General features: G+C 42.2%; 3 protein-coding genes across 8 annotated transcripts in view; all 3 read right to left on the bottom strand.

Moving 5' to 3' along the window:
* Positions 1-7055: 7055 nt before the first annotated feature.
* carmil2 (capping protein regulator and myosin 1 linker 2) lies at positions 7056-158129 on the bottom strand. The gene is made up of 40 exons (XM_078210947.1): positions 158059-158129; positions 150198-150289; positions 139336-139386; positions 122153-122212; positions 112450-112571; positions 108554-108651; positions 107368-107438; positions 101014-101087; positions 98143-98218; positions 93787-93875; positions 92615-92709; positions 90651-90737; positions 83364-83473; positions 79429-79506; positions 77358-77434; positions 75193-75297; positions 72690-72759; positions 69358-69439; positions 69181-69277; positions 63433-63487; positions 61739-61911; positions 59210-59278; positions 58065-58158; positions 57825-57923; positions 56776-56904; positions 52772-52885; positions 49237-49412; positions 47392-47479; positions 43652-43789; positions 42344-42410; positions 39587-39852; positions 37508-37647; positions 34054-34420; positions 32289-32405; positions 28137-28173; positions 17382-17480; positions 15687-16022; positions 14831-14926; positions 13363-13458; positions 7056-8878 (listed from the first exon to the last, which is right to left on the bottom strand). Exons 1-40 carry the CDS (start codon positions 158096-158098, stop codon positions 8802-8804), a joined length of 4407 nt encoding a protein of 1468 aa, XP_078067073.1. The 5' UTR covers positions 158099-158129; the 3' UTR covers positions 7056-8801.
* A 12621-nt stretch (positions 158130-170750) lies between these two features.
* Positions 170751-216848, bottom strand: ctcf (CCCTC-binding factor (zinc finger protein)). Of its 2 annotated transcripts, none has more exons than XM_078210945.1 (11): positions 216677-216848; positions 210197-210961; positions 207100-207270; positions 197882-198015; positions 191496-191616; positions 188290-188439; positions 186640-186800; positions 180510-180692; positions 179025-179160; positions 173818-173991; positions 170751-172498 (listed from the first exon to the last, which is right to left on the bottom strand). In XM_078210945.1, the coding sequence occupies exons 2-11, from the start codon at positions 210954-210956 to the stop codon at positions 172332-172334; spliced, it is 2157 nt and encodes a 718-aa protein (XP_078067071.1). In that variant the 5' UTR covers positions 210957-210961; positions 216677-216848; the 3' UTR covers positions 170751-172331. The 2 variants fall into 2 exon arrangements, with proteins under 2 accessions (XP_078067071.1, XP_078067072.1); XM_078210946.1 differs by having other exon boundaries at positions 170751-172495.
* A 29920-nt stretch (positions 216849-246768) lies between these two features.
* The window catches only part of ripor1 (RHO family interacting cell polarization regulator 1), a 320548-nt gene continuing 316726 nt past the window's right edge, over positions 246769-250590 (bottom strand). For 4 of the 5 annotated variants that reach the window (XM_078210944.1, XM_078210942.1, XM_078210943.1 and 1 more), the window contains exon 22: positions 246769-248184. In XM_078210944.1, coding sequence (XP_078067070.1) covers positions 248087-248184 — 98 coding nt within the window. In that variant the 3' untranslated portion in view covers positions 246769-248086. The remainder of the gene's footprint in view (positions 248185-250590) is intronic. The other variant, XM_078210941.1, reaches the window with a different exon arrangement.

Raw genomic sequence — 250590 nt, 5'->3', positions numbered from 1 at the left:
TATCAAAAAGTCAAGCATTGTAAATATGGACACATAACTAGTTAGGTTATTAACTATGAGAATATTTTTCATTGTAATCTAACCTGTAAGAAGATTTAAAAATGTGTTTTAAAAAAAAAAGTGTACTTTAAAATGCCTGAGTGCTGTACATTTTAACAGATGGTTGGCCAATCCATTAATACTGGATTAACCCACTAAAAATACTCATCTCAGTTTATAATCGTACTGCATTCTTGGTTGTTAAGGGAGAGATAATGGAGTGAAGTGGGTGAGTTGGTTTTGTTGCAATCTGTTCCCAATTCTTCCAGCTCTGTCTCTTGTGGGGAGACTGTTGTACCATCCAGAACATCCCATTAAAATGTATTTTCTACAGCCTGATCACTTTGATTTATAAAATCTTGTTATTTTGTTTTGCTGACTGGTTAAAAGAAGCAAGTTCATTTTCAGTGATCTGTTGGTCACATGTTTTGAAAGACCAGTTGCTATCTTGTTACAAATACAACTATTCTCCAGAAGAAAGCCAATTATTGATATATTACAGCATTATATACTCCACTTTCCAACTCTGGCTAAAATTGGGGAATTGTTTTTTGGAACACAGGCTAGAACAATGCTGTAGATCAAATGTATTTTTAAAATCTTAAGATTCAAGTTGTCCTGTCTCCTCTCTTCTCAACAAAAATCAGCTTGGCTCTATTATGGTAATGCAATTCTTGCCAGCTCTCCTTGTTGCATTCCAGGCAGACAATGCTTTACAACCAGGCAATTAAAACAAGAGTCTACTCCATGACATTCACTACGCTGCATCATTTCAGCAAGGCGTATATATTGAAAATGCATCTTTCCCATAGCAAAGTCAGTGAAACACTGTAAATACGGGTTAGGAGCAGGAGTAGGCCACTTGGCCCCTCGAGTCTGCTTTGTCATTCAATAAGGGAATGATTGGGCGGCACGGTAGCACAGTGGTTAGCACTGCTGCTTCACAGCTCCAGGGACCTGGGTTCCATTCCCAGCTTGGGTCACTGTCTGTGTGGAGTCTGCACATTCTCCTCGTGTCTGCGTGGGTTTCCTTTGGGTGCTCCGGTTTCCTCCCACAGTCCAAAGATCATAGAAATCATAGAATCCCTACAGTGCAGAAGGAGGCCATTCGGCCCATCGAGTCTGCACCGACCACAATCCCACCCAGGCCCTACCCCCACATATTTACCCGCTAATCCCTCTAACCTACGCATCCCAGGACTCGAAGGGGCAATTTTTAACCTGGCCAATCAACCTAACCCGCACATTTTTGGACTGTGGGAGGAAACCGGAGCACCCGGAGGAAACCCACGCAGACACGAGGAGAATGTGCAAACTCCACACAGACAGTGACCCGAGCCGGGAATCGAACCCGGGACCCTGGAGCTGTGAAGCAGCAGTGCTAACCACTGCGCCACCGTGCCGCCCAAGATGTGTGGGTTAGGTTGATTGGCCATGCTAAAATTGCCCCTTAGTGTCCTGAGATGCGTAGGTTAGAAGGATTAGTGGGTAAATGTGTAGGGATATGGGGGTAGGGCCTGGGTGGGATTGTGGTCGGTGCAGACTCGATGGGCCAGATGGCCTCTTTCTGCACTGTAGGGTTTCTATGATTTCTAAGATCATGGCTGATCTGACTCTAACCTCAACTTCACATTCCCAACTACCTCCGATAACCTTTCACCCCTTTGCTTTTCAAGAATCTACCTTGCTTTGCCTAAAATTATGCCTTTTGAGGAACAGAGTTCCAAAGACTCATGATCATCAGAGAAAGAAATTCCCCTTATCTCTATCTTAAATGAGCCATCCGTTATTTTTAAACAGTGACCCCCTCATTATAAATTCTCTCACAAAAGGAAACATCCTTTCCACATCCACTCTGTCAAGACCTCTCATGTTTTTAAAGATTTCAATCAAGTCACCTCTTACTCTTCTAAACTCAAGTGGATATAAGACTACCCTGTCCAACCTTTCCTGCCATGACAATAGAGTAATTATTTTGAGGGATAACAACATTCACCGCTTCAGAAAAATATTTGGTTTGGATGCATTTTGTTATTACTTGATTACAGAAATAGCATGAATTATTGTCACTATCCTCCACATCCAAGATATAAATGTTAACTCAGTACAGCCGACTGTATTGTTAATTTTTGAATTAGTTGTGTGAATAGTTTTCACATGGCAATTGTTCATGTTGAGAACACAAGTGTTGTCTATGCAATGATGGCACCAATCCCACATGCTAAAAAAATTGGAAAATTACATCCCTCAGCATTCCTAGAATGCATCAAACTGGGCCAGGTGTTGGTTCTACTTCGAGCATAGCCAAACCTTTAAGCACAGCCTTTATATTTACTTTTCTCCTATCCATTTTCTCTAGTATCTCTCCCTTTACTGTGACATTGCCAACATTCTCTTCTTTAGTTAAGGAAGATGCAAATTACTCTTTTGGTATCTCAGCCATGCTCTCTAACTCTATAGAATCTCATTTATGGTCCCTTATTGTCCCTGTTCTTTGATTGCCCTTTCAAGGTCAATCTGCAACTTGCGATAAGTTCATTGATCATAATGAGGGAGTGATTAGTGTTCCAACAATTTACCTCAGTATTCCTGGGGTAAAGAGGTGAATGACTTAGTCAGACTGTATTCCATCTCATGAATGTTGGGCGAGGACAAAAATGGACATGCACGCGATTTCCACTTGGCCTCTGGGATCAAATAGTCTACTGACAAGTACCAGGAATTGGGAACTCTTCTCCCAGGCGGCTAGGGATACTGGGACAATTGGAACATTCGAGACCGAGATTGATAGATTTTTGTGAGGTAATTGTGTCAGAGGATATGGGAGTTAAGGAAAGTAAGTGGAGTGAAGGTACAGATCAGCTATGTTCTAATTAACTGGTGGAGCAGGATGTAGGGGCTGAAAATCCTACTCCAGTTCCTATAGCAGAGGCCAGGCTCACAAATGTAGAACAGTTTCTTGGGTAACTCACTAATGTGTGAGCCAGTGTCTTTGGAAAGATGGTAGGAATCTGGGGAACATTGGCACACTGTAAATAATAGCAGCATTGTGAATTCTGATGTGTTGCGATGAGCAATCATTGTGTTGCACTGTCAAGGCAATGACCTGTAACATGCAATTTTCAGCGTGGTTGGTTTGGGGACAACATTTGTGTCCGTGTGCTCTCAAGTAACCATGCAGTAAATGTTCTCTGTAGTTTCTGGAAAGTTGATGTTTTGGATCATAAATCTCAAACTGTCCTGAGCCTTGCCAAGTTGCTATTAATATGAGAATTGCTCTGGAAAAGCACATTGACAAAATGTAAACATTTTGTTAGATTTGCAAGGGAAGAGAGTTTCAGTTCTGTACTGAAATGCATGGTTCTGCCCTTGGGGTTTGATGCGCGATTAAATCACTCGGGAGGCCGAATCGTACCCGGGAAATAAAGGCTTTTATTAGTAACAAGAATGGAGCATACTGCATAATAATACAATCCCAGACTAAAGGGTCACCAGGCAGTGCAGTGACCTTTATACTCCTACAGGTAGGCGGAGCCAACCGGAGTGTACCACAGAACAATACCAACAGGTAGAACACCCAACAGTGACAACAGTAACATATGTACAAGTACCCATAGTGATAACCATCTATGGTTCAGTACCCATAGTGGTAACCATCTATGGTTCACCACATTCACCCCTCCTTTAAAACAAAGGCCGGTGGGGCAAAGAAAACAGTACGAACTGTCCATATATTCACAAGTTCAGTCGTATCGGAGGGCCGCACCGTCTCTGCGACCTCCTCAACACTGGCGGTAGCGCCGGTTCTGGTGACCGTGATGACCCTTTCTCCAAAGCGGTGTCCAGTGACTCCTCCAGTTCCTCACGGACGGGTGGACCACGAGGTGGCAACAATCTCCTGGACTCAGGAACGCCCCGAGGTGGCGACAATCTCCTGGACTCAGGCAAGCTGTACATGGGAGTAAGAGGATTAAGTGGTGGTCCCAATACTGCCCGCGCCGTGTCAGGAGGGGAGATAAAGGGCAAGGGGTCCCTAACCAGGGGTGCGGGAGCGACAGGGGTTTCCAGGTCCCCTGCAGGCGCCAGATCTCGAATAGAGACCATGTCCTCTCGCCCGTCAGGATATGCTACATAGGCATATTGAGGGTTGGCGTGGAGGAGATGGACCTGTTCAACCAAATGGTCGGACTTGCGGGTCCTAACATGCCGCCGCAGGAGGACAGGTCCTCAGTACATCAACCAAGACGGCAGTGAGGTCCCAGAGGAAGACTTCCTAGGGAAGGTAAACATCCGCTCATGTGGGGTAGCGTTGGTTGCCGTACACAGGAGGGACCAGATTGAATGGAGCGCATCAGAAAGTACCTCTTGCCAACGGGAGACTGAAAGATCCTTAGACCTCAACGCCAGTAAGACAGCCTTCCAGACTGTAGCATTTTCTCTTTCGACCTGCCCGTTACCCCTGGGGTTGTAACTCGTAGTTCTACTTGAGGCAATCCCTTTTGAGAGCAGGTATTGCCTCAAGTCGTCACTCATAAACGACGAACCCCTATCACTGTGGATATAACTGGGGTAACCAAACAGGGTGAAAAGATCCCGCAATGCTTTGATAACCGTGGCAGCGGTCATGTCTGAACAGGGAATGGCAAAAGTGAATCGGGAGTACTCGTCAATCACGTTGAGGAAGTACACATTCCGATCTGTCGAAGGAAGGGGGCCCTTGAAATCAACACTCAGTCTTTCAAAAGGGCGAGTGGCTTTAATGAGGTGTGCCCTGTCAGGTCGGTAGAAGTGCGGCTTGCATTCAGCACATACCTGGCAGCTTCGAGTTATCGACCTGACATCCTTTACTGAGTAGGGTAGATTCCGGGCCTTTACAAAATGGAAGAGCCGGGTGATCCCCGGATGACAGAGATCATTGTGGAGGGCCTGTAGCCGGTCCTCCTGCACACTGGCACATGTTCCACGCGACAGGGCATCTGAGGGCTCATTGAGCTTCCCCGGACGGTACATGATATCATAGTTGTAGGTGGAGAGTTCGATTCTCCACCTCAAGATTTTATCATTTTTGATCTTACCCCTGCTGGTCGTCTGCGGTCGGTGCTGACCAAAATGGCTGCGCCCATGGATCGCACGTGGTCGATGGCGTTGAAAGTGGCGGCACTCGCAGGTCGCACGTGTCTTGCGTTGTCGTCCTCAGGAATGGCGGCGCTCGTGAATTGCACGTGGTGGAAGACCTCGATGAAGCCGGAGACAAGGAGACAGATTCTGGAGAATCACACGCCGCACTGCTTGGCTTCGAGGGTGGTTTAACTCTGCACACTTTAGCATAGTGCCCTTACTTGCCACACGCGGAGCAAAATACCGTTCTGGCCGGACATCGCTGGCGAGGGTGTTTTGCCAATCTACAGAAATAGCACCGTGGGCCTCCCGGAGCCGCCGCCACCGCCGTCAGGTCCGAGGTTGAAAGCACGATCACGTGGTTCCTCGGAGCCGCTGAGTAGAGTTGAGTCGATGGCTGTACTTGCCATGATGTTCCCACGTGGTCAGTGGGGTAAGTTTCTAGACTTCTGGAGGCCGTTTCCATCGCATCAGCCAATTCCACCGTCTTAGCTAGGTCTAAGTTACCTTGTTCTAGCAGCTGCAGGCGAATATAGGATGAGCCGATTCCCGCCACGAACGCATCTCGGATCAAATCGTTAGTATACTGGGTCACTGACACTGGCTTGCAATTGCAGGCTCTGGCTAGCTGCTGAAGTTCGCGCAGGTACTGTCCCGTCGTTTCGCCGGGCTGCCGCCGTCGAGTGGTTAGTAGGTGTCGAGCATGAATCTCGTTTGGCGGTTTGTTGTACAGTTTCTTAAGTAGTTCGATGGCCCCTTTGTAGTCTTGGGCATCGCGGATTGTTGAATATACAGTGTCGCTTACCCTTGCGTGGAGGACCCGCAATCTATCGGCGTCATTTTGAATGGCTGTTGAGGCGTCGATATAGTCTTGGAAACACTTCAACCAATGGTCGAAAGTGTTGGACGCTCCAGCTGCACGCGGATCTAAGGTAAGCCGATCGGGTTTTAACATTTGCTCCATGATTTTTTTTCAACCAAAAATTGTTACTAATAAAATTGATGCGCAATTAAATCACTCGGGAGGCCGAATCGTACCCGGGAAATAAAGGCTTTTATTAGTAACAAGAATGGAGCATACTGCATAATAATACAATCCCAGACTAAAGGGTCACCAGGCAGTGCAGTGACCTTTATACTCCTACAGGTAGGCGGAGCCAACCGGAGTGTACCACAGAACAATACCAACAGGTAGAACACCCCAACCCTAACCCCAACAGTGACAACAGTAACATATGTACAAGTACCCATAGTGCTAACCATCTATGGTTCAGTACCCATAGTGCTAACCACCTATGGTTCACCACAAGGTTAAGACTCATTATATTTTGTCACAGATTAATTTCAGGACAATCATTTCCTTACATTCCTTACTCTTTTGACTGTCAGTACACTAGGTTCAGCTCTTAGGGAGCTGGGCTTAAACGTCCCCCAGCAGTGCAATGACAATTCCTTCTTCAGGAAACTCCCTATCTTTTTAGTGTAAGTTTTATATTTTGTGGCATCTAAACCTGATCTGTGGTCCCCTGCTGCCAAAGGTTTCTATTAGTCGGTCACCAGGACATTTGGCAGACTGCCCGGGTCCAACAGTCCTTCCTTCCAATCACAAGACGCAATATTCTCTGCTTCATGTTGGTGGGAGCTGAACTGCCATTTGTCCTCCACTCCACATTAACCACCCTGGATTGTTCATTTTAAGTAAGAAAGATGGTTCATTTAAAATATGCTTTTAATCTCATCTGACCCCGTTTCCCTCTGAAGCCAATGAAGTGGAATATTGACTGTACCTTGTCAGACACCATCAGTAAGGTATATCAGCCTTTAAAAAATGGTAAGGGTGTTTGCTCAGTGCATCGTGGCATGAAGTTGGCTTTGGATCAGACACTGCAGCACGTTTTCCAGATTTTCATTTGCTTTTATTCAATATTAAAAAATTATACCATCTGACAGCAAATCCATGTTGGGTCTCTGCCATTATCAATGGTATCATTCCATTAGTCCTACAAAACAGTGTGAAATATTTCTCAGGCAGTTTTAACTTGGCAGCAAACACTTAAAACTAGAAAAGGCAAACTATTTTGTAACAAATGAGTATTCATGATTTCGATTTCAATTTAACAAGCATTTCAAACAATATCATTTACCTTTCAAAGTATCAGAAAATAGAATATGGAAACAAGGCAGAATTTAACTCTGTCTCTTTGGATATTTTTAAAAATTGGACTTTAACCTATCCAAACTAAGTTGTAGCCACCCTCCATCAGCCAAAGGAGTGGTGCAGATTATGAAAGATGTGGATATTTTCTTGCTACACTTGCTGACAATGCATGGGACAGGATTAATATCAATAATGATTAAATTCCTTTGCTCTATCTTTCTCTCCTCTCACCTTATCCCCCTCAAAAATGCTGCACTCTATTACCCTGATATATTACATTCAGCATTCTATGATGAAAACTAGTGAAATGTGCCGATTTTGGACTAGGAGCTGTGGATGGTGGAGTGGGGGAGGAGGGTAAGCCAAGTTTGAACGATCAAAGCTGATCTCCCCATCCTTTGCTCCATATTGACTTGGAGCACCCCTCAAGTGCAGTTAGTCACCCAAAATAATTTGTCATGGAATCCTACAGTGCAGAAGGAGGCCATTCGGCCCACTGAGTCTGCACCAACCACAATCCCACCCAGGCTCTATCCCCATAACCCCATGCATTTACCCTAGCTAATCCCCCTGACACCAAGGGGCAATTTAGCATGGCCAATCCACCTAACCCATATCACATGTGGGAGGAAATCGGAGAACCTGGAGGAAACCCATGCAGACACGGAGAGAACGTGTAAACTCCACGCAGAGAGTACCTGAGGCGGGAATCGAACCCAGGTCCCTGGCACTGTGAGGCAGTAGGAATTTTGTTGACACAGGAGGATCCAAATCATTAAAAAACCTGTTAGTTTGATCCTTGTTTTTGGCTATAAACATCACCAATTTGTCCCTGGATTTTGTTCTTTCCAAATTGAGGAGTTTGTGCACTTATTTTCTGACAGCGAAGAACGGTGTCTACAGCCTTTGTAGCATCCCTCAGTGCACTTGGCCTTTCATTGATCAAGTCAAACTTATTACCAACATATTGAGACAGGTGCATAACGGTATGTTTTACTGTTCCCTTCAAGGACATATTATGGCACGTACAATGAGGCACTGCTATATCTGCTCAGAGATGGGGGAGCTGTGAGCGTGAGGCCAGTGTTTCCTCCAACAGAACCTACTTTAATCTCTCCAGTCTGCAAAATAACCCTGAAGGATAAACTGGACAGTTTCACAAAAGAGGTAGTACATCAAGTTGCTTGTTCCTGGATTCCTGCTCCAGGTCCCAACATGCAGCGAATAGAGTATTGAGAAAAGTGATCATTAGATAGCCAAATCTATGTATATGTATATTTTAAATCCTTCCATCCTGTGATACAATTTCTATGAAAATGTATCAAAAATATGATTGTTAAATGGAAATCATTTCCTGTTTCTGTGGCTTTTTACAGAGATATTCCAAGCAGGTGTACAGGACAGACTTCTCCACAATCTAGTCCACAAACAAGTGAAAGTCTCTTGGGCAGTCTGTCCCTCAGCGCTGATCAGAACGATTTTCTTTTCAAATTATAGTTGTTTCATCTGTGTCTTCGGAGGTCGCTGGAGATAACAGTTCTGCTGTGTGGGTTTCACATTCGTCTGGAAGATTAATGGTCAGATATGAATACAACACCAGATTGCAGCAGACATTTCTATCTTGAATATCTCATCTTACTTTATTCAGTGGATGTGGGTGTCGCTGGCTGGGTCAGCACCTATTGCTCATCCTTAATGGCCCTTGAACTTCCCAGGACATTTAAGAATCAGCCACATTGCTGTGGGTCTGCAGTCACATGTCAGTTTTCCTTCCCTAAGGGAAGGGTTTTACAACTATTGGCAATGGCTTCATGGTCATCATTAGACTTTTAATTCCACATTGCTACTGGATTCAAATTTCACCATCTGCTGTGGTGGGATTCGAACCTGGGTCCCCAGAAGGTCTCTGGGTTACTAGTCCAGTAACAATACCACTGCGTTGTTAATCATCTGTTTGGAAAAACACACAATGGAGAATTGATGGAGATGGCAAGAACCAGTTCTGCTAAATTTCTGCCCCATTTAACTTCCAACCTAAATTAATGGGGAGGAGGGGGGAGGGAGAGGGTCCAATGGTGGAGTAGGAAAGTGTCATGGGGAATTTATTTGTGATGTGATTGCTCATTTTGATAATACTCCACAAAATGTCAGGGTCGCTGTTTTTAAACATAAGGCAGTGAGGCAGCACAAAATAGAGATTTTCATGGTTGATTCACAACTATTTTGGATGACTCGGAAATATGTTACTGTACTGTGCAGCAATTAAAGGTTTATTTTGTTAGAATTTGGAATTTCTACCTGGCATCCAATTCCAGCATTATGCTAACAGATCAGAAAAGTTAAAAGTTTTATTTGTTCTGCTGCGTGTTGTCGGAAAAGGGGCTTCACTGAAGCAATATGGATGTCAGGACTAAAGCCCCCACTGAGCTCTGAATAAGAGAGACTACAGCCTCAGCAGAGCTCAGGTTACAGGATTGTCTTATTTCAGTTAGAAGTTTAACAACACCAGGTTAAAGCCAACAGGTTTATTTGGTAGCAAAAGCCACACAAGCTTTCGGAGCTGCAAGCCCCTTCTTCAGGTGAGTGGGAATTCTGTTCACAAACAGAGCATATAAAGACACAAACTCAATTTACATGAATAATGGTTGGGATGCGAATACTTACAACTAATCAAGTCTTTAAGAAACAAAACAGCATGAGTGGAGAGAGCATCAAGACAGGCTAAAAAGATGTGTATTGTCTCCAGACAAGACAGCCAGTGAAACTCTGTGGGGGTTACAAATAGTGGGACATGAACTACGGCATCTCCTCCGGAGCCTTCAACATGTCATTGATGAAGACGAACATCTCGCCAAGGCCATCCCCACACCCCCACTTCTTGCCTTCAAACAACCGCACAACCTCAAACAGACCATTGTCCGCAGCAAACTACCCAGCCTTCAGGAGAACAGTGACCATGACACCACACAACCCTGCCACAGCAACCTCTGCAAGACGTGCCGGATCATCGACACAGATGCCATCATCTCACGTGAGAACACCATCTACCAGGTACACGGTACCTACTCTTGCAACTCGGCCAACGTTGTCTACCTGATACGCTGCAAAAAAGGATGTCCCGAGGCATGGTACATTGGGGAAACTATGCAGACGCTGCGACAACGCTTGAATGAACACCGCTCGACAATCACCAGGCAAGACTGTTCTCTTCCTGTTGGGGAGCACTTCAGCGGTCACGGGCATTCGGCCTCTGATATTCGGGTAAGCGTTCTCCAAGGCGGCCTTCACGACACACGACGGCGCAGAGTCGCTGAGCAGAAACTGATAGCCAAGTTCCGCACACACGAGGACGGCCTCAACCGGGATATTGGGTTCATGGCACACTATTTGTAACCCCCACAGAGTTTCACTGGCTGTCTTGTCTGGAGACAATACACATCTTTTTAGCCTGTCTTGATGCTCTCTCCACTCATGCTGTTTTGTTTCTTAAAGACTTGATTAGTTGTAAGTATTCGCATCTCAACCATTATTCATGTAAATTGAGTCTGTGTCTTTATATGCTCTGTTTGTGAACAGAATTCCCACTCACCTGAAGAAGGGGCTTGCAGCTCCGAAAGCTTGTGTGGCTTTTGCTACCAAATAAACCAGTTGGACTTTAACCTGGTGTTGTTAAACTTCTTACTGTGTTTACCCCAGTCCAACGCCGGCATCTCCACATCATTATTTCAGTTAACCATGGAGTGTATCCACTCAGACAGATTGGCTCCATGTCTGTCACCTTTGAAGAGAATAATCAGAAATACTTTGCAGTTAAGATACACCAGCGATTTTCTTTACAGTACCATATAGGTATGAGCACGCTGAGTTGTAGGGGTCGGTTATCTCAGTTGGTGAGACGGCTAGAGTGCGGTGCAAAATAATGCCAGTGGTGGAGGTACAATCCCCGGAACGGCTGTGTTAGTTCATGAAGGTCGGTCTCCCCATCTTTCCCCATGCCTAATGTGGAGAGCTGCCCTCTCGAGCTGTATTACAAGTTGTCTCTCTCTCTAATGGAGAGAGATGCCAATAGTCCTTCGAGGCTAATTACCTTTTTCTGTCACTCTGGATTTTTCGTACACCCTCTCAATCAGTGATGATGTCAGCTTCCACGTGTATAACACCCATATCTGCTGACTAGTCCATTGTTTCTGATTGTCACACTGCATGTTCAACATCCAGCCCGGGATGAGCAGAAATTTCCCCCAGTTAAATGTAGTGAAGACCAAACCCATTGTGTTGATTTGAGCTTCCAATCACATAACCATTCCATCACTACCATCACCTACTTTCACCTCTAGAACATTGCACCTCTCTGCAGCCCTCATCCATGCCTTCATGTAGATTTGGACTATTCCAATGATTTCCTGACCAACCTCCCAGTTTTCACACTGAATAAACTTGAACTTATCCAAACTTCTGCTCTCATATCTGAACCCGCACCTAATTCTCTGTTCATTTATCACTCTGTACTTGCTGACCTATATTAGCTCTTAGTCCAGCAATGCGCAATTTCAATGCAGCCCTCATCCTTGCTCTAGGATTCCACTGTGATTTGCTCCCTAGCTCTATAACATTTTCCAACCCTGCAACCCAGCTCCTCCAATTCTAGCCTCTTGTCTACCCTGATTTTAATTGCTGCACCATTGCTGGCTGTGCCTCCAGGGACCCAAGCCCAAAGCTCTGGAATACCCTTAGCTAACTCTCCCTGCCTCTCAATCTTTCCTTAAGATTCCCCTTAAAACCTCCTTGAGGTGAGATGAGAGTAACTGCCCTTGACAGCATTTGACCGAGTAAGAAGCCCTAGTAAAATTGGAACCAATGGGAATTGGGGGAAAAACTCCCCACTAGTTGGATTCATACCGGGCACAAAGGAAGATGGTTATGGCTGTTGGAGGTCAATAATCCCAGGACATCGCTGCTGGAGTTCCTTAGGGTAATGTCCACCTTTAGCTGCTTCATCAACGTAAACTGAGAAGTGGGCATGTTCGCTGATGAATGCACACAACGTTCAGTACCATTCATGACTCCTCAGACACTGAAGCAGTCTTTGTCCATATGCAGCAAGTCCTGGACAACCTTCAGACTTGGGCTGATAAGTGGCAAATAACATTTGTGCCACTCAGATACCAGGCAATGACCAGCAGTCTCCCCTTAACATGCAGGGCATTACTATTGTAGGGTTATCATCGTTGTGCCAGAAGAGGGTGATACACAAGGTGCCCAGGCTCAACGTGCAGCTTTTGCCTTTGTCTTTACGGGCAGCACTAGCTGTGCTCACTTACAAGCACACAGTGGGTCCACTGCTCCGGAACAAAGTTCCAGTGTTCAAGATCTGATTATCCTGGATCAAGAGTCCAAACCTATGTGACCATTTGTTTAGACAGCCAAAGTGCATTCTGGGTGATGTAGTCCACCCTTGGCTGCACTCTTGCCCTCCCACACAGGCACCAAGTGACTAAACAACTAGAGGAGTCACCCTCACTGAAGATGGTGGAGTGGGCCAGAGATTCCAGGAGGAGCAGCTCTTGCAGCAACAGAGAGGCCCAGGATAGCTGGAGTGTTAGACAGGGTGGAGAGGAAGCACCTATTGCTACCTTCGTAACAGGATCAAACTCCCACTGCTAATGTCCTTCATATTCACAAATGTAAGGTCATAGAATCCCTACAGTATAGAAGAGACCATTTGGCCCATCAAGTCTGCTGTGCCGCCAGCATTCATTTTTAAACAAGTATCCAAAAGCTTCGATGAAGTAAATTGGTCTAAAATGTATGAATGTCCTCTCTATAGGAACAGCCTTACCCAGGCTGTTATTTCCAATGTATTTGCTATTCAACATTCCAAGCTACAGAGCCTATTCTGATGGAGAAAAAAAGCTCCAGCATTGTCAATATTTCTCTCTGTGGCCTTTGTCCATAGCCTCAGCATGAACCAGTATCCCAAATCTATGGGCAGTTAATGAGAAATGTGCACACCACCAAACTTATACCCTATTGAGCAAAGAACTTACCCTGTGATCTGGGACATTCTTTTTTCCTACTTGCTCCCATTTGTACTCTTGCTCTGACAAGGTTTCTTGCTTTTCTTGGCAAAGGAGTCTTTAAATCTGTTATTGATAAAGAGTTTTAGGACAATAATATAGCATACACTCGATTTAAAACAACATGGCATAAAATGGAGGAATTATTGGCTTCCAACATGTACAGCAAGTAGAAGCCATGAAGCACAACTCTACAAATTGTGCACAATTTACAGCCAACCCGAGTCAACTCCATCAGGTTAGTCTGCCCGGGGAAAGTTTGACATAAATACACTGTGATTTTGAAAAGTTATGAAGTGAAACTCCAGCTTCTCTCATGGTCTGGGCCAAGCCCGTAAATGGACAGATATTGTGATGCATTTCTCAGTCTGTATCTTGATAGCTAATCCCAGCCAGTGTGGCTGTCGGATGCTGCAATTGCATTAGGGAGGGGGATATCAGTGATGGTTTCCATGGGAAGAATGGCCACATCAGCTCGACAGCAGAACGCTAACAGCTGCCATATCTGACCACCTTGGGAAACTGGGACAGTCCCTCCAGGAGATTCATTTGTCTACACTACTGCCGTTTTTCACAGACATTCACAGACAACATTCATTTACTTATCTTATTTGCACTTACGTTCTCCCTCTTAATTCCTCATGTGGTTTCCCTGAGCCACAGAGGCTGGCTGGAGAAGGATCTAACTGCTACTCTATGGCTGGCTATGCAGGAACAGCATGGGGCTCATTTGAGGTGAATTACTTCAGATTTTCCTTTTGCTGCTTCAGGTCAAGTGTTCAAATTTTCCTTAAAAGATGAAAATCATTTCCGCCTCGGACAAGAATTCCATGCTCCAACAAATTTAAAGAAATTTCTCCCAGCTTCTCTCTGAGGTACGATTTTAAATTGATAACTGCTTATCACTGATTCCTCAACTATAGAGGAAACAATCTTTCCCTATTCACTCTCCCAAATGCTTCATAATTTGATTGCCTGATGATTGCCGGTGTGTGGAAATAGAGGGATAGAGGCTACGGGGAGAGAGCAGGCTAATGCTCCAGCAATGAGCAGACACACACACTGAGCTGGATGATATCATTCTGAAAATTGAATCATCAATGGGTACTTAATATGGAGGCTTGTGCTGCAAATCCACATTCACGGTTCATTAGCCCCTGTGTGCTGCCAGTTTCAAATCACGATATATTGTTCAAATGCAATGAGCTCATGGCCCCAGTGAGCAGGAAACCTGCCTGTTCCACAGGAAGGGGGAGAGGAATTAGAGGAACACCACCACCCGGCTCAGTGACTGGTTTCAGATTGGCAGCGGCAGGTTGCTTGCCTGGGGAGGGTGCCAGGGTGGGGAAAAAAAACCAAACTGTTGGATGTAAATTATCTTGAAAATAAATGGAATTTAGTGTTAATTGTCCACACAAAAGAGCCGCCAATTTCCTACCTTCTGGCTCTCCTGGGCTGCTGAGCTGATCCAATTGTTCGTCAGAGACAGACAGAACTCTCATTTGGGGAAAGGGCTCCTCCTGGTGCTTTATATCTAGAAATAGAGAAAAACACATTGATTAACAAAATGCTGATTTCCATTCACACCCTTGTTGCAAATCCAATGCTGCGTTCCATCCAGGTCAGAGAATAAAGTGGCCAGTACCACTGATGTCTCCATAGAGGATTCAATGTATCTCTGTGACACTCAGGAGCGGAAAACACTTTGGGGAGATTTTAATCTTGGCTATGGGGGGTGGTTCTTGCTTGCTTGCCGGAGAAATGGGGGACGGGCGGGGGAGGAGGTCCCATATTGCCTCCATTGCAGAAAGCCTGATGGAATTAAGTGTCCGTTAGTAAGATGGTGGAAATAGGTTTTCTCTGACTATATTCCGCAGGCAGGCAACTGGTGAATTCATGCTAACAATCTGCAATTTGATTACCTTTTAAACCTAAGTTTGACACCAGAATTTCTTAGTTTAGTTAGTATCTCCTTACTCTGATTTGTGCCATGAACAGTGCAAGTGACTTGGTATGGTATGGCATATTGCAACAAATGCCTTGGATTTCTACACTTGCCATGTATGGAATAAGTTGTGTGTATGATTTGCTTTGTATAGTATGTGTTGTGTATATGATTTGCTGTATGTGCTATGAATTATGATTTGCTCTGTGTAATAGGTGCTGCCTGTATTTGAAATTCCATGTAAAATGGCTCAGGCCATGGAAACGGAGTGATAACTAATCACTTCCCTAACTACGCGTCTTTAACCCTTCACTCACATTTCTGAATTTTAGAACGAATGAAGCAGTACCTTCAGAAAGTGGACATCCTTCATTCTCCTCCTTATCCTCCCCCTCATTGTCCAGTTTCATCATTGATGTTGAATTTGGTGATGTATGCTCCTCAGTGCTGGCAGCTTCATCCTGAATTACGCTTCTTTGCAATGCTATAAGTTTTCGTGGAACGGGTACAGGATTTGAACTTTGCTCTTTGCTCCCTTGTTGCAGAATTTTCCTGCGAGGAGGGGGAAGCAGGATTCTCTGGATCCCTCCTGTTGGAAGTTCTTGTCTTTTTGTTTCTTCTTCACTGTCAGATTCTGCATTCTTGACTCCTGTGGATAACGGTCCTTCAGAATTTTCCTCTTTATCTGAATAAATAAATGAAGGCACTTTCTTAAATATTATTCAAAATCTGGACCCTGGGTTCCAAAATCTTTCTCTTCTTTCCTCAGTTCTTCTACAAAAATGGCATTTGTATCTGGGATAATTACTTATAGTTTCAATGTGTGCCCAGAATAGGAGAGCAAAGCAATGTCATTGCATTCAATCTGAACATTCCCTAAACCTTTGTCATCCAGTTGAGATTGACTATAAGAAATGGCATTTGCCGCAAAACCTTCCTTTCAGCATGACAGTTTCCTCATACCATATCATGCCATTATTCATTTGTCTTGGTTCCATTTCACAGATCCAGTCGCAGAATGTGAATCTAACCTTCCAAATCCATGACTACTACCATCTTTAAGGACAAGGGCAGCGGATACATGGGAACGCCACCAACTGCAAACTCCCCTCCAAGCCACTCACCATCCTGACTCTGAAATACATCACTGTTCTTTCACTATCGCCAGGTCAAAATCCTGGAGCTCCCTTCCTAACGGGACTATGGGTGTGCTTACACCTCATGGTCTACAGCAGTTCAAGGCAGCAGCTCACCACCACCTTCTCAGGGGCAATTAGGGATGGACAACAAATAGCCAGCAGCGCCCATGTCCTGTTAAAGAATTTAAAAATGGTCAGGCAGATTACTGGGCAGATTTACTGCTAGTGTTATTATTGATGACAGGGGAAGTTGGTGTGCCTTCTGTTTCAATACAGCAAATTGGATGCAAGCTAAGCAATGTTACTGTACATAACTTCTGTACCTGCAATACTTTGCCTATGTTTGTTAGTACAAGGTGCAGTTACCTGTAACAGTTACTGCCCAATGTGGAACTACACTATACAGATTCCGTAGGGAATTAATTCATTTCACACGAGAGAACGGGGACCACGACATGCATCTCAGTGCCTCTGTTTAAAGGAAAAGTCAGCCATGATTTTTATACCTAATTACAATCCAGGGACCACTACTAAAAATGCATAGGTGTCATTGTCAGGTGACATTGATTAGCCCCTTTTCATATCCTACAAATATCCCAAACGTTCCACAAGGGATGGAATTGAAGGAGTCACTGTTGTCATGGAGTTAAGGTCAGGATTGCATCTTGTTGCAATTGGCCCACTGTCAAGTAGGGTACTGAGAGTCAGTGAAAGGTTTCATACGTGAAGACGGTTGTCTCTTGTGTGAGATAGAAAATGGTTCCCATGGAACCCTAAGCCCACGAAAAGCCAATATCCTCAGGGAAAGGTGAGTAAGTTACATGCTTGCATAACTGCAAAAAATTCAACAACTGCCACCTTCCACAGTAGATATGTTTTAAAACTGGAGGAATATCTCATTTTACCTGCACTACTGTCTGCACAGGATTTAGCCATGTTGGCTAGTGCAGTAAGCTTCAGAGACTGAGACGGAGGCTGTGGTTTGTTCCCTCCAGAGATTCCTACTAAAATAAACACACACAACTGCATGTAAAACATCCATTTTCTTATCTCATACACAGTACATATATCTAGATACATAATACCTTTACAAGGAACAGCTAATCACAAGATAAATACAGATGAACCATCTTACCTTGTTCCCCTGGAAGAATCCCACGGTCACTCATCAACATGTCCAGTGTCCCCATCGCTGCATCCAGCTTTTCCCAACATTAACTTTGACTATTCTCCCACCACCTCAACTCCTCTCACTGACCACCCCCCTTACTGGCTCCCTCACTCATCGAGTTTCCTTCCCCCATCACTGACTACCCAGGCCCAATTATGTATACAGATCTGTAAATAAAGAGGAATGGTTCTTACAAATAATGGCCAATGGCAGCATTCTTAGGTTAACAGACAAACCCCATCTAGACCCTGGACCCATGACGAAACATGTTCTGTTACAGTTGATTTTTTGAATTCATTTGTAGGGCATGGACATCATTGACTGGCCAGCATTTATTGCCCATCCCTAGTTGCCTGAGGGAAGTTGAGAGTCAACCATGTTGCTGTGGCTCTGGAGTCACATGTAGGCAAGACCAGGTAAGGACAGCAGATTTCCTTCCCTAAAGGACATTAATGAGCCAGATGGGTTTTTCCAACAATCAACAATAGTTTCATGGTCAGCAGTAGATCCTTAATTCCAAATTTTTTTTATTGAATTCAAATTCCACCATTTGCCATGGCAGGATTCAAACCCGGGTCCCCAGAGCATTAGCTGAGTTTCTGGGTTAATAGTCGCGCGATAATACCACTCGGCCATCGCCTCTCCTGATATCATCCTCATTCTTTGCCACATCTCCAAGTTCATTATTATCGGTGTATTTTGAAATTCTACTCTATCTTCTAACATACAAGTAATTTATCTGCATATAAAAAATGATTCAAGCACTGACTCCTTGGGGAATGCCACTGTCTACCATCCTCCAATCTGAAAAATAACCTTTTACCATGATTCACTATCTTTTGTCCTCAAGTTTTATTCAAGCTGACACTGACCCTTCTGTTCCATGAGCCCCAATTTTATTAACCAGCCTTCTATGAAGTGCATTGTTATAAAATCCATATAGAGAACATCAACTGCATTGCCTTCATCAACTTTCTCTGTTACTTCATCACAAGTTCAATCAGGTTAGTCAAACACAAGCTGCCTTTTACAAATCCAATCTGGCTATACCCTTAATTAACTCAAACCTCTCCAAGTGCCTGTTACTATTTTCCCTGATAGCTATTTCTAAATGATGTTAAACTCACCGGCCTGCAGTTACTAAAAATGTCCTTAAAGTTTATTTATTAGTCACAAGTAGGCTTACATCAACACTGCAATGAAGTTACTGTGAAAATCCCCCAGTCACCACACTCCGGCGCCTGTTCGGATATCCTGAGGGAGAACTTAGCATGGCCAATGCACCTAACCAGCATGTCTTTCGGATTGTGGGAGCAAACCGGAGCACCCGGAGGAAACACACATAGACACTGGGAGAATGTGCAAACTCCACACAGAGTCACCCGAGCGGCACGGTAGCACAGTGGTTAGCACTGCTACTTCATAGCACCAGAGACCCGGGTTTGATTCCTGGCTTGGGTGGAGTTTGCACATTCTCCCCGTGTCTGCATGGGTTTCCTCCGAGTGCTCCAGTTTTCTCCCACATTCTGAAAGACGTGCTGGTTAGGTGCATTTACCTGAACAGAAACGCTGGAATGTGGCGACTAGGGGAATTTCACAGTAACTTCATTGCAATGTTAATGTAAGCCTTACATAGAAACATAGAAAAACTACAGCACAAACAGGCCCTTCGGCCCACAAGTTGTGCCGAACACATCCCTACCTTCTAGACCTACCTATAACCCTCCATCCTATTAAGCTCCATGTACTCATCCAGGAGTCTCTTAAAAGACCCTATTGAGTTTGCCTCCACCACCACTGACTTGTGACTAATAAAGAAACTTTAACTTTTAAACCTGAGGTTGGAATCGAACCTGGGTCCCTGGCGCTGTGAGGCAGCAGTGCTAACCACTGTGCCACCATGTGACCCATATTACACTCTTTTCCACAAATATGTCACGTTTGCCAATTTCCAATCCAGTACTTAGGGAAGATTTGAAGATTAGGACAATTTAAGCTCTTTAGCTATTTCCAACCTCACTTTCCTTTAACAAGCTGGGATGTGAACTGTCCAGACTGGGTGGCTTATCCACTCTAAGCATAGCCAGCAAAAGCATCCTGCCTATCAATTTTCACCCCATCCTGTCTCTCTAACATTTCTGCTTCTGCTGATATTTTGTCAGCATCCTCCCCCTTATAGACCCTGATACAACGTACTTATTAAGCATTCTAACCTTGCCCTGCATCTCTAAGCATTTAACACCCCCTTTGCCATAATAGTACTCACCTAGCCTCTTATTACCTGCTTACTATTTATCTGCTGGTGGAAGATTTTAGGTTCGCTTTTAGGTTAACTGCCATTCATTCATATTCTCTCTCTGCCAGTCTTATTTCACTTTCCCTCTCAACTTACATTTGAGCTAATTCTCACTTGAAGAATTCACCTCACATTTTGTTTTGTTTCATCATACTCTCTATCTCTCTCATCATTCAAGGATCCCTGGTTTTGGTTCTGTCATCCTTCCCCCTTGTTGGAATATACCCGAAACATTTCCCATTGTTCTGTTGCAGTTCTTTCTGTCGGTCTTTCATTCCATTTTACTTTGCAGATTCCCTCTCATTCCATTGAAGTGAGCCTGCTTTCAATTCTAAGATTCTACTTTTGATTGTTCCTTGCTTTTCTCCATTGCTAATCACTCGAATTTAGGTGTCTCCCCACAGACACTTTGTCCACTTGACTCACTTCATTCCCCACTACCAGATACAACAGTTCCTCCTTCCTTGTTGGACCAAGAATATACTGGTCAAGGAAGTTCTCCTGAACACATTTTAGAAATTCCTCCCCTCCGTACCATTTACTCTAACGTCACTCCAGTTGGGGTAACTAAAGTCCCCCAATGTGACCATTTGCACATTTCTGTGATTTCCCTGAAGATTTGCTCCTCTATCTCTCTCACTAATTGGAGGCTATTAGGAAATCCCCAGTAATGTGATCATATCCTCCTTGTTTTGCAGCTCTAATTAAATGCTTCCTTGCCCCCGCAAACACATCCCTCTTTCCAACATTACAGTGTCTTATTAAGAGAGTTAGTGAAGCATCACATCTGTTTTATTTTGTGAATAAGGAGATGCAAGTTAACTTTTGTACACATACATCTGTTGAATTGATCTTTTTGCTGCTATTTAAACATTTCTTTAAACAAACCAAATTTTTAGTTATGGTTTAAATCAAAGTCTGACAGAATGGTTATTCTTTTTTGCTCTGAAGTCCAGGAGGGCTGATGTAATCTCCAGTGTAGTGGGAGTGCTATCTGACCAGATATTTCACAAAAGAATCTAATTTCGTTCACAGGAAGGGCTTGTGAGAAGGATTCTTGTTACTTCTTAAAAGGTTTTTATTACCTTTTATTGCATTACATCCTCAGGAATTGCTAAGATTAGTGACATTATTTTGCACCTAAGTTAATAGAAAGTAAGGACTATAAGTGGTCGAGTTTTTTTCTGGCAGATTATCACATTGTGAAAATAGCCTCCATATCAAATATTCTAACCTTCTATTCTTCAACTCCAGATTTAGGACAGACTTTTTGATTACTTCCAAATCCATTACTCGAGACCCTCTAACCCCTCTACAGCTTTGTGTTTAAGCTAGTCCCTTCAAAAAGCACGTGCACATCATTCAACCCGGAGTGCCAAATTGCTAATGCAACATAATCAGATTCTGTGGGCTCTGTTCTTTTCATGGAGGTTAGATCAAAGCTTGTAGAATCTGATTATATTTCAGCAAAGTCTTTGACAAGGCCCCATGTGGGAGATTGATGAAGAAGCTAAAAGCACATGGGATCCAGGGTAATTTGACAAGTTGGGTCCAAAACTGGTTTAGTGGAAGGGGGCTGAGGGTGGTGGTAGAAGGCTGTGTGACTGGAGGCTGGTGTCCAGTGGCATACCATCGGGATCAGTGCTAGATCCCTTTGTGGTATATTTAAACAATAGGATGAGAATGAGATCGGGGGGCGAGGGGGGGGGGGGATAAGTAAGTTTGAGGACGGCATGAAGATTGGTAGGGTGGTTAACAGTGAAGGAGGCGGCCTTAGGTTGCAGGAAGATGGGCTGGTCAGCGGTATTAATCGGGGACTCGATGGTGAAGGGGACAGACAGGCGTTTCTGCGGAGGTAGGCGGGATTCTCGCATGGTGGTCTGCCTCCCTGGGGCCGGGATCCAGGATGTCGCTAGTCGCGTCCCGGAAATCCTGAGGTGGGAGGGAGAGGAGCCTGAGGTAGCGGTACATATTGGTACCGCTGATGTGGGTAGGAAGGGAGAAGGGGTCATGAAAAGGGAGTACAGGGAATTAGGGAGACAGCTGAGAAAGAGGAAAGCAAAGGTAGTAATCTCAGGATTACTACCTGTGCCACGGGAAGGTGAGGGCAGGAATGGAGTGAGGTGGAAGATGAATGTGTGGCTGAGGGACTGGTGCAGGGGGCAGGGATTCAGGTTCCTGGACCATTGGGACCTCTTTAGGGGCAGGGGTGATCTGTATACAAAAAACGGGTGGAACTTGAATCACACGGGGACCAATATCCTGGCCGGTAGGTTGGCTAAGGTTACTGGGGAGAATTTAAACTAGATAGGTTGGGGGGAGGGGAGCTAGAAGAGTTGACTAGGATCAAGGAACTAATTGATGGGGTGGAGGATGCAGGGGTAAGGGGAATTACAAAATTAATGGTAGAGGAGAGAGTGCAAGTGAATGAAGGCGGTAATTTAGATAAGGGAGTAGAGGGAGAGGGTGTTCGCGACTCATCAAAGCGGGTCCAGATAAAAGCTGGAATAAGGACACTTTGCCTGAATGCACGAAGCATTCGGAACAAGGTAAATGAGTTGATGGTGCAAATCAGCACGAGTGGGTACGATCTAGTGGCCATTACAGAAACGTGGCTGAAAGGTGACCAGGACTGGGAGATGAATATCCAGGGGTATCAGGCGTTTAGGAAGAATAGACAGGAAGGAAAAGGTGGTGGGGTCGCGCTATTAATAAGAGATAATATCAGGGTAGTACTGAGGGATGACATAGGCTCTGAGGAACAAAACGTGGAATCATTATGGGTAGAGATGAGGAATAGTAGAGGGAGAAAGACACTAGTAGGTGTGGTATATAGGCCCCCAAATAATAATGTTGAGGTAGGGAGGGCTATAAACAAGCAGATAAGGGATGCGTGTAAAAACGGAACGGCAATAATCATGGGGGACTTCAACATGCACATTGACTGGCAGACTCAAGTCGGTAAGGGTGGAATGGAGGAAGAGTTCTTAGAATGCTGTCGGGATAGTTTCCTTGAACAGCATGTTACGGAACCGACGAGGGAACGAGCTATTTTGGATCTGGTATTGTGTAACGAGGTAGGTAGAATTAAGGATCTTATTGTGAAGGACCCTCTTGGGTCTAGTGACCACAATATGGTCGAATTTCTGATTCAGATGGAAGAGGAGAAAGTTTGGTCCCAAACCAGTGTCCTCTGTTTGAACAGAGGGAAATATGATAGGATGAGGGATGAATTGGCTAAGGTAGACTGGGAGAGCAGGCTGGCAGGTAGGATAGCTGAGGAACAGTGGAGGATTTTTAAGGAGATCCTTTTCAGTTCTCAGCAAAAATATATTCCAGCAAAAAACAAGGATTGTAAGAAAAGGGAGAACCAGCCGTGGATAACGAAGGAAATAAAGGAGAGTATTAAAATAAAAACAGCTGCGTACAGAGTGGCCAAAAATAGTGGAGAAACAAGTGATTGGGAAAAATTTAAGAAACAACAAAGAGAGACTAAGAAAGCGATAAAGAAAGGAAGGATAGACTATGAAGCTAGGCTAGCAATTAATATAAAAAATGATAGTAAAAGTTTTTATAAATATATAAAAAGGAATAGAGTGGCTAGAGTGAATGTTGGACCCTTGGAGGACGAGAGGGGGGAGTTAATAGTGGGAAATGAGGATATGGCTGAGTTTTTAAATAAGTTTTTTGTGTCGGTCTTCACGGTGGAGGACACAAATAGTTTGCCAAATATTAACGATAGAGGGTTGGCAGCAGGAGAAATACTTAATACAATTAATGTTACCAGAGAGGCAGTGCTGGGTAGACTAATGGGACTGAAGGTGGATAAGTCCCCGGGTCCGGATGGAATGCATCCCAGGGTATTGAAAGAAATGTCAGAGGTAATAGTGGATGCGTTAGTGATTATTTATCAAAACTCGTTGCATTCTGGGGTAGTGCCGGTTGATTGGAAAACGGCTAATGTTACGCCGTTGTTTAAAAAAGGAAGGAGACAAAAGGCGGGTAACTATAGGCCGGTCAGCTTAACGTCTGTAGTAGGGAAAATGCTGGAATCCATTATTAAAGAGGAGATAGCAGGGCATCTGGATAGAAATGGTTCGATCAATCAGACGCAGCATGGATTCATGAGGGGAAAGTCGTGCTTGACGAACATGTTGGATTTTTATGAAGATGTGACTAGGGCGGTTGATGGAGGAGAACCGGTGGATGCGGTGTTTTTGGATTTCCAAAAGGCGTTTGATAAGGTGCCCCATAAAAGGCTACTGAAGAAGATTAGGGCACACGGAGTTGGGGGTAGTGTGTTAAAGTGGATTGGGGACTGGCTATCCGACAGGAAGCAAAGAGTTGGAATAAATGGGTGTTTTTCCGGTTGGAGGAAGGTAACTAGTGGCGTGCCGCAGGGATCGGTACTCGGGCCGCAACTATTTACCATTTATATAGATGATCTGGAGGAGGGGACGGAGTGTAGGGTAACGAAGTTTGCAGACGACACAAAGATAAGTGGAAAAGTGAATCGTGTGGAGGACGGAGAAGATCTGCAGAGAGATTTGAACAGGCTGAGTGAGTGGGCGAGGATATGGCAAATGGAGTATAACGTTGAGAAATGCGAGGTTATACACTTTGGAGGAAATAATAACAAATGGGATTACTATCTCAATGGAAACAAATTAAAACATGCTACCGTGCAAAGGGACCTGGGGGTCCTTGTGCATGAGACGCAAAAGCCCAGTCTGCAGGTACAACAGGTGATCAAGAAGGCAAATGGGATGTTGGCCTATATTGCGAAGGGGATAGAATATAAAAGCAGGGATGTCTTGATGCACCTGTACAGGGCATTGGTGAGGCCGCAGCTGGAATACTGTGTGCAGTATTGGTCCCCTTATATGAGGAAGGATATATTGGCATTGGAGGGAGTGCAGAGAAGGTTCACCAGGTTGATACCTGAGATGAGGGGTTTGGATTATGAGGAGAGGCTGAGGAGATTGGGTTTGTACTCGTTGGAGTTTAGAAGGATGAGGGGGGATCTTATGGAGACTTATAAGATAATGCGGGGGCTGGATAGGGTGGAGGCGGAGAGATTCTTTCCACTTAGTAAGGAAGTTAAAACTAGAGGACACAGCCTCAAAATAAAGGGGGGTCGGTTTAAGACAGAGTTGAGGAGGAACTTCTTCTCCCAGAGGGTGGTGAATCTCTGGAATTCTCTGCCCACTGAGGTGGTGGAGGCTACCTCGCTGAATATGTTTAAAGCGCGGATGGATGGATTCCTGATCGGTAAGGGAATTAAGGGTTATGGGGATCAGGCGGGTAAGTGGTACTGATCCACGTCAGATCAGCCATGATCTTATTGAATGGCGGGGCAGGCTCGAGGGGCTAGATGGCCTACTCCTGCTCCTATTTCTTATGTTCTTATGTTCTTATGTCAGTTGGGCAAATCAGTGACACACAAAATTTAACCCTGAAAAGTGCAAGGTGATACACTTTGGAAGGAGTAACAAGACAGGGATGTACTCAATGAATGGCAGGACAGTAGGAAGCTCAGAGGAATGGAAAGGTGTTTGTCCACAGATCCCTGAAGGCAGCAGGACAGGTTAATAGGGTAGTTAAGAAGGCATACGGAACGCTTGTCTTTTATCAGTCATAGCATAGATTATAAAAGCGGGTGGTTATGTTGGAGCATGATCAAAACTTTGGTTAGGCCACACCTGGAGTACTGTGTGCAGTTTTGGTTGCCTCACTATAGGAAGGATGTGATTGCACTGGAGAGGGTGCAGAGAAGATTCACCAGGAGGTGGCCTGGGACGGAGCATTTGAGCTATGAAGATGGACTGGACAGGCTCATGTTGTTTTCTTTAGAGCAGAGAAGGCTGAGGGAGGACCTGATTGAGGTGTATTAGATTATGAGGGGTATGGACGGGGTGAATAGGAAGTAGCTGTTCCCCTTGGTTTAAAGGTCAATAACGAAGGGGCATAATTTTAAGGTGAGGGGCAGGAGAATTAGAGGGCATCTGAGGAAAGATCTTTTCACCCAGAGGGTGGTGGGAGTCTGGAATGCATTGCCTGGGAGGGTAATAGAGGCAGGGAAACTCACAACCTTTAAAAGGTACGTGGATGAGCACTTGAAATGTCATAGCATTGAAAACTATGGGCCAAGTGCTGGAAAGTGGGATTAGTGTAGACTTAATGTAGTTTTGTTGGTGCAGATTTGAGGGGCCGAAGGGCCTATTCTGTACTGTTTGACTCTGTGACTCTACCACTGTTCGTTGGGGGTGCAATAAAACATGAGAAAGTTGATACTTCAGTGTATGCTGATTCCAAACAAAATTATCTGTTTTTAAACACCTGTTAAAGGAATATAATGTGATGAATTGCATCATTATTCTTTGCGTTCAACAGTACCAAACACACCAATGGATCCCTTGAGCTAACTTGTACTTTATGTTGCATTTATTCGATAATAAGCCATTTGATGCAAGGAGTTTCTACTTTGCATTTTGTTCAAATTGTTTAAGTTAACCATGATTAATGTATACATAGCTCAGACTCTCATATGACAAATGGGTAAAGCACCAGAAGGCTGCTTACGTCAATAGTGACATACCCCACTTAAAAACTGGGCTGCAGTTTCACATCACAAATCAAAAATGTTAATTCTGCAGTGGGGCAGTCAGTTCAAAACAATTTAACTTTGTTAGTCATTGTATGGTTGGAATGCTGCTAATCCCATCCTTGGTTTCAGGCACGTTCCACTTAAATTCCTCAGCTGTCTGCCAGAAATTGCATGGGTTAACTTGTTTCACCTGAGTTTTTCTTTTCCTGTCTGGATAAATGCCTCCTGTCCACTCGATGCTTTCCTCCAAAGACCCAGCTGAGATTGGGGACTTGCAAGGCAGCAAAGGCAGGGAAGGTTCAAACATGACATTAAAGTGTGGCACTTAACTGCCCTCTCAACCTTTCTTAACACTACCAGAAAAATAGCCATCAGATTACTAAAAACTTAATATACAGAAACAAACAAAAAAATAGTTATCTGTACAAGAGTTGAAAGGCTAGGGAAAGGCAGAGAACTACATCAACAACACATTCAACAATGTCAACAAAATGAAGGAGATTGTCATCGACTTCAGGAAGTGTAAAGGAGAACATGCCCCTGTCTACATCAATGGGGACGAAGTAGAAAGGGTCGAGAGCTTCAAGTTTTTAGGTGTCCAGATCACCAACAACCTGTCCTGGTGCCCCCATGCCGACACTATAGTTAAGAAAGCCCACCAACGCCTCTACTTTCTCCGAAGACTAAGAAAATTTGACATGTCAGCTATGACTCTCACCATCTTTTACAGATGCACCATAGAAAGCATTCTTTCTAGTTGTATCACAGCTTGGTATGGCTCAAGACCGCAAGTGTAGCCCAATCCGTCACGCAAACCAGTCTCCCATCCATTGATTCTGTCTACACTTCCTGCTGCCTCAGCAAAGCAGCCAGCATAATTAAGGACCCCATGCACCCTGGACATTCTCTCTTCAACCTTCTTCCTTTGGGAAAAAGATACAAAAGTCTGAGGTCACGTACCAACCGACTCAAGAACAGCTTCTTCCCTGCTGCTGTCAGACTTTTGAATGGACATACCTTGCATTTGAATGGACCTACCTCACATTACCTTGCAATTGATCTTTCTCTACACCCTAGCTATGACTGTAATACTACATTCTGTACTCTCTCGTTTCCTTCTCTATGAACGGTATGCTTTGTCTGTATAGCGCGCAAGAAACAATACTTTTCACTGTATGTTAATACATGTGACAATAATAAATCAAATCACTCAATGCAGGACCCAGAGACAAGATCTTCATCACTGATAATTGGAATTGTCCAAACTAGGATGCTTGCTGTATTTAATATACGTTTTTGAAATAGAAATAGTAGGAACTGGACTCCAAGTCGACATTTACAGCCAAGACAGCCAGCAAAGGGCACCTACATCTCATTGACACCGAGTTAGATTCGATCCCTGGCTTTGATCTCAATGATGAAACATTGTGTGACATTTCACTACCAGCAGCACTTGTGTTTTCATTTTGAATGCAGAAACTGCATGTGGCAAATTTTGGTTCCATTTGTGGTGGAGCTGCTGAATTTTATTAAGAACAAGAGACGTTTTTAAAGTAATGCCAATATTTAAATTTCCTGTGTCTTACCATTAGAATTTGTTCCATCCAGTTCTGATTCTACACCCTAGAGGTACAAAAAGGAAAGAATAAGTTACCACAGAGTATACATTGTGTCTGGTACTTGGCTGAGTTAATTCCATTGACTCAAAGCCAATAAAACAGCCATTAAATAAACTCTCTGAAAACTAACAATAAATGTGCAATGAATGTTAATCCCTTTTTCAAATCAGAAGTTGATCATTTTCTTTTTTGGGTCACTCCCCCAGGAACCTTTCTGCTTAGGGGACTCTGAAACTGATAATGTTACACCCATCGTGGATCACTTGCACACCCCACGATCTCTAAATGTTTTTGTGCAATTCACATGAGGAATTTAAACATAGCTTCTGACATTTTTCAATTTCTCACTTGCATCGTTAGCCATTAAAAATGTCTATAAGTGGTGCGACGTTCAAATGAGTCTTCAGTACTGACAAGGCAACCATAGAGATTCCCTACAGTACAGGAGGCCATTCGGCCCATAGAGGCTGCACTGACAACAATCCCACCCAGGCCCTATCCCTGTAACCCCATACATTTATTCTGCTAATCCCCCTGACATTAATGGACAATTTAGCATGGCCAATCCACCTAACTCGCACATCTTTGGACTGTGGGAGGAGACCGGAGCATCCGGAGAAAACCCACGCGGACACGGGGGAGAATGTGCAAACTCCACACAGACAGCGACCCAAGCCGGGAATCGAACCCAGGTCCCTGACACTGTGAGGCAGCAGTACTAACCAGCATGCCACCATGCTGCCCACAATCAAATCACCCCAACAACCATCCATAAGGGAGTACTTGACGGCAATTCAGGAAATGGCTCTCCAGCCAATTGCCCTTCCCTCCTTGTGAACCTGTAGTATGTACACGGACAGCCCATCTCCCCTGGTGACATGCTCATGAACTGCATTGTTCCTCCATTCTATCCAAGCATGGGGCTTTGAAACTTCCTGCAATAAGAATTGTTCCTTCATGTGCTCATTTTACAATGGGTACAAAAAGGACCAATTTCACTGCATTATCACGTGCTTCAAGGATGCATAAAGTCATAGTACAGTGCAGAAAAGGCTCTCCGGCCTATCACGCCTGCACCGACAATAACTGCCACTAAAGTTGCACTAATCCCATTTTCATGATAAACGTTTGACCGAAGATCAATGTGGTCCATTTTTCAGGTACCTGAAACAGTCACCTAAAACAGGTATTAGGTCCCCTGCATATGCTAACGAGAGGGCTGATTACCCACTTCGGACCCTTACAAGAGATTAGGTTGGTCTGAACAGAGAAGGCCATGGACTATAACTGCACTTCAAAAATAATTCACCAGCTATGGTGGGATTTGGGATTTTGGGGGGACAAGAAGGGCTTTATAAATGCTGGGTGAGGTGTGGGAGGAGCAGAAGAACAGGAGAAGGCCATTTCGCCCATAGGTCTGTTCTACCATTCACTGGTATCATGGCTGATCTGTGACCCAAATCTACATAAGGTGGTTAGGTGCATTATCCATGATAAATTCTCCCCCAGTGTAACCAAACAGGCACAGGAGTGTGACAACTAGGGGATTTTCACAGTAACTTCATTGCAGAGTTAATGTAACCCTACTTGTGACACTAATAAATAAACTTTAACTTTAATAACCACCATTGTCCTTATCCCTTTGGATAACAAAAATCTTTCCCTCTCAGTTTTGAAATTAACAATTGATCTGGCATCAACTGCTGTAGAAAAGAGTTGTAAACTTCTTCTACCACACACTGTGTGAAAAAGTGTTTCTTAACTCCTGTTCTGAAGGAGCAGGTTCTAATTTTTTGCCTGTGCTGTGTAGGCCTACATTCACTGATAGAGGAAATAATTTCTCTCCCAATCTACCCGATTTGTTCCCCTTAGTATCCTGAAACTTTGATCAAATCACCCCATAACCTTCCAAATTCCCTGGAATACAATCCTAGTTTGTGCAATCTCTCTTGCAATTTAACCCTTGTAATTCTACACTGCACTCTAAGGTCATCAGCCTCCCCCTCCAATCTTTCCTAAGGTGGGGGGCCCCAGAACTGCTCGCAATATTCCAGCTGTGGTTTCATCTGGGTTCTGTAGAGCTGATGCATGACTTCTACCCCATTGTATTCTGTTCCTTAAGATATAAAGGCCAGCATTCTATTAACCTTTTTGATTATCTGTACCTGTTCACAACATGCTAATAACCTTTGACCCTGGATCCCAAGTCTCTTTGGACCTCCAATGTTTTTGGCTTATCCCCATTTTGAAAGTCCCTTGTTCCATCCATTTTAGGTTCAAAACGGAAGACCTCATTTTGTTTACATTGAAATCCATTTGTCCATTCACTTAATCTGTCAATTGTGACTGTGATTTTATGCTTACACTTACCTGCTTACAATGCACTGTTGGGATTCTATGGTTATATTTTTGTGTTGTGAGCTGATTTGGATATGTCGCCATCCTATGTGCTAAATCATAAATAAATAAAGTGGATTATGAAGGACCCAACACAGGTCCTTGCGGGATATCATTAATCTGATCCGGCCAATGACAACATCTACCCATTATCCCTATTCTCAGCCAACATCCTCACCAGGTCAACAACTTGCCTTCAGTTCCAAGATCTTCAACTTTACCTAACAGTCTCTTATGAGGGACTTCATCAAATGCCTTCTGCAAGTCATAGACTCATAGAATCCCTACAGTGCAGAAGGAGGCTATGTGATCCATTGGGTCTGCACCAACTCTCTGAGAGAGTATCTTAGCCAAGTCCTCTCCCCCGCCCCATCTCCATAACCCCACACATTCACCAGGGCCAATCCATCTAGCCTACACATCATTGGACTGTGGGAGGAAACTGGAGCACCTGGAGGAAACCCACACATACATGGGGAGAATGTGCAAACTCCATACAGTCACCCAAAGCTGAAATCAAATCCGTGTCCCTGGCACTGTGAGGCAGCAGTGCTAACCACTGTGTCACTCATATGTCCATATGAATAACATCTATAGACATCTCCCTGCCTAATACTTAATTTATTCTTCAAAATCATGTAATTAGGTTCACTAGGCATGACCTCCACTTTAGAAATCCAGGCTGGCACTGTTTGATCAACTGAAAATATCAAGGTCCTAGTCACCCTATCCTTAATTATAGACTCCAACAACTTTAGACAAACTGGTCTATAATTCCCTCTTTTTCTCTTTCACCTTTTCGAAACAGTAGATTGATATGGAACTTTTCAATATCACAGAATGGTTCCCGAATCGAGAAAACTTTGGAAGATTGTAGCTGGACCATCTGCAATGTCTCACCTACTTCCTTTGATACTCTTGAAGGGAAACCAGCTGGTCCTGGGGATTTGTCATTCTTTAAACTATTAATTTCTCCATTACTGTTGTCTTGTTGACATTAATTTTGTTGTGTCCCTGATTCAATAATAGTTTTCCAGGGACATCTGGCAGGTTGTATCTCTGTACCTGTTTCTCCATTGTAAATAGTGAAATTAAGTAATTATTTAGCCTGTGAAGAGCAGAAGGACCTGGGGTTATATGCATTGCAGGTGGCAAGGCAGGTTGAGAGGGTGGTTAAAAATGCATATGGGACCCTGGGCTTTATAAATAAGGGCACAGAGTACAAAAGCAAAGAAATTATGATAAATGTGTATAAAACACAGGTCCAGCCTCAACTGGAGAACTCTGTCTAGTTCAAGGCATCACACTTTAAGGAGGATATGAAGGCATTGGAGAGGCTCAGAAGAGATTCATGAAGGGAATCCAGGGATGAGGAACTTCATTGGGGAGGTAGATTGGAGAAGATGTGACTGATCTTGAAGATGAGAAAGTTGAGAAGAGATTTGACAGAAGTGTTCAAAATCATAACGGAGTCTGGACAGGGAGAAACTGTTCCTATCGGTGGAAGGATTGAGAACCAGGGGAAGTTGCCTTCCCACATCCCCAAGACATCTCAAAGTCCTTCACAGCCAGTGTGTTATGTTTTAAGTGCCATCACAGTTTTTACACAGGTCGATGTGCTGATAGACGTTTCCTCGCAGTATCGTTAGGGTGGCTGCAGACTCTGAAAAGCAGAAACTTCAAATAATCTCACTCTCTTTTCAAAATGAACTTATCTCTTACCAGTTTCATCTTCGGTTCAGAGTGCATCACCTTCAGACCTGCTCTACCTAGAGCTCGGTGTGTGTGCAGCTCTGATCTACGCAACTGACCTCCTTCACACAGCTCGGACTGAGGTTCCTGTGAGTGGACAGAATGATAGAGCTCTAATATCAATTCACCAAACCATAGGTTTCAAACGACAATGGATTATTCAATTTAGACAAACTTCAAGCATTACCGTACCACTAGCAGTTAAGGCATTAAAAAAAATGCAATTTTCTTTCACTGTTAATATTTGGATCTTCTTTCCTTTGTGTCTTCTCCTGATATTGTTAACTCAAACTGATTACTGCTCCATAGGTACTGGCACCCATGCTGACCATATAGGGCATCACACCCACGTTTGATCCTGTCCTAACACAACACATCTATGTGTCACTTCACAGCATGAGTCCATGGTAATCCTCTTCTCTTCTGGTCAAGATCCAGGGTGCTGAGGCCAAGGGTAGAGCCTGACTTTCGCTCTACCTGTGATCAGCTAACCGAGCTCTTCACCTCAACTTCAGACACCACAGCATTATCTGGCTGTACGGATCTGGAGGTTAACTCGTCCCCAAACTCTCATGACTGCTCTGAAATTCAGGACAGGTCTCCAATTCTGCTGCCAAGTTCATCCTGGTCAAGGACCAACTGAGGGATGAAAAGCTTGAGCCTTCTGGTTTGTAGGAGTCAGTTATTCTATGCAATTACCAATCCAACCAAAGGCGCGATTAGGTCTTAATTTCTCTCTTTCTCTCCAGCCATAAATTCTCTCCTTTCCAACTATTCAAACTCACAACCTTGCAATTTCATTCAGCCAGACTGGTCCTCCCCTTGGTTCTGCTAAAATTCTGTTGGGTTGTGCAGAATCCACATCTGGAGAGATGCTGGACCTTTATTTTAATTCTTTCACAGGATGTGGACATCACCCTTCCTAATTACATTTATCAAAGAGGAGGTGTGCCGCCTTCTTGGATCACTGCAATCTACGTGGTGTAGTTACACCCACAGTGCTGTTACGTAGGGAGTTCCCAGGATTTTGCCCCAGTGACAGTTGGGGTGCGGCTTGGAGGGGAACTTGCAGGTGGTGGTATTTCCACGCTTCTGCTGCCCTTGTCCAAATAGGTGGTATAGATGTTGCAGGTTTGGAAGATGTTGTCACTGCTGTGTTGCTGCAGTGCATCCTATAGTTGATACACACTGCTACCACTGTGCATTGGTGAGTCTTACTTGTCTGGTCTCTCATAGAAATATTGAAGTCAAATATAGTGCCAGCAACTTCCTCAGTTGGTCCTTGACCAGGATGAACTTGGCAGCAGAATTAGAGACCTGTCCTGAATTTCAGAGCAGTCATGAGAGTTTGGGGACGAGTTAACCTCCAGACCCATACAGCCAGGTAATGCTGTAGTGTCTGAAGTTGGGGTGAAGGGAAACTATCAGGTGACTTGACTTTCAGAATAATGACAATGTTATTATATACAAAAGGTGCAACGGTTAAACAGTGTTGTTATCCATTAAAAAACCCCAGAAAATGCTGGAAATAAACCACAGTTTCACCAGGATCTGAAAAGAGGAAAATGAATTAATGTTTCAGCTGTAGCCCTTCACCAGATCTGGACAATGCACAAAGATTCATTTTATTTCAGATTTCCAGCATTGGCACTTGTTTTTATTCTGTTAGCCCATAGTACATGCCCATTTCAATTTGCTGCAAGCTTTTAAAGTATGCCCATTGTTTTTGACACACCTTGCCATGTACTGTCAGCTGCATTGACAATTCCTCAACATCCTTACTTCCTGGGAGTAGAATTAATGAGCGAGCTTTGACATTTCTTAACGATGGCTTGTGCCTGGGCATATGTTCTTGCTTGGCATGTTCAGCACTGCCCTCTTGTGGTTTAGCCTGGCCATGCGACTCCTCAGGTCTATTCACAGATAAACTTTTCTTTCCTTTCTGTTGGTTTCCCTCAGAATCTTTCTCTGCCTTTTGCAATTTATTGAACCTGGTTTTCTTGAAGATAAACAAGTCACTGAGTTTGGGATATCTCTTCTTTGCCTTTGCAAGAGCCGATGATGAAGTGTTCACATCTTCTTGCTTCAGAGGTTGGCCTTTTCTGCAAGAAACAAAGAAACAAGTTAAAAACTAATCAGATATCAGAGATACAGCTCCTTGGGGAACAAACACCTTCTCTGGTTTGGATCCCTCAGTCAATAGGGTTCTTAAATCAAGGTATTATTTCAGATTGTTCTAACCAACAAAAATGGAGGTGATGTATTGTTTGCAATTATAGTTATAAGTGAGAGGGGGAGGTGAGTGTGTGTGAGAGAGGGGGAGGTGAGTGTGTGTGTGAGGGGGGGGGGGGGGTGAGTGTGTGTGAGGGGGGAGGTGAGTGTGTGTGTGAGGGGGAGGTGAGTGTGTGTGAGAGGGGGAGGTGAGTGTGTGTGTGAGGGGGAGGTGAGTGTGTGTGAGAGAGGGGGGTGTGAGTGTGTGAGAGAGAGGTGAGTGTGTGTGTGTGAGAGAGGGGGAGGTGAGTGTATGTGTGAGAGAGAGGGAGGTCAGTATGTGTGAGAGAGGGGGGTGAGTGTGTGTGAGAGAGGGGTTGGGTGTGTGTGTGAGAGGGGGAGGTGTGAGTGTGTGTGTGAGAGGGGGGGGTGAGTGTGTGTGTGAGAGAGGGGGTGGGTGTGTGTGTGAGAGAGAGGTAGGTGAGTGTGTGTGAGAGGGGGGGGGGTGAGTGTGTGTGTGAGAGAGGGGGTGGGTGTGTGTGTGAGAGAGAGGTAGGTGAGTGTGTGTGAGAGGGGGGTGAGTGTGTGTGAGAGAGAGGTAGGTGAGTGTGTGTGAGAGGGGGGTGAGTGTGTGTGAGAGAGGGGGGTGAGTGTGTGTGTGAGAGAGAGGGAGGTGTCCCTTCACACATGTTGGCACTGCCAGGTTAGCATGATACCAATCTGTGCTAGGGCAGTGCCAGAGGTATTGCTAGAGCACTGGCTGGCCATATGCCACTCCCCTGGGGGCTATACTTACCTTTACACTTGCGGGGGAATCCCCACGACAGATTCACGACGAGGTGAACCTGTTGTAAATCGGACCTTGCGGCGTCAATGCACGGGGGGTGGGGGCGGAGGTTGTTAATATTTAAATCCATTGAAATGTATTTATATCATGTTCACATCCATTGTGGGCATGAACCTGGTTACATTTACCAGTGAGATTCGCAACTTCTGGCTTTGAGTCCCCCCAGCACCAATGTGGTCAATGTGGACTCAACCACCCCCCTCCCCCCCCGCAAAACCCCTCTGCATATTCTCGTTGTTAATATAGAAACTAGGTGCAGGTGTAGACCATTCGGCCCTTTATGCCAGCGTCACTATCCAATATGATCATGGTTGATCATACGGAGTGTTTTATACTCATGCAGCCCTGAAGAAACTTGTAACTTATTGTAGTGTTCATTACCAGGAAGCAGAAACACAATTGATCCTTCTGTACCCGCAATAATGAACTACAGACAACCATGAATCCTATTTATAGCAGGGTGTCTACTGTAACTAATCCAGTTTTGACTGGTTGTGCTAATTGTTCATCTTTATTGCTGTGATAACACAAACGACCAAAATTGACAACCAAGATTGACGCTGACAACATCATACCCACAATCGCTTGATGTTACACATTAGATTTTAGCAAGTACTCATCAAAATGACATGTTGTTATTTGGAGCTGCAGAGGATGATAACCTTGCATTCAACCTGCTTTCTATGACTACCAGCCAATGCCATCTGTGCAATTGATGCTGTCAAATTGCAGGTGGAAACCTCAGGTTGAGTCAACATTCATAGAATCATAGAAACCCTACAGTGCAGAAAGAGGCCATCTGGCCCATCGAGTCCGCACCGACCACAATCCCACCCAGGCCCTACCCCCATATCCCTATATATTTACCCACTAATCCCTCTAACCTACGCATCTCAGGACACTAAGGGGCAATTTTAGCATGGCCAATCAACCTAACCCGAACATCTGTGGATTGTGGGAGGAAACCGGAGCACCCGGAGGAAACCCACGCAGACACGAGGAGAATGTGCAAACTCCACACAGACAGTGACCCAAGCCGGGAATCGAACCCAGGTCCTTGGAGCTGTGAAGCAGCAGTGCTAACCACTGTGCTACCGTGCCGCCCACTGTTCAGTAATCTTTTATAATCTTTGATTGAGTTATAAGAAGAGACTGGATAGACTGGGACATTTTCCCTGGAACATAGGAGGCTTAGGGGTATCTATCGAGGTCTATATAATAATGAGGGGCATAGATCAGCTAGATAGTCAACATCTTTTTCCAAAGGTAGGGGAGTCTAAAACTAGAGGGCATAGGTTGAAGGTGAGAGGGGAGAGATACAAGAGGGTCCAGAGGGACAATTTTTTCACACAGAGGGTGATGAGTATCTGGAACAAGCTGCCAGAGGTAGTAGTGGAGGCGGGTACAATTTTGTCTCTTATAAAGCATTTAGACAGTTACATGGGTAAGGTGGGTATAGAGGGATATGGGCCAAACGCGGGCAATTTGGACTAGCTTGGTGGTAAAAACTGGGGGGCATGGACAAGTTGGGCTGAAGGGCCCAACTTTGCTGTCCTTCTCTTTCACCTGTGTCTGAGACTTTCACTACTGACTTTGCTGCTATTTCCATCTGGTCCAAGAGGAGGCCGGTCCTCAGTTCATTAGAGTCATAGAGTTTTACAGCAGAGAAGAGGCCCTTCAGCCCATCGAGTCTCACCCCCTCACTATAACCTTCAGTTGCAGCACCATCACTGAGTTCCTCATCATCAACAACCTGGGCATGACCATTGACCAAGGATTGAACTGGACCAGCTGTAAAAGCACTGGACAGGATTTTCCTCCCTCTCTGCGGTGTGTTTTGTGGCGGCAGGAGGCAGTGCGCTGCTCGCTGGAGACAGGATGTTATGTCCTGCCGTTGTCAATGGGGTTTTCCATTGAATGCATCTCTCACCACTGGGAAAGCCGCTGCAGGGGTGTGCCGTCAGCGGGACCATAAAATCCCACCGCGTAAATGTAAGCAAGATTTTGGTGACTGTGGTTACTAGAGTAAGTCACTGGCTGGATACTCTGCAGTGAGTGCCTCAGCTTCTGATATCTCAATTCTTTTACTCAAAGTTCAAGTCCGAAATATGATAGGACATTTGTCACTCACCTGGGTAGTGAATCGTCCAGAGCAGCAGACACATAACCCGTTTCTTCCTCAATGAGCTTCTTGGTGAAGAATTCTTCTAGTCCTAGATCTAGTTTGCTCTCAGTTGCACTCTCTCCCTTCTCCTGCTCCATAGGCTGTACCTGTACCAGGCACAAACAGAACACAATCAACAGCCCAGTCTGACAGTACCCAAACATCAGAAAACACAAATGTTTTTAAAGCATTTCCTCGCAGAATGAGCTACTTTCAATTTCATGTTAATCATAATTGGCAATCATTTGTATTCTGGTAAGAACCCCACAAACAGTAAAATCACCCTTCACTCGAGTTAGTGTCGTGTTTGGAGGCACACTTAGCACTGGGTTTTTTGATGCATTCAGACTCGAGGTCTAAACCCTCCTGACCAGGCCATAACCCCATGTATTTATCCTGCTAATCCCTATTCACTTAAGCATTACAGTCAAAGGAGAGTAGGCATTAGCAGCACAGTACAAACCCATTAGACTGTAATGGAAGATGATGCAACAATACAAACAAAACAATGACTGCTCGAACTTACTCAGCTGATAGTGACTCCTTTCCAAACAGTGACTCCAGAATCTGGGATCAGGGAGGCACAGAGCTAATAATATGCAGTGCGGGTCTGATCTTCCCATTCCTAGTAAGGCTTGGGTTGCTGAGGCTGAGTGCATGAGAGGCTTGCAGCAGCAGGAATGGCCAATTTCTCAATCTTCGAGTAGAAAACTGATTTTGGGCAGAGGATCTTGATGATGCAGAGGTGAAAAATGTCTTTACATTTTTAGGCCTCCCCACCTTTGCTGCCTCACCCTCAGGCTGTCTAATCTGAAAGAGACCCCGAGAAAGACCTCCTCCAATTTTTGGCACATTGGCAGCTTTTACATCATCCTCACCCGGGTTTCCTCCGGGTGCTCCAGTTTCCTCCCACAATTCAAAGATGCGCAGGTTAGGTTGATTGGCCATGCTAAATTGACTCTTAGTGTCAGGGAGATTGACAGGGTAAATATGAGGGGTTATGGGGATAGGGCCTGGGTGGATTGTTGTCGATACAGAGTCGATGGGCTGAATGGCCTCTTTCTGCACTGTAGAGTTTCTATGAGATGGACAGAGCGGTTGCTGTTTGTTATCACAGTTTTTCTTTAATTGTTGCCTATTGCAAATTGAATAACTAAGTTCCCACCCTCAGAGGAAATACCAGCACTGCTGGGAGAACATCACAGGAGCAGAAATCCAGTGTTTTCCCTTTACTCCTTCTTTGTGTCTCCAGGCATATTAAAAAGGAGAATTAGCTGCCAAATTTGCAACAACTTGCCCCACCCCCATATTGTTAAAATGTGGATATTATTGCAGAATTCCCTTTCAGCCTAACTCCGATCCCCAATCTTATTCAAAACTCTCTTCTACAATGTTATTTCCCTGAATGCCTGCTGGAACTATTTAAATGTGATTGACTGATACGCCAGTGGAGGGCGCTAAGTGGCCAATGTCTGACCTCTGTCACTGTTACATTAATTTTGCACTATTATTTAATCCTGCAATTTACCTGGACAAGGGAGAGACAGAGAGAGAGCTACACACACACACCCAGACAGACAGGTACACAGATGTTTCCTTTCACACTCCCCTTTGATCTCAGCTAACAACACACGTTTAAAATTAGTCCAAAATTAATAGAAAGTTTAACAAAGTCTCGAGTATTGGCAACTCTAAATCTGGTTTAGTACGAATAAAAACTCTGCAGGAGGCCAGATACTAACAAACTTTATCCGAAAACTGGAAAACAGCATGGGATCTAGACCCTCAGCTTTAGTCTACACTGGTCTTAATGAGGCCTGGATCATTCAATTCTTTGACACTAGAACAAGTGGACTGACAAGAAGAACAGGAAGAAATGAATTATTTTCATGGTCGTTATTTAGTTTTACTTCTCCCTGATCACTTTTGCTGATAAAGTAAATTATTAACAAGTAAACCAGTGGATTGTGCAAAGTAAGTGACTGGCCAAATATTCTTTGGTCCCTATGCTAGCTTGTCTCTATAAACAACGCTTCAGAAACTTACACTGGGCCTGGAAGGTGGGTGTTTCCTGGTTCTATTTGGTCTTGGCCTGTTCTTGGTGCAATGCCTCAGTTTTAGACCATCAGTTGGTAAGTCTGTAACAGTGTCTGCAAAAGTTGTCTCCACATTTGTAGGTACGTCATTTACAGCAGTCATATCAGCAGAGGCCGGGCGAGATTCCAGAGAATGACTGCCGATTGTCAACAGTTGTTCTATTGCTGCAGAATCTGTTTCGTCGGGTTGTCTTTCTATCTCTATGTCTGAGACTCCTAAGGGAAAGCAGATGACAAGATTTGGGTTTTTTCCACAATTGTTCATTTCAGCAAGAGGCGAATTTGTTGCTCATTCTCTTTATTCTGTTTCACATCACACCCCCACCACCACCTCCCCCCCACCCCCACCGCCCCTCCTCTATCAAAGCCGCTGACTTGGGCTGGGCTACACTGGTGTCATCCAAACGACCATTCTTTATCTGGATATCAATAGACATTTCAATTCTTGGAGTATCACACTCAGTCCTGTGTTAACTCCATTTGGATGATGTTGCTGCTTTCTAATCCCCAGGTGATGTCACCAATTCTAACGGCCATTCTGTCACCTGAGCTGAGTAAAGACGGAGCTGAATTTGGGACTTTCCTGCTCTGTGTGGCTCTAGTGGACAGTGCATTTACATTTTGGAAGAAAATGCATTTCATAGACTCATAGAACCCCTACAGTGTAGATGGAGGCCATTCAACCCATCGAGCCTGCACCAACAACAATCCCACCCAGACCCTATCCCCACACATTTATCCTGCTAGTCCCCCTGACACTAAGGGGCAATTTTCCATGGCCAATCCACCTACCCCGCACGTCTTTGGAGTGTGGGAGGAAACCAGAGCACCCTGAGGAAACCCACGTAGACATGGGGAGATTGTGCAAACTCCACACAGACAGTGACCCGAGGCCGGAATCGAACCCGGGTCCCTGGTGCTGTGAGGCAGCAGTGCTAACCACTGTGCCGCCATAAAAGTCAATCACATTGCTGTGGGTCTGTAGTCACATGTAGGCCAGATCAGGTAAGGACGGCAGATTTCCTTCCTAAAAGGAATTGCTGAGTGAGTTTTTTTTCATTAAACAACGATCGGTGACAGCTTCATGGTCTCCATTACTGAAACTAGCTTTCAACTCCAATTTGAATTTAAATTCCACCAGCTGCCATGGTGGGATTTGAATCTATGTTCCCAGAGAACTTGTATGGGCCTCTGGATTATAAGCCCAGTGACATTACTACTACGCCATCAGCTCCAATTATGCTAATGGAAAGCTGAACCATATTCCCAGAAATCTAGGGGATCTTTTCCCTCTCCTATGTTGTCACAATACAAATCAGATGATGTGAAACTCATTCGACCTGAACACAGCTGAACCCTGTTCAACGTTTTTATTCTGAAGGCGGCTCATATTGGACTCGAAATTTTAATCCTTGTTTCTCTCTCCACATAGGCTGAGTTTTTTTAGCATTTGCTCTTTTTATTTTAACATTTTTGTTCCCAGTTATTTACTTGGGGTGGGTTTCACACTGGGTGGTGACCCCCACCCATCTGACTTGGGGATGGGGGGGGGGGGTGGGGAGGAGCTGCACCAACACAAGCTCCTATCCCAGAAGGAAGAAAACAGTAAAAAGGGGGAAATAAGATTGATATGAGCTGATTTTTCCTATTGTCTGCATTCTAAACCTCTGGCTAATGTCACATACAGATATAGGTGACTTCCCATGCATTTCCCATGCAATATCCCATGCATTTCTGTCTCAATGCAAATGCACTCCTTCCCCCTCATCCTCCCTGACCCCCTCTACCTGGTTATCTATTTCTTGTTCTTAAGCTTGCTACACATTTGTTGCATTTTCTTCCAGCTACAGTACAGTATCGAATAGATTTTCCCTCTCTCTCAAGCTGACTTGAAACATTAACACTGTTCTCTCTCCCTATTGATGCTGCCTGACCTGCTAAGTATTTCCAACATATTCTTTATTTGTTTCAGATTCCAGGATCTGCACTATTTTCTTATTTTATGTAACTACTCCTGCCTGTTTTAGGCAGTTTTCTGACAACAAACTATAAAAAGAAACATTTAACAATATTGACATGTTGTAGTACCCAGCCCAGCATCAGTGCATGGTAACAATATTATAAAACTATTAGTTTAATTATACATCGGCATCGTTCTCCCTACTCCAAATAACTCACTGAACGATTGACTTTTTAAAAAAAATTCACTTTCTCTCTTCTGTTTCCGTTAAGGTGTCGTGAATTAGCTTTTTTTTTTAATTAGAAAAGCTCATATCAGCACTTCAAGCTAAGGGGATACATTGTTGAAGCACAAGTTGATGGCAGCAATCTCGCCCACCTCACAGACGATGGAAAATGTGGGGCAAATATGGGCAAAACAAGTTGCAATGGGACTCAGTGGAAAGGTAGCACCCCTTAAGCTAGGAAACTTTATCTAAAAATTACTTGCCCAAGGAGCCTTGACTTGTTTGGAGTTACTAGTCGTCTAGAGATAATGGGAAGGCTACCATGGTTCCTATTGTCAAACACATTGTAAGATTATACGCTCACTACATATGGGCAGTTATTACAATCGTACACAGTAAGATGAATGCCTCCTTTCCTTTGAATGTGATGCCCTTGTAGCTAATATTGGCTTTAATTGTTTTCCTAGGTCAGAAATCAACAGCAAATCAATTCAAATAAATATATTAACATCACCACTTACGGTTCATGGCTGTGGTTGGTCTGATTCTCCTGGAATGAACGGTCTTCCTGCGAAGCAGAGTCACACTCTATAGAAGATGCATGACAGAATCACAGAAATGTTATGGCACAGAAAAAAGCCATTCCACCCCATATTACATCTGTAAATATCACTGATATTCATAACTGAAAGAATTATACCATTATTCTGACATTTTTCATACTCTGCATTGGAATGTGCAGTCAGGTATCCATTACTGATTCAAAACTGCCACAAATACATCCAATTGTGCATCAACGTTAGCTGCTGATTGAAAGATATTTACCTCTAAACATGAACGCCCTCAACAATAATTTGCATTAGTGTAGTACCTTTAACATAGCAAGATGCCCCAAGACACTTCACAGGAGCATTATCAAACAAATTCTGAGCCATAAGAGGAGATATTGGGGCAGATGACCAAAACCCTGGAGCATCTTGAAAGATGGGAGGGAGGGAGGAATTTAGGGAGGGAATTCCAGGGCTTAGGACCTGGTGGAACAATTAAAATTTGGGATATCCAGAAATGGTGGAGTGCATATATCTCAGAGGGTTGTAGGGCTGGAGGACACCAGAGAGATAGGGAGGGGCAAGGGGATGGAAGGATTTGAAAGCAATGATGAGAATTTTAAATTCAAGGTACTACTTAATTAGGGGCCAATGTAGGCAAAGTCTTGCTCAACTTTGACATGGTAATGACTTAATTTGTAAACACAATGGCAGGAATTTTACTGGCATGCCTGCTCGTAAGATCACGCCCAAGGCCAATGGGGAATGCCGTTCTGCGAGCCTTGCCCACCCCAATTTCAGAGCGGACGTGCCAGTAAAATCAGGGCCAATATTTGACATCGAATCTGGGAGGCGCTTTTGAACAGGTTCCTTATTTTTACAATTCATCTTTCAAACAGATGCACTCCAGCCCCCAATGTGACTATTCATCCGGGAAATTAGATTGAACCTAAAGGACAAACTGAATTGATGACCGAGTATTGGTCTGAAACCTGGTTTGAATTATTATGTACCAAACTCTTCTTGTGTTCCCTGGAACCGAAATCTTTCTTCATTTACACTGTAAAGAATACTTAACTAAAGAAAACAATCTAATTGACAATCCTTCAAGTCTTTGGTGAGCCGTGAAAAGAAACAATACATTAAATTGTTGTAGAAATCATGACATAGACAAGAATTTGTTACTGTGTCAGCTTAAAAGCACATATGAGGGTCACAAGGACAAAAAGGCATCAGAGAAAAAAGTCAATTCCCAATCTGAACAGCTGCTATGAACAATACCTCCATTGGTGCCAAGACATTATCGGGAAAATTCACTGAATCCTTGGTCTCGTTGGTGGTGGCTTCATCTTTCGAGCTTTCTGCGTTTGCTTTGTCTGAGGATGATGTTCCATTTGGTGGTTTTGATGCATAAGAGGCCTAAATGGAGAAAGACTTAGTTCGTTGTGTGTAATTGAATAGCAGAAACAAATACGATTGTGAATCAGGATTTAAAGAACAAAAGCTCATCATTAAATAACAGAGAGGATGATTTACTAATGAGCACAGAATCGCTCCTGAATGTATTATAGTTCTTGTGACTAGACAATGATTCCTGCTACTTGTTGAATTCCACCGTTAAGAGCTATATCTCATATCCTGGTGGAAATGTTTATTGTCTTCCTCCTTGAACACTGTATCAAACATTTTGGCCAAGAATTTTCTTGAAGCTGTTTCCACTCCATCACTATGCCTACACCATAGATCAGCTGTCTATCTTACACTTTGCCCTGATTGATCACACAGTCATAGAAATCATAGAAACCCTACAGTGCAGAAGGAGGCCATTCGGCCCATCGAGTCTGCACCGACCACAATCCCACCCAGGCCCTACCCCCACATATTTTACCCGCTAATCCCTCTAACCAGGACTCTAAGGGGCAATTTTTTTTAACCTGGCCAATCAACCTAACCCGCACATCTTTGGACTGTGGGAGGAAACCGGAGCACCCGGAGGAAACCCACGCAGACACGAGGAGAATGTGCAAACTCCACACAGACAGTGACCCGAGCTGGGAATCGAACCCGGGACCCTGGAGCTGTGAAGCAGCAGTGCTAACCACTGTGCTACCGTGCCGTGGAATGGGAAATCATGTGGGGTGTAAAACAGTCGGCTGATACGATCTTGTTAGTTTTCTCCCAGGTGGGTGAGGTTAACCTGAATCCCTTAGATTTATAACTGCACTCTTGTCCATGTATACATAACTGAAAGTCTAGTAATAAAATGTGTCTTTTTTTCTTATTTTCTCCTCTCCCATTCTGTAGCTGGCTGATAGTTGTTGGCTGTCTTCAAGGATTAGCCAGTGGCCATTCTTCACATAGGGGCCATCATGCTATTTGGACACAGATGCCGGTATTTTACCGCCTCGCCCACCTGAGGCTCGTAAGATCCCACCCAAGGCCAATGAAGAATGCTGTTTTGCGAGCCTCGCCTACCCCGATTCTGGGATGGGCAAGGCGATAAAGTTCCAGTCCCAGAATCACAGTTAAGAATGATTCTGTCTTCAACTGATGCTCATAGACACTTGCTAGCAGGAATGTTGTTAGGAAAGGAAATTTAGGAATAATTATCTAGAGTACTGAGGTAGACATTAACTTCCACAGCCAAGGCCTGGCATCAGATTCAAGGAAGAAACTTTCAAAATTAATGTTACCACATTGTTAATCTTTTAGAACTGTCCAATAGGCCTTAGCTAAACAACTACAGAGCAATGCTAATTAGGTTATCAGTCTTAAGTGTGTAGAGAAGCCATACACCTTTATTTGGTAATATGAGAACATTGAATAGTTATGATTAGAAACTCAGAAACCTAGATTAATGATCCAGAGAAATGAGTTCAAATCTCACCACAGTAGCTGAGAAATTTAAATTCAGTTAATTAAGTAAATCTGAAATTGAAAACTTAATTTTCATAAAAATCCATCTGGTTCACTAATGTCCTTCAGGGAAGGAAATCGGCCTCCTTTCCTGGCGTGGCCGACATTTGACCCCAGACTCATTGCAATGTGGTTGACTCTTAAATGCCCTCTGAGAGGGCCTTGCAAGTCAGTTATCAACAAGAGAGCTCACCACTACCTTCTCAAAGGCAATTAGGGATGGACAATTAGGGATGGAGCGATGTCCACATCCCGTGAATGAATGAAAAAAATATTCTGTACATTTTGCTTTCACTTTTTGAGAGACCTACTTTTAAAAATTCATTTGTGAGACATGTGTGTCGCTGGCTGGCCAGCATTTATTGCCCATCCCCAGCTGCCCTTGAGAAGGTGGCGGTGAGCTGCCTTCTTGAATCGCTGCAGTCCATGTGCAGTGAGTTGACCCACAATGTTGTTAGGGAGGGAGTTCCAGGATTTTGACCCAGCAACTGCGAAGGAACGGTGATAAATTTCCAAGTCAGAATGGTCAGTGGCTTGGAGGGGAACTTGCAGATGTTGTTGTTCCCATGTATCTGCTGCCCTTGTCCTTCTAGATGGAAGTGGTCGTGGATTTGGAAGGTGTGGCTAAGGATCTTTGGTGATCCTTAGCCAGCACCAAAGGATAGTGCTTAGCCAGCACTAAGATAGTGCACACTGCTGCTACTGAGCGTCGGTGGTGGAGGGTTTGAATGTAGATGTGGTGTTAATCAAGCGGGCTGCTTTGTCCTGGATGGTGTCAAGCTCCTTGAGTGTTGTTGGTGCCATCCAGGCAATGGGGAGTATTCCATCACACTCCTGACTGGTGCCTTGTAGATGGTGGATAGGCTTTGGGGAATCAGGTGGTGAGTTAATCGCCGTAGTATTCCTAGCCTCGGACCTGCTCTTGTAGCCACTGTGTTTATGTGGTGAGTCCAGTTGAGTTTCTGGTCAATGGTAACCCCAAAGATATTAACAGTGGGGGATTCGGTGATGGTAACACCACTGAATGTCAAGGGGTGGTGGTTAGAGTGTCTCTTATTGTGGTGGTCATTGCCTGGCATTTGTGTGGCGTGAATGTTATTTGCCACTTGTCAGCCCAAGCCTGGAAATTGTCCAGATCTACTTGAAAACACAGGGGTGAAAACCAGGTTGGGCACTTAGGGCAACTGATTGGATGGAAGACTAACATTGATTGGGCCAATTGGCTTGTTTTGGTGTTTCAATTTCCCTGTTATTCTCAATTAAATCTTGTATGTAACCATTGCATCAGGATTTCATTTCCTCAGTATTATTGTGTATGTTGGAAATCGGATTGATCTTCCTACAATGACGATTAGTTTGGGAAAGTTCTCTGGTAAAATAGGTTATAATGCACAGAATATTACATGGCAACATGAGGAGTGGGGGAGCGTCTCCATGGTAACTAGGGGAAGGGAAGGTAGAGAATGGTTCTATGAGAGGCTGGGTAAAGGTGAAGTTAGAACCCGTATATGCTTGGAAAAAGAGCAAAGTAGCTGCACAGCAGAGTAAGGGATTCCTTCAGCAGACTAGCAAATGGGGAGGATGGTCCTTGTGAGGTGTTGAGGAATGGGAGGGTGCCCCTGTGGGGTGATGGGGAACAAGGGGAAGCTCACAAATGGGAGGGTTGCCCAATGAGGGATGGGAAAGGGGTGGGTGTGGTGACCCCTGTGGGTGGGGGGGTGGGAAGAGGGGAACAGAAAACTGGTTATAGTTATAGCGATGGAGTGGAAACAGCTTCAAGAAAATTCTTGGCCAAAATGTTTGATACAGTGTTCAAGGAGGAAGACAATAAACATTTCCACCAGGAAATGAGATATAGCTCAGAGATCGGAGAGTGACTGGTGTGGGGGAGGTGGGAAAGATCTAAATGATTCCAGTGCAGGCTAAGGAAAGGATGAAAGTGACCGGGTGTTAGGCTGAGAGCAAAGAAGAGTGTAGCCCCTGGACAGGCAGATTGCACAGAGTTTGTACCTTTACATAAAATGTACTATTAGTTTCCTATGAGATTTGACTCTATTATTGTAAATAAAAAATTAGAACACAACGGAGCACAAAGCAACACTCACAAGCTTCTGCTGAGCAATGGTCAGGTCCTTCAGAATGTGGTCCACAAAGTGGTCAATTAGAGCAGCAGTGACATGAAGCTTCACTTCACTGTGTCAACACAAAACAAACACTCTTTGTTATTTATTGGAGCTAATCAAGAATCTTCCCTGCCAGTGAAATCATCTTAGTAACAATGCTACAAGTGAACACAAATTCCATGGTACAATTTTACTTTACATCGTAAGCTAGTTAGTCATGACACTAATGTAACTGCAGCTCAATTGGACAGGAATAGGTCTACAGAGCAATGATATCAAAGGGTCATTACTACCTTGCTTCCCCTGGGGAGGTGGTGGTGTAGTGGTATTGTCACTGGACTAGTAATCTAGGGACCCACGGTAATGCTCTGGAGACGTGGATTCAAATCCCACCATAGCAGATAGTGAAATTTAAATTCAATTAAAAAAATCTGGAATTAAAAGTCAATGATGACTATCTGTTTCACTCCTGTCCTTTAGGGAAGGAAATCTGCCATCCTTACCTGGTTTGACCTACATGTCACTCCACATCCACAGTATTGTGGTTGATTCTTAAATGCCCCCTGAAATGGCCCCGTTCAAGAGCAATTGGGGATGTGAAATAAATGCTAGTCCAAAGAATAAAAATGAACTTCTGTAAATTTAGAAAACACATTTTAAAAAGTGCCAGGAAACAGCTACAAGATCTCCAGCAGAAATCGTCTATTTCCAAAACGAGAAGCAGAGTGCAGAGGCACCAGCTCTGAGCTATGCTGTAAATGATTTAACATTGCCCTACTGCTGCGGGTGCACAAACCCATGCCCTCCTCACCTATACCAGGGTATTGGCATGGTTACAATTCACAAGCAGGACGGCTTACAAGTGACATTTGCTTTGGCTGGACATTCCCTCCCTACTATGTTTATGAAGAAGCCATTAGTTTAGTACTTGATAAAAATGTTACTTTTTGATGTAATTTGATGCTTTCTGTGCTGTTTGAAAAGTTGAGAAGAAAAGACGTCATTGGTTTAAACTAGCGATAGATTCCACAATGACTGTCTGAGGTCAGTATTTCTCATGTTACCCCTAACAACGTATTTCAAACCCCAGCTTGTGGGGTTTCTGTCACCCACACAGGGTTTGACATTTCCAGCCCAAATTCTCTTTCTTTCTCTTTTTTTTAAAGTCAATTGCCATCGAATAGGCAGCTTGATGTTATTAATATCTATTGTACATGGGATGGAGACTTTCACAGCTCATTTCACTTTTGATCCAAAGCCAAGAGAGACGAAGGTTATTCGTTAACAAGTTAAAGGTTGTTATTTTAATTGATAATTCCCATGTTACAATGACCAGGCATTGAGAAGGTAAAATCCATCAAATATCTTAGCCCTTGTTTCTAAAGTTAATAATGCTAAAACATTTAAAAATTATTTGCCTTTCGAAATGAGATTTTTATTATTGTCTGCTAATTATTAAACAGAGACAAAAACATTCTGGCAGAGGAGACTCGGGGAAATTTGCATTAGGGTTAGAGTTCATTAAAAGGTAATTCGAGGGGACCATTTTTCACAACAAGCTAAAAATTGCCCCATTCTAGACTTTGTGCTCTCCATAGTTCTCATTGTCCATTCAGATATGATGCATTGATAAAAAGATGATGAGCTTTTGATGAGATTAAAACAAATTACTTTGAAGAAAAATATTAAGTTGTATCTCATTGAATACACGTGTTTTCCGAATAGTCATGGGGCCAAAGACACTTTGAACAAAAATCTCCTCTGTTTCCCCATTAAAGGTAGTTAATGAAAAGCCAGAGTAACTGTGAGGTGGAGGACTGTCCTGACCTGAGTTTGTTCACAATCTCCAATCCAGCCTGTTCAATAATCACGCTCCTTGTAAAGTCCTTGGGAACGATGATTTTGCCAAACACTTTGTTAACAATCTGTTCCTCTATGTTGACTTTCTGCAGCACATTAGGACAGAGAATGCTGGTGGATTTCATGAGAGATTGAATAAGTGTCTAAGAACAGAATCAAAAAGAGATAATTCATTTTATAAAATGCTTGTGAGAACTTGCAAGTAATTTAAAGGATGACTGAACTCTTCTTAGAATGTATTTGTGCTGTGACACCCTTATGGTGATATTAAGACCACAAGACTATAAGATATAGGAGCAGAATTGGGCCAATTAGGCCCATTGAGTGTGCTCCACCATTCAATCATGGCTGATATGATTCTCATCCCCATTCTCCTGCCTTCGCCTTATATCCCTTGATCCCCTTATTGATCAAGAACCTATCTATCTCTGTCTTAAAGGCACTCAATGATCTGGTCTCCACAGCCCTTTGTGGCAATGAGATTAACAGATTCACCACTCTGGCTGAAGAAATTGCTCCTTATCTCAGTTTTAAAGGAGCATCCCTTCACTCTGAGGTTGTGCCCTCGGGTTCCAGTCTCTCCCACTAGTGGAATCATCCTCTCCACGTCCACTCTATCTAGGCCTCTCAGTATTCTCTAATTTTCAACTAGACCCTCCCCCCTCATCCTTCTAATCTCCATCATGTATAGACCCAGACTCCTCAACTGCTCCTTATATGACAAACCCTTCATTCCTGGGAACATTTTTGTGAGCCTCCTCTGAACCCTCTCCAAGGCCAGCACCTCCTTCCTTAGGTATGAGGCCAAAACTGCTCACAATATTCCAAAAGGGGTCTGACCGGAGCCTTATACAGCCTCAGCAGTACATCCCTTCTATTGTGTTCTTGCCCTCTAGAAACGATTTGCTAATGTTGAATTTGCCTTCCTAACTGCCAACTGAATCTGCCTGTTAACCTTAAGAGAGTCCTGAACCAGGACTCCCAAGTCCCTTTGTGCTTCAGATTTCCGAAGCCTTTCCCCAGTTAGAAAATAGTCTATGCTCTATTCTTCCTACCAAAGTGCATAACTTCACACTTTCCCACATTGTATTCCATCTGCCACTTCTTTGCCCACTCTCCTAGCCTGTCCAAGTCATTCTGCAGCCTCCCCACTTCCTCAACACTCCCTGTCCCTCTACATATCTTTGTATAATCTGCAAATTTAGCAACCATGCCCTCAGCTCCATCTTCCATCTGCCAGATGTTGTCTCCTGAATGGCATACAGCTTTTATTTACATTACCAGAAAAGGTAACCCATGCTCCAGGTAACCCTGGGAAAACCTGAGCAGTAGAGGCACAATGCTTTGGGTCAAAGTTAATCTCAGCTGAAAAAGGGAAAGTCAGAAGGACCACATATATAATTTCCCACAACACCGCAATCAGTTTTTGCCTCTATAAATGAACATTCACAGCCTACATCGGACTACAGCCTTTTAATCATAAAATACCCTCATAATCACAAAGCTACACTTGTTCACCATCTATTCACATGTCTAAAACCCAGAAGAGAAGCAATCAAAGGATATTACACTCAATATATTACAACTAAAAGACAACAGTTGTCCCACAATCATAGAAAATAGAAGCAGGGGTGAGCCATTCAGCCCGAGCCTGCTCCGCCATTCATTTTAATCATGGCTGATCATCAAATCCAATATGCTGATCCCCCCCCCCCCCCAAATCCCTTGACTTATCAGTGATGTCCTTCCCAGCCCTATTCAGGTCCTTGCAACCCCTGTTCAAAGCATTTGAGTCTCTGAGACTGTCAGTCATTAAGGGCTCACTGATCAACAAAGTGAACCAATTTTCTTCTGCCTTCACCTTTCAATGGCTTAGACAGAGTCTGCTGTTCTGACAGAAATCTCTTTCTGGAGCTGCTTCATGCAAGGAGAGGGAACTAAGGTTTGGTTTAGCCACATGCCTTCCTGCAGTCAGGTAGCCTAGAATTGACATGCCAGGAGCATCCCTCCCATTCTCCCACATTCTTCCCTATAACTGGGCCTTGGAATTTGTGGGGGCAGATCTTAGTTACTCTGCAATTGATGTTTTGTGCTCACAGAATACCAGCCAACCACACACGGCATTTGACCCGTAGGATTCTGGGTCAGCAGCCAAGCCTCAGGTGGACACCGACTCTGCTTGGTTAAGAGACCTCATGGCAGCAAGTCTTGAGGGTGGCAATCCTGAGGACAGTGTCCAGCTATCAGTGAGTTTTGACTTACCTCAGGAGCAGCCAGCTGAATGAGTCATGACTCAGAACCTTATACCATTCCCTTTCAACACCATTGCTCAAATTAAGCCTCATTTAGCGCTGGATTCAGCTTAAAACTTAATATATATTTGACTTTGAATGTGATTTGGGATACCGATTGCATTGAAGATATGTTTATTCAGCATCTATTCACATGTCAAAAACCCAAAAGTGAAGAGTTAGAAGAATAGCATACCCAGTACAAATGAATTAAAACACAGCAGTCCTGCCACAACCCTTCTCCAAAGGACTGCGAGAGTGTCTCTTCTGCTATGAGCAATATCCTTTTGACTCCTGTGCAGCCCCTCACCAACACCCAGTTTCAGGAGCGACTGACTGAACTTTCAGAACTGAAGAACAATTTCACATAACTGAAAGTGCCTGGTGCAAACAGAGGCAGATCGACAGGGGCAGCACAGTGGTACAGTGGTTAGCACTGCTGCCTCACAGCACCAGGGACCCAGGTTCGATTTCCGGCTTGGGTCACTGTCTGTGTGAAGTTTGCATGTTCTCCCCATGACTGCGTGGGTTTCCTCCGGGTGCTCCGGTTTCCTCCCATAATCCAAAGATGTGCGGGTTAGGTTGTTTGGATTGGCCATGGTAAATTGCCCCTTGATGTCAGGGGGAACTAGCAGGGTAAATACATAGGGCTACGGGGATAGGGCTTGGGTGGAATTGTGGTCGGTGCAGACCTGATGGGCCAAATGGCCTCCTTCTACACTGTAGGGACTCTATGATTCTAGATTTGTGGTCCTGTGCACAGGCTAGTTGGAGGTTCCATGCATGTGTGGACAGGCCAATCACGTTTAAGCTTCACTCTCTGTCCAAATTCCCCGTCTGGCTATGGACTAGGCAATTGTTTGGAGCCATATTAACATATCAGCCTGAATATCCTGAAGAGAAGATTCACAGGAAACCTGCCACTGCCACACAAATGTCCCACCGGATCATAACAACTAGTAAATGAGAGGTGAGACATTTCAGAGGCGAGAACTCAAATGATGTCAACTCATTGCCATATTTTTGAGCTTCTTGGGATCAGTTGAATAAGTGGGCATCGTGATTTCCCAGATAAAGGCATATTATAAACACTGGATAAACATAACAGGGTCCTAGTCTTCCCGGAGAAAAATGTCAGCACAAAGTCTGTGAGGGGAAAATGGTGACCGGAGCTTTTAAAGACATAGATTAGCTGAACAGCTGCTTCCTACCTGGATTTCCTCATTCACAGCCTGGGAGACCTCGTCAGCAGCTGACTCCAGCTTGTGCTGCACCGTTCTTAGTAAAGGTGGAGTGTTACCCACTTGATACAGGGTCGGTAACACCTGTAAAACAAGAAGAGTTGCAGTTGGAAAGAGGGAAACTTCTGGTGGTCTTGGCCGAACTGTATCGGGACGTGTGAGGAAATTGAAATTTGTTCCAAGATCTAGTGAGAGGAATACACGTCTGGTGTAATGAGGCCAACATGGCCAGATTTTCTTTGGTGTTGTTGGTGTTGTTAACTAATTAGAACATGAGAAAAGATGAAGATCAAGAAAGATCATTCAGCCCAGCAAAATATTCCTATTTTAAATGCCGAGAAGGCCGTTTCATTACAACCCTACCTGCTGGTTAACAGGAGTTGGAAAAACTTGTCACTGAGATCATAGAATTTTACAAAATGAAACTGACCATTCGGCCCCTCAAGACTCTGCATGAGGGTTCGGAGAGGGGCAATTGAGAGGGTGGGAGCCTCTTATGTGGGGATAGTTGGGGCAGCTCTGTGGGGGAGTGTGTATGTGTGAGCAGCCTCTAGGAGTTCGGCGGTATGGAGGGAGTCCTGTGAGGGTGGTGCTCAGAAACTTGAAGTGGTTTTAATTCTTTTAACTTTTTCTGAGTAACTATTGATGGAACATGATTGGAACTATCTGAAGTTTACAATTTAACTCGCGTGTTTGGATGGTTCCCAGTGCAGGGCAATTGCCCAATCGGGAGTCTGCACTTCCCAGGCAATTGCTGTGAAAACCTTACCTGGGAACATCTGGAGGGGGTGGGGATGGGGGAGTGTAACTTGCAGGGGGTTCACCGTGAGGGAGCCCCCGCAAGTAACACTGCCTTGGAGCTCGAACGTTACAATCCATCCTGTCTAATCACACTCTCACTCACTTGCACGTCCCAGACCTCACTTCATCAAGAGTCTCAAAAGCAGTACTTTCCTGTAAAACTAATGTCTGTTTCCTTTCACAGAAAAATGTCTGATGCTTTTTTCAAAGTCTTTTATCACGTGAACGTTTAACTTTTAAAATCAGATGGCAGGAAGCAGATGAGTAGTTTCTGCAAATATCTATTTGTACAAGAGCTGAGAACATGTGAAGCTGTAAATCCATTCAGGGATAACATGGCTACATTATATACTTGTCAATTCTGTGAACATGGGCAATTTCACAACCAAAACACTGACTATTTAGAGCTAGTGCTAATGGATTCATTATACTTCCTGTTCTCCTAAGAATAACTTCTTGAAAACTGTTACGATGTGGCAGATGTTAGTTGCCATGCAAACCAAATCCCAAAGGGAAACTTATGTATCACAACTCTTTTCTTTATGTATTTCAAGAAGCCACAAATTCCAGTAACATTTTTGGGACTTTAAACATTAAACTAAAATTTATTAACCAGGGAAAGAAAATTTAAACACACGTTACATTTACACAGTTAAAATTAGTCTTACAGAACAGTCCCCCAAAAAAGACTTCCTACCTAGTTAGACTCACAAACAAACATCACTCTAGGCAACAATCCCTTGTAAAACTGGTTTTACTGTAAAAATTCCAGTAATATTAATACAAGGCAAATCCACTGTTACTGCAGGGAAAGTATGTCACAGGACTTTTCACTCTCACTCTGCTGTGGAAAGACAAGAAATTTCAAAACAGAACCCTGTTTTCTGAAAAACACTTTTCCGGGTTAGTTATAAACCCGTCTCATTTTGCCTCTTCACAGTTCTTTTCCAGCACAGAACAGCATCCCAGGAGGTCTCACATGGCCACTCCCTAAGCACTCAATCTCTCCTTAAGTAGTCTCTGTGCTCTTTCATCTTGATTCCATTGTCTTTATCGCTTCTTTGAAACTTAACTTTCTCAGAATATAAAATCTTTCATGTTCTCCCTATTACCTCCAGTTTAGGTCAAATAAAATGGAATGACCTCGCCTTATTGATGACATGTTCAAAGTTGTAAATTCTTTTAAAATCCCGTTGAAATTTAACGGCTAAAAATCCAGACCTTCACGTATCTCCAAATGCATGGTTTATTTAGCTGCAGAAAATTCAACTTGACCATATTTACTTCAAGTGCATATCTTTCTCACCTAGACTTATTTGATGTCCTGAACTTTGTAGACACTCAGTCACAAGCTTAATTAAATTATGTTCACATACAGATATGTACACAGCCACAAGCCTGCTTTACATAGTTACACAATAAACACCCAAAATATTAAAAATAATAACATATGCGGTCACATAACATTGAAACTTTAACTGCACAATTGGTTTGAATTCATTTGAGCTGTACAGTCAAAAAAGTGGCCAAATGTGGACAAATTCAGAGTTATGCTGCGGGTTTGTTCATATTAATAATGTACTTATAAAAGTCCAAGGTAAAATTCACCTTACAATGCCAAAATGTCTGTCAAACATTAGCTGTAATATATATTCTTAATAAACATATTATGCTCTTGATAGCTAAGTCAATTGAAACAATGCGATAACACATACTTTGCAATGGTTGTTATCTAAATCATACTTCTCAATGCATCTCCACCTTGTCATAGTGGAGAGGCTTGTGCGCTCTGATTATCTCTTGAGTGATGCCACCAGGAGCTCCTTGCTCCTTGTAGGACCCATCCATGGTGGCATGGTCAGGGGGCGGTGCCAGACAAAATGCAGTCCAAAAGTCCTCGGCAGCAGAAGAGGTGAAGGACGATTGTGCATCTCACTGTCTGTGAAAGTAGAAGATGGCTGCAGTGGCAAGGTGGTCCCAGTCATTGTGGCTTGGCACATCACCAGAATCTGATTAGTAATCTGTCAAAGTCTTATGGACAACGACGACATCCTAAGATCCCCACATTAAACAAAGTCATGCATAGGTTCCTACTAGTGTCCATTTGTCAAGTCCTATGGCGATGCAGAATTGGAGACAGGGACAGGGCTTTGGGGGATCTCACTGGGGGAGCCCTAGTCCCTCAGTGAGACCTGTTTTCCTGAGGAGGAGCAGCTGAAGGAATAAGCAACTTCCACTAGAAAAGTAAAGGCCGACAGTGACCCTTTTGTTCACAGAGTTGATTTTGTCATCAAAAGTAAGATATTGGATGCATTGCCAGAGTTCGGCAAGTGTATAAATGAAAGATTCTTCACACTTCCCTGATTGCTCAGACATAACCAATATGCCACCGTCATCAGTGCTTATGCCCCAATCCCTAACACCAATGAAAATGTCAAGAAAACATTCTATTCTGACCTTGCTTCTCTGTCATCTCCAAAGAAAAGATCATCCTTCAGATGGAACATTAATTCCAAGGTCGGCAGTGACTCCAGTGTCTGGAGCAGAGCCATTGGGAAAAACATTGTGGGGAAAGCCACTGCAAATGGCATCCTCCTACCGACAAAACGTGCTTAGTATGGTCTCAATATAACAAATGCCGCCTTCCACCAAAAGGACAAATACTAAACCACTTGGAGTTATACTAGATCAAAGCATTAGCACTTCCTGGATTATCTCATTATTAAGGTCAAAGATCAAAGTGATGCCTGTTTCACTCAATCCATGCAGGGGGCTGGGGACTGACTGGGATGAGCTCGCTATTAATCATATAAAATGGTGACAACTTGTCCATCAAACTGCATCACTCTTTGATTCCCAATGTCTTAATGATGAGGCAAAGAGGCGGCAGTGAAGGACACAAAAGGAAGCAAATCCTGCACTCTGGATCCCACTACCTCATGGGACGTCCTGCACCATCCTGCAAGGTAAGACTTGCAATTGAGGACTGGCCTGTTCAGTCACATGAAGACCCATGGCAGAAATCTGTGACCCTGAGTAGACGTCATCCTCGAATCTAGGAACAGGTAATGTATTTAAATGATTATCTCAACTAACACTCCAGAATAGAGATATGCCATTCCAGCAGGACACGGAAGAAAGAGGATAGACTTTTAGATATTTCAGGTACTCACAGTGGTTAATGTCTTAGCATCCTTTATGATTTCTTCAGCAAATGCTACATCTTCTTGTCTTTCTTTCATGGACTCATTGTTAATGATGTTCAAGTTTTCTTGTACCCTTTCACACATACTGTCCACCATCTGTCCAAAAAGACAACAAGTTACTGTGGATTTGGTCAATTGCTTGACACTATACCTTATTCCATGTCCCAAATAGGATGTGAACTTCCTGTTCACAAACTCTGCTTCCTGTTGTCACAATTTTTGGCCACGTTTTTCTATCAACATTTACCATTGTAAATTTCTACGTCAAAAATTTTCATTCAACTTTGCGACATCAACCGTCACAAATCAGTTGTGGATTCTGGCCAATGGGTACCTCTGAAGAGTAGGCTTCCAAAATCTCTTTTCCAACTCCAGCACAATCCCTATACAAAAGTTGTGTAGAGTTTGTATGTTCTCCCCGTGTTGGCATGGGTTTCCTCTGAGAGCTCCGGAGTCCTCTCACAGTCCAAAGATATTCAGGTTAGATGCATTGGCTATGCTAAATTGCCCCTTAGTGTCCAAGATTAGGCTATATAGACTAGTCCTGGTAAATCTGTGGGGTTACAGGAATAGGGCAGGGGAGAGGGCCTGGATAAGATGCAGGTTCGATGGGCCGAATGGCCTCGTCTGCACTGAAGGGATTCTCTGATTCTATAAGAGAGCAGGAAGATAATGGGCTCATCGGATAGTGCAGAATTCGAGATGAATGTTGTCACCATACATGTGGAAGGTGACCTCATGTTTATAGACAATGTCACTAAGGGGCAGCATGTAGATGAAGAGGAACATAGAGTCGAGGACAGATCCTTGAAAGCCTTCTGAGATCACAGTCTGGGGACAAGGAAAAAAGCCAATTTATCTATTGACAGCTAAAGATAGCAATCAGCACGGCTTGGTTATATATTTCTGTGTCATACATGCAGGGGTAGTAAACAGGTTATTGACATGAGGAATATGTTAGGTGAGAATTAACAATAAATTGTGATTGTCTTGTCAACAATGAAACATCTTCTTACCTGCTGTGTGGAGCTAGTTACAATTCTCTCTTGCAGTCGAAAGGCCTGTTCTGGAGAAAATTTCTTCATTTGATTGTTCCGGAGGAGACATGACTGTATCTAGAAATCAGAAATGGACCATTTAAATTTTATATTTCCTGTTATACGTTTCCAAACCAGTGTTATACTATATGCAGATTCAAAATCACAACACAGTCTGTGGTAAGGTGCTGTCACAAGTCGGAATGTGGCCATTGTTACCTTCTGCAGGGCTTCCTCTGTTTTCTCTGGATTGCTGCGATAAGCCTGGGACACATCACTCATTGGTAAAGGCATTGACCTTAGCGTATAATTTCTGAGGAAAACAATTAAAGCGATGACAGATCTCCTTTCATTCATGTCACAAAATAATAGCAAAAGGAACTTGGGGGAGACTAATGCTGAACAAATCAAAACCTTTCAATCACCAGTACAATTATTTTTACTTCACCTCATTCCGATGGACCTGACCCATTTTGGGTGACCAAATGTCAGGTTTCAAAGTTACTCAGTTTTGTTTATAGTTTTGAATTTGAAATGTTTAAATATTTGTTTGATACAATATGTAACCCTAATTCAAGATAAGCTGTTGAGTGTTTAATATATTCATGCCTGTTCCATCTACTGCTTATTTCAAAACCTTTATCATAAACATTAGCAATGACGACAGAACATTAGATCTTAGACTAAACTGCATGACAATGATCCTCCAGTCTTTTATGTTTTGAGTTGTTTGGATGTTGATATTTAAGGATTTTCCTATTTTTTTCATTTGCCCTTATAGATGGTAGCAGTTGTGGATTTGGAAGGTATTACCTAAGGAACCTTGGTGAGTTCCCGCAGTGCATCTTTGGGGAGTCAGGAGGTGAGTTACTCACTGCAGGATTCCTAGACTCTGAACTGTTCTTGTAGCCACAGTATTTATATGGCTAGTCCAGTTCAGTTTCTGGTCAATGGTAATCCCCATGATGTTGACAGCGGAGGATTCAGTGATGGTAATGCCATTGAATGTCAAGGGGTAAGGGATAGATTCCCTCTTGTTGGAGATGGTCATTGCCTGGTACTTGTATGGCGCGAATGTTACTTGCCACTTGTCCAGACCTTGTTGCATTTGGACATGCACTGGATATTGTCCAGACCTTGTTGCATTTGGACATGCACTGCTTCAGTATCTGGGGAGTCATGAATGGTGCTGAACACTGTGCAGTCATCAGCGACTATCCTACCTCTGACCTTATGATCTTTGATTTGTTTTAATCTGGTCAACATAGATAACAAAAGCCACATTTTCCTGTCTTCTGATATTTTATTACAGAATGAAATAGGTACACAAGAAAAATATTAACACCATATTTTTTCCCAATTACCTTTCCAGAGCATTTGCAACATCCAGGAATCCCACAGCTGTAGTGTTGTTTCTGTCCCAAATCACGGTTCTGCCATTGAGAAAGTCAGAACTGTCATTAGCTGCTTTACACCTGCTCACTACTTCCATCATTTCAGCTCTGAGTGGAAGTGGTCACAGATGAAGCAAGTGTTACGCAGGTAAAAATATCATTTACACTGTACCCCAAATACAGTCATTGATAATTGTGATCAGCTTATATAAATGTAATATTGTTCAAACAATACCATCTTTTGTTTAGTCTTTAAGGCAATGACCATTATCGCACCAGAATTATAAGCCCACAGAAAAACTAAGGCATAATTTTCAGATTTTTACGCGCCCCTAGTCTGTGACCATAATTTGTGACCATTGAGTGAGATCATCCCATGTGTCTTATTTTTAAATAACATAGACATTATGAAAGTTAGGGGGTGATTTCATATTGAATACAGACAGCCAAGCATTGGATATCACAGATGTTGACTTCCACATCAAAGTACTAATGATTATGATGATAATCACAGTTTGTTTGTTGAGTATGAATCATCACCATTTAATGACTGAAAAACAATGAGGTCACAATTGTGTATCTATTTTTTTTACACAGAGAGTAGTGGGTGCCTGGAACTCGTTGCCAGGGGAGGTAGTGGAAGCGGATATGGTAGTGACTTTTAAGGGGTACCTTGACAAATACATGAATAGGATGGGAATAGAGGGATATGGTCCCCGGAAAGGTAGGGGGTTTTAGTTAAGTCGGGCAGCATGGTCGGTGCAGGCTTGGAGGGCCGAAGGGCGTGTTCCTGTGCTCTAATTTTCTTTGTTCTTTGTTCAACGTATGTTAGATACTGGGATCATATCTGCCCTGACTATATTGTGAAATTTCCGCCCAACGATGCCTGTAGTAACCAGTATGTATAGAGTGAGCATTGTTAACTATGCTACGAATGTCTGTGTCTATGGTTAGATTTCCTGCCTGCAAATGAAACAAAAGATTCTAATTACAGTCCCTGAGAGAAAGGCAACACTATATTCGATGTTCACTTTCAGTGTATTCCACCCTGAATATCACAAAGCACAAATTTAGGGTATTGTACTCTAAATGTCACTGGGTCTGTGGAGAAAAAGTGTGGTATGGCCTGACTCCCAGCTATTTTGACCACTCTCCAAATTGCTATCATCACCTTTGAAAGACTGCCAAAAAGACCAAATCACAAGTGAATATCATCCGCAAGCCTGCTGGTACTGGGGTGCAAAAACCACCATGCTTCATACTTGTGCCATAGCTCTGGTCTTCTCTACAGCTGAGTACTGTGCACCTGTATGGATCCCAAGACATCACACCAAACTCAATGACACACAACCCATTATTGAGGATAATCTTTGGAACTCTGAAAGCAACTCCAGTTCAGGGGTTCTCAGTCAACTCAAATATCGCCCCTCCCTCCATTCGACAGGACTCAGCATCGTGCAGAGAAATAACTCAAATCAGCAGCAATGTGAATCTTCCCATCCACAAAGAGCTTCAATATCCCACCCACCTCACCATGTGGCTCAACAAAACCCAATCTGGACTCAAATTGAACATTTCCAACTCCATTACATTGATGGAACTGGAGGGAAGCTTACACAGAAAATGCCCAAACACCCAAATAAGCACATTGGCCGGAACCCTCTGGCTGTTCTTGCCAGTGGGATCTTCCGGTCTTGCCGATGCCGAACCCCTGCCGTGAGTTTCCTGGGGGGGTCGGGGGAGGCGTGAAATAGAATGGAAAACCCTGTGGACGTTCTGATCCCACCGCTGGTCAATGGCAAGCTGCCTCCGCCACTGTGAAACACGCTGCGGTATGCTTGGAAAATCCCACCCACTATCTCCAACTGAACATCTCAACAACTAGGCCTCAATCTACCCCAGACCATGTGGACGACCACCAGTAGAATATGGACTGGACGTGGCTGACGTGGCCACCTGGTGTACAAGTGGCATTCAAAACCTCTCTTGGCTGCAATTGCAGAAACCCTGGCCAAACCATGGAGACGCAATAACACCTTTCCCTGACTCACGTTCGAGGGCAACATTCTGGAGGTATACTTGCTCTCCAGCAGGACATCGAACTGGTTAGGGAAATTGACATTAAAGCTGTGTGCTCCTGATGCTATATGAAGGAAGATTATGGAATGTGGCAGTTTTATTCACTTTACGTTCTCAGCTTGAAATTAAGAAGCTATGTATGCTCAGCTTAGCTTGTGTTATGCTCATGGTGCAGTTTTGCCTTTTTGAGCAGCTTTGCATCCCTGTTGTGGGGAACCATTGGCTGCAGACCACTGCTGCTGATTCGAGTTATTTCTCTGCACAATGCTGAGATCTGTCGAATGGAGGGAGGGGCGATATTTAGAGGACTGAGAATTACTAAACTGGAGTTGCTTTCGGAGTTCCAGAGATTATCCTCCTTTCTGAGTGAAGTTGTATATCACTGCGACGTGACTCATATTAAACACACACCACACGTACCCAAGGCTTGTGTTAATCTGTAAAGCTTTGGCCAGCATCTTTGCTCCCGTGTCTCCCATAGCGTTGCCACTGATATCAATATTCTTCAAGCAGGTGTTGCTGCCCAGAGCGTTAATAAGAACGTTGGTTCCAGATTTTAATCTTGAATCAGCTACTGACAATGACCGCAGGGGCTGAAAGAGAAAGCAGGAAAGACTTGTTTCAAAAATTACATTAAGATGCACTTAACACATTTTGTCCCCTTGCCTTTTCTTTGCCACCCTACATGATCCAAATCAGCGGAAAGTGACAGCAGCTGGGGTTGTTGTGAGCTTCAGTTAGTGGGTCTGTGAACAACTACAAAGAGAAGACATCTATCTCAAGGAGGACCTGCCCTCCACTTTCAACTCCCTCTAGCAGGAGTGTGAAGAAGAGGCACTCACTCTGTGAGGAACCTGGGCTACAAGCTCTGTCAACACTCCAATGGAGTAGCTAACTAGAATATTGACTGTTCCACGCCACTGCACCAACCAAAGTCACACCATTATCTCAAATAACAATCACATCTAAAATCTGTCCTTAAATTGACTATTTCCAAGCTCTCTGAATCTGTGTGACATTTAGCCAACAATTTCCAATCTGTCCTGTGAATCTAGGTACCTGGCAGCTGAGCCTGTTGAACTGCTCAAATCAAAGCTTCGATTGGCATCTTCCAAAGGCAAGATTTTTAATATAAGCTGTTGTAATATCTTTGCTGGAAGATATTATCAAACTGCAACTGCAGCTTTCACCAAAGATCCTGAAAATAGTTCTCTTCAAACTGAAATTCTATCAGGTTCCAAACTGACATTAGTAGCTTCAACACACATCACCGTATCAGATTAACACAAGCTGAAGAAACAGCAACAAAAACAAAAGATGCTGCAAACGCGCCGGTGTTCTGGCAGCATCTGTGGAGAGAGAAACAGTTAACGTTTCAGATCCGTGAGTATTCATCAGTTCTGTACCATTAAACCTTGTGTTGTTTAATCTCTCCCTGTCTTGTACCCTGTCACAGAGCTTTCCTTTTGTTCTTTTCACTTGCTTGAAACATAAATTCATAACTTCCACCAGTTCAGATGAACATCACTGATCTAAAATATTAATGTGAACTGTTTCTCTCTCCACGGCCCCTTCCTGACCTGCTGTGTGTTTCCAGCATTTTCCATTTCTGTGTTGGTTCTCCAGCAGTGGCAGCATTTTGCTTCTGAAAATGTTGCTTCTGCTGATGAGGCACTTTACAATCCCCCAGCCTCAACATTGAGTAAAACAATTTCAGGTCGTAACCACTGCTCCCATTTCCTCAGAGGGAAGGTGCTACTAATGGTTTCACTCTAACCGCTTGCACCTTCTGTAGACCCAAAATCTGTGTCTATATTGTCCCATCACCACTCTCTTTTTCTTTGCACCATCATTTATTTTGTCATTTAATTGTGCCTGCCCTCTACTCCATCACGGACCATCCATTTTGTTCTTCATCTCTCTCCAACATCCCCCCGCCCCCTTCTCTGCATTCGCTTATAAACCGTTAAATATCTAACATCTAGTTCTGTCAAAAGGTTATCAACTTGAAATGCTAACACTATTTCTCTCTCCACAGATACTGCCTGACTTGTTAAGTATCCACCATTTTCTGTTTTAGTTACAGTTATTTTACTTCTTGATAATAAACTTACACACTCTTCGTCCTGGATGAGTTGAACAATCCTGTGGAGAACATCAGCCAAGGCTCTGAAAATATTAACACAGGTGTAAGACAACTGATTTAAGTTGGTCACGATGTGGGCATAAATGCTTTTTTCCCCCCAAAGACGACAAACATGTTTTAACCTGTTCTTGCATCACTGAACTGATTTCTCCACATCTTGGTTCCATTTTTCTCTCAATTGTCCAGTCTCTTCTCACCTATCTTCATGACTCTTGTGCTGCCTACATCATTTGAGTTTCCAAACCACCTCCCTTACATGACAGATGATCAATCTCTCTACACCTCTATACTCTACAAGGGTGATCTAAAAGCCTTCAACTTCTTCCTGGAATGGAGACCCAACCAGTCCCCATCCATTACCACCCTCTTCTGCCTGGCTGTAATCGTTCTCCTATTCATCAGCTTCTTCTGTAACTCCACTCACTTTCTCTCAAATAAAAAGTGTTGCTCGGATATCCACACAGGTCCTAGCTATACCTAACCTTTTAATGGAGTACTCATTGTCCCAGTCCTGCTGAAGTCCCTTCCTTATCTCTTTTTCCAATACATTGATAACTCCAACACTGCTGTTCCTGGCTGTCGTCCCAAACTGGAAAATTCTATAGAATCTTCTTCCAAACTCCATCCTTTTCTCACTTGCCCATGAACAACCTAAAATGCGCCCTTCCCTTCCTTAACTGCTCTGTCTCAGTTTCTGGGGCTAGGCAATGTTCACAATAAGCTCACTGGCTCCCACAGCTAGCTTCACTATGTTTCCTTGGAACTCACTTCCTGTAAGGATTCTATTCCATTCCCTAGGTTTGCCATCTCCGTTGCATCGTTTGGATGATGCAACCTTCCATATTGACACTTCCGATAGATTTTCCTTATTTCTCAGCCAAGGATTCCACCCACTGTGGTTGACAATGCCTCATCCATGTCCAACACATTTCATGCACTTTGACTCTCACCTCTTCTCCGCCCCCGCAAAACCGCGATAGTGTTCCCCTTGTCCTCACCTTCCACACCACCAGATCATCCTTTGTCATTTCTGCCATTTCCAGTGGGATGCCACCATCAAAAACATCTTCCCCTCCTCTGCCCCTTTCAGCATTCTGAAGGGAGCATTCCCTCATGACACTCTGGTACACTCCTCAGTCACCCAACAACCCCCTCCATTCCCACAGCACCTTTCTATGCAAGTACAGGCAAAGTGCTACTTGCCTTACATTTTTACCTACTCCCTTCTCACATCCAAGGCCCCAAATATTCCTTCCTAGTGTTTCTTTCTATTTAGTTTACTGTATTCACTCCTTACAATGTGGTCTCCTCTACAGTGGGGAGACCAAGTGTAGACTTGCGGCTCTGCAGAAATTTGTTTATTTCGCAACCATGATCCTGAACTTCCAGTCAATTGTCATTTTAATTCCCCATCTTGCCCTCGTGCTGACCTCTCTGTCCTTAATCCTGTGCGTTTCAATGAAGCTCAATGTAAATTCAAAGAACATTATCTCATCTTAGAAACTTTAAAGCCTTCCAGATTTAACACTATGTTTAACCAATTAGCCTCCATTTTGTTTTATTTTTCACTAAATAATCATAGAATGGCATAAGCACAGAAGGAGGCCATTTGACCCATCATGTCGGTGCTGGCTCTCTGTAAGAGCAACCTAGCTAGTTCCATACTCCTGTCCTAATCCTGTAGCCTCTGCAAATTTTCGCTCTTCAGGTGCTTATCCAATTATCCTTTAAAAACCATAATTGAAGCTGCCTCCCTTGGAGTCTCTCAGGCAGTGCATTCCTGATCCTAACCACTTACTGCATAAAGACACTTTTCCTTATGACACCATTGGTTTTTCTGCTATTCACTTTCTATTGGATTCCCTCTGGATTCTGATTAGTTTCTCTCTATCTACTCTGCTTAGACCCCTCATGATTTTCAGTACCCTATCAAATCTCTTCGCAACCTTCTCTTCCCTAATAAGGATAGTTCCAGCTTATCCAATCTACCCACACAACTGATGTCCCTCACCCCGGAACCATGCTTGTAAATCCTTTCTGCACCTTCTCTAAAATGTTCACATCCTTCCTGAAGTGTGATGCCCATGAAACTCCAGTTGAGACTGAGGGCCCGATTTTACCATTTTGATTCTAAGTGCTAAATCTGGACTTGGAAAACTGCTCTCAGGAAAAGTGCCCCCCATACGCACTCAGCCTGAAAAAAAAATGCGAGTCTGAATCGCGCTGTGGGCGGGGCTTATCGCACCTGAAACGCTGCAGCTCCGATCGGGGCCTTCAACTGCGCATGCGCAGTGAGAAAAAAATTTGAAAAAACACGCCCCTGTCACATCGCTCGCGGGCCCGCAAAAGCGGATAAAGCGGCCAGGGAGCGAAAAGCGGGAGCAATTGTCCCCACAGATATCGCCCCACCCCCACAACATAACTGTCCCCCTTATCCACCCACCCTCCCGCTACCCAGACCGATTGTGACCCCCTGCTCCCCTTTCCCCCCACTGTTCGCTGCAGAGTGGCAGCGGTCCCCTCCTGCCCCACCACCAGAGATCCATCTGGCCATCCGCCCCCCCCACCAGAGAGCAATCGGGCCTCCCCCCCCACCAGAGATACATCTGATGCCCCCCCCTCCCCCCCCACCAACCAGAGAATGATCGGGCCGCCCTCCTCCTCACCAGAGAATGATCTGATCCACCTCCCTTGCCCTCCTCCCCACCACCGGTCTGAGTTAGAGAGTCGTTGGAAGCCCTGAACTTATCTCTTCAGAAGCTGCAGCGCCCAAAACAGACCTTTGCCGAGCTTGTCTGTTTCATGCCGAATCTGGACAGGCGAACGCGATGGTAAAGGGGGAAATGCAGGTAAAGTTGGGTGGGCAGCCCATTAATTCAATTTAAGTGCATTTAAATCGCCATTGCGTCTGTTTCAGGCGGTGTTCAGATTGCGGTCATTTTCAGGCCTTGGTAAAATAGGCATCTGCGCAGACGCAGGAGCAAATCACGCTAATTGCCTCATGCCTGACTTTACCAAATTTTTGCACCTGAAAACAGGCGTAACGCAAATCGGATCCTGAACCAATGCTTTACAAAGGCTCATCATAACTTGCTTACTTTTTACTTTATGCCTCTGTTTATAAAGCCCAGGATCCCACATACCTAATTAACCACTTTCTCAATCTACCCTGTCACCTCCAGTGATTTGTGCACATATATCACCAGGTCCCTCTGCTCCTGCACCTTCTTTACAATTGCACCCATTATTTTATACTGACTTGCCTTGTTCTTCCTACCCAGAAGTTTCACTTCTGCCTTCTCTGCGTTAAATTCCATCCGTCATGTGTCCACCCATTCCACCTCTTCAGAACTATCTCCATCCTCCTCACTGTTCACAATACTGACCAAGTTTCATGTTATCCGCCAATTTTTGAAATTATGCCTTGCCTACTCAAGTCTAGATCGTTAATATGGATCAAAGAAAGCAGTGGCCCACTACTTACAGAATCCCTACAGTGCAAAAGGAAGCCATTAGGTTCATCGAGCCTGCACTGATCACAATCCCACAAAGGCACTATCCCTGTAACCCCACATATTTACCCTGCTAATCCCCTGACACTAAGAGCCAATTCAGCATGGCCAATCAACCTAACCTGCACATCTTTGGACTGTGGGAGGAAACCGGAGCACCCGGAAGTTTGGGTGGCATGGTGATTAGCACTGCTGCTTTACAGCGCCAGGGACCCAGGTTCAATTCCAGCCTCAGGTCACTGTCTGTGCGGAGTTTGCACACTCTCCCCGTGTCTGCATGCGTTTCCTCCAGGTACTAGGGAACTAGCAGGGTAAATAAGTGGAGTTACAGGGATAGGGTCTGGGTAGGATTATGGTTGGTCCAGACTCCATGGGCCAACTGGCCTACTTCTACATTGTTGGGATTCTATTCTATGATTCTATGAAACCTACGCAGACATGGGGAGAACATACAAATTCCTCACAATCACCCGAGTCCAGAAACGAACCTGGGTCCCTGGCACTGCGAGGCAGCAGTGCTAACCACTGTGCCACCATGCCGCCACTGATTCCTGAGGAACCCTAGTACACAGCTTTCTCCAAGCTGAAATACAGCCACTCACCACAACTCTGTTTTCTGTCACACAGCTAACTTCGTATCCATGCTGATTTTTGCTGCGACCTTTCTCTCTGGTTTTCCCTTTTTCTTTGTTTATATATGTCGGCTATACATGATCCCTCCAGGCACATCTTTTGTTTCTTTTTTCACTTTTCCTGTTACCTCCCCCTTTATTCTTGCACCATTTTGCCACATAATCTCACCCGCCTTCTACCCCATCACAGACCTTCCCTTTTGTTCTTTATCCAACACTCTATCCTTTCACTTGCTTAAATCCTATCACACCTCTGACTTTTCCCAGTTCTGATGCAAGGTCACCAATCTGAAATGTTACATGGGATTTTCTCGGAATGGGGTAAATCCCGATGCTGGGGCTACTTGCTGGTGTCAGGCTCCAGCGGGTGGGCAGCAGGACTTCAGCAATCTTCTCAGATGCAGCCTCTTAATTGGTGCCGCAGGACTCTCTGTCGATTCGAGGATGACAGATGGGCACTGCAGGTAGTCAGTCCAATTAGATGATCACTGAGAGAGGTGATTGCTCAGGCAGCAACAGTAAGTAAAGGGTGCCTCGGCCTTGAGGTACACTTGCAAAGGAGTAAGTCATTTTCTGCTGTGGTCAAGCAGGCAGACCCCAACATTGGAGGTGGGTTCTGTCCAACACCAGCATTGGAACCTTTGGGATAGCCACTGCCGCAGGAAGTCATCTCCTTGGATCTTGGAGCCTCTGGCTCGGATAGCCCCTATCTTTCCAGGAGACCACTTCCATGTAGCTGGTCACCTCCCAAGCTGACAGCGCAATTGCTCCTTTGTTGCCAAAATGGCAATTGCCTGGGAAGATGGCCCTCACTTTGGCTTGTCACACATCACCCCCCCACCCCCGCACCCAAAAGCAGGCACTGAACTGCTGCCACTGGTATGGAGGGTCTTAGCTATGAGGAGAGATTGGGTAGACTGGGGTTGTTCTCCTTGGAAAGACGGAGAATGAGGGGAGATCTAATAGAGGTGTACAAGATTATGAAGGGTATAGATAGGGTGAACGGTGGGAAGCTTTTTCCCAGGTCGGAGGTGACGTTCACGAGGGGTCACGGGCTCAAGGTGAGAGGGGCGAAGTATAACTCAGATATCAGAGGGACGTTTTTTACACAGAGGGTGGTGGGGGCCTGGAATGCGCTGCCAAGTAGGGTGGTGGAGGCAGGCACGCTGACATCGTTTAAGACTTACCTGGATAGTCACATGAGCAGCCTGGGAATGGAGGGATACAAACGATTGGTCTAGTTGGACCAAGGAGCGGCACAGGCTTGGAGGGCCGAAGGGCCTGTTTCCTGTGCTGTACTGTTCTTTGTTCTTTGTTCTTTTGTTCACTGGGAAACTTCCTTGGTGGTAAGACTATATCTGGGCGCCATCCCGAAGTGGCGCCTGGCATTACCAGCCACCAACCTCCAAGCTTATCAACTGGGGAGCAGTAAAATCTTGTCTGGCAACACTTTCTCTCTCCACAGATTCTGCCAGACCTGCTGAGCATTTCCAGTGTTTTCTGCCTTTATTTCATATTTGCAGCATCTGCTGTATTTTACTCATATAAACTTGTCGGCGTCCCTGAACTTACTTTGACTTTATATTGAAATTCTTGCCAAGTGCTACATGTCGAATGGACTTGCTTCTTCCGATAGACAAGACCAGCGTCACCATGTCCGAGTCAAATCCTGCCAAAGATGAAAAGGATAAATTAAACACTCTTCTCTCCTTGTCGCCAGTCAAAGTGCCTCTGTGGAGTGTTACCTACCGTTGTCTGATAAGTCCAGGCTGCTGATAGCATTGGCATCGATGATATGATCCTGAATCACCTGGGCACCTGCTGATCTCAACTACAAGAGAAACAAAGTGAACATATCGTTCTAAAATGCTGCAACTATTTCATTCTGTCAACGAGGATCCAATACTGAACATGCCCAACCACCCAGCAGGGATGGCAGCTGATGACCCACCCGACAAAGGCAATAGCTGGAAACCATTTCATCCCACAGGGAGGGAATGAACCCTGAAGGTGGTTCCCTTTCCCTCTGGGACACACAGACAAATCTCCGCAATGGTGTTGCTCAAGGGCCGTGCGTGAAGAGGTCTGACTTGTCAACCTGCTGCAAATGCATCCTTTTGTTTTATTTTTAAAATTTATTCCAAAATGAGTTAAGGATCTGCATCCCCATAACAGACGAACCTCCTAGTTAGGCACATGGGCTGCTTAGGTGTTGGATCAATGTCAACAGGAAGTAGCAACATAAATAGATGTTCAATGAGATCATGACTGAGCTGTGATCCAGCTCCATTTACCCTCCTTTGTCCCATATCTCTTAACACTTTTTGATAACAAAAATTTATCCATCTCCGTTTCAGAATTAATATTTGACTAGCTAGCGTCAATTGCTATTTGTGGAAGAGCTCCAAACTTTTACAACCCATCATGTGTGGAATTGTTGCCCAATTTCCAAAAGGTCTGGCTGTAATTTGTAAACTGAATCCTAGACTCCCCAAACAGCACAATTAGTTTCTCTCTATCTGTTCACTCTCTGCTTCTCAAGATCTTGAAAACTTAAACCAAATCACCTCCTTAATCTTCTAAATTGCTGGGAATAAACACTAGTTTATGCAAATTCTCCTCGTAACTTTGGAATCCAGGTGTGACTCTGATAAATTTACACTGCATTCCCTCCAAGGCCAATATCTCCGTCCTGAGGTGTGATGCCCTGAGCTGCTCACAGTAATTCCAGGTGTGGTTGAAACCAGGGTTCTGTATATCCTTGCATGTCACCCAATGCCTTAGAGTAGAACATAATTCCACTTCCCTGCCTGTCACCCATAACCCTCGATTCCCTTGTAGATCAAGGAACTTTCTAACTCAGCCTGGAATATATTCAATGACCTGACCTCCTGTGCTTTCTAAGACAGGAAATTCCAAAGATTAGCAACCCTCAGAGAGGAAATTCCTCCTCATTTCCATCTTAAATCGGCGACCCCTTATTTTTAAACTAGAAACATAGAAACATAACTGTTCCCTAGTTCCAGATCCTCCCACGAGGGGAACATCCTCTCAGAATCTATCCTGTCAAACCCTTTCCAAATTTCACTTGTTTCCAGATGACTTCCCATTCTTCTAAACACCATTGAACATAGGCCAACCCTGCTCAACCTTTCCTCATAAGACAAAGCCTTCATCCCAGGAATCAGCCTAGTGAACCTTCTCCGAAATGCATTCAATGCAAGTATATTCTACCTTAAGTAAGGAGAGCAAAAGTCAGTACTCTAGGTGAGGCCTCACTAGTGCCCTCTACAGTTGTAGCAAAACGTCTCTACTTTTGTACTTTATCCCTCTTGTAATAAAGGCCAATGTTCCATCTGACTTTCTAATTACATGTTGTACATGAATGCTAACTTTTTGTGATTCATGTTTGAGGACACCCAGATACTTCTGTGCTGCAGCATTCTGCAATCTATCTGCATTTAAATAATATTCTGCTTTTCGATTCTTCCCACCAAATTGAGCAATCTCAGTTTTCTTGGTATTTTACTCAATCTGCCAATTTTCTGTTGACTCACTTAACCTATTTATATCCTTATGAAGACACTTTGTGCCCTCCTCACAACTTACTTTCCTACTATTACTGACAAGAAATTTGGTGACAATACACTTGGTCCCTTCATCCAAGTTATTAATATAGATTGTAAATAGTTGAGGCTCCAATATTAATCCCTTTAGCACCTCACTATTTAGTTTGCCAACCTGAAAATGACCCATATATCCTGACTCTCTCCTATTAGTTATTCTATTCTCTATCCATGCTAATATATCACCCCAACACCACACATTCTTATCTTGTGAGAAAACTTCTTTGCATGTTATCGAATATGTTTTGAAATCCAAATACATTATGTCTACCGTTTCCCCTTTATCCACCTTACTCATCACATTCTCAAAGAAGTCTAATAAATTTGTCAGAGGATGGCACAGTGGTTAGCACTGCTGCCTCACAGCACCAGGGACCTGTGTTCAATTCTGGCCTTGGGTGACTGTGTGGAGTTTGCACGTTCTCCCCATGTCTGCGTGGGTTTTCTCCTGCGCTCACGGTTTCCTTCCACAGTCCAAAGATGTGCAGGTTAGATGGATTGGCCAGACTAAATTGCCCATTAGTGTCCCAAGATGTGTAGATTAGGGGGATTAGTGGGTTAAATACATGGGGTTACAGGGATAGGACCTGGGTGGGATGTTCTGTCAGAGAGTTGGTGCCGACTTGATGGGCCAAATGGCCTCATTCTGCTCGAAAGGAATTCTATGATTTCCCTTTCAAAAACCCATGCTGCCTCTGCTGATTGCAGTATGATTTTCTAAATGTCTTGCTATTGCCTCCTTAATAACGGATTCCACATTTTCCCAGTGACAGATGTTAGGATAACTGGCCTTTCATTTCCTGCTTTGTCTCCCTCCCTCCTTCAATAAGAAGCGTTACATTTGTGGCTTTCCAAACGTTAGGATCTTTCCAGAAACTAGGGAATTTTGGATGATGACAACATCCACTATCGCTGCAGCCACTTCTTTTATGACCTTAGGATACAGGCCAGGAGACTAGTCAGCCATCAGTCTCATGAGTTTTCCTAGGATTGTCCTGGTATGAAGGCCAACATTCTATTTGCCTCTTTGATTTTTTTCTGGACAATCTAATGCTCCGAGCACAAAATCTCAGAATCAGGGGCAACTCTGAAGTATTTTTGCTGACTTTGCTAAGATGTGTTTCACTGGATTTCCTGGGAGCAGGTTGTACGGCACTCTCAACCATAGCTGTATTATAAAGCAGCAACTTAGGAAATGTGAAAAGGGATTTAGGGTGACATTCCCCAGTCTTCACTTGTGAGGCACAATGTAACCGTTGCTCAACAATTGCCCACAGGAGCATCATGGGGGTCAAGGGCACACCATAGGAGAGATTGGACAGAATTATACCACTTATACCCTTGTGGAGCAAGATGCAAAAAAAATTTTGTTTTTGTGAAAAGGAAAATGGTCGGATGAAATCTCTACAGGAAATACTGAGTTCTGGTCTGATGGTGCTGCTTTTTGTTCATTACCTCACAGTTACTAAGGTCCAGATGTACGTCACTGATGTGAGTGTTACAAGCTAGGCTCTGAAGAATGGCTCTGTAGAGTGAAAAAGAAAGACTATTAACAAAACAACTTACCATTAAATACCACACAGACTCAATCAAAGCACTGTCTGAGGAAACAGCAGGGGTGCTACTATAAATGTTTCCTGGGGTGAATTTTACGGGGGGGGCGGGGGGGACAACTTGTAAAATAAACTAGGTGGCCAGACCACTAACCACCTCACACTGTTTCCCCCCCACCCCCACCCCCCGACCTGTCCCCCATATTAAGGGAGGGTGGGTAAGGATCAGGCAGCCCATCCGGCTTATTTTGGCTCTCACATGGCTGACTAACTACCAGTTAAGGGCCTCATTCCTCCTCTGCCACAATTCTGTGACGTTCAGCAGAAGGCATCCAGCCGGGAAGCTTTGATAATGTGAGTTGTGGGGAATGTAGCCTCTGAAGCATGATCCCCCTCCCCCCGCCATTGGGGTCACCAATCTCTGCCTGCCCAAAATGTCCACACTTTTTTACCTTTGAGGCATCTTCTTGCTTCCCTGGGGACAGCTTGTAGTCCCAGTACTGGCCACTACTCTCTTCTGGCACTGCTGGGACTACAGAGCTGTCAATCAGATTGCTTGGCAGGCCTGGTGGGCTGGACTTTTCCCCTGATGGGGGCAGGAGTCCCACTCTCAAGTAATTAAGGCTGTCCCAGTGTCTTATCACCGTAAAGCAGCAAGGTTTCAGTCAGTGCAGTGTTGACTGACTTTTAGTGGGTGGTGGGTCATCCATTGCCTTGTTGAATACATCTCTTGGAATTTGTTTGTTTGCCTTTGGCAGCCATATTGCAATTTTACAGTTTGTTCCTAAATTTGGCTTCATACTTTCTTCTCTTTTTTTGGTTTTCTCAAGGTGACGGCTGAATTTGAATGTGTAGGATGATGATGGTGTTCAGGAATCATTCCAAGGCAGGATGAGATGGGCTTCGATGGATTACTTCATCTATATCTGGTCAGCTTTTCATCAGGTGTTCATGTTACTCAAATGCCAGTAGAATGAGAGCCAGATTTTGTAATATCTATTGAGGCAGATTCCTCAATTGATTTGAGTTTGGCCTGATCAAGGTGTACACAGGCGGCACAGTGGTTAGCACTGCTGCCTCACAGCGCCAGGGACCCAGGTCCAATTCCTGGTTTGGGTGACTGTCTGTGTGGAGATTGTACATTCTCCTCATGTCTGCATGGGTTTCCTCCAGGTGCTCTGGCTTCCTTCCACAGTCCAAAGATGTGCGGGTTAGGTTGATTGGCCATGCTAAATTGCCCCTTAGTATCAGGTAGACTAGCAGGGTAAATATGTAGCTTTATGGGGATAGGGCCTGGGTGGGATTGTTGTTGGTGCAGGCTCGGTGGGCCAAATGGCCCCCTTCTGCACTGTAGGGATTCTAACTATTTCCACAGGATTCTTACTACAAGATCATGAGGGCCATGTACAGAGTGGATAAGGAACAGCTGTTCCCCTTCGTTGAAGGGTCAGTCACAAGAGGACATAGGTTCAAGGTGAGGGGCAGGAGGTTTAGGGGGGATGTGAGGAAAAACCTTTTACCCAGAGGGTGGTGACAGTCTGGAATGGCTGCATGGGAGAGTGGTAGAGGCAGGTTGCCTCACACCCTTTAAAAAGTACCTGGATGAGCATGGCACAGTAAGAAGTCTCACAACACCAGGTTAAAGTCCAACAGGTTTATTTGGCAGCACAAGCTTTCGGAGTCTCAGGCTCCTTCGTCAGGTGAGTCCAACCCCAGCATCTCCACATCAGAGCATGGCATGTCATAACATTCAAGGCTATGGGCCATTTGCTGGTAAATGGGATTAGGTGGGTGGTCAGGTGTTTTTCGCGTTTTGGTGTGGACTCGATGGGCCGCAGGGCGTCTTCTGCACCGTACGATTTCACGATTGCATGATTCTACTGTAATAATCTAATTGAGGCGTCAAAAATAATAAAGGGGATCATATACAGAGAGCCTAGTCCTCTGGTGGAAGAATCCAGAATTAGATGGCATCATCTTAGAATAGGCCAGGGTGAATATTGGGCAGGTGAATGTCTGGACAGGGATGGAGGATCACAGGGCAGGGGGAGTTGCTGGGCAGGATTGGGGAGTGAGGAGATGTCCTGGCGTGGGAGTGCGAGGGCACTGAGTAGAAGGAAGTAACTCTTGGCAAGGGAGGAGAATTGCTGGATGGGAGGCTGTTCTGAACCTGGTTGTACTCCTTCCAACCTTGTTGCTGCCTCTCTTTAATTAAGCTTATAAAGAAAACGAGTGCAGGTCCAGCTCTCAGAATCCTGCCCAGTCGGCCGTCTGTCGCACTCAGGAACACTGATTACCATCGAATAGAGGTATTTATAACGGAAATTCAATTGCTGCTTTCAGAATGATATGGACATTTATTACAGTTTCACACTTCAGAAGCTTTACTGATCACTGAAACATACCTCACACCCTCCAGTGGCAGCTTGATACCGGACAGCGTGATGCACTTTAATGACAAACAATTGCTGAAGAACTGCTTCAGTGAAAGAGGCACTTCCCTGATTTTCCTATAAGAAAAGACATTGCACTGACTGTTACCTGTACTGATCCACAGAGACTGGGGTAAATGCACCAACATAGAAGCCAGGTCGTAAAACTGGCATTCACCATTAAACACCCACTAGAGAAGTCAATGCAAATGAAAATTGGGCAGTTATTATAATTGGCAACAATGGTCTAATAGCAGGACAGCAGGTGGAACTCAACCCCAACACAGATAAGATCCGAAAATCAGGCAGAGTTCAGTGGAAGCTTCACAAAGAAACCACACAGGTCTGTCCATAGGAGGTAGGAGGGGGGGGGGGGGGGGGGGGGTGGGGTGGGGGGGGGGGTGACGAGAGTCAGTGTGAAGCTGTGAAGAATGTTGGAGTGAGAATGTGAAAGTGTTGGCATGAGGGTGAGGGAGTGAGGAGTGTCAGACTGGGACTGAGGATATGAAGAGCTTTGAGAGTGAGGGAGAGAAGAATATCGGAGTGCGGGGTTGAAAAGTCAGAGTGAGGGAGTTAAGAGTGTCGGAATGAAGGGGTGGAGTGTCAGAGTGAAGGTGAGAGAGTGAAGACTGTCGGAGTGAGGGGGGCTGTCCTGGTTGAAACTGGAAGGGAAATAAATACATAATCGATGTCAACCGGAATACTCTAACAATTATCATTTTTTTACTTTTAAAAGTGGACAAGGTTTACCCTGACTAGCTCGGAGTGAAGGGGGGATGAGGGGGGCACTCGAGGGGGGGGGGGGGGGGGCGCGAAGGGGAGGCACGAAGGGTGAACGGGGTCCTGGGGCGAGGGGGGCACGAAGGGAGAGGGGGGCCCGGGGCGAGGGGGGCACGAAGGGAGAGGGGGGCCTGGGGCGAGCACGAAGGGTGATGGGGCCCCGGGGTGACAGGGTCGAGGGGGGCACGAAGGGAGAGGGGGGCCCGGGGCGAGCACGAAGGGTGATGGGGGCCCGGGGGGACAGGGTCGAGGGGGGCACGAAGGGAGAGGGGTGCCCGGGGCGAGGGGGGGGGGCCGGGGCGAGGGAGTGAAGAATGTTGGAGTGAGGAAGTGAAGGGGTGACGAATGTGTTTGTGTCACTACACCAAGATTTGAACAATTTAACAATCAGTTTGAACCACAGAGAATGAATACACAGCATCTCTGTAAAGTCTCTGTATGGAATGAAATAAAATCCCTCACAATGTGCCACAGGCTCCCCCGGTTGGTGAAATGGTCAGTGTGTTAATACTTAACACAAGTCTACGCTCTTCTGCTATTTTGAGTTCAGGGTTTTTACAAATGTATCAACTTCTGCTGGGTTTCTGGCTTGATGTTTATGTTTCTCTTCCGTGGAATCCTGGCTCTATGACCCATCCCAGAGTCAACAAGCAACAGACATAAGTCCACAAAGAGATGGAACAGCAAGTCTGTTAAGATGCACAGCTAACTGAGAGGTGGACCCTCTGCTATAGGCAAAAGGGTCACTTTAAAATCCATGACCACGACTCCACTTGTGATGTGCTCCTGATCTCAAGGTCAGGGGGTGATGAATAGTTTAAGGAGTGACTTTGAGAAAGTCACTTCTGTTACTTGTTTATTCAAGCTGGGGTTTGATAGGAGTTACAGTCTAAACAACACTGGGCCTGGTGTGAGAAACAAGTTCAGAGTAAAGAGAGGACAAGACCCACTCTGATTATATACATATAGGTTACAACAGCACACTTGGGTCTGATAATCAGGATGCTTTCATTTGCTGAAGCATTTTGGGAATTAAAAGTGAGTTTTCTTCACTTTCATAACTTGATTTCACAGATTTTTAATTAAAGTTTAATTGGCAGTCACCATGTGATTTGGTTTTAGCATTACTCTGAATCCTGTGAGGATATCTGAGTCTCCTGGGGTCATGTGAAATCGAATGACTTGGGATCAGTATTTCTGCCAATTATTCAGTCCTGTTTCCCACTGCATCAACGTTTTGAGAAATAAGCTAAAGAACTAAAAAAAACAGAAAATGCTGGAAAATCTCAGCAGGTCTGACAGCATCGGTGGAGACAGAATAATTTAAACTTGTTTCACTTCAATAGATTTGCACTTACTTGTGTGAAAATACATTTCGGCTGAGGATTAGAGAGGTCAGATGTGTACAGCAGCCACGATTCAATGCTCCAAAAAGCTGAGAGAGGACAAAGGGAAAATCAGCCATGGAAAACCAGAATAAAAGTTGTGACGATCATTAATTTATCACTACATAAAACCCCTTCACAGAATTTTTTGACATTTCTCAACTTCTGATATAATAATGACTGTCATGGTTCTTCACTAATTGAGAATACATAATTGTTTCTCCCCTCAGAAGGTCTTTAGAGGACATACCTACACTGCAACACACATCAACCCTTCCAAAGGCAGTCTCTTCACTGGGGAATAGGAAGCAGAGAAAAGTGCCACTGTGGAGGTATCACAGTTTTAACGAATTCTGACAAATACATAAATTGTTTTCATGAATTCAACTTTCTAAATACTGCTAAAAGTCTGAAATATAATATCTGACGATCCAGCTATTTCGAAGGGTAGTTAGCTCATAGAGATCTTATGGTGATGCACTGGTGCCATCATATTCTCGGTGGGGGGGGTGGATGGGGAAGACAGAATTTGCATCGTTCATTACCTCAAGATGTCCCACAGGCTTCACAGCCATTGAAGCATTTGAAGTCTAGTCTCAGTTTCATTGTAGGAAAATGCAGCCTATTAACTTGCACGCAGCAAGATCCCATAAATAGCAACGAGATGAATGGCCAGATGGGCAGCATGGTGGCACAGTGGTTAGTACTGCTGCCTCACAGTGTCAGGGAGCTGGGTTTGATTCCGGCCTTGGGTGACTGTCTGAGTGGAGCTTGCTTGTTCTCCCTGTGTCTGTATGGGATTCTTCCAGGTGTTCCGGTTTCCTCCCACAGTCCAAAGGTGTGCAGGTTAGGTGGATTAGCCATGGTAAATGCGGAGGTTTACAGGGATAGGACAGGAGTGGACCTGGGTAAGATGCTCTTTTGGAGAGTTGGTGTAGGCTCGATGCGCCAAATGGCCTCTTTCTGCACTGTAGGGATTCTATGAATAAACAGTTTTTAATGATATTGTATGTGGGGAGGGGGCAGGCGAGTAGAGATTACATGTCTCAAATGCAAAGTTGTAAATCTGAGTTTTGCTCTTGTGGGGACATAAGGGGCAGGGACAATAGAACAAGGTGACAGGGGATTGCAGCTGCAGGCCGGCTGGCAACGTAAATGCAACAACAATTGGTGGTGTAAGGGAGCAAGTTAGCCCTTCAATTCTTTAGGCGCACAAAGAAAAACTTAACTTGTATTTATATAGTGCTTTTCCATGACCACCGGATGGATCTTTCTCTACACCCTAGATATGACTGTAACACTACATTCTGCACTCTCTCCTTTCCTTCTCTATGTACGGTATGTTTTGTCTGTTTTGCGCGCAAGAAACAATACTTTTCACTGAATGTTAATACATGTGATAATAAATCAAATCAAAGTCTCAAAATGCTTTACAGCCAATGAAGAATCTTGGAAGCATTGTGGTAAAGAGGAAACGCAGTGGCTAAATTGTGCTCGGTGAACTCCTGTAAACAACAATGTGATAATAGCCAGATAATCTGTTTTTCATGATATTGATTGAGGGCCAGGACATCAGGATTCATTCCTCTACCCTTCTTCAAAATAGTGCCCTGGGATCTTTCATATCACCTGAGAGGGCGGGCGGATGGGGCCAGGGTTTAAATTCTCACCTGAAAGATGGGGGAGAAGGTGGATGTGGGATTGCGCGGTGGGGGGCGGTGGGGCGGGGGGGGGTGCTGGAAAGACACAGGGGAATGGAAAATGTTGTAATTAAACTCTGTGAAGGAATGTCTCTTTTTCTGGTTTTGTACATTAACACAGCTAATAGCATCTTCATTTATTCCCCTCTCTTCATTTCAATGAAGGAAAAATAATCTTTTGGAAAAGCAGTCTGATATGACTTGCATCAGAGAAAATGTATTATGTTGTGCAGCTCCTGAAACAAGACTGGAACTACTACAGGGGATAAGATGACAGCCATTACCTAGTTCTGGGAAGGTAGGAATAATGTTAGAGAACTTAATCTAAAGAATGCAATACTTACAGAATCCAGGGCACAGTCTGTACCAGCCAGATCAAGGTGAACCAGGGCATTCGGTTGGGAAATGAAATTATAAAAATTCTGACACAAAAAGAAAGCAGAAGCCACATTTATAAACATTTTGTCTGAAATGTTGAGACATGTTTAAGTGACAAATATTAATCATAAGGCTGAATCTTTGAGCGTAAAACAACACCATATTCCTTCCTTTATTTGCCTTTTGCCTAACTAGAGATTGGATTAATGCCTGTGAAATCTGACCTCCTCATCCTAGCTGCGGTTTGAAAGCTGGGTGCAGTGACGTAGTGTTTCAGTGTCAAATGTCAAACACAACTCTGTTCAGAGTTGTACCTGAGTCATTGAGAGAGCTGGCACTGAGTGTTTTCCAATGCAGCTGTTAAAGTGGAATTGCTAAGTGAAGAGGTTGACAGTGATGTGAAATGACAGCACGCAATTATATGGCTGGCTCCCCTATAGTTCTCAGGGATAAAAGGGAAGCATTTCTCCCAGCGGATTTCTTTCCTTTTACAGTCACAACGGGAAGTTGCTAATCCTTCAATAATAATGTCTGCAGGACTCAGGTCTGAAAGGTTATTCAATAACAAGATTTCATAAATATTGACTCACTGCAGTATTATAATACAACTGTTTTTGGACCACGTTAAATGACAAGTAATACAACCTGGTTCCTAAGCTCAAGGTGATCAGTCTTGACTTCTGCAAACTGCCTGCTTGGCTTTGAATTCCAACCCTCTCGAGAATGTTAAAAATCACTGACTACCAACACTATAGTTACACTCAGTAAACCAAGGTTTTATTATGTATATTCTGGCCTTGTCCCTGATCTTGCTCTGTTCTTTGCAAGTGTTTGGTTCTTTTGTCTACAAGTTCAGCCAGTGTATCAAGAACCAACACATTGTAAGGATTTTAATTTGCCATCTGATAGACATTAGTTATGGTTAGATTTCTTGCAGGTCTCAACTTTCCGAACTCAAGGGGCTACAAACCAGATTCATGCAACTTGCTCTCATCATATCATCCGTAAGTCTTGGCATTGTTGATGAATCAGTGCTATCTCTGCTTACAAGTTGTCTTTGCTCATACAGAGAAACAACATTTATCCCTCACTGACATCCCACCCTCTTGTTAAAATGTCTGGCTTTAAGCAAGCTGGGAGACTTGACTATTGGGTTTACATCAAATCATTAATGTTTACCAACTAAGTGTGAGTAATACAAACACAGAGTTCCGTTAACCAATGGTATAAAGGTTAGTAAGACTTCTAATGTTAATAGAAAGCTGACCATCTGGGACTTACTTAATGATAATTAGAGGCAATGGAACAGACCTCTTTGTTAAAGTCGGACAAATGTGAGGTAATGCATTTTGGAAGGTCTAATACAGATAGGAAATATACAATAAATGGCAGAACCCTTAGGAGTATTGCTAGGTAAAGGGACCTGGGTGTACAGGTACACAGGTCACTGAAAGTGGCAATGCAGGTGGAGAAGGTAGTCAAGAAAGCATACGGCATGCTTGCCTTCATCAGCCGGGGTATTGAGTTTAAAAATTGGCAAGTCATGTTGATGCTTTATAGAACCTTAGTTCTATAGCACTTGGAAGATAGTGTTCAATTTTGGTCGCCACACTACCAGAAGGATGTGGAGGCTTTGGAGAGGGTACAGAAAAGATTTACCAGGATGTTGCCTGGTATGGAGGGCATTAGCTATGAGGAGAGGTTGGAGAAACTTGGTTTGTTCTCACTGGAGCGACGGAGGTTGAGGGGAGACCTGATAGAAGTCGACAAGATTATGAGAGGCATGGACAGAGTGGATAGTCAGAAGCTTTTTCTCAGGGTGGAAGAGTCAATTATTAGGGGGCATAGGTTTAAGGTGCGAGAGGCAAGTTTTAAAAGAGATGTACGGGGCAGATTTTTTACAGTGGATGCGGTAGTGACTTTTAAGGGGCATCTTGACAAGGACATGAATGAGATGGGAATAGAGGGATACGGTCCCCGGAAGCGTAGGGAGTTTTAGTTAAGTCGGGCAGCATGGTCGGTGCAGGCTTGGAGGACCGAAGGGCCTGTTCCTGTGCTGTAATTTTCTTTGTACTTTGTTATATCAAGCATTGCGGCCTGTCTCAACCCCAAAACTGAAACCTGGCTCAGATACAGTTATCCTGTACACTTTATAATTACTATGAAAGCAAATCTACTCCACAACAACACAAAATGTGCAATATAATGCTATTGTTAACTTGTTTTACTGACTTAAAAACAATCTCCATTTGCTGTTCAAGGTGAGGATTATCACTGCAATTATCACTCAGGTTTCAAAATGCCTTCCACTGCTCAGCAATTGAAAATAATAAACCGTGGATTTAGTCTGATCCTGATGGTGGGAATTGGGTTTCTATTTTTCAAATTAGCATACAAATTCAACTGTGGGAATCATCTCCAAAATCTAGTAAAACGCACAAAAGAGAAAGTTCGAGTCAGAAAGGCTGCGAAACAAACTTGGAGATGACGCTTTGATCTATTTTCCCATCAGTGGTCAATTGAGGCTAATTCTTCCTGGAAAATATCAGAAAGTCTACAGATAAGGAAGTGTTGAAATATTCAGTGTGGCTTTGTGCAGCATGTTATTAGTCATTCGGGGTGAAAATAGAGATCCTAAAAGATGTAACGCGGCCAATTTGCTGTCATCCATTTTACACTATCATGCAGAGTCAACATTACTCCCATTCACTTTCAAACAGATCGGCTTAAATCAATGTGGAAAGTTGGACGCCAGTATGCAAATAAGTTCAGCAAATTTTGCTGATGAGATTCCCAATAATTAACTATCATTTGTAAACTGGAACTGAGAGTGGGAATGTCTTTTGAGAAGGAAGTTGTTTGGGCCTCAGTAAAAAGCATTGTATAAACAGGAACCTGAAAGTTTTTCAGCTTCAAGTTTAATCGTAAAGATTGCTAATTCGCAACTTTTGAAACCAAGTACCATACTAATAGTGTGCTGAGTTGCCATTCTCAGAATAAGAGGCAAGCCATTTAAAACTGAGATGAGGAGGAATTTCTTCACTCAGATGCTAGTGAATCATTGGAATTCTCTGCCCAGAGGGTTGAGAAAGCTCAATCGTTGAGTATGTTCAAGACAGAAATTGATAAATGTTTGGATATAGCAATTGAAAATAATAAACCGTGGATTTAGTCTGACCCTGATGATGGGAATTGGGTTTCTATTTTTCAAATTAGCATACAAATTCAACTGTGGAAATTATCTCCAATATCTAGTAAAACGCACAAAAGAGAAAGTTCGAGTCAGAAAGGCTGCGAAACAAACTTGGAGATGGCGCTTTGATCTATTTTCCCATCAGTGGTTAATTGAGGCTAATTCTTCCTGGAAAATATCAGAAAGTCTACAGATAAGGAAGTGTTGAAATATTCAGTGTGGTTTTGTGCAGCATGTTATTAGTCATTAGGGGTGAAAATAGAGATCCTAAGCGATATAGCGATAGTGGGGAAAATGGCATAAGAGGTGGATGATCAGTTTTGATCCATTAGAATGGTGGAGCAGGCTCAATGGGCTGAATGGCATACCCCCTGTTCCAATGTTCCTATATATGATCTTAGAGCCAATACTATATAGACCTGTTTGAAAAGGCAAGGCAGCTGGTGAAATTTAAATTGAATTAAAAAATCTGGAATATAAAGCCAGTCTCAGTAATGGCAGCCACAAAACTATCATCGGTAGTTGAAATAACCCACCTGATTCACTGTAGGGTCTTTATCTGGTCTGGCCAACATGTGATTCCAGACACACAGCAATGTGGCTGACTCTTAACTCTAACAGTTCAAAGAAATTAGGGCTGGGAAGAAAATGTTGACTTTGCCAGCGATGACCACATCCCATGAAAAACTATTTTATACCATCACTTACACAGGTATCTTCAGCAGCTAAAATCCCAGGGTTTCCAGAGAGGTCCAGGTGAACAAGAGAGGATGTGAAAGTTTCATTAGCAATAAATGATTGAGCCAAAGAGTTAAGACCTGAAAAGTCGAAGGGAAAAGGTGAAAAGATAATGTAGACAATGGGATTGACAACAAGAGATTTAATATATTTACTGAACATAGAATTTTATAATAAACAGACAAGCAACACTCTATGCCAGGAATATTCGAGGCTGTAATTTGCTCCTACAGTATTGGCATTGGGACAGTAATCTATAACTGAGATAATTCCATTGAGACAGTAATCTATAACTGAGCGATTCCCATTGAGACAGTAATCGATAACTGAGTGATTCACAATGAGACAGTAATCTATAACTGAGTGATCCCCATTGAGACAGTAATCTATAACTGAGTGATTCACAATGAGACAGTAATCTATAACTGAGTGATCCTCATTGGGACAGTAATCTATAACTGAGTTATTCCCATTGAGACAGTAATCTATAACTGAGTGAATCACAATGAGACAGTAATCTATAACTGAGCTATTCCCATTGAGACAGTAATCTATAACTGAGTGATTCCCATTGAGACAGTAATCAATAACTGAGCTATTCCCATTGCGACAGTAATCTATAACTGAGCTATTCCCATTGAGACAGTAATCTATAACTGAGTGATCCCCATTGGGACAGTAATCTATAACTGAGTTATTCCCATTGGGACAGTAATCTATAACTGAGTTGTTCCCATTGAGACAGTAATCTATAACTGAGAGATTCACAATGAGACAGTAATCTATAACTGAGCTAATTCCACTGAGACAGTAATCTATAACTGAGTGATTCCCATTGAGACAGTAATCTATAACTGAGTGATTCCCATTGAGACAGTAATCTATAACTGAGTTATTCCCACTGAGACAGTAATCTATAACTGAGCAAATTCCATTGAGACAGTAATCTATAACTGAGTGATTCCCAATGAGACAGTAAACTATAACTGAGTGATTCCCAATGGGACAGTAATCTATAACAGAGCTAATACCATTGAGACAGTAATCTATAACTGAGTGATTCCCATTGAGACAGTAATCTATAACTGAGCTAATTCCATTGAGACAGTAATCTATAACTGAGCTAATTCCACTGAGACAGTAATCTATAACTGAGTGATCCCCATCGAGATAGTAATCTATAACTGAGTGATTCCCAATGAGACAGTAATCTATAACTGAGTGATCCCCATTGGGACAGTAATCTATAACTGAGTTATTCCCATTGAGACAGTAATCTATAACTGAGTGATTCACAATGAGACAGTAATCTATAACTGAGCTATTCCCATTGAGACAGTAATCTATAACTGAGTGATTCCCATTGAGACAGTAATCAATAACTGAGCTATTCCCATTGCGACAGTAATCTATAACTGAGCTATTCCCATTGAGACAGTAATCTATAACTGAGTGATCCCCATTGGGACAGTAATCTATAACTGAGTTATTCCCATTGGGACAGTAATCTATAACTGAGTTGTTCCCATTGAGACAGTAATCTATAACTGAGAGATTCACAATGAGACAGTAATCTATAACTGAGCTAATTCCACTGAGACAGTAATCTATAACTGAGTGATTCCCATTGAGACAGTAATCTATAACTGAGTGATTCCCATTGAGACAGTAATCTATAACTGAGTTATTCCCACTGAGACAGTAATCTATAACTGAGCAAATTCCATTGAGACAGTAATCTATAACTGAGTGATTCCCAATGAGACAGTAACCTATAACTGAGTGATTCCCAATGGGACAGTAATCTATAACAGAGCTAATACCATTGAGACAGTAATCTATAACTGAGTGATTCCCATTGAGACAGTAATCTATAACTGAGCTAATTCCACTGAGACAGTAATCTATAACTGAGTGATCCCCATCGAGATAGTAATCTATAACTGAGTGATTCCCAATGAGACAGTAATCTATAACTGAGTGATTCCCAATGAGACAGGAATCTATAACTGAGTGATCCCCATCGAGATAGTAATCTATAACTGAGTGATTCCCAATGAGACAGTAATCTATAACTGAGTGATTCCCAATGAGACAGGAATCTATAACTGAGTGATCCCCATCGAGATAGTAATCTATAACTAAGTGATTCCCAATGAGACAGTAATCTATAACTGAGCTATTCCCACTGAGACAGTAATCTATAACTGAGTGATTCCCAATGAGACAGTAATCTATAACTGAGTGATTCCCATTGAGACAGTAATCTATAACTGAGTGATTCCCAATGAGACAGGAATCTATAACTGAGTGATTCCCAATGAGACAGGAATCTATAACTGAGTGATCCCCATCGAGATAGTAATCTATAACTGAGTGATTCCCAATGAGACAGTAATCTATAACTGAGCTAATTCCATTGAGACAGGAATCTATAACTGAGTTATTCCCACTGAGACAGTAATCTATAACTGAGCTAATTCCACTGAGACAGGAATCTATAACTGAGCTAATTCCACTGAGACAGTAATCTATAACTGAGCTATTCCCACTGAGACAGGAATCTATAACTGAGCTAACTCCACTGAGACAGGAACCGAGATCTGAGTGATTCCCATTGAGACAGAAATCTACAACTGAGCTAATTGCATTGAGACGGTAATCTATAACTGAGCGATTCCCATTGAGACAGTAATCTATAACTGAGTGATTCCCAATGAGACAGTAATTCATAACTCAGTGATTCCCAATGAGACAGTGATCTATAACTGAGTGATTCCCATTGAGACAGTAATCTATAACTGAGTGATTCCCATTGGGACAGTAATCTATAACTGAGTTATTCCCATTGGGACAGTAATCTATAACTGAGTTGTTCCCATTGAGACAGTAATCTATAACTGAGAGATTCACAATGAGACAGTAATCTATAACTGAGCTAATTCCACTGAGACAGTAATCTATAACTGAGTGATTCCCATTGAGACAGTAATCTATAACTGAGTGATTCCCATTGAGACAGTAATCTATAACTGAGTTATTCCCACTGAGACAGTAATCTATAACTGAGCAAATTCCATTGAGACAGTAATCTATAACTGAGTGATTCCCAATGAGACAGTAACCTATAACTGAGTGATTCCCAATGGGACAGTAATCTATAACAGAGCTAATACCATTGAGACAGTAATCTATAACTGAGTGATTCCCATTGAGACAGTAATCTATAACTGAGCTAATTCCATTGAGACAGTAATCTATAACTGAGCTAATTCCACTGAGACAGTAATCTATAACTGAGTGATCCCCATCGAGATAGTAATCTATAACTGAGTGATTCCCAATGAGACAGTAATCTATAACTGAGCTATTCCCACTGAGACAGTAATCTATAACTGAGTGATTCCCATTGAGACAGTAATCTATAACTGAGTGATTCCCAATGAGACAGGAATCTATAACTGAGTGATTCCCAATGAGACAGGAATCTATAACTGAGTGATCCCCATCGAGATAGTAATCTATAACTGAGTGATTCCCAATGAGACAGTAATCTATAACTGAGTGACCCCATCGAGATAGTAATCTATAACTGAGTGATTCCCAATGAGACAGTAATCTATAACTGAGCTAATTCCATTGAGACAGGAATCTATAACTGAGTTATTCCCACTGAGACAGTAATCTATAACTGAGCTAATTCCACTGAGACAGGAATCTATAACTGAGCTAATTCCACTGAGACAGTAATCTATAACTGAGCTATTCCCACTGAGACAGGAATCTATAACTGAGCTAACTCCACTGAGACAGGAACCGAGATCTGAGTGATTCCCATTGAGACAGAAATCTACAACTGAGCTAATTGCATTGAGACGGTAATCTATAACTGAGCGATTCCCATTGAGACAGTAATCTATAACTGAGTGATTCCCAATGAGACAGTAATTCATAACTCAGTGATTCCCAATGAGACAGTGATCTATAACTGAGTGATTCCCATTGAGACAGTAATCTATAACTGAGTGATTCCCATTGAGACAGTAATCTATAACTGAGTGATTCCCATTGATACAGTAATCTATAACTGAGTGATTCCCAATGAGACAGTAATCTATAACTGAGTGATTCCCAATGAGACAGTAATTCATAACTCAGTGATTCCCAATGAGACAGTGATCTATAACTGAGTGATTCCCATTGAGACAGTAATCTATAACTGAGTGATTCCCATTGAGACAGTAATCTATAACTGAGTGATTCCCATTGAGACAGTAATCTATAACTGAGTGATTCCCAATGAGACAGTAATCTATAACTGAGTGATTCCCAATGAGACAGTGATCTATAACTGAGTGATTCCCATTGAGACAGTAATCTATAACTGAGTGATTCCCATTGTGACAGTAATCTATAACTGAGCTAATTCCACTGAGACAGTAATCTATAACTGAGTGATTCCCAATGAGACAGTAATTCATAACTCAGTGATTCCCAATGAGACAGTGATCTATAACTGAGTGATTCCCATTGAGACAGTAATCTATAACTCAGTGATTCCCAATGAGACAGTGATCTATAACTGAGTGATTCCCATTGAGACAGTAATCTATAACTGAGTGATTCCCATTGAGACAGTAATCTATCACTGAGCTAATTCCACTGAGACAGTAATCTATAACTGAGCTAATTCCATTGAGACTGTAATCTATAACTGAGCTATTCCCACTGAGACAGTAATCTATAACTGAGTGATTCCCATTGAGTCAGTAATCGATAATTGAACTAATTGCATTGAGACTGTAATCTATAACTGAGCTATTCCCATTGAGACAGTAATCTATAACTGAGCTAACTCCACTGAGACGGTAATCTATAACTGAGTGATTCCCCTTGAGACAGTAATCTATAACTGAGATAATTCCATTGAGACAGTAATCTATAACTGAGCTATTCCCACTGAGACAGTAATCTATAAATGAGTGATTCCCATTGAGACAGTAATCTATAACTGAGTGATTCCCATTGAGACAGTAATCTATAACTGAGCTAACTCCACTGAGACAGTAATCTATAACTGAGTGATTCCCATTGAGACAGTAATCTATAACTGAGTTATTCCCATTGAGACAGTAATCTATAAATGAGTGAATCCCATTGAGACACTAATCTATAACTGAGCTAATTCCATTCAGGCAGTAATCTATAACTGAGTGATTCCCATTGAGACAGTAATCTATAACTGAGCTATTCCCACTGAGACAGTAATCTATAAATAAGTGAATCCCATTGAGACAGTAATCTATAACTGAGCTAATTCCATTCAGGCAGTAATCTATAACTGAGCTAATTCCATTGAGACAGTAATCTATAACTGAGTGATTCCCACTGAGGCAGTAATCTATAACTGAGCTAATTCCATTCAGGCAGTAATCTATAACTGAGATATTCCCATGAGACAGTAATCTATAACTGAGATATTCCCATTGAGACAGTAATCTATAACTGAGATATTCCCATTGAGACAGTAATCTATAACTGAGCTAATTCCACTGAGTAAGAGTTTTAACAACACCAGGGTAAAGTCCAACAGGTTTATTTGGTAGCAAATGCCATTAGCTTTCGGAGTGCTGCTCCTTCGTCCATCTGACGAAGGAGCAGCACTCCGAAAGCTAATGGCATTTGCTACCAAGTAAACCTGTTGGACTTTAACCTGGTGTTGTTAAAACTCTTACTGTGTTTACCCCAGTCGAACGCCGGCATCTCCACATCATTATTCCCATTGAGACAGTAATCTATAACTGAGTGATTTCCAATGAGACAGTAATCTATAACTGAGTGATTTCCAATGAGACAGTAATCTATGACTGAGCGAGTTCCATTGAGACAGGTAAAAATGGAACTCTTTGCTAAACTTCACAGATAGCTAAAAATAGCCATTTGTTCTATTTCTCTGGGAATGTTGCCAATCTTCTACCTGGAGACTGAAAATTCTGTGAGAATTTGGTGCTGGTGTCTATAAATTGGAGAACATGACTTTTTTCAAATCACTAGCCAGTGAGCCTCGTTGAGAGAATGTGTGCCTGCGTGTTAATGACAGGTGAGGATTGACCAGGCTCAGGTGTATGGTTGAAGAACCTTTTGTCACTCACATACAAGCCGCTGAACAAGCTACTTGACTGTTCCCATCTCCACTCACCTGTGCCCATCCCCCACTGCCCAACGTTCACTTCTGAAGAGGACAGAAGACAGAGAAATGCAAGTAGTATTACTGGAACATTTTAGCTGCCAAGTTTAGATTTGCAGGTTGGGCTAAGAAATCAATTTCTTTTCCTAAATATTTCCATATTAGTGAGTACTCCATTTATGTAAATAGCCTAAGTGACAGGTTTTGTTTATTAATATTCACATCCAACATACGTGTGCTTTGTCATAGTGATTCTCTTCCTACACTTATGTATCCTGTCAATCTATCATTGAAACAGTGTTGTTATATCGATCCAACATACAGATGCTCTGCCCATTACACCATGATGTATCACATAAAGCAGCACCAAATCTTGTGAAGAAAATAATGAGTTTGTTCTTATGCAGTATAGAAATTATCTGCTTATGTTAAATTTAAAGCTAAGTTCCTGAGGGGACTCCAGGTACCATGAAGGGAAAAATACAGCTATTAATACGCAAGAATTAAATCATTGGTGGGTCTTAAGAGTTATGTAAAAAATACTTCATGTTTAAGAATGGTTTTATTGCTTTCTCCGTGACACTTTAATGGTTATAACAAATTATACAGTTCTAAATCTAACATTAGCCACCCTTGGTAGCTCTGATCAGCAATGGAATGTCTCTTTAACTCTGAAGGAAGTTCATGATTGTTGCTCCCTTTAACTCACCTAGCAGCCAAAAAAATATTTTGTGAATCATTCCAAGAACACAATGCAGGGATCTCGTATTCCATTGACACATCGTAAAGCATGCAAATCTAAGCAAATGAAATGCGTCACCTATCATGCTTGTTTTCTAAAGAGTTGTTTTCAAGGTTGCAAACTGAGCCCAAACATAGTTCGGAATGAGGCCTTTTTGCAAGTTATTCCTATGTGCCAAATACTGTTATTTTCCTCCATCATTTTGTACAGCAGAGGTGTATACTGCCACAGTTGCAATTTATTTTTCAAGAGCTTATGAGGTCCACATACAAGTAACTGCAATTAAACTTGTAGCTGACTGAAACTTGGTGGCTGGGTGAAGACTTACCTTTTGTAGTCAGTGATGTTCTGGAGAGGTTGAGGTGCTTCAGTCCTTTGGACAGCTTTTCAAACTGCTGACTGAGTGCTGACACCCCTATTGAAGGCAGGAAGGACTGATATTACAATATATTATTGATCAGTTTATCTTTATTAACTTTTTATGTTCCCTCCCCGTTCCATGGACCTTCTCTGTGCCGGAGAGATCAGGGGAGCCACCTGCTTGCAGGTCCTTTCTCCATTTTGTTCATACGCTAATTATAAACAAGTCCATAGGATGACTTCTCCATTGTTTTCTTCGTCCTTCCTTTTGTGTTTGGAAATATTCAGCCTCTTGCTTGCTACAATCCATTGCTCTAGTTCAGAACTCAGAGGATCATGTACTTTATATCACCAGTTGATGGCATAGTACTTGCTTCATCAAACTGTTATACTACCAAATCACATTTTAATTATCCAATAAATGGTGTAGTCAATGAGTTAAGTGAATGCCCATTTACCTTGCTGGGTTTGTTTTAGTTCTTACTCTTTTTGTCACCAGCTGTGTCTGACACATGCAGAGTCAAGACAATAGGGGCACCCAGGTTTCTATAGAAATGCTGCTGGGGTTTAACCATCTGAACCTAAAATATTGCATTCAGGGCAGCAACATCCTATTCCATTGGTTAGCCTATTGTTCAAATCAGTAAGTCACATATATTACAGACATAGGAAAATCCATTGTCCTCACAACCTCATTCTTGAAAGGAAGCATTGTAACTCTTTCAAAAGTGTCTAGAAAGAGACACTCGGAGGGACTTTACAGCTTCGCTCATCCTGAAACCATAAAATCTCACCCAAGGTCAACGGACTTTTCCATTGTCCGCCCCTTGCCCGTTCTGATTCCTGTGGCAGGCAGGACGATAAAATTCTGGCCTCATTGTCATCCCTTATAATGCCATTTGATAAATCATTGATGAGGATATTGAATAGGGTAAGTGACAATGGACAATTTCACTCTTTCTCCATGAGGGATAGGCCAAGTGAGGAGCTCATCTACCCTTATGTCGCTCTTGACATGAGATTGCCCATGTACCATCATAGTGCCAGCTTTCTTGTGAAATACAATGAAAGTCATAACTGAAATCAGTTAAAACAACAAGTAAGGTTTCCCTGAAGTGTTATGGGACTCTGTGAACTCGTATGAAGCCACAGTCTACTGCTTACATTTTTTGTAAGACTAATATCCGGCCTCTTCCTTGTTGATAATGCTGCAGGCCTCCATCACATCCACAATGACTCAAAAAAAAAATCTAAGAACCACTAATGAGCAAGATCTCTCATTAGTTTTTGCTCTCATTAGAAGTTCCCTTATTGCAACTAGACTGTGCTCTGAAACGGTGCATGTATCCATGTCTCAAACAGAACCCTTTTTCTACTGTTGTATATGCCACCAGAAAACTGTGAGAAGCACTGAAGGTGAACATAAGGTAAATGAGAAAAAACAGAAATCCCATCAGAGAGAAGAACTTTTTCAGGGTGGGGATGTGTGGTAGTTAATTAAACACTAACGCAAAAATAATACACCACGGACAGTGGAAATCTGAAATAAAAACAGAAATGATTTGCATTTAATCAAGTGGAGACGACTGATTGACAGAGGACAACACTGGGACTGATATTGTCCAGTTTGAGCTGAATAGCATATGGTTGCTATTGGCAGCTCCTATGGTATTTTTAGTGGTGTGTCTGAATAAGGATTCATGCCGATCAGTTTGTTCTTGCATTGGACTAAAACTGGAAAAAAACTATGGAATTTTACTCCTCCCGAAACCGTAAAATCCTGCCCGAGGCCAACGGACCTTCCCATTGTCCGTCCCTCGCCCACTCCGGTTTCCTTGGTGGGCGGGGTGGTAGAATTCCAGCGTCTGTCTCAAAATAGCTGTTTAACAATTTTACCAGTAAGAAATAAATCAATGAAGTGAAGATCTTTACCTCTGTCCTCCAGCTGGTTGTTTGACAGGTTTATCGTGTGAAGCACAGGGTGGAAATTCTCTTCTAGAGCCAGTGCTATTTTCTGCCCAGCGTCACTGAAACAGTAAGACACGATGTAATGTATACATTGATTGATCGAAACTCAACATAATAGGATTGGCATAAAAATTGGGGGCCTGTAGCCTTGGACCACTCTTCTTCCCTTATTTAGGATAGAATGATGACAGGGCACAGTCAAAAATGAAAGAAAAGGACTCACCTACAGCTACTGCTAGATCACAAGACTAAACATTCTGTGGAATAAACTCAAGGAGTTACCCAGGGAGAATCAGTTTATCCCTTGCACTGAGATGTGAAGATCTTTCTGACAAGTCCAATCACGGAAGGTATTTTGGGCTGAAAATTGGATACGGCTCATTTGCCACTACGAGTATCACCCTGTGACTGATTTGAGGTGATGGAGGCAGCACACAAATTCAAGGCCTGGCATTTCAATATTTGAAAGAATTTTTCCCAGTATTTTAACAGCATTACCCATTTAAGGCACACTTTGAATTACAGCGATGTAAAGAAGTTTATTTGTATAAAGGAACAATTAATGTTTTCAACAAATTAACTAAGTTAAATGTAATTTTACTTCAAGCTAAAATCAAAAAGCGAGTAAATAGAGTAAATAGATTGCTCCAGAAATACTTGGATCAGGCACTCCAATGTAATTCCTTATAATGCCATTTGATACATTATTGATGAGAATATTGAATAGGGTGAGTGACAGCTGACCATTTCACTCTTCTTTATAGACGGATAGGCCAAATAAGTATTTCATCTGCTCTTTTATCACCTCACCTCATGAATTAGATGTCCATTATTTCTAACATTTAAAGGACTTTACCTTTTAGGGTTGAGGGTTACAACCAGCTGGTTAAGAGGGTGAATAGCTGAACCATTAAAATCAGAATAGTCTACAGATTCAATCCTTTCAAGCATATCAGCCAATCATCATCATCCACAACCTCTGCCAGAGTGGACATGTATGAATGTTACATGAGGAACCACCACCCATGGAACTGTATCACAAGAGGAAGAAATTTACTAGATAAAAGTAGGAAGAAAAAATGCATGAATAACTGTTAACATGATGGAAATATCACCAAAATCGACATTCTACTTACAACTTCATTCCGGCATTTTCCAAAACCAACTCTTCCAGTTTGCTGGATAAACTGATCACATAGAGGACCTGCTCTATCACATCGGGGCTCTGAAGATGACAGAGAATATGAAAAAGACTACATCATTCACAATGCCATCAGGTAGCTCCTTACTGAAGACTCCCTTTCATTGCTCTCTTTTGTGTCATCCGTATTCAGGTTAGTCAATTGCCAATTTTCCCGATGGATTGACACAGTTACAGGTTGTCCAAAGTATTGACAAGGGCTGGAACTATATTTCCCATAAAGTGGTAAATCTCTCTCTTCCTCAAGAAATGAGAAAAAAACAATTTAGAGCAACAAAAATGGCTGCATTAAGACTTGGAGATCTGAATTACACTGGGAAGAAGACCAGCAAATATTTCCATGTGTGGACTGTATAATCAAACATCTTAAATTGCACATCTACACGGCACGATATTGTGGTTGTATAAGATTTACTGATAATGGTAAAAGCACAAGAAATGATACTCTGAGCAATGCTGAACATATTGTAACTATAGGTTTGGCTCAGAAGGTTTTCAAAAGCAAAGGTCTGACAATGCGGTTTGTTGAGGATGACTATAGGAACATAGGAATTGCTAGAGGGGAAATAAAAACAAGGTTCACCTAGATTACCATCTACCATGCTAATAGTCATCTGATATGATGATAATGGAGTTGTTGACTAACCATAACAATCAATCTTAATTTACAACAGACTCAGACATGAGATGAGGAAAACCCCATTGGTGGAGGATTTTAGAAACCATGGACTGGAATTAGTGCACCATAGTTTTTGAACATGGTGTCATGCTTCACAACCTGCCCATTTCCGTTTTGATCGAGATGGGCAACACATATCCTGATGTACCAACCTGATCTGAATGGTTGCTGCATTGGCCTGAACAGCTCCACCACTCTTGTTTCTGCACTCCATTCTGCCTGCAGCCTCTGTGAAGAGGACCCCAGCAGAATTGCTTGCAGACCAAGTGGTTCCACCAGCCTGCTCTTCTTAAATTCAGGCTGTACATTAAAAGGAGCACATTATTGCTGCAATGTAAATTACTGCAAAGTGAACACCAAGGCAGATACAGCAACACTATGGGCTGCATTTAATGCAGAGGCAGTGGCCCCAACCCTCCCCATTTAAAAGTTGGGGGCGAGTTGCCTCTGGGTTGCCCCATGCTGATTTTACAGCCATTGGAGCATTCATTGGCTTGGGGTGGGACTTTCACCCTTGCCTCCTCGAGCTGCTGACCAATCAGATGGCCGGCAGCTCTTTAGTCCCAGAGATCCACCTGGAACGATGAACAACCTCTGCTATGATGACAGTTCCCAATGTTAAGAAGCCAAGAAGGCCAGAGTCAGAGGTGAGTGGGGGGATTTTGCTAGAACCAGTCTGGCAGGTCCTGGTTGTCAGAGTGCGGAGGACCGGGTTTAGGAGGTGGGGAGTACCATGGTGAGGGGCCTCTGGTGCACAAATAAGAGGGACCCGCCCCACCCCGCAAAAAAACCCATCCGATTCCCCCACGTACAAATGCACTTCCTGCCACTGGCAAAATACTTCTGGCAGTGGGAGGAGGCCCTTAACTGGAATGTAGGATTGTGACATCAGGATAGCGTCCACTGAATGGGGTAGGTTTGCCAGTGCCATTCTATTGCGGCAATGGTACTTCAGCAATGCAGGAAGTGGCCAGTGGCGCACTGCATCCCCAGGAAGCAGAGGTAGGCCTTGAACACTGCTGGGCAACACATTTCTAGCCCTGTAAGTCCAGTCACCTATTCTTCCTAAGCCTGCTACACCCACCATATGCCATGCCTCATAATATTCATCTTATCCCAAATTAAACTATCTTATTTGGATTTGAATGAATCAATACTGTTTCCATTGTCTCCCTCACTCACATTGTCAGCATACTGCACTGAACAATCTTCCCCCTGTTCAATACCTTTCACACACAGCCATGATGGCTGGTCAGTGATACACAAGCCCTGGCCAGTGGTTTACTGACAGCTGACTGGAAACTGACTTGCAGTTTTTAAACTATAAAAAGGTTACATTTTAGTTTGATGAAAACACAATTAATATACTACTGAGTTCCCACTCTCACCAAATCCCTGTTTTAAAGTCCTCATTCACTCCGTTATGCTTTGTGCTTGAACTCTCTTCACAACAGAACTACCTGATCAGATTTTCAGCAAGTTTCAGTATTAGTCTGACTGCAATAGGCATAAAACAGACGGTGTCTGGACTCCCAGGTATTTAGTCTCATGTGTGGAAACTCGACGATTATGTAAACTTGAGTATTGCTGACAAAACAACATTTTATCATGTAAACATTAGACTGACATTGATAAGCTGTCATAGGAATCAATCATAATCACATTGACTAATCAATTACCACATGTCAATTGGTAGGATCGGGATTACATCTTCATTCAAATTCAAATACACTCAGGAAGCACTTGACTATTTCCCTGCTAGCGAGGATCTGGTGGCCCGACCCTGCTGGAGTGAAAGGGGGCCATGGAGGCCCCGCAGGAAGTCAGGGATAAGGGGGGGGGGGGGGTGCCCCCTGGGCCTTGCCAGACGAGCAGTGCCAGCCTGGCCCCCTGGCACTGCCCAAGGGGCAAACAGGCAATGTCCACCAGGCATCGGGCAGCCGGTGGGGAGGGGTGGGGGGGAGGGGCTGGCCCAGACATGTCCGGGAGAACAATGATCGGGGGGGCGGGGGAATGATCGGGGGGGGGGGGGGGGGGGGGAGAACAATGATCGGGGGGGGGGGGAGAACAATGATCGGGGGAGAGGGGGGGGAGGGGGGAAATCAGAGGGGCAGGGTTGCAGGGTCCGGGGCTGGCCAGCAATCAAGAGGCCGGCAATGTAGTGCTACAGCGCATGCAGTGATATCGGCTCTGACAGATCGGCGCATGCGCAATGACCCGCTCAGCGCTATGCTGCCGGCCTCTCCAGCGAAATAGGCCCGACCCACAGATTTTCAGCATGATGCACATTGGGGTTCTCTGTGATGCAGGGAAATGTAAGCCTTTTTTTTAGTTTAAAAACTGCTAGTCAGCTGTCAGTAAACCAACATCAGGTTAAAGTCCAACAGGTTTATTTGGTAGCCAAAGCCACTAGCTTTCGGAGCGCTGCCCCTTAGTCAGGTGAGTGGGAGTTCTGTTCACAAACAGGGCATATAAAGACACAAACTCAATTTACAAAATAATGATTGGAATGCGAGTCTTTACAGCTAATCAAGTCTTAAAGGTACAGACAATGTGAGTGGAGAGAGTGTTAAGCACAGGTTAAAGAGATGCGTATTGTCTCCAGACAGGACAGTTTGTGAGATTTTGTCCAACAGGTTTATTTGGTAGCAAAAGCCACTAGCTTTCGGAGCGAGGCAACACTCCGAAAGCTAGTGGCTTTTGCTACCAAATAAACCTGTTGGACTTTAACCTGGTGTTGTGAGACTTCTTACTGTGTTTACCCCAGTCCAACGCCGGCATCTCCACATCAAGTAAACCACAGGCCAGGGGTTGCGTATCTGCTTACTCACTGACCAGCCATCATGGCTGTGTGTGAAAGGTATTTAACAGAGGGAAGATTGTTCAGTGCAGTATGCTGACAATGTGAGTGAGGGAGACAATGGAGACAATGTGGGACATTCATTTTGAAAATCCCGCTGAAAAAAGCAGCGGGATTTACTCCAGTTTTTTTGCGAATTTCTTTGGGTGAATCCCACCCCTCTTTAAAAATCTCACTCCCCAACTCCCTCCAACACAATGCTTATGTTGATACAAGAGGAAATGTTTTTGTAGGATCTCTTTCACCTCGGCAGCAGTTAGAAATGTTAATTTGTGTGGAATAATGCACGCTGGACATTTGGATTTAGAAGAAGCACAAAGTTTTGGGAACGTCACTGAGTAACTCCGTCTTTGGTCGGAGTTCTTCTGTTGCTGGCACACAGCATTGAAATACTCGCACTCTGTTTCTTTGAGTTAGGGACAAATCTAACTTCTCAGATTACCCTGGGCATTGGATAAACAGAACACAATAGAACCACATGGATCAGTCTCCTACAAGGGGCTGGCTCACCATTATTAACATGCTGAGTTTTGTAGTGTGAATATGTAGCATTGACATCAACCAAATATCAGTTATTTCCTTCACTATAATGGATCACACACAGGAAATAATTTGGACTACAATACTCACTGTATTTAATTGCAGTTAAGTCAGATTTAAAGCCACTAATAATCAGGCTGTAAACGAGACTTGACAGTAATGCCACTTGATTCTTGGTGTAAAACATCCTATTTGTTCCAATAGGGACTCACCAGGCGTAAATCCTTGGAGAACAGCTTTGTAAACCACTGGTTAAATGCCAAGGCCGCCACACTCAATGCCACATCTCTGTCAGACAGAAAAGTTAGTCGTGTTTATTCAAGACAATAAACATCATTAAGTTCAGAAAAGTCAAATGGATTCAATCATTTCAGAGGATTGCAATTAAATTTCCAACCTACTTAAATGTAATTTCACCAGAAATCACTTTCCCCCTCCCAGAGAGTGAAGATATGATAATGGTTAAATGTAAAAACGTGGAGCAGCTTGGTGGAGTTTTGTTAAGGTTTTCTTTCTGTTTGGTGTTTCTGGTCTTTCTACTCCTACTGCTGGTACTCAAGAGAATGGCTTACTAGTGCGCTTCTTCTGGTTTTTCTCCCTCCCTCAAGAGAGTGATCTGTGATCTCCTTAAAGTCTTCTCCATCCTAATGGCAGGAGTGGGTCATTCAACTCCATTCATAACTCACCCAATGATGAAACTACCCAGATCAGCCTATAGAAGGACCTGGATAACATATCATCTTAGACTGACAAGTGGTAGATAACACTCTACATGCGAGGTGATACATTTTGGTAAATCGAACCAGGGCAGGACCTACTCAGTTAATGGTCGGGCGATGGGGAGAGTTATAGAACAAAGAGATCTAGGGGTACAGGTTCACAGCTCCTTGAAAGTGGAGTCATAGGTGGACAGGGTGGTGAAGAAAGCATTTGGCATGCTTGATTTCATTGGCCAGAATATTGAGTGCAGGAGTTGGGACGTCTTGTTGAAGTTGTACAAGGCAACACTTGTACTATTGTGTACAGTTCTGGTCACCCTATTATAGAAAGAGTGCAGAAAAGATTTACTAGGATGCTACTGGGACTTGATGGTTTGAGTTATAAGGAGAGGCTGGATAAACTGGGACATTTTTCCCTTGGAGCATAGGAGGCTTAGGGGTGATCTTACAGAGGTCTATAAAATAATGAGGGGCATAGATAGGGTAGATAGTCAACATCATTTCTCAAAGGTAGGGGAGTCTAAAACTAGAGGGCATAGGTTTAAGATGAGAGGGGAGAGATACAAAAAGGTCTAGAGGGGCAATTTTTTCACACAGAGGACGGTGAGTGTCTGGAACAAGCTGCCAGAGGTAGTAGGAGAGGTGGGTACAATTTTGTCTTTTAAAAAGCATTTAGACAGTTACATGGGTAAGATTGGTATAGAGGGATATGGGCCAAACACAAGCAATTGGGACTAGCTTAGTGGTTAATAAAAAAAGGTGACATGGACAAGTTGGGCCGAAGGGCCTGTTTCCATGCTGTAAACTTCTATGACTCTATGAATATAATAAAGGCAAACTATTCCTGCTTGTTTTTTAACCCACCTGCAGCCTTCGACATGGTTAACTACACTATTTTCCTCCCAAGCTTCTCCACTGTCATCTAGCTGGGCTGCATTTTTATCTATTTCGTTGAACCTAGACTATCGCTTACAGTGATTTATTTTCCTGCTTCCACCTGGTTACCTCTGGTGCCCCCCAAGGATTTATCATAGAATCCCTACAGTGCAGAAGGAGGCCATTAGGCCCATCGAGCCTGCACCAACCACAATCCCACCCAGCTCCTATTCCCGTAACCCCACATATTTACCCTGCTAATCCCCCTGACAATAGAGTCAATTCAGCATGGCCAATCAACCTAATCCGCACATCTTTGGACTGTAGGAGGAAACCGGAGCACCCAGAGTAAACCCATGCAGACACTGGGAGAATGTACAAAGTCCATACAGACAGTGACCCTGAGGCCTGAATTGAACCCGGGTCCCTGGCACTGTGAGACAGCAGTGCTAGCCACTGTGCCACCCTCCTATTATATTGACATTGATCCTTGGCCCTCTCTTACTTCTCATCTACATGCTGCCCCTCAACATCAGCTGAAGTCAGTGTTAGTTTTCCTGAATGCTGATAACACTCAGCTCTGGCTCACCACCATCTCTCTCGACTCTTCCACTGTTACTAAACTATCAAACTGCTTATCTGACATCCAATACTGGATGAGCAGAAATTTCCTCCTATGAAATACTGTGAAGACTGAAGCCATTGTTTTCAGCTCCAAACTCCATTCCCTAGCTATCGACTCCAACCCTTTCCCTGGCAGCAGTCTGAGATTAAGCCAATTTATTCACAACTTTGAGTCACATTTGATCCCGAGATGAGCTTCTGATTGCATTTTCCCACCATCACTAAGACCCCCTTTCCACTTCCATATCATCGCTCAACTCCAGCCCATGTCTCTGCTCATCTACTCCTGATACCCTCATTCATGCCTTATTTACTTTAGACTCAACTATATGACTTTGTGTAATACTTTGTTTTATAATGCTTCTGTGAACGCCTTGGGACATTTCAACAGATTCAAGCTATATAAATATGTTGTTGCTCACATAACATTAGTGCCAGTGAATTGCCGTCACAAACAAGAGTAAGTCCAACCATGATAGCACTCAGATAGAATGGACATTGAGGATAGCCAGCATCAATGGAACTGCATCCACAACAAGAGTACCTTTCGGGGAAAGATGGTGGTAGAGTGAAAACTATTCTCATAACGATTGGGTGTTGGAAATACATTCGCGCACCTTTAATTTTTGCTAATATTCTCCTCGATTTTAATTATTTTCCATTCCAATGTTGACCACCCCACGATTATGTGATGCCCAGTACCCATCTGAAGTGAATGGAACTCAATATGGGGTGAGGCCATTTTGAGCTACGAACAAAGACAAATTTCTGCTCCTATTTCTGAGTTGAGTCCATTGATAGGAGTTTTACTTTTAACTTTAGTTCACCTAAGTGATCTGAAAGGGAGAAGTGGCCTTAACTCACCTAGTGTCCAAGTGGCTGAAATCTAGCAGATTAAACTCCTTGGTGTTCTGGCTGTGGTAGATGGTGTCTACATCCTCAAGAGAGAGAGAAAAAGAGAGAAACCAGTTGATTGATCACATTTGAACTGTGTCACTAAAAGCCACAGTGCTGAAGACAGGCTAATTCTACACATCGGCTTCAAGAGAATTTACTTTCTAGAGGTCATGTTGAAAACAACTGAGCTGGAGAGAGAAACTAGGAAGTTACAGATGCATTAGTCTAATGTCAGTAATGGGGAAGTTACTAGAATCAGTCATTATGGACAGTCACTGGGCATTGGGACAAATATAAGTTGATCTCAGATTAGTAAAGGGTAAACCACATCTAATAAGCAGAATTTTGAGAGGCAGTAAATAATATGGTGGATAAGGGATTGTGTTTTGATGTTATTTATATGAGCTTCCAGAAGGTATTCAACCAGGTTCCTAACAAAATTGGAATTAGAGACCACCTATTGAGTTGGATAAGAAAGCAGACAGTAGGGATAATATTTGATTTGATTTATTATTGTCACATATATTAGCATACCAGTGAAAAGTATTGTTTCTTGCGCGTTATACAGACAAAGCATACCGTTCATAGAGAAGGAAACGAGAGAGTGCAGAATGTAGTGTTATAGTCATAGCTAGGATGTTGAGAAAGATTAACTTAATGCAAGGTAGGTCCATTCAAAAGTCTAATGGCAGCAGGGAAGAAGCTGTTCTCGAGTTGGTTGGTATGTGATCTCAGACTTTTGTATCGTTTTCCCTTCGGAAGAAGGTGGAAAAGAGAATGTCCGGGATGCGTGGGGTCCTTAATTATGCTGGCTGCTTTGCCGAGGCAGCGGGAAGTGTAGACAGAGTCAATGGTTGGGAGGCTGGTTTGTGTGATGGATTGGGCTACATCCATGATTTTTTGTAGTTTCTTGCGGTCCTGGGCAGAGCAGGAGCCATACCAAGCTGTAATGCAACCAGAAATAATGCTTTCTATAATGCATCTGTAAACGTTGGAGAGGGTCGTAGCAGACATGTCAAATTTCCTTAGTCTTTGAGAAAGTAGAGGTGTTGGTGGGCTTCCTTAACTATAATGTTGGAATGAGGGGACCAGGACAAGTTGGTGGTGATCTGGACACCTAAAACCTTGAAGCTTTCGACCCTTTCTACTTCGTCCCCGTTGATGTAGACAGGGGCATGTTCTCCTCTACGCTTCCTGAAGTCAATGGCAATCTCTTTCATTTTATTGACATTGAGGGAGAGATTATTGTCGCCATACCAGTTCACCAGTTCTCTATCTCATTCCTGTACTCTGCCTCGTCATTGTTTGAGATCTGACCCATGATAGTGGTGTCGTTGGCAAACTTGAAAATCGAGATGGAGGAAAATTTGGCCACACAGTCATAGGCGTATAAGGAGTATAGTAGGGGGCTAAGAACATGAATTGAAATTGGCAGGATATGTATGACCACTGGTTTCCTGCAGGGATCTGTACTGGGGCCTCAGCACAATGTTGTGCTTTACAGATCACGAGAACTTCAAGAAATGACAATTGGGGAACCATGTCAGTCTAATAAAGGCAGAATAGAAGAAATAGATCAATAAGACTGCAGGAGAGCTTACTTAGCTGAAGAGATGGAGGTGTGATGTCTGCAAGGCTCATTAGAAGTACTGTCCAAAGAGATGTTTTTTAATTTGGGACTGAGAGCTAATTTAGTTTAAAAACATTCTGTAACCCGAAAAAGTTGAAAAACCCATTTATTTCATCAGATCAAAGAAGAAATTATAAATGAAGGATAATCTATCTAAAAATTGGTTTAAGTTCATCCCAGAGCAGTGTACATCTCTATGGAGATGGGTGGAATTTAGGAGGCTTTTCTGTTTTCAATTTATCTGGGTATTTGCTGGAAAGGTTAGTTGCAGTTTAGACCTCAGGTGGTTTGCAGCTCACTAAGAGAAGATAGCCAAAGTAAATGACAACTAGATAGACATGCAATGTAATCAGAGTAAAAACATAACTTCATCATTCACAGGGTAGAATCTTATTGAAGCATTGGTGTCTCTTTTGGTGGCTGGAGAGTCAGTAGGAGACCCGGTCTGCCTCTTTTCAGGAAGATGCACCAAATCACATGCCAATCAGATAGTGGTGGGGCCAGTGACAGGCCTTCTCCTGGAAACAAAATCCTGGGGGGGGGGCGCGTGCGGAAATCTTGTCTACCTAGAACTGCCAGCCAGTCAGAGACCAAAACCGCTTATGCTAAACAGTGCCATTTGGGAGGCCATGTCTGCTGCGGCAAGGACAGGCAAACAGGTGCTTGAGTCCCAGGATCATAGAATGACCCAGGTCACAAGTAAGTAATATTGGGGGGGTGGGGGGTACTTTTGCAATATGGGGTTCATGGGGAGAGTGGTGCATGGAGGTTTGGCCAGCAAGAGAAGGGGTGGGTTGCCTCTCAGTGAGTTCTCCACTTCTCGATGCCCAGGTGCTGAGTTCCTTTGATCGTGACACCACCACTTCGGAGATGATAAGTTTGCCACATGAGTGCATTCACAGTTATAAGCCATATTAAGTTAATAGTGTTTTTTTAAAGTCTTTTATTGCTGATGCAAAACTGATGCATTCTCCATGGCAATGCCTCTACCAATCAGAGTTTACTTGCCACTCTCTTTTTATGAAGTATCAATTGTTGTTCCCTACATTTGGTATTCTTGTGAATTGTCCTGATGAGTGCAAGATGAAAAGTTTCAACAACATGTATCCTTTTTCAACAATATTGATGTTCTGTATTATCAAACAACTATTAGTACTTCTCTTATATGCGAAAAGGTTTGTGTTTTGTAAAAAAAAAGATTGGTTAAAATGAGCTGCTTAGGTTTCATTTTGATTGTTAATGCTCTGTAACAGAATTGTAACAAGTGCTTTGAGGTGCCTACTGTAGGTAGTTCAAGCATATATGAGCACAGGGATCATGTTACCCAGACCATGACCTTAGTTTCGGGTTTGAGATCTTGGTCCTCAAATACTCTTTTCCTCAGTGACCAAAAGCTGAGCTGGCACATTGGAGATGGAAGATGGAACAGAATTGATGGAAGCTGAGTGAGTAAAACTGTAGCCAATGGAGCTCAGTGTGTGGTAAGTGTGAGATTATTCACTGTTGACCTAAGAAATATAGGTCAGAATATCTTCAAAATGATGACAAGCCCTCTGGCAACCAGAGGGGCTTTGGTGGCTTAGATACAAAAATCGTTAAATGTTAGTGGACAAGTTCAAAAAAGAATTCTCAAAAGCTAATGGAATGCTGGCCTTTATTTCAAGATTAATGGAAAGCAAAGGGTGACAGTTGTGGGCAGGATTTGTCTTTTGGGTCAGGCCCCTAACATCAGGGTGTTTGGGGGTCACAACACTGCACTGAGTGGGAGAATAGTCAGTGGTAATGAGTTCCTGCAACTTGATTAGTTAGCAGCCAGAGGGCAGGCTCACTATCTAAATAAAGATGGCTAGTGGGCTTGTGTGGTTGGAGGGGCAATAAGAGGCCCTGCAGCCTGCATTCAGGTAGGAAAGTGAGGGGGCCACCAGCTTGAGGCATCCTCTCTGCAACTTTCAGAAAATGTTATCTTAAAAAAATGTCATCAGCAGCCAGGTTTGTACCAAGATAAAGTCTCTCCGCTGGGTGGTCTGTGGCCATGGTAGGTGGAGAGGACCTCAAATACTGCCCAGAGCACTGATTTATCTGGTCTGTCATTGGAGGGCCACTTTCCTAGTCCCTGAAACTTTGGGAGCCCATCGGCTGATATTAGGCCTTAATAGGCTGTTAACTTATATAGTTGCCTACCTGCCACTTGTGGGTCAGTAATCTTTCCATTGCTGATGCCAGAAAATGGCGCGCTGGATGGCAACATTCAAGGATATGGGACAAGTGCAGGAAAGAAGGGCCTTTTCTGCACTGCATGACTCTATGACCCTATGACATTAATTTTCATGGCCTCCTGTTTCTGTACTTACCAATAGCTGTACAGCGATCTAGTTAGCCCCCATCTGTACTATTGCATTCAATTCTGGGCATCTCAGGAAGGATATATTGGATGTGAGTGAATGCATTGCAGACAGAATGATACTGGGACTAAAATATTAAATGATGAGGACAGTTTAGAAAGACTAGGCTTGCCTTAGCTTGAATATAAGTGATGAAAAGCAGATCTAATTGAAGTGTTTAAGATGATCAAAGGGATTGATAAGGCAGATAGAGTAGACCATTCAATTCCTCAAGCCAGTTCTGTGATTCAGATCGATCATGGTTGATCTGTATCTCAACTCCATCTACCATCTTAGTTCCATAGCCTTTATTACTCTTTCCAATAAATGTCTATCAATCTCAGTTTTGAAATTTCCAATTCCTCTGCTTTGAAAGTTCAGGGCAAGGGGCCATAACCATTGAATTAGTGCTAGGGTATAAAAGCAGAAAATAATTTTTCACACAAAGGGTGGTGGAAATCGGGAATTTTTTTCCCCCCAAAATGTTAATACGGCTGGGAGTCAATTAAACATTTCAAAATTGGCACGGATAGATTTTTGTTGGCAAGAGCAATCAGAATTATGGAAGTAAGGCAGATAAATGGAGCTGGAAACAGATTAGCCATGATGACCTAAGCAAAATACTGTGGATGCTGGAATCTGAAACAAAAACAGAAAATGCTTGAAAATCTCAACAAGCCTGTGGGGAGAGAATAGAGACAATGTTTCGAGTTTGGATAACTCTTCCTCAGAGCCTCACTAGCCATGATCTAAAGGAATAGCAGGACTGGTTGAAGGAATTCAATGGTCTACTCTTGTTCCCAAGTTCCTCCCAAAGCTGTCAAACTCTCAATTCATTCTCAATTAATTTCTGAACTGGACTTGGTGCAATAGAGAGTGAAGAAAAGTGTTGAAGGAGAAGTACGTGTGTACATATTTGTAGCTGTAGTAGGACTTTTTGTGAAGTAACTAACCTTGGATAAAATCACCAACCAGTGTTCAGTCAGCTGATTTCAGTTAAAATACTATAATTGACATCATACACTTTGCCTTTGGAAAGGAAAAAAAAATCTAAGCCAGAGTTCCCGCTCACCATCGTTATCAGGTGAACCCTAAAGCAAAGTGGGAACATTGTGTGATATTACTTTTGGGCCGATCTGTTGTAGCCCTATGATCAAATAGTCAGAAAATTCTCACTGGCACACGCAGAATAAGTCACTGGAGAGTAGCTAGCATCTGTGGAACTGTAATCTCAGCAAGAGCTCCTTCAGGAGAAAATGGTGAGAATTAATAATTTTCAGGTAATTCTTAGTTACAGGAAATAAATAGACCTGAATTTTCCAGCTGTTCATACTGGCGGGATCTTCCAGTCCTGCTGACAGTGCACTCCCTGCTGCGGGTTTCCCGGTGGCATAGGGTGCATTCAATGGGAAAATGATGGCGGGCTGCCTCCACCGCTGCAAAACCCACAAAGGGTTGCACAGAAAATCCCACCAGTAATTTCCACACCACAGTGGCCAATATTACTACTTTGATCGCTTTTCCCTCCAACTTGTAACCTCCCTTCTGATTATGGAATATGCGTCACTCTAGACGGGCTCAGTCTGTGACCCTCTCATCTCTGAGTTAGAAGCTATGAGTACAAGTCTCATCCTAGAAACTGAGCACAAAAAGCAAGGTCGGCACTCTAGTGCAATACTGAGAGAGTGCTGCATTGTTGGAGGTGCTGTCTTTCAGACGGGACATCAGTCCAAGATCCCATCTGCCCTCTTTGTTGGAGATAAAAGATCCCATGGCATTACTTTGAAGATAAACAGGGAAGTTATCCTCAGTGTTTGGGCCAGTATTTATCCCTTAATGAACAGCATAAAAACAGATATTTTGGTCATTATCACAAGGCTATTTGTGGGAGCTTGCTATGCACAAATTGGCTGCCGTGTTTCCCATATTACGAGAGTGACCTTACTTCAAAAAAGCATTTTGGGCTGTTATGTGGTCCTGAAGGATACTATACAAATACAAATCATGCCTTTTATATGGCCTTGCCCCATGTCCATCTGTAACAGGAGTAATATAAAAGGATAGTTTAATCTTTCATTCTCCAAGCTTCCTGGCTTTCTTTTACTGCAACAAATTCCCCTTTGGTCCAGTGGTACAGAAGATTGTAGTGGTAATTGCATGCTGTACCATGCAGTGTTTCCATATGTGCCATTCCAGCATTTACATCATCCTCATTCTCCTCACTTCCTTCACAACATGATCGTTGTACAATTGCATTCATTCATGCGACTGGTGGTTAGTTAGAAATGCTTGTGTTTAATGTCAGCTTACCCACTGGATCTCTTCCTTGAAAGGAAGCCCATTGTAATCACACAACGCAGCGTAGGTCTCTGAATAGCCACCTGCAATTCAAATTGAACTGTGAAACTAGCTGGACAGTTAATGGTACAGCACATCAAAGCTCTGTGCTGAATGGACACAAATTAATATCCTTGTTCCTCCAAACTTGGTCATTGCAGCAGACATTGGGGAAAAGTTACTGAGCTGACTGGAGACAGGAATTCCACCAGGTGAAAGTTGGGAAATGCAAAGGGAGCAGTTAGGAGCTGAATGGAAGCAAGTAGAATGGCCATTCTCCATCCCCCCCTTTCACACCTTTCCATGCCACATGCTGATCTCAGCTGTATTGGCAGGAGCAACAGCCAGTACAGGCAAGGTACTGAGCTGAATATAGGCTGGGGAAAATTCCTCTTACACCCAGTAGTGATGCAACAGATCAGCATTTATTGGGGAAAGTTAACAGGTTAAAGGAGAAAAAATTGGAAGGGTGTGGACTACTCTTCACCATGACAGTAACTTCCAACATCCTCAAAATGGAGGTGGTATCAGGGAACACATTAGTCTTGACCGTCCAATTTGGCACAGGGAAGCAGATCTGTTATCAGATCTCTTCTCAGCTGTTTAATAAACTTATTACTTAGTTCCATTCTGAAAATGTATACTTTTGAAATGGAGATTGAGGCCAAGAACACAGTCACATATTCATGTTGCTGGCCTCTTTGCATCTCAGTTTTTCCAGTTACGGAGTCATGATCAAGGTGGAACACAAATTGTGCACTCTTATCCCCCTCGCTATTCTGAAGACATTTTTAACAAATTGCACGAGCAAGATTTTCTTTTGAATACATGTGCGCTTTCAAGCCTATCAGTAAAACATAATGATAATATGTTGCAACTTTAAACAATTACTGATTTAGGGATTGTCTTTGTCCAAAGCTTCTCAAAATACAAATACAAAATAAGGTGAGGATGCCTCTTGCTTTGCAATTCAGAAGACAAATTTGGCTTTAATGAGACACCTTCCTTTCTCAGGAAACTTTCAAGCACTGCTCTATCAGTGCTAGTCGATCTAGAAGATTCTTTCCTTTAAATTCTTAGAATTTAATTGGACATATATAGTTTGTTGGGCCTTCAATTTAGAACTGTTAGCTTTGCAGAGGATGAGCTCATTACATACCACATGGCCCCTGATTAGCGTCAGTCTGTTCATCCAGCGCTAATGTGATTTTTTTGATTCTCTCTTGTAGTTCAGGGGAATTCTTCTTGAGTAACTTTCTAAAAAAATGGATTTTAAAAAGAAGGGATTCATCATCACAGTTCATGGCACATTTAATCTGGCCCTTGGTTGCCTTAAAGTAGCCAAGTGTTCTTTGAATTTATCAGAAATTTACATTAATCATTACATGTAAAATAAGAGGATTAGAATGCGATAATTTAATCAAAGATCAAGCAGTTTGCAAAAGTCATTTGAAACTTTAGATTACTGCTTTTTTATCAATTCGTGTTCCACTTTCCATAAGGTGCTGACACCTCACTTAAGGGGCATTATCAAATTCAGGAGTTCTACAACCTTTTTTGAACTGTCATGATCTATTGTTTGACCCTAGTCTTCGGCTCAGAAATAGGAAGGACAAAGGGGCCTGGTGCCCTTTGCAAAATTCAATTTACACCAATTTTGCCCCAGGAAAAAAGTAGAAAGTAAAAAGTGAAATACACCATCTAAAGGATAGTATTTGTCTAAAATATTTTGAGCTGGAGTCAAGTGAAATACCACAGAAGTAAAGACCATGGCACACCACATATAGAACACCGCAAACAATTATCTCCCTGTACCAATTTAGCATAATTATAACTATCAGCCAGGCTCCTACACCCACTTATTTTTCCTCTGAAACCCATGATGGTACCAATAACAACATGCGTAGAAAACATTGACTAAAAGAAATTAAGCATTAGACTAATTCATACCAGTACTGGGTAAACTATGATTTCTGTAGCTAAACAATTAAATCAAGTTATCTTCAAGCCCATGGGGGAATGGGAAGGGGTCACTCTGCCTGCTTCTCTTCTGCATTCTTGTCCAAGCCTGCATGGTCCTGGGGAGGTAGCCTGTACTTTAAAAAAAAATTATTCATGTGATGTGGGCTTCCACGTCTATACCAGTATTTATTGCCCATCCCTAATTGTCCTCGAGAAGATGATGGTGAGCTGTTTTCTTGAACCGCCAGAGTCCATGTGGTGTAGGTACATTCGCAGTGCTGTTGGGAAGGAGATCCAGGATTTTGATCCAGTAACGAAGGGAATGGCAATATATTTCTGAGTCAGGATGGTGTGTGACTTGGAGGGAAATACTCAGGAAATATTCTGTAAGACTAATTTTAACTTTGTGTCTGCGTGGGTTTCCTCCTACAGTTCAAAGATGTGCGGGTTAGGTTGGTCGGTTATGGTAAATTGCTCTATAGTGTCAGGGGAAATAGCAGAATAAATACATGGGGTTAGGAGAATAAGACCTGGGTGGGATTGTGGTCAGTGCATACTTGATGGTCCGAATGGCCTCTTTCTGCACTGTAGGGATTCTATAACTGTGTAAATGTAATCTTGTGTTTTCTTTTGTTAATAAATGTTTTAACTTGATAATGCTGTTGGTGGGTACCTGCAGTGCATTTTATTGATGGTACACACTGCTGCCACTGTGCATCAGTGGTGGAGAGAGTGAATGTTTGTGGATGAGGTTGTTGGAACAACACTCATCTCGGCAAGTGGAGAGTTTTCCATCACACTCTTGACTTGTGCCTTGTAGATTTTGGTCAGGCTTTGGGAGTCAGGTGGTGAGTTACTTGCCACAGAATTCCATGCCTTTGATTTGCTCTTCTAGCCACAATATTTATAAAGCTAATCCAGTTCAGTTTCTGATCAATGGTAACCTCCAAGATGTTGATAGTGAGAGATTCATGATTCTAATGTCATTGAATGTCAAGGAGTGATGGTTAGATTCTCTCTTGTTGGAGGTGGTCATTGTCTAGTACTTGTGCGGCATAAAATGTCACTTGCCAGCCCAAGCCTGGAAATTATTCAGATCTTGCTCCATTTGTACATGCACTGCCACAGTATCTGAGGTGTCGCGAATGGTGCTGAATTTTGTGAAATCATCAGTGAACTTCCCCACTTTTGACCTTCTAATGGAAGGACAGTCATTAATGAAGCAGCTGAGGATGGTTGGGCCTAGGACACTACCCTAAGGAACTCTAGCATTGATGTCCCAGAACTGGATATGGTCCAAGTGCAGGTCAGTGGGACTAGGCAAAAACTGGTTCGGCACAGACAAGAAGGGCCAAAAGGCTTGTTTCTGAGCTGTAATTTTCTATGGTTCTATGGTTCTAACTGAGATGATCCTGGCAGAATACAAACTGAGCATCAGTGAGCAGGTTATTGCTAAGTAAGCACCACCTGATTGCATTATTAATGACCCCTTCCATCACTTTACTGATGATTGAGAATAGACTGATGGGGTTGTAATTGGCCAGGCTGGATACTTCCTGCTTTTTGTGTACAGGAAATGCCTGGTCATTTTTCCACAATGCCAGGTAGATGCGAGTGTTGTAGCTGTACAGGAATAGCTTGCATAGGGTGCAACAAGTTCTGGAGCACAAGTCTTCAGTGCTATTGCCAGAATATTGACAATTCAATAGCCTTTGCAATATCTAATGCCTTCAACCATTTCCTGATATCACATGGAGTGATTTAGAGCTGAAATGACCAGCGGGCATGGTAGGAAGTATCTAAAATAGGCACACGCAATAACAGTATGATATAGTTTTACAAATTTCCTTTTGATTCTATTGAAATTGGACTTTATGCTTTTTTAAAAATTCAGTACAAAAGAGGCATGTGCAAATTTGTTTCTCTGATGACACTGGGGCAAAATCCAATGTCATCATTATGGATCAAACTTAAAGAAGCAACTGAAGCTCAACTTACTCTTCCAAATTCTTATTTAAATAACAAAGTCAATGACATCGTCAGACAAGGTTACACACAAGTGAACAATCAACTAAGCAATTCTCATGAGCTGCCCAAAGTAATCAGAAGCTACTGAGGAGGCAGAGAGTAATTGTTGCTGAGATCTTTGGGGAAGAGATAGCAAGAAAAACAAATCAATCACAGTATACAACACTGACAATGCAACTTACTGGTACTCGGTACTTTATAGAATTGTAGAATCCCTACAGTGCAGAAAGAGGCCATTTGGCCCATTGGGTCTCCGATAGAGCATTCCACCCAGGCTCTAACCCTGTAACTCCAGGTATTTGCCCCACAAATCCCTCTACCCTTGTATAGGGAATGACTGATTAATTTGAATCTGAGATGCACTTGGTGGTTTGATAAAGAATTATCCATGGGGTTTTTGAGATAGGTTTGGAAGCACCATCTCATCAAACACAAATCTTCAATATCAGTTGCCTGCCAGGAAAGCACTTAACGAAAAGAGGTTTTCCTCACAGTAACTGAGGGAGTTCAACATATGATCAGTTGCATCCATCTGCAAATCCCTTATTATTGCTTTGAGTTTCCATAAGGAAGTGGTGCCAAGCAAGGCAGGGAGGAAGTGGCAGGGGGAAGTTGAAAATATTCATGCCTTCTCGCATGGATCCTCCTGCTGCTGCAGGGTACAATCAACAGCACCAGGAGTTACACAAAATCAGTTGCACATGAATTATCATATCAACAGCCTCTCAGAAACAAATTAACCATTCACCCGTTTCATAGCCAGAACATGTGGGGACGGGCTGAGGGGGTGGCAGCTGTCTGACGTGTGTGACTGCATTGCTTCCAGAGCAGCCGTTGCCCGCAGCCTCTTGATGTGGCTTTTTGCTTCTCCTGCAACAGCAGCACTGCCTTCATTTACATTACAGCCCTGCAGCCGACATCAGGGGGCTCCAGCAACACCGTCACTCTGTGTATCGTAAATAGGTTTATAGACCGCAGTGTTTGTTCCAACATAACGCTGCCGTGAAACACAAAACAGTGTAGGAAAGACACAAAAACAAAGCAAACATTTGGGGGCTGACTTACCCTGGTGATGAATCTGGAAATATTTTTTTGAGTGATGTAGTGACATGACTAACCACCTGCTCCAGATCTTCAAGGGACATGAGTTTCAAATGGTGCGAAATTTTCTCAGTTTCTATAACAACCTGTGGTGAGAGGACAGTTCGCTCAATTTCTGTTTAATTGTTAATCAATTTATCAGTTCCCTTAAAAAACTTCATTCTGGGATTTTGGAACAAAACATTCCATGGGCGCAATTAACAAAGGGTAAACCTGTAACTGACAGAGTTGCATGGATTAGATTTGTGCAGAGATTAGCCATGTACCATGTCCTTGAGTTCAGTTCAGATGATGAATCCTCAATGACAGAAATGCAAAATGTCATCAGCCTATATGCTATCACCTGAATAATATAAGGTCCTGAATTTCTTTCACTGATTATTTTCCATTTTTTTCCCCTCTTCTGAAGCCACTGGCTCCTTGCTGTTTCTTGGATCAACAGTCATTGGGTGTCTTGTTGAAGTAACCATCATTCCTGAGTGATCCTTGGGAATCATCAACTGATGGTGCATTTGACTGTGAAGGCCCATTACAGACAAACCCACCCCTTGCTCCCCCAACATCAATGGGTCCTTCTGGATGGTTGGCTGGGGAGCAATCAGGAATGGTGCATGGGTTAATTTTCCTCTCTCAACACAGGTAAATTATAACACCCCTACTGCTGCCCTGGCTAATGACAGTTAACTCAGTATCAGTGAGGAATGACTAAAATCATCCTCACATAAATTGCTCAGTTATGCAATGAGTAAACTCACAGGGCTACCAAGGGAGCAACATTCCTTGATCAGTGGCATCCGAGCACAATAATACATTGACTATACATCTGTAATTTTAGACATGGTGGAAAAATTGCCAGATGTATTTTTTTAAGAATTGAAACAAACAAGTCCATGGAATATTTAACACTCTGAAACTGTGGGCTAAAGATACTTTTCATCCTGTTTTGAGAAGATATTGCCATTAATCAATTTATGTTCCTTGCCTATGCTTAATCTAAAACATTAGCTGATGTGAGACCTTACATGGCAGCTAGGTAACTGAACAATATAGGACAGGAAGGTCTGGGTGCAGTTGTTAGGCTATGTTGAGATAGCTTATTGCATCTATATGAAAATAAGTATGGTGCTACACTGTCCTTGAGCTGAAAAATAATAAAAGGTCAAGATTTCCCAAACTTAAATGATATCCTGTTATTCCTGCTGGAAGGTTCGTATGTCTGGATATCAAGGGACAATAGGATTGGACCTGGCTGCAGTACCACCATAGGTTAAATACCATTGAACATTCACTGTCTGAACTCACAGAAGTGTGGCCACTTGGGCAAGCTACTGGACTGTGGATGGGCCCAATGGACCAAACACGAGCAAGGAGTCAACAACCTCAAGGGATAAGAGTTAAATGGGGAAAGAGGAATTTTTAAAAAATACTCCAACATCTTAAAATTGCCTGGTGAAAGTAGAATACAAAATGCTCTCAAGCGAGCGGGAATCAATAGTAAACATCACTTGTTTAATGCTGAGTCATCCATCTCCAAAAGAGACTGATTTTACACACACGATCAAAGCAACTTACTGCGGATGCTGGAATCTGAAACAAAAACAGAAAATGCTGGAAAATCTCAGCAGGTCTGACAGCATCTGTGGAGAGAGAACGGAGCTAACGTTTTGAGTCTGGATGACCTTTTGTCAGAGCTGAAGAAAACCGGAAACAGGGTGAGATTTATACTGCTGTGAGGTTTTGGGCGGGGGGGTGGGGCAGGTTGGTGGTGGTATGGAGCAGTAGGGACTGACTATAGGGGCAGCCATAGGTGGAGTCCAGGGAAAGACTGACAAAGATGTCATGGACAAAGAGACAACGGGAATGTATGTGTTAATGGCAGAACAAAGGTAAGCACTGTGTCAAAGATCAACCTGAAAGAGGTAACAGGCCCTCGTGGGGTGAGGTGGGGTGATGAGGAGGGGGACAGTGGGAAGGAAAAAAAACAATGGAAAGTGGGATTTTATAAAAAGGGATGGAAAATGAATCAATGGAAGAAATAAAAATAAATTGCTAGAAATAAAAAATGGGATGAAGGTGGAGGAAAGAGTTCACAGTCTGAAGTTGTTGAACTCAATGTCAAGTCTGGAAGGCTGTAAAGTGCCTAATTGGAAGATCAGGTGCTGTTCCTCCAGTTTGCGTTGGGTTTCACTGGAACATTGCAACAGGCCAAAGATGGACATGTGGACATGAGAGCAGGATGGTGTTGATATGGCAAGCAACAGGAAGGTCTGGGTCCTGCTTGCGGATGGACCAAAGGTGTTCTGCAAAGCAATCATCCAGTCTGCATTTAGTCTCTCCAATGTAAATTAGACCACACTGGGATTTTATTCGTGTTTGTGTGTGCCGGAAGATAATGAGCTGCATACAACATGCACTCCAGCAAGCAAAGGAAGTGCAACTTGATAAAACAGCCCAACATTGTACTCACCTCATCGTAAATGAATTGTCACATTTGTAAACCCAGAGAACTTTATTTTAAAGAAGAAATTAATTTGGGTGTAAATTATTACAGAATCAACAGCCTGTACTACATATTCAAGGACACATCATCCAAAGATCAAGGGAAGGTGAATTTTTAAGTAAAATTAGTGGTTATGCAAAACAGGGTGACGCATGTCTGCCCAAGAGATCACAAGTCTGTTTTCCACTGACCCGAGCTCAGTGCTTCCTGCTGCGTTTTAGATTGAGACCTACAGGCCTGTGTTGCCATTTTAGTGGTTTTACTGCAACATAAATGTCATTCTGATCAATGGACATCATCTTGAACTTTGTTTCACAACTTACTAGCCCATCCCAATTTGAAACCACAAAACTTGAATGTTGCAGCACTTTGACAGGATTACATGTCACTTGAAAGAGCCCATCAGTTTAAAAAAAAAATAATCTGCAAATTTTCTACCCTTCCTTCGGGGTATTGACTCCTTGGCTGGGTATGCTTTCGTGTGGACCAGGCATCCTGTGGCCCATCGATGTGGACCTGGTACATCACCTGAATGGCTATTAATTATGTGAGAGATTTTTGAGTGCAGGCTGTTCCATTGCGAGGTGGATGGGAGATCACAGTCAAGCGAAACCAAAATGAATACATCTACAGCTGCCTACGGAGGGCTGGCCGATAACAATCAGAATTTATTAAAGCATAGGTACTGAGGCCAATTAGGGCTAACTCAGCAGAGACCAGGTTTGAACTTGGTATTTTCCTAATCTGTACGACACAGCTGCTCCCTTTGGGCTGATGGGGTAAACTGTAATATCCTCAGCATCACCCCAACTAAAATCTATTAACTCTGCACGTGCTGGGGTCCGAACCTGGGACTAGAATTCCATTTTCTTTTTAAATCGCAAAGAAAAATTATATATTATTTACAATTTTCATATGTTTGTATTAGGTAACCAAAATGATACAGTACTCCAAATGAGGACAGACCATTATCTTACAATGCAACAAGATAAATATTGTACAGGTCATTTCATTTTTACTGAACTAAACATTTTCACCAGAGTTTCTTAAATTTATCCATTATGACCCTTTTTCTAGTCAACATACACCTTCACTTAACACAAATTGTCTTGTCTGGTTTCATAATTATTATTTTCTGCTTATGTTGAACAGTATCTTGTTACCTTTAAGATCTAAATCCTTCTTAATGTATACAGGTAGATGAATAGGTTACCAAGGACAACCAGTGCAGGTCATGATTGACAAATTTAAGAGGCGTTTAAGAAGTTCCAAATTCCTTAGATAAAGGGACTGCAGTCAATATAATGTTTGTGGATTTTCAGGAGGCAGCTACAGTAAGGTGTGCTGGAGGATGTTACAAACACCTACAGCTGCGATACGAGAGGAAACGTAGGATCATCAATAGAAAGTTGGTTGATGGACAGGAAACACAAAGTTAGAGGTATATACAGAGAGAACAGGGCAAAGGGATTATTTTTGGATTGTTTTAGCAAACAGCCAGCCACCACAGACACATTGGGGAACAACCTCTTTTTGCATATTAAAAAATCGATAGTTCCTTAAATTCTGGTTGGTTGAGTCCTCATTGTCGACCCCTCGCCTGCTCATTTTATATCAGCTACAAATTGAAGATTTTGCTTACTGTGCCCTTCTCTAAGACGTCAATGTATTCAGCCTACAAGTTTGCAATCTATTGATTGCAGAATTTAGACTAAATCAGGATTGTGACTCACCATTGACCTCCATTGAATTACGCAGGAAGGTCCCATGATTCAGAGGCTATTAGTGATTGCCCGCAATTGCCCGCACCACTAAGGGTGCATCCAAGACATCTACTTTGAAATTTGCTGCAAACCGTGATGTAGGCCAAGACCTGGAATATCAGGGTTCCAATCTGTTATCAAATCCTTCCAGCACCCTTTTATCAGAATTACAGATACTTGACCCCACTAAGAATGGTAAGGGTCACGAGACAAATTGCTGGGATATGCAATCTCCTTCCAGCCTCAAATGTTTACACTTATTGGTATTCTATGGTTACTAGCTTTGGAAAAATGATCCCGTGCTCTACGTTAACCTCCTCCTGTTCATTCCTTATCTCAGGTATTGATAAGCAAGTTCTGAAATTGCTATATCTAGATGATGCATTATAAAGAGCTGGAGTGGGGAAGGATTTACAGCCTATATATGGGCTGAGCTGATAGAATTGGTGAGTAGTTTAGTGTGGACAAGAGTATTTACACACTCTCCGCAGAACTAGTAAAAGAAAATCTAAGTCTAATAGCTAGAATGTGATAGATCACCATGGAACATGAAATCATATTGAACAAAGACTCTTCAGTGTTCAGCATAGTGTAAATACATGCCCAGCTCAGTGGGCCTCTGACTGATAAATGAGTGCATTGGATGCTACTCTTGTCTTGGCACATTGTTGACATTTGACTGCACTGAGTCTGTAACTATGTCATTCATTAATCAGCTTTATAGTTGGCTATGAAAAATGAATGTTGGAAACTGTTTAATGCCTGGCATTTTAAAATATAAACAAAAGTAGAAATAAATAAATTAGATAGCAAAATGTAAAAATGCGATTAAAATAAAAATAGCAGCATGACAAACAAGGCACAAAGTAAATCATTTAAATTTATTGTTCATTAAGTATCTTTATATCAAAATGTTGCATACTTTGTAACAACCAGGAAAGTTCCAAGTTCTATCCCTTTTCGTTTGCTGATCTCAGCCGAGGGAACCCTTGGACTATTTTAATTGGTCCCAATACCTTTGGATACCAGCGCAGCATGGTGGCACATTGGTTAGCACTGCTGCCTCACAGTGCTAGGGACTCAGGTTCAATTCCAGCCTTGGGTTACTGTCTGTGTGGAGTTTACACATTCTTCCACTGTCTGCATGGGTTTCCTCCAGGTGCTCCGGTTTCCTCACAAAGTCCAAAGATATGCAGGTTAGGTGGATTGGCCATGCTAAATTGCTCCTTTGTGTCCCAAGATGTCTAGGTTAGATGGATTAGCCATGGTAAATGTGTGGGGTTACAGGGATAGGGTGGGACAGGGGTCCTGGATAAGATTCTCTGTTGAAGAGTCAGTGCAGACTTGATTGGCCGAATGGCCTCTTCTGCACTGTAGTAATTCTATGACAGAAGAAGCTAGCCAGGGCTATTGTTGTCCAACAATCCCTCATGGAACTCCACGGGTGTAGATGCCATGCGAGAACAGGATCAGGCTCAGCTGTGATGGCACCTGCAGTTGGATAGCTGAGTGACACTGCTAAGAATCGCACACAAACCATGACCAGGTAAAAAAGATACCGGATGGTCAAAAGCATTCCTCGAACTGTACCTTAACAGTTTCAAGGGAAAACTGGAAGGGACAACATCAGCAAGACAGAGAAAAGATGCAAATGATTTTTCTTAATTTGAAACTTATTTTCTGTTAGATGTGTGATTAACATGACAGGCTGGTTTCTAATTCTCAATTGGAGAAATGTACATTTTTGGTGTGCATTTTAAAAAGGACACTTTCCATTGGAGCAAATACTTTCTAACTACTAAATAATTGGTCTTGGTGATTGCCATTAATTTTTGAAAGCTTCTAGAACAGCACTTTAACAAAGATACTAGAAGCATCCAGCCAGATGGACCAAGATATCTGGTTCAGTTCCTCCTCTGTTAACTTCTGAATTAACTAATCTCAGTTGGGATGGCACTTTTAAATGTTGACATTTCAATAACGTTTGTGCTCTAACATTAGTGTTTGTTTTCATATAATATCGAATTGGAAATTTAGGATCCGACTAGCCAAGAATTTTGGCACTTCTTTGGATCTGCCAGCAGTCTAATGGTAAAATTACTAAACACCAGCTCCATCCAGGCCATTCTTATAGTTTCTGATATTTTATGACTTCACTATGCTCCACGATACCTACATCAGCTCCAGAGAAGATTCACTAGATTGATTCCAATGATGAAGTACTTGCATTATGAAGAGAGATTGATCTATACTCACTGGAGTGGAATGAGAGGTGATCAAGTTGAGGTATATAAGATGCTAAAGGGGATTGACAGTGTAGTAGCATTGCCTTTTAAGGGGGGGGGGGGGGGGGGAGGAGGTTCCCAAGGGCCACGTGAATGGTGAGGCCCCCATGGATTGTCCCAGCAGGAGGCTGAGCTAATTGGCAGGTCGGTACGTACCATAGGTTGAGGAGGGACTCATAGTTGGAGCCAGGGAGTCGAGTAGAGCTGCCGTGTTGTAATTTAGTTTGACCTTATTATATATATATTATTTTTTATTTGGCAATAAAGCCTTTTGTTGATTCAAGCGACTTCGAGTCACCCTTGATCTACTGTAGACAGGGTAGATGTCGGGAGGATGTTTCCCCTTCCTGGGCATTCTAAAATGAGAGGCCATTGATTTAGACTAAAGCTGGCAGATTTAAAAGGAAATGAGGAAGAATTACTTCACTCAAAGGGTTGTGAACCTGTGGAATTCTCTACTAAGAGTGCAGTGGATGCCGAAACACTGAACAAATTTACGGAGGAGATAGAATTTTAATTAGTAGTGGGACGAAGGGTTATGGAGTTGAGGCCGAGGTGAGATCAGCCATGATCATATTGAATGGCACAGTAGATTCGAGGGGCTGAATTGCATGCTCCTAGTTCTTATGCAAGTCTGTTCTGATTTATAATTCTACATTGTTTAATATATCTGGAATAAATGAGTTCTATTTGCATCCCAAGAAAGAACAAAATAAAATAGAATATTGAACATAATTGATATTAAATGATATCTTGTGCATATTTGTCCAGGTCCATCTTTTGGATGAATACATACGTAACAGTTCTTCAATGCATATCCTTATCTATTTCCTAGTGTCCATTCTGAGTCAATATCATATGTTTAATTATTCCCCAAACATTATTGGAATTTTAACATTTGCTTCATGGCAATGAAAGTAAAACTATATTAAATCTACTAAACCCCTAATTCTTATATAATTCTACCTTATGATCACAGGACAATTATTCCATCAGTACGTTGACACAGTGGTTAGCACTGCTGACTCACAGCGCCAGGGTCCCAGGTTCGAATCGTGGCTTGGGTGACTGTCTGTGCGGAGTTTGCAGATTCTCCCCGTGTCTGCGTGGGTTTCCTCTGGGTGCTCAGGTTTCCTCCCACAGTCCAAAGATGTGCAGGTTAGGTGGATAGGCCATACTAAATTGCCCCTTAGCGTCAGGGGGGGCTAGCTGGGGTAAATGCATGGGGCTATGGGGATGGAGCCTTTGTGGGATTGTGGTCAGTGCAGACTTGATGGGTCGAATGGCACTGTAGGATTCTATGATCCTCGTGTGTATCAGTTCCTTCACTGTTCATGAGTCAAAAACCCAGAATTCCTTCCCTACCAGCACTGTGGGTGTACCTACATCATATGGACTACAGCAGCACAAGAAGGTGGCTCACTACCACTTTCTCAAGGCAATTAGGGATGGGCAGTAAATATTAGCCTTGCCAGCAATGTTCACATCCCATGAAAGAATATTTTTTTTAAAGAAGTTGACATAAAAATTACAGAAACTTCCAGAAGTCCATGATCCTTCAACTGTTACTTTTTTCACTGAAAAAGTCACATGTATTAGATAAAATATGATTAAAAATGGAATGTAATTTAAGATTAAAATTCTTGTGGCATCCATAATGTGCAAAGTTTACTCCTGTGGGTAACAATGTCATTTGCGTTCTTGGAACAAGAATCAACCTTCATCATCAGTATTTCAAATAAAGGTTGGTGGTCTTGTGTCTGGTGTTGGGAAGACGTGCTGCAGGAAGGGGATACACTTCCCCACATGGTGGAAAAACAAGTCAACAAACACTCTGCTGGGTCTCTTAATTCAGAATCAATTTACCTTCCTGAACTAGCTTTGTTGTTGCTTTGCACAAACTCTAAATTGGTTCAATCAGGTTTATCAGAATATTTCTCATAGCAATTATACCAAGCTTTGTTGAGGCACGATTGCACATACCACTGTGCACTGCAGGATCTATACAGGAGACACAATCTCTTTATAGTCTTGCCTTCAGAAACTTCAAGAAAGCGAAAATTATTACAACAGCTGGACAACCTTTTGGATGGCTTCTCATCTAATAAACACAATTGCAGTTTTCTCCTGGCTTGGGCCTCTTGTCATCTTTTACCTTCCATTCAGGTTTATCCCATGATACAGTAGCATTAAACATGCAATATATTTATGAAGTAGGGAAGTAAACAAGGCAGTAGACAGTTTACAAGGCTACCTGTAAATTGCAACAGTGGTTGTCATGGTTGTAGTCCACATAGAGATCTATATAATTTATCTGTCCTAATAATATTTTACATCAACATTTAAAGATAAACGTGAATTCCCTTACCTTGTAACAGTGTCTAGACTATTGCAACCCTTCTCTTGTATTCTCGAAGTACTTTACACATTCTACAAATTAAGTCATCTACATCTTCATGCTTAATTTATTTAGATGAATCGGAAACTGCAATATTTCTAACAGAAACATGCAAATTCTCTTCCTTTATTAACAACACTCAAAAATCCACCACCTCAGACTGCAAGAAGTTGGCCAGTGATGCAAAAAGCATGTGAGGTTAGTGCATTGGTTGATTGAGGAAATGCAGCAAGTAGGAAAAACAGCAATATCTTGCAGCTCAGAACATCACTTTACTGTAAAACATTCTAATCCCAGCAGATTATTGTATCCATCCTACAATCATATTACCATGTCATATTTAATTTTAACAAGGAGTTACCCTTGATAGTTTTAAGTATGAGCAACAAAATATATTTTCTACCTTCAATAATGTGGAGAAAAACGTGCAAGCAAAATTAGCCAAAACTTTCGGTAAACATCTTTTGAGAATGTTTCACAACTTTCATGGTTAAGACTAAAAATGTGACAACTAGTGTATTATACAGGACGTATTTGCAAACTCTTACATAAAATGCATTGCACATTTTGAGGACTGACAAAAAACCTGAAGTGTTATCTTCGCACCTTTCTGTTTTTTTGTCACGTGCTTTACAGGGTTTGATTATTGATACAGAACCCGTTCAGTGTTTATAGTGAGGGGTAACTTAGCAACATTCTACATTATGATTAATGTGTTTACCTGAGTGTAATCGATGGCATTGATTGCGTTGATCTCCAAGTAATTGAAAGAACTTTCCACCTAGAACCAGAGGCGAATGCATAAATTGTTAGCACCGAGGGCAGGATACATCAGAAAGAATCGCCGAAATGTTGATCATTTCCACTAAAACCACAAACAACAGTTCATCGTGAGGGAGCACAGGTTCTAATGGATCGTTCGACACGCTAACCATCTCATACTAAATGCTACCAGCTCAAACCAAAAACTGATCGCGGTCGGTATTTACTTTGTATGTAGATAATTAAACAAATTAAGAATGAGATCATTTGCTTATAAAAATAGCATTGCCCTATAACAACCTACTTATATTTAACAGGTAGACAAACAACGTAGGGGAAAATTTGGGAAACAAAAAGGGTTACCTGATTTCCTTCAGGTTGAAACTATAGGTTTCTACTTCATAATTTAAGATACATTGTGAAGGAAATAGAGGGTCCAGTTTTACCAAGGGATGTTTTGGGTGGGCAGTAGGCAGGTCAAAGGGGCCACCTGTCCAATGTCATCATTCTGAGAGCTGTACCATTTTAATGTTGAGGTTTAATAGTCAAATTTCCCAGGAAAACCGAAGTGCGAAGATGCATCTGTGTAAACAAGACACAAAAGTCTGTGCTGATCTTGCTGCTTGCTTGCCCAGAAGGTTACTTAAAATACAATCAATTGAAAATTCTCAAATCTGGAGCGTGAATAAGCTAAATTTTGCCATGGGCTTCGGGACTTTGATTACGGTCTGAAAAATGGGTCTCAAACCCAAATTAAAGTTCAGGATGGTCCAGGGCGAAGGCCACATCAATCACTGCCTTTCCTGCCCCTGGGCTCTGTATTGGGCATGGAGCCTCAGGCTCCTATGCTGTCCCCAAATTGCTGCAGGGAGCCACCTCCAAGAAGCTGGCAACCTTCCCATGTGACAAAGGGCCGCAAGTGTCAAAAGCTTCGTAAAACGACCCTTAATAGGGCTTTTAATTATCCAAATTGGCTGCCCACCTGCTTGGAATGGGTGGCCAACTTGCCTGGCTGCTCGCTGCCAGCACAATTCTCTCCAACATTTCAAGTCTATGAACTTTGATCAGAACTGGGAAAAGCTAGAAATGCAATAGATTTTGAGCAAGTGAAAGGGGAGAGGGTGGAAATAAAGGAACACAAGGAGAAGTTCTGTGACAGGGGGAGAGCAGGAAAAATTAGGAAAAAAGAGTTCATAATGCAAGGTCAAAGGGAATGGTAATGGTAATGGGACAAGCAAAGCAACAGAAGATGTGCCCAGGGAAGGAGTGAATAGCAGGATGTTAACAGCTGCCATCTGTAAGCAGAGGAAAGGAAAAAGGAGAGAAAGAAGTGAGAAAATATGAAGCAAAAGAAGAGAATGAAATGGGAACAGAGGTTGCAATCTAAAATTGTTGAAGTGAATGAGGCTTAAAATTGAAAGATGAGGTACAGTTCCTTGGGCTTACATTGAACTTAACTGGGACATTGCTGGAGGCAGAAGATAGAAAGGTCAGAATGGGAACAAGGTGGAGAATTAAAATGACAGGCAACCAAAAATTCAGAGTTATCTATGCAGGCTGAATGAAGGATTATGCGTTTGGTCTTCGCGAACGCAGAGGAGGTTACATAGGGTGTGGTGAATACATTTTAAAGTTTTTGAAGTTTATTTATTAGTGTCATAAGTAGGCTTACATTAACACTGCAATGAAGTTACTGTGAAAATCCCGTCAGGAAATTGCTGCTTCACCTGGAAGGAATGTTTTGGGTGAGAAGGGAAGAGGTATAAGGTCAGGTGTTTCGTCTCCTGCACTTGCATGGAAAGGTGCCATGGGACGGGAGGAGGTGTTAATGAGAATGTGTATAAGGTAGATTGAGAAGAGGAAAGGGTTAAAATTGGGATGCGTAACTAGGAATCAGTTGAGGGATAAACTGGTTATGGAAAGGGCCTGAGGCGAGGGCGACAAGGCCCAGCGAAACTAATGATCACGTTAAAGAAACTGCTAATAGGTAATTGTGGTTCTGGCTTCAGAGGGCAGGGCCTTATCGATTGGCCTTTTGTTCTTGAAAGTAATCTAATCAGAAGCTTTAATAGCCATGTCCTTACGTGGCTATCGCCTTTTGTTCTTGAAAGTAATCTAATCAAAATGTAACAATACAGCTATGCCCTTATTGGTTAACAGAAGTATGTGGATGTATCTCCGTCGTGTATAACTGAAACTGTTTTGTGAGCCAGACAGAGACTCCCGAACCCATGCTTGATGCGCATGGTCTAGCGATCTCTCCTCCGATGCAATAAAGAAGGTTTGCGGAGAAACCTGTGTCTCATCAGTTTTTGATCCAACTTCCGAAAGCAAATTCCACAATTGGCGAGCCAACCAGGAGCCCAAACGTATAGTACTGGTCGACCGGCGTCAGCGATTGAGACGGGGCGAGGAAGGACAGAGACGGACGGCGCCACAAGGTAAGATTAACCTTGGTCCCTCTCTACCATCCTGTGCTTCTATCTCAATCCCTTCGGCGAACTAGTAACGATCCTACGGGCTCCCCGAATCTGGACATAAGACAGTCGGAGAGACACAGGTAACAAGAAAGTGGAGGGTTCGAGTCCCCCACATGTGCCTGGAGGTTAGAGTCCGCAGGTTTATTCAGTACAATTGGCGAGCCAATCTCACTCGCCTGGATGACCACGGCCGAAGACTGGTGAACTGCTCTAACCTAGTAGATGTCTATCTGGGTACTGAGAGTACTTACTATAAGGTCAAAACTAAGGGGAGTGAACGCTTCGAGACTATGTACACAGACCATGGATATTTCTTTTTCTATAATGGAACGGTTACTAATTACCTAACATACCCTTACCCTGACTGTAGCTATAGGTACTCTATACCCAACAGCTGTACCCTGCCCTGGACAATGGAGATCTGGGGGTCAATATTATACACTCCTGGCACGGATTCACAAACGAGAAGTATCCGAAGAGTTCTGTGCAGACTATAAAGAGTTGACAGCTCTTTCACCAGGACAAGTTCATGGTTATGGCGCCGCTGGTTTCTTCTCCCTGGGAGCCGTCTCTGGACGGATGGCTGCTGACAACCGGAACTATCTTGCTTGTGGCCTCACCACTCTGGGCAACTCAACCCGGGGAGCCCTTAAGGTGATTACTCAGAGCCTGGAAAACCTCAGACTGTTCTCACTGCAAAACCGATATGCCCTGGACTGTCTACTAGCACGCCAAGGTGGGGTATGCTCCATAGTTGAGGGAAAGTGTATTTTGGGTTTGGATGATGCCACAGCTAACATCACCCGTTTTGTGAACCAGATTGACCAACAGTTAGGGGTTATAAAGGAAGGAAAAGGATGGGGCAGCTGGGGAAACTGGGGATACGTTGGATGGGGTGATTGGTTAATTAATGCTGCAATCTATGTGGGAATGGTGGTCATGGGAATATTCATGGGGATTGCTGTCCTTAAGTGCATTCTACAACGTATGATGTCTTCTATGCAGGATCTGTTACCTGGAAAACGGGCCTTGTTCGTTAACATAACCGAATGTGATCCCCTAACCCCTGCCTTTGACCCATTCATGGACACTGAGGATTGTCATGAAATGACAAGAGGGAATGAGAATGTGTATAAGGTAGATTGAGAAGAGGAAAGGGTTAAAATTGGGATGCGTAACTAGGAATCAGTTGAGGGATAAACTGGTTATGGAAAGGGCCTGAGGCGAGGGCGACAAGGCCCAGCAAAACTAATGATCACATTAAAGAAACTGCTGATAGGTCATTGTGGTTCTGGCTTCGGAGGGCAGGGCCTTATCGATTGGCCTTTTGTTCTTGAAAATAATCTAATCAGAAACTTTAATAGCCATGTCCTTACGTGGCTATCGCCTTTTGTTCTTGGAAGTAATCTAATCAAAATGTAACAATACAGCTATGCCCTTATTGGCTAACAGAAGTATGTGGATGTATCTCCGTCGTGTATAACTGAAACTGTTTTGTAAGCCAGACAGAGACTCACGAACCCATGCTTGATGCGCATGGTCTAGCGATCTCTCCTTCGATGCAATAAAGAAGGTTTGCGGAGAAACCTGTGTCTCATCAGTTTTTGATCCGACTTCTGAAAGTGAATTCCACAATAGGGGTGATTGAGGAGTGGACCATGGAGTCGTGGAGGAAACAGACCCTTCAGACTGCTGGAAGTGGAATGGAAATTGTCTTTGTAAATGGCATCATGCTTAAGTTGGCAGAAATGGCCCCGGATCATCCGCTGAATATTGAAGCTGGCAGGGGGAAGGCTTGGATAACAGGAATCTATTGTGGTTCTAAGAGGGAAGGGAAGGGTAAGAGTAAAAGTGTGTGAAAGGAAATGGACATGGTTTTGGACCCTGTCAACAAAGACAGGGGGAATACTTGGTTGAAGGAAAAGGAAGACATATTGGAAGTGTTAGTCTCAAAGGTTGTAACATCAGAACAGATGTAATGAAAACATAAAAATTGGGATAATGGAATAGAGACCTTCCAGAAAGTAAGCTATGTGATAGTGAAAGGCTTTTGTTTGAATATTGGTTGATAGCCTATCTGCAGAAATAGCGGCAGAGAAGGGAAGGATAGAGTCTGAGGCAGACCATGTGAAGGTGAGAAAAGAGTGAAAATTGGAAGCAAAATTGATTAAATGTTCCAGTTGAAGGTGAAAGCAGGAAACATCACTGATCACAGGTGAAGATGCTTTTTCAGAGAGTCAGTGCAGACTTGATCGGCTGAATGGCCACCTTCTGCATTGTCAGGATTCTATGGAAGAGTAGGTAGGAAGAGTATTTAAAGCGAAAAGGAAGAACTTGCATTTATATAGCATCTTAGGATGTGTTATGGCTACATAAGGAGGGGTAATATTGACTCTCTTATCTTGAGTTAAAAACCTACCCAGGAAAAAATAGCAAAATATTTTTAAAAGATAAACATGCCCATCTTGAACTTTTGTGACCCACACTCACATTCACACATGCACAGGCAAAATTTACAAGTTAGATTGTAGATCATTATATTCTTGGCCAAATTAAAGTTCAATGCTTAAAGATAAAAACTCGAGAGTTCACTGTTTTATGAGTTCTTGGCCAGTTACTGTGGCTGCAGCAGAAAACTTTCCAATTCCTTTATATTCCAGGAGTTGAATCGAAGACCATGTAACTACAATTGCCAGAAACAATTTTTCCTAATCCATATTTGGTCTCTTCCAGAATTTTGCACCTGAGGTTCCGGTTGATGGAAAATTCACCATCTCTATGCTGGAGTTTGAAACTGTAAGAGATAGGTGCCAGAATTTTACCAGCACGCCCGCCCGAGGCTTGTAAGATCACACCTGAGGCCAATGGAGAATGCCATTCTGCGAGCTGTGCTGGTAAAATCAGGGCCAGGGTCTTAACTTGGGAGAGAAGAGAAGGGAGTGCTTTAATGCTTCATTGCTAGCTTTTCCAGAATTCTCACTCCTTTACCTTTAGCAGCTTGTGTTAAAGAGATTTTAAGCTGGTTACTTCAATCACATGATCTTTCAGAAGGGTTTGTTTATCTAATGTCTAAACCAGTAGTTATTTTTGTTTCTTGGCCATCTCGGCCTCCTCCAGTGGTCCTCAGCATCTCAGATGCCAGTCTCCAGCCAATTCGATTCACTCCACGTGATATCAAGAAACGGTTGGAGGCACTGGATACTGCAAAGGCAATAGTACCGAAGACTTGTGCTCCAGAACTTGCCGCTCCCCTAGCTAAGCTCTTCCAGTATAGTTACAACACTGGTATCTACCCAACAATGTGGAAAATTGCCCAGGTATGTCCTGTACACAAAAAAGAGGACAAATCCAACCCGGCCAATTACCGCCTATTGATCATCAGTAAAGTGATGAAGGGGTCATCAACAGTGCTATCAAGCAGCACCTGCTCAGCGATGCCCAGTTTGGGTTTCGCCAGGGTCATTCAGCTCCTGACCTCATTACAACCTTGGTTCAAACATGGACAAAAGAGCTGAATTCCAGAGGTGAGGTGAGAGTGACAGCCCTTGACATCAAGGCCACATTCGACCGAGTGTGGCATCAAGGAGCCCTAGTGAAACTGGAATCAATGGGTATCAGGGGGCAAACTCTCCGCTGGTTGGAGTCATACCCGGTACATAGGAAGATGGTTGTGGTTGTGGAGGGTCAGTCATCTCAGCTTCACGACATTTCTGCAGGAGTCCCTCAGGGTAGTGTCCTAGACCCAACAATCTTCAGCTGCTTCATCAATAACCTTCCCTCCATCATAAGGTCAGAAGTTCACTGATGATTGCACAATGTTCAGCACCATTCACAATTCCTCAGATACTGAAGCAGTCCATGTTCAAATGCAACAAGATCTGGACAATATCCAGGCTTGGGCTGACAAGTGGCAAATAACATTCGCGCCACACAAATGCCAGGCAATGACCATCACCAATAAGAGACACTCTAACCATCGCCCCTTGACATTCAATGGTGTAACCATCACTGAATCCTCCATTGTCAACATCCTTGGGGGTTACCATTGACCAGAAACTCAACTGGACTCACCACATAAACATAGTGGCGACAAGAGCAGGTCAGAGGCTAGGAATACTGTGGTGAGTAACTCACCTTCTGACTCCCCAGAGTCTATCCACCATCTACAAGGCACAAGTCAGAAGTGTGATGGAATCCTCCCCACTTACCTGGATGGGTGCAGCTCCAACAACACTCAAGAAGCTTGACACCATCCAGGACAAAGCAGCCCACTTGATTGGCATCACGTCTACATCAATCCCTCCACCACCGGTGCTCAGTAGCAGCAGTGTGTGCTATCTACAAGATGCACTGCAGCAATTCACCAAAGATCCTTAGACAGCACCTTCCCATGACCACTTCCATCTAGAAGGAAAAGGGCAGCCGATAAATGGGAACACCACCACCTGCAAGTTCCCCTCCAAGCCACTCACCATCCTGACTTGGAAATATATCATCGTTCCTTCGCAGTCGCTGGGTCAAAATCCTGGAATTCCCTCCCTAACAGCCTTGTGGGTCAACGCACAGAACAAGGACTGCAGCGATTCAAGAAGTGATGTGGAGATGCCGGCGTTGGACTGGGGTGAACACAGTAAGAGTTTTAATAAACCTGTTGGACTTTAACCTGGTGTTGTTAAAACTCTTACCGCGATTCAAGAAGTCAGCTCACCGCCACTTTCTCAAGGGCAACTAGGGATGGGCAATAAATGCTGTCCAGCCAGCTACACCCATGTCCCACGAATGAATAACAAAAAAAGGTAGATTCTATAATTTCCCGACCATTAATCCCCTGAATGAGAGTCATTATCCTTCCTGATTAAATAGGCAGACCATATTTCCATATAACCACTGTCCTTGCCGACTTTCTGTGACCGCTGGAGAGGTAGCCTTTATAGAAATGCAAATGCTATGTCCAATATATTTCAATAAATCCTCTTGAAGTGGTTCTTCACATCCTTAGCTGTGTAATTCCAGTGAAGGATGTTTTTGGATGTCTGAACTGAAATTCACAGTGGAATTTTCCGAAGGTGGTCAACTTGCCATACCAGATGTCAGGTGATTTGTGGTGGCCGTCTTTAGTCAGTGTGTTGTTTTGTCTTAAAGTCCTCTTTTGAACAGTTCAGTATATGTTGGGTCAGTTGGTAAACTTTCAGATTACTATCACTCACGCAAGTCACCATCAGCTTGACAGATGCCACAAAATGCTTTACAGCCAAATACGTATTTTTAAAGTGTTCTTGCTGTTGTAAACAAAGCAGATTCGCTAATGATGATGACAATGACTTTGGGATTGGAGTGGGAAGGGAGCACTAAGAACAGTATCTCAATTTTTTGCCACTTCCATCCCATTCACGTCAGATGGAGAAAGTTAGAATTGCTCCTTATGGTTTGAAATGCGCTATGCATATCTAAAGTTCTGTGCAAATGGCGATCTACTATGAAATGAAGGTAGCTGTTTTACAGCTACACTGTGGAAGATTGGATATTTGCTTATAAAGTTGTGACTGACATAATTGACAATGGGGCCTTATTCCCTATAATCCATCTTTCAGATTCCAAAGGTTCATTCACTGCAGGAGACTAAAGTTCATTCTGGTCTTGCAGCATATCCGCATGAAAACAAGCAACTAAAGACACTGACTAGACATATGCAGGTTTGCAGCAATGAACCAATCCATCAGTCTGTTTTGAGCATTTTGCACTCGGCTTTGGGATGTTTATTCTTTATTGTGTTTTCTGCACTGCCAATAAGTCTCTTGCACCTCATTACATTTGCTACTGCCAACATTATATTTTACTTAGAATTGTGTTTGGTAGCTAACTTTGATCTAGATCACTTTGTTTGCTAGCATTCATATAAATAGAACTGTGGTCTGTATAAAGCATACCCACCTGTCTACGTTGTACTGTGGTTAATCAGAGGCTGCTCACTTTTTGCAGCAATTGGGCATTTGCAATTTAGCATTATATTTGTCAATGTTCGTAGAAAAGTAAAGGGAGTGAAGGATCTTTGATCAACCATTGCCATTTGAATATTTAAAGATCAAAATGGTTTACTTCTGCATTTTCTAATTTGTAGATATAATGGTGGGAATTTTATCAGCTGTTTGGAGATCATAGAATCCCTACAGTGCAGAAGAGGCCATTCAGCCCATTGAGATAGGTCAGGAGGCAGGAAGGATGCTGAAATGGCAGTAAATGGCATCAGGAGGGAAGTTCAAAATGTTTCTGCCACCAGGGTATATTCCTCACGACAGTAAGGAATTTCTAAGTAAGGTGTTCATTTCAGCCTAGGATGAGGGGTGACCTTATTGAGGTTCATAAAATTATGAGGGCCATGGATAAGGTGAATACCCAAGGTCTTTTTCCCAGGGTATGGGTGTCCAAAAATAGAGGGCATAGGTTTAAGGTGAGAGGGGAAAGATTTAAAAGGGACCTGAGAGGCAAAAGACATTTGGACAGGTACATGGATAGGGAAGGTTTAGACGGATATGGGCCATACACAAGCAAATGGGATTGGTTCAGTTTAGGAAACCTGGTCGGCATGGATGACTTAGGCCAAAGGGCCTGTTTCTGTGCTATATATCTCTATGACTCTAACAGCAACAGTTCTGGTGTCCACCAACTGGAGGCCGACGACCAATTCATTAACCCAAAGATGGTCATTAAACTGGGCATAAGGGATTTAAACTGGGCGGCACGGTAGCACAGTGGTTAGCACTGCTGCTTCACAGCTCCAGGGTCCCGGGTTCGATTCCCGGCTCGGGTCACTGTCTGTGTGGAGTTTGCACATTCTCCTCGTGTCTGCATGGGTTTCCTCCGGGTGCTCCGGTTTCCTCCCACAGTCCAAAGATGTGCGGGTTAGGTTGATTGGCCAGGTTAAAATTTGCCCCTTAGAGTCCTGGGATGTGTAGGTTAGAGGGATTAGCGGGTAAATATGTGGGGGTAGGGCCTGGGTGGGATTGTGGTCGGTGCAGACTCGATGGGCCGAATGGCCTCCTTCTGCACTGTAGGGTTTCTATGATTTCTTTCTATGATTTCTATGATTTGACTGGCAGAACCCCCTTCTTGCCACATGGTGAGTACACCAACTGCATCAATGACTTAGATGAGGGGAGCGAAGGCATGGTAGATACATCTGCAGATGATACAAAGATAGAAAAGCACATTGTGAAGAAGACATAAGGAATTGGCAGATGGATAGATAGGTTGAGTGAGTGCCACAAATCTGCCAAATGGTGTGTAATATGGGAAAATGTGAAGTTGTTCACTTTGGCAGGATGAATAAAAAAAGCAGAGTATTACTTAAATCGAGAAAAATTGCAGAATTCCGAGATGCAGAGGGATCTAGATGTTCTCGTGCATGAGTCACAAAAAGTTGGTATGCAGGTACAGTATGTAATCACAAAGGCTAATGGAATGTTATCCTTTATTATGAGAGGAATTGAATACAGCATAAATGATGTTCAGGTTAGTTGGATTGGCTATGCTAAATTGTCCCTTAGTGTCCCACGATGTGTAGGTTAGGGGGATTAGTGGGGTAAATATGTGGGGTTATGGGGCTAGGGTGGCGTGGTCGGCCTGGGTAAGCTGCTCTGTCAGAGAGTCAGTGCAGAATCAATGGGCCGAATGGCCTCCTTCTGCATTGTATAAATTCTATGATTCTATGTTATGTTTCAGTTATAGAGGGTATTGGTGAGGCCACATCCCAAATACTGTGCAGCTTTGGTCTCCTTATTTAAGGATGTAAACGAGTTCCAGGAGGTTCAGAGCAAGCTTACTAAATTGATACCCAGAATGTGCAGGTTGTCTTTTAAGGATAGGTTGGACAGGCTGGGCTTATTTCCATTGGAGTTGAGAAGAGCGAAAGGTGACTTGATTGAAGTGTACAAGATCTTGAATGGTTTTGACATTGTAGCTGTGGAAAGGATGTTCCCTCCTGTGGAGGAGTCCAGAACTAGGGGGCACGATCATGGTCTTATTGAATGGCAGAGCAGGTTTGAGGGACCAAATGGCCCACTTCTGCTTCTATTTTGTATGTTTGTACATTGAGTCTACCTCCCAAAAGCTTCCTGGGGAAGGAACTTTCATTTCCAGAAGCCCCATGATGAGGGGGTGTCCTTAGCCGCAAGCGCCATTCCCATGGTTCTGACAACACTGCTGGAGGATTCACCCCTCTGATTGTCGGGGCCTGTTTTCCTGGTAACTTTCGTACCAGACCATCAGGAGCACCTCTCCATCACCTTTACCCTCATCAGCAGCTATTTTGATTGTGCAGCTGATTAGGCTGTCATCACGGTCCTGCTGTCTACAGGAATCACATTTGGTCCCAATATCAGGGCCACGGCAAGCCGGTAAAATCCTTGTTGATGAGTCATCTCCATTACAATATTTCAGTCAGACAGATGAAAAGCAGTTATTTATTCTTGAGAGATAACCATCTCCTGTTAGCTAGAGGAGCTGACACTCTAGAATTCATTTGTAGATCCACTGAAGATTCTACAAGAGGTGGAAGACCATCTGTGTGTCTCACCAACCAAAGACCATCTTAGTTAATTCAGCTCTCATGAGTTACACCCCATGGAAAAGCTTTATTTATCATTGCGATGGACACAGAACTCCATCACTCCTCCTCAACTAATAAACTTCATTAAGTTGCCATTTTTGATATTCCTCTAACTAGCCAGGATAAAGTGAATTTCAGTTTGCATCTTTCACCTTGGTGCCAAGGAAGGGAAACAAAGCAACTTCTGCTTCGAGATAAACAAATTACTATGGAGGCTTAAGGGTATGGCAGATGCTGAAAGTGGGAATCTAGAACAAGGAATTCCCACCCTAACTCATTGTGGGTGTACCTACACCTTAAAGACTGCGGCAATTCAAAAAGGCAGCTCACCACCATCATCATCATCATGGCAACTTCAGTTGGGCAATAAATAGGCAATAAATGCTGGCCTAACCACATACTCATAAATGATTTTTCTTTCAAATCACATGATCTAACCTGAATACAGAAAAAAAGGGGGAAATTTTAAATCACCTTTCCAAGCAATCACAGGAGTGATTGCATAGTTCAAATCACTTCTGGCAACTTACCACATTTTCACTCCATGCCGCTACCTTAACTGGTCCTTTCTGAGGTGGTCTAGGTGCCTGTCTGATGCAGGCTCAGTGATATTTGCAAATGGGAGTCCAAATATTTGTAGCTGTTTTCATAATAAAATTGGAAGATTTAAGTGGGGCCACGAGGAACGAGACTGCTTTCCCAGACTCCACATGCAAAGCTGGTCCTCTGCTACCCTGGCCTATCTCACCCACCAGACCCTATTGTAACCCTATCTCTCCCCAACTTCACTCAGTGCCAGCCAACCAGCGTTTGATGTTGCCTTGAATGCCGCCCTAGTTAAAATCTCCATGAGTTGATGTTCCAGCTCTCGGTGTGGTGGGAAACATAGCCGATGTTCGCAGCTGGCCAGCATTTCGTGCCTCTCCTGTTGCGGCTGATTAAATGCAGGTGAGGGAGAGAGGAGCAGCTTCGAGTTTAAGGTGCCCTTTCAAACAAAAATGTCCACAGCTGCCAGACAGACATTGCGGAGAGGACCAGAGAGAAAAAAAAGACTTTTTGTGGGGATTTTCCCACCCTTCGCGGCGGTGGGACAGGCGAGCCAAGCAAGAAGCCGCAGACTTCGGCGGGACTGGAAGCTCACCAGCGGCCAATGGCGAGCCACCTCCGCCACAGGAAAACACGCCGCTGGGGAGGAGCTGGAAGGTGCATTCATAACGCGGCTATTTCTTATTTTCTGCTGAAGCTCCCATCATATTAATTCAACAGTCTGGAGTCAGGTAAATAACCAGACTTTTATAAATATATACAGTAGCATATAGCAACCGTGACCCAAATAACACCACGACACTTACTAATTTTACCAGATTAATCATCTAAAACAGAAGTAAGCATTTTAAAGTATTGAAATCACTGAAGTCGCCTTTCCAAACTTGTCAGGAGCCCAGGGCCCGTCCAGGGTGCCCTTGGACAGAACCTCAGTTGATGGCTATGGCCAAAGCCCCTGGTTTAAGTATTTTTGGAGGCAAACCACTTTAAAGACAGAACCAGATTTAAAATCCACCTAGACATATAAAGTTATCTTTATTACTGAGTGTCACCTGATCCCATAGGCTGGCTATGGAAATTGAATCAGAGAGTAAATTTGACTCACAATGTCAAGATTCCAGCCACAGCTTATTGATTGTAAAAATTATATAAAACTCTTTTTCAACAAATTCACTGAGGGTGAGATTTTATGGCCCTTCCCACCGGTGAGATCTCCTGGTCAGGCTGAAAGTGACTCCTGTGTCGGGGTAGATGAACCATGCAAAAAGCTGTAGACTTCGGCAGGACCAGAAGACCCCACTGGTACATATATAAAGAGCAAGAGGGTAGCCAGGGAGAGGGTTGGGCCACTCAAGGACAAGGGAAGGAATCTATGCGTGGAACCAGAGGAAATGGGCGAGGTATTAAATGAGTACTTTGCATCAGTATTCACCAAACAGAAGGACTTGGTGGATGATGAGTCTGGGAAAGGATGTGTGGATAGTTTGAGTCATGTTGAGATCATAAAGGAGGAGGTATTGGGGTTCTTGAGAAACATAAAGGTTGACAAGTCCCCAGGGCCTGATGGGATATACCCCAGAATACTGAGAGAGGCAAGGGAGGAAATTGCTGGGGCCTTGAGAGAAATCTTTGTATCCTCACTGGCTACAGGGGAGGTCCCAGAGGATTGGAGAATAGCCAATGTTGTTCCTTTGTTTAAGAAGGGTGGCAAGAATAATCCAGGTAATTACAGGCCAGTGAGCCTTATATCAGTGGTAGGGAAATTATTGGAGAGGATTCTTCGAGACAGGATTTATTCTGACTTAGAAATAAGTGGACGTATTAGTGAGAGGAGGTCATGTCTCACGAACTTGATCGAGTTTTTCGAGGAAGTGACGAAGATGATTGATGAGCGTAGGGCAGTAGATGTTATCTACATGGACTTCAGTAAGGCCTTTGGCAAGGCCCCTCATGGCAGACTGGTGCAGAAGGTGAAGTCACATGGGATCAGAGGTGAGCTGGCAAGATGGATACAAAACTGGCTCGGTCAAAGAACGTAGTAAGAGTTTTAACAACACCAGGTTAAAGTCCAACAGGTTTATTTGGTAGCAAATGCCATTAGCAAATGCCATTAGCGCTGCTCCTTCGTCAGATGGAGTGGATATCTGCTCTCAAACGGGGCATACAGAGACACAAAATCAAGTTACAGAATACTGATTAGAATGCGAATCGGTCAAAGAAGACAGGGGGTAGCTGTGGAAGGGTGCATTTCTGAATGGAGGGCTGTGACAAGTGGTGTTCCTCAGGGATCAGTGCTGGGACCTTTGCTGTTTGTAATATATATATAAATGATTTGGAGGAAAATGTAACAGGATTGATTAGTAAGTTTGCGGACGACACAAAGGTTTGTGGATTTGCGGATAGCGATGAGGACCATCAGAGGATACAGATCAGTTGGAGACTTGGCCGGAGAGATGGCAGATGGAGTTTAATCCGGACAAATGTGAGGTAATGCATTTTGGAAGGTCTAATACAGATGGGAAATATACAGTAAATGGCAGAACCCTTAAGAGCAGATAGGCAAAGGGATCTGGGTGTACAGGTACACAGGTCACTGAAAGTGGCAATGCAGGCGGAGAAGGTAGTCAAGAAGGCATACGGCACGCTTGCCTTCATCGGCTGGGGTATTGAGTTTAAAAATTGGCAAGTCATGTTGCAGCTTTATAGAACCTTAGTTAGGCCGCACTTGGAATATAGTGTTCAATTCTGCTCGCTACACTACCAGAAGGATTTGGAGGCTTTGGAGAGGGTACAGAAAAAATTTACCAGGATGTTGCCTGGTATGGAGGGCATTAGCTATGAGGAGAGGTTGGAGAAACTTGGTTTGTTCTCACTGGAGCGACGGAGGTTAAGGGGAGGCCTGATAGGAGTCTATAAGATTATGAGAGGCATGGACAGAGTGGATAGTCAGAAGCTTTTTCCCAGGGTGGAAGAGTCAATTACTAGGGGCATAGGTTTAAGGTGCGAGGAGCAAGGTTTAAAGGAGATGTACGAGGCAGATTTTTTACACAGAGAGTAATGGGTGCCTGGAACTCGTTGCCGGAGGAGGTAGTGGAAGCGGATGCGGTAGTGAGTTTTAAGGGGCATCTTGACAAGTACATGAATAGGATGGGAATAGAGCGATATGGTCCCCGGAAGGGTAGGGGGCTTTAGTTAAGTCGGGCAGCATGGTCGGTGCAGGCTCGGAGGGCCGAAGGGCTTGTTCCTGTGCTGTAATTTTCTTTATTCTTTGGTGACCAATGCTGCACTGCCTCCGCCTGCTGAAGGGCAGGGCTGGAAAATTCCAGTCTGCGTGATTTAATCTGAATAGATCAGAGCTTTGCACATTAATTAAACTCCAGACAAGTACCCTCCTTGCACTTGTCCAAGCCCATTATGACAAAGGATCATATCCAAGCTGTTAACCCATCTTTACCTTTTAGATTCAAATTAAATTAATTGCTTTCCTGATGCTGATCAGAAAATGAAGGTGGGGGAGGGGAGACGACAAGTTTAAATTTCTCAGTTGGTTCCTGCCACCGCCATTTTGACTGACACAAAATGTGGCCAGTTGCAACATGACATGCATTCAAAGGCCTTCTGAATACTGGCCTCAAATTTGAATTTCCCTAAATTTGAGATCTTCAACAGGGTCAGTAGGTTTCTGAAGCCAGTGTGAAATATTTCAGATCAGTCTGTTCAAGTTGACAATCATTTGACCTGTTGTTAAAAAGTGATTGATCACAGAGCTCTTGCCTTAACAAATAGGCGACCATTAAATTGGGTAGCATTGTGTAAGTGTTCAGATAGATTAGAGTACTTCCTGCAGTGGACAAAGGGCTCTTATGCATTCAACTGTATTGAGAATCAGATATTGTCATCTAGATCCCATGCTTTGATTTTTGTGCTGATTTGAAGCCTAGAAAACAGTTTAGCTTTTGAAAAGAAACTGACCAGATGGCTAGCCATTTTTTCAGACAACTTTAAAGGCTCAATTTTATTCAACTCCACAGGGATTGTTTATACATTGTGCAGTGGAATCTCTCTACGATTGATTCGCTGAGTTAGAATACCCACTAATGGATTAGACAGTAGATAAAGCTGTCTAACCATCCCTGTCTAGGGATGGTTAGACAGCTATCAAAGGAGCTGTGAGCTTTCTGACAGTTTTATGACCATTTACTAGGATTATATTTCTTCGTAGTTGGTTGTTTTATTTTGACAGATTTATGAGAAGGGGAATAATTGTTTTCAAGTGGAGTTTGAATGGTTATGTGTTTGATTGACAGTTCATGAGCTTCAAAGTGGAACAATTGTTTTGATTGAATGATTATTTATTTTGCTGGTTTCATGAGCATTTTAATGGACTTCCCAATGTTATTTTAGAGTTCTATTGTTGACTATATTTACAGTTAAAAGAGACAGTTTTTGGTCTTTCAGGGAATCAAGAGATTTGGGGAATGGGGATAAGTGGAGTTGAAGCCCAAGGTCAGCCATGGTTGCATTGATTGGAGAAGCAGGTTCGACGGGCTATATCTCTACTTGTGCTCCTGTCTTGTGTCCTATGAGTTCTGTCCATTGTGGATACTGGATGAGTGGGTATAGAGGGAGCATGAGGTTATGGATAGGATGTGGGGCATGGAGGATGCGTGGATGGTATGTAGGGGATATGGTGGGTAGTGGTGGATGAGAGGCATTAATTAGAGGAGTCAACAGTCATGAATAGAACTGGGCTGAAGCCCCATTTAACGGAAGCAGACCGTCTAACCTGCCAGTCTTGGCACCTGCCTGCCTCTGTTCCCACCTTAAGCCTGCCACAGGAGGCAGCAGCCCCCCTCCCCCCCCGCCTGATCCCAACCTCAAACCTCCCCCCCCCCCCGCCTGATCCCAACCTCAAACCCCCCCCCCCCGCCCCGCCTGATCCCAATTCTGAATGGGTGGGGGAAAAATCACGTGTGCACGGATTTATACAGGAAGTGGGAATGGAACATCAGAAAATGGCTTGACTTGTAATTCCCGAATCTAACAGAAAAAGGGCCCTATGCTTCCAGCTTTAACATGTTGGTTTTGTCAAACAAAGGCTGCTTGTGAATTTTAATAACCTTCACATTCATCTGGCTGGATATTTCTTGACATAGGGAGGTTAACCAAACGCGGCTGGCCCCTCTGTCAATTGCAGTTGATTAAGATGACACACCAGTATGTGATGCAGGTCACCTTACAACATTGTATTGGTTCATGAGGCACCCTGGAAGTTCTTCCATGTGTACTTAAGTGAGACTGAGATGGATTTCCAATCTGGCAATTCAAGGAGAATCCATATGATGTCAGTTACTATCACACCAGGACAATGACATATTTAAAATAAAGAAATCTTTGGCCTGTTGATCATCAGTGGCTTAAAGGTTTAGACAATGGTTTCCAAATGTGAAGATGATTGAAAACATTGAGTGTTGTAGAGAGGACAATGATTGAGAAGTCTCCAGGTCTTACCTTGGCAGGGAGTCGAACAGGCAGCAGAAATGCTCTCCACAATGTCAAGGCCTGAAACATAAAGAATACTAAATAATATACCAGTCACCTATGATTAGGAAATGGCTTGCGCTTAGTTGAAAACAGCTTTTTGACGTGCAAAATATATCACATGTACAAAAAATGAGGGACAGGAATAAGACCATACAGACCCCATTCAGCCTGTTCCACACAGTTGTACCGTCTTATGAGTCATAATACATACACTCTACACTCATTGATCTGGGAAATGTTAATATCAGATCAAAACCTAGGTTCCTCTCCAACTCTTTCATACATTTATTCCAATTCTCTTCTCACACCCAGTGGTACACTAAAGGCAGACGTTTGTCTGTTTCCGTAGCAATAATTCCCAGAACAGGTTGCTAGTCTGTCGCCAGAGGCTTATAAGTTGAGGGGCACCACTTCACATCAAGCATAGCTGACCAGGCGCCTCTCTCATTCTTAGTGCCAGCCATTGAAGTAATGGAAGGATTTGCAAGTTGACACACTGAACATGCTTGGCCATGTTATGAATGAACCTTCCTTGGCCATCAAGTCCTGAGGCTTTTGGATCAGAGGCAGGGATGCTACCCACTGTGCCACAAGATCTTCTTTTATGTTGAATATAAAACTACAGTATTTTAGTCACTTTTTTAAAAAAACATTGTTAAAAAGAAAAACCTTAAGGCTTTGTGCCTTAACGCGTGGAGCACTCACAATAAAGTGGATGAATTAATTGTGCAAATTGATGTAAGCGGGTATGATATAGTCAGGATTATGGCGACATGGCTGCAAGGTGACCATGGATGAGAATTGAACATCAAGGGGTATTCAGTATTTAGGAAGGACAGACAAAAAGGAGAAGGTGGTGGAGCTGCTTTGCTGGTTAAAGAGGAAATCAATGCAATAGTGAGGAAAGATATCAGCTCTGATGATGTAGAATCTGTATAGGTAGTGCTGAGAAACACCAAAGAGCAAAAAACATTAGTGAGCGTTGTATAATGACCCCCAAACTTAATCTGCATATAGATGGGGCAAATCAAATTAGTTGGAAAACCATAGAGGACCAATATGTTGAATCAGTTAGAGAACAGGCCATCCTAGACTGGATATTGTCTAATGAGAAAGGAATAATTGGCAATCTAGTTGTGCGAGACCCCTTAAAGATGAGCAATCATGATATGAGAAAATTTTTCATTAAGGTGGAAAGTGATATAGTTGATTCTGAGATGAGGATCTTGAATCTTAAAGGAGACTGCGATGGTATGAGATGTGAGTTGGCTATGATGGATTGGGAAACGTTACTTACAGGGATGTCAGTGGATAGGCAATAGCAAATATTCAAAGAGTGTATGGATGAACTGGTCTCAGCAATACTATGGCAAAGCAATTCTCTCAGAAAAATCATTTGTTTTAATGAGGTTTGACAGGACATACCTGTAAATCAATTCGGCACCTGGACCAATGAACCCATATTTCCAGATGCTACATGCTGTCTTACCTCAAATAAAAGCAGACATCTAAAACCATTCTCACCTAGATTCTATACATAGCTTATATATAATTTCTAAGTACTACCCACTTTGTAATCCTCTTTATTAGTTTTAAGGTTATTGAAATAACTCTTATTAGGTCCGTGTCTCTTCACCAAATTTAGATTTATTTACATAGTAAACAACACTTAAACAGGTACTTCCTCGTACCTCCACATTGTGTACATATGCATTGTGTACATATGCAGGGCTCCCTGATTAGACAAACCATTACTGCCTTAATCTGTGATCTTATATTCTTAGACGTCCACATCATGGGCCTCATTAAAGTCATTCCAGTTATAAACAACTTTACCACTCTATCCATTGTTTTGAAGCTAATTCACAACCCAGCAAAATGGCCTCTAGAAGCAATCACTGATAGGGGTCTGATTTAATACCAATTAAACAAAGGCTGAGACAATCAGCTCAAGTTATCAATCATGGGGGCATGATAGCATATTTCCTTCACTCTGAACAAATGGGCAAGGAAAATATCATGAAACATTATTTTACCTTCGCAAGAAGTAACAGAAACAAACTTTAATGAGAGGGATGGTCCCATACATAATTTGCACCTTAGAGGACTATCAGGGACAACGGTAAACAAAATCAATAGATGACCATGGCACTTGGGAAACCAATTGGAAATTTATCACACCCTCCTTCAGCCAATTGGGGAATTAGCCTTGCCTCATTTAGGCCAATCAGAATGCAATAACAACATTGACCATGCTGTGCGTTGTGGTTTGGAAAGGGTTAATAAGCAGCAGCTTTCACTGAGTAAATCATGCAGCAAGTTTGAAACTGAAGAACCTACTGTCCACAGGGAAGCAGAAGTTACGGGGAGAGACAGAGACCGAGTGTCAACCTATGCCCAAGGCTGAACCAGAAAACAAGAGCTGTAGTCAATCCTGCCCACGTTTGAGAAGTATTAATATATAATTTTTTTTAAATTTCCTGAATTACTTTGCCAAACTGTCTCCTGTTGCCTGTATGGTTAAAGTCTCAAATGAACACAATTGGACTTTAAGTTTAAATAGTACCTAGCACTTACAAATACGTTTGGCAGTAAATACAGCCTTAACAGCTTCATGCACATCCTACAAACAAATAATAAAAGAAAGGTAATGTTTGAAGTGAAAATAACCCTGTAGTATCAGAAAATGACAGTGGCAGGGTATAGATTTACTTTGTATTTTAATGGGTTATATGAATAACAACTAATCCACCTGACCTTGACATCTTTGGGCTGTGGGAGGAAACCGGAGCACCCAGAGGAAACCCATGTAGACAAAGGGAGAACGTGCAAACTCCACACAGGCAGTCACTCAAGGTCAGAGTTGAACCCAGACGCTGTGAGGCAGAAGTGCTAACCACTGTATCACCATGCTACCCAGTGCAAGACAGCTTTGCTTATAAGCAATGTGGTCACTATCAGTGTCTGTGCCATAGTTATTCTAAATCTAGAATCCAGGTTCTGCCTAAAATGCATGGAGATTATAGTAGTCAATATGTGACTTTGTCACTAGAGATACTAGGACTTGCAAAGGAAGCTGAATTGCTCTTGGCTTTGTAAAAAAACTGTGTTGCAACTGCAAGAAACCCAGAGATGGCCTACTTTCAAGGACATGCTTTATGACCTAGATATTAATGTGGTGGAAATACATTTTTGATTGTGCACACTTCCAGCAAATAAATCCTTCAAGTAACAATACTTTGTTGTAATGCCCACATTAAGAAGCAAAATTGAATTTGTTATCACAAGCATGAATACTGCACACTTAGGGTTATGGATATGCTGTTAACTCAACCAATCTTTACTATATAAGGGAACATCTGAGAAGGAAGTGAGATCATAGGTTGGAGCTGAACTTGTACCACCTACTTTTATCATCACACCATCACTTCCTGACCCTTATGAAATGATGTGGAGATGCCGGCGTTGGACTGGGGTAAACACAGTAAGAAGTTTAACAACACCAGGTTAAAGTCCAACAGGTTTATTTGGTAGCAAAAGCTTTTGCTACCAAATAAACCTGTTGGACTTTAACCTGGTGTTGTTAAACTTCTTACCTTGTGAAATGACGCAGTTCAGGAAACAGATCCATTTCTCTGCTGTTTGCAGGACAGTGCACAGTGCTCTTGTTACCGAGGGTATATGTATTCCACCTTCGTGACAATACAGGGGTTTTTCAATATTAAAAAAACATTAAAGTTTCATAATTGAGTAGTAAACACCAGTTTCAAGAAACTGCCATCTCTGAATGGGATAATTACAAGACTTTAAAAAATCTACACTTTACTGGCATGGATCTATGGTACATTTCGTACCATCAATTAATATTGAAGTGCTAAATTCTGGATACATGCACGAACTTTGTGTTTGGGGGGGAATGGTGGAGGAGGGAAACCATTGTCTTTAATCCTGCGTTATTCTTAATTGGGTAGAATAATCCATTTAAATTGTTTAGAAATTGTCGACACCAGGACCTAACTACTCTTTGAAGGAGTTTCTCCTGAATTCCTTATGGGATTTTTGAATGGTCTACAAGTGAATACATCAGTGGTTTATCCTATTGGACTCCTTGATTGTTTAAAGATCTCAGCTAGGTCACCTCTGAGCCTTCTTTTTTTCTAGAGGCAAGAGTTTGAGTCTGAATAGTCTTTCCTGATAACATAACCTATTGGTCTGAAGACTGTCCTTGTGAATAATTTATGCTCCTTATCCAATGGGTGTAAATTTCCCACCCACCACGGGAATTGTGAACCATTGAAAGGTCCATTGACTCGGGCGGCATTGTCTGGTCTTGGAACAAGCGCAGCCAGAAAAGCCCTTTATGGCCTGAAATTCCCGCCTGAGGTCAATGGAGATTTCCATTGTTGGATCCTTGCCCACTCCAATTCCATGGCAATTGAGGTGGCTGAGTTCCAGCCAATGTCTGTGCATTATTTTTATAAGACGGGGACCAGAACTGTGCACATGTGGACTAATCAAGGTTTCATCCCGACTTTTCAATTCTATACCTCTAGAAACGAACCAAAATAATTGGTTCGATATTTTGTGGACCTTGTTAACCCGCATCGCTATTTTTAGTGATTTCTGTATCAGTATTCGAGAAGCATTTCCATTTAGACTTTCATTGTCTAAGCAATATGTGATTTTGTTCTTCCATCCTAAATACACCACTCCACCCCGAATCCATATTGAAATTCATTTGCCAATTAAATATCCTCTCTGTGTCTTTCAGTATTTTGTCACAATTTTACTTTGTCTTAACTACACCCCTTGTTTTTGTAGTTGCAAAATTTTAGCTACTGCACTTCCCAATCCCAAGTCCAAATTGTAAATGTAAATTGCGAAACAATAATTCCAGCAACAACCTCTACAATACACCACTTCCCGTCTTTGGGGCAGTCTGGGTTGCTGCCTTTAACTGTTTTCTGTTTTGCTATTCACTCTGTTACTTGTCTCTTGATTTCATTTCTTGGCTGTCACGAATGTACCTGCAGGTACCTTACTGAATTCTGAATACTGAAATAGGATCTTTTGCATTCACCTGAGATTCCAGAAAGGACCTGAACAATTCTGATGAAAGATCACATTCCTCAAATGTTATAGGCAGGATTTTCCCAACCCCTGGAGTGGTAGGCTGGTGGACAGAGGTCTGGAAAAATAGCGGGGAGCCACATTGCGAAGGCTCCCCAATTCCAGGGAAGTTTCCTGGGAGTGGGGCAGCATGACAACTGGCTGTCCACTCAACAGAGGCAGACAACCAATTCAAGTAATAATTAGATGTGACTTTTTACATACGTCTGCATTTTGCTGGTGGCAGAGCGACCAATCACACGTGGAGGTTGCCAGCAGCAGTCCAGGGACAATTAGATCCAGAGGCCACTAGCCCCAAGGAATGGGTAGGGAAGGCTGCTCCCACAGCCCCATTGGGCTATCAGAAGGGTTTTCCCCCCAGGTTGAGGGCTCAGCCCGCTTGGATCCTCTGTACATTTAATTTAACTTGCTTCTCCAGGGTCACCTCAATGTTGAGGAGCCCTCCTGATCATCACATTGCCTCAGAAAGCACTCACATCTCAGCCGGTTGAGGTTTCAGAGATACCAATTCTCTGGCTAGGTAGCTTCAGGGCCTATCCACTCTCCTCAATTGGATTGATCAGAAATGGCCAGTAAGAGGCTGTCTGCAGAAAAATAACTCTTCCTGTTTGGCTCCAAGTAAGAGTGAACTCGGGATCCTCATTTGGTCCTGATATTGGGTTCATGGAACCTATGGTAAAAGTCAGTCTGCCAACTTTGTTTCTTTCTCCACAGATTTTGCTAGACCGGCTGAGTATTTCTAGCATTTTCTGTTTTTCTTTCAGAATTCCAGCATCTGCAATATTTTGCTTTGGCATGAATTTAATGTCTTCATTTGTAAACAACACCTCTGATGGTGTAGCGATCCCCCATTACCGCAGTGAAGTGTCAGCCCAGATTGGTTGTTCAAGTCTCTGGTCAGGCTTTGTAACCACAAAGGTACTCAGAAACAAGGGTGCTACCACTGAGACTGACACTGTGACCAGTAACTCCCAGGCCGGTCCATTCCAGAATCAAAGTAGATGTATGTTTTCAGTGATTTGCCACTGAGCATTGACGTTCAGAATGCAATACTAATCTGATCTTTTACCATCCTGGATGACCCACTTACCTTGCCAAAACATTGACTGTCTGAGATCCATTGATCCAATGCCTGTCAATGAACTATGAATGGTATAAAATTGTTTCAGATTTCAAACATGCTTTTGAACTCAATATTTAAAAATGCTTTTAAATATTAATTACATTGCCTAAAATGTCTCTTACAACTATTTACGTTCCTCAGACTCACTGCCATGTGGTAATGTTTCAAAGGCAGCCCACTCCACACCCCTGATCTTTCCGGCTATTGACCTGGGTACAGTTGTCCAATAGAAATGGGAAGATACATGATGGGAGCAATCAATTAAATGACTGCAAAAATAATTTGGACTTGGGAATCAGGAGATTCTGAAATATTGGTCAGGTCATTGGCTACCAGGGTATTGGCATTGTAACAGCTGACTTGTCACATAACAAAAGAATATGAATTTGCAAGCATTGCATATATCTGCGTCCACTGGGGTCACAGATAAAGATCTCCAGATTCAATGTTGCAGACATTCAGATTTCAGTCAGTACTAATTTGCACTGGGGGTTGAGGATTGTATTCTTAGAGAAGACCAAACCATATTAAACAGGAAGGGAGTTGGCAGACCCACCCTTTAACGCTACTAGAATGCCTCCATTCCAACATGGCAAATCAGAAATTAATAACACTCAAAATAAGAGCACAAATTTTAATTACAAGAGGTTTCCTTTAGGCTACTTGATGACACTGACAAGTTTGAACCACTCGCAAACAGAAGTTGTCAAATATTAGTAAAGGTTCAAGAGAGGAAGGAAAGGATGCAATAAGTATTATAAATTGAAAGAACTTGAAAATATTTTCTTTAAAAAAGAACTTCCCTCTTCTACTATTCCCTAATCTAAGGGGCAAATAGGGAGACACAATTTTAGGCTTCTGGCAATTAAAGCCACCTCTCTAAAGAAGTGGTGGGAGAGCAAATACTGGTGATTCAATTGTTTTTCTGTTTAAGAACATCATCCGTACTTGTTCCAAGTCTTCCATTTGCCAGCTTCCACCAACTGAGAACTTTATTATGTTGCATACACAACGATGTTCTCTCATCTGCTGCTGAAATGCCTTTTTATTTTTGCTGTAACTCTGGACAACTAAGTGCACATTATCTGTCACGTTGCCTCAACCATGTTCAGAGCGGCCTTCGACACACAACAACACAGAGTCGCTGAGCAGAGACTAATAGCCAAGTTCCGCACACGAGGACGGCCTCAACCGGGATCTTGGGTTCATGTCACACTATCTGTAACTCCCACGACTTGCCTGGGCTTGCAAAATCTCACTAACTGTCTTGGCTGGAGACAATTCACACCTCTTCAATCTGTGCTTAACCCTCTCTCCACTTACATGTCTGTACCTGTAAAGACTTGATTATCTGTAAAGACTTGCATTCCAACAATTATCTTGTAAATTTAGTCTGTGTCTATGTACGTCCTGTTTGTGAACACAACTCTTCACTCACCTGAAGGAGCGACACTCCAAAAGCGTGTGCTACCAAATAAACTTGTTGGACTTCTTAGAGTGGTTAAAACCAAAGCTTTACAAGCAAAGATTATAGGTATCCACCATCATGAAACAGTCAAACCTCAGTAAACATATTATTTGCAGCATCAAACCTCTTAGCTCTTGCACACAAATTCAGATCACAAATGTCAGCACACTGTTATGATCCCAGCTGGTTTTAATTCTGGACAAAACAGATCCCAGAGTGAAACCTGGCATGATAGATCATGACTTTTATTATTTTTAAACTGTGGAGGGTAGTTACTGCACAGATTCACATGAGTTTGCTGATGAACTTTCCATAAAATAATAAAACATTTATTAAATGAGAATTGAACTATATAACACTAGATGAAAAGGTTGGAAAGATTTCAATCCAGATAGCAGAAAATTATTCAGATTCACACTTAAACACAACCCCCCAGTGAAGGTTTACCACTGGCACAATGCCAAGTTTTCTTGCTTAGGTTAACTCTTCTTCTGGCAGGCTTCTGTGTATTATCTAGATATTTCCTTCAGTTGGGATCTCTCCCTGCAACACCAAAAATTGAAATCTAAGCTCACTACTGCTTTAATTTCAGAGCAGATACATGGCCTTCTTAGTTTCTCAACAAGCTTTTGTCAGGTTTTCTTATTGGAGGGATTCAGAGCTTCTGCCCCGCTTTCTGGTCTGAACACACTAGTGGTTCCCAGGATTTTTTTCTAACCCAACCTTTTTACAAAATACATTACATGACCCCCAAACAGTTCTTGAGCCTCATCCTGAATCCCAGTTGAACAGCCAGCCTGTAGCACACTTGCCCCTTGGAAGCTTTTCTCTGACTCCTTTCTTTTTTCTTAACCTAACTGGGACATGTTTCTGTCCACTGTCTTTGTCCCTTATCTGGGATGTCCTTTTGAGACCTTTTTCTGTCCCACCCCCATCTCTCTCTCTCTGGGACACATATTAATTTTGTGTCCTATGTAAGTTCACCATCTACAGACATCGTGACATTTTCAGATGCAGCATGTTCCAATGCTTGTACTGAAGTTTTTGCCAGTGACAAGGATGGGACTTGCTGTGTGTTGATAGGCTCCCCAGATCAGTGCCAGGATTAGCACTGAGCAGTTTAGGAGTGAGTCAGCCTTCATCTAAAGAGAATTGTCCAGAAGGGGATGAGGGAAGTGGACAGGCAGAAGTCTGAAGAAGCACCTCAAGAAATCTTGCAAAAAAACTTGATGAGGAACTGAATTTAAGGAAGTTAAAGTGATTATGAGTTTAGATTTCAGTATTGGATATCCCAGAGAAAGATCTTAACTGAAGGAAGCGTCCATTGAATGCTCAAAAATCTGTCATAAGAAAACAGTTTGAAACAAAGTTAGCCCAAGCAAGAAAGCTTGGTGTTTCGACAGTGGTAAATCTTCACTGGGGTTGTGTGTCTGTAAGGGTTGCTGACATAAAAGGAATAGTGTGAGTTTGAATAATTTTTTGCTATCTGTATTGAAATCTTTCCAACTTTTTAATCTAATGTAATATAGCTAATTTTTCTTGTTAAATAGATGTTTTATTCTTTTGTGAAAAGTTTATCAGCAAATCCCTATGCAGCATCTGCCCTTCACAGTTTAAAAATAAAGTTATGATCTCTCAAGCTAGGCTCCACTTTGGGTTCTGACTTGTCCAGTATTACCATTAGCTGGGATTATAACAAATTGGGTACAGCTCATTTAGGAAGACAATGTGAGTTTATAGTCCTTAATCTTACATCAATTGCATATAGCTGTTTTTTAGAAGGAAAAATGAAGAACAATATAACACACATTAATTTCCCCTTATAATGTATTTCCTCCTCAATATCAGAAGATATTGGAAAATACTTGTTTGTATCCAATTCTTGAACACCAGCCAATTTCCAGTCACTTGACCATATGTAAATAGTCATGCGTGAGATTTGATAATGAATATTGTCAGACTATCACCAAAGCACAGTTCAGTCTTGTTCACCAATGCAAGCTTCCAGCAAAACAGTTTTCATCAGTGATCAGGTGTATCCCCAACCCTCCCGAGCCTAGGGTATTGATGTGCATGGTAATATCCCTATTGTAGTCCTGTAATGAACTCGGTACAGACTGGAGATGAGTCTGTGACCTCCTTGGTCTTTATGGTTCAGTTACTTAATGGTGAAACAATCAGCAGAGACTGCATCTGCTTTTTGAAGGAAGTTTCATACAAATTCTAAAATAGTAAATACAATTAAATACTTGTGGGTATTCTTGGAAGGCTTAAAAAAACATGAAGCCATTGAAATATCTTAGGAGCCTTTAGTGAACAAATTTGCAAATAAAATATCTTTAGGCTCCATAGAGATTACTATTGAAGTTCCATTGCATTATATTACATTAAAAACACAATCTTTAGATGATATTTTCCTCTGAATAGTTGTCTTTAGCCCTTTGCATTCTACAAATGGTAGCAATCCAACAAAGAACATCAAAATTCACTCCAAGGCGAAGTTCCTCTGTTCTACTGGCAAGAATTCTCACCACATCTTGGCATTGTGGACAACAATCAATTGGGTAGAATGAGCATCAAAGAGAAGTTCAATTGTGTATTGGTGTCAGTGCTGGGTTCATCAGTCCCAGGTGCATTGCATTAACCGGGGATATTGTATTATAACTAAATAACGTTCAGAATAAATGTCTAATCCCTGCTATGTGAGCAGAAATCTCTCTCCCTCAATTTTCGTTAATCATTCACTAAGGGAATGATTGTACACTAATGAACAGCCCACCAAAATTGTCACCCTCACGATTGAAGCTAGACAGTAGCAAGTTACTCAACTTTGAAGAGCATTGAAGCGGAACCATATCTTTATTTTTCCCCTCCATGTACCCACGTGACAAAGAGGCCACCTCTAGCACTGCAAACCCCCCCATTGTTATTCTGGGGTTTAGTGAACTGAACACAAGACAAAATTCAAACTTGGGACAGTTCTATCAATGTTGTGGAGTTACACGTTTCCTAATGTTACTAGTAAGGTAAAAGATAGTTTTAAATGTAATTTGCACCCCCCTCCCCCCGCCGCCGCCCCACCCCACCCCATAAGTGATTTGCACATACCAATATTTTCTCTTCGGATTTACACTTCGTTGTTAATCTCACTTTCTTCATAAACTCTATTTTCTTTGGTTGCAGAATTCTAGTTACATGTTCTGTAAACAAACAAAACTCTTTGAAGTGTTGATGTTTAAATTAGATGTCTCAATACTATGAGCAGATTAATGAACCTGGTCAGAGAAAAAAGACAATGTCGAATATTGTTTTTTTATACACCTAATTTTGTGACAAGATATAACAATATAAGATAGAATGGAATGAGAAGTGATCATTCAGCCATCAGACATCCTCTTTTCGCAGACCACATAATGATTTGCTCTAACACTTGTGGAACATAGACACAGGCCTGGACCAGTTCACTTATTTCTGTGCTGTACATTCTGTGTAATTCAGCCTAAAGCTTGTCTGATTCACAGCCATAAATGATTTTCCACTATGATTAAAAATAATGTTGGTGGAATTGAGACTTACCAAGCCATTTAATCTTTGAAAGAGGCTACTAACTGTAAGTTAAACCTTAAAGATAATAGGTCCGTGAAATTTCCTTTCAACATCCGGAAATATAAGGCTATTAACCCAAATAGGTTTCTTTCAGATCTGCAGTTTAGCCAATCACTAGTCTGGGAGTTGTGCATGAGTTTTTTCTATTCTTCCTGTACAGCAGGAGCAGACTCATTGTGATGGCTCAATTAAGATCAGAGGAGCTCCAAACAGGAAATCAAATGCACAATATGCGGGTGGCTGGGTACTCTGTACAATCTGCTAATTGTGAGTTGCTGGGGCGGACAATTCCAGGTTAACTTCCAAAGTTGTGGACTCCAATATAATGAATGGAGCTGCCTCAGGTCAAGGTCTCCATCAATGCCAGGGAAGGAGGCCTGAAATTCTAATTTGTTATTGAACAGTAATGTTGGATTTTTACACTCGTAATACATAAGCATCGTCTCAGCAGGATCAGGTAGTGAGTCGTTGAGCCTTACAATGGAGTGAGTCCCAGGTCTGGTCTCTGTGATTGCCAGACCTTAACCAGGCTGGTGGGTTGGATGCCCTCATTTAGCTTCAAAGCTCATGGTTATAGTGATTAAAAAATGTTATTTAGGCTTTCATTCTCATCCAGTGTTCAGTTAGTATAAAATATATTGCGAGTTGACTGCACTAACTTGGGGCTTTTCCTCTTTTTATTTTAAAGTAACAACACACTATAAAATCAAATTACTGCGGATGCTGGAAATCTGAAATGAAAACAGAAAATGCTGGAAAAACTCAACAGATCTGGCAGCATCTGTGGAAAGAGAAATAGAATAAATGCTACGATTCCTTATGACTCTTCTTCAGCTTTCATTATAAGTGACGTACTGTGCTGTCTTCTATAGGAAATCTGCTAAATGCAGAGTAACATAACTGGGTTGTTAAATGTGGCATATGCATTGCTATAAACCTTCCTGCTGCCATAATTACAAATTTGGTTTAATGTACTAGTTTGACACAAAGTATTGAAGAGTACATACAGTAACTTTTGTACTTGTGTACTGTACATGTAAACGTCATTCAGCTGAAAGGTTTGATAATTATTTGGTCTATGGAGTGTTCTTTGATTCCACACATTCCTCAGATATTTTAGTAATTTCATCCTCAAAGACTTATATTTTCTTTCTAGGACTATTTTAATATTGATTGTCCATCTGTTACGGGCAGCAGTGGGTCTCATTAAAATGCAGTAGTCACACTCCCAATGTCTTGTGTTGCAAAGGGTAGCCTCCTTACTTCTGAGCCAGAAGCTCTGGGTTCAAGTCCCACCCTGGACTTGATGGCCAAGGAAGGTGCATTCATAACGGGGCCAACAGGTTGAGTATCAACCTGCAAAATCCTTCCAACGCCACTAATGGAAGGCGCTAAGAGTGGGTGAGATCCCTTGGCATGGAGTGGTGCCCCTGAGGCTATAAGCCTCTGGCGACAGACTAGCGACCTGTTCCAGGTAAAACTTGCGATGGAATCCAATGAAAGTCTGCCTTCATAGAATTATAGAATCCCTACAGTGCAGAAAGAGGCCATTCAGCCCATCAAGTTTGCTCCAACTGTCTGAAAGAGTATCTTACCCAGGCCCTGTCTGCCACCCTATCCCCAGAACCCCACACATTTACCATGGCTAATCCATCTTGGGACATTAAGGGGCCATTTAGCATGGCCAATCCATCTAACCCGCACATCTTTGAACTGTGGGAGGAAACCGGAGCACCTGGAGGAAACCCACGCAGACACAGAGAATGTGCAAACTCCACACAGTCACCCAACGCTGGAATTGAACCTTGGGCCCTGGCACTGTAAGGCAGCAGTGCTAACCACTGTGCCACCATGCTGCCCTTGTGCATGGTGCAGGAAGAGAAACAACAAATAACAACACTCCAATGACATCATCCTGAATCAGACAACAATTTAACTCAAAATACTGGAAGCCCCACCTGGTCCCAGATCCCCCAGTAAAACATAGTGGGATTGATTCATGAGAGCTGGATAATAAGAGGCTTTCAGCTGCTGAGGGAAGGAAGGGTGGAAATTGCAAAGATCCTAGCCATAATCTCCCAATTCTCCTTAGATACAAGGATGTTGTGAGAGGACTGAAGAATTGGAAGGATAAGGAAAAAGACCGGGGATTGGAACCACCTGTGTTGCATATGCAGAGAGCTGACAATGACATGATGGGCCTATGCTGTAATCATTGTGATTCTAACACCACCTTTCGATGAAAATCTATTCCACATTTCCGTCGTGATTTTTTAAAAACTTCTAGTCTGCATGAAGCTGGTAATTTTATTTACATTTTGTGCTCTAATGAGACAAAATAAGCATTGAAGGTTATTAATCATGAATGAATTTTTCTATCAACTTTTAGGGAGTTTCTTTCACCATCCCAAGCCCGTGCATCCCATGTTACACGCCCCTGCCTAGTCTCTTTGAACTGTCTGCCAGGAGATGTACCTCACCAGGATTCTGCACTGATCCTCAAATTGTAAATCTATTCACCTAGAATCCCTACATTGCAGAAGGAGGCCATTAGGCCCATCAAGTCTGTACTGACTCTCTGACAAAGCATCTGACCCAGGCTGTCTCCCTCTACCCCTATCTCTGTAACCCCACACATTTACCATGGCTAATCCATCTAACCTACGCATCTTGGAACACTAAAGGACAATTTAGCATGGCCAATCCACCTAACCTGCACATCTTTGGACTGTGGGAGGAAACCAGAGCACCCAGAGGAAACCCACGCAGACACTGGGAGAATGTGCAAATTCCACAGTCATCGAAGGCTGGAATTGAACCTTGGGCCCTGGCGCTGTGAGGCAGCAGTGCTAACCACTATGCCACCATGACACTATGCTCCATCACTCCCTGCCATCATGCAATCCACATCAATGTCATATTTTGTCAAGTTGTATTTCTCATTAAAAATAAGATAGCCAACTGGATGGTACAATGGAAGTCACAAGTCTTCACACTTACGTTGAGTTCTACAAGGTAATCCTGATTTATGTTGACTGCTGCCAATGCAAATTTTTTTTTAACAATTATTGTTACATCTGGGCCTGTTGCATCAAAATATGAATAAAGGAAATTATGTCTGTCCTGCATGGTGAAATGGATGTAGATTATTTCATAGGATAACATAGGACATACGACACAGAAAGAGGCCATTCGGCCCCATCAGTCCATGCAGTGTTTGCGCTCCACTTGATCCTCCTCCTACCTTTCCTCATCTAAATCTTCCATTGTACACCTCCCTCTATTTCTTTCTCCTTCATATGCATGTCTAGCTATAGTAGTCACTTCAACCACTCCCTGTAGTCGGGAGTTCCACATTCTTACCACTCTTTGGGGTGGCACAGTGGCTAGCACTGCTGCCTCACAGCGCCAGGGACCCGGGTTTGATTCCCGGCTTGGATCACTGTCTGCGTGTAGTTTGCACATTCTCCCGGTGTCTCTGTGGGTTTCCTCTGGGTGCTCCAATTTCCTCCCACCGTCCAAAGATGTGCTGGTTAGGTGAATTGGCCATGCTAAATTCTCCCTCAGTGAAACCCCAACAGGCGCCGGAGTGTGGCGACTAGAGGATTTTCACAGTACCTTCATTGCAGTGTGAATGTAAGTCTACTTGTGACTAATAAATAAGCTTTAAACTTTGAAGAAGTTTCTTCTGAATTCCCTATTTGGATTTCTCAGTATCTTATATTGATGACCTCAAGTTATGCTCTTCCCCATAAGAGGAAACATTCTCTCTGTATCCACTCTATCAGAACCTTTCATAATTTTAAAGACTTCCAAACTTTTCAATTCAATAAGCTTAGAGTTTAATTTGCTTTTTTTAACCTGCGGCACAACTTTTAATGGTTGACTTCTCACCTTGGGAAAGCAATAGTCATCTCCATGGAGCTCAATGTGATAAAAAGGGAATTTTAAGCTATTGTAATTAGTGGAAGGAGATTTGCTCTCTGCTCACATCAGCAACATTTATATTAATCACAGACTCACTGCACCCCAGGGGTTCCTATTACTGCAAAACATTTAATCACACCTTATTCTCACCATATGCACACATTCATAACGGTTACAAACCTCCCTCACCCAGAACTCATATCTTATGCATAGACTTTCAGCTATTACTATGTGACAGGTACATTCTGAGGATGCTTCACAAGGCTTTCATTAACACACACCCTTCTTTATTGCAGGAGAGCTCCACCCAGCAGACTGAAACCAGAGGAGTAAAAGGCTGCCTGCATTACCCTCTTCCCCTTCAAATGAAGCTTGCTTGTCATCATGGGGAGAGGTAGAATCGAGGTAGTGACAACTGGCAATGCTGGAGGAAACGTTGCATTGTGTTTCTTGTCCCATCTGGTTTCTATCACACTTCACATGACAAGCTGCAGACACTTGCATCACCCACCTCTCTCTCTCTCCCTGCTCTCCTTTGTTACCCTAGCTAACCCCAATCCCTCTTTCTTTTCAGGTGCTGAAAATGTGGAAAGTCCAGTTGCCAGTGGAAGTGAACCTTCAGCAAGATGCATTAATCATTTGATCTGAATCCCACAAGCATTGGCATTGTGTGAATTTTGGAGATTAGGTGAGAGGAGGTGCCTATATGTGGTGACCCAGCATGCAGAACATTACAGGAACTAGAGGAGGGGGTAGAGTGCCATGGGGTAGAATGCTCTTTTATTAGTTCTGCTGCAGAGGACTCAGATGCTTTTTTTAAATTATTCCTTTCTTCAAGTTACAAAGTCAATGCATAGAGTGGACAGGGCAGGCCCAAATCCGTCTCCTTGCTTGCTCCAAAAAGCAATTCAGATTCAAATTGAACCCAATTCATGGTTTCCACAAGAGAGGCATACTAGATCCAAGTTGACAAGAAAAGGCATTGCACCTGATCTTGGGCTTGATCTGACACGTGGATCTTAGCCAAAGGGCCGAGGAGCGAGTCAGATGTTTATTTAAAAGGGTCTAGTACAAAAAACAATAGCTGGGATCTGCCAGGTAATGCTAGGCGCACTGGGCAACCTATCGGTGAACTTGCACATGATAGCATGGAGGAGTCCAGGTCTAACTTGTCTCAAGACTTTTTGTTTAGCACAGAGATTTACTCATGGGAACATGGACCAAGTGATCAGCTCGATTAACATAGTGACACCCACCATTAAGTGGCCTTCTGCTGGGCTCTGACAGATTCCAAAGGACAAATCATTGCCATGGAAACTCAAATAGCAGCAATGTCAGCTTTCACAGCTGCCATACAATGAGATAGTTTCCATCTTGGGTCCGATGGACAACATTGACAGGGGCCTTTGAAGTGCCCCAGCAGCCTGCACTTAGTTGTCAGACAGAGCCACAGGAGTGCTCAGGCACTGTTCCAGATGACAGTTTGACTGCTGGGGAACGGCATAGTCTCGGGAGGACAGCCTGCCCTGCCAGACCACTCCCCCGAGTCCAAGCTGTTAGTGCCACACGATCAGCAGTGCCAGGCTGCTCTGGCCCACGTTGAGGTGCTGAAATCTGCAACCATGCCCAATAGACCCAGAGCTGCTCAATGTTTTCCTTCATGCCCATCCTGGGCCCTTATTGGAAGCTCAGCAGCCTTCCATCTCTCAAGCCCAGCCACTGAGGAATCATCTTGTAGAAGCTTGAGGATATGGAAAGACAGGCATTACAGGCTGATACAAAGATGATTTTTGATTATTTCTAACAGAATTGATTGATCAACTTGGTTTTGTTCTGGATTTGCTGCTTATCTTTATAATGAGGTGAGGGCAAGATCCATAAATCTGAATGAAAGGAAAGCAATCAGCTTGTAAAGACCAAGATGAGGATTTATTGAACTGTTTGGTGTACTGGGGGTTCTCTGATTCAGGTGCAGTTCTGAATTCCTCAATGAATTCAGACAAGCAGGGACAGGCACAGCATTTCCTCCTCCTTCACTTATTGCTGCCCAGTGGGTAATGGCTCAACCCTCATGATGCTGACATTGTGGATCATGGAAGAGACAACCACAAATCTCAGTACCCACTCAGGAGTGTACACCAAAGCTTCCCCAGGACTGTCCAGGCAACGGAAGCATTGCTTGAGCACAGCAAATGTTTGCATGATTGATAGTTCCTGTTGCAGCATGATTCTCATTGTAGGCCTGTTCCTGAAATAAGCCATGTCTAGAGTAGTCGTCGTTGTTGTCGAATAGCTAGGCTGGAACCTGGCAGCCTGGTTGGAATAAAAACAATGTAAAGGGCTGGCACAGGATATAGAGTCACGAGTGGTGCAGGATAGTGGACACTTCCCATTGGAAAAGATCATGCACTTTCAACCCACTGAAATGAGAACTTTAGTACCCAAAAGACAGCTGCTACACAGGCAGTGGTTAGCACTGCTGCCTCACAGCACCAGGGACCCGGGTTCAATTCCCGGCTTGGGTCACAGTATGTGACCCGTGTCTGCATCGGTTTGTTCTGGCTGCTCCGATTTCATCCCACAGTCTGAAAGACGTGCTGGTTAGGTGCAGTGGCCGGAATGCGGCGATTACGGGAATTTCACAGTAACTTCATTGCAGTGTTAATGCAAGTATTACTTGTGACTAATAAATAAACTTTACTCAGATTTCTAGGTCAACAGATTAAAACGTGGTTGCATAGCTATTGCTATTTTAAAAAATAAATTGAGTGTAATTAGGAACATTAAATATAATTCACGATTTAAGAATTATACTCCAGTCTTCCCAAAAAATGGTAATGACTCAAATTAAACAAAGCTTAAGTTATAGCCATTTTCCTTTAAATTTCTTTTGTGATATGATGATCAGGGCCCATAGTACAGATACAACTTGACAGGTATTATCCGTACAGCAACAGGGGCAAACAATCCCACGTTCTGGATAAAGTGACTATTAGAGTTAATTAAACAATGTAATCTTCAAACTAATCGTGTCTTCAAAATGCTGACAAAAACTTCATGTCAATATCTCTGCCTCACCAAGTGAACTTTCCATTGAAGCATATTTGCTAAGCTTTCGACAGTATTCTCATATTTTTACTACAGAACAGTATACATGGATACACCCCAGCTGAAACAAAACTGAATAAGAGGTTAGTTTTGTCACACTGCATGCCACTTAGGTCTTTAGCCAGATCTGCATGGTCCAACGACGTTACAGGTGTTACTTGTGCACGATACAGACAAAATCTTAAGCCACATGCTCAGTCTTGGTTAGCTTTGTGTTTTCAAGTGACATTCTGCGCCAATAAAACTGAAATGTAGCACTGCATAGGAATCTACAGAGGGCACAAGCAAAAATGTAGTTTTACTCTTAACAAGAATCAAAAACCATTACCTTGCAGCTCTTCTGGAATATCTTGACTAGAAGTAGCCATTTCTGCAGTGACAGCCTTTAGTGATTATGCAGGTACTGAGAATGAGAGAAATATCAATTTGAAGCAGTTACACATCCTGCTGCAGTAACCACACTACACTAAGAGGAAGCAGCTCTCTGGAAATACAATAAAAAATCCAACCAGAAAGCCACCAAGTATCATTTGTGTGTTTTAATAACATGTAACCATTATTATTTATTCAAATTAATATATTTACTGCCATCATTGTTTGTCTTTAACGAATTGATTGTTTTAACCTGCAAGTATTTAATACTAATGCAAAACAGAAACAGAGCCACAGCACCCCAATAGTGAAACAAAATTAAGTTGTGTTGTAACAGTTAGTGACATCTGTCCAAACTAGTAATAATATATTACGTTGTTCCTACAAATTACAGATTCATTTTTGATTTTTTTTCAGTTGGATTGCAGGAAATGTTCTCCACTGAAACGCCTTGCAAAGTATGAGACATAGCTGATGTGGGCATAAACTGCAAACAAATAAGGAGCAATCATCTAAACAATAAAATCACATGGTGAATGGATAGGGTTAGAAGTGAAATGTGTGCAGTATAATACCTTGTACAGTATAATGGGTACTTTGAGTTATATTGTACAGCAATAAGCTAATTATTCATGACAAACATGATTCAAGGTATGTTTTGGAGGGTGTGAGTTAATTCCTTGGTGCTGACGAGAGAGTAGAATGTCCAGGTTATCATTGAGTTTCGCAGCCTTGACATGTTCATAACAACTACGTTTTGCCAATTCATTACTTGGACATTCTAGATCCATGTTATACTATAACTATAGTCCTTTACAATATTCACATGACATAATGATGAGATTTTGAATGATTGTTAACCTTTTCCCTGTTGGCCTACCTAGTAAGTCAGTGGTTCACAAACCTTTTTGTTTTCAGAGTCTCTTTTTGAATGTATTGTGGGGATCAGTTAGCAGGATGTGGTGCAGAAGGAGACAAAGCTGTGGGTGCAATTCCTGTGCCGGCTGTGGTAGTTCATGGAGAGCTGACTTCTTGCCTTGCCCTATGCTTGGTGTGGAGTGTCGCCGCTCAAGCTATATAATCATTTAGTTTCTTATGGGGACATGGTGGTGTAGTGATAATGTCACTATAATGTCAATAATCCAGAGGCACAGGCTAATGCCCAGGAGGATGGGTTAAAATCCCAGCAAGGCACCTTGTAGAATTTCAATTCAATTAATAAAATCTTGAATTCAAAGTCTCAGTTGTGGTGACCATGAAATCATCATCAATGTTGAATTGGTTTATAAAACCAATTCTGGTTCACTAGGAAATCTGCCATCCTTCCCTGGCCTGGCCTACATGTGACTCCAGATTCACAGCAGTGTGGATCTTAACTGCTCTCTGAAATGGTCTAGCAGTTGGACATGAGAGATGGGCAACAAATGCTGGCGTTACCAGTGACGCCCACATCCCATGAAAGAATAAAGAGAAAAAGGCAGAGTGTGATATCTATGGTTCATTGTGGAGCTTTCAAATAGGTTAGTAATCACGGTTTAGATTTCACGCTCCCTTGCCAGTGACTTTGAAGGTAGGGAGCCTAGCACCTGAAATTACTGCACTATTTATACATAAATAACAATGAGCACATTAGTCTCCCCACTATTTTGACAGGAGATCTGGGCCTACACATTAGAATTAGTAATTGTGTGGTGCTTTATGTCTGCCATGTAACTCTGCACTATAGCACCATCCAGTGGCAAAGTGTTTTCGCAGCATAAGAACAACAAACAAGTTGGAAATCCACTTATGAATTTGTTCCAATGAAAATGGAAGTGCATTCAAATCATCAAAATGGACTTCAATTTGGTGTTGTCACTGAGCATGAAAATATAGTAAAATATGCATCTTAGTACATTCTGTATAAAACTGCCTCAAGAATGTGTAAACTACCCGAGTAAAATTATGCACTTATTTAAAAGAGCAAATCTGCTTTGTAATGAAAAATGTGTTTTAATATTATTAAACTGATGCACTTTCTCCCAAGTTGAAGTCCAATCAACATGTCCAAACAAACCTCACTCTCCCCAAAGGGTGCAAAAGGATTAGCAAGTTTGCGGATGATACTAAGATTGCTGGAGTTGTGGATGGTGATGAAGACAAAGGAGCAGCAAGTGCTCCGAAAGCTAGTGGCTTTTGCTATCAAATAAACCTGTTCGACTTTAACCTGGTGTTGTGAGACTTCTTACTGTGTTAACCCCAGTCCAACACCGGCATCTCCACATTGTGATGAAGATTGTCAGAGAAGACAGCGTGATATAGTCAGGCTGGAAAATTGGGTGGAGAAATGGCAGATGGAATTTAATCCTGACAAATGTGAGGTGATGCATTTTGGTAGATCCAATTCAGGTGGGAGCTATAAAATAAATGGCAGAACTATCAGGCATTGACACACACAGATCTGGGCGTGCAGGTCTACAGATCCTTAAAAGTGGCAGCACAGGTGGAAAAGGTGAAGAAAGCATATGGTATGCTTGCCTTCATCGGACGGGGCATCGAGTATAAAAGTTGGCAAATTATACTACAGTTATATAAAATGTTGGTTAGGCCACATTTGGAATACTGGGTCCAATTCTGGTCACCACATTACCAGAAGGGTGTGGAAGCTTTGGAGAGAATACAGAAAAGGTTTACCAGGGTGTTGCCAGGTATGGAGGGTGTTAGCTATGAAGAGAGATTGAATAAACTGGGATTGTTCTCCCTGGAAAGATGGAGGCTGAGGGCGACCTGATAGAAGTTTATAAAATTGAGGGGCATTGATAGGGTGAACAGTTGGAAGCTTTTTCCCAGGGCAGAAATAACAATTACAAGGGGACACAATTCAAGGTAAGGGGGGAAAGGTTCAGTAGAGATGTGCAGGGCAAGTTTTTTTTAAAAAACTGACAGGGGCCTGGAATGCACTGCCAAGTGAGGTGGTTGAGGCAGACACATTAGCAACATTTAAGACTTCTCTGGATAGACACATGAACAGATGGGGAATAAAGGGATACAGGCGGTTTGGATAGGACAACATGATTGGTGCAGGCTTGGAGGACCGAAGGGACTGTTCCTGTGCTGTATTGTTCTTTGTTCAAAGAAATGCCACTGACACAATGAAATAGGCAAGCTATCAAAACAAAACTAAATATTGTAAAATTTAAACAACTGACAGATTGGAATTATCTAGATCTATACCTTCTCTCAAACCTAACTGCATCTCAGAATCAGAATCCACCGGTTGCGTCAATTCAATGAATTTGAATGCACTGTGCATGAGAAAGAAATCACATTCAGGAATTGTGATAGTCCAACTTAAATTCTAAAGTTAGACCCAACAGAAGGACCAAGTTTTTTTTCTGTAGTGGGATCATAATGAAGTGACATCAGAATGAAGACAAATGTAATTTGCAGAGTTCTAAAGCATTGATCATTATATAGACATTTGCTTCTTGATGGGTAAAGTTCACTGCACTTAGAGTTAACAATAAAAAAAGACAACAAAATAGCTGATCTAGATATGTTCATGTGCCCTCTCATTCTGGATACTTTTATGAGAAGTAAGTTTCTCCCTATCTGTCCAGCCCCCTGATGATTTTGGAACATTTCTATAAAATCTCCTCTTAGCCTTCTTCTGTCCAAGGACAAGTCCCGACCTTGCCAATCTATCCTCATAACTGAAGTTTATCATTTCGTGGAACCATTCTTGTAAACTTCCTCTGCACTTTCTCCAATACGTTCACATTCTTCCTATAATGTGGTGTCTAGAACTGTACACAATATTCCAGTTGAGGTCTAACTCATATCTTGTATAAATTCAGCATAACCCCCTTGCTCTTGTCCCTATTAATAAAAGCCCAAATACTATATGCTTTAATGTCAAAAATGGAGGGTCATAGGCTGGGGAGTTGGGATTTGAAAGTGCAGTTGCAAGTGAATTGGGAGCTATTTTTCTTCCGAGCTGGATATAAATGGTGGTATGATAGATACATGGAAAAGAGATATTGGTGGAGGAGTGATACAAGGAAGCAATCAGAGGTGGCCTTATCTGTGAGTGCAAAAATGGGAGTAATGAGACCACATGATGTGGCAAGGTCATACAGGTGGCCGTGAATATAAGTCTGGCCATTTACATGAAGAAGTTTAACAACACCAGGTTAAAGTCCAACAGGTTTATTTGGTAGCAAAAGCCACACAAGCTTTCGGAGCTGCAAGCCCCTTCTTCAGGTGAGTGGGAATTCTGTTCACAAACAGAGCATATAAAGACACAAACTCAATTTACATGAATAATGGTTGGAATGCGAATACTTACAACTAATCAAGTCTTTAAGAAACAAAACAATGTGAGTCTGCAAGACGTGCCGGATCATCGACACAGATGCCATCATCTCACGTGAGAACACCATCCACCAGGTACACGGTACATACTCTTGCAACTCGGCCAACGTTGTCTACCTGATACGCTGCAAGAAAGGATGTCCCGAGGCATGGTACATTGGGGAAACTATGCCGACGCTGCGACAACGGATGAATGAACACCGCTCGACAATCACCAGGCAAGACTGTTCTCTTCCTGTTGGGGAGCACTTCAGCGGTCACGGGCATTCGGCCTCTGATATTCGGGTAAGCGTTCTCCAAGGCGGCCTTCGCGACACACGACGGCGCAGAGTCGCTGAGCAGAAACTGATAGCCAAGTTCTGCACACACGAGGACGGCCTCAACCGGGATATTGGGTTCATGGCACACTATTTGTAACCCCCACAGAGTTTCACTGGCTGTCTTGTCTGGAGACAATACACATCTTTTTAGCCTGTCTTGATGCTCTCTCCACTCACATTGTTTTGTTTCTTAAAGACTGGATTAGTTGTAAGTATTCGCATTCCAACCATTATTCATGTAAATTGAGTTTGTGTCTTTATATGCTCTGTTTGTGAACAGAATTCCCACTCACCTGAAGAAGGGGCTTGCAGCTCCGAAAGCTTGTGTGGCTTTTGCTACCAAATAAACCTGTTGGACTTTAACCTGGTGTTGTTAAACTTCTTACTGTGTTTACCCCAGTCCAACACCGGCATCTCCACATCATTTACATGAAGGCAGGGATTTAGGGAGGGTAATAGGCCAGTGAACCCAGAGGAAGAGAGCATGAGTTGAAATTGAGTTTGAAAGCACTGAAGATGGGAAGACCTTTGGTGCAGACACTGAGGGAAGAAAGCAGTGAAGATATCTCTATGAGAATTTCTATTGTATTTGGGAATGCAGTAGAGAACAAGAATTTTGAATGAAAGATATTAAGGATGGAACAAGAAACGTTCCAGGGAGGAGAGAATGTCTGATGAACTGAGTTGTTGGGAATGAGGATGCAGGTGTATAGTTAGTTGTAGGATCAGAATGATGGCAGTGGGGGACAGCATAAAATCCAGAAGCAGCAATAGTTTGCCCTTTGATACAGGTGAGTCACAGGATGTTCTCTTCCTGTTGGGGAGCACTTCAGCGGTCACGGGCATTCAGCCTCTGATCTTCGGGTAAGCGTTCTCCAAGGTGGCCTCCACGACACATGACAACGCAGAGTCGCTGAGCAGAAACTGATAGCCAAGTTCCGCACACAAGGACGTCCTCAACCGGGATATTGGGTCCATGTCACACTATCTGTAACCCACACGACTTGCCTGGACTTGCAAAATCTGGAGACAGACTGTCTGGAGACAGTACACATCTCTTTAGCCTGTGCTTAATGCTCTCTCCACTCACATTGTCTGTACCTTTAAGACTTGATTAGCTGTAAAGACTCGCATTCCAATCATTATTCTGAAAATTGAGTTTATGTCTCTGTATGCCCTGTTTGTGAGCAGATCTCCCACTCCACCTGACGAAGGAGCAGCACGCTCTGAAAGCTAGTGGCGTTTGCTACCAAATAAACCTGTTGGACTTTAGCCTGGTGTTGTTAGACTTCTTACTGTAGTAACAGGTTTAGCAGGAGACTCAAAGTCACAGCATGTTAAATTGCACTGAAGGGCAAATAGATAAGGGACAGAACTATAGAAACTCTATAGTGCAAGTCATTCAGCCCATTGAGTGCACCGACTCTCCGAAATAGCATTTTACCCAGGCCCACCCCATAAATCTCTCACATTTGCCATGGTTAATCCACCTAACCTACACATCATTTGACACTAAGGGGCAATTTAGCATGGCCAATCCACTTCACCTGCACATCTTGGGACTGTGAGAGAGAACCAGAGCACCCGAGGAAATCCATGCAGACATGGGGAGAATGTGCAAACTCCACAGTCACCCAAGGCTGGAATTGAACCCAGGTCCCTGGCACTGTGAGGCAGCAGGGCTAGCCACTGTGCCAACTGAAGTTGAGCCCAACGGTGTAGCCAGTTTAAACCAGAACAGAAGTGTGTACTTGATGCTGAGATGCAATTAGGTTCGAGAGAAGACATGGATCCAGATAACTGGTTCCAGGTCTTTTCTGCAGCGTACAGCAGATCGAGAGACAGAAACAGGTCTCTTATAGTTTATTCCAATGTAGTTCAGTGCAGAAACATGGTCTCTTGATATTCTGAGAAGTCCAGGAATTTGAAGGGGGATTGGAGAGAAAATCCAGGTTGAGGTCTTTTCCAGATCTTCACCAGAGTTCACAAGGTAATGGTGGGGAATGGGATTTGAACTAGCAGAGGCTGTTTAAATTAATAGTTAACTTGAATGTTGGGCTAAAATGCACCCACTATAAAAACAGTGGGGGGTGGATTTAGGGAGGGAAGGGCAATGAATAGCAGCAGATGGCCACAGATAGAAGAGTATAGTGACTATCTTGGAACCATCTTGAATGGCAGTCTTCACCCTATCCAACTGAAGCATTCAAAATTGCACTGGACAGCATATTTTCGCTTTGCATTTCAGATATGGGGTCTATGTGGAGGTTGCATGTTCTCCCCGTGTCTGCATGGGTTTCCTCCAGGTGCTCGTTTCCTCCCACAGTCGAAAGATGTGGTTAGGTTGATTGGCCATGCTAAATTAACCTTTAGTGTCCCAGGATGTGTATGTTAGAGGGATTAGCAAGGTAAAAATGTGGGGTTTCGGGGGAGAAGGCCTGGGTGTTGCCGGTGAATTGTTGCCGGTGCACTCGATGGGCTGAATGGCCTCCTTCTGCACTGGAGGGATTCTATGGATGTTTTGCAAATTGACAATTTTCTGTCCTCACCTTGCACCTTAAATGTATATTTTTCAGTTTTCTTAGCTTAGCTCGCCATCATTTCTGCACTGGTTTAACTATGTGATCCTACATTTACTATGATAATCATTTATGCCACCTGTTGGCTTGCTTTTACTTTCTGAAGTGCACCAGAAGAAATCTCTTCATTTTTGCACTTCCAATCAGTGGGGATAAGGAGGAATAAAAATGATGTGCACCGATCTATTATTATGCATCACAGAACTAAACAATCATTCCTTAAATATAATTTTAAATTTGTAGCTTTTTGACAAAAACATGATTTGAATAACTGTAGGAAAGGTAACATCGTGGTAACATCACTGAACCTGGATCAATGCTCCGAATACACAATTTCAAATTCCCCCATGTAGCCAAATCTGGAATAAAAAGCTTAATGGCGACCACAAAACTACCAAATTTTCTTTAAAAAAACCACCTGGTTCACAAACGTCCTTTAGGGAAGGAAATCTGTTGTTCTTACCTGATTTAGTTTACATGACTGCAGATCCATGGCAACATGACTGACTCTTCACTGTCCTCTGAAATAGTCTAGCAAGCCACACAGTTGTATCAAATCGCTACAGAAAAGTTGAAGAATAAAACTGGACGGATTACCCCAGCTTTGAAATAAAAAACGAAGTGGTGGAAAAACTCAACAGGTCTGGCAACACCTGTAGTGAGTGCTAGAGGAAATAAGGATAGTCTGATACTGAAAGATTAATAAAATCAGGGTAGATTATTGTAGGGTGCGTGCCCAAAAATCCTTGAAGGCAGGAGAGGTAGATAAGGTAGTTAAGAAGGCATATAGGATACTTGCCTTTATTAGCTGAAGGATAACAATACAAGTGCAGGGAGGTTATGAGGGAACTGTATAAAAAGTTAGGCCACAGCTAGAGAACTGAATGCAATTCTGGTCATCTCACTATACAGTAAGAAGTCTCACAACACCAGGTTAAAGTCCAACAGGTTTATTTGGTAGCAAATACCATAAACCTTCGGAGCACTGCTCCTTCGTCAGATGGAGTGGAAATGTGCTCTCAAACAGTGCAGACACAAAATCAAGTTGCAGAATACTGCATTCTGCAACTTGATTTTGTGTCTGTTTGCACTGTTTGAGAGCACATTTCCACTCCATCTGACGAAGGAGCAGTGCTCCGAAAGCTTATGGTATTTGCTACCAAATAAACCTGTTGGACTTTAACCTGGTGTTGTGAGACTTCTTACTGTGTTCACCCCAGTCCAACGCCGGCATCTCCACATCATCTCACTATAGGCAGGATGTGATTGTACTAGAGAGGGTGCAGAAGAGATTGACTAGGATGCTGCCTGTGCCGGAATGTTTCAGCCAAGAAGAGACTGGTTAGGCTGGAGTCATCTTCCTTCGAGCAGAGGGGGGAACCTGCTTGAAGTACATAGATGGGATAAAAAGGAAGAAACTTTTCCCCTTAGTAGAGGAGTCAATAACCAGGGGACATAGATTTAAAATAGGAGGAAGGGGAGTTGGAAGAGATTTGAGGAAAAATCTTTTCACCCAGAGTGGTGGAAATCTGGAACTCACTGCCGGAAATGGTGGTAGAGGTAAGAACCATCACAACATTTAAGCATTGAGATGAGCACCTGAAATTCCATAGCATACAAGGCTACGGACCATGCTGGAAATTTGGATTAGGAGAAGTGCTTGATGTCTGCGACAGACACAAAGAGCCTCTTTCTGTGCTGTAAACCATTATGGGCAAACTCTTACGAGAATTTAGTGGTAGTTTTGGAGAGAAAACAGGCGTGGAACTCTGTAGATCCACTGGCCAGTTTCCTCTCCAGGTCTTGTCCCTTTAGCAGCCAAAAAAAGGTGGGCATGGTTTGCACCATCACTTTGGCAGGGTAGAGACTGTTTCAGAACTAGCTCCACTGAGACGGGCACCCTTCTGATCATTGAAACAAAAAATAATCTCCACACCATCCCCCCGATCTTTGCTGCCCCTCCCAATCTTCACTGACATTGCACCTCTTCCACCATTGCCCCTCTTCCACCCTTATTCATTGCCAGCATTGCCACATTCCCAACGCCATCATCACTGGCATCCCCACCATAAGTAGGCGAGTCTCCGCTCTGTAGATTCCCCCCAAGGCCCACCCCTGGCACAGGTTGGCATTACCCTCGTCAGGTTCACATCTGGGTAACCTCGCCAACATGATGTCACATCAGCAATGTATAAAAATCTTGAGGCGGAGAATCTGGCAAGGGGGTCTTTAATTTGATTTAAATTTATTTAAATGAATGGGCGTGAATCTGATTGCATCACCAGTGAGGGGCGGTGAAAATCAGATCACGATTTCACTGGCAAGATTCGCGATTTCCAAGATCATGCTCCAAGACGTTTTGCACAAGACCACTAGCAGGCAGGTACGCCAGCCACTTCACCTACATGGGAGAATTAATGGCACACCCTCAATGTATGCATCCTCTGCAGCAAGATTAGGGAATGGTCTCCCTCTGACAAGCTGCTTAGGCCACCCTAATCCTTACTTCTGTGTCCCTCCATCAGTACCTCCAACACAGCACAGAAGACCAAAGGGTCTCAATAATTCTCCTCCTGTGACAGCTTTGTCCACAATTCTACTATAGTTTCTTGCAACAAAGAAATGTGCACATTACCTTTAAATAGTCAGCAATACAGAATATCGATGACTCCCATTCAGAACCTGCCACTGAATAGTAACTATGGCAATCAGCCTCTTTGATTCAGGATCAATTTGAGATCATAGTTTTATCCACATGCTTGGGGCACAGCACCCATTCTGCACTTGAAAATGTAACTGATACAATTTCTACTCTTTTTCTTGGTTAGGGTTGCATTTCATAGCACTCAACTTGAGCTAGAGAATTTGCCATCCAAACCACTCAAATACAACGTGGGCACAAGGTAACGTCACCAAACTGATGGCAAATAATCAGATCTTTTTAGCTTCATGCGGTACATAATTTTTCCAAGTTTGGATTAAAACAGGTTGAGAAAAAGAATTTACGTTTATATAGTGCCTTTCACAATTTCAGGACATCCCAAAATATTTCACTTATTTCAAAATAAGTGCACCATTAGCACTTATGCCTTGTAGTCACTAACTGTTGTTCAGTTTGAAGACAAAAGATCTTGGAATCACATTATTTAAAATCTTGCACTGCAAAATGTCATTTTTGCCAAAGTGGAAATAGCAATTTCGATCTATCAAGACCTAAAATAAGTAAATACCTTCATTGCAATACAATTACATCTCATAACCACTAACATAAATTGCAAAGCTAATCTGTTTGGAGAGAATTCAATTCCAGCAAGGATTAAACCCTGCAGATAAAAGCAAAATACTGTAGATGTGGGAAAACAAATAATAGAACATGTTGGAAATACTCAGCAGGGCAAACAGCATCTGTGGAGAGAAACAGTCAATGTTTAAGACTTGTCAGCACTGGAAAATAGAATTTCAAGTACAGACATAGAGAAAGAGTAAAATGGAAGGTAATCTCTCCGACCTTCCATCTCATCACATACTTTCCCTTTTGTTCTTCTCTACCTCCTCCCCATCTCTGTACTTGTTTAAAGCTCATCAGATCTCTGAATGTTTTCCAGTTCTGATGAAAGGACATCGATCAATTCTCCCTCCACAGGTGCTATCTGATCTGCTGAGTATTCCCCAAATTTCCTAACTGCCACAAGAGATTCTGATGGACCAGGTCCCGACTCTTGATTCCGAATGTCCTGTACAGGACCCAAGGAACTGTGTCCAAGTCTGTTAATATTTAAAACATGTGCTCTGCAGCCAAGGATCTCAGAAAAATAGTTCACAATTGTACACCCAAGTCCTAGTATCTACACTTCAGGATCTTGACTGCACATGTAACTGCAGACCAGAGACATCAGTACGAATTAAAATGTGAGGCATCAGGAATTCAGCAATGACTAAATCTGTAGGCAGTCACGGAGACAGTATTGGACTGAGCAAGTCTAGACTTTTTAAAGTACTTTTGAAGCGCATCTTCATGCATCAGCAGCACATATAGGGATATTCATTTCATTGACACAGATTCTCAATATACACCAAGATCAAGAATCATCACCAACAAATCATGATATTCACAGTATAGTTTTACAATAATTAATTTCAAAATTTAAAAGTGACTGTTGCTTTTACAAATATTTCACAAACTTAATTTCCTGCTTCCCTAGACAGTTCTTCATTCCTTAAGCACTAACAATTATTAGACTGCCAACCGGCAACAACATCCTTTAAATCTTAGTGCCTTAAAATTGTGTGCTCTGCTTGTAGAGGTAGTACCTTGTTTGGAAATAAATGACTGACATTATTGGTGAGGTGGTGGTGGCAGTGGTATTGTCACTGGACTACTAATCCAGGGACCCAGGGCAATGCTGAAGACTCAGGTTAGAGTCCCACCATGACAGAGGGTGAAATTTGAATTAAATAAAAGATATAAAATTAATGGTCTAATGATAACCATTGTTGAAAAAAATCCAGCTCACTAATATCCTTCAAGGAACGGAATCTGGTCAGGCCTACATGCGACCTCCAGATCCCCAGCAATGTGAATCACCTTTAAATGCTCCCTAAAATGAAAGCAACCCAGTTGAAGGGCAATTAAGGATGAGCAATAAATGCTGGTTTCATTTATCACTTTTTGTTTTGCACATGCTCAACGATTGAGCTTCCACAGCCCTCTGAGATAGTGAATTCCAAAGATTCAGCACCCTCCGAGTGAAGAAATTCTTCCTCATCTCAGTCCGAAATGGCCTGCGCCCCTTGTTCTGAGAATGTGTCCCGTTTCTAGACTTCCATCCAGGGGAAACATCCTTTCTCCATTTACCGTACCACGTCCTTTAAGGATAAATTTCAATAAGATCACCTCTCATTCTTCAAAACAAGAAAGAATACTGGCCCAGTTTCCACAATTTCTCCTTATAAGACAACGCCACCATTCCCAGGGATTATTCTGGTGAACCTCCGTTGCACTCCTCTTATGGCAAGTAAATCCTTCCTTAGATAAGGGGACCAAAACTATACACAATTCTCCAGGTGCAGTCTCATAAAGGCTCTAATCAAGTGCAGGAAGACTTCTTTACTTCTGTACTCAACTGCCCCCCCCCAATAATGGCCAAATTACAATTTACCTTCTTAATTACTTGCTGCAGCTGCATGCTAGTTTTTAGTGACTCAGGAACAAGAACAGCTTTGGATATCAACACTTCCCAATCTCTCACCATTTAAAGAAACTCTTGTTTTTTTTCTACCAAAGTGGAAAACTACATTTATATGTAATCAAGGATTTAAATTACAAAGGAAAATATCAAGTGTTGATGAATGAATTGCAAATGTAATGTAGTTCCATTAAAATGAAGACACACAGGTGAAAGGCAGGTAAATAGTTTATTTACCAGCTGTACAGCACTACATTAATTAAATGCTTTTACCCTAGCTCTCACAACCCCATTGAAAGAGTATTTTTACATTGTTTCCTCATCAGCTTGACTCCCTTTCCTTCACAAACAGTACAGCTAAATATAAAAAAACAAAATCAACCCAGAGTCAGCGCTAAAAAGGGGGCAGAAAGCAGATTTAATTGCAATTCACCTAGAACAGAAAAAGAATTTCATGTTGAGTCAGCAAATAAAGCTTCTGACATACTCTTGTGGCACAACTTTCTCGTATCTGCAACAGCGCAAACTTCTTTTAAACTTCACATTACTTTATTTTGCAATACAAAGCACATGGATATACTCACTCTTCAAAACTCTGCCTTGTCCTAGTTTTAAAGGATTAGTTCCATTATGCCCTCTTACAAATACATCAGATACATAATATGAGGTTCAGAGAAGCAAAAAAATATATAGTTAGGTGGGAGACAGCCAACCTATAGTGGAAATATAAGTAATTAAAATTTACAACATTAAAATCTGCAACTTTAAAGGGATTTGTAGTATGCTGTGAATGTGCTCATTACAATTTGATATTTTCTGCTCTGAACAGCTCAATTTGCAAATTAATTTTTACATGATTCTGCACATATTCACAAACACTGAAGAGTTTGACTCTTTGTGACAAATGTAATTTGTAAACGTCTCAAGCAGTGGTTAAAATGTTACTCTCCTGCACTTTGATACATAATCACTAGAAAAGATTAAAATGTAAAAAAGTTATCTACAACAAGCATGACCATTTTTTTTTGAGATGCCCTGTACAAAAAAAAGGAAAACACACAACAACCGTCAGTGTTACTATGGATGGTCAGTTGTAAAATAATTCATGTGGCTTCAACTTAATTTAACAGTAACACAATGATTTTCAATCAGTGATTTGCATTCTGAGACGCCCAACTATAGCGGAAGAAACCAAAGTTGTATATTATCATTTACAATTGGGTTGCACAAAAACATGACTATACGTCCAAAAATTCACAATTGTTTTGTATTTAAAGTTTACTACAAGTCAAATCTCCACCTGCTCAGCTCTTGAGTATAGCAGGGTGTTATGGTAAAAATAGCCTATGTTCTTTGCAACATATATATATATATATATCACAATGGTTCGTGCCACTGGGAAACAATCCTCTTATGCAAAAAGAGCTACGGCACAGATACTGTACACAACTGTTATTTATGGGCAGGAACTATTTTACTGCTCTGTGTACATAAAGTGTACAAAGCATCTCATGGTATACCATTTTGGTTCTGAGAAATCATTCAGAGAAATTGTATTGGGTACAATTTTTTGTAACAAATAAAATAACAATTTCTGATTCATAAATAGCATTCTATGCTATAAAAAGGGAACCTAGTCTAAACTTATTTTAGTTTCCTGGATGAGAAATTCTCTCTAGTACTCAGAAGGTTAAATGGTCTAAATCATTTCATATAAGCATGTGTCAAAGCAAAAATACATGTAATCTTATTCCGCAGGGCCATATTATTAGCATGCCTGGCCTTCCTCCATCACCGGTCCATCATACTAAGGATCATCTCAGGTGTGATGTCTCCATTCTGAGCCTCAATTCCTGATTGCACCTGCACATCTTCAGCCTCAGGCTCTTTCTTTATCTCAACAATGATGTCTTCAATTGTTGTAGTCCCTGCTTCTTGCAATTGTTGAACTGCTCCTGCTGAGATGAAAAAGGAACAAGCTCAATGTCAAAGTTAAAATAAATTGAAAAATCTAAATGTATTTTTCAAGGAGCAGGGAATTAAGTTCTGATCAAAATTTCTCCATTCCAACTAAAAACTGGAAAACAGGAAGCAAACAATATTGCAAAAACACAATTCTCTGTACTTTAAAAGCAGACTTGGTTCTGCTACAGGTTGCTAAAAAGTTAGTTTACTCCATGTACTGAATTGATAATCTTAGATATATGTTTCATATTTATGACAAAAAAATCCGAGGGACAGTCTATTTCCTAGAATCCAGTTTCAGCATAATATTGTTGGCCTAAAACCAAATTTCTACTTCAAGGTTATTTCTATAGATAAGTGACAGGCATTTAAGGACTGAATGCTTTGCAATAGGCAACTCAACAACTTAAATCACCTGATTGCCTATTTGTATTCTAGTCTTTCTCTTCTAGTTTCACAGAATCAAAGAATCCCTACAGTGCAGAAAGAGGACATTCAGCCCATTGAGTCTGCACCGAAAACAATCCCACCAGGCCCCATCCCTGTAACTCCACACATTTACCCCGTTAATCCCTGTAACCTATGCATCACGGAACACTAATGGGCAATTTAGCATGGCCAATGCACCTAACCCGCACATCTTTGGACTATGGGAGGAAACCAGAGCACCTGGAGGAAACCCACGCTGACACAGGGAGAATGTGCAAACTCCACACAGACTATGTTCTATCCTGAATCACTAATTTATATGTTCAACTTAAACATGTTAAAACAGTATGAGATTTGATCAGAGTCTTCATTGTTTGCGTACATTTAAAACATTTAATTATGACTGATCAATACTAAAACATACTTGGGATCCCAGAAATAGAACCGCCTCTACAAATAGAACTGCTCAATAATAAAACTCAATGCAAAGTTTTATACAAGTTACATCAAAAGTCAGGTACAGTCCCACCCCTAGCTCAGCTTAACGGATAACCGTACTAACTTAATGCAACACTGAGCAAAACAAATGAAGCTTATCTTGAGTTAGCTGCCTCATTTGGGACAGCAGTCCGATGCAACTTGGCATCAATAACACTATGCTAGGAAAAACAAAATACAAAAACAGATAGACAGTTAACCATGGTTTATACTCTGCTATTATTTAATACTTGCTGAAAGTACATGGTGAGCACTTAAAAAATAAGGACAAGGTGTAATGTCCCTACTGTTGGAATCATGAATTGGACCAAAAGTGCACCAAAAACAGGAAGTGGATTTAGGCAGAACATGTAATTTTTAAAAAATATATAAAATGTTACACTACCAGTATTTTTATTTGATTGATTAGCTTTGCCAGGTGGTCTACCCCTTCGCTTTTTGGCTGGTGTAGGTACAGGTATGACTTCTGCAATAGGTGGCTCCTCTTCATCAGGTTTACTCACAACTGGCTCGTCCTCTTCATCGCCATCTAGTTCAGGTTCAGCATTATCCTCATCATCTACAAAAGTAGATAATACACTGATGAAAACACAATTAAGCATCAGAACACGATAATTTAACCCACCCAATACTAAAAATCCAATTTAGTATCCTGTTATAGGGCACAGACAACTCATCTTTCAACAATTGTTGTTCTTTAATAGTGTCTCCTTCAATTCCTGTTGTTATACTCAGTATTACACTGTCACTTGCTGTGAGAAGAGCAGAAATGGTCCCCCACATACTTCTTTACATTGAAAGAGTCACTGAACCACATGAAGTATTAACATTCAACTATCTTGGAAACATGTCAATAAGACATGACAAAAAAAAATCAAAACTATTTTTGTGTGATTTTAGAATAGACATTTGCTGAATCAAAAGATGGCTGCTCCAGGTCACATGACTCAAGATTGGCCATCTGTTCTGGTTTCCAGCAGCGGTTACACCTTCTGACTTGATTTTTGAGACTCAAAATCAGCTGCATTAAATCATTTCTGTATTCTTTTACTGCATCCATTGTTGTTAAAAATACCCTTTTTTCTATCCCCCTTGTGCACGTGCGCATGCGAACTTATGAACATCCCTCCCAGGTTTTAACATGGAATAAACTAACCTTCTGAGTTAATCATAAAGTTTACTGCATGTTACTTATAAGACTGGACCTCAAACTGAGAGACATCACAGTCAACTTTCATTCAAAAACACCTATACTAATGGACAGATGATGGGAGGATAAAGTAGTTCAGTTTTCCCCTCTCTCCTTTTTCTAACAGGACACCAATGCCATCTCAAACTAAAAGAGCACATGTGGGTTAATACGGAGATATTCAAACTTCCAACACATTTTGGAACCTGCAAAATGTTTTAACCAGAAGGCCCAAGGACCAGTGAAAAATGATGTTGATGAGGACAAAACAAAAACAAAACATATAATGTGGCAAAAGGCTACACTGCTCACTGAAGTGAACCTTAGAGATGACCCACATTAGTTCCTTTTATCCAATTTCATGACCTTTTGCTGAATTGTTTACTACCCTTCCTTCAAGTATTCCCATTGTTAAATAATTCAATCCTGTCACCCCAACTCAACTCTGAGGACTGTAACCTAAATTAATCCAGTCACTCATAATATCCAATACATGTAATCTTCATTATCCCAGTTGGTCACCACTAGAATTGCTCCAAGGCTACGATATCATTCTAAAAGTGACACACCCAAAAACTGCATATATTACAACAGGTGACCAGCAGTCAACTGCAGCAGTATTTCCTTGATTTTATTCATCTTGCAATTAAGCCCATTGGCCCTTCAGGATGCTTTTTGCACCTGTAAGCATTGCTAAATTTAATAGCTGCAAGTACATTCCAATGTGCCTGTTGCACTTTGAGTCATTAGAGCACTGTTTGACAGCACATCACATGGGAGACATTTAAGGTATTAGAGTGTAACATCTTGTAACTGAGTGTTACAATCCATTACCCAACACCCAGAATATTCACTAACCAATACCACATACTGTTTTGAAGTAAGAGGCAAAACTAAGATACAAAGCCCGTTACAATAAATAGTTATAAAGCTCAGTAAAGGCTTACAGTTTAGTTGCCTTGTAGTTAACAGAAGTGGAAAGACTTGCTGCAACCACTGATATTCCAGTAGAACATGGGAATGGCTGTGATAATATTAGAAGAGTCTGGGCAGCAAATGAGCTAAGCAATTAAGTTGAAAGACAAAGGTCCAAATAAGAAAACCTCGGCAACTGATTCAATAGCTTACAGTCTTGTTGGAATAGAACTTTTGGTGGTCTCTAATTGGTTTTATTTTACAATCACTTAAGCAGGCTGGGAATTAATGGCTCACCAATATTCAGAGTTGTTCACCCTTCTGGATTGAGGATTAGAAACATAGAAACTAGAAGCAGGAGTAGGGCATTCAACCCTTTGAGCCTGCTCCGCCATTCATTTTATCATGGCTGATCATCGAATTCAATATCCTGACACCGCCCCCCCCCCTTCTCTCCACATAGCCCTTAGCCCCAAGAGCTATATCTAATTTTTTCTTGAAATCACTACCACTTTCTGTGGTAGTGAATTCCACACATTCACCATGCTCTGGGTGAAGAAATTTCTCCTCACCTTGGTTCTAAAAGGTTTATCGCTTGTCCTCAAATTATAACCCCTAATTCTGGACTCTCCCCCCCAAAATTGGGAACATTCTTTCTGAATCTACCCTGTCTAACCCTGTTAGAATTTTATAAGTTTCTATGAGATCCCCTCGCACTCTTCTAGACTCCAATGAATATAATCCTAACCAATATAGTTTCTCCTCATATGACAGACCTGCCATCTTAGGAATCAGCCTGGTAAACCTTTGCTGTGCTCCCTCTATAGCAAGGACATTCTTCCTCAGATAAGGACAAAAAACTGCACACAATACTCCAGGTGTGGCCTTGGCAACGCCCTATACAATTGCAGCAAAACATCCCTATCCTCAAATCCTCCCACTATGAAGGCCAACATACTATTTGCCTTCTTTACTGCCTGCTGTACCTGCGCGCTTACTTTCAGAGACTGATGCACGAGGACACCAAGGTCTCGCTGAGTATCCACCTCCTTCAAATTACACCCATTCAAGTAATAATCTGTCTTCCCATTATTGCTACCAAAGTGGATAACCTCACATTTATCCACATTATATTGCATCGGCCATGCAAACACCCACAGTCAGTCTGTCCAAATCATGCTGAAGCATCTCTATATCCTCTTCACAGCTCACCCTCCCATTCAACTTTGTATCATCTGCAAATTTGGAGATAATACGTTCAGTTCCCTCTTCCAAATCATTAATATATAATGCGAACAGTTGGGGTCCTAGCACAGATTCCTGCAAAATCCCACTAGTCACTGACTGCCTATTAGAAAAAGACTCATTTATGCCAACATACACAATGTACTCAGGTGAACCAATCAAAAATAGGTAGACAACCTTTATTCCTCACAGCTATTCATGCCTATCAATAGCTTACATTGAACATAGAAAAGGACCTTTTTCACAATCCTGCAGCCAGTAACTCACTTCTTGACTCCCTACAGCCAGTCCATCATCTACAAGGCACAAGTTAGGAATGTGATGGATGAGTACGCGCACGCACGCACGCACACACACAAAATTCGGACTTGAAAATGTAAACATTTCACTATTGCTGGGTCAAAACCCTGGAACACCCTCCCTAATAGCACTGTGGGTGTACCTACACTACATGGGACTGTACTGGTTCAAGAAGGCAGCTTGCCACCAGCTTCTCAAAGGGCAACTAGAGATAAGCAATAAATGCCATCTTAGCCAGCGACACCCACATTCCATGAATCAATATAAAAATGAGTTTTTGAAAACCTCTAATAAAATGACTTATTAGTATCAAAGATTCAGCACAGAAACCAGCCATCCAGTCCATTGGGTCAATGCCAGCTCTCTTGTATAGCAAACTAGTCAGTCTTACTACCCCTGCAACCATGCATGCTTACTTCCCTCAAGTGCCCATGCAATTTCCTTTTGAAATCAGTGATCACTTCCACATCCACGATTGAATGCGGTAGCGTGGTGGAACAGTGGTTAACACTGCTGCCTCACAGCACCGGGGATCAGGGTTCGATTCCAGCCTTGGGTGACTTGACTGTGTAGGGTTTGCATGTTCTACCTTTGTCTGTGTGGGTTTCCTCCTGGTGCTCCGGTTCCCCAATACAAAGATGTGCCAGTTAAGTGGATTGGCCATGGTAAATTGTCCCTTCATGTCCAAAGGTGTGTAGGTAAGCTGGATTTGCAAGATTATGGAATAGGACATGGGGGTGGGCCTGGAAAGATGCTTTTTCAGAGGCCAAGTGGCCTTCTTCTGCACTGTAGGGATTCTATGGTTCTACAAAGCAAATTCTCGCTTTTCACCACATTGCATAAAATAAATTATTCCTCAAATTCCGACTGCATTTCTTGCCCAAAACCTTAAATCTGCATCCCCTAAACCATGCTAATGGGAACAGCTTTTCTTTGTCTAAACCCATCCTAATCTTGTACACTTCCAACAAATCTCCCCCAACATCACCTTTGCACCAGGGAGATTCACCTTTTTCTCCAATCTAACATTGTAACTAAAATCCGTCATACCTGGAACCAACCTAGTAAATCTCTTCAGGACTCACTCAATGACCCTCACACTCTTCAAGTTTGGTGATCAGAACTGGATGCAATTGCCCAACTGTGGCTTAACCAGAACATTATAGAAGTTCTGCTTAACTTCCCTGCATTTGAGCTCAATACCTCTATTTATGAAGCCCAAGATTCCACGTGCTAACTATTCTCTCAATATGTGCTGCCATTTTTAAAGATCTATGCAAATAAGCCCCCAGGTCCCTCTGACCCAGCACACTTTAGAACTGTACCATTAAGTGTTTATTGTCCCTTCCTATCTCTGAATAAAATTCAATCTGCCACGTATCTGCCTATTCTGCTAGCTTATTTACACAGTGATGTAGTTGATTGGCATCATCCTCAGTGTCGCCACACCTCCAGGTTTGGTATCATCTGCAAAATTTGAAATTTTGCCCTGCATTCCAATATCTAAGCTATTTACATACATCAAAAAAGGCAGGATCCCTAGCACGGAACCTTGGAAAACACTACCGTCTACCATGCTCCAATTTTAAAAAAATCATTTATAAACAACTCTGTCCTTGAGACAGATTATCCAAGCTGACATGGACCCTCCTGTTCCATGAGCCTCAATATTGCTAAGGAGCCTTTTATGTGGTACCTTGTCAAGTGCTTTCTTAAAATCCTTGTAGACAACATCCACTTACTCAATCCACATGCTTACCTGCTCAAAAAAAAAGTTAAATTTGTCAAACGTAATATGCCTTTTACCAATATGTGATGGCTTCCTTTACTTAAGACCCCCCCCCACAAATGACTGAGCTCACTTCCTACAGATGTTACAGCAAAACCACCTAGTCAAGTAACTGATACCATGACAGAACAATTAAAATAAAGTACAATATTACCACTATCAGTGGAGTCTCCCTTTTTGGACTGCATTTTCCGTTTCCTTCCACGTCCTTTGCTCTTCTTCCGTTCCGCAGCATCTCCTTCTTCACCTCCTGGCCCACTGCAGTTCTCAGTATGTTTCGTCATTGTATTCTGCAGAAAGCATATCAAAGGCAAAATGTTTATGTAGAAAACACTTGCATTAAAATGCAAAATACTGCCAAGCAACATCCTTGGAGGGGGAAATAAAGCTAATTTTTCAGTTTGATAACTTTGCAGGACATATAATTTTAGGAAACAAAATAAATAACCTGACGAGGGGATTTGTGGTGACTTGACAAAATGTGACTCTAGTCAAGCACATGCTTTATAAACCAGACTTTAAAAAAAAGGATACTGTTCATGTGATTAAAATCAGAACAGTGGCTCTTTCAAAACGCCTCTATCTTCACTTTGGCTCATTCTTTTGTAGTTTTTGGCACAAACAATGTCTAGATCAGGCAGCATTGTGACAAGTATTCCATTGCAGCAGCAGACAACAGCATTTAATTTCTCTGGCTATGGTACCACTTTCTGCACTATTTTGGAATGGTATATGAAGATTGAACAAAAAAAAAGGAAGACCTGGAAAGAATCCTCATGCATTAGTTCAAAGAACTTTAATTTCCGCAAGAAATTATTTTTCTGACCTAGCACAGCTTGCATATCCATTTGCTTTCATCATGATATGTGGAATCAATGTTGCCTCCTCCGTCAATGAACTGAAAAGTGCAGTTGAGAAGGAACCTTACAAGCACCGAAGGGGGCAATAATCACCATCAAAATGATGCAACTATGGTAAGACCGCCAAGATGTTTAGTCATGGTTGAATAAAGAGAATTGAAATTCTCCGTTATCTTTTTCTCAGACATCAAAAACTTAAATGCAAGTTAAAACTAAACTACAAAAAACATTTAATTGCAACAAAGCAATTTTAAAATTCTGCATTCCCAAGTACCAATTTCTTCTTTCAATCCCATATATACACAATTGCGTCAAATGAATTTAAGGATATTCAAAAAGATATTTTTCTTTAAAAATAAAAAGGTCAATTTAATATTCTTACCCCCATCTTTAAATCCATCTACAATCTTGGATCTGCCCCACCTCTCTGACCTCAAAACACTACAGCTCTTTCTAAATTTTCCCTGCCTCGAACTATGGTCCTTGTATATTTCTTCCTTCTCAACACAATTTGAATACATGGCTTCAGTTACCCAAGTCCCAACCTCTTGAAATTCCTTCCCAAACTTTTCAGCCTTCCTACTTTCCTCGTATCACCTAAAGCTATTCTTTAAAGACTTCTTTGATCATCCTTATTAAATTGTTTTAATAGCTTGAAATCGGTTTTTCCAATGTTTCCGAAGTATTTCAAGATATTTTAACATTAAAGGCACTATATAAGCACAAGTTTCTGTTAACAATTAATAAGCAGTTTCATCTGAATATAAAATATCAGGTACCTTACGAGTGAATGCTTTGCCACATTTTGTGCAGACGAAAGTAGCAGGAATAAAACTAGGATCATGGTAGCGCTTGAAGTGCATGTCCAATAGTTGTTTCTGCCGAAAAGTCTTATCACACTGGCTGCAAGAATAAGGCTTCTCTCCAGTATGAGTTCGTTTGTGCATCACCATGTGACGTTCCTTCAGTAAGAAAAGAGAAAACCAAGCAGCATTAAATGAAGACAGCAAGCAATGTAGCAAATTCTAAAAATTAAGGATATTGAAGCAATTGATTCGATGATTTTTGGCCCCTGCCATGAACCCCACTCACTCAATGATTTGATCCACATTACCAGCCACTAACTAAGGCTTAAACACACCATAGCATCTTGACTGAAACTTCAACCCTCACTTTCTGACCACCATCAAAACTACTTATTGCTATTTTTGCCTTGAAACACATGATATTTTCATCACATTATTAGGCTACTTCACCATCCTTCACCCTCCATAAACCTCAACATGCCTAAAATTCAGCTGCCTATGTGGCAATCCAGAACTAAATCCCACATCCTTCTTGATTTTACAATCCACAAACTCAAAATACTCATGTCTTCAAATCTCTTTGGATCTCCCCCAACCTATCTTGGATAACTCCTCTCACCTTGTTTCCTTCAGCATCCTGTTGTCCTCAAATTTGTACACTCCCCCCCAGCACCAATGGTAGTATGCCATCAGCTGCCTCATTCAGATCTCTGGAATGCCATCCCCAAGCTTCTCTGTCTTTTCATTTTTAAAACTTTCTCAAAGCCCTTCTCTTAAAACAAGGCTTCAGTCACCACTCTTATACTTTCTGAAACAGCTAAGAATGTTTTCTTCATTAAAAATCACTATACAAAACACAGGATGCTACTGCGTTAGTCATCATTTTACTGGCATCTGTGCTTATATTATAAATAAGATGTTCCTCATTGTTGTCACCTCTGCAAATCCCAGCTGCTCTGAAATCAACAGAAGTTATTAAATACAGATGCTCTAAACTAAAGTTTAAACTGTGGAAAGCAACTGAAAGCTAGAAGAACAATATCTGCTGAAATGCCTAGCAGGTCTTAGAGTTATTAATGGAAAAGCATTTTCAAACAACCAAATTCTTAACTTGTAGACAATTTCAACATTATATCAAAGGAAATATGAACAAAGGAAATAATGTTCTGGTGAACCTTTCAAATGGAATTCCCTCCTCTCCTGCCATTTTCTGGAGGTGGGGTAGAGAACTGCTATATCTACCTATTATTTAACAGAAAACAGAGTTATAGCAACTACCTCATGGGCAGCATGGTGGCTAGCACCGCTGCCTCACAGTGGCAAGGACCTGGGTTCGATTTCCTTCTTGGGTCACTGTCTGTGCAGAGTCTGCACGCTCTCCCCGTGTCTGCACGGGTGCTCCGGTTTCTCCCCACAGCTGGTTAGGTGCATTGGCCATATTAAATTCTCCCTCAGGTGTATCCGAACAGGCCCTGGATTGTGGTGACTAGGGGATTTTCACAGTAACTTCATTGCAGTGTTAATGTAAGCCTACTTGTGACACTAATAAATAAACTTAACAAATCCAGTCTTGCACTGATTCCAGCAGTAAGCTCTGCTTCTTCCTACTTAATTTTAGTGCCACTTTGAATGCAGTCAAACCAGAATTAACTACTTGAAATCGTGCTTAGGATGCTAGTAACAATCATATAACTTAGTTAAAGTTGGGCTGGATGTCAATCTTGTAGGAGATTTGGAATCTCCAGAAAAGCCAGACACTTTTTCCCTGGGAGAAGAGTCAATATGGAGCAGTGCTTGACCCATGAGTCTAACGCATACACAACTCATTTGCAGAAACTTTTTGGATCCAATCTGTTGAAGTTCTTCTTTGTGCAAAACAAGAAACCAAGGTCTCTGTCCCTGAAAGCATCCATATTAAAGAGGATTGCCAAAACATACTTCCAGCAAACAAAATATTACTTCCAGCTCTTCTACAGAGGTTTTCACATGCAGAGCACGTCTTCCTCATCTCTTACTTGTCAATTATTAGAAAGGATTCAAAACAGAAGTAAACTTTACTGAGCCAATATTAAGTACTTTCTATAAAATTTAGTCAACTCAAATGGTGGTGATTTGCAACAAACTCTTGTAAAAATTTATGCTCAAAATTTCAGTTTCCAATAATGTCGCAAAGATGAGGTGAAGTTCTGAATAGAGTTAGTTTCTTTCTAGCTGAACAACAACAAAAAAGTTGCTGGTGTGGGAGACAAAATTCCTACTAGCAATTAAAGTTACACATTTAAACTGTGTCTTTCGTTACCTCTGGATGAAGTTCCAATGAAATGTTTTTTTTGAAGTCGAGTCTCAATTGCAACACAAGGAATGCAGAGAATATATGTAATGTATGAAACAAGAATTCAGGAGACTATCTAGAACAGGCTTTTCCAGCATGTAGTTCAAGGACCAGATGTGATCCTCAAAGACCCTCCATGCAGCCTCCAGAGCCAGGTTTCAAAATGCCATCAAACCAGTAAGTTTGATTGGAAAATTCGACATGGAGCTGCACCTCCAATCATAGGCTGGTTCTTTCTACTATTGAACCTATCAGCAGCAAATGCAGGAAAGACAATCTGAATTAGAGGCGCAGTGAATATCAACGAGTTAGGGGCTCGAAGCTCTGGAGATGGACATGATGCCGTAGGAATGGGGCCCACTGACATTTGAGTAAGCGAAAGATTAGAAAGAGTGTGCGCGTATGTGTGTGGGATGGGGGGAGCAGAAGAGATGGTGGATAGCAGGGGAAAGGAAAGAGTGAGTGTGAGGGGAGAACGTGTTCCTAAGTCTGCCTCACTCCCAGGCTCAAGGTTCTCACTCACATATCTTCATGCACCCTCATCTCTTCTCACTGTGGATGAGGCTGAGAGAGGTTAAGTCATAATAAGCAAGTCATAAGATAAGAGCCCGTAGCGTTGGAGGTGGTATATTAGCACGGATAGAGAATTGGCTAATGGGCGAGTGAGATAAGGGTTCTTTTTCAGGTTGGCAACCTGTAACCAGTGGGGTTCCATAGGGATCAGTGCTGGGACAGCAAAAGTTTACTAGTGACTACTGGCGTTCCTCAGGGATCAATGCTGGGACCTTTGCGGTTTGTAATTGGCGGAAAATGTAACTGGTTTGATTAGCAAGTTTAGATGACGCAATGATTGGTGGAATTGCGGATAGCGATGAGGACCATCGGAGGATTCAACAGGATATAAATCGGTTGGAGACCCGGGTGGAGAGATGGCAGATGGAGTTTACTCCAGACAAATGTGAGGTAATGTATTTTGGAAGGTCTAATACAAATGGGAAATATACAGTAAATGGCAGAACCTTTAAGAGTATTGATAGGCAGAGGAATCTGGGTGTACACATACGCAGGTCACTGAAAGTGGCAACACAGGTGAAGGTAGTCAAGAAGGCATACAGCATTGAGTTTAAAAATTGGCAAGTCATGATGCAGCTTTATAGAACCGTAGTTAGGCCGCATTTGGAATATAGTGTTCAATTCTGGTCGTCACACTACCAGAAGGATGTGGAGGCTTTGGAGGGTACAGAAAAGATTTACCAGGATGTTGCCTGGCATGGATGGCATTAGCTGTGAGGAGAGGTTGGAGAAACTTGGTTTGTTCTCGCTGGAATGACGGAGATTGAGGGGCGACTTGATAGAAGTCTACAAGATTATGAGGGGCATGGACAGAGTGGATAGTCAGAAGCTTTTGCCCAGGATGCAAGAGTCAATAACTAGGTGGCATAGGTTTAAGGTGCGAGGAGCAAGATTTAAAGGAGATGTACGAGGCAAGTTTTTTTTTTACACAAAGGGTGGTGGGTGCCTGGAACTCGCTGGGAAGATAGTGGAAGCAGACACGATAGTGAGTTTTAAAGGGCATCTGGACAAATACATGAATAGGATGGGAAGAGGGATATGGTCCCCGGAAGAGTAGGGGGTTTTAGTTCAGCCGGGCAGCATGGTCGGTGCAGGCTTGGAGGGCCGAAGGGCCTGTTACTGTGTTGTAATTTTCTTTGTACCATAGCCAAACTTGCAGACAACATAAAAATAGCTGGAAAGGCAAGTTGCAAGAGGGATACAAACAGTTCACAAAGAGAGAGAGGTTAAGCAAGTGTGCAAAAAATTGGTAAATGGGGGAAATATGAAGTTGTTCATTTTGGAAGGAAGAACAAAAATGGAGCAAAACTGCAGAAAGTTGCAACACAAAGAGACTTGGGGCTACTTTTGCACGAAACACAGAAAGCTAGCACACGAGTGCAGCAGGTAATCAGGAAGACTAATGGAATGTTAACCCTTATTTCAAGGTGGTTGGAGTACAAGAGTAGGGAAGTCTTTCTGTAACTGTACAAGTTACTGATGAGACCACATCTGGAGTTCTGTGAGCAGTTTTGGTCCCCTTCATTAAGGAAATATATTATTTCATTGGAGGCATTTCAGAGAAGGTTCATTAGGATGATCACCGGTATGCAGGAATTGTCTTATGAGAAAATGTTAAATAGACTGGGTCTCTACTCATTTGAATTTAGAAGAATGAGAGTTGATCTCAAACGAAACATAAAGGATTCTTATGGGGCTTGACAGAGTAAATGCTGAGAGGATGTTATCTCTCACGGGACAGTCTAAGACCAGAGGACATAGTCTCAGAATAAAGGGGTACCGATTTAAGATTGAGATGAGGAGGAATTTATTTTCTCAAGAGGGTTGAGGGTCTTTGGAGCTCCTTGCCACAGAGATCTGTTGGGGCAGTGTCCTTGTGTATATTTAAGGTTGAGATACATAGATTTTTCATCAGTAAGGAAATTCAGGGTTACAGGGAAAGGGCATGTGAGGAGTGTTGGATCAGCCATGATCCTATTGAATGGCGAAGTAGGTTCAAGGGGCTGAACGACCCACTCCTGTTCTTTCTTATGGTCTTACGTGAGTGAGCACCGAGTCTGGGAGTGAGCCAGACACACACACACAGACAGACACACTAATTTATTGCTCATTATATTTTTTGCTCAGCATGTTGTTTCTTTTCATACCTCAAGTTTTTTTAAAAAATGTTTAATGCTGTGCTGATCTTGATTGTTCCACAATTTGTTCACCTCTCCTTTGAGTGAGCTAACCCCCCCACTACCAAAAAGGTTGGTCTACCCTGGGCTAGAGTAAGACAGGTATCAATCCTGCATATATATTCTAACCACCAGCATGGGAGATGGTTATCTAATTATGACAGTTACACAGATATACAAAGCTCAAACGGGCACAATCCCGGAGGAATGTTAATTCTCTGTGAACAGTAAACAAGGAGGAAAAGATAAATGAAGTGAGGACAGAATAAAAACTGAAATGCAGAATCACAGTATAACGTATAAATAAATCATTGTTTTGCTCAAATTCTCCAATGCTAGGTTGTACTTATTGCATATAGAGCAATATGTAATATTCTAAAATGTTTTGCCTTTTAATCTAATAACATTTTTATGGTTACATCAAATAGGATTGAAGACCAGATTCTCCTAGCTGAAGAATTTGACTCCTACAGCAACTGTATTTCATCTCTTCTATTAAATGACTGCCAAGGGAAAAAATAATAATGGCCAACTAATATGTTTTTAAGTATTCCAAATTACATATTTGGCGTCCAAATTTAGTGATCATTCCATACTAATTGTAGAGGCATGTAACAGTTTGGTTTATATTCTCCAATTTGTAAATATTTAATCCATAGAATATGTTACAAGTATATCCAAAGATGTGCGGGTTAGGTTGATTGGCCATTGACCCTAGTATCGGGGGGATTGGCAGGATAAATATGTGGGGTTATGGGGATAGGGCCTGGGTGGGATTGTGGCCGGTACAGACTCAGTGGGCCAAATGGCCTCCTTCTGTACTGTAGGGATTCTGATTCTATATTTTAATTTTACTTGCAGATATAGTTACGTATCAAATTGACACAATAGTAGCCCATCAAATCACGATTTACCGAACTTTCAGCAAAAGCCATATTGCAATCCCCAAAAATGTAGGATCTACTGAATACACTCCTCAACCATCCACAGCAAAATTGATGTTGAGTTTTTTAAATATTACCTGTTTACATGCATAATCACAAAGTTCACATTTGAAACGTTTCTCATTCTTATGAGATTTCTGGTGTTGTATGAGGGCATATCGCTCATGGAAGATTGCATCACAGTAACGGCACTTCTTGCCCGACTCAAGATAGGAATGCTGTTTTCTCAGATGAACACCTGCAAAGGGAAAGAAGGTATATAGATTGAACTCGTACTTTACAACACTATTAAATGCAACAGGAGACTGAATGACACAATGATATTCCTATGACTTCTGGATCACCCTGGATGAGGTTAATGCATTTTATTTACAAGGGACACCAGTGATGTTTCATGCTATAGCTACATAAACCCTGGGATTTACTGTGCATATATTTATGGCACAAGTCTGCCAAAAACACTAAAAACGTCAAAGAATATTGATATAAGAAATCAAAGCAATAAACTAATGCAATGGAGAATGGGATAGGCCACATTGCCAGACAATATTCAGTCAGCTTTCCATGCATTTAATACTAAAAAAATCTTGACTGAAGCCAACAACCTGAACAAATAAATGGAACAAATTTAAGAGTGTGCTCCCCATTCCACCAAAGACAAACCTCTTCTCAAATGAAAAAATACCCTGAAATTTCCTTTCTATACATACATACCAACAAATGGATCAATGAATTGCTCATCAAAATTGAGACCAGAGAAAGTAATGCTGACTAAAAATATGGATGTTGCCATGCAATTAAGTAACACTAATGTGCAAGCATCATTTTACAGCACAGTACAAGAACATGTTTCAGTCACAATTTGCTAATTTGTGTGATTAAGGTATGAACTTAAACCTATTTCAGTCTCCTAGCATCACTTTAAAAAAAAATGCTTGTATTACTCATTCAGTTCCAACTTACTAAGCTGATTTTCATAATCTTCTTTCTCCACCCACTCCATAAAAATTTTAAGGAAGTGAGAAAAGGAAGCGAATGGGATGCCTGCACTCTCTAACTTCATAGAAAGAAACCCTACAGTGCAGAAGGAGGCCATTCGGCCCATCAAGTCTGCACCAACCACAATCCCACCCAGCCCTACCCCCACATATTTACCCGCTAATCACTCTAACCTACGCATTTTAGGATTCTAAGGGGCAATTTTTAACCTGGCCAATCAACCTAACCCGCACATCTTTGGACTGTGGGAGGAAACCAGAGCACCCGGAGGAAACCCACGCAGACACGAGGAGAATGTGCAAACTCCACACAGACAGTGACCCAAGCCGGGAATCGAACCCGGGACCCTGGAGCTGTGAAGCAGCAGTGCTAACCACTGTGCCACCGTGCCGCCCCAACTTCTAGCTGAGAAAGCAATATGCATCATGACACATACTTGAACCTATGATATTGCAAGTAGGAATCAAAGTAGATTCATTTTTGAAAATCTACAAGAGTTAAATTAATTATGACTCAGATGGGGCAGAGTATTAGCTTTATGGTTGTTTTTTGTTGTCCTGGTTAGTTTTCTTGGACATGGACATTTTCAATGCTCAAATCATGGCACAATTGTTCATATTTGTCACAAATTACACAGATAACTGGGAGAGACACGGCCTTGGTCTGCTGACAATAATTTTGTAGTGATATGTTTATATTTAAGGGTTTGAAGGTCTAAACACACTTACCTAAATCACTTTTTCTAGCAATAACAGTGTCGCAATGTGGACAGTGGAATTTTGCCACGTTCTCTGTATGTTTCTGTAAAATATGCATCTTCATTGTTCCACTTTGAGTGAAGCGAGCATGGCAGATGTAGCATTCATATGGCTTCTCGCCTATTTCAAAAATTCACATTTTAGAACTTCCTGATCACTGAACTTAATGGGTCCACTTTTTGATTAGTATAACTTAAAAATCAAAGACAATATAAGCTACAATTCTAAAGTATTTAGGAATTCATCCCCACACAAGATTTATTTCAATATTAACAAAAAAGTACACCAGAATTATTTGGAAAGGAAAACAGTAATAACCCAGAAAACAACAAAAACAGCATTCTAAAATCTAATGTAAGCAACATATTTCATCAACTGTAAATATTGGAACTGGTTTCTATATGTATGGGAATTGAGCATCTACTCTAGTTTCCTAGGTAGATAGATCGCCCAGGATGGTATTAAACCACACACATCTGAAATGTTCAAACCCTGGTTCCCCTTTTTCCAAATACACCAACAATGGCTCAGTTGGCTGATTCAGTGTCAAATAAAATGCCCCATTTTTAGGGTGGCAAAACTAATAAAGAACTAAACCATGAGAAAGCAGAATAAGTTTCTAAACTTAATAATGTTATTGTTGCTGCAATTCAAATGCATGCCTGCCCCTATGGGGCTAATCAGCCACTGAAGGCCTCAAGCTCTGGCAGACATCCTGTGCTCATTCTCCAGGGCAAGCCAGGTATGGAAAAGACCACAGAAGAGAGTAATTGGTCAAAGCAAGCACCATCATGAGTTGCGCCCAACCTGGATCTGTAGATAGCTGCCTCAATCCCTGATGTATGATAGCCTCAGACAATGATCTAATTCAACTGTTTCAATGAATGAGTTTGCAAAGATGCACTAATTTACTACCTTAATTTAATGATTCTCTATTCTAAAGATATGGTTTGCTGGCTTTCAGAACTACAGATATCCTACATTGCTTTTCAGCCACCAGATCCTGGAGTGTTGTCACATCACATTGCCAGAATTTTGTTTAAAACTTGTCTTCCTGACTGGTTTATCACGGAGTTTCCTTGGCTATTGCTGGTTATCTTTCAGGCTAATAATCATCATTATGCTACACATGCATGTTGGCCAAAGTGTTACAGCCAAGTGCATGTGCCAAATGATAGTTCACCTAGTACAGATTTTGCTCATCATGCTCTCCAATACTTTGGATGTGTTATATCTCAGAAAATGGTAACTGTTACAACTATAAAGATTATAAGGTTATGTTTTAGGACAGTGTCTTTCATTTATTAGATAATTACATTCTGGGGCTGTCTTTTTAAATTTAGGGTAAAGAAAGGGGGTCAAGTGTCCTGTTCTGCACTTTGCCTTATAGTAAGTGTGGGTGGTTGCTAAAAATGAAAAAACTCGGACTGTTTCAATAAGAAGTTGGCGCATGATATTTACATCTAGGGATAATGACCACCTTGTAAGTATACCAACAGTAGAACCCGAGTCTCTCAAAGTCCTAGAAAGGTATTGGTATTGAATTGTAAACAGTAGTGCTGCAAACTATCCATTTGCTTCCAAGATGAAAGGGAGTTGAGATCAAAGATAGTTAATTTGCATTTCTAGTTAGATACAAAGCTAATGTGCACCACATTATCATGGGGAGGAGAGAGCCATTTTTAAAATTAGATTCCAGGCTTCCTCTACAAACCCATGACTATCACAGACAGCAGTTTCGTCTTTTGTGGTCTGCAGCCTTCTGGGAGCTATTGAGCCAGAGATAGAAGCATCCAGGCCTGCACCTTAACCAGAGAAAATGCCGACTCTTATCATTCACCATACAGAATGTGGGAGAGAGTTCACACTCAGGGAAGGCAGTGGCATAGTGGTATTGTCACTGCACCAGAAATCCAGAGACCCAGTGTACTGTTCTAGGGACCCGGTTCAAATCCCACCATGGCTGGTGGTGAAATTTGAATTTCAATAAAAATTTGGAATTAAAAAGCTTAACAATGGCCATGAAACCATTCTTGATTGTTCCTTTAGGGAAGGAAATCTGCTGTCCTTACCTGGTCTGGCGTATATGAGACCCCAGATCCACAGAAACGTGGTCGACTCTTAAATGCCATTCAGTTCAAGGCAATTAGGGACCAGGTAACAAATGCTGTCCTTGCGAGCAATGCCACATCCCATGAAAATAATTTTTTTTAAATTTGGCAGCACAGTGGCACAGTTAGCACTGATGTCTCACAGCGACAGGGACATGGATTCTATTCAGGCCTTAGATGATTGGCTGTGTGGGGTTTGAAGGTTCTCCCTTTGTCTGTGTGGGTTTCCCTCAGCTGCTCTATTTTCCATCCACAGTCCAAAGATGTGTAGATTAGGTGGATTAGCCATGGTAAATGCACAGGGTTACGGGGATAGGGAAGGGGGAGGAGGTGGTGGGCCTGGGTAAGATGCTCTTTCAGAGTCAATGCTGTCTTGATGGGCTGAATGGCTTCCTTCTGCACTGTTGGGATTCTACGGATAGATAGAAGACCAAATTTGATAATATTTAAAGAGAGCTGGAAGATTTGTCTAGCTTGCAGTCACAAGAAGGGGTCTATAGTGTAACGCTCACAGGGCAAGGCAGTTCTGGGATTAGAAGTTACCCAGCTAGTAAAGTAACAAAGAAGGAAGTCATCAGGAACTGAGAATAATTTTAGGACTGGTTCCTGGAAGATGAAGCATCCATTTAACGAACAGTGCAACCTATACCCACAGAATGAGATTTTAGTCAATATTTAGTCAATAACACTTTTTAAATCATAAGTAACAGCAAATGTTTGAAAACTAGAAATGTTGATGCATCATTATTTCAGCTATTGACTGGAAATTTGAATTTCTCTTTAGGTCCCTTAAGGAGTTAACATAATTAGAGAAAAATGTTGAGAAAAAATACCAAACTATAAATACAGATTGAACATAATATGTTATGACATTATGTCGTAACATTACAGCATGACAATCCATCAATATGCTTTAAATTCTCTCTGTAGGGCACAACTGATATCTGCTTGAAAAAAAAATATTTGTTACAAATACACATTTGCCACTATACAGATGCAGCCACAAGTTCAAATTAGATATCATAGATTCAATTGCAAATAAAATTAAGCTGTAGATTGCTGTACCAGAGTGGGTCCTCATGTGCCTTTTTAGCTTGTAGGTGTCCCTGCTAGCATAGCTACAGAGGCTACATTGGAACGGGCGTTCTCCAGTGTGAGAGCGAATGTGGCGCTTTAACTTACTAACCTGTAAAATCAAATGAACAGTTAGCCAGCCTTAATGCATGAGAGTTCAGAACTATTTACATCTCTGATGAAAATACAAAGTTTCACAATTATGTATCAGAATTTTGTCTCAATTATTGTGCATCATTTAATTATTTTACTTCTCTTTTACAACAATTTGTAATTATACGGCACCATATATTTCATAAAATGTCCCAAGCCACATTAGTGTTTTACCAAATAGGATGCGACATTGTGTCACACAAGGAAATATTAGGGAGATTCCCAAAGCTTGGTTAAAGCAGTAGATTCTAAGGAGGCTTTTAAATGAGGTACTTTGGGAAAGAAACAAAGAAATTTAAGAAGGGAACTGCAGAGTTTAGAGCATTGACAACCAAAGTTATGGCCACCAATGGTGAAGCAATTAAAATCAGGAATGTTCAAAAGGCTAGAATTAAAGGAGTGCAGACACCAGGCAGGAGAATATTAAGAGAGATGTGGGGGAGTGAGGCCATGGAAGGATGCAAGATAATTTTTTAATTGAAGTGTTGTTTAACTGGGAGACAATGTATGTCACAAAGTACAGAGGTGATGCGTGAATAGGACTTGGTGCAAGTTAAAATACAAGCTGCAGATCTCAAGCTTAGAGGGTAGGATGCAAGAGCTTGGCCAGAACTGTTGGAATAGTCATGTCCAGAGGTAATAAAAGCATGGATGAGGGTTTCGGTTGCAGTAGCTGAGGTACGTGGGAGTCAGGCAATATTATGGAGGTGGAAACTGACTGTCTTTAGCGATGGGACAGATATGTGATTAGAAGCTCAGGGTCAAAAATAGTAAAGGTTATCAACAATCTGGTTCAGCATCAGACTGTTGTCAGAGAGACAACAGAGTTGGTGGTTATGGAACAATTACGTGGTAGGCAAAGACAATGGCTTCAGATGTCCCAATATCTTGTTGGAAGAAATGTTTGCTCAGAAAAGCAGTTTAATAATTTAGAGACAATGAAAACGTTAAGGAAGATAGGATTGATGTTGTCAAGCGTGTGCGCAAATTGACTGTTTTTGGATGATTTTGCTGAGCAGCAGGATAGATGAGAAGTAGGAGGTTACTAATTATTATTTCTACCTATTGACCAAGTGACAAAGCACAAAAACTTGACATTAACAAATTCTTTTTAAAATGCCTTATTTTTAAAATGGTATAATGTAGATAATTAACACAAATTAAGCTTTATACTAACATGAGCTTTGGCAAGTGGGTCTGCCTAATCATTTAAAGTGGCTTTCAGAGCATTTACTCAAATCCAAAACAACTTTTTTCAAAACATATAAACCTAGCACAAATAAGGTTCATTCCCCCTACTTAAGTGATCAATGCAGTCACCTCATTTTTAGGTCTTCTAGCATTGCATAGGAAATACTTAGTCTATGTTCAATCTGGCTCATTCTTTGATGAAGCCTCCACACCAATGAATACTTTTATCCAAATGGTGGGTAAACCAAAGAATAATGCCATCAATCATGCAGTCTGACTTGGTCTGCATTAACCTGCAAACATTTTTTAAAAATCCATTAGTTCCTTTTAATAACAAACAAGGAGTTGATAGAACAAAGTAAGTACACAATAAAGTTATTAATTAAATATTGATCACAGAAGAAAAACAATGGTAGCAGTCATGGGTGTGCAGGCAAAAGTAATTCTAATACAAAAGCAAAATACTGCAGATGCTGGAAATTGAAATAAAAACAGAAAATGTAGTGAATACTCAGCAGGTCTAGCAGCATATGTGGAAAGATGAAAAAGTTAATGGTTCAAGTCAATGAACAATCACTACGGGGAAAAAAGTTAGAGATGTAATGAGTAAAAGCCTTAAGCAAATGAAAGGGGGAGTGGGGAGGCGTGCAGGGAGAAGAACAAATGCAATAGAGACAGAGAAACTGGGAGAATAGAAGGTCCTTACAGGAGCCAGAACGTGAGGAAATAGGGTCAAGGTAGCTGTGGGGGTCAGTGTGCTAAAGAGTCAATATTGGCTTATAGCCTATCCCCAGAAATGGAGACAGAAAAGTTAAAGGGAAGAGAAGGGACTGGTGGATGGGGATGCAGAGGGATTGAAAGCTCATGATGAAAAGGAGACTGTTAGGAGGGCAGGAAACTGTTTAAGTGACAGAAAGCACCAGAAGGCTCGGGGGTGCAGGTGGGAAGAGACTGGACAAGCGAAGAAAATAAAAGTTGAGACAAAAAGAAATAAGTTCAGTAGAGCAAGAACCAGTTGAAACGGTGGATCTATAAGGGCACTTCTGTTCATGGATTTTGGAAAGATGCTATGTGTTCAAGGTTGGAGACTTGGGAGGTTACAGGCAGTGGAGGGAAGAGCTTCAGAGATGAGGTCAGATTCCTAGAAACAATCACTTGACTTTCATCGGTGGGGTCAAGGTTCAGGGGTGGAAGGGGGAATGTTAAGATTTAGCATTTGGCCTGAGCTAGATCAGCGTGCCAAGTAACTACAGCATCACCCTGATGGTGCTTGACAACAATCTTAGGATCGAACCAGAGAGAACTAATGTCATTAGTTCAGAGGGAGATAAGTTAGAGGAAGTAAGGGAAGCAAACAAATTTGCTAACTGTTATAAAAAGAATCCAGAGAGGCTAATAGGCCAGAGAGCAGGGTCCAGTTCGAAGGAGAATAACAGAGATGGGTAAACTGGTCTGCTCTACAGGAAAGACGACTCCTGGCCAAAGAACTGGGTGCTGAGGCAAAGGTGAAGGAAGAACACAGTGTCATACCAAGCTCAAAATTCAGAGGTGCAGGCTAAAGGGGGTGACGCCAAGGCCTTTGTCAAGGAAAAAGCATTGAGAATCAGAGAGGGGAAGGCTTTTGCGAATACACAGCAATAGGATCAAAGGGATTGGAGGAGAAGAACAATTGAGAAGTGTGTTGGCAACCATGATGATGAAGCTACTTAGATAAGTAGTCATCATTGGCTCCACTTATGTAGTGCTTTAGGTTTTTTTTGCAAGCTAAACTTTCGAGAAATGAAGCATACAGTACACTAATTAACTTTAGCTTACCATATAGGCATGCATTAGGGAGGCTATGAGGTTCTAAAAGCATAAATATCAAACTGGATCATATTCCGACAGAAAACAGACATCCTCACACTCTATTTATGCACCAAAGACAGAACAATCAGAGCAGGATGAGGGAGCTTACAAGTAGGGCAAGCAACAGCAAGGTCAGGGTCATGTCTGCAAACAGGGTCATATCTTTGTCTTCCTCACTACTCACCTCTTCAACTGCTTCCCCACCTGAAAGTAAAGCTCCTAAAACAAGATATTGCTTTTTCCTTTCAAATCTGCTCTACTTTGGCACCTGTCTATTTTTTATATTTTGCCTGTGAAGAACCTTGCATGTTTTTCTGTAACAAATATCAATGTGAGCTTCGAGAATTGTATCTCATCTTTTTGCTGGACATTTGACAGCTTTCTGCTATGTACATAAACTTCAGATAATTTCAGACAACTTGTACTTAGTACTTTTAATGCAGTACAATATGCTAAGGAACTTCACAGGAGCATTATTAAATACCATTTGCCCTTATTACGAACAGTTAAGGATAAATACTGACCGTGTCCACATCCCACAAATAATTTTTTTAAAATGTTGACACCAAACCATGAAGATACTAGATGCATGGGTAAATGTTTGGTCAAAGAGACAGCATCCTAAAGGAGGAAAACGGTAACAAGGTAGGGAGGTTTCAGGAGTGAATTCCAGGACTTTGGATATTGGCAGATGAAGGCACATACGAACGTAAAAATGAATTAGGAGTAGGAAGAGGCCATTCCGCCCTGAGCCTGCTCCACCACTCGATAAGATCTTGGTTGACCTGATTGCGACCCCAACACCACATTTTTGCCAACCCGCAATAACCTTTCACCCCCTTGATCTATCCAGTTCTGCCTTAAAAATATTGAAAGATTCTGCTTCCACCGCCTTTTGAGGAAGAGTGTTACAGATCCTCTGAAAAAAATCTAATTTCTGGCTTAAATAAATGGCCCCTTATTTTTAAACAGTGACCCTCTAGTTCTAGATTCTTCAACAAGAGGAAATATCCACTCCACATCCACCCTGTCAATGTCCCTCAGGATCTTGAAGGTTTCAACCAAGTCATCTCTTACTCTTCTAAACGCAAGCGGATATAAACCTAATCTCACTCATTCCTGGTATTAGTCTAGTAAATCTTCTCTGAACTGCTTCTTGTGAATTTACATCTTTCCTTAAATAAGTAGACTAATACTGTACATAGTACTCCAGGTGTGGCCTCACCAATGTCCGGTACAACTGAAGCATAACCTCCCTACGTTTGTAATCAATTCCCCTCGCATAGAAGATAATATTCCATTAGATTTCCTAATTACTTGTTGTACCCGTATACTAGTCTCTGATTCATTCATTCATTCATTTTTCCCATCAAAATGGACAAGTTCACATTTACCCACATTATACTCCATTTGCCAATTTTTTGCCCACTTATTTAACCCATGTCCCTTTGTAGCCCCCTTACATACTCTTCACAATTTACTTTCCTATCTTTGTGTCATCAGCAAATTTTGCAACATACCTTCAGTCCCTTCATCTGAGTCATTTATATAAACTGTAAAAAGTTGAGGCCCAGCACTGATCCCTGTGGCACACCACTTGTCACACCCTGCCACCAGAAAAAGACCATTTACGCCAACTGTTCCCTGTTAGCTAGCCAATCTTCAATCCATTCCAATATGTTACTCCTGACACCTTGAGCTTTTATTTTCCACAATTACCTTTGATATGGCACCTTATCAAATGCCTTCTGGAAAATTAAGTACAGTTTATCCACCTTTATCCATAGCATATATAACTCCATCACCAATGGAGTGATTAAAACTGGGGATGTCCAAGAGGCCAGAATTGGTGGAGTGCAGATATCTGAGGGTTATAGGGCTGGAGGAGTTTAGAGAGGCATGGAGGGATAAGGCCTGGGAGGGATTTGAAAATAAGAAAGAAAATTTCAAGAGACACTGCTCAACCCTGACTCAAAGTAGGACAGTGAGCGTAGCGATAATGGGTAAATTGGAATTGATGAGAGTTGGGTTGTAGACAACAGTTTTGGATGACCTCACCTTTATGGAAGGTGGAAGCCGGCCATAAGCACCTTGGGACAGGCAGATCTCAAGGTAACAAAGGCATAGATGAGGGTTTCGGCAGATGAGCTGAAGCAGTGGCAGTCAGGCAATGTTATGGAAGTGAAAATGGTTGGACCTAGTGGTGGTGCATGCATGTGGCTTGAAGTTCAGCTTAGGATCAAATGACATCAAAATTGCAATAACTCTGGTTCAGCTTGACATTTGCGAGGGAGAGGGATGGAATCTGTGGCTAGGGAACATTTTGCACTGGGAACTGAAGATAATTGCTTTGTTCTTCTCAATACTTGGAGAAAAATTCTGTTCATTTAGAACTAGATGTCAGGCAAGATAGTTGGGACAGTGGCAGTATTGAGAGAAATGGCGGTGAAGTTGAGCTGGGTGTCATTAATGTAGGTAAAGATCACTCATTTGCCCATTATACTTTCCTTACTGACAGGCATGGGCTTTTAGGTTTAGGGCCCAAACAACTCAACTTTGACATCCTTATTTCTCTACCTCAATGCAATAACCCCATCTCTATTTACCTAATGTACCACTCCAACGTTTGCTTTAATCACCGCTGGTTAGGGTTTCAGCCACCTAGATTCCATGCTCCGGAAATTCCTTTGTACATCACCTCTCGCTTCTTGTAACATCAATGAATACAAGATCTGAAAAGGCCTATAATGATCTATAATGCACATCATTCCCCAGTTAGTAAAATTTACCCTATATTGTCCTAACCTAGATCAATGGAGTCACTTTCTGACAGTATTCCAGCTTCTTAAAGGCATTGATCAGAGCATCATTGATAACGGAGGGTGCAATGCAAGAACACATTGCAATAATCGAGTCAACGTAAATGGTGATGAAGGCTGCCATTCTGTTAAGGAGAGGATATGGGGTTATCAGCTCAAAACAAGTAAGCGAAAGATTTGTGCCCCAACACTAATGTTTCAAAAACAAACATAGTCCAGTCAGAATTTCTAGCTGATATCAAATGTCAGTTTAATTTCACATTCCTATGAATCTTACTCCGATAAATTGAACCTTGTGCTGGTATTTGCTGCCATTTCCTAAAACTAATAAAAATTCTAATCATTCTTTAGCATTTAACTTCTTACCTCCACACTAGCATAGTCGCACATAGAGCACTTGAATGGCTTCTCATGGGTGTGTTTGTAACGACGATGCCTCACCAACTCCCCACTGGTTACAAATGCCATGTCACAGTCAGGACACTTGTGTGGTTTAGTACCTAAAAAGTTTACAAGGATGTTATTGATTCCCATTTCATGTTTTTGTAAATTTGGTGTTGAGTGGCACAGTCTAATCTTATGCTTTATTGGATTCTAGATTTAGAAACATTCAAGCTATTAATCACATGGTTTGAATAAAATGAGTTTCAAAACAGTCACCATTTTTCACATCAGAAAAATTTCTCCCAACTAAACTGATTTAAATTGACTCAAATTGAAACATAAGCCTTGTACTTCAAAATAAACATTTGCAGTTGCACTTTGTGCAATGGAACTGATGACAATTTGGAATATTTTAAAGTTTTCTTGCAAATAAAGAGCAATAATTAAACTATGCATCAATCAATAACTGCAAAAATAAGGATGCACATGACTTTTAGGATTTTGTCCATTTTGAATGGAAGGAAGAGTTCTGTCAAGTGCGTTTCAGCAAATCCATTTTTTCTTTATCCCAAATGGATAAATGAAGAACTCCAGACATTAATCTTAGGAAACCTCAGCACGTTTGTCAACACCTGCCTTCTGTTCTCAACTCCGCTTACTCCCTTCAAAATATTACCTATGATCCCTGGATCACCTTCAGGTATTTTCGAAAATTCTTAGGATACCATGTCAAAGGCAAATTGCCTGCGAACCACCAGTCCTGAGCACTTAGGGATTTGAGCAAGCATGTAGCCCTCTCCTTTTCATTTGCCTTCAAGTACTTATAATACAGGCCTCTCCATACTCTCCCTTCCTCGAATATGCAGAAACAAGCTGGACAGCAGTGAGAACTGAGCTGACTGGCTTTGCACCTCACTGTCACAAAAGGCAATGTCACATTCAATATTTCAGCACTCAAAAATACATGGGCTTTATTTGAGGGAGGGGTGGAGGAAGGAATGTTATTTCCACTATGACAGAGGAAGAGCAATTTTCGGGTGTGGGCCAATCCAGGGAACTATAGACAGCAAATGGACACTCGGCTGTGGTTTGGCCTTTTCTTTGACAAGAACATAATCATCCAGCTGTTTTTTGCATCCAGGCTGTAGTTGATACCTGTATGGGGTGGTTAGATGTGTGAATGAATTCCTGTTGAGCCAACTGGCCAGCAGCAGGCCTGAAGATTTGTGGGGGCCTGGATGATGCACTCTCCTCTTTTGTATGAGGTAACATTTCCACTGCTTTACATCCAACAGATCATGCTCAGGACAGTTTCTACAAAAACGTTCATTTTATATGAATAGATTGTTAGCTTGACTTACAAATCCCTTGCAGGAAAATTGGCTAGATGCAATGGGCATTGACAACCCACTCCAATTGGACATGAATATCCTGCTGGATACAAATCTAGCATTCCAGGTTCAGAACTCTACTCTCTGCTCATGGGATTGTCTAGAGTGGTGTTCAAACCCATAATCTTCTGACTCAAGATGCAGAAAAGCCACGGTTGAAAGCCCTGTGCATCCTGGCCCCACAAGAATCTCTTGAAAAAATGCATCGTTTCAGAGAGGATGCTAGCTTCCTCACACCTGGAGAAAATTGAATAATCGTGCAATATTCATGTTGTCAGTTCTGCATGCAAATTGCAAGCAAGGTCTTATAACAGTGTAGACATTCCTCCGTCAGTTACCCATTATTCAACTTGGAATTATGGAGCTAGTAATTGAAAATCTTCTCATTCTTCTACATTTCTCCTCATTTTCCCACTTGGAAATAACTCGATGTATTAGCGAGAGGCAACGTGGTTTTGTGAAGGAGAGGTCGTGCCTCACTAACTTGATCGAGTTTTTCGAGGAAGTGACGAAGATGATTGATGAGTAGGGCAGTGGATGTTGTCTACATGGACTTCAGAAAGGCCTTTGACCAGGTCCCTCATGGCAGACTGGTGTAGAAGGTGAAACCGCATGGGATCAGAGGTGAGTTGGCATGGTGGATACAGAACTGGCACGATCATTGAAAGACAGAGGATAGCAGTGGAAGGGTGCTTTTCTGAATGAAGGGTTGTGACAAATGCGTTCCTCAGGGATCCGTGCTGGGACCTTTGCTAATTTTATACATAAATGATTTGGAGGAAAATATAACTGGCTTGATTAGTAAGTTTGCGGACAACACAATGGTTGGTGGATTTGCGGATAGTGATGAGGACAATCAAAGGATATAGATCGGTTGGAGACTTGGGTGGAGAGATGGCAGATGGCGTTTAATCCGGACAAATGTGAGGTAATGCATTTTGGAAGGTCTATCACAGGTAGGAAATATATAGTAAATGGTAGAACCCTTAAGAGTATTGATAGCCAGAGGGGTCAGGGTTACAGGTACACAAGTCACTGAAAGTGGCAACGCAGGTGGAGAAGGTAGTCAAGGCATACGGCATGCTTGCCTTCATCGGCCGGGGTATTGAGTTTAAAAATTGGCAAGTCATGTTGCAGCTTTATAGGACCTTAGTTAGGCCGCACTTAGAATATAGTGTTCAATTTTGGTCGCCACACTACCAGAAGGATGTGGAGGTTCAAAGTGCAAGGGACAAGATTTAAAGGAGATGGACAAGTCAAGTTTTTTTTTTTACACAGAGGGTGGTGGGTGCCTAGAACTCGCTGCCAGGGGAGCTAGTGGAAGCAGATATGATAGTGACTTTTAAGGGGCCTCTTGAACAAATACATGAATAGGATGGAAATAAAGAGCTACGGTCCCCAGAAGGGTAGGGGGTTTTAGTTCAGTCGGGCAGCATGGTTGGTGCAGGCTTGGAGGGCCGAAGGGCCTGTTCCTGTGCTGTAATTTTCTTTGTTCTTTGTATTTACAATAATGTGAGGGCGGCAGTTACCAGTATGTTGAATGCCCAATGGATTGAAGATCCAGTGCTGTAATGACTAACATATTCATAGTGTTTCATCTTCATCTTCTTTACTGGACCATTGTTGGTCCAATTTTGTAATTTTCAGCCATCAGTAAACTAGAACTTGCTAACTGCTAGTGAAGGAGAAGGCTACCCAACAACTGGAAAATAATTTATTAATATTTCCAGCACCCTTGCACTAACCAACAGGTTGGAATTCCAGGCAGGAATTCTACTTAAAATGTCCTGAACAAATGCATCAAGTTCTGGCTGCAGTGAACATAATTTGATTACTTTACCCATTTACCAGACTTATTTCATACTACGCAAATAATTACAATTGTTTGATTGAACAAAAACTGAAAGAAAGAAAACTCTGGAATGCGATCTGGTTTGCAGGTTTTGTTAGTGAGAATTTTAAGAGGAAGGGAATCCTGAAAAAACTCTTAGGACAAAGTGTGTTTGAATTTTATTTTTGGCTGCCAAGTAATTAAGAAAACTAACTGAATGCCACTGTTTTTTGAAAGGGGAATTGAATATAAAAGTAGGGAGGTTATGCTACAGTTGTACAGGACACTGGTGAGACCACATCTGGGGTATCTTTTACAGTATTGGTCACCTTAATTAAGGAAGGATGTAAATGCGTTGGAATCAGTTCAGTAAAGGTCTACTGGACTAATTACCAGGAATGGGCTAGTTGTCTTATGACGAGAGGTTGGACAGGCAAGGCTTGTTCAGAATTTTAGAAGAACAAGAAGCAACTTGATTGAAACCTTTACGATCTGAAGGGGTAATAACAGGGTTTGAGGGACATCGACACGGCGGGAGAATTTAGAAGTAGGGGCCACTGTTTAAAAATAAGGGATCGCCCATTTAAATCAGAGATAAGGAGACATTTTTTCTCTCAGAAGGTCATGACTGTCTGGAACTCCCAGCTTCAAAAGGCAGTGAAAGCAGAGTCTTTGAATATGTTTTAAGACAGAGCTAGATAGGTTCTTGATAAAAAGGGTGAAAAGTTATTCATGGTAGGCGGGAGGTTAAAACGAGATCAGCCATAATATTATTGAATGGCGGAGCAAGCTCGAGGGGCCGAGTGACCTACACCTGCTAATTTATATTGTTGTATGTCAATTTCTGTATCTCAAACCCAAGATCACTCAGGGATGAGCCATAATTTGAAGTAAGCTTCCAGTTTGTCTAACCTTATCTTGAGATCGAAATAAACTTGTACAAAGGCAAAAACTGACATTTGGTAATTAGTTTATGTACTGGACGAACATAATTCTATAAAAGTGGTTTATATCAACATTGCACCAAACTTTGGTTTAAATTTAAATTAGACATCAGCCATTGCTCAGTGGTTGCCTCTGAACTGGAAGGTTCAAGTCAAATGCCAGAAATAGAGCATCTCAGGTGGCACTCCAGTTCAGCAATGGAATTGATGTGCTTTTAGGGGTTGCTGTTTTTCCAGAGCTCGGTAGTTCTACTGCTGTCCTGGTCAACACTTATTCTTCAGCTAGCTTCACAAATATTTTAAGTGGTCATTTATGTCATTGCTATTTGTGGGACCATCTTGCCTCCAAATTAGTTACCACACCTGTCAACCAGGTAACAGGCTATTTTAGACCTCAATGTGCAAGGGGGCAGGGTTAATTAATTACCTCATAATAAACAATCCTCTAAAGAAGAGTGATCATAGAAGAATTTCACCTTCAATTTCAGGTTGAGAAATTTGGGTCTGAAACTACTGTCTTAAATAAAGGCAATCACAAGGATATGACTAAAATGGAATGGGAAATAGATTAAAAGGTAATTCAGTAGAGAAGCAGGTTAAAAAGTAATTCAGTAGAGAAGCAGTGGCAGGCATGTAGGGAGACATTTCATAACTCTCAACAAAAATATATTTTGAGAAAGAAAGACTCGACGAGAAGGATGAAATCAACTGTGATTAACAAAGGAAGTTAAGGGTGGTATAAAATTGAAAAAAGAGACGTACAATACTGCAAAGATCAGTGGTAGGCCAGAGGATTGGGAAAATGTCTTCACCCAGAGGGTGGAGAGAGCCTGGAATGCACTGCCTAGAAGGGTAATAGAGGCAGGAAAACTCACAACCTTTAAAAAGTATATGGATGAGCACCTGAAACTTCATAACATTCAAGTTGTGGACCAAGTGCTGGAAAGTGGGATTAGTGTAGACATTGTGTAGTTTTGTCAATGTAGACTCGATAGGCTGAAGTACCTCTTTTGTATTGTATACAAAAATCTTAGAAACCAGTGAAGGAGGACGACCAAACAATAAAGAGGGAGAAATTGGAATTTAAGGGAAAACTAGCAATAAAAATCAAAATAGTAAGTCTCTATAAGTATATAAAACGGAAAAGAGTGGATGTGGTCGGTGCAGACTCGATGGGCCGAATGGCCTCCTTCTGCACTGTAGGGATTCTATGATGATTTCTATGATTCTAAAGTTCATTAGAGGAAGAGGCTAGGAAATTAATAATGGGAAACAAGGCGGCAAAGATTTGAACAAATATTTTGTATCTGTTCTTATGGTAAAAGGCACAAAAAGCATCCCAAGAATAGTAGAAAAGCAAGGTACAAAAGGGAGGGAGAAACTTAAAACAATCACAATCAAAAAAGTACTAGAAAACTAATGTGCCTAAAGACCGACAAGGTCTCTGGACCTGATGGCTTGCATTGGGTCTTAAGAGGTCATACATATAATTGGAGCAAAGGAGGCCATTCTGCCTATCAAGTCCATGAAACCTCCCTGTAGAGCGATTCTGTCAGTGCCAAACCCTACTCTAACCCTGAATCATTATTTGGCTCAAGTAAATATCAAATTTCCTGTGAGATTATTGATTGCTTGGCCACAGAGAAAGTGGATGCATAGGTTGTAATCTTCCAAATTCTTCTGATTCTGGAAAAGTCCAAGTGATTTGGAAATGTAGCACCACCATACAAGAAAGGAGGAAGACAGAACACAGGAAACTATAGTTAGTCATTAATCTGTCATTGGGAAATAGTGAGAATCTAATAGACATTTAGGAAAGCATTATAAAATTAGGCAGTCAACATGGTTTTGTGAAAGGAAATTTTTGACAATTTTTAAGAGTCCTTTGAGCATAGGGTGGATTCAGGGGTGCCAGTAGGTGTAGTGTATTTGGATTTGAAAAGGTATTTGATAAGATGTTACATAAAAGGTTACTGCACAAGTTTTTGAGGATGATATATTAGCATGAATAAAGGATTAGCTAACTAATAGAAAATAGAGTTGGGATAAATGGGTGATTTTCAGATTGGCAAACCGCAACTGGTGCTGTGCCACAGTGATCAGTGAACCGTTTAAGACTTGGATGAGAGTACAGACTACATTATAGTCAAATTTGTTGACATGACAAAGATAGGTAGGAAAGCAAGTTGTGAGGAGGATACAAATCTGCAAGGGACAGAGAAACATATGTTAAGTGGGGTGGTAAAAAATGACAGATAAAGAGTATAATGTGGGAAACGTGAGGGTGATTCACTTTTGCAAGAATAGAAAAGCAGAATATCATTTAAATAGAAAGAGACTGTAACATGCTGCAGCATGGGAGTTGAGTGAATCAAAAAAAAGTTATTAAGCAGATAACTAGAAAGGTAAATGGAACGTTGACCTTTATTGCAACACAAATGGAGTATAAAAGTGGGGAAGTCTTGTAACAATTGTACTGGGCATTGAGTACTACCTAGAAAGCAGCTCAGAGAAGTTTCACTCTGATTTCTGGGATGAAAGTGTTGTCATATAAGGAAACATTGAGCAATTTGGGTCTCTAGTCATTGTAGTATGGAAGAATGAGAGGTGATCTTATTGTAACATATCAGATTCTGAAGGGCTAGACAGAGTAAATGCTGAAAGGGTGTCTAAGCTCGTTGAAGAAATGCAGAACTAAGGAGCAGAGTTTAGAAATTTGAAGTTGCAGCCACAATAAGATCTTATTGGCCTACACCTGCTCCTACCTCTTTCATGATTACAATCCAAAAGTGACTGAAGCATGTTCAGATGATTCTAGGTTGTGGAAAGACACCACAGGAATGCACAAATAGAAATGAAAAAGTGAACAATTGAAGTGATACAATCTACGTTTAAATTTAAAATGTTGATACTTCTTTGTGATAATTTCCAATTGTCACAATCTTGGGTGTGCTTTACTGTCAACTTTCATGAGTATTCCTCATGTCTGTCATCAATGAGTTGTTACAATAGCCTCCAACCAGTAGGTGGCATTGTCAGCACCTGTTTGTCTCAACAGCTTTGAATGTTTTTACCTCACATTCTCCTCTGTCCTGATGCGGCCTCTCCTTTTGGCCTCTATGCAAATTCTTCAAACATTTTTAGAAATTATGTTTTATTTTGAATTAACACAGAAGATAGATTGAAGTTCTTTATTTACACATTGCCACACTGAAGCTAATTTTCATTTCTTCTGCCAGGCAGATACGTAGCAGTGACAAAGCTAATTTCCCTTTTCCCACATGATCAGGCCACCACAATTTGGTGAGACCATTTGTATATTAAATGCAGCAAGCCCATCAAATTGGATGTGTGACGTACATAGCATCCAGATGCAATTTTGAGGTTTCCCTTCATATAGAATCCCTACAGCGTAGGAGGCCATTTAGCCCATCGACTGTCTGAAAGAGCATCTTACTCAGGCCCAACCCTTAACCCACACATTTATCCCATTAATTCCCCCTAACCTACACATCTTTGGACACTAGGGCAACTTAGCATGGCCAACACACCTAACCTGCACATCTTCGGACTGCAGGAGGAAACTCATGCAACATTGGGAGAACATGCAAACTCCATACAACAATCACCCGAGGCTGGAATCGAACCCAGGTCCCTGGCGCTATGGGGCAGCAGTGCTACCCATCATGCCACCGTACCGGGCAGAACGCACTACATAAAACTTAGCATAGCTGATGTAGTGTGGCCATTTTAAAAATTGAATTAGCAAGTGATTTTAGTGGAGTGGGAGAAAAGGAACAGTGATGACGCAGTGGTATTGTCAGGATTAGTAATCCAGAGACCCAGGGTAATACACTTAGGAATCATGTTCAAATTCCCACCAAGACAAATGGTGAAATTTGTATTCAATAAAATAAATCTGAAATTAAAAGTCTACCGATGACCATGTCAAAGGTCGTAAAAAGCCAACTGGTTCACTAATTTCCTTTAGGAAAGCAAATCTGCCATCCTTACCTGATCTGGCCCACATTTATTTTTATATATTCATTCATGGAATGTAGGCATCGCTGGCTGGGCCAGTATTTTAAGTCAAGCCCTAAGGGCATTTAAGAGTCAACCACATTGCTGTGGGTCTGGAGTCACATAGGCCCGACCACAAAAAAAAGCCCCTGAAATGGCCCAAGGGCAATTCAGGATGGGCAATAATGCTGACCCAGTCAGCGACACCCACATTCCACGAATTAATCTGAAAAAGCATAGCTGCACTTTGTAGCTTGACAGAAATAGCTCTTGGATATTTCTATCTCACCCAAGAAAACTCTCATCATCTTGGCTCTGCGGAGAATCCCCAATACACACTCTCAAAGTTTGGGAATCTCACTGATATGTTAATAAGGCCCCACCACAAAAATTGGTTCTTGTTGGTGTCATCGGGCAGGTATCAGGTGTGGTCTGCCCACACAAATTGGAAACTCAGTGATTTTTCAATTTCTGCCTGTGCACGAAAATGCATAAATGTTGATTAGTACTAAATAAAATGAGTATTAGAATGGAACATGTTTTGGTGGCAAGAACTTCACGTAATCTTTGCAGCTAATCATAGAACCCTACAGTGCAGAAAGAGGCCATTCGGCCCATCGAGTCTGCACCGACCACAATCCCACCCAGGCCCTACCCCCATATCCCTACATATTTTATCCACTAATCCCTCTAACCTATGCATCTCAGGAAACTAAGGGGCAATTTTATCATGGCCAATCAACCTAACCCGCACATCTTTGGACTGTGGGAGGAAACCGAAGCACCCGGAGGAAACCCACACAGACACGAGGAGAATGTGCAAACTCCTAATGGACAAAATACAACTAATGGACAAAAGATAAATCTGACTATCATTTTATGTCTTCTAATTTTCTGGGAAATGTTATAATATCACATTCAGAACACACCAAAGTAGTATTTTGACATTTCAACTTTTTAAAAAAAACAATCCTGACATACCATGTATTCAATTGAAGCAGTTGCTTTTGTTACCTGTGTGTGTGTTGAGATGGTTTCTCAGAAGCGTAACTGTTCGAAAAGCTCTCCCACAAAGATGACACTTATGTGGTCGCTCATCAGTGTGGCTTTTCATGTGGCGGTCTAGGTTAGAACGTCGGGGACAAGTATAGCTGCACAATTCACACTGGAATGTTTTCTTTACTCCTAAAATAAAATCAAACATGGTAATTGAAAATCTATTTTTGTTACAAGCGTTGCTGTGATCCCCACGACACAGAAAATTGGTACACAGATAGAAGATACTATTCATGCTCTTCCCCCCCCAAACTTCAATTTTCTACGAGAGAGAGAGAGAGAGAGAGAGAGAGAGAGAGAGAGAACAAACATATAAATATAATCATTTGCAACTGGCTTTGTACAATCTGACCTTCTCATTCTCGTTTGCCCCTATTTAGGAAAGAAATTGCTAGGTACCTACCCCAAAACCTATTGAACTTGGAGCACAGCATATGAATCCGCATCAAGTTTAAAACAATACTTTATATTTGAAATATACAATTCTTTCAACTCTGTGACCAGGCTTAATAATGTCAAATCAGAAATATTAATTTGTAAATGATTCACAAATTGGGCCACTGCATAAAATTATAGGTTATCAGAATAAATATAATAAACAGCAAATATATAAATCAAGGTTCCAAATTGAGGGGAGAGGAAATGCTACTTCAGTCAAGTAGTTTGCCAAAGAAAAATTAAGTAGGAACTTCTTTATGGGTAAACATTATTAAAAATAACGCAAGTGATGAATTATATCTTAAAAGGACTCCTGTAAACTATTTGCTGTCAGTTCCAGCATGGTAATAGAAACTAACTTCATGTGGTAAGAGAAAATGAATCCCAGAAGTATCAGACAAGTTTACCTTGTCTCAATCTATTGCTAGCATTATTATATATTCTCTAGCCTAGTCATCCATCTCAGGTAATTTCTATTTTCAGCACAACAATCTCTTGGTTAAAAGTGTCAGTGGATGATACCAAAGAAACCAAGAACTGTATGTGACTCAAACGTGTGACAATGATTAATATGTCTGTAACATCAAATTGGAATTGTATTCCTCAACAAGTAGGGCACAACATTTTATAGCACACTGAATTTACACACAACTGTATACTTCCTTACTGCACAGTGGAACCCAATACAAAAAGACATTTGCAAAAGCAAAGATTAATAACACTCTCTCACAGGAAAATAAGTCACCCAGGAAACAAGATGAAAATTCTATGATCCATTGGAAATTAGTTACAAAAACATGGAGAACACATTAATTTGCAGTTCTCTCCATCAAAACAGCTAACAGTCTAAAAGAGTTAAATCTATTATTTATTCATATTACTTATTGCTATTGGCATTAACGAATACTTGGAACAATTCAGCTGTTATTCTGCCAGATTTAAAACATTGCCTGGGCTCAAACAGTGGACAGAGGAACGTTATGTGCTCATCTGTTATTGTCAGTAGTAATTTCCATGAGTTTTTATCATATCACTAAGATTCTGATCTTTGTAGCATTACTGTGGGGAGGTAAAATTGCCAGAAGCACCACCTTTGGGTTGCTCTTATCTTTATTGCAGGTCTGAGAGCATAGCCTAAAGACCATGAAAAAACCCAGCCATGTCTGTTTCAGATTTACCTTTCATCAAAAGAAAATCTGGATTATGTACTCAACTATTTAGTTATAAATTAACAAAATATTTAGGCTGCATAGGTAAAACAGCTTAAAACATGTTTTGTGTAAAAAATCCTAATGGTATCCTTATGTAATACATTCTGCTAGAACGGCAATGGATGGTTTGAATTTGAAAACCAAATTTGAGCAACACCTGTCTAACACTTGTTTTATCGTAGGGCTTTAAAAAAAAAAGAGCATGCTAGATCAGTGAAGTCATTCCATCACAATTCCAACAGATGAAGGGAAAATGATAGTCTCCTCTCGTATGCTTTTCTCTACCTATCAATACACATGAAAAGTACTGTTATAGGGTTGGGCTTTTCCCAGTTTTATCAACTGGCATCAGCATTGTCAACAAGCAAGATCATTTATTTATGCATGATCATGTTCCCTGAAACAATAAGTTGGTGATCTATCAACAGATCTGTCATATTCTGACACCAATTCTGAACTGCTCATCCAGGCCACTACAAGGTTGAATTATCGAAGACACAAGACAATTCAATGCTTTTGAATCATCTAGCATCACAGTCAACTGCAATTAAGATCAGGGGGACGAGGTTTCAGAAAAAAAGAGGCTAATGAGATAGGAAATATCGTGTCAAGCTTACTTGGAGGAAAGATGATTTGCATAAAGGTTACTATTTAAATACAAGATTCATGGCTCAACTTAAGCTGTGTAGTTTTAAACAGCCATATGCCACTATACGGACCCTGCTGTGTCATATCCACCAATCTCACCAAGGCAACGATGTCATAACAATTTACCTGACTGAAAGAAAGATGAATTTTTATATATCGCTTCATCATGTCTTACAGAAACATTCCACATATACTTGGTAATAAATTACTTTGAAGCAAAGTGATGGTTATATATGCAAAACAAGCAAGGGTATTAAAGAAAGGAGGGAAAAAGTAGCTGCTTGGCATGGTCTGATCACTACCCCCCCCCTTACTCAACTTGGTACCTGTAAAGGTAAACTATAATGCAGAATTTTATTCTCAAGCTTTATAGCTGAGGAATAAGAAGCTTTTCATTTAAAGTTTGCTTCAGCAAATGAGTCAAGACTGATTTGAGATGCAATGGTCAAATAGCCTCCCCTTACTCTTCAGGTTCACACAACACAAGTCACTTAGCAATACAGTGTTAACTACATATGCAACCGTATCAAAACATGAAATACTGCTTCCAGGGGAAAATGTGATGTCATTGAGACAGGAAGAATGAGAGAGGGAGGGAAGAGGATTCCATTCACCTTCTAGTGAAATATTACATGAACAACATAACTAAAAAAGTGACCATTAAAGCTTTGTTCATTTTAAGCACTTTCTGGACTTTGTCATCTATGAATTATAATTCTACACATTAAGGTTTGAGTGAAATACTGAAGTTACCATACCTTTCTTTTTAATCTTCATTGGTTTTGGAGGCTTCATGGTACCAACTGCCTTCTCTACATTAACTTCTGAAAGTAAACCTTCCTGTTGCTCCTCTTCAAAATCATATACAGACAAGTCAACATCTTTGGAATCATCCACCTTGTAGCGCAGTTTGTTTTTTTTCTTTTTGACTTTTTTGACTGGTGGCTGATAATCAGGATCTTTCTGCCAAGCAGCAGCAGCATCCTCATCCTCCCGCACTTCTATTGCCCCATCTTCTACTGTCTCCACTTCACCATTGGCGCCTACTTTCACAACTTGAAAACCTTCTGGTAGTGGAAGGGTGTGACAGATTACAGGATCCCCTTCCTGAAGTTCATCTTTGGGAGCTTCATTCTCATAGTTTCCTTGCAGTTCATCAATGCTACTTTGGGCTACCTGCACTAGTTGCAGTTCACCAAGGTTTATTGGCTGCTCTTCCATATTCACCACCTGCAGTGTGATAATCTGTGTGTCATCTACAGTGTCTGACTCATGAGTTGCACCCTCTATTGGTTGCTTCATTTGTAGTAGTGTAGGGTCCAATGGTTGCATCATCACCACTTGCATGTTGCTGTTCATTTCTTGTGCAGCTACCTCAGCACCATCTGATTCTTTCTGTTGCCCATCAGCATCATCTGGTTGCCCACCTTCACGTCGTCTTTGATAAGTTTTGTGCTCTTTGACCTTCGTAAACATTTCCGACTCCTCCACAGCCAAATTATCTGACTCAGTCGCCATGGCAACTGAAATTTAAGCAGAAAACCATTAACTGTAATGACCATTTACAAATCAGGATTATATTATTCATAACCAGATACCGTTTCACTCTGAATGTCACCAAAAACAAGTTCCTGGATTGCTTTTCAATTTCAAGCAATAAAATTGCATTAAAGAAAAAGCATGTTACCAGTAAACTTTCCTGGATGTTTATGTCATCTGATATTAGGGATAGTACTTCTATCAAAAACAATAGTGGTATCACACAGTGTTTGTAACAACTGTATTTCCCTTTTTTGGAAGGAAACAGAACGGTGACAGGGTGAAATCAGATATTTGGCAACTTGTCATCTTAACAGGAATCATAACTGACATGAAAATAGAAAAGGAGGGAGAAAAGAAATGGGACAATTTTGTTTTAAATGAATAACTTAATGAAAACAATTTTTTAAAAACTAAATTCAAGATTAACAAAGATCTTGTACAATGGCCCATCTAGCTGGATTAGAGACACAAAGCCTGGAAATTACAAACATTACAACAGATCGTTTAAGTTGATCTTAGTAATTAATATTCAATTATAGAATGAGGCAACACAGGAGGTGGACATGTACCTGTGATGGTTCTTTGGGAAAGCTATCCCATTAGTACCAGTCCCCTGCTGTTACCTATGGCCCTGTCACTTATTACACCTCCCTTTTGAAAGCCACTGTTGAATCTCCTACCACCATCCTCTGGCCATTCCAAATCACAAAGTTTATTTATTAGTCACAAATAAGAGCTCACACAAAAATTGATTCATGTCACCTTCTAATCCACCTCCTCCCCAAATATACTTAATTCAAAAAAATGTTAAAAAATGCAAAATTAATGTTTCTTCCAATATTATTACTCACTGTATTTACAATTAGAGTTAATAATTCCAATGTTCCTTAGATGTCAAACATACTGCCCCTCAATGCATATAGTTGAAAGGCCTCAAGACCGTGGTTTTTCCCATTGTGCCTTTGTGGCAGCTGCCCCAAACCTTTGTGCATTGGTCAGCGCCTAATTCTAGACTTTAGAAAAAATGTTATCCTTATTTACTTACTTCATGATTTTGAACAACTCTATAAAATCTCTTTTTAACCTGCTCTGATCTGAGAACTACTGCAACTTTGTCAAGTCTGTATACATAGGTGAAGTCCCTCATCACCAGTATCATTCGAAAAATTTCTTTTGCGCTTCTCCAAGTGCCCCGCCTCCTTCCTAAACTGTGGTGCTCAAAACTGAGCACTGCAGTGGAAGCTTCACTACTGTTTCATAAAGGTTTAGCTTAATTTCCTTGCTATTACATTCTATGCAGCTATTACGGAAGCTAAGGATCCCATTTTTTAAAAAAAGCAGCATTCTCAAATTGTCCTACCACCTTCAAATATTTGTTCAAATAAAGCCCTAGGTCTCTCTGTTCCTGCACCCCCATTAATTTCACATTGCTTAAGACCATAAGCTTCTCCCCAATCTTCCTACCAAGATCTTTGAGCATGTCAAGCACAATTTGCTTTTAACAAATTTGTGCTGTTATCCGCATTTAATTTTCCAAAGCCAATTAATTTTGTCCCGAATTATTGCCCAAGTTTTTCAGTGATTTAGGCGGATTAGCCTGTACTTGCCTAGTTTAAATCCCCCCTTTTTACAAAGGCATGGTTAATACATCTGCAATACACCACTTTCGTATCCAAGGATAATTGGAAGATTGTGGCTAGAACCCCTATTTCTACTCTTTTCACTATAACCTAGCATGGATCCCTCCTGGACCAGATAACTTTTCTACTTCGAATACTGCAAACCCTTTACCTAACTTTGTCCTATCCAATGTCACTATTGTCTCGTCTGCAGCATCCTATTCTCTAGTGAAGCTCATTTAATACTTCAGCCCAATACCCCTTCTCCACAAGAGGAACTCCTTCATGTTCCCTAATTAGCTCATCTACTGTTGACTACTATTTTACTATTCATGTGTTCATAAAAATATTTTTGGGTTCCCTTTCATGTTAGTCAAAAATCCTTGCTCTCTGCCCCAATCACTGACTCTTTAGTTCTTTTAAAACTTATTTTTGTTAAGTCTCATTTCTCTGTTTCATAACTCCAGATCTCTCAAGTCACCCAGGCAGCTCTAATTTTGGATGCCCTTCCTTTCCCCCTCATGGGAATGTATCCATTCTAATCTTGAACCACCTCCTTTTTGACAGTCTCCCATTATTTATTTTTGTTTTGCCTACCAATTTTGATTCCTACACCCGCCCCCCCACGAAGAATATATCCATTTTCTCCTCATAGCTCATCCTTTTAATTGATAATTGGTCTCATTATTCTCCTCTGCCATTAAGAAATGGTTGCCTGCTTTTTAAGTTGCAACCAAAATGACATATAATACTGCAGGTGCAGCTACAAAACTGGCTTAAAGACATCTTCTGGGATTTGACCTAACTCCCTATTCACTTTGTTTATTTCAGCCTCACTATACTTTTGCATGCTCAACCAATCCCTTGATCTCTCATGATTTTTAGAAAGTTCACTGCTCAAGGAGAAACTTAGCCAGGAACTTGGGGTGCCTATTTTCCCCCAATATACAAAGTACTTACTTTGAATGTGTAAACATTGAAATTCAGTTACCACCAATTAACTCAAGCACAGATCGAAACATAGAAAATAAGAGTAAGCCATTCAGCCCCTCAAGCCTGCTCTGCCATTCAATATGATCATGATTGATCCTCGATCTCAACTCCATAACCCTGCTCTCTCCCCATACTCCTTAGTTCCTTTTATGTCGAGAAATATATTTCCTTCATAAATATATTCAATGACTTAGCCTCCACGGCCTTCTGCAGTAGAGAATTTCACAGGTCGGAGTTGGAATCTATATGTAATAACTAAAATCCTAGTTACCACGTGAACCCATGGTCAATCCCCCTCTTGAGTTTAGTATCAAGTATGAAATTAGTCACTCAACATGCGATCAGCAGTCTGGTGTTAAGCTCACGCCCTGACAATATAGCTGATCATTCAGGTCTTTCACGCACATACTGAAAATTTAGTTTCAGCCAACCATATCCGAAGATGGTTTTGAAATAATTTTGTTCTCTTGTAAGACTAGAGTTCATTGAAATTAAAAATTTACTGAAGCAAATTCACTTACCTGTCTATTCCAGGCTACTATATCATTTTTTAGGAATTAAATCACAAAATGTAAACTCAACTACCCTGGAGGTTTAAGTATATTATGCCTTAACGACGAGTCAGCAATTCCACTGTAACTTGCCATTCCATATCCCACGAACTGTTCTTCACTTACACAAAGCCATTATTCAGTCATGACATTAACTTCCCACATGTATTTATCAAAAAGTAACAGAAAAATAAGACAAGAGTGGCAGAACTGATTAGCAGCCTGCTTTTACAGCTCTGCAACCAGGATTGAAATCTAACCATGGATCACACTCTTGTCAGTTCTTGTGAAACAGGTCCATCCATGTGAGTCTTATGTAAGAGATTCAACTTATCATTATTTGAACAAATTGGCAATATTCAATCAAGAATGAACATGTAAAATGCACGATGGTGTAGTACAAAAATATTACGTGACATCTGAGTTAAGACAAATTCCTTGGTATTGTAAAATAAAACTTGCGTCATATCTGGCCTGGATTCTGTGACCAATGAGAAAAAGTATTCCTTTCCTGAGCATCAATATGCCTCACTTTAATGAGCACATAAGTCACTTCATATAGGCACCCTCCCATGAATACAGATTGTCATCTCAGCATAGCCTGTTTCCATGCATGTGATTATAGCTTTACAATCCTGCCACGGTATCTGTCCATTATTTAAGATCAGATATTTTCCTTTAAAATTCAAGCATCGTGAAACTGGGGAACCTATATTAACTGTGCTTTCCTGGCCATCAAAAAGCCTGACCTAATTTTGCATATAGGTAGTTACATCAGATGTACGACAACTGGATTATCATTAAATCAGTGTGTTCAGCTGACGTGGAAGGAGATTTTAACCATACAGATTTGGAATACTCCCAATTTTCTTCAAAGTCCAAACAAAACAGGCAAATAAATTCTTCAAAATTTACAAATGGTTGCAGAATTTCTTCAAACCCACTCCAAAATACATAAAGAAAGATGTTGTACTAAACCTGCAGGCAACATCAGGTCATACAACTAATATGACTTTCTATGATTCTATAATAGATGAACACATTACCTCACTTATATTGTCCACAAACTTTAATAAGGGGTATTACAACATTGTAAATTTGACAAGTAAACAGTTCCAAAAATTACATTTTGCTCATTTCTGGTTGACAGTCAAACTGCACTTTTAGTTTTACAAACATATCAAGATGCGTGTTCAGCAGCTCCAAAACAACGACCCAGATCATCTTCAGTAGCGTTTGTTTCTCAAGGCAGGACTGTACACTAAAAATGCTAATATAGTCAGCATATCCTACCAATACTCACCACTATAATTTCCCCCCCCCAAAGTGGCGGAATATCCACTCGAGTCATCAAAAAGTAACCTTAAGGAGTTACAAAAGTTCGCTGACAGCACAACAGTGCCTGTTTTTCTACTCTCAAATTAGTGGTATTTTTCTAACTGAGAGAAATGAAGACAAGTTTGATCTCAAGAATTTAATTTGACTTGGCCTTTTATATTTGTAATAGTTGGAAGACAAAAATATTTAAAGTAAATGCGAGCTTCAGCTAATCGCGAAATAGTTATGTCTACCAGACTCGGCCGTAAATCCATTTAAAATGTGGAACGATCTCCACACGATGACAGCTTATTGGAATTTTTATTATCGTAAAATATTCACAAGCCTTCAACGTTACTTTTTTTTAAAACTGAAACACTGGGTTGCATTACAGCAAATTTGCTTAGGTTAGGCTTAATACCGAGGCGACAGAGTCAGGCCACATTCTACATGCTACTTCCTTTTCAAAGACACTTGACAGATTGCATTTGCAAATAATGGAGTCGCTTGTCTGGTCTGAATCGTTTTAGAACTCCAAAGTTTTGCGAAAGGTAGTTTATAAGGGCGAGGGGGAAGGAGTGGGGGAATCCTGCGGCCGAATCGGTTGCTACTGCCTGCTGGATTAAGATTGCAAAGCTTCATTAAAAATGTGTCCGGTTTGCTTAAAATGGCGACGGGATGGGGAGGGCGAGAGAGATATCTTTCCATCCCTCTACCCCCCCCGCGCCATCTCCCGTTAGAAATAACCCGCCACTTTGTCCTGCCGAATGCGATCAGCCCGGTTATAGAGGGAGCTCTTTGCAATTTACTGCCACCGAGCGGGCCCTTGCGATAGACAAGAGAGAGGGAGACACAGGGGGAAGGCGCTGCTTGGAGCGGCTGCAGCCGGGGGAGCTGAGCCGCGAACAAAGAGGAAAGGCCCGGCCTCGCCTCCCGCACGCCAGGAACCAGCCCCGGGGAGCAAAGAGCCGCCGGGCCGCCCCTCCCCCAGCGAGCCCTCGGATGGCGAGGTGAATTTTATTTTTGGGGGGATGGCGGCTTCAGGGGTTTTCTTTACTTGCAGGATTGCAAGTTTTTTTTTTCCCCGAGTATTTTTTTTCTGTCTGAATATAACGATAGAGGGAGACAAACACACCCAGCGCCGACAAGCCCCATCGTGACACCTAGAGGCGGCACAAAGGACCTGCATTTGGCCCCTCTAACCGCTCTCACTTACATTTTCACCGTCTTTTCTTGCAGGAAAAGTCCCTTTCGGTGTCTCCCGATGCCCGCGTGAGGTGCCCGGCTGCCCGAAACACCCTGAAAGCGCGGCGCCAATCGGTTAAAACGTTCCCATTAGAGCAGGGAAGAGAAAATGGCGGCACCCGCCCTGACTGCGCATGCTCAGCAGCGCCACAACTGTGGGGACATGGCGCGGGGCACTGTGGGTGGAGGGCAGAAAACGCGCGAACTTTTCTTTTTCAAAAAGAAACGGTTTAAACGGTCGCCAACGGAAACGAGCGCTTGCAGGCCGGGGCAAGAGCCCACAAGGACATGACGTCTGCAGGGACAACATGGCGCCTCCTTCGGCATGATTCAGCAATTACAAGGTCGTGTGGATTCCCTACCGAAGTTGCTGCAACAGACCTATCAGGTTATCTCATAATGCTGTCGTGTGTAACTTATTTTAATGTGTTGGTGAAACAAATTGCTATTCTGAAATTAAAGTCAATTGTTGGAAATCCAAAAAAAGTCAATCGGCATTTGAAAAGAGATCATCTTTGGACTGAGGTACTGTGAGGGATCTTTATCCCAAAACATTTATTTGAGTTGCCAAATCTGGCTGGACATGTTCCTGGCGATTTCGTCACCTCCAACTGCTCCCACATCTCAGTTAACAAAATCTTTTATTCCCAACTCCAATATTATAATAGAAACGAATAAACTGAAGAAATGACCAGGCTCATTGTAGATTAAATTGAATACTATGTGAAGCCTTTTGGTAAGAAGAATGATGAATGGCAATGTAAATTGCATGGTATAATTTTGAGGTGCGGGTACATAGACATTGAAGGTGGCAGGATAAGTTGAGAAATTGTTTAAAAACATAGGACCATACATTTTATAAACTGAGGCATAGATTATAAAAGCAAAGAAGTTATGCTATACTTCGACAAATTGCTGGTAATAATACATCCAGCAATGGGCGCCAAAGTTTTGGAAGGATGTTAAGGACATAGAGAAGGTGTAGCGGAGATTTGCTTGAATTATACCATGGATGGCGGATGTCTGGAAAGACTCCAGAAGCTGAGGTTGTTCTTGTCGGAGCAGAGAAAATTAAAAGGATATTTTAAATTGTGAAGAGTTTTGAGAATGTAAATAAAGAAAAACTGTTGCCAATGGCCAAATGGTTAATAACCAAAGGATACAGATTTAAGACAATTGATGAAAGAAGCAGGGGTGAAATAAGGAGTCAATTTTACATGCAGCAAGTTGTTATGATTTGTAATGGATTGCCTGAAAGATCAATGGAAGAAGATTCAACAGCAACAGTTTTTGCTTTACGACTTTTAAAAGGAAGTTGGATGAAAAGTTGAAGAGGAGAAATTGGTATGGGGAATGAGCAGCAGAGTGGGACGAAGTGGATAGATCTATCAGAGCCCACACAGGTACATTGAGTAAATGTCTCTGTTATACCATTCTATGATGAAGTGCTCAAAGAAACTGAAATAGCCTCTATGATTTTCTCCTGTGTTATTTGTAGTAGTGTCCAATAAATTAATCTTTAATTCCTGGAAATGCAAGACATTCCTGAATGAATGTATATCTTCTCTATTTTGATGCATGTTACTGACTGATATGCTGAATGATAGTGATCATCTGATAGATGGATTTTCCCCTCAGTGACTATTTTTATATTCTTAAATATACTTAAAATCTGCCCTCCTTATTTAATAAATCTCATTCTTTGAAGTCTCTTAAGATGATGGCTCTGTAGCTACTGGACGCTCAACAATGTCAATCCAACCAGTGCTTTCATTATATAATTTTTTTTACACAGTTCATTTTACTTGAGTAGTTTTAGAACCTGCCTCCTCATTATTTGCCAAGATTAAAAAGGTGTGGAACGCCACCATAGGCTCCAACAATTATTTTTGTAACTTCAGGTTTGGAAATTATATCTGGTTGTAAACATCAATTACATCAGAGAGAATTTAAAGGTAGCTCCAGTAAAGTGGTAGAACGTACAGATCAGGAAGACCTTAACTTGTGCTTTTAGTTGATCTCAACTAGGATGCCATTCATTACAAATGTTGACTAAGAAAGGAAAGATTGGGTGGGTTCACATTCCCAATTGCTGTTCCATCACCTTTCCTGGAAAGAGCATATTAATAAACTGGCTGTGATGTGCTTCAAGAATGAATAGAATACCAATTTCACTGACTAAACTTGTATGAATATGGAGTTCTTGGGCAATATACTTGTGGCACTTGGTTACTAAAGTTAAATCATAGCATAAGTCCAAAGCTTCAAGCTAGGATGGAAGAAAATTGGAAACAAAATAGATTAATTATGCATAAACCCAGCTGAAATTGAAACAAACAAATTAATCAGCTTAAAAAAGCTGAACACGAAAGAGAAATGAAGAGCTTTCATTATGGGCCTCACCGTTGTAAGTTTAATAGTGCAGTAATTTTGTTTTAGTTTTTCTACATCAGTATTTTTCTCATCTTTCTCCTCCAGAAGATGTTTGAATCCTTGCTGGGGGACATTTCCACAGGCATATCACCCTCTATTTTTTTACTCCAGTTGTCATCATTCATGTATAAGCCTTAACAGTGAATAGCGGCAGTCTTATTAGAACCAGACCGATTTACTCTTTACCAAATATCCACACACATACATTTAGGCAGTTGGATCATGACTTGGGGGTGGCGGGTTACCTTGTATTATTTCCCCAAACTCTTTGGTGGTGAAGCAACCCACTGATGCAATTCTCATTGATAAGTAATATTGCTGAGGAAATATTTGAAGAAAGACAGCCCCTCTTTAAATATCTCCCTCCGTTGTGTTTTTACTCAATATCCAAAGTTAAATAAATGCTATGCTTGCTGTTGTGTACTGACAGTAAGTGGAACTTTGCAATTATGTTATTTTCATAAATAATCTGTATATGAATATATTTTTATTATTTAGAGGCAACACAATGGGGAAAAAATGCTAAAACTTGTCACCTAAAACCTGTTTCACAGGGTGTGTGTTGGGATCATTATAATAAATTACACCATTAGTCTCTCCTGCTAACCAAGAAGTAAGTGAAACCATCTGAATTAAGCTGTATTTAAGTTATAGCTCTAGTCCTTGGAGACTCTGTTAAGTGTGTCACTCCTTTACATTTACATCAAAAACTCGGCCAGTCTGCCTATTAGTTGGTTGCAAAGTGGTTCCTGGTATTTTGCTTATGTGCAGACTGGCTGTGACAGATAGGCCAGGGTGTGAGAGCACACAGTTTCACTCTAATTAAACCAGCAACATCTAATGTCATGATGTTAGTACACCATACACTTATAAATCATGCTGTAAATATCAGGATTTGCAATCTCACCTTCAGGATAGCCTGTTTGCTGGCCAAGGGAAAACCGCAGCAGTCAGGGAGGCCCACTAAAAACTTATCTTGATTTATGTAGTTTGATATTGCTCTCAGGTGTAGAGAACTTGTATGTCAGGAGCCAGCAGCACAAGGGAGGTTAAAAACAACTTTACAAAAGCATTACAGTAACAGACAAGGCTAAATTTTCTTCCCTCCTCAATAATCAAGATACAATAGGTGCAAATTTCATTCCTGTACTTTGCAGGCCTAATTCCATGTTCTCTGCACAATATGATGTGAGTGGAGTGGCATACGCAGGTGCAACTTGCGCGCCATAGTCAAAAGGGCAAGATTTTGATGTCATAGATACCAACAGGCTGCTGCAACACAAAAATAGTAAAATTGTGTGGGGAACGCCTTCCTCATTCTGTCCTGAGGCAACAAGCATTAGCAAGCATAGCTCTGGAGCTACTTAAAAGACCACTCAACAAGTTAACTGCAGCTAAAGTACTCGGGCAAAGTTAGTGGAAGCATTGTGGTGAGTTGCTGGAGTTTGAAGATTTCTGCTGACCATGGATTGAGAGGATTACATGTCTTGCATTACTGGGTGGGGGAAGTAGTTGCAGTGGCACTTGCTGTGCAACATGGCCAAATGTATTGGAGGAGAAGGTTGTGATGGGAAACTGTAAGGAAGGAGGAGAAGGTGAGCTCTCCTTTGAAAGTTTTAGCTTTAGAGGGTATTCTGGGAGCATAAAGTTAAAGTTTATTTATTAAGTAGGCTTACATCCACACTGTAATGAAGTTGCTGTGAAAATCCCCTAGTCGCCGCACTCTGGTGCCTGTTTGGGTACACTGAGGGAGAATTTAGCATGGCCAATTCACCTAACCGGCACAGCTTTGGACTGTGGAAGAAACCTGAGGAAATCCACACAGACACGGGGAGAATGTGCAAACTCCACACAGACAGTGACACAAGCCGGGAATCGAACCTGGGTCCCTGGTGCTGTGAGGCAGCAGTGCTAACCACTGTGCCACTGCGCCGCCGCCGAACATCAGCCTGATGTCAGCAGCAATGTTTCAAGAGGCTTCTTTACTTTACTAAGGAGGTAGTAATAGAAATGTGTCACCTCCTTCACAAAGATCTGGAGGCTCAAGCCAGGGTGAGGATAGCCCTCCCATTTCCAGTGAAGATCACTGTCGCCGTTCTCCACAATTGGTTTCTCCTAGGTTGCAACTGTTGAAATTAGCAGCATATTACAATCCACTGTTCACAGAAGTATTGGGAAGAGACAGACCTGCTCTACAGGAGGAGAAGTGACTTCATCCCCTCCTCCCTGAAGAGGGAAGATTAGAATGAGAGGGTACATAGATTTGGCACAATCAACTTTACACATGGCTATGCAGGCTGTCCATATCAGAGAATGATGCTGTAACTGAGCAGATTGGGAATTACTTGTAAGTGAATGCATGTTTTCTTGAAACACTCATGATGCTTTAATCTTTTGACAATATTAATCAATTTTGGGCCTCTGAGACAGACAACTGAAAAGCTCCACGCAAGGTTTGTAACCCTCTTCCACCATCCCACAAAGTTGGAGGGCCTCAATAAAAGCCTGGAATCACCTGCAACACTATGGAGTAACATTGGTCCCTGTCTGGGAGAGCTCTGTCACACATGCCTGACAGAGTCATATAATCTTTGAATCCCTACAGTACAGAAAGGCCATTCGGCCCATCGAGTCTGTACCGACTACAATCCCACCCAGGCCCTATTCCCGCAACCCCACACATTTATCCTGCTAATGCCCCTGACGCTAGGGTCAATTTAGCATAGCCAATCAACCTAACCTGCACATCTTTAGACTGTCAGAGGAAACCTGAGCACCCGGAGGAAACCCATGCAGACACGGGGAGAAAGTACAAACTCCGCACAGATAGTGACCCGAGGTCGGAGTTGAACCTGGGTCCCTGGCACTGTGAGGCAGCAGTGCTAACCACTGTACTACTCTACCGCCCCGAGTCTCTATGTGTGCATTCTCCATGATCTCTCAATTATGAGGGCTCAGCTACTACCTCCTGGGAATTAAAGGGAGGACGCCACATGCATCAGGTGTAACTCGGCAGAGCAAGAGGGGCTGTATAGTGAGACTTTGCTTCAGTTGAAAGGAACTTCTCAACCTCTGACATGGACTCACCATGTGGAGATGCTGGCGTTGGACTGCAGTAAACACAGTAAGAAGTTTAACAACACCAGGTTAAAGTCCAACAGGTTCATTTGGTAGCAAAAGCCACAAGCTTTCGGAGCCTTAAGCTCCTTCTTCAGGTGAGTGGGAATTCTGTTCACAAACAAGGCATATGGACTCACCATCCCATTACAAAACATTGATTTCAGATTCCTCATGACAAAGTCCCCATGGGCTACGTTATCAATAACGTCCTACAGTAAGAACCTTCATTCAACAACTTTATCCAGCAATACATCAATTTGGGAAAAAAAACAACTAATCACCCTTGTGCATTCCCTTCCTGTATGTCTTGTTGGTGCTCTTGCCTGGCCAAGTGTCCCTAATGTGGAGATGCCGGCATTGGACTGGGGTCTAAACTCTTACAAGTGCTCTTACCCCAGTGGTTGCAGCATGGCTGGTGAAAGGCTGTTAAATGGTGGCACAGTGGTTAGCACTGCTGCCTCACAGCTCCAGGGACCTGGGTTTGATTCCCGGCTTGGGTCACTGTCTGTGGAATTTGCACATTCTCCCTGCGTGGATTTCCTCCGGGTGCTCCAGTTTCCTTCCACAGTCTAAAGATGTGCAGGTTAGGTTGATTGACCATGCTAAGTTGCCCATACTGTCCCGGGTTGTTTAGGTTAGAGGGATTAGTGGGGTAAATATGTGGGGTTGTGGGGATAGGGCCTGCGGTAGTTCTGTTGTCGGTGCAGGCTTGATGGGCCGAATGGCCGCCTCCTGCATTGTAGGGTTTCTATGATGATTTCTAACTTTCACTGATGGAGATGAAAGATGACCTTGGAGCATGGAGTTCTGGGCCTTGGGGGCCTGGTTTCAGATTGCACCATCTCAGCATGCATGGCAGCAGTCTGGGCTGGCTCGGAGGCAACAGCAAGGGCTCTGACAGAGTGGTTGTGGTGGGAGCATAAAATTAATCCTGAGAGACATTAGCAGGTTTCTGTTACAAGGTGCTTCTGCCACTGCCATGGGAACAGGAAGCACTTCATCTCTTGGAGCAGATTACTGGATTGTTGAGCACTGAGATCTGCAAGCTCAATGGCTGCTCTCTGTGCCTGGATAGCAGCAACCTGAGCCTGCAAGCTAGCAGCCAGGGATCTCGTGACTCTGCCTGAGCTGTCACTGCAGTACTAATACATCGGCAGGACTCTGCCTGTGCTACTGAAAAAGCAGTCAGCAGATGCTCCATCATCGATTGGTCTGGCAGTAGGAGAACTTCCACGTGCAAAGGATGGTCCCCAAAATCTGTAGGCTCTCTAGCACAGTGATGCCTGCATGTTCCTAGCTAGTGACTCCCTGGCAAGCCTGTCAATGGCCCAGCATCTTGTGTATGTTCATCAGCATTTTCCTATAGTCTGACCCAACCTTAGTTGATCCTAAGTGGCCAAACAGCGAGTTCATACATGAGCTGACTGATCCCTCTGACCTGCTGCAACTCACTTGGGGCTCAGTGACACCCCACGTGAACATCTCTACTCTAGACCAGTCTCTTCAGGTTTACGCTTTGCCACTTTGCCGCTGGCTGCAAGTGTTACATCAAGTGACGGTGCTTCTTTTTTCTGGGCTAGTTTCCTCCTCTTGCTCCTCAATTTGCTTCAGTTACCAGCAGTTCCTGGCTGTCTGAAAGCACAAAAGCATAACGGCAGAATTGGGGTAAGGGGAGGGAGTGGAGAGGAAATCAGAGGGTCCACAATCACTCCATCTGCAGTTTCCATTTCATGGCACCTTTCAGGATGAGGGTGAGGAGTCACTGGAGAAGGTGCAGATATGCCACATTGTCCTGCAAGAAGAAGGGCAGGATGTCAGTGAATGAATGTCAGTGTGTTTGGGAGTGCCTGCTATAGTTGAATAGGTGGGGATATGTGGAGGCAGTAAAGAGGTGTGTGCACAGCTTGCATGTTTCAAAGATGCCTGAGGGTAAGATGTAGTGTAAGGTTGTTAAGAGTGAGTCTTGAGTGACAGGGTATATTGCAGGGTGAGTGATGGTGCATCATGCAGTGTGAGAGGCCTACGTTGTGCGATATGATGTACAGATACATTTATTCAACTTAACCACCAGAATAAGGTCATTTTGTGACACAGCTGCCAAGTTCATGGTGCCATGCTTTGGGCATTCACTACCCTTGCCACATGTTCCCACTCATTTCGCAGGGTCACTCTGAAGTGTTTCTTGCCCTCTGTCGGAAACACGGCTTCCATCTGGTTTCAACCACTTGACAGAGTGAATTCAAAGCAGCGCTGTGAAATATGGGAGCCCTCTCCTTCCCTTGCTGCAATGCGAGTGTAAAACAATTATCCACTATATCCTGCAGTACATTTTTACAGATGCACCGTAGAAAGCATTCTTTCTGGTTGTATCACAGCTTGGTATGGCTCCTGCTCTGCCCAAGACCGCAAGAAACTGCAAAAGGTCATGAATGTAGCCCAATCCATCACACAAACCAGCCTCCCAGCCATTGATTCTGTCTACATTTCCCGCTGTCTCAGCAAAGCAGCCAGCATAATTAAGGACCCTATGCACCCCGGACATTCTCTCTTCCACCTTCTTCCGTTGGGAAAAAGATACAAAAGTCTGAGGTCACGTACCAACCGACACAAGAACAGCTTCTTCCCTGCTGTCATCAGACTTTTGAATGGACTTACCTTGCATTAAGTTGATCTTTCTCTACACCCTAGCTATGACTAACACTACATTCTGCACTCTCTCGTTTCCTTCTCTATGAAAGGTATGCTTTGTCTGTATAGCGCGCAAGAAACAATACTTTTCACTGTATGCTAATACATGTGACAATAATATATCAAGTCAAATTGGGGCGGCACGGTGACACATTGGTTAGCACTGCTTCCTCACAGCGCTAGGGACCTGGGTTTGATTCCTGGCTTGGGTCACTGTCTGTGTGAAATTTGCACGTTCTTCCTGTGTCTGCGAGGGTTTCCTCCGGGTGCTCCGGTTTCCTCCCACAGTCTGAAAGATGTGCTGCTTAGGTGCATTGCCCGGAACAGATGCCAGAGTGTGGCGACTAGGGGAATTTCACAGTAACGTCATTGCAGTGTTAATGTAAGCCTACTTGTGACTAATAAATAAACTTTAACTTTTTAAATCAAAATTTAAAGGGGTCTTACCTTTAAAATGGAAAAGCTGTCTGGAGCTTGCAGTTTTTAAAGTACACTACTTAAGCTTGGAGTGTAGAGTGGATGTCTGCACAAAAATGGACAGCAGGGCTACATAGAGGCTGTATCTTTCCATGTCACAATTATGGAAATTAAGTAGGTAGATCAATTTTCTCTCTTACCCACTTTGTTTCCAACAGGAGGGGGAGCTCATGAACCACAGCCTAAAATCAAAGCAGTGATATAGTTCCAAGTCAATACGGTGTGTGACTTGGAGGGGAACTTGCAGATGGTGGTGTTATCATGTGTCTGTTGCCCTGCCCTTCCAGGTGGTAGAGGTCGTGAGTTTGCAAGGTGCTGTTGAAAGAGCCTTGGTAAGTTTTTGCAATGCATCTTGAAGATGGTGCACACTGATACCATTGTGCATTGGTGGTGGTGGGAGTAGTGTATGTTGAAGATAGTGAATGGGATGCCATTCCAGCAGTCAGGCAAGTTGAGAGTATTCCATCACATCTGATTTGTGCCTTGTAGATGATGGACAGGCTTTGGGGATCCAGGAATGAGTTACTCGCCCAGCCTCTGACCTGCTCTTGTAGCCACAGTATTTATATGGCTGGTCCAGTTAAGTTTCTGGTCAATAGTAATTCCCTGGATGTTGATAGTGGGGAATTCAGCAGTGCAAATGAACATCAGGGAACGATGATTAGCTCCTCTCTTGTTGGAGATGGTCATTGCTTGGCACTTGTTTGGCTGAATGTTTCTTGCCACTTGTCAGCCCAAGCCTGGATATTATCCAGGTCTTGCTACATATGGACACAGACTGCTTCAGTAACTGAGGAGTCGTGAATAGTGCTGAATATTGTGCAATCATCTGTGAACATCCCCACTTCTAACCTTATGATGGAAGGAACGTCATTGATAAAACAGCTAAAGATGGTTGGGCCTAGGACATTACCCTGAGGAACTCTGGCAGTGATGTCCCAGGATTGAAATGATTGACCTCCAACAATCACAACCATTTTCCTTTGTGCCAGGTGAGACTCCTGGAGAGTTTTCACCCTGATTCCCATTGTCTCCAGTTTTGCGAGGGCTTCTTAATGCCACACTTTGTCAAATGCTGCCTAGGTGTCAAGGGCAGTCACTCTCACCTCACCTCTTGGCTCAGTTGTTTTGTCCTTGTTTGGACAAATGAGACCAGTAGCCCCAACAGAACCCAAACTAAACACCTGTGAGCAGATTATTGCTGAGTAAGTGCTGCTTGATAGCATTGTTGATGACCCTTTGTTGTTTGCTTTAAACGTTTGTACCATCATTAATATCAGCACAGCAATGACACCAATATCAAATCAGCTTTGACAAAGGGTCATCTGGACTCGAAACGTCAGCTCTTTTCTCTCCTTACAGATGCTGCCAGACCTGCTGAGATTTTCCAACATTTTCTCTTGGTTTCATTTGACTGTCTAATATTTTTTCCCCATCCTCCATGTTTCACCATCACTGGCTGCTCTGTCAACTGTCAGGATTTTCCTCCCTAAATCCCTCTGCCTACCTCCCCAGGCTGGGAGGAGGCAGTAGGTGGCAGAACAAATGTTGGGTTGTTGTGAGCATGGTCATTGGTGCCAGGATTCCCCTTCTAGAATCACCTGATGAACTTATTTATTACCCAGGATCATTCCTATGAATCTTTGATGGATGATTGTTGCCACCTGAATTCCCACTCCCACCTATCAGTCAGACTGCATTTTCATTGGATTTGGGCAGGAGTTTGATCTTCCTAAAACCTGAGCAAAAATCACTCAGCATGAGTATTGTGGCACCTAGATGCACTGGTCCCTGTCCCGAGCTACCATTAACCTCAATATCTGAAGTTAGTATAAAGTGTGATCAATATTTGGAATGGGTTTATGGGTAGTGTAATTAAAGCAAAAACAAATTGGAATCATTTAAGACAGTTTGAATGTCGTGAGTGGAAAACTGTAGGCTCTTTCTGCTTAGATTAATTTAGCTGGGCTAAATGACCCCCTCATCGGAATTTAGCTTGGCCAAGCTTGGATCCTCGTCTGTTAGAAAATGTGGAGAATGAATACATATTTGTTTTCTTTTATTCAGGATATTGATACATTTTTGTGTTGTTCAAAAATACTGAATCAATCATTGTGTTTCTTTCATTTTATGCATTTACCGTAACAAAAATATTTACATTTCTCTCATCATTTATTATAAACTGTTATTTAAAATAAGTAACTGATTTTCAATCCTGAAAATCTTCAAGAGCCTTGGCAAGGAGTACCCAGTGTACTTAAGCATTTGGCAGAAGGTTTCTTTAAACATTGTGTGAAAGAAAGTATGCTCCTCTAAATATTTAGAAGGTTCTTTATAGTAACTTTGTTCACCAGAGTTGACAAGTTCTGGATTTCACCACGGTTATTTTTCCAGCAATAATAATAGAAAAATATCTCGTCAAGAAATCACCATTTTACTGCACAGTATTCGATGTTTAAGCCCCTTCTCTGCATATTTTAGTTCTGTTCTCTGCCTATGACATCATCTAAATAAGTCAATCAATGTCAGTGCAATAATGTGGTCAGTGGAGCTTCAGCATGTGGTATAGACTGTGGAGCTGGACCCAAAATCAATACCTTATTAGTGTACTAATTTCAACGGTTCTACCCTGACAAGTGCTGAGCACAGGCTAGGCATTTGCACAACATCAAGTTACTCTCAGTCTCCTTTTAGCAAATGGTTTAAAATAGCTTTGAGGATACCTGAGGATAGCTCATCTGCGTTCTGTCTTGGATATCGATGGTTTAAAAAAATTTTTTACTCCATTCTTAAAGTTACAAAGTCAATGCACGAAAGGGACTGGGCGAACTCTTAATCCATCTCCTTGCTCCAAAAACCAATTCAAATTGAATCCAATTCTGGGATGAATCAAAAAGAGACTGAAAATCACCTGAAAAAATAGAGGGTTACTCACTCTTAGCAAAATAAACAACATTGATGTGTCCTGATCCTAAAGAACCAATATGGACATAATATCATTGCTAGAATATTAGTACCATAGGAGTACTGAACCAACAAGTCTCATCTTTCAGATAAGATGTTAAACTGAGGCATTGCTTGTCTGTTCAGGTGGATATGAGAGATCCTCTGGCACGATTTTTAAAAAAGAGCAGCGAGCTCTCCTGCCATTCAGCTTATTTTCTGTTTGTAGGATCTTGCCATGTACAAAAAGATTGCCATGTTCGCCTACTTCATCAACAGTAGCTTTCAAAATTCCAACTCCCTAGCCTATGACCCTCATGTTTTTGACAGTCAATAAAGCATATAGTATTCAGGACTTTAATAGGGGTAAAGAGTACAAGAGCAAAGAGGTTATGCTGAACTTATACAAGATACTAGTTAAACCTCAGTTAGAATATTGTGTACAGTTCTGGGTGCTACACTAAGGGAAAGCTGTGAATGCATTGGAGAGAGTGCAGAAGTTTACAAGAATAGTTCCAGGGATGATAGATTGGAGAGGTTGGGATTGTTCTTCTTGGAGAGAAAACGGCAAAGAGGAGATTTGATAGAGATGTTCAAAATCAGGAGGGGGCTGGACAGAGTAGATAGGGATAAATTGTTTCCACTTGTAAAAGAACAAGAGGGCACAGATTTAAAGTGATTTGCAAAAGAAGCAACCATGATGTGAGAAAAACCTTTTCACGTAATGAGTGGTTTGGGTCTGGAATGCACTGCCTGGAATTGTGGTGGAGACATTTATAATCGAGGCATTCAAGAGGGCTTTAGATGAATTCTTGAATGGAAACAATGTGCAGGGGTACGGGGCAAAGGCAAAAGAATGGCACTATGCCATAATGCTCATTTGGAGAGCAGTGTAGATACGATGGGCCAAATGGCTTCCTTTTGCGCCTAAGAATTCTGTGATTCTATATGAGGCCTTAGTAATGAATGCAACGTTTTATCCAATCTAAAAGTCATTGTACTTCAGTTAAGTTATGGGTAGCCATTCCCATTTAAAGTTGTTACCCTTTAAAATATTACCTTGCTGTAACAAGGCAATGAGAAATGTGTTTAAATAGACAGGCCAATTATAGAGCAGCTTTTGTAGCAGTGGAGGTTATTTATTCCTCTGTAAGGCCAGTGCTTATTCTAGAAAGTAATGTGTGGCTTCACAGTCAGCACTTTAAATTGGATACCTTTGAAATATTTTCCTAGGCTGCAAACGGCATGACCATTCATATGCTTATTGTTTCCTCATCAGTCAGTCTTAGAAATTTTTCCCATTAAAAGATGTTTCTATAAAGCCTATTAATTTGGGGGACTGAACTCACATTCAGAGAAGGATAGTATTGGAAGAGATTGTTACTGATGAGTGATTCAGGTCTGCTTTCCCTGATTATGATTATCTAACTTTATAAGCAGAAGGCAGTGGCTGGGATTGATTGATCTCCAGCAGGAAGTGAGTGCCTAGCGGAGGAACCTGACCCACTTTGGAGTCATCCCTCCTCTGCATGTTTGAGGTGCTTGATTTATTTTGATACTAGAGCAGTGGTGGGCACCCTGCGACCTGGGGCCACATGCGGCCCATGTAGGCTTTGAGTGTGGCCCACAGCTATTTTGTTGACCGTTGTCCCTGCGCAACGTTGCCACATTCTGCTGATTTCCATCCACATAATGTTTTTCCTACTGGTATGAGTGAAGTGATATGCATGTAAATCAAGGACAAGTGAATGCGTGCTGATGGCACACAACATTGACTGAGTGCTATGCACTCCCTCTGTATTATATATAAATGATTAAGCATTTTTTATAACTTGTTATGAAATATTTGATGTGTATTAACTGTATTTAATCTTATTCATGGGGTCATAGTTAGTGAATAAACCTGATTTCAATCTTGCTGCCCACTGAGATGAAGGAGGGCCATTTGAGGCGCACTCCTCACTAGCCTAGGATGCCCATTACAGCAGTTGGGAGGGGGAAGGGTTGAACTAGCATTTTGTGTAGTCTGGCAATGTGATTCTTGCTGAGTCCATGTTATCCTGGCTTTCTATTCTACAGAGGGTCCTCCTGTGATGATCAAATATTTTGAAGAAGATTTTGCAGTCAAAGTTAATAAGACTTTCAGGCCAATTCTTCCTAAAATTCAGGCAAAGATTAATTAAGACGATGTCGGGGTCCTGGTAGGGACTTTCTATTTAACTAAAACTTAATTAAAATCTGTAGCATCAGGGGAGGGTGGAACGAGACGAGAGAGCTTTGGAATGTATTTATTTTAAATAATCCTTAGCCTCACAACGTTCATTGTACTGGAACAAGACTGTTGACTTTTTCTGCTTCTTTCAGCAGGAATGGCTGTCTTTGAACTCTAGTTCTGGGATAGTTGCTCTGCTTCAGATTTCTATTCCAGGTAAAATGTCCCTGCCTCTGTTTACTCCTGTAATTTGTCCAGCTTGTGTCGAATTCCTTGGAGGCCCCATTAGTTTCCAATTCCAGCTAATTTTAATCTTTTCGCGTCTGTTCAGCTATTGTTTCCTAGAAGGTGTGCCAGAATGACTGAGGTAATTCATGATATCAGATGATGGTCGGATTCTTTAAAATTTTGATGCGAAATAACAAAGGTCCAAGGTGTCTTGCCATAGCTCAGCTTCCATATTCCAAACTTGCCTACCAGTCTGCAGATTTAGTACCTGGCATGTGCCACATGTTCTCAAGGCTGGCATCACCAAAACAATTGTTCTCTGGAATTCTCAATGTCCTACTCATGTGCCATTAACACCAATTATTCAACAGCGTGAATAAAGCAGTGTCTGCATAGAATTATATCCATCATGGAATCCAACACACTACAGTTTGGCCCAAAATAGCATTTACTGCAGGGACAACCTGGTGAGAACGTCCAAAGTTTGCATTCCATTACATGTTCCCATTTCGTTTCCAAAGCTTATGGTCAGATCCAGTCATACTGGGGCAAGGTGAACAACAATGAGCATAGAGTCTTCCCACAACTGAGAGTATGAACCATTCATGAGATGGTGAGGTTGTTGCCCACATTTTGGTAAGCATTGGACGAGTTAAATTTGGAGGCACCAAAATTGTGGACAGGAGTTCCGGCAGTAGATAAGCTGAGGCAGAGGTTGAGACAGACGATGATACAGAGGGGGATGTAGTTGATCTTTATGATAAGGAAGATATGGGGTATGCTCGGAGTCAATAACTCACTCTCGTTGGAAACAGTCTGGTTCAGTCTGATACAGTGGCCAAGCTGGAGAGATAGAATTGATAGTGTGGAAACAGAGTTTGTGGCAGAGGCCAAAGACAATCAGTTTGCTCTTCTCGATGTTTGGTTAATTGGATAAAATTGTGGCTTATCCAGGATAAAAGGCAAGCAGTCTGAAACCACAGAGACAGTCGGGGAGTCGAGCGTAAGGCTGCCGGGAGTTCAAGAAGGATGAGGCGGGCTAATTTACTATGGTGGCATAGCATGTGTTTTGTGATTTGATTAGGGATATTGCAAAGGATGGATTTGGAAGGCAACATGTTCATTTGGAGAGGAAGTGGGTGCCAGAGATGGGGGCAACAAGTTAGCAAGGACAGAGGCTATAAATTCAAATCATGTATTACAATTTATAAAATTTGTGATTTATCTTTTATGCATCAGTCTGAAACATTAATTACATTCACACTCCTTGCATTACATAGCTAGCTTATTTTGTCATTTGTTAATGCTGCAGGAAAAGCTCTTCTCCTTGTTTCTTGTATTCTGTGAATCTGTCATGAGATGCAGTGAGGAAAGGCACAACATGGTAAAGAGCCATCTCCAAGATTTGTGAATGCTGGATTGGAGATCTTGGTGGTGGAGGTAGAAAGAAGGAGAAATAACTTGAATCCACAGAGGCTCAAGAGTCTCTGTAGGCATACGTTCAAAAGGCTGCTGGAGCAGATGGCTTTGGAGGTCAATGCCAAGAGTGTAACACTGAGGACCTACCTGCAGTGCCACAAGAGAAGTTCAAAGACCTCACAAATGGAGTTTCAAGGACCAACAAATAGTCAACAGTGAATGCATCTTCAAATACTATATCCTACCAACTGCACCAGTAGTCTCTCCGATTTTGCAACGCTATACAATTGCATCACTCATCCACCAACAATTTCTATCAATCACAACACATACCTAACATATGTTGTATTCGAACATCTTTTCATTACATTGATGTAACAGAGGATGTTGAAACCCCTGCTTATGAAGGGGCTTTTAAACCAAAGCAAGTTAGTTTAAAATAGGGACCATAATGCGCCTTATACCCTAACCCTAACACCTCCCACATATATTATGAAGATATTGTCTATATAATCAATAGTAGTGAATCGTTAACAAATATTGTACTTTTAAAATGTAGTTTTGAAGGTCTTGTAAGCTTCCAAATGCGGCCTGCTCTAAAAGCAAAATGGGAAAAAGCAGATCCAGACAGGCCACATTTGCTAGAACAACAAAGTATAGAACCTAATCAGTGAGGCTTTGGAAGACCTTACAACTGGAAGGTACTAAGATAGTTGTATGAATAGAAGGATTTAATTGCTAATTAAAATGAATAGGAGCATTCCGCTCCTTACTCTTGGCCTGTCTGTGGGGGTTGTGATGATAAAGTTTAGCTAGTTAGGCAGAATGACTCCCTTTCAGTTCCCACAGCCTGCAAGTGGCAAGGGGGAACCTTGAACCTGTCAGACATGCATAGGTAAAGTTTCTAGGCAGCAGGGGGGAAGATATCCAGGTCCAGTTAACCAATGAGTGCCTAATTATGCTAAGGGGTAGAATGCTGTTGACCAAGGTAAATAGTGTGTATTAATGTAATTGGAGCATCCAGTTTGGATGACAGGGTGCAGGGAATTTTCGAAAATAGCATATCAGAAGTGTTCATGTGATGTAATTTCAGAGACGGAGGCTGGAAGCCATCCTGCATCTCTCTCTCCCAATATGTACTGGTTAAATAAAGAACGTCTTTAACCAGGTACTGTCTCTCGCAAGTCTTTGTGTTTAGCTGGATCGGCTACATGCAGGACCCCCTGGATTGGAGGCCCTGGTTACTGGAATTCGGATGCAAGATGTGTTTCCCAGAAGTGGGTGAGTACTTGTAAGTAGCACCCAGTAGTTAGCAGTCACATGCCTGGCAGCCAGAAGCTGTAAGTTGAACAATCTGAACTGGGGAAGGGGTTTGAATACAGTCTGACTGTGTAAAGAAATAGCGCTCAATGCAGAGGACCAGGGACGGTATCCTGGATTGCTTGTCAGCAGAGCAAAAAATAACCACGCTGTGGATAAAGACGTTGAGGGTTAGGCTACGCTTAACGCAAAGGGTCAGGGTTACAGACTCTCGAACCAGCTTGTGGAGCAGAACAAAAAAAGCCTTGTAGCAAGGGAAGGCGTCAAGGGACTATACTGTACAAAAGGGTTACGGATAGCTGGGCATGAGGAATCTCCCATAAAGGAGGATTGGCGGCCCCAGTGAATTACAATTGATGACTATATTGGTGCCGCTTCATGCTATTGTCTGACCTGGAAAATTTATCAATTTTGCTTCCAACTTCCACCCCTTTCTCACCTTCGCATGGTACATCTCCAACATGTCCCTTCCCTTCCTTGACTTCTCTCCATTTCCAGTGATAGACTGACCATTAATATTCATTATAAACCCACTGACTCCCACAGCTACATCGATTGCAGCTCCTTACACCCTGCTTCCTGTAAGGACTCCATCCCATTCCCCAAGTTTCTCTGCCTCCATCGCATCAGTTCTAATGATGTCACCTTCAGCCAATTACTAAGACTGCCAAGGCACGATCCTGGAGAAATGGCAATGGCTCCATGGAGCACAAATCTGCTGTCTAGCTTGATTTGTACTAGTGTAAGAGAGGGCAAAGCTGGTACATGGAGCTTAAAATGGCACCACTATCATCAAATCAGCATTACATGCTGATTGATGTCATGATCTGCCTACTTTGCTTTTGCAGGAAGTTAGCTAAATGTCGTAATGCCTTCAACTGATGCAATTCGCTGCAAAAATGTGCACATTTACAATGGACACCATTTTGGTTCCTGAATGACACCTGTAGCGTTAAACAGTGATGTCTGTTGAACTCCAAATTTCATCCCTTTTTCTCAGTTCTGTAGATCTATGATCTCAAAGACAGGGAAAAGATGCTCTCAGGGGACCAAATAGTTAGATTGTTGGACTGGGGGAGGGTTTGGGTTATCGACTGTATTAACTTTACCATCCTTCGTGTTTTCTTTTCATTATTAATTTTTTAAAAGCAATGTTTGTTCAGTGACTGCTGACAATGTAAACAGTCTTAAAAGAGAGGTTGAGTTTGAAGGAACTGAATGAACAGTTTTGCTGAAATGATTTGAAAAAACACACCGGCACCCATAGTAAATGACTACTGATGCTAAATAAATTCCTTCATGTGATGTAAAGATTTCACAGCTCGGCATTAGCTTTTAAACAAAAGAATCATCTGAAAAATAGAAATGAACTTGGATAGAGATTGACCAGTGAAAACAATTCCTATTTTTTGTATTAGTTCTTGGAATTATAAGTGTTTCTGGCAAGCTGGGCATTTAATGCCCATTCCTTAGTTACCCTAGAGATGGCAGTTATATAGCTGAATGGCTTACGAGCCGACTTCAGAGGGCAGTTAAAAGTCAACCACTTTGGTGTGGAACTTGAGTCATGTACAGGCAGACAGCTAGAGCAGGAGATGTACCCTTAAAGGACATTAGTGAACTAGTTGGGTTTTTACAACAATGGAGGCCCACAGCACTACTTGGTAGTCAGGTCATGGGCTAATGTTTGTTGCTCTTGTGGAATACCAGAGCCTGACAAGTTTCCACTAAATGGAATCTGGGAGAGTACATGTAGAAAATAGTCAATTGTTTCTTGGATCACAAAGTTGTGCACAAAAACTTTAGTGTTTCTTTTATTGTTTAATAAGTACCTCTGTTTGTAAATACTTATTGACAATGATACCTTTATTGTCTAGAATTTTCATACTGCATGCAGATACAACCCACCCACAGTCAGACATTGAGAATAGTCATGTCGCTAATTTGACATTAAGTTCATCCTGGAACAGGAGTATATTTTTAGCATCCATTAATTTCCAAACCTTCTAGTTCACAAATGAGCCTGCGTTTTTTTTTTATTTCGCAGGTGGGCATTGCTGGCTAAGTCAGCATTTGTTGCCCATTCTTAATTGCCTTTGAGAAGGTGGTGGTGAGTCGCCTCTTAAGCCACTGCAATATATGTGGTGTAGATACATCTGGTGCTGTTAGGAAGTTCCAGGATTTTGACTGTGACTGAAGGAACAGCAATAAATTTCCAAGTCAGAATGGTGTGTGGCTTGGAAGGGAACTTCATGGTATTCCCAAGCACCTGCTGCCCTTTCTTCTTCTTGGTGGTAAAGTTTGCAGGTTTGGAAGGTGCTGTTGTAGGAGCCTTGGTGAGTTGCTGCAGTGCATCTTGTAGATGGTATACACAGCTATCACTGTGCGTCGGCAGTAGAGGAGTGAACGTTTAAAGTAATGGACGGTCTGCCAATCAGGCGGACTGCTTTGTCTTGGATAGTGTCGAGCTTCTCAAGTGTTGTTGGAACCACACTCATCCGCCACACTCCTGTAGATGGCGGACAGACTTTGGGGGGTCAGGAGATTGAGTTACTCACTACAGAGTTCCTAGCCTCTGACTTGCTAAGTATTTATATGGTTGGTCCAGTTCAGTTTCTGGTCAATGGCCATTCCAGCATGTTGATGGTGGGAGATTCAGCAATGTTAATGCCATTGAATGTCAAGGGATAATGGTTAGATGCTCTCTTGCTGGAGATGGTCATTTCCTGATACTTCTATAGCACATACCTTACTTGCCACTTCTCAGCTATATATTATTCTAACTTTATACAACAGTGATATGTTTTCATTACCTGATCTCCAAGCTAGAATAGGATAGCCTCATTTAATATTTAATGGCAGTTTGTGCTACAAAAATGAGTTATCAGCATTCAAACAATTCATTTTCCTTCCATTATAAAGTTGAATTCATCCTCTGCTGCATGTGTATTCCTACTCGGACCAAGTCCCATTAACCCATTACTTCTGTGTTTGTTGATCTCATTGCCCTCTGGTTAAATATTTTGATTTTAAATTTTTTATCATTATCTTCGAATCTCTTCATGGTTTCACCCCCTCCCTATTTCTCTGTAATCTTCTCCAGCCCTACAACACCCCGAACATTCCTATAACTCTGGCCTCTTTTATATCCTCCACTTTTGTTGCCCCACCATTGATGATCACACCCTCAGCTGTCAAGGCCCTAAACTCTGGATTTCCCTGCCGAAATCTCTCCGACTATCATTCCTTATGACCTACTCTTTGAATGAATGTGACCACTTGTCTGTGGCTCAGAGATCATTTTTGTCTGATTATACTCCTGTTGAAGCACCTTGGGAGCAATTCTCCCATCCCGCTGCACTAATTTTTTAGGGCAACGGGCCGGGTGAATTGCACGTTGGCCGATTCGTGGGATTCCTGGGAGTGTTTGTGCCGCGCTTGCGTTTCCCAGGCCTGGATTTCCGGTGGTGTCTGTGCGGTTCCGGAAATCAGCTGGGCGGCAGGGCGAGCATTTAAATAATATTTAACATACTATTTAAATGCTATTAACGGGCGCGGGACTGAATTCTCTGGGCTCGCAAGCATCTCCCACCCTGCCAGAGTGTTTCACTCCAGCGGGGACTACTATAGTTCCCCACTTTTGGGGAACTAGCGGATCGAACTCCGCTGGAGTGAAATGGCAGCAATCAGGGCCCCCCAGGGGTTCGGGTGGCGGGGTGGTGCCCCCTGTGCATGGGCACCTGGCAGTGTCAACCTGTGCCCCCGGCACTGCCCAAGGTGCAAAGTGCCCATGCCCAGGGGCAGCTTGGCACTGCCCACCAGGCATGAGACAGTGCCAAGAGGGCGGGTGAAGAAGGGAAAGGGTTAATGAATTTTGTACCTAGAATATATCACAAACATAACCCTTCCTCATGGCTGATCTCCCCAGGCTTATACTGCTCCTGGCATCAATATAAATTATTTATTCATGTTTTCCTTACTTGTTCATGTCTTTCATTCTTTAACTTTCAAATTCATAAAGACAGATAGTTAAATGTGAATGTTATTTTGCAGACATTGCAAACCTTACCTGTTTGTACTAGCTAAACATAATTAAACAGCTGCAGATAGTAGAGTGTGATAACGGCTGTTTGACAGGAGGACTCCTGCTGGGACAGCCGTGACCACACAAGTTACTTCAGTGAAGAAGCTGCCGAAGCCGCCGGAAAAGCTGTGGGTCGTGACTGCGCCAATGACTGCGTCGTGGCTGAAGCTGCCAGACGAACTGCGGGTCCTGGCTAAAGCCGGGGGCTGTGTCGTGACTGGAGTCGGAAGCGTTGCGGGTCCTGACTAATACCAGAGTTTGCATCGTGACTGGTGCTGGGAACCATGATGTATAAATACCCACACTTATTTGTGTTCAGAGAGAAGTCTGGTGAACCGCTGTTAGGTGCCAGATCTCTCCCAAAAGCTCTTGTAATAAAGCCACTGTACTTTGACTCACTAACAGTTTCAGAGGTATCTTTTTACCTACAACAATTTGGTGCCGAAACCCGGGATCTGTTTGTGGGCTCGGTTGAATGGTCACGACCGGGGCTCCGGAAATAGAATACTGAACCTAATAGGGTGAGTTAAACAACAGTGGACAATCATCTGTGGTGAGAGTGTGTGAGTGAAAGAATGTTCAGACGTGAGTGAGAAAGAGACTGTCTGAGTGATTGCCGGAGTAGAAGGAAAAGCCGGCTTAATAGTGTAAGCTTAATAGTGTAAGCTTAATAGTGTAAGCTTAATAGTGTAAGCTTAATAGTGTAAGCTTAATAGTGTAAGCTTAATAGTGTAAGCTTACTAGTGCAAGCGGTGGTACGGAGGGATCTGATCACCCCTGACAGGTATCACCGGACTCTGATAAGAGCAACCTAGGAGGGGAGAGCGAGAAGGGAGAATAGAAGACTCCAGGTGGTGAGTATAAACCTTATATCTGTATTATGGCGTGATCACAAGGACAGTGGGGAACCCTGGGATCCCTGATAAACGAATATATGACTGAGAGGGACAGACTCATTAAACAGATGATAAAAGGGGGGAGGAATTCATCCCACCCGCCAGACCAACAACGGAAATGGTTGGAAAAAGAAAAGAGAAACAAGACAAAGAAGATAGGTGTATTGTTAATACATCAGTTAGCTGGACTAATTGAGCAAGTAGTCGCCTCTACTAAGAAGTGGAGTGAAGATAAAGAAAAGATTAGAGAGTTAGAATCCCGAGTGAGGGAACTGGAGAAACAAAACCAGGTATTAGAAGAAAAGCAATGGAGAGGGGAAACTGTTCCTCTACCTCCTTATGAGTCCACACAACAGGGACCAACCGCTCCTCCAGAGGAGTGGGAAGCGCTAGAACACAACCTAGCGCCAGTAACCCGAGGGGCAACAGATGCGCAGCCAAAGGCAAATTATAAACCCTTCACCCCAGGTGAGAGACACCAAATAATGGCCTTCCTGGGTAAATTACAACCTAGAAGCACAAACACTAAATTCTGGAAAGAATTAGACACAATCTGGGTAGGACACCAATTACACCTGAGCGATGTACACCAGTTGGTCAGGGCAGCCTGTCGAGCAGATAAATGGAGGCAGGTAGCAGGTGGACCCGCTGCTCCTCCAGCACAGGATTATAGTGGGGGATGGTGGACGCATGTAGTCGCCCTAACATCGGAGATAGATGCCCAACAGGCACCCTTCACCCAGTTTAAAGCAGAGATTCAGAAGGTATTAGGGAATGCTCCCACTAACTGGAGCAGAATTACCACAACAAAACAGTTAAAAGGGGAAGGAGCTTCTGAATACAGGGAACGGTTGTTCCAGGTATATCAAGAGTGCTCAGGACAAGGGAACCCAGGTCGAGGAGATCGAGCGTTCATCCAGGCTTTTAAGGATGGACTCTCTAGTGCTCACCAAACCATCCTAAAAATGGGAGTGATTATGTCCCAAGTTTACGATGAATTGGTAGAGTGGGCTAGTGGCATACCTGGAGGAGGCTAGGAGAAATCTTAGTTTTTGTATTTCAGTGTGTTTGTGTGATCTGGTAGCTTGTCGAATGTAGGTGGCTGTTGTTGTATTAGATTGAGAGCAGGAGCTGTTGAAGCCTGTTTGTTCTTGTGGAGTGTTTGTTACAGGCAGTGGATGCAGTGCTTTGCACTTTGGTTTAGTCTGGGGAGCTGGGGAAGTGTTAAAACTGTTAAAGTTTAAAGTGATAAGATTTCTTGAATTTACTTCTGTTTTGAGTTTAATCATAAGTTTGGAAGAAAGAAGAATAGAAGTGACCGTCTTAATCAACATTCTGTATTCTCTTTGAATGTTTTACTTTCAAAATGTGCTGTGGAATGAATGTTGGAAACTTCCATGTGTGTCTAACAAAGTGGTTGCGTGGATGTTTGTTATTGTTTGCTTTAATGTTTTAATGTTAAGAAAGGATTTAAACCTTGGAAGGAACCATGTGCTCTTTCCTTTGTCTCGAAGTGAAAATTATAAGAGTTAGTTGAGAAGTTAGGAGAAGAAAATAAGTAATTTTGTGGAAAAGCAGGAACAAAAGAATGAGGTAAATATACTGTCTATGAGTCAGTTTAAAGTATATCAAGTCAGTGAAATATAGTATTAAGGTTCTCAGAATATCGCGATTTACGAACGTCTGATAGTTTAGTATTCTGTAACTGGTTAAAATTATGCACTGCCGTTGGAATCTCATGTGTCATCTATTGTTCAAAGTTTGCCAAATATATAAACACTGCAAAGCTTAAACCCTAGCCAGTTAAGAATCAAACCAAAATGTTTCTAATCCATTAACTAGTATGTATTGTACCTACTTTGATTTTGATTTGGCGCCTGTTATTTTCCTAGAGTACGGGGGTTTTGATCTGGAGCTCAGTTTAAAAATGGAAACGGCTTGAATCAAAAGGGTTTGGATATCACAGTTATGATGTGTAAAGTGGCATGATACAACTACCGCTCGATTATTATACAGTATAAGCACTGCCATATAGACCCGAGAATAAAATCAAATCCTGAAAAGCCTTAACCAATTTTATATAATATATATTGTGTATTGATAAAAACATAATTCTGTAGGAGAAAAGGCTATTTATTCCAAGCTAAATGTTGGTACTAGGCATTTGGATGTACTTTGTAGGTAGGGTATATAGTTACAGAGAGAGATTGAATAGGTTGGGACTTTATTCCCTGGAGCGTAGAAGAATGAGGGGAGATTTGATAGAGGTGTATAAGATTTTGATGGGTATAGATAGAGTGAATGCAAGCAGGCTTTTTCCACTGAGGCTAGGGGAGAAAAAAACCAGAGGGCATGGGTTAAGGGTGAAAGGAGAAAAGTTTAAAGGGAATATTAGGGGGGGCTCCTTCATGCAGAGAGTGGTGGGAGTGTGGAATGAGCTGCCGGATGAAGTGGTAAATGCGGGGTCACTTTTAACATTTAAGAAAAACTTGGACGGGTTCATGGATGAGAGGGGTGTGGAGGGATGTGGTCCAAGTGCAGGTCAGTGGGACTAGGCAAAAAATGGTTCAGCACAGACAAGAAGGGCCAAAAGGCCTGTTTCTGAGCTGTAATTTTCTATGGTTCTATGGGTAGTGGTATTTTGTGAAGTACTGTAATGCGGCGCTTGCATGCAAACAAATGATCAAATTAGATATAATGTAAGAGTACATCATGTAAAGATCGGAGCTGTATGGCATGTGATTTTAATGGGGAAAGCGATGTCTTTTGATAGGATTATATACAAATGAATGGATGTCCAGCTGCAGCCAAAAAGCCAGTGCAAAGTGTTATTTGATTCACACTAAGCTTTCTATGGAAGGGGGATATGTAATTAAATGTATAATGCACTAGCTAAAGCCATACAAACATCGGGGAAAATATGGACAGAGGTATTGCCCACTATACTAATGAGATTAAGGGCTACCACGAACCGGACAACCGGATTAACCCCTTTTGAACTAATGACAGGACGGGCGATGCAATTACCAGAAAGCATCATAACAGGTGGGACCGATGTAGGTCCACTAAAGGTTAAAATCAGGAGATATGTTTTGGAACTAAGCACCCAACTAAAAGGGATGCGCAAATTGGTAAAAGACAATCAGGAAATAAGAGATGCGGAGAGAGAACTTGAAATGCTCCCTGACGTCCCAACAGCGGGATGTAGCGTCCTAGTGAAAACACTACCTCAGTTATCATCAGTGGAGACACCTGTGCCTGCATAGATATGCAAGGCAGGGGCGTCTGGAAACATTGGACTCAGTTGAAAGAATACGCTGGCACCAATTGGAAAAATATGTAATGTGCTCAATTCACAGGTTCATGAGATGACTGATCTCCAAGCAAGCTGAACGGGTGCGCGGGAAGTTGCGCGCGGGCGGTATAGCCTTTGGTCCATTGTATAACGGTTACGCGGATTATGATTAAGTGATAGGATGATTCTCTTGCTGCTCCTCATGACCCTTTCCCTGCTAGCTACGGAGGGGAAGTATAGGTGGAATGTGTAAACTTGGGGACAGAGCATCGCAAGCATCTCTGTAACGATGACTCTGTCTATTGTAACCTTCCGACACATGGAATAGGTCCCTGGGAGGTTACCTGTAGGGACCGCTGCTCGGGATTCCTTAACCATACCATGTTGCCAACTCTGGAGGGGCGAGGTGATTGGGGTCTCCCATGCAATGTAACTTGGTGCAGCTGGAGTTTTCGGTGCTTAGCTGAGGGACCGGCATGACCTGTACCCGGCAACAGCAGAGGGTTTGGGAGGATGAGTACATCAACACGAGATTTGGCCGATCCAAGCGATCATTGTACCAATCCTCTAAAATCAGACCCCATCACGTGAACACTTTCATGTATATGTCTCACTTGTATGCATTACAGTCAAATTTGAGCAAGTGCTGGGTCTGCTCACACATTCCCACGCACGGAGGAAAGGGGGGAAGTCCTTTATTCCCTATCCCTTTGTCAACTCCAGAAATGGTAGAATGGATTTTGAATCAGAATAGAACCCAGGACGGGACAAGAAAAGTTACATTTAAAACCCCATCAGGCACCACTATGCAAGGTACTTTCAATGTCAGCGACAGCGATGCTGTTTTGGGGTTAGGAGGCGGAGGGTGCACTTTATCAGCCTTTAAGAACCATTACCAGCCCAGCTATAATAGATCAGACTCTCCTCCCCACTTCGTTGTGGAAAACCAACAAGGGGGATTTATCTGCTTGGTAAGAAACGGAACCATACCTGTTGGCCGTAACTACTGTACCCAGCAGGCTAATGTCACCAGTGGTGCCTGTGTGAAGTTGTACGAACTAAGGAATAGCATGATGGGAAAATTGGTCAGCTATTTGGTACAATATAAGCAAGGCTGACTCTGCATAACTTTAAGACTGTATGAATAAGACAAGATAAGGTCAGGGATGAAGGAGTCACAGACCTTCTTCTGTTACTTCAAAGGACAAGATAAGGGTATGAATGTTGAGACAAAGTTCTAGGAGGTCAGCAAGTTATGACATGATTAATGACATTGCTTATAATTCTATTACTAATCAAATTCCTGAATATGCTCTGGTCATGCAAACTGATAATGATTATGTATAAATACTGAACTGATTCTTTGTGTAATTGCGAACTTGAGGAGGAATTAGCAAGTTGTACCAACTGCTCTCTGAACTCAAGTTTCAGCCAAATACTGCATGCAGTCATTCGTAAATAAAGACCGAGTTATTTAGTCGGAACAAATTTTGTTGAATCTTTCTATTAGAGTCAAGAAGCAGGAAAGTTTCCACTTCAACACCTGGGCTTTGGTGCAACAGATTACAATCCATTTCCCCACTGCTGATGTCCCCGGTCAACCTCTCCTCTACTCATATATGAGCAGCATGACTGCATATAATGGTACCTATTTTGTCTGGAAACAATGCCTACCCGTGGCTTCCCTGGGATTGGGCAGGATCGTGTTATTTAGTGTATGTGGTGCCCTATATTCAACATTACACTGACTTATGGGACCACCCCGCGATACACCTGCTTAGCGCTAAGTGAACCATTAGTGAGACAGCACGGTTCTTCGTGATAGCCTTCCCACTGTATGGGATAGTAAAAGCAGCTCAGGAACTTATACATATGGCCTCAACCTTAGAGAGAGTTGCAAATGAAACTAGAGACGGGTTCGAGGAGGTGTATATCCCAGCTGATTAGGAAAATATAACTCGTTTGGCAGATCATATCAAATGAGTAGCAAAGGTAATACAAGATGAAGGGAGCCAATATCATAATTATAACCCTCTGGGATGGCTGGGGCAATGGTTCGGGTCATGGGGATCATACCTGATGCATGGGTTGATTGTATTCATTGTCATTGTTATTGCTTGTGTTGGTATGGCATTATTGAACACTTGTTGTAAAACACTAACAGCCCGGATTATGCTGAGTGCAGGTGTACAGGCAGAAGGGGCAAGACCTCCTGATGGAGGTAGGCCCATATGCTGGTAACATTTGGTTCTGAATTGGTCATGGGGCAATGCTTAGGCCTGGCCCCGACCAAAAGGGTTAATGAATTTTGTACCTAGAATATATCACAAACATAACCCTTCCTCATAGTTGATCTCCCCAGGCTTATACTGCTCCTGGCATCAATATAAATTATTTATTCATGTTTTCCTTACTTGTTCATGTCTTTCATTCTTTAACTTTCAAATTCATAAAGACAGATAGTTAAATGTGAATGTTATTTTGCAGACATTGCAAACCTTACCTGTTTGTACTAGCTAAACATAATTAAACAGCTGCAGATAGTAGAGTGTGATAACGGCTGTTTGACAGGAGGACTCCTGCTGGGACAGCCGTGACCACACAAGTTACTTCAGTGAAGAAGCTGCCGAAGCCGCCGGAAAAGCTGTGGGTCGTGACTGTGTTGTAGCTGAAGCTGCCAGACAAACTGCGGGTCCTGGCTGAAGCCGGGGACTGTGTCGTGACTGGAGTTGGAAGCGTTGGGGGTCCTGACTAATACCAGAGTTTGCGTCGTGACTGGTGCTGGGAACCATGATGTATAAATACCCACACTTATTTGTGTTCAGAGAGAAGTCTGGTGAACCGCTGTTAGGGGCCAGATCTCTCCCAAAAGCTTTTGTAATAAAGCCACTGTACTTTGACTCACTAACAGTCTCAGAGGTATCTTTTTACCTACAACAGCAGGGCCTGGAGCAATAAGTGGGGTGGGGGGGGTCCTGCTGCCACTCTATATTGGGATCCAGTCGGGGCTGGAGGGAGGCCAGTGATTGGGGTGTGAGAGGGCTAGAGATGGGATGGTGGAGGGCGGGGTGGTTCCAGGCTGGCCCACGAATGGATGGGGGGCCATGATCAGGGAATGATGGGGGGGAAAGGGGGGGCAGCAGTGCAGGGGTCCCAGGCTGGCCAGCAGATGAGAATGACACTTCGGAACCACTCCACATGCGCAGAGACCTGCTGGTTTCATCCTCTCCAGCAGGAATAGGCCCTGCCCACTGAAATTTAATGACATTCACGCTGGTGGTCTCTGCATCGCAGTGCGGAAGATTCTTCTCTGAACTCACACTGAAAAAATCAGCGTGAATTACTCAAATTTTCCCACGAATTTGACACTTAGAATTCTTTTGGGAGAATCGTGCACCTACACCCCACCCCCCAGATGGAGGGAACCACTCCTGGTGGTGCCCGACAACTTCAATCCTGAGCTCCAAAATCAGATGGAAATCCATATTTAAATATCGAACTGGAAATCGGTGCAGAGCTGATTACTCCAAAACATTTTGCCCTGGAAACGCACGGAGACTGTGGCGCACAACAGGGAGCCTGCAAAACGGCCTCTGCTGATGTCTTGCAGCCTGTTGCGCTGCCAGAGCATTGCAGCAGGCTGGGACAATCACTCCTGCTACATAAATGACAGTTGTAGCTTTTGTTTGACAGGAACTGGTTTAATTAAATCTAACTTTGCTGAATGTAAATTCAAATTCCAGATGTGATATGGTGATAAAATCCAGTAGTCTTTAACAAATAAAGGTTTTATTGTAACAATGATGCAAAATTTTATTCTTGTGTAGCACCGAGACATTTTAATATGTTAATGATGCTATATATATATATATATATATATGCAACGGTGATAAAACCGTTGCAAATAGTACATTAACAGTTAATATAATTTCAGTTTTAAAGGGTTGGTTCATTATTGGCAATTTGTTCAACAACCCTCTCAACTTAATGGTTAAAAACTGGGTGACATAGACATGTTGGGCCAAAGGGCCTGTTTCCATGCTGTAAACTTCTATGACTAACTCTATCTTAGATGTCCAAGATCCCTGACTTCATCCTCTTATGCAATTAATTTGTTCCTGCTGAGGCCTCATTTTTTGCAATACCCACTCTAATACTGTCCACCTGCACATTTAAGGCCCTTCCTTAAAACTCATCCCTTTGACCAAGATTTTCAAGTATGTTCTTTGGTTCAGCCTCCACCATTAATTCAATCCTCTGTAAAATGCCACTGTGTAAATTTAAATTGTTGACAATCATGCACGATTCTTCAGGTGCTGGGTTAAATTTTGCTCATCACACTAGAAGCCTACACATTGAAACAGGTACCGAATGTAAAGATGAGCTATGAGGAAACTAAAGTTAAGCTCCAGAGCATAGTAGTTAACAGAGCAAAGAGAGAAATGAGATTTAGGTCTACATTTTAAAAATGGTATGGACAAAGCAAACCTAGAATATTATAAGACATGGGAGTAGTGCCAAAGTTTCAATTTCCAACAGGCAATTCCCCTGCTCCTCCGGATCCTCCAAAAAAGTCAGATAGTTTAAAAAATGGAGACTTCTAACTCACCTGGATAGTTTATCCAAGAAATATTAGACAGAAAAAAAGCTATATCTTAACTCCTGGGTAACTATTCAACTGACTCCCCATTTCCCACCATACCCACTTAGCTGAGTCACACTCACTCACTAACATACTGAAAAGTTATTTAAATGTTCCAAAGCTTTTCATGTGTTAGTGAAGACTTGCTGGAATATGGTAGACAATTCCATAAAAAGGGAGCGTGGTTTGATTTCCCTCGAAAGTCCTGCACTCCAAAGGAGGACTCCCAGAGGTCCAGTTCAGAAATCTGGGCCAGAAATGTGGAACTCCATATTGTGTAAATAAAATTGGCGCAGAATGACAATTCAACAGTGATTACCACTCCTCAAAAGACTTGGCTCAGTATTTATTGGGAAGAAATTGTTAAACTCATACTAGAAGTTTGGTCACCTACAGACACATGCCACTTAATAACCTTTGCCATGTATAATCCATTGGTAGTTTGTGTCTTTTCATGCCATTATACACCATTGTACATTCATCATCTTTATTTGTTCAAGAGATTCAATCCCCTTCCAAGGGTTTGAATGCAATCTAGGCTTACGTTCCAGTGTACATTGTGTTATACTAACAATGGCACCTCTGACAAAGTAGTTTGGGAATATGTTAAGATTTCGTGGCACTATTTAGACACAAAGGGGTTCTCTCCCAGTGCCCGGCTGATATGTTTCCTTCAGTTATCAACAAAAGTATACAAGTTCACCATTCATTTAATTGTTGATTCAGTGTACTTATTGCATTTCAAAATAATTGGATGCAAAACTCTCTCAAACACTCAAAGATGTTACATAATGTAAATGTAGAGCTGTATTTTTGATTTGCAGAACCAAAAATCACAAACTAAATTATTTGCATTTTGGTATAATACAGCATTGCATTTAATGAAATTTTATTTATGATCACAATTCACTTTTACTTACATAATACATTTATATAGAAAATCAAAGTATATCTTTTTACTGCACCATGTGGAAAATAGTAAAACAGGTTTACAAACTCAAAGCTGTTGCAGTTATTCTCTTTACTGCAACTGTAGTCAACATTAAATAAAAAACTGGACCTTTTTATTGTACATGTAATACTTGTTTGCTCTCCACCATAACACTAGGCACTTGGACGTGAAGCAGCACTTTTGTTTTCTGCCTCCGAGCAGCAAGACATGCAGAATTGTAGGTAAATATTTGAGCTGTGGCTTTTGGAAACATATGTCTGTCAGGATCATCCCTCCGTCAAGGATAACCAGTCCTATGTGGATCATTCACACATTCAATTATTCAAAGTGCATTTCCACCAACAGTCCCAATCTGGTCACGGTTTCTTTCACCAGGAGGCCTTCTCCTTCAGTTGGTTTCTGGGCTTTTTTGTCAAAACATGTGCATTCATATGTGAAGTACAGGCATTATAGTGCCAACATTCCCCACACTGGGAAATTCAAAGTGACTCACCCATACGGTAGCATTTACCCCTTCCCCCAAACCCTACTCCCAAACCTAGGAACGGTCAGGAAAGCTGCTACATCTGAAATGTTCAAAGCTATAAATTCAGACAACAAAAGCCACATTGCTTCAGAAGCTCTCTTCAAGGAGAAACTGGCCATTTTTCTGCTGAATGGAAGCATCCCTGGTTAAAAAGCTGTGCTGGCCATACTGACTGATCCCAGGAGCCTCTGCATACCGTCCAATGATTCTTCCATATGTTTGTAGGCAATTTTACCTTCTTCACCTGTCAGGGCATTGAAAATGGTAACAGTTAAGTGTTTGTCTTGATAACAACAAATCATAGCAAGTACAGGTCAGATTGGTGTTATGTTTAATATCTTGTCCATTTCAATTAGGGTAGAGATGATAAGACTTTTCAAACGTAAATAATACATTCTGGAGAGAAGTCTACCCAAAAATAAGATCATAATTTCTTGTTATTACCACCACCAGGAAGATGAGAAATATTAAAAATAAATCACTTTGTGACTCTGTCTCTTCAGAATGTATAAACGCATCATCAATCCCCTCCTCTTACCTGTTGTTGCATAGGGAAATGTGGCAGCGAATTTGCAGACAAGGTCCCACAAACAATGAGGTATATGACCAGATAATCTGCTTGTGTTGCGAGCTATATATTGGCTCGGACAATTCCCTTGCTCTTCAAATATAACCATATGACATGGCTTCAGTTTAATGTTTCATCTGGAAGATAGCATTTCAGGCAGTACAACACTCCCCAGTATTGCACTGCAATATTGAGAACACATTAAACGGTCAAGTCTTTAGATTGGGATTTAAATACATGATCTTCTGGCTCAGAGATGTTAGGCACCAAACCAAAGTTGACACTTCAGCTTTGACACAGGCTCATCTGGACTCGAAACATCAGCTCTTTTCTCCTTACAGATGCTGCCAGATCTGCTGAGATTTTCCAGCATTTTCTCTTTTGACCTCAGATTATGTTTTGGAATTCCCTCTCTAATACTGCCTCTCCATGGCGGTATTATCAGGAGGGCAGCTATTTTATGGGACTGATCAAAACAGAACCAAAATAATTCAAGCAATGTTCTTCACTATAAAACTGATACTAAGCAAATTGATACAGGTTAAAGCATGGACATTGGAGTTACTAAACTTCAGTTTCAAATCCAGTGCTTCTATAACCAGAAAGATACAATCCACTTACATTGAGAGAGAGTCAGCAGTGCACAAGCTTAATATGAATATAGAATCGTAGAATCCTTACTGTGCAGAAGAGGCCATTCAGCCCATCAGGTCTGCACAGTCTCTCTGACAACATCTCAACCAGGCCCTCTCCCCACACCCACACACATCTACCATGGCTAATCCATCTAACCTATACATCTTTGGACATATTTTAGGATCAGATGAACTCTGGAGTGTGGTCCCAGCAATGGGTTGATCTCTTCCTGGCACAAATAGAGACAAATGGGTATTATTTGGTGGGGATTATTGAAACATGGTTACAGGAGGACCGAGACTGGGAACTGAATGTCCAAGGGTACACAGTATCCAGAAGGATAGACAGAATGGAATAGGTGGTGGAGTTGCTTTAATGGTTAAAGTTGACATTGACACCAAGGACCAATGTGTTGAATTGATCTGGGTAGAAATAAAAAAAACGAAGGGAAAAACATCTTGGTAGGAGTAATTTACAGGTCCCCAAGCAATACTTCCAGAGTGGGGCATAATATAAACCAACAAATAATGAGGTCTTGTGAGAAAGGCACAACTGTAATCATGGGTGATTTTTATGTTGACTGGATTAATCAAGTTGGCATAGGCAGCCTCAAGGGAGATTTCATAGAATGTATGAGGGATTTTTTTTTTTTAAAGAGCAATATGTTATGGAACCAACCAGGGAGCAGGTTACTTTAGATTTAGTATCATGTAACGAAGAAGGGTTGATAAATAGCCTTGTTGTTAAAGATCTTCTTGGAAAGAGTGATCACAGCATGCTAGAATTTCATATTCAGATTGAGCAAGAGAAGACAGAGTGCCATACTAGAGTTTTAGCACTGGGCAGAGGTAATTATACAGGCCTGAGGAAAGAGTTGACCCAAGTAAACTGGGCACAAATAATTGAGGGCAGGACAGGTGAGGAACAATGGCAGATGGTTCAGGTTGATATTGAAGACGTCTCAATTAAAGTATATTCCTGAGGGGGAGAGGAATTATAAAAAGAAAAACATTCCATGGCTAGACAAGGAAGTCAAAGAGGACATAAAGGCAAAAACTAGGGCATACCAAACTGCAATAGCTAGTGGCAAGCTAGAGGATTGAGAGAACTTTAAGGTTCAGCAAAAGGCTACTAAAATAGAATCAAAAGAGCTAAGATGAACTATGAAAGGAAACTAGCAAAAAACAAACTCAGATACCAAAAGCTTCTACAAGTATATAAAGAGGAAGAGAATATCTGAAGTAAATATTGGCCCTTTAGAGGGTGATACTGGTGAGGCGGAGGCACTAAAGCAATATTTTGCCTCTGTCTTCATGGTAGAGCATAAAGATGATTTTCCAAAAAACTGTAGTCAATGCAGGGCAACTTGGTGCAATAACCATCACTAGGGAGAAGGTATTGAATAAACTAATGGGATTGAAGACAGATAAGTCTCCAGGACCTGAT

The sequence above is a fragment of the Mustelus asterias genome, chromosome 4 (assembly GCF_964213995.1).
Source record: "Mustelus asterias chromosome 4, sMusAst1.hap1.1, whole genome shotgun sequence".
In the NCBI taxonomy this organism is placed as follows: Eukaryota; Metazoa; Chordata; class Chondrichthyes; order Carcharhiniformes; family Triakidae; genus Mustelus; species Mustelus asterias.
This window is presented reverse-complemented; position numbering and strand designations above follow the sequence as displayed.

Bases quoted from the DNA above. Each gene is read 5' to 3' on its own strand.
- ctcf (XM_078210945.1), bottom strand. From the start codon at position 210,956: ATGGCGACTGAGTCAGATAATTTGGCTGTGGAGGAGTCGGAAATGTTT. The intron at 186,801-188,289 runs GTAAGTGTGTTT...TTCCCTTTGCAG, and splicing joins TGCTAGAAAAAGTGATTTAG to GTGTTCATCTGAGAAAACAG. The intron at 173,992-179,024 runs GTAATATTGTAC...CTACTTTTGTAG, and splicing joins GGGAGACTCCACTGATAGTG to ATGATGAGGATAATGCTGAA.
- carmil2 (XM_078210947.1), bottom strand. From the start codon at position 158,098: ATGGCTACTTCTAGTCAAGATATTCCAGAAGAGCTGCAAG. The intron at 77,435-79,428 runs GTAAGTATTGCA...GTCCTCTCTCAG, and splicing joins CAGACTGTGCCCTGGATTCT to CTTTTTGGAGCATTGAATCG. The intron at 63,488-69,180 runs GTAAGTTCAGGG...TAATATTTTCAG, and splicing joins AATTTCAATATAAAGTCAAA to AGCCTTGGCTGATGTTCTCC.